Raw genomic sequence first — 288,358 nt, 5'->3', positions numbered from 1 at the left:
ACACAGATAAATTAGGAGATAGTCCTGGCACACAGGTCAGGCCCTTAGTACTTCAAGTAAACGAATCCCATTTCTGTCCTGCACGTATTGCAGAATTGCACTTTTTCTTTCTTTTTTGGCTTCTGATTTTTAAAAAAAAAAGTTAACAGGCTCCTTATCACCGAACCAGTCCAGATAATGCCTTGCCTGTAGCTTTGTCTCTTGTCTCATTCCATTTGTACCTAATGAGAAAGAGTCAAAGAGGAAAACCTACCTATATCTTACACCAATTTCTACTTTTATCTCTTCTTGCATGCCACCTTTCATCTTTGTATTTCCCAAGCACAAATTACAAATGTCCCACTAATTTTTCTCCAGTAAAACCACCTGAAGCAACTGAGCTACAAAGGCACTAGCTGCTCTATCCATTCTTTAAGGGACGCCTATTCCCAACTCTGAATGCATGTTTATATTTGTCTAATGCTTGTTCTTTCACTGTCATCATCTTTTTCAAGTCAATATGCATTAGACGTGGTCCCATAAGGAAATCTCATCATGTAACCCACTTCTTTACATACACAAAAGCTGGCAGAGAGGGAGGAGCATAGATTAGTGCTGTGCAATTGATCCCCGCTCTTAGACCCCATACACTCACTAATTCTGAGGGAGCTTGTATTTGTTTCTGAATTTTGTGCTGATGACCATGTCATCGTAATGAATGTTGTTCTTAATGCAGTGTAATTACTTACTTTGATTTTTGAATATTCTCCAATATATTTTTGTGACAGGCGGTAAGGAAATGTTCAGAAGGGAACTTTGAAATTCTTTGCGGAATGGTTTCCATTTCACAAAGAAACACTGAACACTACCCAAATTCTGCTAAACACAACGGTAGTGCAACTTGTTGAGGGCGTTGCAGGATACATCCCTCAATGGCTGGGAAAAGCTCTTTTAGAGAAGCTCATGATCTAATAAAGTTCTTATCATTGTTCACGAAGAGGGAAGGACTTGGCTAAAGTAACATCTAATTTACGCAAACACACCTTCTCACCCCACCATAGCTGGTGGTGTCTTTTTTTTTTTTTTTTGTGCTAAGAATGAGAACTGGCACTTTTCCCAGGAGGTGTGTCAGAGGTAAATGAACATGGCAGTGAAGTATCCTATTGTGTTGTAATAGTCTTGCTGGAGACCTGAAGGTGTGTCCCTGCCTTTATAAATACCACGCCGCTTTTACAACTAGCTCTGATTCTTTTGAAAGAGACGAGGTGCATCAGCAGTTGCCTTTGGGTGTCTCCAAGCCCTGTGCAAGGTACGTCTTTTAGTTGTCTTTCTTTTGCACTGCTCCACTTGCAACACAAGGTTACTGTCACATCATTATTCATTTTAGTGTTATTAGTTGCTGTACTTGCAACAGAACTGTAAATACTACATGATGTAGTCTAAAGAGGGTTTTATGGATTGAAAAATCTCTGTGTATAGTATAAGGCATGATGCAAATCAGGTAAGAACTATGCAAAAGCAGGACCCGCTCACATCTGCTGTTACCTGTGTATTCGAGAGCCTAAATTTATGTAAGTAAAGACATTTTCAGATAGCTGAATGTCGAAACAGATTCTTTATTAGCATGCCTACACATGAATTTCTGCTTTCTAATACGGAAACTTTGCTACAGAAACGGCTATGATGGAAACATCTGAAAAATACCTTTAGGGATTCAATCAACTAAATGCCGGATTTAAACCCTCTACTACTCTGATCCTGAAAGCTGCTTCATAAAGAGAAACACCTACAGAAATAAATGTGTTCTGTGCAGAAGCAGGGATCAGCTTGATAATAATTTGCTAACTAGCTACTTTCAAAACTGAAGTTGCATATTTTTCCCTTGAATCTGGTAGCTTTAGACATAGCCCAGTACACTGCAGGTGTCTTCAAAAGCAAAATGGTAGTTCTGTTTTTTAGCAGTCAAGGCAGCAAAGAACACATCAATATTTACTTTCTGGTGTGTGGAAAGACTACTTTCATTTTATTCAACAGAAAATGGAAATACTGGCATAACCAGTAAATTAAAACTATTTTCAGAATGCCTACGAAATAATTTTGCTCAACTTGAATCAAATGGTTTCTTCTCTGTCTGGCATACTTTTGAAGAATAGCCAGAGGCTGGAGTCACATTCTCTTATGTGCCATTTACAAAATGACCATGGGAACAACATCTGCTTTATATGTTATAACCTAAGATATCCATCTGAGGTTGACAAATCCCAGGTTCAAATTCCTTCTGTGACTGCAGAAGAGATCTTAGTTAAGGTGGCTCAGTCACTGGGCAGTAGCACATCCTGGGAGCTACTCTCTTCTGTTCCACATTGCATAGATAATTAAGTAATTGGATCCAAGGGACTTACTCCATAGCCATCTACAGTTCTCAAAGACAATATGTAATGGTTCTAGAGACCAGGTAGTATTCACACAAAGGACAGAGGATTTTGCCGGTAACATCTTTTAATAGGTATCAAAGAGCAGTGCAGTACTATGTCTGAAGTACTGCAACTGTCAAATGGAGCCTAGCATTAAGTGAAACTGGTTTTGTTTGTTTGTTTTGAAGGCAGATAATAAGCAAAACAGAGACCATGAGGATCAAAAGCTTTGGACTTCTTTGTGTGTTGATTCTGGTCTCCCAGCTGCTACTAGCCAACTGTGAAAGACAGAAGGAAAGAAAAAAGGGAAGACAAGGCATAGAAGATGGTGGAAAAAAACAAACTGGATCTAACCAAGAAAATGAAAAAGGGCGGAAGTCAAAAGGAGGAAAAGCATCTCCTAAAGGCAAGTTTAAAACCAAAGAAAATGCTGAGTGCACCTGGGCAGTGACCGACATGAATGCTGCTACGGTGCACGTAGGGTGCAAGATTGGTGACAGCGAGTTCTGGTGCGAATTCTCTGGAGACCCTTCCACCTGTCCACAGTATGCAGCAAACCAGAAATCCTACTGGAAACAAGTCTCCCGAGCCCTAAAGAAGCAGAAGCAGATCTGTCAAGACCCCAAAAGTGTGCTGAAATCTAAAGTATGTAGGAAAGGCCCACGAAGCGCTCATTTCAAGTTGACCCGCTCAAGCCTACTAACATCCGTAGGTCCTGCAAAAGGGAACGCAATTCATCATGCAAAAGAGGTTGTTCAGACTCCAGCAGACGCCTCTGTGACTGAAAAAAAGCTAGAACACGGTCCTCAAGACTGTGTTGAAGACATAGATTATATTGATCAGAAAAAGGTGGCTGAGGAATACTGTCCAGAGAGCTTGCTTTCTTTGTGCAACTTTTTTATCACAATGGTTCAAGACAAAAAATGCTGAGGAAGTGTTTCTAAAGCTTTGTATCATGAAAGTCCGATCTCATCTAAGCTACTGCAAACTATTTCAGATTTATTCTCCTGTTATATAGTGTATATAAGAAAAAAAGGAATATATTTTTCTGATTTTGTATATACACAACAGACTACACTTGACATAGTTGAAGATGTTATAAATTTTATTTGCATGTAGATTGCTACACAGGTGTTACCAATGGATGTTACATACTCTACGCAGAAGTATATAAGTAGCCTCCTTGCCCCTCTTTGAGCTGTGCTAGCCAAAGTGATGAATTCAGTGCCATGCACTTCTTGGTTGTGTTCAATACTTTTGATCTAAAAATTATTAAGAAAAATAAACTTCAAAATACACTCAAATTATTCTCTCTTTCTGTGTTTAACTAGATTTCTCCATAAGTGCTAAGCTTTTGTCAAAGTCTGATCTTTCACAGGATCTGGACAAAGTGTTGCTTATAAAGCAGTTTTAAAAATATTTCTGCAGCTTTGCAGACTTCAACTTTCTCAGTCAGTGCAAAAAACATTTTGATAGGGAACTAGATCATAATTAGTTTTTCATCATCATGATAATGAAGGGCAACAAGATTTTCAGATTTTTTCCATAGTTTTGCAAAACTTCAGCTTTTCAGGCTCATCAAAGGATGTCAGAAAGCTTTTCAAACTTCAATTCTCTCCTTTCTGCCATAGTATGAAGCACATTGTACTCATTTTCTGGCAGGTAATCAGAGATGCAGAGATAAAATTATGTATACAAGTTCGTACATAGGCCCAGGGCTGGACCCCGTACTCCAGCAGCTAAAGCACTTGTGCTCAACACTGCCTGTATGTTCTTTTGAAGTTCCATTTTCTGTTGTATTTATGTATGGACAAGACTAATAAATACTTTTCTATTCATTAAACTTCATCTGTATTTAAAAAAAAAAAAATAATCCAGACTACAGGAATAGAGATTTTAGAAAATGTAAAGCTAAATAATGACAACTGACCTTTGCTAATTATTGAAACTCCAGCTGGAAGAAATGTAATACACAAGTTACACTTTTCCAGTGGCTCTGGGCTTGGATGGATGGTCTTTTACCATAGTAGTCCACTTGGAGAAACTTGCATTTTCATGAAATACAATTTCCCTGAGCATTTCTAGCAAATTAATATTTCTGTTTTTTTGAGAAAATACAGCCTGTTCCCATCTGTAATTATCTCCTTGCTAGAATATTTGAGAGACTATTTTTAAGATTGGTAGTTATGAGGAACTCACCTCCTGCAGCTTCCTTCTCTTCATTCATTGTCACGTATACTTACTTTTTATTTAAATGAGCGTGTCTGGGGACGACATTTTAATGCTACTCGGTCTTATAGCTACAGCAATAAAGGCCCACTCTGTTATTTAATATCAGTTAGTGTTTTCTTTGCAATGAAGAATTAACTTAGCAAAAATACTTAAATTTAGATGGAAGTCCTCAATAAGAGAGGAAAGTGCTACTAAACACACAGCTTTTTTTGCTTGTTAGTAGGGGTTAAGCCTTCTTACACAGGGTTGAAATGATTTTGGCAGAGTTGGGAAGAAGACACAGCACCAGCTCAGGCATTAGCTGCAGTATTTTAAAGAGGACAGTACTCTTATTAGTACTTCACATGATATTAATTTACATTTTTTTGCTACTTATAATATTGCGATCTCTATTCGACTAGTATCTTGAATGTGGGATGCTGCTATTAGTCAGGCAAACTGTGTTTGAAAAGTGTTCAGCTGGATTTTACCAAGTCCCAATGGCAAAAAGGAAGCCAGTTCTTACTGCAGTTCCAGCCTCTGCACGCCCTGTGGAAACACTGGGTATTACTGGGCTGTGCAGGATGAATTCTGCTGGAATTTATAGTTTGAATTATAAAAATAAATTTTGCCCACAGCAAAGCAAAATTCCCTTTAAAAAGGGGCATCACTACGACCTCCTGTGGAGGCTGGAAGACACAGCCATTCTGGTGCCAAGCAGGGCGGGAAACCAGCTACCAGTTCCTTATTATTAAGGTAGATAGGTAAGTATTGAATGTGCAGGTGAGTTCCAGCTGCTAGACACTTTATGTGCTGGCCTACGCCACTTCCCATTAGGAGATCGCTGAGATAAGAAAGTCAAAAGATGCAGAGGAAGGATGAGGAGCGCAAGTTTGGCTCAAGCAATCATACACTGTAGAAATTATGAATGTCTGATCCGGTATACAGACACCCCTATAATAGTCCCAGATCACAAACCGAGCGCTGGGCAGGGCTGGCTGAAGAGGCTCAGTTGCTCCAGATGTTTGGGAACGCGTCCAGTCCTAACTACCCTTAGCTGCTGTTACCCCCACGGGCCCTGCGGTGAGCACTTTGGTGCCTGAAGCGCGATCCGCCCCGCGCCGAGTTGCCAGGAGGCACTGCTCGCTCCCTGTGGCGGCCGGCCAGCCAGGCACAGCGAGCCAGCGACGTGTCCCAGAGCAAATTCCAGCCTGGGATTCCAGAGCTGTGAGTTACGTCTCCGCGTGCGGGGCCGACAGCAACTGGACCCACGTTTTGGAGCTGCGTGTTCCTCTCCAGGGATGCATTAGAATTCTGCTGCCTCGTCTTCCTGTTTTCTTTCAGGACTGGCTTTTATCTTCATGCGTGGCTCTTTGCAGGAGGAAAACACGCTCGATGTCAACAGTTCCTGGGTGCATTTCACCTGTGATACATGCAGTTGCGCCAGGATCCTACGAGGACAGTGTGGAGCATCAGGAGAAAAAGGAGATCTCCGTCCAGCCTTTTTCCTGGGAAGGTGGGCTAATGTGAGAGTGCGGATCTCAAAACTGTCTCAACCAAAGGATGGGATTTTTAACTTCCACGAGTACGTAGTTTTGGCTGTTCTTCAGAAGGCCACGTTTCAGAATAGCAGGGTCTGAGGCAAATATATCTGGAGTTTAACTTCATGAACAGCGTTTTCCATAATTGCACAAACCCCAAGTCTATGGCTAAGCGCATCTACGTTCTCATTGCACTCACCAAGCCTTGTGTTTCAGTCCTACATCTACAAAGCAATCACTGGACAGCACTTACGTGAGAGTCGCTTTCTTCTGGGCATTTACAGAGCCAGTTAGGTCAGTATAACTTTAGCACTTCTGGAGTCAGGCTGGTCAGGATAAATAGAACATTTCCTGGCATTCTTCATCTTAAGATCTGCGTTCGTTGTGAAAAAGCTCACAGCTGAGCTCTGTTCTGTGCCTCTTTTACCCCGGTGCACCACTTGTCATTGTGTCAGAACTTCATGTTTGAATAACTTGGAATAATGGTGGTTGCTTTCCTAACGCCTTCTATAGCAGGGCAAGCAGGAACACACTGAAGGAAAACAAGGAATGGATTTAAACTAGGTCTGTGCAGCCCAGGTCCTCTGTCCTACCATACTGAAAACAAGGATCTCTGCTTTCTTAGCAGCAACCTGAGTTATGGAAAAAATCACCCCCATTTTACAACTGGGGAAATGAGGTGTAGGAAGACTGGATGACCTTGCAGTAATGGGGAGAAAAATCAGAGGTTTCAGAGTTCCGGTGGTCCCCTTCTCACTCTTCATGATTAGCTCATTCTGCGCAAGAACTACATGCATTTGTTCTTAAAAATATCCAGCTACTTCTAGGTATTTTTAAATCATTAGGAATATCTTTGGGGAAAAGTAGCTTACTTTCTAGGCAATATAGTTTGTTTCTCCAGACAGCCCTGGATATATTTACTTGAAAAGAAGGATAGGGCTTTTGAAGATAGGAAACTCGTTCTAGCTTCAGAAATAAAGAAGTTTCAGGGAGTTTCCCTGCTCTTGCAATATGGAATATTTATACCTTTGGTAACTGCTTCAGACTGTGGACGATCTATTTAGGTGGACCCAACCCCCACATACTCCCACAAATTCTCAAACTCTCATCGAATTTTGGAGAGCCCAAAAATGGATTTTTTAAAAAGGGGGAGAGAAAATTTGGAAGTCAAGAGTTTTTCCAAAGTTATCTCCTCATGCATGACAGTCTTATCTGGAAAATTTTAGATGTATCTTTGTATTCACTAGGAAATGGGGAGACATTGTTAATGTCCAGGAAATAGCTCTGCCAATGAAGTACTACTTAAGAAGCTGTAAAATTTCAGCTCCTTTAACTTTAAAGTGTTTATTCTTTTATTATTTTCTGTGGTGTATTTTCTACACACTTTCACACACAATTTCAGCTGAATGAGTTTCCGTTCCTTTTGCAACCTCCTTTATTCATTTACCATTTTGGCAACAGTACAGATTACATATCTAATCTCATATGTTGCATGACTACTTGTAGGAGAATGGAGTTGAGTGACTCAACCTTCCTGCTTCCAGGACTGCCCTGCCCTCCTCTTCCCCCGAGGGGGCCAATGAGTACCTACCGCCTGATATCACCTCACCTGAGTTTGACCAACCATAGTGGAGACTGAGTGTTCAGACAAGACACATTTTACACTGCCATGGCTCTATCCGTGTAGAGGTAGCTGAACTTAGATTACAAATTCCACTCCCTTTTCCACTTTTACCTTATTTTTTTCTGATGCTGCCCTGAGCAAGGCAGCTCAATACTTGTTGGTAGCTGCTGCACCTCACCCATGCCTTTGCCTGGTTTTCATTCCATTTCAATATATTAAATTGTTTGTTCCTCTAGGCTATTTCCAAGAGTGATGCCACACTGGGAATTGATCAAATGGAAAAATCCATCTTCAAGGATGGGAAATTCAGCAGGTTCCAGCCTGCAGAGGTTCCTTGCAATCTTGTCGCTAGCGTGGTGGTACCATCCCATCCCTGGCTGGGGTGTACACGGCTCCTGCCTGTTAGCACCATAAACGGTGTAACAAATCCTGCGGAGCTCATGACCACTGTAGGCATTCCTGTATTCTAACATCTTAGAGCTTCTTTCTGCTCCCTCCCTTGAAAGAGCAGGGGAACTCTGAGCCTTGGTTGCAGTCATCACCTCTCTTCAAAGAGCCAGAGAGGAGAAGGCAGAGTGCAGGAATGCTGGTAGGGTTAGAGTTATCAGACACTGAACACCTAGAGGTTTCACAAGGATATCCAGGTGCCTCGCTTGCTCCTTCCATTGCCAGTCCTTACAGTGAGACATTACAGGGTCACACATAAAGACAGGGGACTGGCCACGTCACAAAGCTTTTTACCTGTTTGTAAAGCTACTACTAGCCCAAAATGATGCATTGGGGCCCAGGTTATCTCTTTAATGGGGATTCACGTAAACATGCTCCTATCTATGCAAAATATGTCTTTTGTTCAGCTACTAGAACTTCTTCCAAAGTTGCTTATTGATCCCACTAGAAATAGCTGTTTTAAGACAAAGAAGTGATAATGCATAGGTGGAAGAACTGTGAGGACTTCCCATCAAGTTGGTGCAACCTGGCTGTCTCAGTCACTGATGATAGCAGGCCCTGCATAGAAATGGTAGACTTAATTAACCTGAAGCTCCCAGTGGCCCATAGAAGTCTCACACTGATTTCCAGGCAGCAGACAGACACATCAAAGGGACTTTGTCATATAATGAGCCTGCAACATGTTTAAAACTGTCTGCGAGCGTGCACATATAAGCACTCTGTGGTGCTTTGCTTATGCCAAGGAAGAGGAGAGTTGCTCCAGTCAGCCAGAAAATTTGATGTTCAGAAGAATCTTAAAATCCAGGAATTACAATATTATATGTAACAGGAACGTATTCTATACATCCATAATATGTGCCCTAATTATATGTAATGAGTGTGCTTAGATAATAGAATGTTATTTAAATAATATGAGTTACCTTTTCATCTGTTGCCTGAAAGTAATGTGGTTTCTAGAGTCACTGTAGAAGTGGTGTGATTCCCTGGAAAATCTTGGCCTGCTTTTGGGCTACTCCACAGCAGCTGAATCCCTGCAGATGTACGTGCCCCGGCAGCTCTGTTCCTACCCCTTGTTCCAAAGGGCTCTCCAAAGGATAGCTGCAGTTTTTCCCTGCAAGCTTCCAAGGAATTTTGTGTCTTGTCTCTTATGCCTGCAGGCATGAACGTTGTCTTTGCTCTATGTGTGTGGCAGCCTATAGTCCTCAGTGTCCCGCAGGGAGGACTCCAGTTAGGTGTTGATCTCAGAGACTCTGTGTTCCTCACTTATATGTGCAAATGACACAGAAGTGAGCTAAAGAGGTCAGTTAGTGGACAGAGGAAAGCTGGGACATTAGGGATGATGGCTTGTGTGTGATTTCAGATGAAATCTTGTCTCCGAGAAAATCCTCACACAAAGTATTAGCTGTATGTGCTGCTGCCGATGGGGTGTTTGGGTTAACAACACTCCACTTGGGCTAACGATCAGGTTGCTGGTTGTACGGGGTCCTTAGAGCTGCCATTGTTAAGAGCGAAGATGTTTGGTGATGATGTCCTGGCCAGTGTCAAGCTAGGTAATTAGACTCTGCCGCCCAAACTCTTCTCAGAATTTCAGTCAGATGCAGCTTTCTTCACCATCTTAAACTGCTTTGTGCTCTGACCGCTAACATTTTGGTGTGGCTGATCTTACTTAGGCAGGGGGCTGGGAAAATATTTACTGAAGTCCCCCCAGTCTGAAGGAGGACCAGTTGTTAAGGCAATTTCCAACTGTAATTTAGAGAGAAGGCAAAAGAAAAATTAAAAGCAAGGGTGTAAAAACAAAAGCAGGAAAACTGCTGTTTTCGGAGTGGCAGAGTTGATATTAACAATTGGGATCAAAGTCTTCGCATCCAGTGTTTTTATCTTGAATGTCCCTGTGCTTGGTGTTTCTTTTATACTACAGCATACAGAATCCTATGAAAATGTGAGTATCTTAGCCCTCCTAGTATGAGTAAGGCTTAAAAACATATACAAGTTCACATCAGCAGTTCAAAACCCAAATCCAAATACAAGGAGCCCCCTATTTATTACTCCCTTAAAAACTGCTTTCTAACCTAATCCTCATAAGAGTGACCCTTTGAGCCCTTCAAATCGGTAAAATGGAAGGAGAGGTTCCAGGCAATGAAATGGGAGCAGGATTAATAGAAATTACCTTTGTAAATTTGATTTGTTTTCTCAAACTAAAAGGAGAGAAAATGTACATGCAAAAGAAATGCTAAGAAATGCTAAGAAATGATCCCATGAGATTCTGTAGGTGTGACGCTTAGTGATGAATAAAAATATAATTCACAGAAAACAGGCTGGTATTTTATGTCTGCTTTGATTTCAATGTATTTTATTCAGAGTATAGGGGAAGCTCATAAAAATATATTAAAAAAGTTCCACCCCCATAATTATAAGGCTTTGAAGAATAGCATATGTTGCTACATTATGCAGGGGAAAAAAAAAAGTGGAAATACCTATATCAACATACAATCATTTAACTACCAAAAGTAATACCAAGAGCTGTCATGATATTAAAAAGATTTTTCAGAACATGAGTATATAGTTTTTCCTCAACCAGCTGGAGTATGTTTCCAAGCAAAGTTCCAGTGGAGTTTCCCTTCTCAAAAGCTGTCAATGCTTACCTGGATGCCACTGCTATCATATATAATGTTTCTTGCTTGACGTTTTGAGCCTATCCCTTATCTTCAGGTGGGTATTCAAGTACCAACTTGTTTTATAGCCCTTTGTGACAATGAAAGAACCAAAGAAGACGTACACAAACCAGGATCACTCCAGAAGCACATCACGCAAATTTATGTCTCCTTCCTCTCTAAGAAGAACAGATGAAGTATGAGTCAGGGGCATATGAAAAAAAAACAAAAAAACAAACCAACCCAAACCAGAATTGTATTAGAGCAGGTTTAGTGGGGCTTGGTGAGTCATTTCAAACTCCTGAACTGGCAAGTCCTTGTTGGCTTTTTGAGCCCTTCTCCTTAAAAACTGTAGGCATTTCTTTTTGTGTTTGTTTATTTTTTTCATACCTAGTAGTGCAGTACTGAGGTCAGCTGAATGCCTGAATTTAGGCTTTTATTAAGAGCTGATGAAACCAGATCATGTCTGCATGGTTCATCTGAATTTGCCCCATGCTTGGCTCTTGCCCTGTAGACAGTTCTGGCAAGAGTATAGCTAATATTTCTATCAGTATATTGGCTCCAGTCTTTGCAAGCGGGGCAAGATTTACTTAGAGGTGAAAGCTGACTCCCCTTCCTACAGAGCACCAGTCTTCATATCACCCTTCCCGTCTCTTGCCAAATGAACGTTGAATTTGGCTTCTCCTTTGCATTTGAAAACTTTGTATTTGTATTCCTTGAGAGGCCCTGTGTTTTCCTCCTGACATCTACCCATTTACACAAGAACGCTGTTTCAGGGACGTATGTCTAATACTAATGGAGCTCCTCTGGACTCATGTAAGTACTACTCAGAAGTAAATCTGGCTAATAGCCTATCACTAGGATTAATTTTATTCTTTGAAATAGCTACTGTAATTTACTATTGACCAGTAAGTCAGAGGTGGCCAAAGAATTAACTGCTTGCAAATAGAATTAATTGAACAACTGAAAACAGGAACAAAGGAGAAAGTAGCAAAGGCACAAACAATGTCTATCAACAGCTCTCTCTTTCCACACTCTTTTAGGCCATGTCTTTTAGGCTTCTTCGTGAATACAAGACACAAGTGCTGCATGAGTTCAGCAAATAGTCCAGTGACTATGACCCCACTGATACCTAGAGGGAAGGTATCTGACCTAAGGATATGAAAGTTCTTCAGTTTCCAAGAATATGCAGCTCAGGCCTCTTCATGGTGTCTGCCAGCGTATTGAGAAGTATTCCTACTAGGCAATACATCTTCTACTTTGGTAAGCAGTATCAAATGATGATCGGTTTTGAGCATACCTTTCTCTCTTATATTTGTCTTAAATATAAGGCCCCATAACATCAAGGCCCCAACCCTGGAGGTGCTCAAGGCCAGGCTGGATGGGGCTTTGAGCAACCTGGTCCAGTGGGAGGTGTCCCTGCCTATGGCAGGGGGGTTGGAACTCGATGATCTTCAAGGGCCCTTCCAACCTAAATCATTCTATGATTCTATGAAATACCTGGTTCGAGAGGATTGCTAGGCCATGCAGTACATAATATTGACTTCCTAATGTTGTCTTGTTAGATAGATAGCTGTGTGACACAAGGAGTTACTCTCAGCTCTTCATTCACACACCTTGTGGAGTCAGTTGAGAATAGTACTTGTATAGTCACTAGCGTTGTTCTGCTCAGATAAGTAGCACACTGTAACTTGTCCTGGCAATAAATGTGTCAGAAAACTTTAGAGAAAGGTAGAGCCTTGTCTTTATGAACTCAAATAGCAAGATGAGAGGAGAAAGAGAAAATGGGCATTGTTGCAGGAACAATAGAGACTTCTTTATTGTTCAAGTTTGAACAATGGGAACAGTTTGGGACCTTGCGGGGGCTAGGGGGGTGGGGAATGCAGACTCAATAAAACTGACCAATGTCCTCTTTTTTATATCTTCTGATTATGGAACTACAACTTTCTCAAAAGTTGAAAGCTCTTTGGGGTGTGGTATAAGCAATGGACGAGATCAAAGCCCTGCAAAGCAGATGAAGCCATCATGTACCTGTAAGTGCCCTTGGCAGTTCTAAAGATAATTGCCTTTCATGATTCCTGTACAGCTGGCATAGGTTCTGCTACATATCACAGGAAGATTTGCTTTCTTAGAACATGCTAAACAAAAACTACCCACATTCCATACATCTGCAGAATGCTAGCCAGGTGCTGTAATTAAATCATTTTTCTGCATCACTACCATTAGACAAAGTCAGCAGGAAGCAAAAGAAACAACAAAATACCAAAGACTTTTATTCGTTTGGAGAGAAATCCACCTCTATGCAGGGAAACAAGAAAAGGTGCAGCTGAATGAGTCCATCTTAAGACCCTTAGAATGAGCTACCTGATCTAGTTGAAGGTGCCCCTACTCATTGCAGGGGGGCTGGACTAGATGTTCTTTGGAGGTCCCTTCCAACCCAAATGCTGATTCTGTGATTATAAACCCTTTTGCTTTTTCCTTCTGCAGCTTTCTGTTCCGGAGGACGTTGAAAGGCTGGTCCGGGTAGTTTTCTTTAAGTTTGAAGTATTGAAATACTCACCACTGACACTAAGTCAGGTAGATGAGAACTCATCCTCTGTGCAGACATTAAAACTCATGATTAGCAAAATCCAGTAATCAACGTAGAAATTTATGTACTGAGGTATACAGGCAGAGAAAATAACAGGCTCCTCTGCTTCCTGCTGGCAGCCTTTGACTCTCACAAGTGCCACAGTTTAGGTGCATTTATGTGTGTCTGCAGGACTGCATGTACTTGAAGCTAGATTTGAGGGGAAAAAAAAATCACACATTTTAAAGATTTACAGTGTCACACATTTTGTCAAAATTATATGCCATAAGTCTTTTATATAGATATAGATTTTTTTTATGTAGATATAGATTTTTCTTGCTTTCACAGTTGCAGGGTTCAGAAGGTAGAATTTACATTTTTGGAGAACAGAGGGCAGAGCTGATTAATGAATGGTTACTTGCATATTACTGAGATTGCTTCTGTTTTACAAATAGGAGAATGGAGACAGAAGGCTGAAATAACTAAGACTGTATGTCAATGTACTGGTAGAATCTATAAGCTAAATCTGTTCCTCGTTCAAGCGCATTCAAGTTTCTGGACTTATATTAAGTATTAGTTTGGTTTCAGAATTTACTGATTGAGTGTTCATTTCTTTGGGTCACCACAGAATGGCACTTGGGAACACCATGACGCCAAGTGACCAGGAGCTAGCAATTTTACTGTAGCTTCTGATTAGTCTGTCTGAATGTAACAGTGCCCTCCTCGTAATTTCGTGATGACTTCCACCTGCACCTACTCTCTCCAAAAGCTCAAAATGTCAACGCTTGCATCGGCTTATCTGTTCCTTCAGAAACTGAAAATGTTTATGCGTGTGTATGGCTGAACATAAGGAATATGAACAATTGTGAAGCAGGAATCCAACCAGTTCCTAGATTCTGGAAGAACTGATATGTAATACAAAGCCAGTCTATAAACTTAATCCAACTCCGCTGTTAAGATATCAGTCTAGTGGACAATCTACTCTGTTCACTAAATGAACCGAATAGCTTTAATTAATAAGCAAAAGAAACCAACTTAAAATTCTAGGCATCTTAAAAACATTTTTATTAGATTGTATAACCAGACATGTGAACATAAATGTATGGAAAAAGGCAACTTAAAATTATCTGCTCACATAAACCATATACATTATGTAAAATAGTTGTGTGCCTAAAAAATCCAAGTGTATTCATTCGGGCCGGTATTGTGCCTGAGGCATCCAATTATCATGGAGTGTTATTCCCACTCTTGGGCTGGTTCCTCCTGCTTTTTGTTGATGATAGGAAGTTCTTAAGGGTGTCATTCATTTGTAACCCAGAGCTCACACTGGTCGTTGGTAGTGAGCAACTATCTCACCCAGTGGCTGCTATTATGTCACAATATCCTTCCTAATTTAAGTACAGAAAGAAACAGACCTCACTGTTTGTAGTAACGCTTGAAATGTTTGTTTTCTTCAGGCGTGTTCCTACTAGTTTAAATGTTCTCGTTACTGCAACCAACTATGATGAGTTACTGCTCGTCATAGTCACCTCAGATTTCATCTACCAATTGCAGGCCTGCAAGAGACTACAACATATCTGCTGTTTGTTAGAAACGTCTTTGACCCCAGACGATCTTATGGTCCTATTCGCTCTCATTCATTTGGGGTGGTAAGTGTTTCCAAATGCCTCTGGTTCTCAGAAATCAATCAATAGGGTCTAAAACTTGACCTCTGAACTCTGAATGTCATAAGAAAAGATACTTGCACGGAATCGGGGAGTCTTTGGATTTGATCCATCAGATGAGGTAGAGGTAGCTGAATTACGTTCTGATGGAGGATGTGTCGTGCTCTTTCCTTCTGTTGTGTGCCATTTCGTCATATGGTACTAAATCACCAAACAGCCATACTGCTGGTGCACAGGAAACAGCAAATAACGGGCACGATCTGAGCGGTGCATTGCAGTGCAGACCATTCAGGGGCCTCTGGGGCTCCAGACTGGAGATATAAAAGAACTCTCCTTTGAAAATCATTGTAGAAAAACAATTACCTGTGCTCCTCTTGTACCAAGTTGATTTATTGCACATTGGATATGCATCTGTCTGGCAACAAGCAGCACATATGAACAATGCTTTCTTTGCTCTTCCCAGAAACCAGCTTGCTTCAGAGATTTGAGGAGATCTCCCACTGAGATGCTAGGATGCAGTGAAGTCTGTCTGATGAAGGCACCGTTACTCGTGAGCTGCCAGGTAAGATTCACCTTGGAAAAGAGTTTGAAAAATATCCTTTTTCACCCACAAGGAAATTCACGCACCTCTTTTGTGGTCAGCATCTTCAAAGCAATGGATGCAGAAAATGTAACAAGCTGGCAATCCCGGCCACCATTGAGTGCAGATTTTTAAAAGGCACATGCAGTGACATTACTTTTCAGTACGATTCCAAAGTTTCCTGTCTTCTACATCCACGTTTAAATCACTCAAATCTGTATGTTGCACCAAAGAACTAAATGCCTTGGCCCCACTGTTGCTTTAGACTTCTAGACTACGCTGACAGCTGAGCAGGTCTGCAGTATCCATCCCGCCTTACAGACAAAACACCGTGTTCCAAGGAAGCTCCCATAGATGGAGGAGAGGCCCTTTATATGCCTTGTAGCTGAACTTTACTCGTGCTTGCCACTGTAGGGAAGACCTGAATTCAGGTTAAATGCTGTAGGAATGCCCCGCAGTTGTCACAAAAATGTATTTATAAAAAATTCAGCCTTTGCCCAAAATTTTGGAAAAAATCAGAGAGCGGTAATAATACAAAAATAAGATCACTTAATGGTACCTGCTTGCCAGACATTTTGTTTAATGGCCTTTCATAGGGAGAGGTGGATCAAATGTGCAATGAAATATTCAAACAGCCATGCTTAAGACCTCAGTTTAGCCAGAAGCCTACAATTATTCATTATTCATTCATTATATATCATCTGGTAATGAAGAAAGACAAATTGCCTCAGGATACGTGAGGGACATGTTTGAGTGCGTGTAACATACTAACCGAATCTTTGCAAGCGGTTGTACAGAGTACCCTGATAAGGAAAGCTGTTGGCATTTTGGATCAGCAGTGGCAACACCTGGGGCAGGAATAAGGTGGGAAATAACGAGCGGCAGCAACAGAGCAACAGTAATGGTCACGCTGAGCGGCGTTGCTGAAGGCATGGGTTTAACCCACCCACCAGCAGTCCTGCACAGTCGTTCTCAACCACAAGGGCTATATGATGATGGTGAATACCTTGTTTGGTAGTAACAGAGCAGAAACCTGTTACAATAAACACTGTGGAGTTCGGGGAAAAGAGAAATGTGTTGCAGCTTGATTTTCCTTTGGGGAAACAAACTAAAGGGCAATGTTCATGGCCTTGCCTGAACTTCATCTCTTTTTTCATCACGTTGTCCTGGATTTCTCTGAGGACTTCAGGCATTTACCTAGGACTCTGGACATCTAGTAGTTTAAACAGAGCCTCAGGAAAAGAGCACATGCATAGTATGTTAATAAATTCTGGACGTACTGATGTCATTTCACGTGCCGTCTGCAACCAGAGTCAAGTATGGTGGTTTCGTTAGAGGAAACCCAAAGAGCAGTGACAAACCTCCACCAGATTCAGGAATCTGTGACACCAATGTTAATCTTATCTGTGCTATTTGCAATTTAGACACGTACCTTTGATGTGTGCTATTGTCCAAGGTCCTATAGGTCACAGACTGAGTTTCTGTTATTCCTGTGCTATTTCCATAAAAGACTTACCCAAAACAAATAAAATAACCCCATGGCTTACAAGCAGCGTATTGTCCACAGAACCTGCTGATGTTGACCCTGTCTGCAGAAAATTAAAAAGTTCAATCTGAAGCTGACAGGTCAAAATCCGACATTACTCACCCTTTACTTGCTTAGTACTGGTGCCAGAAAATTGCGGGTAGTATTTGCCAAAAAAAAAGAGCCCTTACCTGAGGCTATCTTGTGAATTTTGTAGGCAGAAATATCCCAAGAAACTATGTTTTCTGTAAGGGAACAGCTTGTTCTGTTTCAGTTGGTAACAAGAGCTGCAGTTTTGTTGAGACCTGTGTTGAGATACTATATTCATGACAGGCAAAACTATAATTAGGATAATACAAGTTCTTTATATCTTGATTATGCACTTCTGTCTTCGTAATTAGTAATACATGCATATTACCAATACATCTGTAATATTTCATTCAAGGACTGAATTTGGATTTAAATTCCCTGCATCTGCCAGTGTGCTGAGCATCACGAAAATGTGAGTGTTTGGAGGGCATTGCTGGGTGCTAAATGGGAAAGCAGTCGGAGAAGCTGGCTCATCCCACTCCCTTCTGACTGCAGTTACGGCTGCAGCGTGCCCGGTCAAACCTTCCAGAGATTACACGCTTTTTTCCAAGCATTAACCTTTTCTAAGGCTTACAAATCCTTAGGGGTAACTGAAAATCCTGACAACTGCACCAGGAAGAAAAATTCACCACTACCAATGATACATCGTATTTCTTCACTCCTCCTCCAGCTTTTTATGGGAAACACTGGGTCTCTGGTGAGAGTTCTTATCCTGCCCTTGGGGGATGTTTTCCTGCAGTGATTCCTGTTTTCCCTTACTCAGGTCAAAGACGCTCAAAGGAATGGCTAACGTTCTCCTTCTCTGGGTAGTCTTCCACTGCCAGCACTGCTCTTCAAAATGGTGTCCATCCTGAATTCTGGCAGGCCGTGGACCGGGCTGCTGTAGCACAGTCACTACATCAAGGGTGCTGCTCCATCCACACGTGCGGGAGCTGGACTGTTTCCTGGACGGACTCAGAACTGGGGACAAAGCAGCACAAGAGGCTGGGTTCTGTCTCAGTAATGATTAACTGGAATACCCCTGCCAATACTAAGCACACTTTTAACTGAATCCAGGTAATAATAATGATGTTCTTATCTCTGACTAAGGGTGTTTTGCAACAGATTCTACCGTGGCTTTATTGACCAGCAGGTGCCTATCAACTCATGGGACAGCTCGGGCACTTTCTACTTTTGCTGCCATTAATATTTAGTACAACTCACACGCTGCTGAAAATCGTACTGGAGGAGATATATAAATAATTTCCTATCCATTTTTAATTTACTGCGTCAAGTTTTATCATGCCAAGAATTGGCCAAAGTAACCTTGCCTGAGCTAGTTGAATATAATGTCAATGAAGAGTGGCGATTTTAGAAATGCAGAATGGGGACTGTAAAATGCAGTAGGACTGTATAATTTTTGACATTGTAATTAAAAAGCAATTACTTTTGCACTGACGCAATTTGTCATGCTGTACATCCCCACATCAAAATCAGTCATCTTCCAATACATCATCTCTGTGCCACTCACTTTAAGGTAATGTTGTGAGACTGTGAACATGAGCAATCCATACCAAAAGGACACGGATTGTTAAGTGCTTTTGTTCCTCTTCTTTGAAATGTCAGTGATCACTTTTTGGCTTCAATGTTCAGTTATATCCCACAGCCCACGTGTTTGTGCCTTCCCTCTGGTTTACTTATGGGTGTCTCCATTTTCCTGGGGACTGAGTAGGAATCAGGCATAAACAGGAAAAATGATTGGAATGACGGTCAGGTGGAACGTGTGACACCTGAACAGGGTTGGGGCATTAAAGAGGACTATAGAGCATCAACAGCTCTACAGCTATGTTTCTTTGACTTTCTCTACTTCAATTTGGTATTTAGTTTAGGAAGGATCTCAGACATTGGTAAAGAGCTCTTTAACTTGGCAGGATTGTTGTTTTTCTCTTGGTAAATTGAGGTAGTGATATGTTGATGCTGGTGAGGGCTTTTTGGTTTTCTCAGGAAAGCCAGTAAGTAAAGCTTGGTACACATAATTTGTATTTGCAGGTGTATTGCTATGTAGAAATTCTTCTTCTCAAGAAGGCTGGAGTGACAAAATGTCTGGATTAGAAAAGAAAAATGAACTTGTTATAGTTCTGTTGAGATAGAATGTTTGGGCTAATAATTAAAGGGAGAGATTATTTTGTAATCAATTAACCACAGTGGAATGATAAGAAAGTATTGTGGTGTAAGTTTGAAAAAAATCTTGCCTACCATAACGTGTTAATTAATGCCATGATCTTATGTTATGAAAAAATAATATGTGAACTAGATTAAATGAAAGACATACTTGAAAAAGAGGTTCCCTGAAACTTTCCTGCAGCTGAGTATTTTGACCACAGTGTCCACCCACTTCTGCTTGTTAGAGTGACAGCTGAGTTGGTTTTCAGTAATAGAGAATCTGCCTCTCGACTTTGCTCCAACAAACCTGTAAGTAATTTCTGTAATCGTTTTACTATGACTTATCAGTGATAAACACAATAAAAGCAGGGATTGAATTTCAGTCCAGCTATGCCAATCTGATCAAACAGTCAACGTGCCACAGAGGATATAAGGTGTCTCTTTGCACTGCAAGAGTAATAAAAAATGGGTGAGGGCAAGGTAAAAAGTCAAAGATTCTAGCAAATGTATCATCCTGAGATGTTTACAAAGCTTGATCTCTTTAATTCACCAAAAAAAAAAAAAAAAAAAAAAAAAGAGAGCAAGAATTATCTGGATTAAGGATTCCTTTCTGGAGGAGAAGCTCCCCTTCCCCTCAAGGCAAAAGATCTTTAGCACAGTATACAAGAAGTAGTTGCTAGAACCTGAACATAGGCAAAGTATAAATTAGTTTCCAATAACGGTGCTGGCTAATTACTGGAACAACCTACCATGGGGGGCATGGATGCTTCACTGCCTCGTGTTACCAGAAAGCGTGAGGCTAGTGCCGCTCTGCCAAGGTTGCATTAGCCTAAAGCACAATTTGAGGACAGAGCAGCGGCACAATATAGGACAAAACTAAGAAGCTGCAGTATTCATAAGATCCGCTTAGACGCTATGATAACCCTCATAATCTTAAAATTTTAAAATATCAACTTATTGTTCCTCCCATTCAGGCAGGAAATCTCAAATCTGGAGATTAAATTGTTTGCCCAGTCTCTCAGAGCAAGTCCCTGGTAGTCCTAGAAATGGATCCCTATCTACATAGTGCATTCAACACTGCTACAGCTCAAAGAAAAAAGCAGCTGATTGATTAACGACAAAAGGATTCAAGCGTCCCAGGACTTGTTTAAACTTACCAAGCCATGTGTTATTCTTTTACTTCTTCACGTGAAGCAGCCCCACGTATCGCATATCGGAAGTGTCTGATATTACTCACGAAAGTTATGACCCTCTGATAACAAATTGTGTAAACTGTCGCTGTCTTCCTGCATCCTGTTTTTAGTAATATTTTTAGTATAAGGAATGAGCTATTATCCATATTACTATTTTGTTTGTTTCTGTAATTTATGTCTGTCTAGACCACTTTTTATTCTTTTCTTAATGTTTTCGTGCTGTAAACCAAACACGTAGTCACATACTGATGTTGAAAGTCCGGCTTCAGGGGAAGCACAGCTGGCTCCTTCTGGTCACCTAACATTCTGTGTAGCATATTATTGCACAAAAATATGGCTCTGCGTAGGGCCTCATCGTCAAGAAGTTTATTATCTATCCCAGTGCAACTCCAACTGACTGTTCAGTGAATTACACATCCCCTCAGGGTCTGACCCACAGAGAATGTAATTTTGGTCATGTTCTCACACAAGAGACCTTTTGCTCAAGCTCCTAAGGTTCAGACTTCAGCTGCGGAGGTCCCAGGTCTAATCGCAATGCAGTGCTATTGATTTGATTAGTATTCCAAGAAGAGCAGGAATGGAAAAAATTTTTTCCCTGGAGTTCGTCCCAGTCCTGTGCAAAGCATTATCGTAACTCTCCTGTATTGACCATTTCTGGATTTTCAATTTCAGTAAGAGAAAAAAAACCCAAACATTTAAGCTATCCTTTAAACTATTTAAGGTGTAAAGACAATTTATACCTGTTGCATTTTTACTCCATTAGGAAATAGTAAAGAAATTGCAAGCTTTTTGCCATTGTGGTATAAAGCAACTCTGGCTGTGCTTCTGTAACTAAATCAGCAAAAAAAATCTAAGTACGGCATGTGCACAAAAAAGAAAACCCTAAAGGAAGCGTACGTGGTTTCAGTCTTGAAAATGGAGGCAGCCAACAGAACACAACCTAGGAAATGGAAGCAGCAGATTAATAACAGCATTTTTTTTTTTTCTAGCACTCCACTCGGTTTTCTGACTGCATTTGGTATGCTTGAAAGACCACATTATCACACAGTCGGTTCCTGCAACTGTCAGCAGATTTTAGAAAATTTAGAAATTTTTTAGAAATGTGGCTCTACATCCTCAGAAAATGGATTGTGAAATTAGGGTTTTAAATATTTTGCAAAAACCTTTCATCTGCTTTATGTGAGAGGACGTTTAGGAGTCCTTTCCTGTTTAGGAATATTTCTCACAGGGAAACATTTTAGGTTTGGGATTAATTTTATGCAACTTTAGCCACCTGGAAGCTAATTTTATAAATTTGAGCTAATAATCTAGGCAGCTTTCATAGGCAGTGGAGAGAGGTAGTGGAGCGCGCACTATCCCTTCTGTCTTACCCCCCAGTGCAGAGTTGGGTACCTGCTCTCAGGAGGTGCCCGGTTTGTCCCTTTGACTATAGATAAAGCCTGCACAATCAATCAGGTGACTAACCTTAAATGGCACGAATCCTATCTAAAGTATTTAGTATGGATTTTAACCCTCTCCGCTCTGCTCTCCCTCAATGCACACCCGAATCCCAGCAGCGAAATGACTCAGGGTTAAGGCAGCTGTATTGCTGTGAAATGTGCTGGTGCGGAGCAGATATCGCTATATGTGCTTCTCGGGCTCTTCAGATTTGGGAAAGCAGTGCCACACGAGGAAGGAGGAACAGCGAGCAGGCAGCTGCCCTCTCCCACTGCAAAAAGTCGTGCCGGGAATAAACATACAGTTTGTAACAAAAAATTCCTGTTGATTCACATTTTTCCAGCTAGATATAAGCTTTTCTTCTTCTAAGCAGGGAAAAAAAAATTATTACCCCAAACCATTTGCCTGTCCTGGTTCATCAGGAGTTTTAGGAAACATTTGTGCTGGCAGAACAGAGGGCTGATGCTGCTGCAAGATAAAGGAGGGAACTGGAAAGGCTGCATGGGGACTGCTTAAGCCTGCACGGCTCTCTGTGGCTCAGTCAAACGCTGAATCCGGCCCTTCGGCTGTGGGGACAAGAAGACATACATCCTGTGGTCATAGGTATGATCCAACTACATAGCCACATCTGTTGTTGTATATCTTTTTCTTCCACTACTGCAGCTCCTCTTGTACTTTCTGTGGTTTGGCTTCTGTCATTCAGCCATACTATTTTTTTTTTAATCTTTTCACCAGCCCTCATGTTTTACGTGCAAAGAGTTTTCTTTAGATGACCCAGTGCTTTACCCCTTTCAAACTATTTGATAGGAAGGATCAGCCTCTTAGCACATTTAATTGTTACCTTGAGCCTGTAAATGATATTGTTATTAAGAAAGGATTCTGAGATGCAACCCGTTTGCAGGGCTTCCTACCTGAAGGCTTCCTGATCTTATTTTCCTACTCTTTCTATTGGGCTCCTTTATGTAAGACAATGCATGAGGGTCACTGTTTGGAGTATCAGGGAGTCTTCCCAGGTGCACGCATGAAGGGTAGCCCAAATCAAGCAAGGTGAAACTTCTGCCTCTGCCTGCTAGACCCTGCAGTGCTGCAGCTATGTCGAGTCCCATCCGAACCCCCTCCCCTGCTGCCAGTGTCCTGTGGGACCCCGATACACCGCACTGTATGCTGCCAATATACCTAAACAGAACTGAATGCCCCCCCCCCGCCCAAAGACTTTTGCTCATAGATCGTGTTACACACACTGCATTGAGAATTTTGGACTCCAAAAAAGCAGTGAAATAGCTTAAAAAACAAGCAATTAAAAAAAAAAAAAAAAAAAAAGATGCTGAGGGTCAGGTTTGTTGCCCTTCATGTGTTTAAACCTTTGTTTCCAGTTTTCAAATTTTTCTCTAGGCTCATAAGGCTTTTTATTTTAAACGAAGGCCTATAGTCAGTGTCATTAATTTCACCCACATCCCTACACGTGAGCAATGGAGAGGGCTAGTGGCTGCTGAAGGGTGGCTGCAGGGAGATTCAGGAGACCAGAGCACCCTAGGGGGGCAGCTACCTGGGGGCAGCCAGGAAGAAACAGGAGGTGTACGGACCTAAGTGGAATTCAGGCCATTTGTATACCGAGCCTCCTGACCCTAGGAGAGGCTGACATTCTTTAAATCAAACACTGTGATTCATGGTAAGCACACAAGGCCAAGCGATGGCTAGCAAGGAGAACGAATGTTTCTGTATTCCATTTGTTTCCTAATCTCAAAAATAAGTTTAATAATTGCAGGCTCTTGTCAGATCAAGTACATCAAAGGCTGGGGGAGGAGCAATACTGTGATAACAGGGTCATAGAAGTAGCTTTCCCAGCGCTGTGTGGTTCTGGGAGTGCATAATGTCGACATCACCTTATCACACCATAACGCAGATTCCTCTCGGGTTTCGGCGCAGTGCTCTTTGGCAGGGTTTGCCATGGGCCTGGGGCACACGCTGGCACATTTATCTTGAACAAGTTGTGGCAGAGGCTAGCTTCGTCAGATTGGAAGCGTATTTTCAAAACCCAACATATTTCAAACTATATAAGAAACATTTCTCCCGTGTAGTGGGGAAAACAAAAAAAAAACACACACAGGGTTGGTTTTTTTTTTTCCTTTTATTTAGTTTTCTGTGAATTTGGAGCTTTGTATTGATTTGGGAGTTTTTTGGTTTATAAATTATCAGCAGAGCAATAGGATTTGGAATTATACGTGTCTGGTAGGGCATGTCCGTATGGCATGTCAAATGTGTGATCATGGATAAGAAAAGTGCTTCTCCTCCCTTGTCGGGAATTAGCTCAGTCATGTTCTGCTATGTACGCGATCCGAGCAGCACACTCGAGTGTGTGTTAGTGGGCCAGATGTACATCTGCAGTGCATCTGTAATAATAAATAAAGTGGGCCAATGTTAATGCTCCCTCCTTAAGGGCCAGCAGCAGGACATAGTGGATGCCACTAAGCTCTGTGGAATTTGGGAGTGGTATTGGGAAAAGGGGCTGAGGCATATCCAGAGTGTGCGATAGCCACAGTACCTGCGCTGCCTCTTCTCCCTTTGCAACAAGTGCTAATGGGGGAAAATGCAAACGAGTATCCTGCGCCCTCCCTCCAGTACATCCACCTGCAAACCCCAAAAAATTTGCAGCCCCTCGTGGCAGCAGAATAACCAGTCAGAATGCAGCCAGGCAATGACGAGTTCAGTAATTTCCCTAATGTTAATTGTGTTTATTGCCAAGTTTCCCTGTAAAGGTGTGTCATTATTACACATCTTTAAAATAAAGCCTTTTTGCTGGGACAATGTTCATGCCAACCACCTGTATTACAAAGCTGTCTTTTACTCCAGCACAGTTACCTGTATTAAGTGCGCACCTCAGCTTTCAAGAACACAGGTTTGCTTCTTAACATTTTACTACTGATAAGAAGAGTTATCTTTCTTAACTAGCATGGCTGAGAACAACATACATATCTGCATATCTGTGTTCAAGATAAAGACAGGATGTTTCACTTCCAGCCACCTACAAAGACGATGACTTCTCTGTACAAGATAGAGAGCGAGGTAGGAAGAGTTCAGTCTGAGGAGCACAGGCGCTGTGACCTCTCTCGCCTTTCCTGGGTGGGTATACGTGGAGTTTTGTATGTTGAATGAATTCCCGAGTTATTTTTAGGAAGTGGCTTATTTTTGTGTTCAGTCTGAGGTTAAGTAGAATGTGAAACTGAATTAACAACGTTTGCCATCAGCAATTTTATTATAGATCTTGATTTTACAGTCAACGTTTTGTATTAAAAAAGAAGAGGTACAAAAGTGAGTATGAAGACAAATTCTTGACCTATAGTCAGAAAGAACCCATTTGAAAGTACTGGTATGTGTCAGCTTTGATGCATCTAAGTAGTTACATAAGAGAGTGCAAACAAAAATACATTTCACTTAATGTAAACATTATGGGTGAGGTCTTGGGCGTGCTCCAGCTATGCTCAGTGCAGGCCTGCGCATTACAGAGCAAGGGTCTTTCTAGAGATGCTCAAAACTACACCAGCGTGCGTAGTTCTGCAAGGATGCTTCACGCTCTGGGTAGTCACCCCTACAACATACAGCATTATAACCTTCTGCCTGTGGGACCGCGGAAACCCCGGCCTGCCTAATGAATTGGCAATTGCCGGTTACGCTGGCCCTGCAACACCTCGGCGTGTATCTGCAGCAAAACCCGCCCTGTCCTCTTACTGACAGTGGCCCTGCACGAAGGCACTGCAGCAGAGGCCACCAGCTGGCCTCACACCTTTACTTTGTTATAAACACTGCGCTTGAATACGCATATGAAGACCGGCAACATGGAAATGAAGGGAAATCAGTGAAACCTGCTGTTCCAATGGACTACGGCATGTCCGTGCTTGTGAATTATACACGGCAAGGCATCGCCTCTCACCTCAGAACTGGAGGTCAAGAGAGACTCCTTATTGTGGCAACCTTTTGATGTTTGTCTCTATTCCAGTAGATGGCCGAGCTGTGGCCTGAGAGACCTTTTATGTAAGTTGGAAGGCTTACGCTCACTGCTATATTAAGAATAAAATGTAATCTGAACTGCAGTGGTGTTTCCAGTAGGATTTTAATAGGGCTGTCTGAGTCAGTCTTGCAATTTTATCTCCCCAGCTACACACTTGACACATTCATACAGATGCTGGCAACGATCTGAGCGGTTTCTGGTCTTTTCTTGGCTCAGCTCAGCCATTTCCTCACCAGCCACTTACTGCGATGCCCATTAAAAGGTAAGACCCGCTCTGCCTCTTCCGTTGCTTGCTTTACCTGCTCAGAGGTGCCACAGTCCCTGGGAGAAACATGATTTGTACCACGTGCCACTGGGGAATGTTCCCCTCTGGGGGATGCTGCACTGGGATGCAAGGAGAGCGTAGCGTGCTCTGCTCATTTCCCATCCAGCCTTCCAGCGGGGAGGAAGCCGAGCGCTGATCCAGGCAAGTTCTGCCTCCGCTGGAAAGTCTCTTTCTTGTCTGTGCACGCCCAGGGAAACCCTGCTCTGACCCTCTGGACACCAGGGGAGCTGCACAGGAGGGAGCAAACCAGGGCAAAGCGTCTGCCCTTAACCACTGAACATGCCCTCAGCCCCTCTGAAATAGTACGTTTGAGTGTTCGTGTGTATACAGTACCCACACCTAAAACACCATCTCCCGCTCCTTGGCTGTTAGTATCACAGCAAGGGTTTCTGGTTATGGACTCTGTACACACCACACTACTATTTGCCACTCTAAGCTACGTAGCCGCATCTTTTCCAGCTTTACACACAAATAATGAAAGCCTTCAACAGTGCGGAGCATTCCCTTTCACGGAGTTGCCGTGGTGTTGGTGCAGAGCCTGCAGTCCGTGTGGTCGGGGTTATGCACACACTGGAGGAGCTGAACCGGCCTGTGATAAGACACAAAAGCAAACAAATATTTAGTAATCACTTTGTAAGTACGACAGAATAAAACTCCACAGTTGCTACTTGCAACGTGAAAGTCAAAGTGCGTGTTACACCTGTGCTTATCAAGTGGATGTCTTTTCTCGGGATAATTTTCTTTAGATCTTCCTGCAGAAAGATAACGTTGATGTTTATAGGGGTTAGGGACAAGAGCAAGTGAGTAAGAAATAAAGCAGGGTGTAAATTCACAGCACGTCAGCTACGCTGTCATAACAAAACTAATTATGAAAAAGAAGTAAGATCTCCTGCACTGACTACAGAGCTGCTGGCATGCTGGAGCTCACCATCCTGCTCACCCAGGGGTAACCCCTACTGCTCCAACGTAAAGCTGTTGCTAACAACGTCAGATATTACTAGATCTTTTGCTAGAAGCACATCCAGTGCATCATATTTTTTAGCTACTTCTGGAAGACACTACTGACACTGCCAAAAGCAAGAGAAAATGATCAGCATCAATTGCTACACGGCCTGAAAAGCCAGATGCTCAGCTGCTATGGACCCACTCGGTTCTGGCTGCAATGACTTCAGGGGAGTGACGCTAATTTATATGGTCTATCCTGCAGAGTTTTACTGCACATGTAAATTGCTTGTTTTACTATTGCTCTGCATATAAAATAGTAAAATTAATTGTCTGTGTTGCTCTACACAGTTGTTTATGTATGTGTTAGTTGAGCTCTGACAAAAAGCCCTACTCGTTATCTGTCTTAAGGAGCGAGTTGTGAGCCACAGCAATGAGCATGTCACCAGCCCTTCATGACGTGTACGAGGTTTCTCCTTGTGCTGAGCCATGAGGGGTCTAAGCTACTACGTACTTCCCCTTCCCCCAAGGCCCCTTAGCTTATTTCATCATAGGCTGAAATAGTCTCTACCTACTTACAGGTCCTGGCAGTATTGGTTAAAGGCTGCAGTTACCCAAAGAGAAAGCAAGTACACGAGCATCACCGTTTGGCAGATTTACGCACCACACCAGTGCTAATTTTTTCACAATGTGCAGAGCACCCATTAATCAGGTTTAACAATATCTAAACAGGAATATATTGCTCTGCCTTCAAGATTAAAATCCTCGCAACAGACAAGGTATTTGTCTCCTTTGCAAACCCACTTTTCCTAATTTAAAACTGAAGTCACAAACTCAGTAGTTTATAGAAATGTTTACTTTGGAAATGTTCTTCTTTCACTCTGAAAAGCTGTTCCTGACAGATAAGATATGAGGAATATTGAACCCTTGTTGCTTTTTTATGTCACTAAAGAACACTTTTGCTCCGTGTGAAGGTCTCTGAACCCATACGGAGGGACAAAAGGTCTCAGGCTTTTGTTATCTCCCCAGAAGGCAGATAGAGATTTCAGGCAAGTCAGAACTTGGGCTGTTCTGTTTCCCGGACTCTTGTTTTTATCTCCTGGCAATGGGGAATTATAGTAATTCATAATACTTATCATGTCTCATGCCTCACTCTCTGACAAAGCAGCTGGATGGAAAGTAAGCTCAAACTACAGTGAAGGAAGTAAGGACCATCCCTGACATACTGCGATATCTGCGTGCAGCAGGGAGGAGAGCCACCTATTGGCTGTGATCGTTGTAGGTAAAATCCCGGTCAGACGAAAATCTGAATTCCTCCTTCCCTGAAGGCAACTGAACATTTGCAACGGCGGTGACCTCCTGGAGCGCCAGGCAGAGAGCAAGCCCCAGATCCAGCCAACATGGGGTCTGCAGCGCAAGCGGAAGCCCCTGAGAAGCACACAGCCACTTCGAAGGGGTGTGATGGCAGTAAGAGGGGTGTTACGGTTTGAAGAAGCCACAACAATTTATTGTCGTTTAGACAATTATTCTCTCACCTGATGACCCCTCCCCACCTGGGAAGGGGAATCAGGAAAAACAAGGAAACCCAAGGGTTGAAATATAAACAGATTTAATAGAACAGTGCTAAATAACTAACCAATATTGATCCCGATATCAATATAAAACATACAAAGATTATACTCAGCCAATTCTATCAGTAGGAATCTGTGCACTCCCGGCAGTAGACAGCAAATGTCGGACACTGTGAGCTCTACGGCTTCAGGAGGAAGGGAAGGGCTCAGGGGTCCGGCACTGGGGCAAGGAGTTCTCAGGACGGCAGCCATCAAGGGAGAGAGAAACTCCTCAGCAAACTTTCTAATTTATATTGAATGTGACGTTCATGGTATGAGATAATCCTGTTGGCCAGGTTGGGTCAAGTGCCCAGGTCTCGCTCCTGGACACACTGAGACCTTGAAACCCACATACTGTAGCTGGTTATAAAGTAAATATTTTCACAAATTCAGACACTAGAGTCTTCTAAAAATGCAGTTTTCCCAAGCACTAGAAGAGACCTTACTGAAAAGTAAAATTACCGAGATTAATCCTGTGTTGCTCAAATCAGGACAAGAGGAGTCTACTCTAGTCTGCTGTAAACCAGAAAACCCATATTAAATCAAGAGGGAGATGCAATATTAGTTTTACGTTAGCAAATTGACACCAATAAGAACAAGTAGTTACCTGTAATTGTCTTCACAGATGATCTCAAAGTTTCTGTCTTCTAAGATGCTTTTTAACCTCTTTATGGAATGACCTGAGCAGGATTCACTGGAAAGAAAAGTCCTTCATTACTTGTGTTCCTTGTGTGTACAAGCAGCTCGGCTAAGTCCCACACTATGTCACTTTGCATTATTTTATATATATATATGTAAGATTCTTTAAAAGCTTGTTTGCGAATATGCTGTAAAGTCCATTGGCTTTGTGGAGTTTTGGCTACCATTGAGCTTTTGCTGGTAGAAATTATGTGCTGTTCGACTGTGTATCTTGCACAAGAACTTTGTGCAGGGAAGCATCTGTGGGAATTAACTCAGTTCCATTCACAGTTCAATGTGATCTGGAACTGCTTCAGAGCCTCTGGTGGCCTCCGTCCACAGGAGCAGGATATAAGGCTCATTCAAATCTGTGGAAGGACAAAACGATCAAGTCCTCTGTGTGATGAGAAAGGGCCAATCATGAAAACCAGCAGCTAAGTCCCAGGTAGGATATAAGATAGGAAGAAGCAGATGACAGAAAACACGGGAGGAAGCAGGACATGAACATCTCCTGTTCTGCTGCCACTCTGTTCTGACAAGGGGCTGTTTCAACTACTTTTCCATTGGTAGAAGCCCTAAGTTCTTTTCCATCCAGCTAATGGTTTCATGAAGCATGTAGCAATATGTCATATCTTTGAGATATTTATCTCTACGCTTAATTTGCTTGAAATAGCCCAAGGGGCCCCAAAGCTCTAGTGAGAGGATTGACAAATGTCAGAGACACAGACAGAGCCACTGCAAAAGAGTTGTTACCCCGGCATAAAAATCATCTTCTGGTTCAGAGCATGGGACACGCATCAGGGCAAACCCAGTTCCTAACATATGGCATTAGTGGAAAGCAGAGCCAGCTCTTCTTTGTTCACAAGTCTTACCAGATGTTATCAGTGATTCAACATGGGATACAAATCAGAAGACAAAAGGAATACATATTGGAGCTGCTCTTCCTCTTTCTCCTTGGAAGTAAGTAGAAAATAAAAAGGGAACTGCTGTGAACTTGGCAGAGGAGAAGGATGTGTCAGGAAGGCTGGCAGGGCACCGGGTTGTTGAAGCTGTTGAGGAGGAACAGGATGGCTTTTCTGATGTTGGGAAATCATGGCAGAAAGGATCAAGTGCCATTTTTGGGGGAACTACTGTACAGATTAGCCAATGTCCTTTTCTTCAGCCAGCCTCTAGCGGGCCACAAGAAAATGTCTGGCATGCTGACCACAGGGCAGAGGCATGCCTGTGAGCTGTGGTAGATGTCTCTTTGTGTGGCAGAGACACTTCTGGGTGTCAGGGCTAGGGGAGGCGTTGGAACACTGGAGCTGGCACTGCGTCAGACAGAGAGGCTCTCTGAGCAAGGGTCTCTGCCGGGTCCGCACTCGTTCCTCAGTTGCACTGCATCATCACGGTCTCCTTCCTGACCCAGAGCATCAACGCTGCTGCCTCTGGAGTGTGGCGTCCTTAGGAACAGGAGAAACCATGGCAATGCATTGTAACCACGTGAACCACAGAACCAGCTCTCTGCAAAGGAATCTGACCGGGACGAAAAAGGTCACTCAGAAAGGCCTATTATTCCTGTGGAAAAACGTATTTTCCAGCTCTTCACCCTTGCACACGTAGCCTGCTCTGTGACTGCAGTGCTGCCCCCATAATAAGGGCTTGTAGCGCTCAGTGGGGTTGGGAGGATTTAAAGGTCGTGGGACTTCTTGAAAGAAAGGAAAATGTCATTGTGTCTTAGCTATAACTGTTCAGCACTACCTATGAAAAATACCAAAGAAAACATCAGTAAAAATGTTATTCTTTCCAGTAAAGTAATCAGCGAGGAGAGTGAATGCAGAGCAGGTTTCGTGAGCAAGTTTAAGAGGGTGTCACTGTTAGACACTCACTCGTCAGAACTGAGCTGCGCCGTCCGCCTTCTACACACCACTCATCGTTTCGTACCCGCGTGACTTACCTTTGAGGTCCACCGATGTCATGCATAAGCCAAATGTGTACTGCAGAGACTCTATCTGGATTTAAGTTAAAGATCTCAATACTTCCAAAAATGCTGTAGGAAAGGGACACAATAAATCAAAACATTCTTATTTATCTAAGGAAGATGTACAGAGTATGTTCCCCGAATACTAGTGTTTATTAGTGTTGCTGTTATTCTCCGTGGAAGAAGAACGCTATCTTGCCAATGGATTTTCACAGACTATTTAATTGCCTTGTGGTAAAAGATTTTCTCCCCATTCTTACTTTACTTTCATAAGAACTTTCGAAACTGTCTGCTGACTGGAACAGGCTGAAGTTTTTCTGTATTTAGTGCCTTTTCTCCTGTTTGGTTTATTGGCTACTGGTTTGGTTTGGTGCAAGGGAAATGAACGTGGCTGTCCCCCCGACCAGCATATTTGTCACCTTTCAGTATTATTCAAAACTGCACTTCTAACCAGGTAACCCAAGGAAGCGCAGTCTGGAGGGGGGAAAATCCAGTCAGCTCTATGAGCAATCAGAAGTGTGTCATTCATGTATGGTGAATAAATAAACTGTAATAATAAAGTTACTTTGTGCAGTAAGAGCATACTGGATACCCCACCCACATACCCGCAGAAGTATTTCAACTGCAGTCACAGTACAGAAGGAGTTAAGTGATTCATCTCTTCAATAGCCAATGGTTTAGGCTTCTGTATGAGTTTACCAAAATCCATTCTGCACTGGGACTCACTGGCAAAGACGTGTTCACCAGCATTCAGGCCCCACAGAAACATGGGGGGTAGCGTGCTGAGTAAATACCTGCTGCTTCTGAAAGCTCCAGCTTCTACCGATCCATTGAGCATCACTTGAACCACACCACATGCTGCTTCTGCAAACTGAACAAAACACATGGGCATTATACTCTGACACTACATGCAGCGCCACGGCAGACTCAGAGCTAGTAGAAATTACTGTGACTTCTTTGACGTCGTCAGAACTAACTTACGTGAGTAGAGGATCTGGCCAGTATTTTAACAAAAGATGTCAGTGCAAAAAAAAAGCCTCTAAAGGCTACGGCAAAACTGTCACAAAGCTGCATTAGCCAGCTATAAATTGGCAATCTGAGGTTGCACGGGGTCGGTACAGCAACTTTGCTGTCACTGCTGTTTTCAGTTTTCACGGGGAGATGCAACTTTCCAGAGCTCCAGCTGTCTGATGGGGCTGTTCCCTCGCTCAGCAACTTGGAATGACCCTCAGACTGCTTTAACTCAGGTGGTAATGACGAGCCAGAACAGAGGTACCCAAAGTTTAAGGACGCGCAAACCATCGCGTATTTGTTACCTCGTGACTCACGGTCTGTGTTCTTTTGTGACTTGGGATTTTCCTCCTCAGTGGTTTTAGTAAAACTCATCACTGAGTTTTGTTTGATTTGATTTTTAAATTACTGGACCATGTAATCACTGCTCTTTTGTTCTTTAAAACGCATGTCCAAATATTTAAAGTCTACTAAGGTTATAACATAAAGTACCCACTCTAGTTACATAATCCATTGGTAAGACAAAGAATTTTTAGAAAAGCTTAACACAGGTGACTGTACTTATCAGATCTTCCAAGTCCTCTTACATCTAAAAAGTGGCTCAAACTCAGCTCTAGAGAGCTGTGAAGTTGCAGGACAGTTTCATTATGTGTAACTTTCTAGTGTAATAAGCATGAGTTTCAGTAGATCTTAAATTTATTTGGACTCGAAAGCCTGCAGCCGAGCAAACCTGTGGCGGTTTATCACTCCCAGTCTCTGGAACTGAGGTGATTAATAAAAACACCAAAACTGTTTTGAGCTTGGAAAACTTAGGTACACTAGTTTACCCACAAAACATTTTTTTTTTTTTTAATGATGAGTAGACTTTTTCTTATGTACATGAGAGCTGAAGCATACAGGAATGCTTCTCTTCCACCTGGGCAGTCATCTACTAATAGTTGTATCAAGGGTGAAGTCTTGAGAGACATGTAAAATTAAACCGACACAGGACAGCAGGGTTTTTTCTGGCAGTTTTTTTCTGTAAAGTGCTGATTCAAGAAAGCCAGGCTAACTGCTTAACTCGGACCAGCAGGGTCTCATTCATGGGATGGGAGCTGGCACGTGCGTATGGGTGGGTGCATGGTAGGAACCTTGCCAGACACCACTTCAGGGTTATGCCGGGAAGGTGCAAGGGGATTCTCAGCTGCTTAGAAAACTTCTGTGCCAATTCGGGCTCCGCTCTCAACATTAACATGCTAAAATGTATTTTATTTTAGCAATTTCAGTCCTGTGATTTAATTAAGGTGGTGATTATTATTACTGTAAACACCATTTGCAAAGTTCCAGCTGCCTGCCAAGTGTTGTTCTAGACACTGGCACGCAGTCCCTGTCCACAAATAAGAATGCCCAAACTACAGTGACATTAAATATCGTACAAATACAAATTTCCAAACCCACGATTTTTAGCACGTAAGGCTAAAGCTCGTGTGAACTTTTGCTATTCCATATTTTAAGTCCAATCTGCAAACTCACATTTTTGGCAGTGTCAGGAACTTAGTGCCTTTCAACATTCTCGGGTTCGGGGAGATTTATTCTAGATCTTACCATCTTGGATGCCATTTTCCAGAATACAGAGCTAGGGTTGCTCTCACACTCACTTCGTTTTGGGCAAGATTCATAGTTGATTCCTGAGAAGAAATACATTTATAGAAGAGCTAAGGTTAGAGTGAATATTGTTTCAGTGTTAATATGGCTTTGAGAGATAATGAATGATGGCAAAAAGATTTGCCCCCCTACCAAAGCAAGAAGGCTACGTGAGGAAAGGTCTCAAAGAGGAAAACCAATCCGCATGTGTTCAAAGGTCTTCCTGTTTGCTGACACACGTTTTAGGGAGGCAGCTGCAGGCCCTGTATGCAAATAATTCTCAGAAAACTGAGAAGGGAAAACATGAAGTCCTGGATGTGAGAAACAGGTTGGCTCTTGACAATGCTGTCCAATTGCATCAAAAAATTAAACTTTGCCCAACATTTTCGGTAATTCCAGCCCATTTTAGAGGTTGCTAGCTTTGAGCACCAACTCAGGAGTCCTGTGGGCATCAATAGCCCCAGGGTACTACATACTGCCCCTGCCACTTTGACTGGCCTATGGCCAGGACCTTCTTGAATGGCACTCTTATTTTGCAATTTGCCCCACAGAAGTCACAGGAAGGAACCAAGTCATCTTGATAAAGAGGGAGAGATATGACCATTACTCCAAGAAGCAATCTGTTGTTTTAATAGTAGCCAAAAAGTTGTGTTTTAGAAATTAATCTGAGAAATAAGTATTATTTCATTCTTCCATAACATGGGACAGAAATATGGTTAAGGTTTTAAACTAACTTAAAGAAAAGAATATGCGAAAAAGACTGTGTTTAGGTCTAGATATACAGGAGAAAAGAATAAACTGGAATTCCAGTGTTCTGCTTTGTTTTGCAAAAAATAGGACTTGTTACCTGGGGCAGAGGGGTCTCCACACCATGAAACCCTATCAGCCATATAACCCAACAAGGTGTCCTCCAAGGTAAGGAAATTTTGATTGGATTTTGTGTAACGATGAGCGAGGTCGTTTGTCTTGCTCCAAAACAGTGACTGTGAAATAAGGTACAATGACTAATAAGTGATACTTATACTAGAGCTGGTCAGGAAATTTTCCTGGAGAAAAGCAAAAATTTTTCATGATAATGGGGAGTTTTAATTGAATTCATTTTTTATTGAAATGCTGCCAGTTCACATCAGTGGGTCAGTTATTTCTGCAGCCTACACTCCCATTTCCAAAACCTTTTTGGGTGGTTATTATTTGCAGAAATTGATGTCTTCAGCCTGTACATCATTTTGAAAGAAAGGTTTTGACTAGTTCTCATAGGATATATACCTAATTTGTTGTGTGCTTTTGAACTGCCCATGTAAGAGCAGTTTTTTGGAAGCAGTGTCCCTCTAACAGCATGACAGCATGCTCCTTACAGAGAGCCGTATGCTCAGGGAACAGGGACATCTCCGTCGCTTCACCAGCACAACCCCAGTCCTGAGGTTTGAGGCAAACCTTACACAGGGACAGAGAACGACCAGGGTTACCGGGCTCCGAAGGTGATAACATTTTTGCAGTAAGCACAAGAGCAAAATATCATCCTCACTGACATACAGACACTGACAGTCATCACAGACAAGATCCATCACTCAGACATGTCGTCCCGCAACAATCCCCCTTACGCAGCCCACCACGCATTGTACCGTTACCTTGTTACAGGGTATAGGATGACTCGCTAACTCCATTAAAGGCTGATAATCTTCTGATGTAATATTACAGGGATTCTTGTAAATGAACGCATGTTTTAACGATTCCCATATTTTTAGGCAATCCTTATCACTGCCAAAAGATTAAGACATAGTTAATTAGTATGTATGAGCATTTATGACTGTGAATGGTTCTCCTTCTGTTATGCTCGACCACTACGGATCAGATTTTAAAAGGGTTCTGACTATGCTTAGGCATCAAAATACATTATCCATTGCAAAACGCAGAGTATCTTCAGCAAATTGAGTATAAACTGTGGAATGAACAGTTCTAAAACATCTCTCTCTCCCCCTCACATTTTAAAATACTGATAATTGCAATATCTGGATGCCCTCTATGTTTTTGTCCCTTAAAAAGAGCAGTGCTGATATCACATAACCAGAAGATCAAATTTCTTGCTTTCTTGATTTCAAACTTCTTGATTCATACCAAATCGTGAGAAGCAAATGTGGCAGAATATAGCTTCAACATTTTAAAAATATGGCTGAAGGATACTGCCACCTCAGGTACAGTGAGCCAAAAATTGCACATGTCTCTCCCTGCAGCGCATTCGACCCTACAGAAATAATATCTATAACTGTATCTAAAGCAAAAGCAGAGGTCTGGCAGTGCTGATACCTGATACTGCTTTCATTTATGGACTAATTTGCAGCTACTGAGTTTGCTGGAGCCACAGCTGATTTGCACACATATAACCGGGATCCAAATCAGGTGCTTGTTTTTTTCAGTCTCCTGATCCTCCACCGTGTTACAGGTTCGGGCCCTTTTGCTCTCACTGGTGTGAGTCAGAGGAATTCCGCTAAATTTACATGGGGGGAACTGCTTCATGCCACGACACAACCCTCTCACCTCAGTCTATGCTTGTTTCTTAAGATGCTGCTTTGTCAGCCTGGGAAATAAAGCACCTCTCCGCTGGCAGAAGCAGGGCTCTTTTCGTACTACCGAGAAGAAATCTCTCGCACGGTGCCGGCAAGCAATCGTGTCTCTCTGCTGGAGTAGCCCCACGCTTCCTGAAGCTGCAGCATATAATAAGGCTTGGGACGGCTCAGGACATTTGCTTTCTGGTACTTGAGGTAATGAATTAAAACTTTGCATTAAGGTAATTCGTAATTATTGTCTGTCTGCTACTTGTTTTCAAGGCTGCCACCCACGGGTGCACTTCCCTTCCTCTTCCCGCTCCCGTAGCGTGGAGCCCAGGTGGAAAGCCTGCCCCTCTCATTACAGCAGTGACAATAATTTTGCATCCTTCTCTTCCCTCTTTTTATGTCAATTTAAAACGCTGACTGCATTATCCTGCTGTCTGCATGTCTGAATGGAGCTATTCTGACTGTCTGACTCACCCACTCTTTCTTCACTGTTTGCAGTCATCTCCCAGTGTGTTCCCAGTAAAAGCCCTTTGAAGAACGGACTTTGTCTTGTGTGAAGAAACTAATGCCTCCAAATCACCATAAAAATAGCACCGATCAATTAGTATCATGACAGACACACAGCTGCAGGCTTTGTTACCAGTTGGTACATGTAGGATGTGGAACTTGATTAGTCTTAAAAATAGTTCCACAGGGATTAAGAAAAACGGTAGTAAATCAGCGAAGGTTTCCAAACATTTTCAAGTTAGTCTTCCCTACAGTTGTGCAATCTCATTCGTACTGCTGAACTTGATCAAGATTTCTACTGAGTGCCTATCTGAGCATCAGAGGGGCAAACTGGAACGCAGAGAGTTGGGCTGTTTGTATTACACGGGCCGCGTCTAAACTCCGGGGCCCGGAACTGCTTGTCAGCTCCTGGCCATTTCCTCGCTGTCTGGACACAGACTCTCTTCCTTCCCCTCCTAAGCCTTACAGAAAATAAACATCACCCAAAGAGAAGGTCAGACTCTTGTCTGTCAGTGTCCAGAAGAAAGCAAGGGCATCTGCCAGCACTATGTACCAGAGGGAATGCCTCTATCGGACACACCACAGGGGCTTGGGCCAGCATCACACGGCAAGATGTCCCTGGCCTTCCTTCCCATCTGCCTTTATTTATGTAGTAACAAAACTAACTTAGCATAATATATGACACTGGTTATCGGGAGGTCATACCCCCAAGGTGGTTAATACAGCAGGTTTCCACGCCCTGGCTTCCTCCAGTCCTCCTCTGTGAAGGGTCTATGGTGGGTAAGTCCTCATCTCTCCTTCTTGGGGCAGCCAAGTGCATTGCCCTGCAGAGCTCTATCTGAACGCAGACATCCCGCAGCCTGACCTTGCTGATTTAAAACTAGTGTGGGTATTGCCACTGTACAGTGCTGTCTGAATTGCAGACAGAGCCTGGGGGCGAGGGCAAGGCAGGTCAGCCTGGAGGGTCTCCAGCTGTATGGCCAAGCGGGGCAGCTCTGGCCACGTGCCGAATTTCATTTCTTACCACGCCAGGCTGTTACAGGGGCAGCCGAAGCTGTATTAGGGACCACACCTCCTGTTTATATGAACCAAATTTACCTCCAGGTAAGTAAAGACTAATAACAATGATGATTTTTTACTGGGCTATTGTCTTTTATCCAGAGGTCTAAATGCACCTTCAGTTAGAGTCACTGTAGAAATAAGAAGCCAAACTGCAGGTGCTCTAGGGAGCAGTCATTGCTTTGCTGTTGCACTGTCACGTCAGGGGGTATTTGCATCTCTTACTTAGCAGGATTTAACTTGGGTGTATTAAACTTTCTCCTGGAAGAGCTTGTCTCTGGCTGCAAACTGTGTAAGTAACCCACAGAGACCATCCTCCCAACTTTGGTACTTTATTTAGGGGATGGGAAGTTGTAAATACCTCTCCCTGTGACACAGGATTACAACACTGAATCATCCAAAAGAGAGGACTCCCACTCTGTAAGGGGCGACATTACAGAACAGGCAGCTGTCCCCTTTGCTTTGCACAGTAAATGGTATCATAAAAAGAATTTGTAGGGCTTGGCTGTAAGCACCGGTACATCTCAAAGACATTTATATGGCTTACAGTTTCTAATCTGTCAAATGATTTGTCCTCCTAGTAGGACTTTTTTTTTTTTTTTTTTTAAGCTACTCCTGAAATCTGTTATATATAATGGTGTTAACAGCCACAGGCGACAGCTGGTTACCTGGTCATTTATCCTTCCATATTGCAAAGTGTTTAAGCTTGCTCTCAGAAGACAAAATATTTTTCAAGGAATCATAAGAAAACCTCTTTTATTCCCAAAGCAGAGAGATCAGTGACAGACACAGTACAAAGCATTTCTGCTGCTGGACTCAAGTGACGGCCACGAGAAGCACGAAGCAACAACCATCCAAGTGATGCACCATCCTGCCGAGACCGCTTGCTGAGTCACGAATTCAAAGCATCAGCTTTCTGGAATTTCTAGACACCAAGCTCAGCACTTGATGATGTTCATGGATGTCAATTCTAGCTAAGAGAAGAGTCTTTATCCACAGCTCTGGCAGAGCTGAGCAGAACTATATGTTCCATGTAATAAAAGCTGTAGGGCTTAGCCTTCAAATGGGGGAAGCTCTTCTACAGCTGGAAATTAGCGTGGTTCTTTTAGTTGTACCACACAGAAGAATGATAAGGCACGAAGATGGGCTTTTATAGAAACTAGGCAATTTCAGCACTGTTTCAGAAATCACAATACAGATCTTTAATGTGAAAAAATATGTACAAAAGCTAACCAATATTTCATTTTGGCTATCCTTACCTATCAACATATATATTTTTACAACTGAATAAAAATAATTCATTGATTTGCCATTGGAAAGCTATTTGTCTGATATGAAACACAGGTGTTTGCCTCACAACTCAAAGAGAACTGTGATTTTAGTTGATATATGAAAAAATAAGCAGTGAGAAAACTTTAGGACCTGTTAATCCCGGCTCCAGGAAGCTATGCCCCACTTTGCAGCCTCACTGTTGAGGTAGACACTATCAATAAACTTTCATCTGTCCTTTTTTCCAGCAAAGCAAGAAAATATTTGTCTGGTGTGCAGCATTTAACTCAGCTGAAGCAATGGCAGAGACCTGCTGTAGCTCTGGGCCTCCCGAAAACAATATGAGAAGTTTGCTGGCACTTGGTATGTTAAAAATTCCAGCAAGAACAGTTTCAGGTTGAAACAAGCACATATGCCTTGCCAAAAAATGCCTGAGAAACAAACTGTCCTCTTAAGGCTGCTCCAAACTTCTCATTGGGAAGTCCTCAGTCACAGAATGGGCTCATTTTGTTTCCTTTGTTCGCTTACAGAAAGGAGGGTGAGAAAAAGATCCCTAGTCTACCAGTTAATTAAATTTATCTAATTCAGCTACAGAAGTCACAGAATCACAGAATGGTCGGGGTTGGAAGGGACCTTTGGAAGTCATCTAGTCCAACCCCCCTGCCAAAGCAGGTTCACCTAGAGCAGGTTGCACAGGATCGCATCCAGGAGGGTTTTGAATATCTCCAGAGAAGGAGACTCCACAGCCTCTCTGGGCAGCCTGTTGCAGTCCTCTGTCACCCTCAAAGTAAAGAAGCTTTTCCTTATGTTCAGACAGAATTCCCTGTGTTCTGGTTTGCGCCCATTGCCCCTTGTCCTGTCACTGGGCACCACTGAAAAGAGCCTGGCCCCATCCTCTTGACACCCACCCTTTAGATATTTATAAGCATTGATGAGATCCCCTCTCAGTCTTGTCTTTTCCAGGCTAAATGGACCCACGTCCCTCAGCCTTTCCTCATAAGAGAGTTGCTCCAGTCCCTTGATCATCTTTGTAGCCCTGGACACTCTTCAGTAGTCCCTTGTCTTCTTGAACAGGGGAGCCCAGAACTGGACACAGTACTGTGGCCTCTCCAGGGCAGAGTAAAGGGGGAGGATGACCTCCCTCCACCTGCTGGCCACACTCTTTGTAATGCACCCCAGGATACCATTGGCCTTCTTGGCCACAAGAGCACATTGCTCTCCTCTGGTTTTTGTTTGTATGTTTTGGGTTACGTATTAATTCAGCATCATATCTGCAAATATCATAACTTTATGCATAATGGATTTCTTCCTTTGAGGCTAACTTTGTTTATGCTGAAATATTTCAAGCCTTTTATTCTACTACAGAATCTGAAATATTTAATCCAAATTCAGTTACATGTAAAATAGATATACTCTATGTTTAATTTTTTCAAACCTTTTTTTTTTTTTTTATGAATAGAGTTTAGGAAATGCTGTTAAATATGAAAGAATAGGTAACTGAGTAGAAGGAACACTGTGAAACCTGCTGTAAAGACAGGAACTGAACCTGCCACCCCTTCTCAGAACTTGCCTTACGACCTTCTGGACATAGAGATTATATCCTGCATACAGTATAGCATTGAATAAGGGCTGGGATAAAAACAACCATTAAAACTACATTTCCTTATTAAATCTGAATGTTCTATACACTACAAAGCATATCCTGCATTTGTCCTTACAATTTGGTAAAGTTTCATTTGCCGATGAATTTGAGTATTTCTATCCATTTACCTTTTTTATGAATATCACATTAATCTATCAAACGGAAGCTGGGGCCAAGAATATTTCCATTAGCAGCTATCCTAGCAGCCAAACTTTAATGTGCATATTAGAAAAATGGACAGCTTCTGCATCATTATCTCTTGCATATCAGTACACTGGTCTGGCTAACCTTGAAAGAGTATCCTTTCACTTAAAGGAATGGGATGGCATTGAGCTACCTGGAAAATCACTACTAATACAGATATTTTTTTTCTTTACTTTATAATTTGTTTTTTCTTTAATTGTACATGATGGAGCAAATTCATCCCCAATTTAAACTGATTTAACTAGTATAATATCAAGGATAAGTTTCATCCCTGCTGATTTCAGTCACACCATGAACAATGTCTTGCTTTCAGTTCAGCACTGGACTGACGCTGGATGCTGAAAACATCTTAAGAAGGGCAACATTTCCTTGGGCTATATTGCCTCCAGTTTTTTACTCATAAATTTGAAAAAGGTGCTTCAAGTACAGCACCCATTTTAAATTTGCAAGCAAAAAGGATTTCCAGGCTTTGTTCTGGAGAACTCGGTCAACTCTGCCCATATTGTTCAAATCACTTTACCAGGCAGAGACACTTCCCTGCTGAGACATGGTCTCCCCTGCTGTCAGCTCTTCCAAGGTCCCGAGTTTTCTTTCTAAAACATGCAATGTCTTCAAGTCACCCGGAGCTTCTAATTGCGGCTCTGTGGTGGGGCCCTGAAGTTAGAGCTGGAAACAGTCCCCAGAGCCCCACTGACCTTTGCAGGGATCAAACCTCACCAGCAGTTGCAATTTGGATAAGAAAATCCTTCTCCTTTGCTACTACGGTTAGCCAAAACAGTAATGCAGGTATGCACCTATGCACTCAGAGCACTCTGGCTCTCTGAAAAGTCAGTGAGAAGTCTGTGGTTACAACAAAGCTCCTTAAAGGCATCAGACCAGTTCACACTCTGCAGAAGTCCAAGGCATCGCCTTCACCTGCAAAAGACCGGAGTCTCAGAAGGAGAACGCATCTAAATGGTGTAGCGATGGTTCTGCATCTAACAACCCCATCTTTGCCTGCGCGTCAGTTTATCTGCCACTTTTAGGTAAACTCTGATGGCTGTAAACAGCAGGGCAATTTATACATCCATATTCAATTTGTTTTTTCATGTGAGCTTAAAGCCATGCCTTTACGTTGTAAAAAAAAAAAATACGCAATGAACAATAACCTTCATGACTGTGCTGAGGGGAAGCCGCCTGCAACCCCAAATCTTTTTGCTACCTTTTCACCCTAAATATTTCTGGGTTTCCTTCTGCTGCCCCTTCCCTTCTTCCAGTCTCGCCGTGTCTCACTGCTGCTTTGGAGCAGCATTTTTGGAGCCGCTGCCAAGCCCAGCCCAGGCAGCTGTGGTTGGACTTGTCTGCAGCCAACATGAGCAGCGGGCTGGAGGAGAGGAACCCAAGGAGAACACTGCCATCAGGCGGGAGAAGGGACTTCTCAGGAGCAGCAGCTGAGGTCAACCCCAAAGGCATGCGGTTCTTCACCACGGGTGGTGGCCCGACGCATCTCCAGACCACTGAATCAGAAAATGGGTACGCGCAGCTTCATTCCTATTATTCCAGCACCTAAAATCACCCGTCAGGTATCTTTGTGCTAAAAATCAGACAAATGTGAATTAAGAGAGGTCAGCCAATATGCTGTCATTGCTGAGGATTTGAGGAGACTACTGTCCGCTGCTTTTAGCATTAGGATAATAGAGAGGGGAAAAATTACCAAGTGAAAGGATGAAGGAAAAAAATCATGGAAGAGCTGTCAATCTCAATGTCTTCAATGAGCACTAGCCTCTCACTGCCTACTTAGTTTAATTATTGCAAAGCGTTTGCCACTGTAATACTTATGCTAACTGACTTCTTTTCAATATGAGAATGACATACTTGATTTTTTTGGCAGCTTGATTTTGTAAGTATTGCTCTCTGTTAATTAAATAGTTCAGTAAAGCCAGTAAAGAAAGCACCGCAGGATCTGACAGGGAATAGAAACAGAGATCTCTGTCCCAGAGAAAGATGACTTCCAGAAAGGCTGCTCGTAGGCAGAGCAATTAAATTCCCCACGGCAGAGGTGAGGAGTCTGGAGGTCTGGAAAAAGAAGTACAAGGTGAGGTTTCCCCTGGGAGCAATTCAGGGCTGTGTATGTTCGTGTACGAGGAATGACCTGGAACAGATGACAGCTCCTTGTCACAGTGGTCCTTCACCTTTGGCAGGAATGAGAGGGTTGTAAGGGCAGCTGTACTTGTGGCTTTGGTTTATAGCTCCTGGAGCATTTTATGTGAGTTGTGAACCGGTGCTCCAGGAAAACACTAAGCCTTATCACCCTTCTGGGAAGGGCTGAGCCAAAAGGTGGCAGCTATAAACCAGTGAAGAGTTCATCTACATAAGCAGATCTTTTTTTGCTGGCTGGATTTCAGCTTTCCCGGGTGAAAAACAAGCTGCTTAAGCAGATGGTGTTTTCAGCGATGCTCTGTAAGTGGGACGCAGCCCCTAGCAGGGCAGCAGTCCCACCTGGACTGCGTTTTGACAGAGGGTCACAGTTGCTCTACAGTTTAGGCTTCAAAGTGAGAGCCATGTCTTCAACAGATATAGAGGGAACAAATTTAAGCTGGCATCTTACCCTTCGATTAGAAGGTGTATTTTTAGTATTGTTCTCTTTTTAATATTAAACTTGGAAAAACACTTCTAGAAGAATGATCTAAGTAAAAGTATGTTATTGCAGGGAAACACTCAACGGCTTAATGCAGCTGCAGGTATTTTTTTTTCCACAACATGAATTTGCAGCTCATTATAGAACTAAAACTGCTGGGATGTGGCATAAACGCAGCAAGTCAGGAGAAGTCCCTGCTTCAAGGGCAGCAGGCGTCAGCTGGACAAGGACAAGGGAACAAACCGGAGATATAGTGCGCCTGTGAGTGAGCTTCTTGCTAATACCTATCTTGGTGTCATCTCCTGGGAAGATAGACTGCATCTGTTTTTACCCTTGGACACTTGAGGGAGATTTTCATTAGACCCTAGAGGTAAAAATGATCTAATCCTCCTATCCCTATGGATAAGCAAAGTGGTATTTCCCCACGGTGCTCTGGGGTGTTAAACAGTTCTCGAGTTTCCACCACACCTTAGCAATGAGAGCTGAGCGACTCCATCAGTGAGCCACCTCTGAGCACGGTCCTTCTCCCTGGCATCCCTGCAGGTGATACACAAGAGCTGAAGCAGGAAGAGGTGGGAGGTACCAGGATTCTCCCTCTCAGCAACAACAAGCTCTTAGATTGGCTCATCCAGACATTTAATAATTTCAGTCCTAGGGTGGCACTATAATTTAGACAGCCATCAGCCATGGTTTTGTATAGCCAAATCCATAAAAATCAATAAACAAAGAGGAGGCAAAGAACAGGCAGCCAACCGACTGTGCGTGACTACATAGCTGCATAAAGTTGCAGCAGACAGCTAAGTTGAACAGTATTTCATCAACAAATACTTCTGATTAATGTGTAGAATACAGACAGAATGATATTCTCTCCTGTATCTGGGATTAAAACCAAAGGGGACGTTCACTGCAAGCAGATTTTAATATATGACGGTGGGGTAATTGTGATGCAGTATGCGTAGGCTAACCCAAATGTGAAAAAATATTTGAAATCCTACAGAATCTTGCAGTAAGAACCATTAAATATCTAACCACTGTTAAATAAATGTAAGAAGTTTGAGTATATGTAATAAGTTTGAGTATGTGAGAAATATAGTCATTTAATAACAATTTTTATCTGATTATAACTCAACACAGACAACAGACAGACAAGCTGACATACGGCTGCCAAAGCGAGAGACAAATTCAGATCCCAGCAGCATTTCTGTACCTCAGAAGTACATTGATGTTGGCCATGGAGAAAAGACAATGCATCTTTTGACATCCGCCCCTTAAATTTGCAGACACTCTCAGACTTTAGGTTGCTGTTGTCAGTGGAGTTAGAGCCTGGGAGGGTAATTTTCCTGCACAGAACTGAGTATGAGCTGTGCACAGAACTGCATGGCCTTTCACAGTCTGGCATTGATGTTTATACTCCAGAAAAGCAGAAATAAATATGTTGGCGATGAACTATCTCAAGAACAACTACATGATATCTACTCACTGCCACATGAACTTATCTCTTGCTAAAGAGAAAACGATTTCTTTCTAATGAACTGCCTCAAGAAAGAGATGACAATAAAACCCAAATGGAGCCCTATTTTATAGCCCAGAATAATTATGGAAACCTGCCTTAAACAGCACAAGGACTCATTTGAAGGACCACCTATAGAATCAGTAGCCCTGCCTCTACATCCTAAAGTGCTAATAAGTACCTATTTGTGCCTACTGAATGTTATATTCCAGTTCCTCATTAAAGCTCAATACCACATACTTCAGTGGAAATGTACCTCTGAGTAAGACTCAAACAATTGTTAAGGTTTATAACGATCATACCTTAGTTACCAAGAAATTACAAGAGCGGTCAAAGTCCCTCTCATACAAGTTAGGGAGAAACAATTGTAAAGGAAGATCTTGTCATAAATATTGAAGGATGGAAGAAATGAAAACCAGAACTATTCATGTTTCCTATAGCAAAGGCTAACACAGAAAAGGTATTAAAGTCAAAGCATTGGCACATGAAACAGGGAGGGAAAGACTAAGAGTGTACACTGACGTATGGCAACAAAAGTTCTGACTTGGGCATTTTAATAAGCAGTGTGTGCTTATTAAAATGCCCAAGTGATACAGTGCCCATCTTAATACCAACAAATATCAACAGATATCAACCCCATTGCCACTACAGATAAGCCAAAAAGTTTCTGCATCACTGCTTCTCCTAGTTACCCAATGGACTTCTTGCAAGTCTAAAAGCATTTTCTAACAAATAGAAGAATAGGAAGACACCTCTGGAGATCATCTAGTCCAGCCCCTGGCTCAGAGCAGGTTGCTCAGGGTCATGTCCAATTGGGTTTTGAATATCCCCAAGAATGGAGAGAACAGAACCTCTCTGGGCAACCTGTTCCACTCTTTGATCACCCTCACAGTAAAAAAAGGTGGGTTTTTCTTATGTTTAAATGGAATTTCCTGTATTTTAATCAGTGCCCATTGCCCCTTGTCCTGCAACTGGATACCACTGAGAAAAGCTCTTCTTTACTCCCCCAGTAAGGTATTTATACACACTGATAAGATCCCCCTGAGCCTTCTCTTCTCCAGGCTGGACAGTCTCAGCTCACTCAGCCTCTCCCTGTATGTCAGACACTTCAATCACCTTTGTGGCCCTTCACTAGATGTGCTCCAGGTATGTCCGTGACTCCCTTGTACTGGGGAGCCCAGAACTGGACCCAGCACAGCAGATCTGTATCCTCAGTGCTGAGTAGAGGGGAAGGATCACCTCCCTCCACCTGCTGCCAACACTCCTCCTTGTGCAGCCTAAGATACCATTGGCCTTTGCCACAAGGGCATGTTGGTGGCTCATGTTCAGTTTGTCCACCTGGTCCCCATGACTTTTTCCGCATAGTGCAAATAAAGCCATTTGTTTACTCTGAAACCACAAGAGATGGTGTAACAATTCCAAATTTTTTTAGAAAGTGTGTTTTTTTAAATAAAAAAGAAAAGCTAAGTCTTTTGCAATATGATATATATGAAATTGAGAAGCTTCAGAATTCTGCAGTGCACTCTAATAGGGATGGTAATACATTATGATTTGGTAGTAACACCGTACTCTTCAGAAGACTGATTCAGTAGAAGTTTCTCTTATGTAAGTCATTTTTTCCTCACAAAACCACAAACCTCAGATAAGTTTGAGTACAATGTCACGGTTATATAAAATATAGCTAAGTTTTTTGTGACACTGAATCAAATCATGGCTGTTGCTTAGTGCTATGCTTGATGCGAAAGTGTTAACAATCAGTGAACAAATACAAGGAAATTAAATTAAAAATGCCTAGCAAAGCACGAAGGCAAAATGCAAAAGTAAGCATACAACAACAAAGCCCAGATTTCTTTCTGGAAGAAATTATGCTGCATGTTCCATATGTTCTTTTTCACAAAACATGTCTCCATCTCCACAGGCTGCAAAGGAGTGGAAAGACAAAATGCATTCACGATCATGAAGTCAGGAGACAGAGCTCTCCTGAACACGCACCAACTTTTACCAAATTTAATGGAACTACAGACTGTTAAAATTTGTTATAACAGGAATTTGCCATTGACTATAGAAACAACATTAGTTGGTCCAGTTGTATTTAAGGGGGAAATCTATGTTGCATGTCCATTCAACACTGCATGAAAATTTATTGAAGGCCTACGCTTCCCAGCTCCATCACCGGGTTTTTGCGCTGCTTAGTCAGATCCGGTAAGATTGCTGGGCCTGGAGGGTCACATCCATTACTGAAGTGGCTCCCTGTCTGCGCCCTTGGTGCTCTCTCACTAGCAGAGGTTAGAGAAAAACTAAGTTGGCTGGACTTCAGCCATTTTTAAATAGTAGGTCCTTGAAAACTTGGCTTAGTTTGGGTGAATCGGAGACCGAGAAGTGACCACAGATCTGAGGGGGGGACAGTCGTTATCTAGGAATCAAAAATCTCTTGAGCTGCAAACGTAAGATGAGTTTATGTCAACTGAAAAAAAGGCATTGCTTGCGTTTTGGGAATCAGTAACTATGACCTTTTAGATAATGTGTCTTCTCCCTTCCTTCCCCAGGTCACAAAGTGCTGATGGTATCTGACCTCCGCCTGCCAATTCAAACATGGTGAAGAGGAAAACTAAACCAGTCAACTTCGTATCAACAAGTTTCATGCTACATCTGTTACTACCTGTTCTCCCTCAGCAGGCATCAAGGTGCAAAACCACCATAAACAACATCCTTCGAGCCATGGGCAAGTGATCGGGTCTCCACAGATGGCCTTCCTTCTCTGAAAGACCTGGCACGGACCTGGCCCTGGCCAAGCCTGGTGCTGCTGAGCCTGCAGCTCTGGGCACACCATCCCACTGCCCTCATCTGATCATACCAGGGATAATCTCTATAACTTTAAATTTGCAGTGCATGAGACCTGGAGTATGAGAATTGCGAGTGTTTTGGTAGCCACAAGAGGGAGTCCGTGTTATTGGGAAGGAGGAGATGAAGTAATTTGAGGTCAAACCCTTCCTTCAGACCAAACTGCCTTTGACCTTTATTCAGACAAAACTACAATACATACCAATGGCCGTGGTTGACGAGTACGGATTTTTTGCAAGACTAGTGAAAGCAGAACTTGCAGCTTTTGTCAATGTTGAAAAAAAAAAAAAAAAAAAGGCTATTGAGCTGTGACAAACTGTTGCTTTAGCTCTGTCTTCTGGCAGCAGCCAGTAGTTTCCAGGGAAGCCAAAATGAAAGACTACTCTTTAATGCATGCATCTAGGGATGTGTGCAGGGAACGAAACCCCTACAGCAGGCTGCTACACCATCCACGCTTTTTCCTAAAAATGGGGCTAATACTGAAAAAGGATTATTTGAAGCATTTGGTATTCCCGCTTGTTTTCCTCAACTTTGGCACGACGATAGCTCTGCGGAGGAAGACTGACTGGGGGGAACTGTATGTGTACAAATGATAAGAGTCACCCAGCCAGCAGCAGAAATAAAACCACAGATTGTATTGCACACAGGCAGTTAAACAGAATTATTACCAGCAGGTGCTGCATAGGGTACCTGAGAACTGTTCTTTGGCGAGCGAGTTCAATACGGCGCCTGAAATTTTGATGATGTTGGAGAATAAGCAAATCAACAGGATAAAATCCAATTGCACGAGGCGCTTACAAAACTCCACTGCAGACAGCAAAAGTCTCTCCAGTGGCCTGACTGGGCTTGGCTTTAGCCCACAGTTCATATTGGAAAAGACGAGAGCGTGACCGGAGTGTGCTGACCATGTAGGGTGTCCGGGGCTCCAGTAGGATGAGGGAGAGCGCAAAGAGGTATCCTCTAGGGTTAAAGCAGCCGTGACGGTGAAGGTGTACATTAGCACGTCTGTGGCCTTCTCACATGATTTATAGCACGCAGTTGCAAAAGCAGAGCTAAATGGGGGCTATAGACTTGTGGCCCCGCTTAAATCCATCTGTGATATCTAGAAACATTATAAAGTCCACTTTCATACGTCAACAATCCCCCTTTTTTCCAAAACCTGCCAGCCATTACGATTTGAAATATGGCACTCCAAAATGTAGTAAATAGTCACACTCACTAACTATTCCAGTGAATAGATTGCTATTTAAAAAAAAAAAAAAGAAATATTGTCAAAGACGGAACTTAGTGGCTCTGATATAAAAAAGTAAAAATCTGAGGAAACGTCCATGAGTTTACTAAAAGCAGAGCATTTTAAACAAATGAGCATGTTGGTCTAAGATTAAAAGGGCAAGAACAGACTATGGACAAATTTATGAGGAAGTGAGAAGATTTCTAACCAAGGCAGTGAGGATCTCATGGTGGGAGAATGAAAGTCCTAACTGAGTATAGGACTCCGCTTGCTCAGCTCATAAGCCCGCCCGAGTTTCTGCAGTTCCCTGTTCCTACTCCTTTTCTTTGACTGAGTGCACTTAAGATCTCATGCGACGCATGATCCAAGACCTACATTAATGATGAAAGAGCTCGGGATGAAAGGTACAGGGCTCTCTGATGTGTCCTAAAGGCACCCGCTTCATTATCAGAAAATGCCAGAGACAGAAGCAGTTGGTTACATGACAAACCGCACCGAGCTCAGCAGGATCAGAAACGAGGTACCTCGGGTTAGATCGCCAGAAAAGCACCTAGGTTTAATTCTCTGTTCAGGAACCTCCTGAACATTTCAGGTAAATGAGCATATTTTTCCTTTTTCAGTGTGCTCTGCCTTGGATAAATTTCACATTGTTTCTTGAATAAAATAAAACATAAAAGGGGCCTACTATACAGAAGTCATTTCATCTGAAAAGAAGTGAGCTGACAGCCATGAAGCTATTAAACATTGTTGGATTAAGACTAGCACAAAACGTTATGCCTTATAAAAAGAACCTTTTAGAAAACTTATGATCATGGGTTTGTGATTTTTTAAAAAGTGTCCTTGAAAGAACTGCTTAAAAATTATTCTCAGGTCAGATTCAGACTGTGTTGTGAATGAACACATATGTGAAACTGGCTGGACACCTATTCACACAAAAGTGGTTTTTACACCTTCAGCACCTCAATTTGAACAAAACAAGCATAAGTAATAAAGGCTATTAGGTTTCAAAATAATTTCAAATTTAAATAGTGAGCCTATACTTCATTAATAAATTAATGCCTGCTTTTAGAAACATGTACATGATTTTGCAAAAGCTTCAGGAGCTTTTACATTTTATTTGTAAGAGAATCCCCCTTCCCTTCACTAAACCCAGTTTGGTGTTTAATGTAAAGCGTGACCTTAAGTCTCTGCACACTCAGGCCGTGATTTTCCACGTGCCCATTTCCCTTCAAATGCTGCAAATCAGCTTTTTCACAGCACCAGACATCCGAGGCCGAGAGAAATCCAAATGCAAGCGAACTATGTGCAGCTTTGTTCTCATCAGCTCAATGGCATGAAAACAAGAGGTGGCAACTGTGTTTCTGAAGACAAAGACCAGGATGGTTCCATCACCTGGCCGAGGTGTGGGGCAGCCCCACTGCGCTCAGCCCAGGTGGGGGAAATATCTGCCAGAGGCTTACTGAGGACACAAAATCTGGTGGCTTGTGCCACAGAAGTGATGGATGGGTCCCTGCTGAGAGACCCTGGCTGCTGTCCTGAGGAGCTGGGTGTCCCCTGTACCCGCAGGGGGACCCAGGGCACTGCTTATATCGCACTGCTTATATTCCCTGTGGGGCCAGAGATCACAAAATCAGTTCTCAGCCCGAATATGTTATTGCAGACCTGGGCCCGGGAACTCCTCTTCTGCAGCAGCGGAGCAGTGGGCTGCTCGGGGTGTTGCTGCACTACCTGCTGCGATGGGCTGAGCAGGGACCACCACTGGGTGAAAGTTTTGCCTGGAACGGCCGAGCTGGCACTGCGAGCCATCTGCACCCCTCCCTGTAAGCTGTCTCTGCTCATCGCAAAGTCTTACCCACATGCTAAAAACATCTGGTTTGGATAGCCCCAAGGTATTTCTCAATGCTTTTCTAACATTTTTGTCCATCCAATAAATCTGTGCCAAACCTTAGCCTTTCCCTCCCTCCAGTGTAGTTTCGGTTACATGAATGCAATGTCACACGCTACAGGATTTTGGGCAGGTTAGCTTTACAGCAAATTGCTTCACCTCCACGTACTCAGACCTGTTAGTACCCAGCTCTTCTTTTAGCTGGCTTTAAGGAAGTTGCAAAATCCATTTACGATTATGTTTAGACCTAGGATTAGTACTACTTACACTGTCACTGCAGGTAGTTTCTTTAAAAAGCCACCACCGGGGCACTGACACTTGCTGTGTGAATTCGTGCATTTTGCTACGGAACAGGGGTCTTACTCTCCTGATATCTCTCTGCCACTGCAAAACTAGCGGACCCGGCCGGGTGGAGGTGAGAGGCAGCTCTCTTCTGTTCACTCGACACACCTGATGCACGACCGGGCACTTGACACACCTGATGCACGACCGGGCAGCGCTACTCACCCCAGCTCAGGGTACCGCGCCATGACGTAGCTGTAGCATCTTCCCAGGATGACTTCTTGCAGATTCTTAGTGGTCCCCCGGTCCTTCCACTTCATCATTCTGGGACTGACCTCCTGCTTCCCGTGAGTCAGGACAGAGGCTAGCACGACGGCGAGGACGAGGGCGGCCAACAGGACCACCATCCCCACCAGAAGGACGGTGCGCTGCCGCGTCCGGGGAGAGCCCTGCTGGAACGGCATCCTTGCGGGGACACGGTGAGGAGCAGCAGCAACTGCTCTCCCAGCGCGAAGGGGAAAATAAATAGCTTTCTAGAGTGTCACCGTGCGCCGCCACCACCACCCTCCTCCCCCCCCCCCGCCCGGGGCCGCCCCGGCGGGGAGCGCTCAGCTGCCGGCGGCGCCCGGAGGAGCGCGGGGGGACGGGGCGGCGAGGCCAGGGCAGCTTCCCACCGCCCCCGCCTTCCCAGCGGGCTCGGGCCAATCCAGTCGTTTTTAAAGTCAACCGATGGCTTTCCGGGGCTGGACGGGGGGAGATGAGATCCTCGGTGCTGGGTGACTGCTGCTTCGCCCGTCGCCATCACCTCCCCGAGTGAAACTTTGCGAAGTTCCCGGGGAAAACTCACGGTAGTAAATTTCAGGAAATTGCTCCTAAGACTCCCGAAGCTTTTGTTCAGATAAAGATCCCGTTGCTCCAGCTAATGCATGAGTAAAAGCTGAATTCAAATGACTCCCCGTCTGTTTTCTCTAAATTAATTTGGTTTTAAATGATGGGTGTTGAATCCGACTTCACCAAAGACAATTACGAACTTTGCAGTAGTTATCAAAATACAGTTCAAGTCATCAACACACAATGGGGTATTTTGTTTCTCTCCTTTGCAGATAGACTTGGATTAGTTGTCACACCAGTTTCTAAGACTAATGTGTAAATGGTGGGTGTCTGGGGCTGTGTGTAATCATCTAAGGAAGCATTAAGTGTTCTCTGCAAGAGGGAATTTCCTTATTGTCCTCTCTAAATAGGGCGATCCTTAGACAAAAGTCAACATAAAATAAGACTCAAATATCGAAATATAAACAAAAGAAGTTACGCAATGTCAGAATAATGTTATCTATAAATTATCTGTCTTCAACAGGTTGACTGCAAGAAAGGGCATTTGCAACACATCTCAGTTAAAACGATGCAGTTCTGAAAGACCTGAGAAAAATGGTGTGCTCTGACCAACCCCTTCACTGGTAAGCAGTGTGTTAAGCATATAATTTGAATTTTTCTGATCCTGTTTTCTGAGAAACGTTGCAAACTTTGGGAGGTTTTACTCGGAATTGAAACCTCAGTTTTGGTGTGGCATATCAGGCTGTCAGCCCTGAAGTGGTCAGGCAGTTGGACGAGATGATCGTTGTAGGTCCCTTCCAACTGAAATATTCTATTCTGTATCTCTTCCTAACGGTGTTATCTCTTCGTAGGAGAGATAACAGTGTTCTCTCTTCATGACACTGCTTGTGTGCCCTCAGTGGTCCCCATTGCAGGTTCTGCAAAAAGTGCAGGAAGCTCTGTAGAAGACAATTCAGTAAGAATTAGCTCAGAAAGGAAGTTTTCCCCCTGATCCTTTCAGTAACCGTGCCGGTTTCGCCTTGGCAGGCTCGGGTGATTGTTCTTTATTTGTTCCTTGTTTTCATGATCCTATAAATATGAATGCAAGGTATTCACAGCTGAACCTTGTGATCTTTTATTATACACAAGAGAGATTATTGAATTTGGTTTATTTTTCCCTTAATGTTTGTTTCCATGTTTTCTCAACTTGCTGCTCTTTAGTTTCATTAACTAAGCGAATACCATGTTGGAAAAAAACAACTAGTTATCTTAAGCATTTCATGCAGTAAAACTGCAATCTCTACTTGCTCTGGGTATTGAAGGTACATATTTTCAGTAAGTCTAAGAGTCACTTTTAGAGTGGAACAATGGAACAGTTAATTAAAAAGTTTAAAAGTTTTAAAAGCCACTATTTTTCAGTAACCTGATGAGTGAAAACTTTTTTCTTCTGTTCAGATATGACATTGATTCATCAAGAATAATTAAATAAGGTGAGTGCAGACCCAAGTGGCTTTGTAAGGTGTCCTCGCTGCTGGTTTTGTAACACCTCGAACTACGTAAGGAATATCAAAGACAAGTAAATGTCAAGCCTCCTTTCAGCAAGCCTTGGCAGCCTACTCAGGATGAATAAATAGGACAAACAGAGTAGAGGGAGCAGCAGAAAGGCCAGTAAAAGTGCATACCCCCAGTGGTTCAGAAGGTGATAGTTTCTTTCCCAGTATGAATGTGACCATGAACTCACTCCTTGCAAATGTTCTGGCCCAAGAGGATTTCCACGAGAGGTGTAAGAAAGATGATAACGGTGCCTTAGTGAAGAAGGGATGAAACAGTATTCCCTCATCAGGATGGTGGGAGGGGAGCACAGAAGAGAACGAGGAAGGACAAAGATAGGTGAAAAGCAGTGTGTTTTACAAGGGTCTTGCATCCCCTTAGGTCTGTGGAGTGAGCTGGATTTCACTTCTTTCCTAAGTGGTTTTCCCAAGCAGACAACCTTAAGCTGACCGACTGGATTCCACAGGAATTCAGTACCCACAACATGACCCTAAGGAAATGCAAATTTCGTATTTCCCCTGAGATTGCAGGGAAGCCTCATGGATCTTTGTCCTTGAACTGGCTTGCTGGTGGTTATTTTTCTTTATATAAGGAAAATTACAGTTTTTAAAAGCACCGTGTCTCATAAAACGATAGCCAACTTTTGGAGCCCCCTGAGCTACGTGAATTTCCAAGACAGCAAATCTAAACTAATCCTGGCCTTATCGAGGTGTGTCCACTCTTCTGCCAGCGTTCACACTAAATCTTTGGGTGGGGTGATTAGAAAGTGGGTGTGAAAGATCAGAAGATAGAGATACTTCAGGCACGAAATTGCCAGCTTTTGCTGTGATACCATGTGTTGCAGCAGGGGACTTCTATAAGAGTGGAACCTGTACTATGTGTAATTTATCAGGCTGCGTACGTACTGCTAGGAGTATGGTAAGACAAAAGCAGCTAGCTCCCACTGCTACCTGCAAGTTCTGCAAACGGTGTTTTTGAGGCAGCAAGGGATAACAAACCACCACTCAGCCATTCCCAAGGCCTGATCATTCAAAAGTTTCATTTATCCTTTTCTTTTTTACTGTCCGTCAAATGTAGATAGTTCTGGCACCCAAAACATGGCTGAGCGCACAAGGCATGCTTCATGGCAGAAATTGCTGGTAAAAGGTGGTGTGCAGCAGGTGGGACTGAACCTGTCTGTCCAAAACATCAGTGACCTGCAAACATGGGTAAGAAAATATGTCGTGCATCTTTTCAATGCTTCGAGGAAACTCTGGAAATCTTTCTTTTTTGCTAGAAATATTTTATGATTGTGTGGTTTGCCTGTGTTTTGGTCATGCCTCACCGGCCTCTATTTCTCGCCCAGGTGCGCTGTGTGGTCAGTGCTCCTGTAGAAATGGAAACGACATCTCTGCCTTTAATGGAAGTGAGCTCAGTTATCCTAGCAGTGAATTTGTCCATATGATAGAAAAAAAAAGGCTGCTTCAAATGCTACACAGACAGTTTAGGAGTCATGAAGACTCATTTTAACATAACGTAATGCACTGGATTACAATGATACCACAGTATTCACAATGCCGCTAATCACTCCCAGTCCTGCGGACACCTGTAATTACTGGCTGTCACTTCTCAGCAGAAATTATGAATGAGACAATTTGTACTGAAAAGAGCAGAAGCTGTTGTAATAATTAAAAAAATTGCGTCTTTTTCTGGCCTTTGTTGGAATAGCAATGACTCTCGTCTTCTCATTGCTTCCCAGTTTCACAGGGTAAATGCTGTCATAACATTTAGAGAAGGTTTGAGATGAACACTGAAAATGACATGATAAATGGGCCGGGATAAGGAAACCAGCTAGTACAAAGTGACAGCTGTGAAGAGCTGCATGCCATCCAACGGCACACACCAGCTACTGAAAATGATGCGCTTGTAACTCAGTGTCTGGGCATCCCATCCAGCTCTCCTTTCCGTCAGCTCCTCTGCCTGCAACAACATGAGCTTTCCTGGAGAGCTGTGCTCTGGGCCAAGTGCACGAGCGCTTGCAGGCTATGGGACAACCTGTAAGCCGCTCTGTTTGCCTGGTGGCAGCCCCCACTGCGCCTAATCCTAGAGCTGTAGGTGGGCAAAGAGACCGTCAGACTGACAACGGTGCCTTAACTCTGAGCCTGCACTGGTGGTCACGTAAAGGACATGAAAAACGTCCCATTGGTGTCTTCTGCAAGGCCATATCTGCTGCTGGGAACACGGACCGCGTTATGCTCCTGTTCACAAGGTGAGCTGCCTGGAGATGGTCTGAGCACCAGCATTCCCTTCCCGCCCCAAATCTTTTTTTCTCAGCTGGTTGCTGTTACCCTGTTGTCTTCTTCAGCATGGTGGTATCGTCTTGCTTGCTTTGTTGTTACTTAACACAAATTCCTACTCTGATTGCATTTTCTTCTCCTGTAAATTCTTTAAGATTACTTCTGATGACAAAACAACATTTCATTGTATGTTAAAGTCAGATATTAGGAAGGGTTAATCTCAGAACAGAACAGTGTGGCTTCCATTCACAGAGATAAAAAGAAAACATTGGTTTTGCAGCCCACTTCATTAGATTTTGATTGAAGCTGGCTAATTAATTCACAAGTTTTTGGGAGGGAAAAGGCTGAGAGATGGAGGAACGGACAAACAAACCAAGCAGTTGCATAGGCTTCCTTTCATTTGTAAACCAGCCTCAAGATAAATTATCTTCCCACTTATTAGGGTGCAAATGACTGTGCAACAGCAATGATGTAAAGTGCTGTGTTGTGGTGAATAACTGACATTGCTTACTGCAGGTGCAATATAAAATCCAGCCGATTAGGTAACTGGCTTTCGGACCTTTGTCAGCTAACCTGATATGGCAATGATGAATTTTTATTAACATCTTCAGCTTTTTCTCAGTTCTTTGAGAGACTGTCTCATGCTTTTCTCTCTCTGCCTCATTGCATACGGAAGCTGTCTGAAAGTTCCGAAGTCCATTTCTGCTTTTGCTGTGCAGTTTGCATACCGAGCGCAGGGCTCTGCTGACACACAGCAACAACGCTGCCCTGCGTCAAATCCTGTGGCAAGGGTAGAAATGGACTTGGCTTCCTCTGAGCAACTAAAGCTGAGGGTTTGGTGCGTTTGTCTTGTTGGAAAAACTGGTAATGTCTTAATTGCTGCTGCCTGCCTCTGAGTCACTAATGGACACTTCTGAACTTGTTAATACACCCATGTTTAAGCACCTGGGACTTTTCAGTCAGGTCTTAGGCATCCTTATATTTAAGAATTACAGGACAGAAAGTGGTGTGAAATTGCTTTCTCAAGCCCAGATTCCTATTTTCCTCATAAAAGTGATTGTGTGCGCTGCGGGTGTTCTTAATATGGCCACTTTAATCTTAATTTTGCTGTAAGTAAGGACATCATGATCAGTGTTACCCTCCCCTAGGAAGGAGGAGAGGTCTGCAGAGGGACCATTGCCATTACCTGCTGCTGTAGGTGCTACCACTTGGGTAGGAGACATACCATGTCCCACCACTGTTGTGGATGCATGCACATCCCTCCATGCTGACGGTGTGTTTTGGGGTTAATGCCCCCTTACAGCATGCAGGTTTGAAACTGCAAAGTCATCCGGACTGCTTCAAACACAGGGTCCTCCTCTGAGCGTCGCAGGCGAGAGCAGGCCCACCAGACCGCAGGGCAACAGGCTCGAGCTGCCGGACCCAGAATGCAGGAAATTATCCTCTAAAATGGCACCCGCCAGGCATGATTTGCAGTTTGCCCAGTGCAGGTTGCTGGGGCTTTCCATCTCTTTCATCTGCATCACTTGTAAGCAGCTTGTTTTTCCATGTGGAAGTTATTCCTTTTGTTTCACGCGCTGCTGAGGGGTTTAGGTGGGGAAACGAGAGTGCTAGATCAGCCCGTGCTGACAAGCGCGATGCCTGTCTCCTCTCAATAACGCATTCTGCTCTCTCGACCGGAATGTACTATTTTTTTCCTATGTGTTCTCACACAGGAGGAGAGTGTGGGAGGACCAAATGTCACCACTGTGCCTTGTAGTTTTGTCAGTGACCGTTTTATTACCCTACACGCGCTCCTGGCCTTATGTGTGGTGTGGCTGCTTCTTGTCTCAAGACTTGTGCGTGAAGTTCAGGGCATAAGGAAAGAAAATAAAAAAAATACAGACAAAATCTAACAGATAAGACAGTGTTTCGGCTTCCTGTGTGAATAATGTGAAGTGGCACGTGTGTGTGCAGCCCTCAATGCTGGGCTGCATCCTGAGGTCAATGCGCCGGTTTTGAACTGTGGAGCCAGAAAGAGCCAGCACAGCAGCACAGGACAAAGTGAGGTCTAAAATGAGAAGTCTCCCTGCAAGACAAAACTTTCCTGCACTTGCACAGGCTCATGCCAGGCGTTTCTCCCTGCCTCCCTCCACCTTTTTGCCTCCTGTTTCTCAAATGCAAGACTTGTGCACTGGTGAAGGGCGGGGTGGAGTATGTCTCAAGGCCACCAGCACAAAGCTATTTCATTCCTATGTGAGTCACTGGACGGTTTGGTCCATCTGTCTCTCACCTGTCAGATCTGCACCTGGGAATAAGCTTAGATGGGCATGGGACAGTGCCTGGTGGACATGCTTGGGTTGCTCGGAGAGATCTCCCCTCCACACCCCCCGCTGCTATTGCCATCCTCCACAGCTCTCTGCCTTAGCCCCACTTCCATGGTTTGTCTTTGTCCATGCAAAATCCACCTCCCAGGACAGATCAGTCCAGTGCTACGGTGCTGAGCATCAGCACTGACTGGGCTGTCTTTCAGTGACCTGGTGCAGTAGAGGAGTGGTGCTTTGCTGGGTTTTATTGGGGATGAATTGATCTAGTAGTAGATTTCTCAAAACCCGTGGAGTCAGTGACTCATTTCTAGATGTTATTCCTGCTGATGGGGAATTTTATGACCAGAACAGACGATTAGTCAGAAATTACTGCTTAGGAAATGTTGAAAAATGGCCTTATGAAGGAAAACAGATACAGAACTGTAGAGGCACTCAATTTGGTGTGACAGAAACATGTGACTGAATGACTTTTCCAGAAACCTGGTAGCTGTGACCCCAGGGGACGCTGAACCTCAAAGGAGTCCAAGAGAGCAAGTTGATTCAGGTACCATCTCCTCAAAGCACAAGAGTGGTCTATCCTGATGGGCAGAAAGTCAAAGCTGTGGCAGGAGGCCAGCTTGGCCAAATCAGGAATTCCTGATCCAGCTTAAATGTTGGAAGAAAGTGAAAGGAGAGTGGAAGCAAGGATGGATCTGAGAGGAAAGTAGAAGCATTGCCTAGACTGTTAGGTGATGTGATAAAACTAATCTGAACACCCACAAAGGAGCTCAGAGAGACAATAGCAGGAGGTGGACACCAGATAATACACTGCTTAGCTCCTCCCAGGCCAATCACTGGGGCCATCTACCCATCGAAAGCTCATCTGCACAAGGCCAGAGGAGCACAGGGCCACAAAGGCGGGCAAGGACCCAAATGAAGGGCTCCTGAGGAACATACACTCTGTCTAGGTTCCTCCAGGGCTGTCCCAGCAGAGCCTTAGCCCCAACACCCAGACATGACACCCATCACTGTGAGCATTCGACTGAAGAGCTTGCTGCCTAGGGGTGGGATGCAAGGGAAATGCAGTTCACGATCACACGGGACTTGTTATGGGATGTTTAGGGGGGAAGTAAAGGAAAGGCAAGGGAGGGATTTAGGTGATTTGGGAAGAACAAGAGTGGTAGAACAGAGGGGTACAGAAATAAAAAGGGCCAGTTGCATGTAAACAGTTGGTTGGCCATTCCTTGTGCCTGACCAGGGCAGTCTGTCTTGTCTTCAACTCCTTTCAAGCCCTTCCTTGGGTGATGGCTCTCTGTTCTCTGCGTGCATGGGTATGTACGTGGGTGTAAGTGCAGCAGTGGGTCAGACCATGGGTTGGAGGGCCTGTGTGGCTCTTGTGCCAGTGCCTGGAGTGAGTGTGGGTGGGGGAGTGAGTGTGCGAGCGCTAGAGGAGATCAAGTTGGATGAGCTGGTGAGCAGGGGACATGACTTGGGAGCCGGGGGTGAGTGGGTCTCTAAGGGCCAGCTCTGGCTGTGAGAGCACCTGGTTGTCTCTAAAGGCAAGAGCCTTTAGGTGGGAGTGAGCTATGGGACCAGGGGAGTCCTAGCTGGCTTTGTGTGTGTGACAGACATGCAGGGAAGCACTTACAAAAGCCAAACCTGAAACGCAGTTAAAACTGGTGAAGTGTGGAAGGGTGTCAAGAACAGCTTCCACAGGCACATCCACAGCAGGACAAACACCAAGGAAGCCATGGAGCAGCTGCTCAATGGGGTAGGAGACCTAGTCTCAAAGGACACTGAAAAAGCAGAGGTGACTCAAAGCTTTCTTTGACTTACCCTTCACTGGCAAGGTCTGTTCTCAGGCCTCCTAGGGTCTTTGTGCCTACAGTGCCCAGGTAGGAGTCTTGGGGAGAAAGTTACTACCCATAACAGAGAAAGACTGAGTTGTGGATCGCTTAAGCACACTGGTTGAATACAAGTCCCTGGGTCCAGATGAGATGCATCTGGGGGTAGTAAGGACAAGCTGACGTACATCACTGCATAGCTACTCTTGTCTTTGAGAGGTGCTTTCCAACATATATGATTTTGTAATTCTCTGAAGCTACAATCTTGTGATAATGATTTGACAAATGCTGACAGATCTCCATTTTTTGTAATGAACTAAAGAACTGTATCACACAGGTCTCCAAAGATATTGGGATTTAGGGTATTGAAGACAGATGGAAATCTAGCTAATCTTTCCTTGAAGACAATAGCTGAAATCAATTATGCATAAGAGCAAATCTCCAGGTAGCTGAAGGTTGACTGTGAATGCAATATGCTGTGGAATACTATTTGTGCTGCCTGAATTGGAATTTTAAATGCCCTTGACAAAACATCTTAGCCATCAGGTTCTAAAATAAATGCACCCAGTATGACTGGCTGCTAAAATTCTATGGACAGCTAAAGATGTTATAAAAATAAAGCCGTCTTTCCAGTTATGCATTAGCATTATGAAATTAAAAAGGGGACAGTACTATGTATGACAGGCTCTTCCAGAAAGAAAATATTTAGTAATTGCCATTTTTGGAAAACTCATTCAACAATGTAGGTTGGAAGGGACCTCTGCAGGTTACCTGGTCCCACCACTTGCTGAAATCATGGCTAACGTCAATGTTAGATTAAGTTGCTCAGGGCGTTCTCCAGTGCAGTTTTGAAAACCTTTACGGATGGAGAATCCAGAACCCCTCTGGGCAGCCACCCTCACAGTGATTTTTTTTTTTTAATGTTTAATTAGAATTTCACTTGCTGTATTTTTTGACCATTGCCCCATGTCTTTTCACTGAAAAAAATATGGCTCCATCTTCTCTACAATGTCCTCTAGATAGCAGAAGAAACTATCCTTTCTGAATAATTTTCTGGATCTTCTTTTGGAAGATTTGTTGCTATAGCATATAGAAGTGTCCCATGTAGAGTCTTGCTGTTCAGACTTTTCATAACAAGGTTTATGACACCCATCCCCCAGTCATTTCAAAAAGAATTTAAAAAAATTTTCCTCTTAGATGAATATTTTTGGAAGAAATAGATGAGATTAAGGGAAGCTGTGGAAAAGAGTTACAGCGTGGCTGTCAGGTTTGGTTCCTTCTTTTTTTTTTTTTTTTTTCCAAATTATTTCCATTAGGGATTTGGTAAAGCAGAAAGATTCTAGATTCTCCAGTTCCTTTGAGTTTTTGAGTCCTAGAACAAAATTGCTGTTTCACCCTATTTTGTCCTTCCAAATGTCCTTACTTTCAAATGGGTGATCACAACTGGAGAAATAAAGGAAGCCAAGTGTCTTGGCCTCTCAGCAAACATTGTGCTTGTATGGAGGACAAATCTTTTATCAGCAAGTGCTAAATTTTCCTGATCAGTAAATTAGCTTTCCAAACCTTTCTGATTGCCTGATTAGGTAAGGTTTGTTTGTCTTTGCATGCATAATTATTCCTGTTTGCCTATTTTCCTGTGAAGTTCATCAGGGATGTTCTGAAAGGGTTTTTTAGTCGTATATATGTTAATTTTTCTAAAAACCTTTCTGATCAGGAAGCTCCTATCAAACACCACATAGGAAACAAATTCCAATCTTTTACATGTTATTGTTCCACACCAGGCTACGGAGATAGCATAGGGGATGAGAGCTTTTCAGGGCCTGCAGCAGAGTGTAAGGTCCCTAAATTAGTGGCCTGCTTTTTCCATTAGCGTTGTGCTCTGCTGAAATGGCACTGGAACGACTAGATTTTAAGCTGCTTGTTTCTAGGACATGATTTATGGACAGTCAGATTACTTCAGTAGGATCAAGTATCCGGTGAGATACACTGACAAGAATATAGACGTACCCTGAACTTTCTCAGAAGTCATGACATCTGTCCTTCAGCTCAGATGTTTCAAACTGTACTGCAGTTTTGACTGCCTTACAAATTAGTAACATTGCGATGGGATGCGCATTTAAAGCTCACGTCCAGAGAAGGGGTGTTTGGGAACCTCACCTTCGTTATTTTCCACGTGCACAGCTTAGTTCCTTCCTAGAATCTATCTGATTAGCACTCGTTTCTCCATGTGCTGCTGTGGGAGCTCGCTCTTGGCCAGTTGGAGCCATGACAGCACTGACTGTGCTGTTCAGTGTCACACAGGGGAACAGACACTAATGACCGATTTTTTTCCTTGTTTACTGCAAACAAAGATCCCAAAGGGTCCAAAACATTCTCCTTCTTTGGACCAAGCTTCTTCCTCCCATTTCTGTGCTTGTTTTCCCTTGCAGGCTCTCTTGAGTGTCAGGCCATCTGCTCCTTCCCCTTCGCTTGGAGAGCCTGGTGCTTGTACACGTGCTTCCTAAGCTTTGCTGCTGCCTGAAGAATTTCCTGCTGTCACCAGTGCTGCTTTTTTTTCTTTGCATTTTGCAGTTCCCAATTTCTTTCTCAGCTAAAGAGGTGGGTTTGTAACAAAACAAAGACTTAGCCGGGGTTTGCGCATTGATTTGCTCAGGGAGCAAGGCAACGTGCCCAGAGATCCCCTACACGAAGGAGGTGGAGTGGGGACACAAGCTGTGGAGTAGCTCCAGAACAGTCTGAGGAAACAGGTTGCTTCATTCTTCTGTATCACCTTCGCCTTTTTTTAATATGCCTATTTAGACATGTCAGAAAATGATACCCTAGACAAATCTGAAAAAAAAAAACCCCAAACCAAACCCCACATTCAAGTGTATAGTGTTTAAAACACCGATCTGCAGCGCGGGGGAGCCACATTTAATGAATCATGCATTCAACATGAATCAGGCTATAAAGAAAATATTTTTTTACTCAAGTCATGTTTCATTTATACAAAATGGAACAGCTGCAATAGAAGAGTTTGCAAGAAAGTGAGAGCTATACCAAAGTTATTACCTAGCAGTGAGGGATCTTACTGGGATTTCCGGTGAGGTTGCTGTACTTTTTTGTGCACAACATTTTTTCAAGGTTTAGTTTTAGTGCAGAGGAAAAGCAAATGCAGTAGCCTCACCGACTTTCATGAAGTTGAGCGCTTGTTTTCTGGCCAGTACCAATTACGATGCTGCTCACACATTCTGAAGGGAAATACCCAGCAGGCTCCCATCCCACTGAGGCAGCCAAGGAAACAAAGTCGACACAGAAGTATGCTCTGCAAGCACAGGAGCGTGTAAATTGCAAAAATTCTCCTAAAAGAACTACAGGGAGTAGATCTGCAGCTTGGCAAGGATCCGTGTGATGGTTCAAAGGTCAAAAAACAAGAAACTCGAAAAACAAGATCTTTCCTGCTTGCCAGCTATGTAAAACATGCTTTTGTATACACACATATAAATATTTGTCCAGGATTTGATGCTGTGGCTTCCAAGTTTATTGGTTATTCTTACTGTCCTTAACTTCTTTTCGCATGATATATGACATGTACTTTGCTTGTCATCACTCTTTCTTTCATATTATTCCAGCAGCTCTTTTCCTATTTAACCCCATGCTAATGGGCAGTGGTGACAGAAAATCCAGCCCAGAACATTCATTCTGCGTTGTGGAAATACCAACGCTGGATTTTCTGGCATCTTTCATTAAAATGAAAGGAAAAGTAAGAATGAAGCATGACACAGGCCAGCATGTCCTACAGTTGGGATCTGAGAGCACAAGATTTTGATTGAATACTTATTTATGCCCATTTGCTTCCTCACTTGCTGCTCTTCAAAATCGTACAATGTGACGTAGGAGCTTTTCCACACCTTTACCCTGACTTAGCATATCCCATAGGATACCTGTCATTTACTTGAGTACCTCTCTTGACTTTACCTGTTTCAAATGTGAAAAAAGAGTCCTCCTGCAGTTTGGTGACCCAGTGTTTGTCAAATTCTTGACATATCATCCTAGTTTATGCCTGCAATACCTGACATTCCTTGTTAATTATTTATACAAGCACTCATATCAGATTGTATCAGGTGTAATGGCTAAAAGATGCCCAAGCAAATGCAGTGACTGGATTAAAAAAATACAATTTCTTTCTTAATTATTGTAACTAATGGTATAACCAGCGTTACTCCAAACACACAGTTCCGGAGCATACCCTCTGCCTGCACTTTGGGAACTTACCACACTTACTGCTAACATAGCGCAGAGGTATTCCTAGTCAAATGGTCACGAGTCAAGGACTAGTTACTTTCCTTCAGTGCCTATTACTTAAAGGCAACATGTATTATTAAATATAATTTCCTCCTTAATTTCCCTTCTATAAAACTTCCAACATCACAATTTTCCACTCACACACTCTGCTAAAAATACGAAGTAACTCATCTGCGCTGAGATCAGGTTCACCTTTGCTGCGAGCGGCAGGAAAGAGAGGAGAAGGTAGGCGAAGAGGGGCTGCCCAGGCAGGGTGGACATGCTGGCATGGTGTGAGGGTACGTATGTGCCACGCTCTCAGGCTCCAGTTTCCCCCTCTCCCTGCCAGCCTGCACTCGAACTGCGCTGCTGTAGTAAGAGAACGAGGGTCTCCTCTGAGTTTGCCTTTGTAATTCACAGGGCACTGTAGGAAATCAAATGCCTGCGGATTATAAATAAAATCTGGTAGATTATATTCTTCACCTCTTAAATAAAATGGCGAGTAAATTTAGACTGGGCAGAAGCTGGAACTAGGAAAAACCTGAAAATCAGAAAAACACTTCTGAAGAGGTTGAGCCACCCTAACATTTGCCTAAATTAAGATGCCGTGCCTCCCCATACCGAGCTATTTTAAACCACAATGTTTGGCTCTGCTAAAAGAACTTTACCCTCTCTATTGTTGAAGCAAAATACATCAGAATTATTTCTAAGTAATCCAATTGAAAGGAAAACTATCACGAAAGTTAGCTTTCTTTGAACAATAAGTATTACACAACTTCTTGAGGTTTCAGTTCAAGTTTCACTACATTTGAGATTGGAGATCAGAAACACAGTCGTGTCAGCTATATATCACATCAAGGCCAATATGACAAAAATAAACACCAGCAGTATAAAAAGGGCAGAGAGGTGAACAAATTGTCCTTGCTTTATTCTCATAACTTCTTCCTCCAGAGCACTCGAGAGTTTGCATTTAAAAGTAGACAGAGCAGGTATGAGCAGGTGCTTATGTGTGCATGCACGTACATGCTGAAAAAATGAATTATTATGAGAGTTTGGCTTTTGTCAGATACAATGACCGGAACACATGCAGCAGGAAAAAAAAAAAAAAAGTAGGTTAGCAAAGGGGGGGATTATATTTCTTTCTTTATAGGAATGAAGACCGTGACATAACTGAGTTCTTAAGTGTTCCACAAAACGGGCAAAGACAGGAAATACTACCTTAGTATCCGTGGCTTCCCCGGGTCTGTCTGCAGAAATGCAGAGCACCTTGTAATGCTCCTGTACACGACTCTTTCATTTGCCCTGAATGGTTGGATATTAACAGATCTACACAGGATTGTGGCATCCAACTGGATTCAAAATGAAGTGACATACATGATGTTTTCATATGCAAATGAATTCAGGTCTGGAGACAGCTGATTTTGCAGTGCTGCTAGTACAAGTATGAATGTATGAAACGTTCTGAATCCATATGTGAAGTGTCCTGCTGAACATTACCAGGCTTGCAGGAGTTTACGCAGAAGGGCAGATGCTCTTAAAAATAATGGTTTTTCCAAATTTGCTGCAGCTGTTACACAAATCATTGCTAATCAGAGAGCATTTACTGAGTGTTCAAGACAAGCACAGGCATACGTAGCTGACTCTCACCACGTAAGTGTAAAATATATGTTTAAATAGCAATATTCACACATTTTGTAAATGTAGAAATAAATAATAAAAGAGATATAAGGGATTCTCTTGCTCACAACTCTTTGTTCTTGTCCCTCCCTCCCTCCCTCCCTCCAGGAGTAACAAATAACCTTATTGTTTCTTGCTTTGCTGACACTTCTGCCTCTCTGCTTCTGAGATGCCAGTCACACTGTTCTTTCACACAGATTAAAACCATTATATTAAACTCAAAACAATCGATCCACATTCAGCTTGAAATTTGCTGCCTTTAAGATCTCAGGAAGCCTGTGTACCTAAAATTTTGCCGCCTTTTTTTCCCCCCCCCCCCCAGCTATATTAGTTGGTTAGCTAAAAATCTTTACAGATCTTCCCAAGCTTTTCCACCAAGTATGAGATGCTTTATTCAAAAGATAGGAAACAAAATTGCTGTCTTTGCTACCAAGTTGAAGTAATGGGAAAAGAGGCAAGAACGTTAAAAATATGAAAACACTGCAGGAGGTTTCTGAGCGTGTTGTTCTTGAAATAAGGTTATGCGTAAATAACCTCAAGTTATTTGAATCCTATCTATCCTGCCTTGTATTTTACTCTTCTTTCAAAACACAATTGTTTAGCACTTCTTTCAGTGTGTTTGGTATCATATGCAACAGCCAGCATTGACCACGCTGCTGGAGTGGATTGCATCCAGAGGCTGGAAAGTTTTTATAGGCTGGGAAGCAAAAGCTGGCCTGCTGGGATGCTTGGCTTGTGGATGGAAGTTGTCTAAGAGGCATGTGGCTTGTTAATGGTATTAAGCTATTCTCTGAATCCTGGACACACTATAATATACAAGTCAATGGGTGGGACAACACTAGACCAAACGATGGCTGGGACACCTATCTGTGAGCCTCATATGTGCTCTAAAGCCTGCGGTCCAAAATGTGTCATGATGTGATCAAACAGAAGACTGATCAAAATTGCTTGGGTTTAATTATCTGAGCTGTGTCTGTGTTACCAACAGATACCTCTCTTATTATGCTGGCAGCTGCTGTTAAGGACAGCATCAAACAAGCAATAAAAATGAGGAGGATGTTGAAGGAACTAATCAAAGGACCCGTGTTTCAGCATAGGTAAGGAACAGTTTTGAGGCATAACACAGCCCAGATTTTAAAAGGTCTGTAACTTCTGATTTCAGTACTTTTGCAAATGTCTGAAACAGACACGGAAATCCTTCAAGATGGAGCCTAAACCCAGATGCGACACAGGCAAACGCAACTATGTGTGTAATATAAAGGGATTTGCATTAAAACCAAATTAAAGATTATTACAGGAAAGGAAGCTAGAAAAATAAGCAACAAAAACATATTTTAGTTATTTTATCTTTTAGATATACAATACGATACAGTTGTACCAGGGACTGAAAGGACATAAATCTACTATGGAGTCCTAAATCAGATGCACTGAGATAACAGGAGCATCCTATTCCAGTTTCCTGACAACCAGCTAATACAAACACAAATAAATAATATAGAAGCTAACAGAGAATGTGCAAAAAAAATCTACTTAAAGTTATTTTCTAGAAGAACAACTATTTCTTCCAAAGATTTACGCGTCATCTTGGTAGCTGGATGTCTTGGTGGTTTAGAGGAGCATCTAGCTGGAACACTTAGATAATTCACAGAAGTAACACAAGAGACCTTCAAGATGGCATCTGCTCTCTCCTCAATATATTCTGAAGCATGCTAACTGAGTACATTGCAAGCAGGCAGATGTCTGACTTGGCAGGTTCTTGTCTGAATTTGATATAGCACAAATCACATCATGGTGGAAAACCCATGGAGCTTTCTAGACCTGGTATTCCTGACTATTGGCTATCCAGTGGCCAGCAAACCGCCAGCTGAGGAACAGCTGTGCGGATGATGAAGCAATCGATAGTATGTGGTAAAATACAGTATGCAAGCCAGAATCTCTCTGTATCATAGTTTCAGGTAAGTTTGGCCGAAGTACTGGACCCTTTATGAAAATGAGTTTAATTTTGCCATTGTCTCACCTGTTGCATCTTGTACCAAGTGAGCAATCTAAGCTCTCTCTCATCTGAATTCATATTTCCCTTCCAAAACACGATAATCAGGCACTTCGTCTCCAAGGCCAAATGCTAGGATTGTTTTTACGAATAAGTAAGCTGTGTGGGAGACGTATGACAGGAATAGTTTCACTTTTCTTTCTGAAATATGTGAACAGGAAGCATTACTCTCAGTTTAATTCTGGAGGATAAGAGGAATAGCAATGGATTTCTTCTATCCAAGAAAAGCAAATGAAGGGTGAGGCTTTCTTGAAACAGTAGAAGAATTTTTAATACCGAAAGTATTTGGTACCTAGATAGAAGTATGCAGCGTTTTAATATGCAGGTTTGCCAGTCCCAGAACTAGGGTGAAATTGCAGTTAGAAATTAGTTAAAGCCAAATTTATAGCCAGCTAAGGCAAACATTCAGTTTGATTTGATTCAGTTGATTAACTTAGTACATTAAAGCAAATCTGAACAAAAAGCCTACAAAAGAAACAAACATAAGCTTGTTCCAGCTGCCTCCTCTGTCTGAAGATATAGGTCCTCTTTGTGCTGCTGGTGCAGATCTAAAGAAAAGAAAACAAACAGGATGTTCACAGCACAGAGCTGAGTTAGGATTCTTTTAAATATCAGGGGTTTGTTGCCAAGGATGAAGTTTGCAGTCCAAGTGCTAAGCTAGAAGTTTCTTTATAAGAGGTCGCCACCAGATTCCCTTTGGTTGTCCTGATTTTATAAACAGGATATCTGTGTGCAAAACCCTGGGAAGACTCCTTTCTACCTTAACAGCTGAGCCTCCTTGTCTCTCCACATCCATTTATTGTCTCTAGCCTTATGCTTGAGGTTGTATAGAGCTCTTCTAGACAGCAGTGGTCCTAGAGATCTATATTTTTACAGCACTTCATAAAACAGTATCCAGATCCATTTCTAAGTCTCCCTGCCATTGCAATAATGCAAGTAATAAATACCACCACTAAAAGGTTGCATCTGGCTTCCTTTCGGGTTGTGTTTGTAAGCCATTTACGCCATCTAGTGACTATTCTTTTACTTACAAGTTTCCTTCCAACATCAGGGTGTCAACAAGCCAAAGTCTATAAATTTTGACTCAGCAGGAACATGGTTCAAGCCTGGAGAGGAGTTAAGGGGCACTACGACTACCCAGTAAGCGCTAAGCACATCACAGCGCCTTCCAGCCATCCCTCTGGTACCCTGACCCAGCCCTCTCCTTTGGTATGCTGACGTAGCAGGAGCTGTGGTGACAGCGTCACTTGCACAACTCCCATGTTTTGGGGCTCGGGACAGTTATTCTTTGGCGGCTGAGAAGCCAGCTATCAGTCTTGTAACAGCAAATAGGCATTGTGAAAGGGGATGCAACGCAGCCTGCGTGCCTAGTCTCGCTATTTATTACGGAAGCATGAAAATGTAATGTGTACACTGAGCACACACTATGCAAAGAAAGCCCTTTCTTAACAGATACACGCTTTTAATAGGAACAGTTTGGTCAGTAGTGGTATCACTGTGTCAGTTAATGGACCATCAGAGAGCAGGGATCCATCCACAGAGAAAACAGATCTAGAAGATAATCATCAAATAATTTATATACATCTGCTTAAGGCTCTTTCTGAAAGGGCAGCTAATTTCAGCTGAGGTGTTATTTACTGCAGAGAAGTAAGTGATTTGGGGAAGAGTGTAAGTATTCATTGGCTTGAAGTATTTTAGCTACTTAAAGTTCAGGGAGAGGCAATGATCGTTAGCATTCTGATTGAGAGTCTCTGTCTTGATTAGGGATAACATAGGAAGCAAATCAAGGCTATTACATTGCCATGCATACAGGAGGGAATAGAAGGCTCAGGAAGGAAAGACACAAGGAAACATTTCCTAAGGAGGATGATAACAGCTGAGTTGCCTAGTAGTTACCCCAGGGAAGTATGAGACTGGTGCTTAGAATACACTAGTGGTTATGTTAAATTAAGTACTGACGTGGATGGAAAGGAAGGGGTGGCTGCTCCCCTGCTTACATACTGCAAGAGCTATGTGGTAATACTGGGGAACTGGTATGCTCATCCCTTAGGTGAAAGAAAAAGACATTAGTGGTTTCCAAAACCCTTTTCATCCACATTTCCTCAGCTGAGGAATGTACCCACATCACAAAACTTTGAGGGAAATGGTTTAAAACCTGGGAGGAGAGAAAAATCTGTTAAGAGTTCACAATACTATATTTTTTTAAGTCCTGGAAAGTGCTTTTTCCTCCAGTTTGTTAATATTGTCACCACATTCACAGCTGCAATTTTGCATGGGACAACTGTATTTTGCTTTGACACATGAACAAAAGCCTTACCGTTCACTGGCAGAACAAGGAAACCCTATTTCAATCCACCATGCAAGTGGTATCTAGTAATAAACAAATGCCTTAACAGGCCTGGAAGCCGATTCTATGATCTACTACCTAGGAGGAGTCTGGAGATATCAGTAGTATCTAAAATGCCAGTTTTCATCACACACTTATAGGTTGGTGCTGGGATATAATTTGGATGTAAGAATAAATGTTGTCGCATCACAAGGTAAGTAAAAGCTTTCAGTGCCCAGCAGGAACAGAGAACACTCCCTTTCCCTGTCAGGGTGTATTAAAAACTGAACATATGCTACAGAAAGTGATATACACCTCCTTTTCTGTACTGCGTGAAGCATTACTGCCACACACCCAGAAGCAGGCAAGCAGGAGTCACACCTCTCTGCTGCCATTACCAGGGACGGCAAATCAGGTTTTTCAAAGCAGAAGTTATCATTGCAGTATTACAGAGGTATTAACATACAGAATATTTTCAGGTGCTTGAATTAGGGCAGAAAGGACAGTAGGAGATAGGATGTGGCCAAATGTACGGATTATGCATAAAAATACTACAATTAGAGAACAGCTTTTATGCATCTATGTATCCTACAACTTTCCAAACTGTGAGGAAGTTTTCACATTCAGATGTTCAAGTACCTTATGTGTACCTATACATGCAACAGCATATAGACTAAGCAACTTAGCCACAATTGAAAACAGTCATCTTTACTGTAAATTCACTGAAATACATCATACATTAATCTAACCGTCTTTATTATATAAAGAAAAATATGGATAAGAAAGGAAACTATTAAAAGCTAGTTTGGGAGTGATGCCTGCTAATGAAGAAAGTTGTATCTTGGATGTAATCTGCATTTTCTGCAGATAACCTACCGGCCCAAGGTAAATGCATTAAAACACAGAAATTGGGTTTGCACACAAAACGGAAGACTAAAAAGAAACTTCCTCAAAATTTGGACCCAAAATTTCCAGTAGCTGGAGAAATGTCTTTTAGATCTGTTGCCATTTGACCTACAATTTCATTATTCAAGGAAGAGTATTAATGAAAGCATTTTCAAATTTGTAATAGATTTTGCATCAGAACACTGGTATTTACAAACTTCATTCATACCATCAGTGACATACGGTGTGATTGTGTGATCAATGAGAACTGATTAACACCTAATTTTGAATAGTGGGTGCTCACAGACAATTGTGCACAAATTGTAGATGGAAACTGCTTACTCAATACACAGTAAGTAATAAGTTCAAGAATACTGTATATTGCGTATGGGTGATATATCATAGATGACAGAGGTGGAATCTGTTGACCTGTTGATTTCTGTGTTATTTCTTTGGTTGTAATGACACTGAGGATGGATTGAACTTGTTTTACTTACGATGAAAGAGTACACTTAGAATCATCAGGATAATCCAGGCAGAGTAAGAACATTACAGACCTGTGAAGATATACTTTTATTTAGCATCTTTCAGGCAGAAAACTGAGGAAAACAAATGAAAAACAAAAAAAAAATCCTCAAGAGTATTACCATGTCTAAAGCTTCCCTTCAATTATATTTTTCTTACAATCTACTGTGAATAACTAGAGCTGTGAATACTACTGTGAATAAATAGTAATTCTGCAGACATTCAATAGTGTTTTTAACTGTTGTTTCGATTTTCAATCCAAATAAAGATTTTACAGTGAAGTGGAATACACGAGGCCATCTTCTGTGTCTGACATTGGGTAAGTACAACGTTCCACTTAAGTATACAATACGGTGTTGTGTTTTGCTCAATTCATGGCCTAAAAATGCAAAGTCTGAAAAATGTGACATCACCCCTCTAACATACTAGTCTCCTACTGAAGACACAACATCACTGGCACTTAAGTATCAGAAGGTAAGAAATCATTTAAAATAGATGTGGTGCTTCTGCAAATACACCATATTAATGAAGGATTTTCACTTACTTGTAATTGTCAGTGCAGGTGACATCATAACCAAGGGTTTTCAGCCTGTTTTCTAGTATCTTTACAGTATGAGTTCCACAGGAATCTCTGTGAGAAAGGATTTTAATATTACTGCAAGTCTTTCATTATCTAATTTCCTTTCACTGAACTTGATGGAATTAGTAAAGTAAACCCCCATTACTCTGCCTCTTCTATATTCCTTAACACCTATGGAAAACGGGTGTACGTTGCTATTTATAATGCTTCATTTTCTTACAGTCGTTTAATATTTTATACTCAGTTTGCAGAGACTGGAGGATTGGCTTCAGTCAGTGTAGTATTTGCAGATTCTATTAACCGATATTCTCACCTTTAATATTTCACTAGACAAACACAAAAAGAGCTAAATAATTGTGTAAAAATAAGTAAGTGTTTAATTTGTATTATTCTTTGGTAGCTATTTAGGTGGTGCTAAAGTTGATGCTAGCCGTCTTCACAGAATAAGTTGGTTAAAATAAATTAGAATTATTCTTGTTGTTAGAAGCTTGTCCTCTCTCTTGAATACAGAACAGACGTAAAACACAAGGAGAGAGAAAAAAACAGAAACACTCCCAAATGAAGCTTCTGTGTCTAGCACTGATTTTTTAATTTGTGGTCCAATTAGTAAAAGAAAGTTTAACATAGTGCAGAACCTACTGAGACCTCTAAAACTTGCACCAATGGCAAGTATTAAGACCAGTTAAGACTTACCCATTGTCGGTAAATACAAAATCATATGTGGAAAAACAAAATCATTGTAACAAACGATTAATAAAAATACACAAATAGTCCCATGCATCCAGACAAGCACAAACTGACAGACAAATTAACATCCAGTGCTTTTCATAATTTGTCTTTGCAATAAGGGTGACCTTTGCAAAGGTGAGCTGTAAGGGTTTTTTTCCAAAAGGATATGATTCTTTGATTTAAAGAGAAAGGCTGAGAAACGCTAACCTGAACTATGCTTCATAAGACTTCACAGCACTATATGTGATCTGGGTTGGCCACGCCAAAATTGAATGAAAGAGAAGCAAAAGGTAATAGGAAAAAGAAGAGATGACATGTGAAAGGGAAATGATACAAAATAAATGGATGCAACTAAAAAGTGTCAAGTAGCAAGAACAGAAGCCTCATGCTCCTAAGAATGTAGATGACATCAGGGATTCAGTCACCAGTGGTGGATATAGTGACATCTGAGACCATTTCTCTGGCCCTCTTCAGCCAGGGCAGTTTTAAGACCTATGAAGCGCCACCATGTTATATTAAACTGGGGACCCTGCAGATGGTTGGGGTAAAACTGACTTCCTCTGCTCCTCTACACCCGATTCATCTATTTACATTTGCAGGGACCCCACAAAAGCTATAATGAACAGATGATTTAATTATTCCTTTAATCAATCCCAAGGCCTAATTTCTGGCCTAATGATTTCATTATTTTAAACTTCAGAGTTCATTTTCCATTATGTTTCTGTTGAAAATTAACACTTGGTTTTTGGCTATGTACCAACAGGCTATTCTGTTTGGACTAACCTGTTTTAGTTTGTTTGTTTCTTTGTTGAGTTTTTTTAAATTAAATTAACAGCAAATTTAGACCTTTTTAAAGCCTACTTTTTATTATTAGATTGATTTTAAGCATTGAGAGAAGATGAGCCCCCTGGTGGTATTTCTCTTCTACTAATTTTCAAACAGTTAGGATAGGTGAAAATGAAAAGAATGCATATGGCAAGGCGAAAGAAGTATTTCCTGTCAGCATTTAATCTAAAATTCAGATTGATGCTTTTCTCAGTAAAACTGCATGTGCTATTATCTTCACTCAAGATCTGAGATACAAACACACATTTCTCTAACTAAGAGTAGACTCCAGACCTAATATTAGAATTTATTTATATTTTGTCCAATACTGTTATGTCTGTACTCTTTGGGAAGGGTAGGGTGTGCCTTCTGTGTTAGTGAAAGCACCTAAAATATTTTTAGTTTAATTGCTATGCAAATATAATCAACCTGAAAGCTAAGGTGAAATTTTGAAGACGGGTCCAAAAAAGGGAAATTACATTTTTTGGAAGATGTAACTTACGTGTCTGGTCCTTCAATATCATCCACAACCCAGATGACAATTTGTGAGATTTTGTCTTTCTGGAGATTAGGTATTTCATAATCTGCAAAAAAACTGATTCAAGAAACAAATTTTTAGAACTATAAAGACCATGAAAAAGAAATAATCTTCTTCTCCTTTGTATTAACCAAGGCTCTGATCCTTCTGTAGGATATGGGGTTGCTCAATTTTACATTTCCATCTTCTGATTACAATCAGACTCAACACAGAGAAGAAAAAATCTGATTCACATTCTGAATGTCCTCAAAGGTCAAAGGCATTTAATCAGAAGGTTTTTTTTCATATTCTTCATCGTAGAGGAGCTCAGCTGCAAAAAAAGTTACAACTTAGAAGTGAACCAGAATGAAGTGAACTTTAAAAAATGCAAAACCAAACCAAAAAGCATTTGATACTTAGTAAAAACGAAAAAGGTCAGTCTTGTAGTTATTGCTTTTAGATACAATACAGTTTTGCTTTAAATAAAAAAATAACAACAGCCTCAAGACAAATATATTTTTAGGTACAAAATCACAGCAACAGTAACATGAAGTATTTGTCTAGGATACGTAAGACCATAAAGGGGAAACTTTTACATGTCTCCATCCCTCGCCTAGGGAATCTTCCAATTTATTGCTTTGTGTAAATTGACTTTGACAAGTATTTAAAAAACAATTAAAACAAAATAATAAAATGACAACTAAATCATAGAATCATAGAATGGTTTGGGTTGGAAGGGACCTTAAAGATCATCTAGTTCCAACCCCCCTGCCATGGGCAGGGACACCTCCCACTAGACCAGGTTGCTCAAAGCCCTGTCCCACTGGGCCTTGAACACCTCCAGGGATGGGGCATCCACAACTTCCCTGGGCAGCCTATGCCAGTGTCTCACCACCCTCAGAGTAAAGAAGTTCTTCCTAATATCTAATCTAAAGATGCCAATTCCAAAGGATTATTTTAGTGTCTGTAAACTGAATTTTTTGTGAGATGCAGGCATTTCAAAGCCACAGATTTCCAACCCTTCCAGCAAGATGTAATGATTTCCAATCTTTTAATTGCTCTTTTTTTTTTTCTCCCTCAGAAAGCTTGTAAGGGCTGCGTCTGCACTGAATGCTTGGTCCAAACTTGAGCCTAGGTGGGTGCTCTAATTTGCCTATCATGGGTGTTCTTAAATGTCTACATCTGGGCTGCAGAGTCTCTTAGCCACTTTAAATGGTCTGAGACCCCCCCAAAGTAGAAGGGACTGTTAGTTGTCACCTCCTGGATGAGACCAGTGGTGGCAATGTCACCACCGTGCTGTCCTCCTGATGCCTGGAGGCAAGCTACTGGTGCTCTGGCATGCAAGCTCTGTTGGCAGCCCGCTGAGACCTGTTCATGAGGTTAGCAAGTTAATTTAAACTTCTTCAGAAGTGGAACATGAGGAGGTGGATACCAACAGTTGCCCTCTCTGGTCGACTCTGATACAGTGGTGGTTAACCAGCGACCCGTAGCAGCAACAGAAGGTTTGTCTGTCTGTCCACGGTGTTCAAGCCTGTCTTAAACACATAGTGAAAATATAACCAAAAATAAAGATTCCAATTATTTTTAACTCATTTGACCCTTCATGAATATATTATTGCCAGCAAAAATGCAGCTTTCTTCAAAATATAAAAAAATCTTTAACTAGAGGAGTCAGAAACTGTGGAAGAACAATGTACAATTGGCTTCAGTAAACCAATTTTTGAAGTAACTAATATAATTAAAGAATTCTGCCAATTGCATTCATACTGTGTGGATGAGCAAAGTTTTTTTGCAGTGAAGTGATAAATAAACCTTAACTGACATGGTAACAAGTGACTTAATGATGATTTATGTGTACAAACTGTAACGCAGGATAAACTTTGGAAGTGGCTTTGAAATGACGGAAAACAGACCAGAGAGATGTTTAGGAAGACAGGTAGATCTTTCAGATTACCTTCTACTATTAATTATTCAACTCTAAGCTTCTTTCAAACAAGATCTTCAGTTATAAATGGGCCAGAAGATACACAGCAAAGAAAACAGATGGAGTAACTGGCTTAGGTTTTTTTCATGGCAAGCTGTGTTCCAGTGGTGGAGATTTCACTGGTTACGAAACCACCAGGAATGTAACCCAGGGAACTGGTGGGCAGAATTAATTAATGTGCCAGAGGTTTCTGAAATAAGGAATCTGTAGATTAACAGAAATAAGGAATCTGTTTCTGAAATAAGGACTCTATATGAGATTCTGGGCATTGACCTGCTGCCAGATGTTATCATCTGTAGAAGACTTCATCCCAGCTGACCACCTGACCAACCCAAGGGGACCATATAAGTCTTCCTGATTAGCTAAAAGCTGTGTACACAGATGGACCTTTTGGGGGACAGAGGTAAGTAGGTGTTTTAGAACAGATGGTTCTTGTTTCTCTCTTATCCAGAGAGAAAATTAACTTTGTCGATGATTATTTTTTGTCCTCGGTGAGCACACAGGAGTAGGATCTGTTCTATGTTTTTTTTAAAGATGGTTTCTTTGATCTGCCTTGGACAGGAGAGTTGCTGAGGTGAGGAAAGATGTATTTTTCATCAAAGGTAGGCAGTCACTACAGCCAGATATTCAGTAAAAGTTCTTAAGGGTGCATTTTTACAAGGAATTTTCATTGTCAGCCTAGATGAACTTCTGCATATTGGTACACCTATAAATCAGGGAAATACATCTGTCCTTAATATACAAGGGAAAAATGAGAAAAGAAAGCTAATCCTTGCTATTATCCTTTTCAATTATCTTTTTTGCTTTCTTAATCCACAATGAATCTCAAGCTATCTCCTGTCTTGGTCATGGAGAAATAGCAGGACCAAGCACTTTCACTATAGAACTTACCAAGTTTGCTCCTAGGCCTGACAGAGGCTATGTTCCCTGTAATGCTGTCCTCTCCTTGGAGATGTCCCTGCATAAAAATTCTGTAACACTTACCTTTTATAAGACATACACTTTTTGCCACAGTATGTATGCTGACTTGAAGGCTGCTTTCAAAGAGCATTTATCCTGCTTGCCCCAGCAGTTTGTAAAACGCAGGAGTCAAAAGGATTGTTTCCATCCATTTCATGTTAATTCCTACAGCTGGAGACAATTAACTCTGCCCACAACTGAGCAGACTTCCACACAACAGGCTTTCAGCTACACTTCCCATGCTTTGGGCAGCAGAAGACCCAAACAACCAGTTGACCCTTTTTTTGCAGGCATCAGACCTTGTACACACAAATAAGTCAGTTTTCTTACCCTGGGTCTGGATAAGCTCCTCCAACTGCAGAACCATTCAACAAGACATGTATCACCCCAGAACTGTGCTGCGCATACTGAAATACACAACGATTTTTTTTTTTTTTTTTCAGAATTCATCTTACAGTTTTGTCATACAACTCAGTATTGTTTCGCAAGCAATAATATCCAAGAACGAATTTTACCAAGAAGAATATCAGAATTCTGAAAATAATACCAAACTAGCACCCTAGCAGGTCACTGCAGTAGAGAGGACATAGAATATAAGTAGCCTAAATAGCCAATTCATTAATTCAATGCACCTTCTCAAACTATTTTCTCACACCTATAGTTTCTTAGCACAGGAAGAAAGCATTCTGGCACTCTGTATTGGGTTTGATCTGTGAATAAAGGGTTTCCACGCAAGGCTGTCAAATGTCGCTTAGGACCTGTATTCAGTAGACAACTGCTGTGCTTATTGCACTTAGTATATGCTTAATATATATTAACAAAGCTAACACAGAATTTTAACCCATTATCTAGCTAAGGTGAAAGTTAGGTTCCTTTTGCTAAAACATTGTACCCAGTGTAATACGGCAGAGTTACATACTTAAATCTATTTTGATCTGGCAATGTTTTCCTGAACCACCCAGGATACACTCACTAATGTACAAAGTCAGCGCTAATGCAGCATTTACAGTGATTGAGGCCATCCTCCAGAAAGATTCCACCGCGTTGTTTTCACATTCCGCCGTGGTAGGGCAGGATTCATAGTCCAGTCCTGTAGGAAGGCATGTGATTTGTGTTATTAGAGAGATGGTAATAGCCATAGAAAGTGACCTTAGAAAGCAATTAAATATATTTGCGCATTACTCACTGAACATACAAGATGTTCTGTCATAACACTGAAAGCTGAAAGTTGTGTTTTTTTCAGTAATTTTCCATACTTTGCGGTTTACACAAACAATGACCTTCTGTGGATTCAATAGTTTGGCTGAAACGGCTCTAACTCTATACCTAGGATGCAGAGAGCTCCACATTCAGAGGACTGAGGAGGAGGTTTATGTCCTGTGCAGCACTGTTTAGATTTCACTGTGTGCTCCCCTGACTGCAATGTTAAATATTCACACAAAACAGGAGAGAACGACACAGCGAAGCTATCCCTGATTTTTCATGGGGTAAGAGCAAAATTAGCTCCTCCAGAGCACAGCAGTCGGGCTCCATTATGGTTTTACAGACAGATGTTTAATATAGCACTCATCGTCTTACCAGCGCTGTTTGCCTGCCCACACCAGTTTAAAAAATCTGCAAAGAAGCCAAACAGAGTATCACCCAGAGACATGTAGCGACGGCCTCTGCCAGCAAAGGTATTGACTAGCAGCTGATTATTTTCCCAGAAGATAGACTATATAAAAAAAGGAAAAAAAAAACAACAGATAAATGAACCATCACTTGGGCATGCACACAATGAGATTATGGGGTGTCAAAACCAGTTTAAAACATGTTTTGGTATTTCTTTCAAAATAAAGCTAATAACCAGAAATGTTAGCTATCTCTTTAGAGGAATAAAGGTTTGTGTTTTTTTTTTTACAGTGGTGTAAATTCTGATCACTAGAGGCTTGAGAGGGATTCATACCGTGATGGGAATGGAGCTAGACCTATATTAAATATATTTAGGCCTAGCTTTGCCTTCCTCAGCAGACAGATATAGGAAAAGGGAGAAAAAAGGGAAGACAGATATTTATAAGCCAACTATGTTACCAGAATTCTCTCACACTGCCATGTTGGCTTATGGTGTGAAAAAATCATACACCTAGCTGTTATTTCTGTGTTTGCAAAACTCATTCATCAATTAACCCATGTTGACAGGAGTATTTATTGGTTTAGTTTGTATCATTTAGAGATAAGGAATAATTGTGCTAGAGGAAAAACTGCTTTAAAGCACAACCTTTTAGAGAAGGCCAAAGAACACATTCTGAAGGGATACAATGGCATTAAGACCTGTGGTGTTCTACACTTTCACAGTTGTCTCCAATTGCCAGTACATCAAACCCTTACTATTTTCTAGCATATAACAGCATCTTATCTCATTTCTGCTTATGCTTGTTTAACATGTCAATGTTTAACATGTCAATGTTTAACATGTCATTGCCCTGAGACTTGGCTGTGAGGAGTGGAAGCAAAAGATGACAGCAGGTACAGTCTTTGCAGGCAGAACACCTAACTTGAGGAAAAGTAAGCGCAGAAGTTCAGGGACTACGACAGAGTTCCCGGCACAGCAGGAAAAATGGGGGATCTTCGGTATGAAAACAGAGAAGTTGCCGAGAAGTTACTGCATAAAATAAATGCAGCCAAAGACATTGAAAAATGCCATCAAGCCTGAGCCTTGTTTGTAAACTACGGACAGGCCAAAAATAATGAATCATGAGTCAGCCACAGAATGAGTCTCGGTCAATTTTGAACTGTGTCATGGAAAATCTGCTGGATGTCACAGGACTGTTAACATAACTTTAACAATCATTACCTTGTTATGTGGAATTGTGTGCAATGACAGGTTGATGAATAACTCATAGTCCTTAGGTAGAATGCTGCAAGGATCCTTGTTAATAAATGCATTTTTAAATGCTTCCCATATCTCTGAACAATTCTTCTCACTGCAATAATTGAAACAAACAAATGGCAGAATTTTTTTTTTCAAAGCAGACCAAGAAAGTAATTTGAAGGCCAAGTGCAAGGTCCTACATCTGGGTCGGGACAATCCCAAGCACAAACACAGGCTTGGCGAGGAATGGCTGGAGAGCAGCCCTGAGGAGAAGGACCTGGGGGTGCTGATTGACGAGAAGCTCAACATGAGCCAGCAGTGTGCGATCGCAGCCCAGAAGGCCAACCGCATCCTGGGCTGCATCAGAAGAAGTGTGGCCAGCAGGTCAAAGGAGGGGATTCTGCCCCTCTACTCCACTCTCGTGAGACCCCACCTGGAGTACTGCATCCAGCTCTGGAGTCCCCAGCATAAGAAGGACATGGACCTGCTGGAGTGTGTCCAGAGGAGAGCCACAAAGATGATCCAAGGGCTGGAGCACCTCCCCTATGAGGACAGGCTGAGAGAGTTGGGGCTGTTGAGCCTAGAGAAGAGAAGGCTCCGGGGAGATCTTATTGCGGCCTTCCAGTACCTAAAGGGGGCCTACAGGAGAGCCGGGGAAGGACTTTTTACTAGGGCATGTAGTGATAGGACGAGGGGGAATGGCTTTAAACTGGAAGAGGGCAGGTTTAGATTAAATATTAGGATGAAGTTTTTCACTTTGAGGGTGGTAAGGCACTGGAACAGGTTGCCCAGAGAGGTTGTTGAGGCCCCATCCCTGGAGGTGTTCAAGGCCAGGCTGGACATGGCCTTGGGCAACCTGAGCTGGTGGGAGGTGTCCCTGCCTATGGCAGGGGGGTTGGAACTCAATGATCTTCAAGGTCCTTTCCAACATAAACCATCCTATGATTCAAATTCCCAAATTAAACCCCCCAAAAGTTTAAGATAGAAAACTGAAGTCAGAGTGGTAGAAAACTTGCAACCCGGGAAAAGCATAGAGATCTTGTCTTTTCCTGACACCTAACAGCAGCAGATTAGGAAGTAAAGCAAGGAAAATATTAGGATTTAGAGTGTGGAATTAGAAATACATAGTAATTCAACAAAAATCTTAGAGGGTACAGTATACACAGCAAGCTTGCTATTCAGCATTGTAGAAATACTAAAGAAAATGCTTTTCTTTGAAATCTTCCAGATTCAAGAAGCCATTTCAATTAAGGCATAGCTAAAAGTGCAAAGCTACTGAAATGTAAAATTACTCTTAAAATCTCAGATTCAAGTGCAGGAGGAGTTACTAAAAAGTTTCAATAGTAGAATAAAGGTTTTGACAAAGAGATGCCTTCTATAGGCTTTAGGATTACGCAGCTTTACCTTGCTGGAATGAGTACCGTGACCATGGGACACGTACTGTCACTGTGTAGCAGCTACAAGAATACTGTTAGGATTCAACATTTAAACTGCTTGTGAAGGGAGGCCTGAAATAGGATGCCAGGCTGTGCAATTCAATGGTTCCCTTCTGCCAGCTCTGCCTTGGGCACAATAATCTCTTGCGCAAGGACAGGACAGGCCATCTAGGGACGGAAGTGTATTATCTCTCTGGATTTGCAGGATCTCATCTGTCACAGCTCTGAGCCTACCTGGAGTAATTAAAAAGGGAATTGCTACTTTCACCGCTTTCCCGCAGTACGTTCCCCTTGTACGCTGTGACAATGTCTGTGCCGGGAACACTCTGCAGAACGCAATAATGTATTTTATGTGCATCCAGCATTCCTAACGCCAACAGCTGTAATTGCAAAGCTGTAGCTTGAACAACAGTAGTCCTGGGAAGTATACCATTACAGTGTTTTTCTCATTTAATGTCACCCATAGACAGAGAGGTTTCTGCTAGTGCTTCCTCCCGTGCAATTCTCTAAGGAGCTGCTTTGCGCTGCTGGATGTCGCAGACACTTTAAGGATAAAGGACCCCTTGTAATGAGCTATACAGCTCCCATGCAGGAAACAGACCACAACTTCTCTTACAGTTATCTCTGGTCATGCTTCCAGTAACTATATAAAAAACCTCAATATTTCGTAGGCAAATATGGGATCTTGATCTGAAAGTCTTCAGTAATGCAATATGACCCTTGATCGGCAGTTCCAATGTTTAAACAGCCTTACTTGATAAAAGGATTTGCACCCTATTTCTGATTTCGAGCTGTTAAACTTTAGCTTCTGACAACTGTATATACTTATCTCTCTGCTAAAGAGCTGTCTACTGTAAGTATTCACTTATTCATGCTAGTACTTGTAAATTATGATCAACTGAACTCTTAACATCCTTCTTGACAGTTGAATCCAGCAGTAATTTTCTGGTTAATTCACATATTGCATGTTTTTCCTTCATGTCTTCTCATCCAGGTTTGAACAGCTTTTAAATCAAAAGGATTATTCTGCTCTGTTACTCAAAATTTCTTAGCTGGCAAAAATACTTGTTGAAACTACAGGGTGGGGAAGGACTGTAGTTCAGGACAATTCCTTCCAATCTTAATAGATGCCAGTAAGTTGTATTAGATTTATCTCATACTAGTCAGTTAAAAAAAAGTTTTCAAAACTTCTATTATATACTACAAATAAAGAAACGTGGGAAATGTGCTACAGGAACATTTGTGTTATAAAGCATACTCCTATTAGAAAATTTCAAATATGATTTCCATCCAAATCTCTCGTTTCTACAAGACCATAACATCTTGTAAAATGCATCTTTTAACTGCCATTTTGCACGTTCTGTTTTAATGTAAGGGAAAGTTTTTCTTATGTTTCTAGAAACATCTTTATGTTTTAACTGTGTTGCAGTGTAAAGACATGCTTTGCTAGCTTCTTTTCTGTTAGCAAAGTATTTTAAAAAAATTATTCTATTTGCACATAAATTCAGAAACAAAACCTATCCAGGTGGCCATGTCTCTGTAAAAGCTAGCCTGGGGACAATTAAGAAACAGACAATGAACAGAAAGTGTTATAAATAATTAGAATATCTGTTTTGCACCTGTGCAATATGCAATTTCCATTTTGTTTAGATTACACTATTTGCTTATAGACCTAAGGGAAAGAGAAAAAAACACGATATGAAATTAATTGTGCAGCTCTTCTTTTTATAATGCCTTTTTGGGCCTTAATTCAGGAAAGCAGTCCTGATGTCCAACCTCGCTTCATGCTATTCTGAGCAAGAATACTTTGATGAGTTCTCAATTTTAAAATTATATTGTGTAAGTGTCACAGGAATTTACTAGACCACAAAACTGTCATAAACGTGAGACGTATAGAAATATTTTCAAGAGTACTGTATTTACAATTCTAAAAGCCCATATCAGTCAATGATAAAGTTAACATTTCCACAGTAACGACCCTTTATGTTGCTCATTTTAGTGCATTCTGCATTATTAGTCATGTCCTGCTTCAGATGTAAATGAAGGAACAGCTGTTAACTCCAACAGGAACTCTACCTATCTAGAGCCTACTGCAATATCAGATTTCATATACCTACACAACTGTTAACTGACTTAAGTTTTCATAGTTTATATTATATATTATATTGTAGGTGTGTAAAATTCTATAGTTAGAGTTTACTGGCACCTTCCACTGACAAGTTTATGAATTCGCCAAACTCGAATTTTTCAGCTGAACTTTTAGTAACGTGTTATGGGCATTAGGATGATTTTTTGTTTCATGATCCGAAATGCTTCTGACAAGTTAAGAAGGTTATTAGGAAGAAACATGTTTCGCCTTTGTTAAAAGCCACAAACCTGTTTTCAGTCCTGTATCTTCCTGTTTTGCAGCAGGAACTGAAACTGGGAGGTTGGGGGAAGGAGGTGGTATTTGCTGATATTATGCAACATAATCTAACCCTGTTTAAGACCACAATTCAACGCTGAGGAAACCCAGCCAGGCCCCCCTTGTAAATACCTCTTCAAACTATCTATCAAGACAAATTCTAGTGGCAGAATAAAGGACTGAACTCCAGGAGACTGTCCTTCTTAGTTTTTTTTTTTCCTTTTTACTAAAGCCCAACAGTGTAAGGACAACAAAAAAAAAGTGGTCATTTTAGCAAAGTACGTGACTTATCTCCAGTTCTGTGTCATTAACACAGACAATGAAAGCTCATGGGTAATGATACTTCAGCAGTTGATTACTACTTGATTTTTCAGGTGGATTAGCTAAACAGTCTCTTTCAGTACCACAAGACAGCTATAAAGTGTGGTGCTTTCCCTCTTACATGACCTGACATAGAAGGCACACAGAGTAAAGCTGGTCTTCCCGAGAGCACTGTAAGATTTAGTACTACAGAAATACTGTCTCCACTATTTCTGTGCGGTGTTCTCCTTACAGAACACTGTGGCGCTGGGGTGGGGTGGGGGGGAGAAATTTGAAATAAAAAGTTGAAGGATTAAAAGTCTTGCCTTAATTATACTACTTTTATTAACAAGACATCCGTCAAAGTTCATTTTTTGTTTCCAGACAGCTACAAGCACGTTGACTTCAATAGGATCACTACTTTCCTGGCTGGGAGCAAAACATCAAGCTTCTGATTAATAACCATTTTCTATAGAACATAAAAAACTAATCCATAAACAAGCGAAAACTTACCCAACAGCAGGATTCACAATTCTAATATAGTCATAGCATCTTCCAATAACAATACTTTCCAGGTTTTGCGTTGTACCTTCACCTTTCCATTTCCTTCCCTGCACTTCTGAGAAGCTGTTCATAAGCAGAACAGAGACAAGTAAGAGAGACAAAAAAAGGCTCTTCATCATGAATTCTTGACAACCCAAGTTCTTAAAAAAAAAAAAAAAAAAAAAGAGAGAGTTAAATGATACAATTTAAATGGAAGCCAGGAGGCTTAACGATTAATATTTGTAATACTGGCTATAGCTCTGTACACAAAAGACGAAGTTAGACGGAAATCTGAACCTTGCTGGGGACTTTAATCAAACCGTTTCCTGAACGGTTGCAGCACAGGGATACATCACTTCCTCATGCCTAACTGTTCCCCACTTCAGTAAAACGAGACTTTTAAGGTCATGATATTGCCACCTGGTGATAACGGAGAAGAATTACAATATATTTTAGCAAAGGGAGGGAAAAACCCTTACCACTTCAGTATTTACGATGCCTTAGGTTCGCTTAATGTTCGTTGCCATTCTACACCTTCCTAAAACATCACAAGTGCTTGCAAGCAGCATGTTTCAAATCAGTTTCTTTTAAAAGGGCTATACTTTTTGCACATACTTCTCTAATTGCTGAAAAAAATGCCAAGAACAAAAAAAATATGCAATGATCTCATAAATGCCCAAATTCTCAGGTGACCTTGTGTCACACATAGAAGTAACATTAGTCAGCTCTTTTTCTTCACCTCTGCTGGATATTGAGAGCGATGTTTTGGTGTGATGATAAGGTGTTTTAAAGTCTTCTTCATGAACAAAACCTCCTCACAGGCAGGAATCAATCATAATGAGAACCAAAAGGGTTGAGAAATACTTCCTGTGCACTGAAGAAGTCTCTTCAACTTCTTTTTACTCTTATTCCCCCTCCGGCTTTTTTTCCCTAAGTACTTTGTTAGATCATCAAGTGGCATCAATTAATCTAATCTTCAGTGTAAATATTCTGTGGTATACACTGCTGAACATACAGAGACACTACTTTTTTCCCTTTGAAAAAGAAGTTTTTTCAGCCTTAGAGTAATTTGTCTATGGACTTACACTTCTGAGGAACATGCTGGTTCTTTTTCTCTTGCTATTAAACAGTCTCCATGCCTCAGTGAATATATACATCTTTATTATTTATGTACTTATTTACATAGTGTCATGATTACATTGAAGCACTGGTACTCAGATGATCGATTTTCTTGAAGGCAAAACCTTGCTAATCATGAAGTAAATTGCTGCTGATGGATTTCTCCTGTAAATGTGATCTAGCAAGATAACCAGTTGGTTTGTTCCCTGCAGCAGAGTCTTCAGGAAAGCCAGGTTTACCCAGAAATGGATGTGCAATGTTGTGCTTGACATGGTACAGACACAGCAAATGCTATACTTCACTTCAGGTACTTCTCTGATGCTTTTTCTCCCTATTTCTATTCTCAACCTCTCTGAAACGCGGCCATGCTGTTAGGGCACCAGCATGTTAATCAAACGGTTTCAAGTCATTGCTTTGGGTTCAGGATTAGAGAGTGCAATAATCCACGGGAGTCAATCACGGATGCCTTCTATATAGAACAGGGCAGAAATTGTCACTGGCTTTTGCATCAAGACTAAAACTTCTGCTTAAAATATACAGTGTAAGTTAAAAAAACATAAAGATGGATACCGAGTTTTGGAACAGCTTTTGTCCAAGGACACCCCAGGTTAGGAGTTACCAACTTCGGGAAGATGTGGATGCTGCTCAGTGGTGTTCTTCAAAAAGAAACGACCTGTCATAACATCCCAGAGGGGATGGAAATGAGTCCAACATCTGCTGGGATCCCCATCTCATCACCTATCGAGCTCCCTCTCCTCATCGGCCACTTCTAGAAATATAACATCTGGCCAGAAAGGCCTCTGAGCTAACTCAACACAACCATTTTCAATTTATGTTCTTAGTTTTTATTTGAATACTTCATGTGATAGCTAAACTAACACACCTCTGTGGAAATTGTTCCAATGGTTTGATAGCCTTGAGATTCAAACCTTAGCTCTGGCCTGAACTTGTCTACCTTTAGCTTCCAGTCATTGGATCTCATGATGTCTTTTTCTGTTACATTAATGAAGAATCTACCCTCAGAAATCTTTTCTCCATGTAAATTCTTGTAGAAAATGACCAAGTCTCCTGTTAAACTTTGTCCATGAAAAAATCAGTACTTTAATCCCATTATCAGGCACTTTCTCTTGCAGTATTGTACTTCACCACCATGAACTGGCTGTCCATCTTGCCTCCCAAGCCCTAGCAATTCATGCTAGAGGCAGATCACTGCCCCTCGCTCTCTGCCCCGCTCTCCTAGAAGAGGTTATTGCCCATGAAGCAGAGTCAGCAAAATTGGCAGCATATCTGGTCTGGAGATACTGTAGTTCACAAACTGAGTATTAACTCAACCAACCACAAAATTCAGCATATGTTTATATTCTGAAGCCCTGTAAGATGAGGAATGGACATATTCTCTCTTGTTATTTCTACCAGATGGGAGTGGTAACTTCCAGCAGAAGGATGGTGTAACAGGTGAGAACATTACTTCCCTATTATTACTCAGGCATGAACTGCTGGCAGAATAACCCCAATTCTGTACGAATGCATGCTTCATTCCTGGAAATATGACCTTGGAACTGCTCATATTAACAAGCTCCTCAGCAAACAACAAACTTCACCAAATGTTGTTTCTTGAGGGTTTGTGTCTTTGGTGCATAATTCTACCTACAGGAGTAACCCAATGTCTCAGCTGCTCCCTCGTATGCTATGATATACTCTCCATACAAGAAATGAACAAGCCCAAAGCCAGAGCTGCGCTTGCTAGCCAAGCAGTAAAGGCATCCACATGCTGGCTGACCAGCTGCATAACACCTGTGCTTTGCCTTCCTTTTCTTTACTCATGTGTAACTGCTTTTTTTCCCCCCAAAGTTGCACAAATCTAACCTTCCAGATTCATACATATTTGCAAATATGATTAAGTAGGCCAGCATGTTCAAAAGTCCTTGGAGGTGGAAAGGATGAATGGAAAAGGAAACACCCAATACTGCAATTGCTTAATCCTCATTTCCTCAGATAAAGAGATAAAAAGATTATTGTGCACAGTGTGATCTAGATAACCCTTATCATGTGATCTCTCCTTCTCGACTCACTATCTACTACCAGCAATAATTTCGCAATTTATTCCCAAGCATTAGCACATTGAGGAACACCGGACTAAAAACATGTGTACCTTTACTCAAAATATTTCAACCTGTTTACAATTAATTGCTTACATCTATAAACTATCTAGCTTTTAATCTATTTAGTATCTGCAACGTAGATTTTGTACAGTAATAGTTTTCAGTCAGGAAGGTCTACTGCCTTTATTATATGTTTGAAAATGCATTTTTTTGGGACATTTACTACACACTGGCATGCTGGTGAACGGTTTTACTACACGTTGCCATGTTGGCTCACAGTTACACCTTTTGTCAAATTGATGTGCAATGTCAATTCCTTTAAGTGTTTCTGCTCTTTTTGAAATGTTGCATGGGCAGATGAGTATCAAAGGTTGGTGTTCCTGCTCCTTTTGTCTTGGATGTTAAACAAACACAGCATTTAACTCTGCTTATTTGGCACCAATTCTGAAAAATGTTGGGTGCAGATTCCCCGCTGCAGCCCCGTTTGGGACGCATCCCATGTCTTCACAAAATCATAGAATGGTTTAAGTTGGAAGGGACCTTAAAGATCATCCAGTTCCAGCCCCATCCTGCCTGACCTTCAACGCTTCAGGGATGGGGCATCAACAGCTTCTCTGGGCAGCCTGTTCAGTGCCTTACCACCCTCAGAGTGAAAAAGTTCTTCCTAATATCTAATCTACATCTCCCCTCTTCCAGTTTGAAGCCATTACCCCTCATCCTATCACTACATGCCCTTGTAAAAAGTCCCCCTCCAGCTTTCCTATAGGTCCTCTTTAGGTACTGGAAGGCCGCAATAAGATCTCCCCAGAGCCTTCTCTTCTCCAGGCTGAACAGCCCCATCTCTCTCAGCCTCTCATCATAGGAGAGGTGCTCCAGCCCTCGGATCATCTTGTGGCCTCCTCTGGACATGCTCCAACAGGTCCACAGCTCCCTCACGAACACCAGCTCACCTGCAGACACCCTCTCGATTCCTCAGAAGTTGTCATCTCGTCAGCTTATTCGGCTGAAGTGAGTTTTCTCTACTTCACATAAACGCACAATGCGACTTTTAACTCTTTCCGATTTTATTAAAGACAAAACCTGCTGAGCTCCCGGCGCGCCAGCCGACCTGGTGGGCAGGGAGACCCGCCACCACGGGGCAGCAGCCGTGCCCTGGTTGCAGCCCGGGAGCCCGCCTGCACCCGGAGCCCCTCCCGCAGCCTCCCCGCATTTTGCAGGCCTGGCCTCTGATCGCTCGGACCAGCCGAGCGCCAGCCAACCCCCCTCCGCCGCCGCCGCAACCGCCACCACCCGCCCCTCGGCCGCCCGCTCCCCGCGGCACAGCGCGGGGCAAACTGCGCATGCGTTGCAGTTGCGGCCCGGGCGGCGGCGCTCTCGGGGCGGCCGTTGGTCACGTGGCGCGGGGGCGCTCTCCGCGGCGCGGTGCGCCGCGCATGCGCGGGGCGGATGTTACCGCCGCCGTTAGCGCCGCCAGCGCTGGGGCTCTATGGGGAGAACATGGCTCCTTTTCCCGAGGAGGTGGACGTCTTCTCGGCTCCGCACTGGCGGATGAAGCAGCTCGTGGGGCTCTACTGCGACAAGGTAGCGGGTGGGGGCGGCCTCGGCCTCTCCTCCCCTGAGGCGGGAGGGAGGATTTCGGGAGTGCGCAGCTGTCAGCGCTCCGCCGCCCCGGCCCCGGCCCCACCGGCAACTTCTCCTCACAGGCTGCTGCGGGGTTCCCCGTCGCTCCGGCCCTTCCCGCCGCGAGTGGTGTCTACTTCCCCGCCGCGCCCCACGCCTAGCTCGGCCCCTTCAGGGCCGGGCCGGGTCTCCCCTCGCCTCCTGTGCCCTGGCGGCTCTGCCGGGATGCGGGCCGGCCCCCGGCGGGGTGTCCCGCTCTCTTCAGCCTGGAGGAGCGGCGCTTCCTGGTGGGGGCCGCGCCTTCCCGCCGCCTTCTCTCTCGCTGGGCCGTGGGGAAGGAGGGGCGTCGGCGCTCACCCCCCGGGCTTGCTGCCGCGGGGCTGGGGAGTGGGCGCCTTGGCCCGCCGCGGCGCGGGGCTGCGAGGGGGTGCCCCTGGGCCCCGGAGGGGTCGTAGGGCTGAGGGGGCGGTGAGGGGGGAGGCAGGGAGCGGGCCCCGTTGCCTTTTTGTTAATTAACCGGTGCCAGGCGAGACAGCAGTGCAGGGCGTAGCGCTTGCTAACAGTCTGCAAGCAGCTGTGTTTGCGTTTTTATGCACAGCGTTTAATGGGTGAGTAACTTAAAGATACCCCAGGTAGGGTTTTCTTAAATTTTAAATATATATAATTTTCCTCGTGGACAAAAGTAATTTTTATTCTTGCATCAGGGTAGTTAGTAATCAAGGCTGATGTGTCACCTGAAAGGCAAACTTTGCTGCAGCAGCTTAGAGTGCAATGGAAGGGTTTCGGGCAAATACTTCAAAGCCAGCACTGATACTGAAAGAAGTAGTACCTCCTATCTCTGGGTATAAATGGCTGTTTGGAGAACCAGATTGGCTAACAGACATTTAAAAGGAGAGTGAAGTTACATGAGAGACAGTATAATAGCTTACTGCTGCCAACAGGATGGGGGAGTTCTCGCTTCCTTCCCCAGTTTTTCACATGCCACCTTGTACTGCTCTGGGACTTAGACTGCTCAGACACCTTCATGTGAGCCTGTTCAATTTGCTAATCAGGTAAAGAAAATGTGAGTTGTTTTTTTGCAGGGTTAGCTAACTGAACTGGCTGAATAGGGGGTCTGGAGGGAGAAGGTGAGACCTTGTGTATTTTCACTTTGCCTTTTATCTTTGACCGTGTTTGCAGTTAACTTTATTTTTCATCTGTGGTGGCATGAAAACTTGTGATATTTAAACAGAGTGGATTTTACATGAAGGGAAACAAACACCTGGGACTCTTCTCCCCCAAGCCCTCAGCAGCAGTATTAGCATATTGTTGACAGCAGCTGAGCGGGTTTTCTTTGAACTTCCAGATATTGTAGTAATTTGGGTTTTATTCCTAGAGAGAAATTTCTGTCACTCTTATTGAGCCTCCCACAAAGTTTTGACCGAATTTAGCATGACTTGATAAAAGTAAAACTGCCTGGGCAGGAACGGTTGGTTTTCCTAAATATTGGCAAATGTGATTAAAATTACCCAGTTTTAACCCAGAACATAATCTCTCATTTTCTAAAAAGTTTTATACAGGAGTTTGCTTGCTTCCTTTTTTTTTTTTTTTTTTTTTTTTTTTTTGAATTGCAAGTATGAATGAATGGCACTTTTTTAAAGTATTCAATCTTCCATCCTTTAACCCTGTTTCAGAACTTGGAGACTGTGCCTGGCCTTTGACCTTTGTATTAGAGTAATGCTAGCTTTGCATCAGGAAAAACTCTCTGAACTGTTTGACTTTCCTTCTTGTGTGATTGAGATGCTGTAATTAGATAAGACTGTAGTTCCGCTTACACAGCAATTATAATCTGTAAAGCCATGCTCTTTATAAATTTAGTCTGTCCTTGAGGGGGTCTTTCATTTTGTGAATTACACATTACCTGCTGTTACTCATGTTCCCTACACATTGTAATATAGCCACTCTCTGATAGTGGCTGAATTTAGTAAATTCCACCAAATGTTAGTGAGGGTGAAATGGTTGCACCTGTGCTTTGCTTTTCAGGGGAACAACTGTAATGTTCCCTGGGATGGTGGGTAAAGTATGTAGGTACTTACTTTAAGGCAGAGATACACAGTTTATTTTGTTCTTCCAGGACTTGATGTGAGACAGAACAGTCAATCAGACATTTAAGATGTTTAGTGTGTTAGGAAAGTTATCCCAGTTCTTTTTTAACTGTTGCTAGCAGAGATCTCGTCACATGTTTGCTGCATTCTTAAATAGCATTTTTACGAGTGTTGCACACAGTGCCTTGGACTTGGATAATAAGAATAACTAAAATTGTGTTTTGTAAGGTAACCCACAAAGTTATCAAATCTATTGCCTGCTCTGATGATAAATAGATTCTTTAAGTCCTCAGAGGATGTGCCCCCCTGTAGGTAGAGGAGTGCTACAGCAGACAGTCTTTATAGTCAACATGCTTTTTGTAATGCATGACATCATCTTTGCTACAAATAGAGCAGATTCTGTTTTCCTATCTAGTGAACCATTCTTCATTTTCAGAAAGATCTGGTGCCCATTTGCAAATTGTAGCTCTGTCCTCCATCTTAGTTATCTGTTTTCTGCACTAAGAAAATTGGTTCCTTCTACTTCACCGTATGGGGCACGCTTTCTGTACCTTGGTGTACTTGTTGCTTTTGTCAGAACTAAGCTGCCCTTCTGTAACAGTTTAAGCTATCTGACTGCCACTGTTAGGACTGTGTGCCTTTCTTGCTCCCATCAGCACTTGAAGTGACTCACAAAGGCCCTAAGCTGGCAGAAAACATTTTTTTTTTCTGAAGCGGGGTGGTTTTTCTGCTGATGTAGTGCTGCCAGCAAGCACTGGTCAGATGAGTACTGAAGCCAATGCGAGGCAGAGGGTGGGACCGTGACAGCCAGCAACTAGATTGGCTTAAGCTACTGTGAAACCTCAGCCTAATTATGTCTATGTTTTCCTGAAATCTGTTGTGCAAAACAGGACACTGCTGGTGTTGAGTAGAGCAGATGTGTTATTCTGCAAGCTTTTTTTTTTTTTTTAACAGCAATGTACTTGCATTGTGCTTCTGTGTAATCCCGTGTTTCTCTGAGGAGTGATGCTCAAATTTCCTTTCATATTTGTTAGACTTCTATCCTATGTGCAGAATGATGCAGTTGTCCAAGTCAACATGTTGGTGTCCAGTAGAGTGTGTTTCTGTTGTCGAACTATGATCTTGCATTTCCTGCACTTGAGAATGTGCCACTCGTGTATTACCAACTTTCCTACTTTCCCAGCTGTGGCTGAAAGGATCATATCTGTCATGAGGCAGCACAGATTTCAACTGATCAGGTCTTGAAAATATCATTGTGGTTTGGCTAGAAACATAGGTAGCTATGGCTTGAGAGCATGATTTGCAAGTGTTGGAGCTACTCTGATTTCCTGTAGACTGTATTAGTTTGCTGTAGGGCAAAACAGTATCAAAAACCTTAGAGAAGTCATGATCTGTAATATGTATCATCTTCCTCTTAAGTAGTTTGGTTATTTTATCAAAAGGAAATCAGATTCTTTTTTCTAAACAAATCTGTGCTGGCCGGTTGTTACTTCATTAGCTTCAAGATCAGGGCTACTCAAGTAGCAGACTCTAATCTAGATACACATGGCAAATAAATTTTGGCTGGGCCTTCCCCAGGGATAAGACACCTGGTGTTGCCGTGTGGGCTTTCAGACTTCCTGCTGTCTTGTGGAGTTACTGCAGCTGAAGAGTATGTTTTTAAACCTTTGTATTGTAGAATTACCCAGAAAATTTAGTCTGCTTTAGGAAAAGGAATAGGAAAAATAGTCGTGCTCTAAAAGCTGTAATGAAGCTATCAGTGATTGATGAACTTGGTTCTCATGTCTTTCTGTCAGCCTCTCAAAACTAGCATGAGACATGGTGCTGTGACTGAGTGGACCTAACAACTAGCTGCTGCTGGAAGGATTAATTGTTGATGATATCCTCTGTGCTTGTCTGGCCCCTTGATGAGCAGCTAGTTCATCTAGTGCACTGAAGTGGAAGGTGATTCAGTAAAACTGGCTCACTAAGAGGTCAAACGAGCTCCCAGAACCAGGTTGACAGTATGGGAGGAGGGAACAAGACTAACCATTGCAGAAGTAAACAGCTGCTTTAATAGCTCAGCTTTATTGTGAAACCTTTGGGTGTGTGATCAAAAACATCTAAGATCGTTCTGTTTGTCTGACTTCAGTCTTCTGTGGTTGTACCTTTCTACAAAAATCTCTGCAGTTATCTCTCATGGTTCAGTAATTACTTTGGCTAGTTATTCCAGGAAATTCGGATCAATTTTGTCATGTTCTGCTGACTTGAATGCATTGAACTTGTATAAATATTTAACTACTATTTTTCTTTTCTAGCCTATACTTCTTACTCTTTGTTAAAAATTAATTGCCAGAAATATTTTTCCTAATTAACTTCCTTATGAAGACTTGAGTCAAGAAGACATTTAATTTTGCTCTTCTCATCTCTGCCTTTCCTGTTAAATAGTTGACTTAAAATACCACTTTTCTTCTTTTATCTAAGTATATGTAGACTTTTTTTTTTCTGTTTTTCTGTGTCCTCTGTGTTTGAAGTCTCAGTGCTGTTCTGTTCTGTTTTCTGCAGTGATAAGTTCTTGGTTATTTTTGTGGGATTCTTTTCAAAGCTTTCATATAGCTTAAAAATTACCTCTCTTTATTTCCTAATAATGGTTTCTTTTGATAACTTGCATTTCTCTAACCTTTGTGTATATGTCAATAGCCTTCTATTACACATTAGTTGTTTCTCTTCCTTGCAAGCTTTGGCCTCTGCTGAAGAGAATTAGTTTTCTCATATGTTAAATTTGTGATGTTCTTACAACAAGGATATTGCAGATGCACCATTTTAGGAGTGAAAAATACTCCTGAATTAAGATGAATTGACCTTGTAAAACATTGGGCATGGAATTCGGTGATCACGTTATGATTACACTTTTTGTGGTAGCAAGGGGGATTGAAATCTGAAAAGTTAGACAAATTATCAACATTCTGACTTTCTTTTTCAAAGTCAAGTATTTTTTGCTTGTTGTCCTTGAGAACCAAAAATGACTGATCCATGAAGATGTCTCTCTTTGTTTCTAATCAACAAATGTTGGTACAGCTTTCATTCTACTTTTGATATCCCTTTTCAGTATTTTGGTACGCCACCATTCATTTTCCACTGCCGCTTCAAATATGTGTGTGTTGATTTAGAAATTCACAGTATTTTGTTATTGCCACTTAACAATCTGTAGCGTTGAGCCTTTACCTGTGTTTAGAATGCATAAACAGCTATTTAGGATGCTTAGTGTTAGTAAGTCTGCAAATGATGGGCTACACTATGGCTACAGGCAGAAGGTAGAAGGAAATACCTTCTTTCTTAATGGTAGGAGATTAAACCTCCTCATTATCATCCAGAGATAGGCAAGCAATTTGCTTGTCCATACCTCTGACTGTTTCATCAGAGACTACACCAGGCGTCTTTCCATCTTAGCTTTTGGATGCTGAATAGTTCAGTAACTTCTTGCTATACCTATTGGGAAATAACAGCTTTGAATAAATTTTTTTTGTGTGGAAGACTATTTTGAAGATGAATCTGGATGTGACAATGTGTTTTAAATATCTATGTTTTAAAGCAAATGCATTTTAAGTAAAGTGCCAAAGAAGGCCTGAAATGGGGGACAACAGTGATAAAACGTGTTTGGAGTTTAAGTGAGGCTCTTCAGACCTGCATAGCAATTTTGCTCCTTTTTTCCAGGACACTTTAGCTCTTGTTGCCACCTCAAATCTTATCTCCATTTCTTAATTTTTTTGTCTAGCAAAGCACCTATTTTTTCTTACCAATCAGAAGCTTTGCTCTTCTGTTTCTTTTTTTGTCCTCATAAGAAAAAACTGAGGGTATTTTCTTATGCCAGGCACAGTAGCAGGATTTTTTTTCCAAGTAATTGCTTGGCACCTATTTTTGCCCTCAAAATTATAGGAACAAAGTTTTCTGTTCACCCTTCGCATGTTGCTCTGATCTTTTGTCCTCTCTTCCAGCCTGTTCTGGAGAGCAGTAATAACCCACCTTTGCCCTCTTCTGCTTTAAGCAACAACAATTTATTCTCTCCTACTCTGTGGCAAAAAAAAAAAAACCAAAACATGATGCCTTCTAAAAAGCTAGAGACTCTAATTAGTGTGCATCAGTGTTCATACAGGTTTAATGCAGCAATCTTAGGATATGCTTTAACTGATTAAATAGAGCACAAGTTGCAATTCTTGAGACACTTGGCTTTTTATTTGTTTTTGCAGTTAGTGCCCAAGATGGATTAAGCCAGAGTGGTGGATTATTCCAATGCCCACCTTTGTGTTAGGAAATTGCAGTGAGACTGGTGCAGGAGGGCAAAGACATTTTTGCTATGTTTGTAGTTGATGAGTTACTGCAATGGGAGAGTGGAGAGGAGCCTTGAGGCTGCTCTTATTTCACACTTGGGCCTTCAGATATCTCCTGACAGAAGGCCAAAAGGCCAGGTTTTAACAGGAACTGATCTGTGTGAGGATATAAGACAGGAAAGAGGTCTTCTATGACATATAGAGTGAATATGAGAAATGCTGTGACACAGATATACAGCATTATATATAACATATAACAGCATTATTGCAAGTGTTCATCATGCTTTCATTTGGGGCCCTTGTATTTCATACCCTTACTAGATTTTTCTTTAATGTTTTGTTGGGTTCATCTCTGCAGACCTGGTGACATCCTGTGTCCCTTCATCCCTGGTAGGCTTCTACTTGTAGAAGCCACATGGTGGAGGAGGCTCAGCTGATTTTACCAGTGCTTCCTGAGCTGTGCTTTCTGTTACAGTCCCCAAGGGGGTCTGACACTAGTAGCAACTGCATCACTGCAAATGTTGGTGCAGTCAGTCTTGGACTGTGATTTAGATCTTTTTGTGAAAAGCACTTTGTAATTCAAAAACTGATCTACAAGTGTTCATTTGAATACAATTGACACGTATGCAGTGCAGAGTGCTAGGAAAGACCACAATAAAAATGAAAATACAGCATTTTGTTTCCATCTTTCCATCTCCGTTGTGCTCTTATGCTTGGCATTTATCAGCTTGACCTTAGTCTTTAAAAATAGAGAGAGTACAGGATTTTACTTGCTCTGTTGGCTGTGCTCTTTTAAAAACAAAGTAATTTTGTCTGCCGTAATCTTTGAATTAATATAGTGTTTCTTGGTTTTGCGGGTTTTGTTTGTTTTGTTTTGGTTTTTTCTTTTTGAAAGGCTATTTCAAGATTTTAGTTAAGCTGCAAAACAACTGACAAGATTACATAGAGGGCAGGATTATATAGAGAAGATGACAGACGGGCATTCGAAAGTTTTGGATTTCTTGTTGAGTTCTGCCATATCCTGTCCAGCCTGCCTTCCTTACTCATTACTGTTATTTTGGGTTGACCCACAGCCAAGAAAAGCACCCAGGGTAGAAAACCTGTATTACTCCTCTGATTTAAGGCTTCGTGCATCTGAACAGCTGGAGTGTGAAGTAATTTAGCTGATTCTCTTACTGTTCACCTCATATACCTCTACGTAAGCTAAGCCAAGGAGCAGGTGACACTGAGAGGACAATCATCCTTTTTGCTAGGTTGTCTTGGAACTGTAGTTCTTCCTTGGGGACAATATAAACTGAGCTTCTTGTGGATTCCGAAGTAAGACATGGCATGTACCTAGGTGTCACTGCAGGCTGTCTGTCAGACTAGCGCGCTGACCAGGTGAAAAATGAACCCACTATAAAGGCAGGGATCGGTAGACCAAATGGGTTCATCTTGCAGCTGCATAATTGCTAGAGCATATTTCAGGGAATTGGTAGGAATGTACAGCTGGAAGCAGGGGCAGGGCTGCTGCTTCTGGGTGTTTCCTTCTCCATCCCCACCCCCTAATTTACAGCAGATTAAGTATAACATGAACCCGCATGCTCTTGGTATTGACATAGGGCACACCTTGTTGCGGTCTTTGTCCCTCCATTTTCTTGCTCATAAAATAGAGATAATATCTCTGCAGACTTCAAGTTTATATCCTTTGAATTTTAGTGCTATTGCATATGTGAAGTGATAATACCTAAAAAATATAAGAGTGAAAAGTTGTAGCTGACTAGTAATTCTATGCTGCTTTTTTTTTTATAACCTGGTGTTATTCTATTCTGTTCTAAAAATGTTAGTTAGCTCCATAATGAATATGTTTTACTGTTGTTAGTGGTTTTTTTTTTTTTTTGAGTTTTGAATCTCCTGAGTTAACTAGTAGCAGAAATCTAGTCTGCATTGATCATCAGAAATATGATATCTTTATTTCACCTCCAGTGGCAATCAGCTGCTTGTATAGGTCTTAATGAGCACAGTGGTTACTCCTGGAAAGCAGAATATAGAGGAATGACCTATAGAAAATGTTACTTGTGATGATATGTGAAAAGGAAGAAAAATTGCCTTCAATGTTTTTCAGGTTCCAGACTGAATTTTTAGGGTTAGTGGTTGTTCAGAAGTTACAAGTGGGAAGCGGGGAAACCCTTAATTTGAAATAAAGCAGTTTGTGAATTTGTAGCCACTTTTAACTTCTTTAGCCTTGAGTAATTGTTCCATTTTAAATTTGTGAAATCTTTGGGCAGAGTGTAAAACCAATTTTCACTTTCTTGTTCTCTTTCCTCGTGTTTTCGTTGTTTTCCAGCTTGTAGTTGGGAGTAAAGAGATACTTGTAACTGGGGAAGTTATAACGCAGCATAGACTTTGCTTACTGCTATGCTAGTCTGATAAGAGCAGCATACTTTTTTTTTCTGTATTCCTATTTGCTACTTTCTCCTTGCCAGTTAATAGTATGCTTGGATATTTTTAAGCAAAGCTTTTCCACTCATTAAATGTATTTTTGGCATATGTACTATGAAATAACTGTTTCAGTTTACTCACTGTAAACTAACATTTCTGGAAAATTAATTTTCTTTCTTCTTCTAGGAAGACACTGTTCCATATTGACACATATGTAAAACACTTTGAGAAACTAAGTAATACTGTGGTTTGTTCGGTGATTTAATTAAGTCTTGAGCTTTCTTATTTATTCACAACATTTTGGGTAGAAATACCTGTCTTCATCTGACAGAAAGTTTCAATTCTTTAATGAAAGCTTTAGAGCCACAAAGGAGATGTAAGAATTGAATGTAGAATTACCTTCAGTTGAGCTTCGTGAACATGAAGCACTGTATAAACAGCCACTACTGTTAATCTTGCTGGTATTGTCTCTTGAAGCACAAAAATGAAATAATAGTTTACAGTAAGGGTGTCTGCTACATCTCTGTACATTCATCTTGACCATGTTAACGGCTGTGTTGTAGTCTAATGGAGTTGGGCGCTCACCTAAAACTGGTGTGTGATTGTCTGAGCTACAAAGATTTTTTTCAAGTGTAGCTGTTCTTTAATAGTGTAATTCGAGGTTTAAAAAAAGGTGTCCAAGTGATTTCTTAATTCAGTGTTACTATGTTTTCCTGCAAAGGGAGGATGGAATTACCTTATCTTGAATCAATGGCAGAAAACTTCTAAGATCTACTTATTAATAATCCTAACACTAGTTTACACATTGCTTTCAACCCTGATGAAAAATCAGTATTTCTGATTTTTATTTCGGTCTTGACTTTTAGTATTGTGTACAGCAACCCCCCCAAATTGACCAGTTAAGTACGAAGAACTTCAGAGGAGAACAGCAGTCTTATGTTAGCATGACTATCCCCTTGTCATGCTGTTGTTTGGAATAATTTGGTACATTTTGTGACCTCATGCTTTACTTTGCTGTTGGCACCACAGGGGTCTCTGGATTATTGATGTGCCTGCCCCAGTTTACATGAAATACAGTTGATGTATGGATTGCTGTTTGTTTGGATACTTTTTAGGGGTTTAATAAATAAAGTTACTACTGGGTTTAACAAATCCTGACTATTTCTAGAGTATGCCTGCATGAGCTAAAGGTCTCTGAAGTGTTTCAGACAGAATTTGCAATGCAGTTGACTGTTGTTTGGCCTGTTACTCAGGCTGTTTGGATTATGTAGAATTCTTAAATTTTTTTGAGGCTTCAGGAGACAGCATGACTGTTCCTCTTTTGGTACCACTCCTCAATTCCAGTTTGCATACCAAATGCAGAACTGTTGTGCTGTAACTTACAATTGTTTAAATATAATGTCTTCAAAAGTCCAGAAAGCTCCCAGGTATCTCTCACACCTGTGGCTGTGATAATCGCTTTAGTGTGCTGTGTCTTAAGCCTGCTCAGGGATCACACAGGCACTGTACTTTATATTTTTGACCATTCAGCAAATACTGTTAATACAACCCGTTTCCTCCTCCTTGCGGTTCTCGTGGAATTCTCCATCTGAGTTTTGGGGGGTGGTGGTTTTTGTCTTGCACTACTAGACTCCTGCGCTAGTTTTCCTTGTGTAGAGCTGGTGAGAAGTGAACCTTGGAGTGTAGCAGCTGCTGTCTGTTAATAGTCTTAGTCCCCCATCATAAGACTTCATCAGTCCTGGTAATGAAATTAAAGATCTGACCAAGTGACGTTGTTGCTAGGCTACCTGTCCTCTGAAAAGCCAGTTTTCCTCAGCTTTGGTTGACCTTTTTAATGTACCAACCGAGTGCTGATTCAAGTACAGTCATTAAACTTCAATATCCTCTCCATAGTTCCTAATCTCTTGAATATCTGCTGGAAGCCTCAGTAGCAGAGGTGAATATGCAAGCATTTCATGTTACAGTGGCTTCTATAACAATACATTTATAACAGGAATTTTTAAATTGGATGCACAAAGGGATTCTTTATTTATTCCAGACTTGTGGATGATAATAGGTAGGTTCAATAGAAGTTTGAGTCCTGGAAAGATTTTTGGGTGAGGAGGATGAGAAGATGCTATTTTGTACCAGAACTAATTTTCTGATTTTTTTTTTTCAACCCAATAGCAAAATACAATAATTTTGTCTAGCCTTCCTGTTACACGCTTCAGCAGCCTTGTTTACATTTTTACATCAATCAAAATACCAAGTATTTGGAAGTAAATGGGTTTCTTGGGGAAGAGGGTCTTTGGGGACTGACTTCAGGTATTGTAGATCCTTATGGGTAGAATGAACAATTTTGAGATGATATCAAGAGAAATGCTACTTTAGAAACCAAATTTCACCATTCTTGAGGTCTGAATCGCAAGTGGCTGGAGGTGAGGCAGCTATTCTGAAGAGCTATTTCTGCACCCATCTCTTGTGCTTTTCAGCATGGAAAGTCTAGTTTGTAGTTTCATCTAGTGCCACTGCTCTGTATATTGCATTCTTGGAGCTTAGCATAGAGTAGAAATGGTCTTCAGAGCCAAGATCTTTTCCCATTTGTAATATGTATGTAACAATGCATGCCTCAAATCCTAACGCAGTGCATCAGAAATACATGACTTTTTTCTGACCTGTCAGTAATTGGTCTAAAAGATAAGGGTTTGTTCCCCCCCCCCAGTAACTTTGCCCTATTTTCTCTCTCTGCTGAGGCTGAGTAAATGTGGTTTTCTGTAATGACAGTCACTTTGTTCGTATGTACAGCATGTAATGTACAGTAGGCACAGCTGAGTTGGAGTTGCGTAAGTATTTGGCACGTGTCCAGCGTGTTTCGGTTGCATTGCTAGTGGTTGCCAGGAAGTGGCAATGCAATGTCAGGATGAATAAGTGCATTTGGGTTTTTTAAACGATAGAAGTTTTAGATATCTCAATTTATAGTTATTTTTGATGTAAGTATTTTATATGAACCTATAAGTCTCAGATTATTGTTTCTAGTAAAATCCTTAGATTTCAGAATCTTTGTGAACTAAACCACTTCTGAATAGTCCAGTCGCTTGCTTCCTGAATTAAATTAAAATATTTATATTTTTAAAATGCTTGCTCTTGTATTGTGCTATAGACTATGGTTCTTGAAGCTGCACTTGGAATAAAACAGAAGAATGGAAAAAATACCAGTTTTCTACATTCACCAAAGGAAAATGCAGTTTTAAAATGTATTGTTGCTAATGGTGACTGTACGTGTGTAAAAAATGGCACTACCATGTTATGTGGAATTTGTGCTTCCTTGATTTGTTTGGTTTTGGTCCATTGAAAATCTTTTCCAACAGCTAGTATAGTTCGTATTCACTTGGTAGGACTCAGCGGCCCTTGTGGATAATTCATCCCTATAGGTGGGCTCAGAGACATGTGACAATGGCTTATTAAGGACTAAAATGTAGATCTGGGAAAGTGGCTAAGCCTTTCAGTTATCTGCTGGGCGGAGGAGTTTGCATTGATTTCTACCAGGAAATCTTTCTACGTTTGTTTGTCTCAGGGTTTCACAAGATTGCTTTATGTTCCTTAAATACAACTTTGATTTTACTAGCTTCTTAAAGCTAATGCTCTAACTGCATAGTTCTCTCAAGGATGATCTTCCTTTAAAGAAGTTGTGATACTACTTTGCCGTTTTCTTAAGCTCTGTTCATTCATGTGGAATGAGACAGTTGCCTTCAGAATTTGTGTGATTAAATGTAATGTGCTTTTCTTTACAAGGTGCATTATTGCATATATCATGCTTTGTTAAACTACTGAGGTTATGTTATCATTAGTTCCTTGTAATATTTCTAAACTTTATAGCTTTGCTTTTTTTCTTCAGAGCCTGTGATGGGAAATGGAGTTACATAGCTGGCACCGGAAATCAGAGAACTGTGCAATTAAATCCCTTAGTTTACTTAAACCTCATTCACAAAGCACAACATTGCAAAATTGTTTTGTTAACTTATTTTGGGGAGTTAAACGGAATTTTAGTGTGAATATCTTACTATTTTAATGAACTCTAAGAGGAAACATACATAAAATCACCACACATAATGATGTTTTGACAGTTTTAAAACAACTTTAAGGGTTTTATATAGAATTTGTGTCAGATCCTGCTAACAAGTAAAAATCAAATGTCAAGTCAGTCATGAAGGTTAACGTAATTATGAATTCTGTGGAAAAATTTCAGTAGTCATATTAATGGGGATATTATTTAAATGTTTTTTAATCTGTAGCATTCATGTGTCAGTATTAATTCTGCCCACTTTTGGCAGAAGTTGCATTAATTTATATTTTAATGCACCAACTGGATACATTATGAGAAAGTCACTATTAAAATACACTAGTTTGTGTATTCCTATCTATGCACTTGAATTTCTGATTTTTATCTGTTGTGCTTGAAGATTGGAATTAAAAGCATTCCTCATTCCAATTTTTGATGTCTTTGAAGTTAGTTGCTTGAATTGCAAATTCAGTTTTTATTTTTGCCAGTTTTCAAAACTGAAGGTTTTCGGCTTTTATGTTATAAATAATGGCAGCAAAGAATAACAGGAGCCTAATACTTGTTCTAAGGATTTAACTTGACCTTGACGTGATTTTCATTGATTTTTTTATGAGCTTTTCTTTCTTCTAGCTTTCCAAGACTAACTTCTCCAACAACAATGACTTTCGGGCTCTTCTGCAATCTCTTTATGCCACATTCAAGGAATTTAAAATGCATGAGCAGATTGAAAATGAGTGTATCATTGGTTTACTTCAGCAACGTAGCCGCACAGTGTACAATGTGCACTCGGACAACAAACTCTCAGAGATGCTTAGTCTCTTTGAGAAAGGGTTAAAGAATGTAAAGGTAAGTAGACTATAAGAAGGACTTGTGTCTTATGGAAAACATGTTGGGATTACATATTAGTTTGCCTCAGCTTTTCTTAACACTCTCTACAAATCAACTAAGGGGGAAGAAGAAACACTCGTGGTTTCTTGATACAGTGGTGAAAGCTTTCCACTCCAAAACACAAGTTATTTTACTATTCATCACAGTTAATAAATTTCTAGTAAAACTTCTTTTCAGAGGTGTATTTTGTGACAGAAACCCATCACTGTGTAATTGGTGGTGTTTTGGAGAGACAACGTGGAAGTTTCAAATACAAAGACTGCTAATTGGTCCAAATGGTATCTGACTATAGAAATAGTATTTTTTTATTCATTTGTTAGGAAACCCTGAGTATCTTTTCTTGTGGCACATAGCATTATATTATTTTCACAAATGGAGATGATTGCTGGACTTTTTTTTTTTTTTTTTTAAAAAAAAAGCATTGTTTTAGTTTGTTAGTGAGCCATGTACTCCTTCCAGTAATCTGCTGCTCAATAATGCTGTTAATGTTCCAGTCCTCAAGAAACTGTAAATGTTATTTCTTCAGCTGGCTTTTTCATGACTTAAAGCTGTTGAATTTTTCTCCAGTAGAGTACTACTTGAATTCTGCTATGTCTTGCCTTTAGGGTACCCAACTCAACTCACCCTTTCTGCACTCTAAGAACAATAGTCGCCAGTAATAATTTTTCATACCGTATTACGTTTCTAGTACATGTGGTCTGTGTTTTCAGTAAGAACAATACTAAATACACAGCTGATTGATTCAATTTTACTATCTAAGGTTGTTTTTGACCTGGGAATCCTGCAAATAATTTTTTCCCCGTGCATATCAAACCTTAACCTTTGTCTTAAATTGTTTCCATTAATGCATTGGAAAATGAAGTGAAGCCAGTTTAACACTTGGCTTTGTGTTATGCCTTCTCTTCTAGGATGCTAGTGTTTTTCTGTTACTTGACTTCGTAAGTGTGGAAGATCTGATTTCTTTACCTTTCTTTAGATATGTTAACTGTTTAACTTTTTTGGAGGGTGTGGTTAGCTTAATTTAAAACTGATGGCTTAAGCTTTATTCTGTAATAGTCAGGTTTTCTTGATGTTGTAGAAGTTTGAAGACAAAACCCATGTTTACTGTAAGACTTATGAGGAACTTCAGTATGTTGCAATTACTGGGCAGACCAGAACTAAATTCTTATTACTGGCAGAGAGAACAACTTAAACCAGCCTCATCTATCAATTTGTTAACTTTAACATTTAAAAGTCAGTTACATCTTTATTTAAGAGTTCTTTCCATTTCCAAAGTAAATACCTATAGAGCATGTCTGACTAAATTCTGATTATAATTTGGAAGCTAGAATTGTAGAATAACTCATGTAAAATGTATGTGGTTAAAAGATGAAGTGGAACTGCTGTGTCCTAGAATAATTCTTATGCAAAACGTGCAAATACTTAGATTAGTCTGTTACTACTTTGAACTTTGGGTGAGAGTGTAGATTGTCAGACTTCAGTCTTTGCTCCTAAGTAAAAACGTGATTAGACAAGTTAATTCATATCTGATAACAAAATAAATTAGAATCGGGCAGGAAGAGAATACTTTGTTCTGCCTAGTACGAGGCCAATACAGACTGTCAGCTTGTCATGAAACTTTGTAAGTGAACACGTTTTTACCATGAAATGGAGCGGACATGCTGCATGCATGGGGAAGACATAATGGGCTTTACTTTGAAACACTGGTTTATTTAACAGTTCAACCTTTGGATGAATGGATAAGATTAGATAATAGTTAAATCTTCACTTTCTTCTCAGAATGAATATGAACAGCTAAACTATGCGAAACAGCTGAAGGAGAGATTGGAAGCCTTTACGAGGGATTTCCTTCCTCATATGAAAGAGGAAGAGGAGGTAGGTAAAACTCTTCCCCAAATATTAGGTGGTCTTCCCTGGGGTATGGAATAACTGAATACAAACAAAGGGCTTAGAGGTTTTTTTTTGTTGTTGTTTCAGAATTCTCTGTTTTTATTACTATGCCAATTTGCATTCAGGGCTGTGGTGTCATTGTTCTGTTCTCTGACTGCAGTTTGACACATTCTGAAACTGAATATGTTGAAAAGTTATGATGAAATTCCGGTCCGTTTAAAAAATTGATAACAAAAGTCCACTGGGGCTGAGATTTGTTTGCAGCAGGTAGTTATTTAAGGGGATATGTAGTAAAACTTACAGGAAAAAGAAGTTCTGTAAACCAGTACTTCGTGACTCAAACTGACACTCCCAAACAGCCTCTGACCTATATTTGAAACATAGACTAGTACTGCCAGTCTGAGGATTTATGGGTATCCAAAAACTGGGAAGCATCTTCTGGAGAGAGTAAATCTTCCGAAGTCTGTCCAAGAGAAATCTTTTCTCATGTTTTTCTTCCTTGCCACTTTGCCTTCCGTGTGAGTACCTTGATAAGTTATATAGCTTAAGCAACTTTAATCACTTCCCTTTTCTGTTGGGGAAGACAGTTAAACAGCTTACCTGAGACTGTGCAGTGATCCATTGGCAAGCAGAGGATTGGAACACAAAACTTCCATGGTCCTGTCCTTAGGTTCACTTAATGTATGACATGTTTTACTTGGAGAGAATTTGAAACAGGAAATTCTGTGTTGGTAGGTCTGTGTAGTGTTATCAACTATCTCTGTCAGCACCAGACTTTTTTCCTTTTTCCTTTGCTTTAGGTTTTTCAGCCAATGTTGATGGAATACTTTACGTATGAAGAATTGAAAGATATTAAGAAGAAAGTAATTGCACAGCACTGCTCACAAAAGGAGGCTGCAGAATTCAGAGGTCTTAGTAAGTGGAATCAAGCAGAAGAGCTTCAGAAGGTCTTTAAGTATTCTGTGGATGAGAAGGCAGATCAAGGTGAAGCATCTAATTAAAGTTAAAGTAATTTTCAAACTGCAATTTTTATCTAAAAAGCAACACCAGTGACATACCTAAAGTTACATACTGGCAGATAAAATAGTTTAAAAAAAATGGGAATTTTTTCAAACCAACTTGAAACTTCAGGAACTTTACTGTTTGATACAGGCTTCTTGGCAGGTTGTAATCTAGACAGTACTTCACTGTTTACCTGTTCTCAACCTTCTTCCTCTCCCTTCCCTCCCATGGTAATATTTGGTAAAATAAACAGGCAGAAATTATAATTAACTTCTAATTTCATACTTCCAATGAAATTATATTTTCTATTTGTAGACCTTGCACTGGTTTTCGGGACCACTTTTCTGTTGATGGTTTAATAACACAGAATAGTTAGGCAACTGACAGCATTTTGAATTAAAAGCAACTAGTATTTCGAATTAAAAGCAAGCTTCCCTGGCCTCTCAGGAATCAGAAAGGCAGAAACTGTGTGTGTGAAGTGATGCAAGGGAGTGAATCCATACAGCGTGTGAGTAGGTCAGATGAAAGGTGTGTTCTGACAGTGAATATTTAATTTGTGTGCATCTGTAAATACCTTTCCTGATGAAACTTAAAATAAATGGGTAACTATTAAAGTGTACTTCAGGCTTGTTTTGACTGTTGAAGTAGCCTAAGTTGTCCATGTTTGCAGTTTTCACTCTTAACTAACAAAGAAGAGTTGATGCCCCAAAGAAGGGGAATTAATGTTCCAGAAGTGTAATACTGGGGGGTGAGACTGGTAAGTAGAGCAAGCCCTCATGAACTAACTTCCTGGTGTTGATAAGATGTGGTGTTCTCATTAGAAAAACTTGAAAAAACTACTCTAATCAGATTTTTTTTGATGAAACTTGACTTGAACTGATCATTTTCTGCCTTCCAGGTGGAACCTTCAGGAAAGATCATGGTCCATTGTGTGAAATACTATTGAATCTGAACAGATGAATGTGACAGAAGTGGCTTTATGGCATTACTTGCTGTTAAGTCTAGCTTGAATAGCAGCTTTGGGACAGCAGTAATTCTGCAATGGTTGTGTTCTAGACTTTAGGGAGACAAAAGTACGTGTCCTGCATCCATTTGTTTAAAAAATGGAAGAAAATAACACAGCTTGCAGTCCTGTGCAGTTTTAACTGCATTTTAGTGTGAAATTCTCTGTAGTTTACCTGCAGTGACTTGGCAGTGACTTCACTTTATCAAGTGAAACTGTACTTAATTATATATTTTTGAAGTAGCAATAGATTATCACACGGTAAAGGTTTTATTATGCTCACTTTTGAAGGCTCTTTGCAAAAAGAAACCTGGTCCTTGTCTCACTGTGAAGTCTTACGTACTTTGTGTCTTAACTTTAAAAATAAATCCCTACTAATTAGTGAAACCTGGTATTTCTAAGAACTCCTGAAAACTGTTTTAGAAATACCTTTTTCTCAGGTAAATTGTCCTTAAACAAAGCATTAAAAATTACCTTAAAACAGCCAAAAAACCCACTAATCAAAGCACCGAATTTGTTATTTTGTATAGTTTTCAGCTGTCTTTGTACTATGGTGATAAGGGAGAACTATTGGAGTTGGTTCCTACTGCTGTCTATTGAAGTATTAATTACAGCGGTCAAATTTTAGACTCTAACGTAATATTTTGTATTACCTTCCATTCTGAATGGCTTGTCACCATTCAGAAGTTAAAATTAATTGTCTATGCTAGTAGTTAAAGCTAGAAATAAAATGAGACAGCTGCAAAGAGTTAAACATGGACTTCTTGCTGTGTCCCAGTCAAGAGATTGAGTGCTTTTGCTGAGAGTGGTCCTAGCTGTAGATTCTGAGTTCTAGTACTGTTTCCTGGGAATGTGGCAGAGCAGGTATATATATCATCTATGACATAAGGCATTTTTTTAAAGCGTTTTGTTTATAGCAGATACTGCTTTCATCTTGCTGTGGTTGAGCAGCAGTGGTTTACTTTTGTTTTTTTGGATCCTTTGGGGGTCAGGGTTGGAAAAAAACTAGCAAGTTGAGAAAATGGTGAACAGAAAAGCTGAGCTAATCTGGTTTTGTTTGTTTAAGGTGGTTTTATGGTGAAAGCTTTTTAAAGCCAAAGTGATACCTACTTTTTTTCAACTCTTTGGCCAAGCAATTGTTTAAATTTTTTTCAGACACTACTTTTTTTTTTTCATTGCACTAGACAAAATGTGAATTCCACTATTATTTGAAGTTGTGTTTCACTTAACACACATTTTCTGTATTTCAGAAACCGAAGTAACAGGACACACCACAAATATTACTAATCTTCCTCCTGAAGTAATGCTGACCATTTTCAGTTACCTTAACCCCCAAGAGTTATGTCAGTGTAGTCAAGTAAGCACTGAATGGTCACAGTTGGCTAAAACTGGATCTCTCTGGAAACATCTTTACCCTGTTCGCTGGGCTAGAGGTAAGTTAAATCTAATTCTTCATTTGAAAGCATGTCAATTACCAGAATTTCTGAGTTTATAGAAGAGGAATGTTTTAGTATAGGCTGTCATGTACAATGAAGCTGATAGCTGAGCATGCTTCTGGCAAGGATAGTGCCCTGAGACTTGGTTAAATATTAAAAATCTCCAAAAAGTATTTCTATCTTATAGAATTAAGAAACTAAAAGTTGTCTTGGTTGTAACTCATGAGTAGCTCTTGTATACAAACTGTTCATTAGTTTTACTGAGGTTGGTTTGATTGTGTGAATGCTAACAAGTATATTCACTAATACAACATCTTAATTATGATTTAAGAATCCAAGGGATTTTAATTATAAATGCTGCTGTTACAACTACATCAGCAATATTTTTATTTCATTAGGGTACTACGTAGAAAAAAAAAATCTATTTTTGTTAATTCCCGATTAGTATGTTCTCCTCTGAGAGGTCTGTCTTGTGATTCAGACATAACTGCAGAATGGTAGTTTAAAACAAATGGAGTTCTGTTACTTCCCACAATCTTTATATTCAAACTTCAAAGAAAAATGTATGAATGTTAGTTTTAGTATTGAGATTCTCTAGATACATTACTTCAATAACTTCTACTGCACTAAGGACCAAGCGTTTGGTTTTTTTTTTTTTATAAATTCTGTTTGTCAAACTCTGCTGTTAATTAAAATTTCCTATTGAAAAGTGTAACCTTTGCAAAAGTACCTGTTCAAATAGACAAAATAATCTATATTCCAATGAGGCCAGTTACAAGTCATCAGAGTATATTTGTAGCTTTAAATATTTCTATTTGTATTTGTCCATATTTATGTAAGTATTAATTACTGAACTATGGTATTGCAGGTTTTGCAATTGCTGCCATATCAGTGTAGCTGCGTAAGAAGGAAACTGTCTGTGCCTTTTAATAAGCTATATTTTATGTGCCTTTGTAAGATTTTGAGAGAAAGGTAACAATATCTAACTTAAATTTTGAGATACATAAAAGCTAGAAACTTCTTTCTGGCTTCTAAAATCTATACAAGGCAGAGATGAGTTAAATAATTCTTAGATCTGAATTACTCTTTTTGGTTGGATAAATCTTACTGAAAATAATAGATTAGTCCCTGAGCTGGAAAAGAGTGAGTGGAGAGGAGGGGTTGCAGAGTTTAAACTGTTAAATTTTTATTTTTGTCTAAAACCTAGTTGTCTTCATAATTCGGTGGTGCTATGCAAAAAAGATAATTGGCAAGTACTTAAAATTATTTATTCCTAAATCAGTTTTTGGCATGACAGGAAGCTAGTCTTATGATGTACCATCTATACTACTACAGTTATTTGTGCAGAAGTGCTCTAAACTGGGTGGAAGCTTCTCAAATAGGATTTACTGCCAAAAGGGGGAAAAAAAAAAAAATAAAACTACAAGCTTAGTTAAAAATTAACTTTTTTTTCCTGATACAGAGAAGGCTTCCGAGGCTTTTTATATATTATAAAGATGGTTTAAAGATGATGAGAAATGTTACCAAAACTTTTTGCTTCACAGTTGGTTGACGATCAACGAGGATTTCATTGTCACTGTGTTGCTCATATAAGAAACCTTGTTTCTTTAGATACCATGCAACAGGGGTTGCTCTTGCTTTGAGGTAGCAGGATACCCCACTAGCTGAGATATTAGGATAAGCTGTTTCTATTTTAAGCATGTCTATGCTGAGGGAGGCTGCAAACCTGCTTGTACTGAGCCCAACACTATAATGCACACAAACTAGAAGTAAATTATGCCTGTGCAGTAACCCTTGGGAAGAGGAGGTGCCCTACCAGCTAAAACAGTGGAGCTGTTGCTGATATTCACGTTCATCCAGATGTTCTAAAAAATGATTGTCTACTGATCTGAGTCATATGCGTACTGTAATTGAGTATTGGATAGCTGTTGTAAGTAGGCTACTTCTGGAAATTGGTCTTCTTGATCCTGGAGTTGTCATGTGCAATGACTAAAACCAGGCTAATAAAATACATTCTGGTTGACTGTATATTTGTGAGATTCCAGGGGAAAACAGAAATGTCTTAAACCAAGTGTTTATACTAAAAGTTAATGGTTAATATGTTTACCAGAAAACTTCAGCACCTACACAGTTCAAATATTCCATAATTGTTTCTGTAACCTTTGCAATCATATTGGTCACTACCAAGAAAATAAGGACAACAGGCACATCTTGGAATAGCATAATAGGCTGTGAGTTCTGTAATGGTACTGAAACCGTTCCAGGAATCTTTTGAAGCTTTAAAATATAGATCAAACAAGAATTACGTCAAGGTTTAGTCCAACCTTAGTTGAGATGAATGCAAAATTCATTTATATCTTTAGGTCAATTCACAGTATGCTGATAAGTTTATCATTGCTATTTTCTGCAGTGATGAGGTTTGGCTTAATGTCTCCTTTCGGGTTTTTTTCCTCCCTTCTTTTTTTGGGGAATGAGTAGGTGATTGGTATAGTGGTCCTGGAGCAGATCTTGAGATAGAACCTGATGAGGAATGGGTGAAAAATAGAAAAGATGAAAGTCGTGCTTTCCAGGAATGGGATGAAGATGCTGACATAGATGAATCTGGTAGGTAAATCTGATTTTGGTAATTTTATTTTTTCCTGAAGATGACATAGCTGTAAGAAATAAATGTATAAAATGGAGTCTTTTCTGTAAAATCAATTTAAAATACAGATTTTTTCATAGTTGATTCAAGTACTGTTGTATTTATTATCATTTTGATGTACTAATGTTCTGTCTAGATTAGATGCTTACCTAAGACAAGACTACCTTTTCTGTAGACTTACAGAGTAAAAAAGAACGTGGGAAGTTTTGCCTAGCAACAACTAAACGTTCTTTAAAGGGGTGCTCTTTTTTCTTATCTTCATCTCATCCTGACTCCCAGCTGCCTGGAAAAAAAAAAAAGGGCAATGAGGGGGTCGGGGTGGGGGGAGGTGGCGGGCAGTTGGTTTTAATGAGCTGAGTTAATTCATCTAGGAGAGAGCAAACATGAGCGCAGGTAAAGAGTTATGCAGATGTTTCTGGAGTTAGGAAGGAGCTAAAAGCTAGGCTTCATCTCTTCAGGAAGGATGGATGAATCCTCTTGGATCTTAATGCATTCTAGGCTTAATTTAACTTTTCTCTTAAGCTGTTATATCACAGGATATGAAATGCTCGATGAGAGTATTCCAAAGCATAAAGCAGGCTGGTGAAAACAGCTGCCCCAGGCAGCCCTGAGCAGTGCATAATCTGTATTAAAATTTCCTCCAAGTCCTTTAATGATAATTTTATGTTAAGACTCTTACTGTTTTTACTCGCCATTGGCGTTAAGCTCTTCAGGGCTGTTAAAGGCAAGTAAATAGTTTTTAAAGGTGAGACTTCAGTAGTATGTTGAGCTAGAGTTCAGCATAAGTTTGATGTGAGGTACTTTCTGAAACTTTCTGAAAGCTTGTTGAGCTTTCTTTAGTTTCTTGATAACTTGTTTGAAGTAAGATGGCAATGTGAATTCCAAATTACTCAAAGCATATTTTAAGTCTTTCTCTTTGGTTTTATTTTGCAGAAGAAGCAGCTGAAGATTCACTTGCCATTAATATAGCACAAATGGAAAAACGTTTACTTCATGGCTTAATTCATAATGTCCTCCCGCATGTAGGTTCCTCAGTCAAGACATTAGTATTGGCCTACAGTTCTGCAGTGTCTAGCAAAATGGTATGTAATTTGAAACTGCAGCCTCTAATTAGTAACTGATGTGCCTGAGTTTAAAACACTCAGGTAGTGAAAATAAGTTGCAATTCAAAAGAAAGTTAATTTATATGTTGTCTCTTGACACTGTTTGCAGCCTTATTGCCTTGTGTCTTGACTGATTATTTCCCTTTCCTTTACTTTTCCAGGTTAGACAGATCTTGGAGCTTTGCCCCAACTTGGAATATTTGGATCTCACTCAAACTGATATTTCAGATTCTGCATTTGAGAGGTTAGATAATTGTTGTTTCCTTTAAAAAAAAAAAATCCAGCTCTTTGAGGGGTAGAAACATTCAAACATGTCTTAGTCCATTGCCCATGGAGGGAGAAATAGAGAAATCGCATTCAGGACTCGCAGATAACTAAGAACTAAACCAGAGTAACAAATCAATGAAATAACAAATGAAGCATGTAACTTTGTAATGGCCATTTAAAATGGTCTGTCTTCACTATTGGATATGTATTACTCATCAGCGTGTAGCTATCCATAACAATAATTGTTTCATTCTCATATTAACAACTTGAAATTTTCGATAGGTTTTTGTGTAGTCAGTCAGTTATGGTAATTCTTAGTCTGATATAGCTGGGAGTGTTTGAATTGCTGCTATTTAAGACACTGATCAAATGGTGGGCAAAGCTCTAGGACTTAGGTGTAGTAACTGTGGATTTTTAAGTTTTACTGAAGCCTGCAGAAATTTCATTGATGTCAGTGGGATGGTGTGTGGATGCAGAGCCTGTACCAATGGGTCTTACTGTAATACTGAAACTCAGGGGCTATTTCGGTGTTCAACACTTTCATTATATAGTGCTCTCAAGTTTTAGATGTTAACACCACAGAAAATTGTACCAGCATGGATGCTAGTAACACTGCAGCTTGTGCAAGAAGTTTTACTTGAAACAAAAGCCTTACAGAATTTCTGTGGCTCAGAAATCAATCTTTGTGACCTTCTGTCAATCTCTAGTGAAGCGAAGCACTATTTGCTGCTCGTCATATATCTGTATTTCCAACACACCAGCTTGTCATTAACAAAATGAGTTTGGCTTGCTGTAAATATAAGTAATCACTTATGGAAAGTAAATGATAGTTAACATAAACTCTGGATAGGTAAAGGTAACTTAAATCAGCTATATACTTTTATAGCTAATTGTGTAACAATATTACTGTAGATCAACTTTCTATTTCATTTGAAAAAGATAAGGCTGAAGGGGTGAGGTCTTGTTAATATGAAAAAATCTGATTTCATTGCCATCTCTAATTCTTATCACTTTTGTGGAATAATTAATACTGTACACAGAATGTGTTTTGGGAATCCAGCTATTCTGTCTGAAAGAAATGGGAAATGACAGAAGGATGTATGATCTAAGTACGTTGATATTTCAATATGTATAAACAGCCAAGCTTGAGAAACTCAAATACTCGAAATTCCAACTATTAAAATACTTTGAGCTTAATATTATATATCAGAAGTATTTTTCTTTTTGATAGGGAGAAATTTGCTATTTCAGTAAGTTCACTTTTTTCAGCCTTCTGAGAAGTTAACTGTGGTGTGTAGTAACTTAGATGCCTCTTGGTAACTGTGTTATGCACAACAGAAGCTGCTTTTTGAAATTGTCACATGTATTTGGTGTTTGCAGTCTTCTATTTAAAAATTTGTTCAATGTATGGCAAATTTGGACTTCTTTTAAGTCTCAGTATATGGAAAAGTACAGATTGTTACTGATTCATGATTAATTTCATGTTTCTTTAGATATAATTTTTCTAGGCATATCCCAGACAGGTTAGATTTACTGTGTATATTTTCTTTAAATGTTCTGTGAATTAATATAAGTATCTTGCTTATGAAATGTTCTTATGTATATTTAGCCTTAACACCTGTTTCTGAACAAAAATTAAAAAACCAAAAAGGAAAAAACAAACCAACCACTTCTTTCCCTGATTTCAGTTGGTCTTCAGTTGGTTGTTGTCAAAATCTCCGCCACCTTGATCTGTCTGGATGTGAAAAAATCACAGATGTGGCTATAGAGAGAATTTCCAGAGCACTGGGTATCATATCAACTCACCATACCAGGGGTATCCTGAAAAGCTGCAGAAACAGGAATGCGAAGACTTTGTGGAAAAACAGAGAGATTACTCTGCAGTCCAACAAGAAGTATAATTGTTTGCATGAAATCAACAATGAAAACCTCATTGAGGGAGGAGATAGTGAGCAGCATTGGACTAAACCTGACGGCTCAGAAAACTTCAGTTCTGCTTATGTGTGGATGCTAGATGCAGATGACTTAGCTGACATTGAAGATGCTGCTGAGTGGAGACACAGAAACGTTGAAGGATTTTGTCTTATGGAACCAACATCCCATATAAATTGTTCTGCATCTTGCTACAGTAGAGACATTTATGGAATAAGGACTAGAGGGTGGCAGCAGCACTGTGCTTCTACTGACTTGATTTACTGCGGTCACTCATTTTGTTGTGCTGGGACAGCACTAAGAACTATTCGAGCACTTCCAGAGTCCTCTGCACTGTGTAAAAAACCAACAAGGACTAAGCAGTCAGAGAAAAAAGACTCAGCATACTCTGGGAGTGAAAAAACAGATGAAGAGACTGCACGAGTTCTTCAGTTTCTCAGTTTATCTGGGTGTTACCAGATCACAGACCGTGCTCTCAGGTGAGGAGACATTTTCGAGCTTTTTTACTGCAGTACGTTTTTTCTAATTTTATTTGTTGGGTCATTCTGGGGTGAATCTGCCTAGTTTCAGTAGAAACACTTTAATTTAAGAAACTCTGGTAAGTTTTAAGTGGTCTTTGCATCTTCAAATATGTATAGTACCAGACTTGAAGACTTTCTCCAGTTTTTCCTATGGGGATTTGAAAAAAATAAAATCATTTACATGTATTCTCTGAAATTGGATATTTTTGTGAATTTGTTGTTCTAGGCAGTATTAATGCTCTTAGATTTGATCTTTAGTAACTTCTTGTTAGGAAAGTGTGTTGATTCACTGATATTTTTTTTTATTATGCCTGTCAGTACGCTTGAAACTTTATGAAAGTGGAGTAACATCTCACTTAACCTGTCTGGATAATGACATAATTTATGGACAGGCTGTATCCATGGGACAAGGCCAAGTGCCGTGTCCTGCACTTGGGTCACAACAATGCTATGCATCACTACAGGCTTAGGGAAGAGTGGCTGGAAAGCTGCCTGGCAGAAAAGGACCTGGGGGTGTTGGTCAACAGCTGGCTGAATGGGAGCCAGTGGTGTGCCCAGGTGGCTAAGGTGGCCAACAGCATCTTGGCTTGTATCAGAAATAGTGTGGCCAGCAGGACTAGGCACCCTGTACTTGACACAGGTGAGGCCCCACCTCAAATATTGTGTTCAGTTTTGGGCCTCTCACCACAAGAAATGCATTGAGGTGCTGGAGCACATCCAAAGAACAAGTTGATGAAGGGTCTAGAGCGCAAGTCTTATGAGGAGAGGCTGAGGGAACTGGGGTTGTTTAGTCTGGAGAAAAGGATGCTGAGGGGAGACCTTGTCACTCTCTACAACCACCTGAAAGGAGGTTGTAGTAAAGTGAGGGTCCGTCTCTTTTCCCAAGTAACAAGTGATAGGTCGAGAGGAAACAGCCTCAAATTGCACCAGGAGAGGTTTAGATTGGATATTAGGAAAAATTTCTTCACTGAAAGGGTTGTCAAGCATTGGAACAAGCTGCCCAGGGAAGTGGTTGAGTCTTCAGGGATGGAGATATTTAAAAGACATGTAGATGTGGTATTAGGAACATGGTTTAGTGGTAGACTTGGCAGTGCTAGCTTAATGGTTGTACTTGATGATCTTAAGGGTCTTTTCAACCTAAGTGATTCTATGATAATTTTGTATGTGCAGAACATCATGTTAAATATGGCTTAATATAATCATTAAAGGAGGAGAAAAAATAGTTCACTTGAACATTAAGATGGCTTCAAGAGTTAAAAAAATTTCCTGTATGTGATATTTGCCATTGATATTTTGTATTGTGTCAGAAAAATGTAGTTATGAATGAACGAATGAAAATGGGATGAGGCTGAAGTACTTGCAGCCATCTGCTGAGGTGTGCTGTAGCCCTTAGGGCTACTTAAAGCCTCTTGGAGTGGGAAGACTTCATGCCTACCTGTACTGTATGCTGTAGTCAACTGTGAAATAGTGTGAGGTGCTGCTGGCATTGATTTGTCTCTCTGGAGATTTTATCCCCATTTGATGTTCAGAAGTGCCAGCTGTTCAAATGTCAGAAGAACCACTACAGAAGACACTCTTTCACCAGAGTAAGCTTCAGATAGCTGTGCTTTGTGTTTGAGCTTGTTGCTGTTTGAGTGGTGAAGTGGACTGGTACTGCTGAGTTTCATTTGGTGCTGATTAGGTCATGCTGTGTGTAGTTTGCATATTACTGGTCTGTTTTTTCTTGACTCGATAATCTAGGACCCAAAGGGAGATTTGGTCATTGAGTCATGGGAAGGGTTTAGTTGTGTTGGTTTCCCATTGGTGCTTTTTGGATAAAAGACAGTATTTAAGAGCTGAGAGTGTGCTGCAATGAGTGCTTCTTGAACTCACCAGAGTAGTTTTGAGTCGCTGAGGAAAGAGAATGAAACCTGGTAGTAGAAACACGTGCCAGTGCATTTCATAGAAAAGTTGTTAAATGATAGCTGGTTTTGTGGTCAACAGTTCTACTTCTGCCTGCTGACAGGAGAAAGTTGCTCTGAAGGCATTTTCAGTTTTACGTCCTGGCTTGAATCTGCAGCTTGGTGATTCAAACCCAGTGTTTTTTTCGGGGTGTGTGTGTGCTTGAACTTGGGCTGGCTGCCCTGTGAGCTTGCAGAGAAGCAAGCAGCCGAACACAGTGATTGCTCAGATGCAATACTTCCATGAGGTTGTTCCATCAGCAGCCAAGCTCTCTTGCGCTCAGAGGGAAAATAGAGAATTCCACTTGAATAATAAGGTGGTGTGTTCTCAGAGAGAGGCTCCACTGTCAGCCCTAGGAAAATACGAATTTGGATTCCAAAATAATTTTAACCAAAAAAAAAGACACTCAGACTTTCAAAGTGTAATGCACGAAACTTGTGTCATGTTTTCAGGGTGGGTTGAGGAATATACATCATCTTGGAAGAGTTTCCAAAATCAGTGCAGTTTGGAGAAGAATGTCTTGGTAGTTCTCGGAAATACTTGTTCATCTCTGGAGTCATTCATAAACAAAGTGATTTACCGTTTAATTCTGTCAGAAGGAATTGTTAGTTTCTCTAGAAATTGGTTCATTTTTCAGGTCTTCTATACAGCTTTGGGGGTGATCCCTTTACAGGGTATGAAACTGCCGGATTTAAAACTACATGGTTTATTAGAGGTGTGGGGTTTAGTTACAAAGCACAACTAAGTCTGTGACTTGGCAACATAGTGGAGTACTTGTCAGTCTAGCGCTGTGCAGATCCTTAACACCGCTCTTCTGTCTGTTAACAGGGCATTGACTCTGGGAGGAGGACTGCCGCATTTGGAACACCTTAACCTCTCGGGTTGTCTCACTGTAACTGGTGCAGGCCTGCAGGATTTAGTTTCTGCATGCCCTTCTCTAAACGATGAACACTTTTACTACTGTGACAACATTAACGGTAATGTCTTTTTATGAAGATGTGATGCTCTTCCAGGGTTGCGATGTTTGGTTTAAGGACACTTTTAAAACAAAACAAAAAGAATCACCAATACCCCACTTTTTTTTTTTTTCACTTTTTTTTCTTGTTTTGCAGATTAATTATGAAATGACAACTGTTAAGTAATTTTTTCCTCACGTGTACTTCTGGGTTTTTTTGCTTGACACTGCTGTATGCTTGACACTGTTCTATACTACCTAGGGAAGCATTTTAGTCCATGTATCTCATAATTTAGCATAAATAATAGGGGCTAGAAAGTATGTCTCAGTGAATACGTACATAGCTAATAAACACTTGCCCTCTTTGTATCTTCCCTGCAAACCATGTAGTTTTGTTTTCTTTATGGTCATAACCTTAGACAGAGGCTTAGATTGGTATCAAAGCAGTGGTTTGTTAGGAAAGGAATGGCGTGTGGTTTGCTTTGCAAACCTCCCATATTGCAGTAATTTGGTATAGGATAATTTTGATCCTACCATCATGTGTCCTTATGGAAAACATAATTTAGTTTTTCTGGTTTTGCTTGAGTCAGTAACTTAGGGATGGATCTAAGCTGGGGAAGGATCTGCATAACTGCATAAAATACATTCATGGTGCAAGTCTTCTCAGTGTTTATCACACTGGAATGCAGCCTGTTACATTAAGTCCAGTAAGCATTCATAGCATTAGAGGTGGGAACCATGGTGTGACTTGTATTCCATGTGTGAATTTAAAACAGGTAAGTGCAACAGAAAGGAAGAGAGGTTAATAACTGAGTTCACAGGATTATAAGAGCTAATTGTGTGTAAAATAAAATTATATTCCCTGGTAGTTCATGGTGTTCAGGTCTGTAATTTGCATCTATATTGAGATGCAGCCACAGGAGGGGTACAGGATGCCAGAGCTTTGGTACTGCAAGTAAATCTGTACTGATATTTGGGTATTCGATCCACTGAAACTGATAGGTGATGCACTTGGGTTGGATCCTAATATTAGAAGTGAAAGTATTAAATCATATTTTGCTTCCATAATTTTTGCGCTACTTTATACACTTTTTTGACACTGACTGCTGGTTTGTTTGTTTGTTTTTTTTTAATTTTGAGACACTTGCTTTTTGTTCCTTCCATTCCATCCAGACCACAGCTTCAAAAAATCTAGCCTTTCAGCCTGAAAATTTTAAGGTGCCTTTTAAATCCTTCTCTGGCTGTCCTTCTTGTGTTACTTTGAGTTTAAAGATGTCTTCAAAGACCAGTTAAAGCCTTTTTCCTTTTACAGCTGATTCCTTGTGATTTTTTTTCCTCTGTTTTCATTTCTGTCATCTGTTGATGTTCTGGTTTGCCTTCAGACATTTCTGTTTCTCTCCTTGTCCCTAAAATACACTGTTGTCTTAGTATTAGTTTACAAAGCCAGAATCTCATGTGTGAGTCCACCACTTTAAAGCTTGGCTATTCTGTAATATCCTTAAGAAATTTATATTTAAACAGAATACTTTTTGGCATTATTCTGTAAAGTTGTCCTGATCCTCTTCCTGTTTATTTCCTTCCTTTCACTGCCTGCTGGAAGCTGTGAGCCTATAAGCTCTGCTTGGCTCTGTAAAGCATCATGCATGCGGCTGGATGAACAGTTACTCCTGTAGAGAGAAATCAACAGGAGAGTGAGGCTGTAATTGTCTCACTTCTCACATCGGTTGAGAAATAGTAGCATCTCAGAAGTTTGTTGCTGTTTTCTTTACGAAGAAAGTCGATAAAAACTTACCGGGGTGTCCCAGCAAAATTCTGAAACAGGAAATAACCTTTTATAACTGCATCCCCTGCAGTTTTATCCGAGTACTGTTCTTTGTATTTTCATTCAAACTTGATTGTGATAGGACTATTCAGTCGGAACCTAATGCCTTATTCCATTCTCTGGGCAGCAGGATTTCTGTGACAGCTTGAACTATTTCTGTATCGTTTGGTATTTCTAAAGTAACTGTAGGGAAAACAATAGCTGTTTCGCTTAAGTGAATCCATATCTGAAGCTGTTTGTTTGTTTGCACGTATATAGATTGTATTATTAACTGCTGCACAAAGATTACTGCTCTGTAAGCATGTAGAGAATAATTCCATCATTTTCTTTGCCCACCAGCTTATCAGGGATTGTTTTCGGGGAAGGAGATATGTTCTGGGATCATGTTGGAAAACCCGTCAGTCTTGCAGAACAAAAATTGGAGCCAACAGCATGGAATTTATCCATCTTTGAATAATAAAGATACCACTTTGTCGTCTGTTGACATATAAGGGCTTTACTTTCACCTATAGCCTATTTGCAGATTTTTTTTTTTTTTCTATAAACACTGAGCCTAACAGAGGCCCTTACACACAGCTTCATTGGGTTGTCTTTGTTGGAGGGTTTGGTAGGCATGTTTGCAATTTTCAGATTTTCATTGCAAGTGCTGGTCTTGTAGTTTAGTCAAGTAGACTAAAACTAAGAAGGTAGAGCAACTATGGTTAGATAGACTCAGTTGTGCTGTTGCACAGCAGTAATATGATGCAGTTTTTATGGGCAGAGACCATGAATTTATGCACAGTTCCAAATTTATTTTGTTTGTTTACTGTTAGTATGACTTCAATTCTTGGTTTGCCTAGTACTGTTTAGGATCTCTACCTACGTTTTGCTCAACACTGGAGACCTGGAGTTAGATATAACCCTCAGCTGCAACTGAAAACAAATCTGTCAGTATACACCCCTTCTAATTGCTGATGTTGCTTAATGGCTAAACCACATTTGATTGTAAATCACACTGAACTCAGTAAGAATAGTTTAACGTTTGAGTTACTATTTGTGACTGAAAAGTTTGTATTTCCCCATAGGCTGTTTTGTCCAGCTCTGTTCGATCTCCTTACTGTGTTCTCAGTTTTAAAGCCTGGAGTGCTGTCAGCTTCAGGACTAGAAAAATGAGGCTCCCTAATTTCTGCAGCAGTAGCTCTTTGCAGCTTTTAGGAATGATACAGTTTCTAGAGTTTTTAAATGATGCAGTCCTCAGGTGCTGTAACTAAAGAAATAGGGCATTAATGAAATAAAGTTGTGGTGATTCTGATGATTCACTCTTTTCTTCTGGCATTTAGAAATTCATTGGTCATAGTTTGATCTGTCTTCCAGCATCGGATCCAAGACAATTTCTGTTAAGATTTATGGACTCCTGTGTGGAGATTTATATGGGAACGCATTGTTGTTAGACTTCAAGAGTTTGGTCTTTCTCTTAAAGTTCTACAGACAACCAAAGTGCTCCCATATAGGTCTGTAATTGTAACTTTTACTAAAGGCTGATAGACAGTAGCACTTTGCAAAATCAGATTTAAATTTAATATTGCCTTTATGTATTTTTTTTTTTTAAAGCTAATGCTTAATTTGATCACTCTTGGGGTAATTCCCCTGTAATGTATTGCTTTTGCTAAATTATCATCAAATATGCTGTGCAGTGTTATGTTGATGATGGAGCCTCTCACTCACTGCTCTGTTCCTCCTAGCCCCTTCTTACAGCCTTCCTGTGGCCAGCATTAGTCTTACTCAATATCAAGAACTGGGGTAGTTGAAAGCCTTTTTATTTACTTTTTTTTTCCCTCCCCTTCTTCCTAGATAGGTCAGGGATCCATCTTGCTGTAGACCACATGAATGTTTCTGCTGCCACAGGCAAGAGCTAGAACAACTGGGTGAAGGGACATGGTGGTGGCAGCCAGTTGTCTTGGCTGGAGTGGCTCTTTCATCATGGTCTGGGTTGTCACGTATTCTTGGTGAAATGCCTAACTTCTTTCCAGGAAATTTTTACTAATTTTGGTTTCACTAGTACAGGAAACAAAATGGAGTAATCAAATAGCTATGCTCCTTTCTTTGTAACGTGTGGTTATGTGTAGTTTATTTGAAAACAGTGAGAGCTGTTCATCATCAGTAAGCAGATCCCTATTCTGGGTCACCTGAAGCATGTGAGTAATCAGACATGCATGTAAAGAGCATGACAATAATCCAGTTTAGAGGTAACTCAGCCAGTAATGTAGACAGTGCCAGGTTAGATGAATCTGATTAACTTTGCTTTCCCAGGTGAACCAGCCCAAAACACATTTAATTTAGGCATTTCACTGCTAGCACTCATTAAGCTTTCACAGTCCGTAGAGAGGGACCCTTCTGAAAGTGATTCAGCTCCACCGTAAGATCTGAAATGACCATCTTGCTGGACATTATAAAAGGAACTGTATACATTTACCATATTGATTAAGCTGGTGCATCAGTGAGATGAATTGAAGTCATTGTATATAGAATCCAAAGAAAAGAGAGAGTGGTTTTTGACAAGATTAAAGAGGCCATTCAAACTTAAACAAAGGTAGGTTGAAAACAAAGTCCAGTCTAATGAGGCCAGTAGCAAAGAGTGGGGAAATCGGAGACTGGGAAGCCAAAGAGATGTAGCCAAAAGTCAGTTGTAGTAAATAAAGCTAGGGAAATAAAAACAGTCTCTGTGGCTACCAAAACCAAAGGCATTTCAATTTCACTATTTTCATCAAATGTGAAAAGAAGCTAAGGAGGGCTGGGGCATTTACAGAGGAGATAAATGACCTGTGATGGAGGAGATCAATTGCCATGTCCAAACATAAATTGAACAAGTCATAACCATATAGCCTTACTGTTAAAACTACCATTAATGACACTTACTATATTCTTGTAATAAGAGCATAAAATACCCTCCAAATTATGGGGATTGCCTGTATATGCTAAGAAATAATACAGAGTGGCAGATTTCGGGAGATGTGATTTGAACTCTGAATATTTCATTTCATCAGAGTTCTTTACCGGCAGCTATAAAGGATGTGATAAAGTTATTGATGGTATGGGGATTTGATGTGGGACAAGAAATGCAGAATAGGAGGAAGAAGGGCGAATTTTCACTGTGACATGGTTAATCATAGAATGGTTTAGACTGGAAGGGACCTTGAACATCATCAAGTTCAAACCCCCCTGCCATAGGCCTTTGTAATTAAGTGCCTAATAAATTAGGAAATTAACCTGTAAACTTTTCAGATGATGCCGCTTACTTAGAAGTTTCTAAATTTTTGAGATTTTAAGTTGCTCTAAGACTGGTTTAAATTTAAAAACTGAAAGCTAATTAAAGGATAGGAAGAAAGGGCAGGGCTTAATGGTCCCTGTTCAGGATGGATGGGAATCTGAGAGGTGACATCTCTCCCCCCGCTCCCACCACAAGAGTTCTGTGCTGTGATCAGTCTTATTCAGCACTTCTATTGCTCTTGTGGTGTAAGAAATGCAGACAGTAATTTCCAAGTTTTTGAGTGGTACTGAGCTGCCTCAAGTAACGATTCTGGTGCTGAAGATTTCCAGAAGGACTTCTTATAAACTTCCCATATAGCTGTACGTATGGTTATATGTCTGGGTGGTTGGGAATAATCAAACTGTGATTGCATGAAACTGAATTGAAGAGCTGGCAGTTGCAACGTGGAGACAATGATTTCAGAGAGCTGTTGGTTGGTGCTAATTCTGAGATCTTTCCTGTTTGCAGCAGCAGCCAAAAAAGCCACCAGTGTTATGCATCATCAGGGCGTTGAGAACAAGATAGTGTGCTGCATGGTCCTGGAAGCCTTGGGGCACTCACATTTGGAGTACTGCATGCGGTTTTGGTCTCCCCATCTTGAGGAGTGTATGTAATGGAGTTACGGAAGATACAGAAGAGGTCTGTTAAAAAGAGTTAGGGAACTGAGCAGCTGTCTTGCAAGGAGACACTCAAAAAGCTGGGATGTTTCAGCATGGGAATGAGAAGGCAGGAAGCCAGGATGACTTCCCAGAACTGGGAACGCAGTATTAGAGCTCGGCAACAGTAGATGAAGTGGGTAGGTGATTTAAAGCAGATGCATTATGTAGTGAACTTCTGGAACTGTGGGGAATTGTGGAAGCAGTTAGTATCAGCAGATTTAAGAAGTTAAAACAAATGCATGCACAACTGAGCCGTAAACAAATACTGAAGTGAATGGACTTTAATGCCCCTACTACAAGTCAGGGTTGCTGAGAGGAAATAAAAGACATACAGATAGGTTTATATCATCTCCCTAGATAACACTTGCTGTTGCCAGTGATGAAGGTAGGGTTAGATGGACCATCAGTCAGACCTAGAAGGCCAGTTTTTATGTTCCGATTATGAGCATGGGGAAGAACAATGAGCAAGAAAAGGATGGAAAACAGTATTAAAATATACTGAGTACTCCCTACCTTGGGATGTTGTGGTTCTGTAGGTTTTGTCAACAAGCATTTTACTGGAAATGTGAGAGTTGCTTCAAAATTACTGATGCACTGCTTAGCTGTGGCAGTGCTGAGGAAGGTAAGCTACGACTTGGAAAATGCTGCTGCACAGGACATGCTCTGCTAAACCAGCTATTCAGAAGCACCGAGTCTCCTTTTTAAAGGACTTGCGAAGAAGCTTTCAAACTCTAGCTTGTAAGTGACTTGGAGGATCAAAATTTAGTTCAGGTGAATAAAAAGGTTTGAAAAGGAAAAAGAGTTTATTGACAAATGGAAAACTTACTGTTTTGCATACTGTGCTTCATTATAGCTTCAGTTTGTTTTATTCAGTCTCATGCATGTTAACTTAATTACTTTGTAGAATATTGCTCATAGGTGAGTGGCGTGAAGCAGAAAGCTGATTTCCAGACACCGTGTTCTTGGAAATTAATTGAATTATGACTTTAAATTACTGTTCAAGGGGAGAAAACTAAGCCAGACAATGGCCTAGTTCATTATGTGATTTTGCTTTTTTTTTTTTTTCTAAGTGTATTAAAAACACCTTAAATATTATTTGATTTGTCTCAAATACAAAGGGGGGAAATCTGGGTTGTCCTGATTAGGTCTTACCAGCTTGTTTCAGTTAACTTAGCAACGCACTTCCAGTTTATGAATGTAGGTGTTTGTCTCTAAAGCAGGCATATAGTTGCAGCAAATCCGGTAGTAATAAATGTAATAGTTTCTTATCTCATGATCACTTTAACATTTCAAATTAAAGAGGTAACAGTAAGCGAAGGTAAGTGGAGGTGGGTAGAATTACAGTGTTGGTTTATACTGGTTGTGCTCGCAACTTTTTCTGTCTTTTGGAATGGTTAGTTTTTAGCCTTATGGCTTCTGATAACTGCAGGGATACTAAATGTGATTTTCCTTTTAGTTCTTGAATTTCCAGTTGGAGTATGTGAGTTCTAGCCAACCATGAAGTGTTCATGGAGAAAAAAACCTTCCAGACTAAAAACCTGTTTCCATTATTGTAGAAATAGTTTGGGAGATCGTGGTTTCTTTGGTAATGCCATGAAGTCATCGTCGGAATTTGCAAAATGGGAGTTAAATATGCACTGTGAAAACATACCTCAATTATGAAAGCTAGCTGTGATGGCTTGCTTAAACTGCATTAAGTATTGCTCATCATACATCTGTGTCACTTTGAATGTGTTATCTTCACAGGACTAAGCTATCTGAACAAAAATCTCTTAAACTGTTTCAGTCGAGGTTTTTACACTGGTAGTACTGGCAGTGTTTTAGGCTTCACAGTGCTGAATGAAGTTTACTGTATTTAAAAAAGAGACATATTCTGAATTACCAGGTTATGAGGATTTTGAATCAAAATAAATGGCCTTTTCTTCTTTTCACATTTGTTCTGTTTTTGTGCAGGTCCTCATGCTGAAACCGCCAGTGGATGCCAGAATTTGCAGTGTGGTTTTCGGGCCTGCTGCCGCTCTGGCGAATGACCGCTGACTTCTGATCTTTCAGTCTACTTCATTTAGCTGAGCAGGCTTCCTTTCATGCACTTTACTTACAGTTCGCATCTTGTGTTAACAATCCTTGGAGTGAGATTTGTTATACTAGCCTGACCCTGCCCACAACTTCAAAATCTTAATTATGAGTGTACTGTACAGTGTTGTAACAATCTCACAAAATCTCATTTGGTTTGAAGGGTGTTGGGTTTTGTCGTACTTAATTTGGGGAAGATGGGAAAACATTCAGATTGGGTTTTTTTTTTATGCCACTTTCTTCCAAGTTTGGCACTTAAATATACTTTACTGGATTTTTTTGTGTTAAGTGAATGGTTTTTTTATTTTGAATCCGTAAGTACAATATAAACCTCTGCAGAGAATTTGAAATGTATTGTTTGCATTTGGGTAACAATTATACATCTTTAGGAGCCTTGTTTCTCCCCCTTTCCTCTCATCCTGAAGTGGTTCTTTATATTGCAAAATTAGGGAAATTCCCACCTTCCTTTTGCATTTGGTTTTGTATTTGGGCTTGAAAGACATACTCGAATAAAACATTCCCACCAACAAAAAATTTGTAGCAGTTGAATATATATGCTTTTAAGGTGTAATATCCAGGTGTACCATACCAGTAGGCTGCAGAGGGTGGGTGGGTGTGGTGGTGGTTGCAAGACCTGTGAACCTTGAACCTTGGAGGGGGAGGGTTGGTTTGGTTTTGTTTCTTCTCATGACTGTTAAAATGCATTTTTTGAAACAACCTCAAGGGATGTCAGTTTTCATTCATATGAAATCTGGAAGACAATACATTTTCCCTGTTGCTTTGATTTTAAAAAGACCCCTCACTGAACAGTAGGAGATTAGCAGGGAGGAAGAGAATCTGTTGTTGGGCTGAGTGAAACCTGCGCTAGGAAAAGAGATGAGTAATGTAAGAGTCGTGTGGGAGGTGGTATGGGGAAGAGCCCACTGCAAGAGGGAGTGAGTATTGTAGCCCATGCTAAGTTGTAAACTTTAATGGCCACCTGCTTGTATGACTGGTGTAGCTGCAGCTTGGTTTTTTGCTTGGGCAGAGGAGGGGTAGGTGGCAGCCTTTGCAGAAGGCAGACAGTTTTTTTTTTTTTTCCCCCATCCTGCCTAATTTTGAAGACTGACAGTATGTCAAACTAGTAATTTTTACCTGTTTTACTAATCAGATACTTTTTTTTTTTTTTTTTAGTAGTTATTCAGGACAGCAATCATGGTGGCATACATAGCTTTCAAGATTCTTGGTGTCTGGGAAGTCAGCTTGCAGGCATAGCTGGAGATTACAATACACTGCAAGTTTTGGTACCATCTTGCTCCTGCTAATACTGAAGAGTAGTAAGGAAAGAAAAATACATGTGAATGTAGAGTCGGTGCAGAGTTGGCTGTTTGTGGTTAACAGCTGACCATGGGCTAGAGGCAGAATGTACAGTGCTTAGTTAGAAGCCTCCAGAAGAGGTATAAAACACCACCATTATTCCATCAGCTGTTGCTTCAAGTAAGTGGCATTAAATTTACTTTGGTGCCCAGAGGTTAGAGTACATACATGGCTGACTGAGGCAAGATGAGAGTAGTAAGGTATGTGGTGGGCTTTCTTGCATCTGTCCTTGTTCCAGAACTCTTTTGTTTCTGAGGCTGGGAAAGTGCAGCTTGAGGTCGTTCTCCTCTTTGCTGCTAGGCAATGTTTTCTGTGCAGATTGGTAGAGATACTGCTGAGGGCCAAATCAGATGCAGAAATTCTGTTCACTTACACATGCTGTGTTTCTTCTTCCCCGTCTCTGAAAGGGGAGTTGTACCAAACTTGGCGGATGTCATCAGTGTTGTTCAGCAAAGCACCACATGATGACAACACAACTACTCCCTTCTGCTGGAGGTTTATAGAGGGAACCTGTGGCAACCAGAGGCTCTAAACCAAAGATTTTGTCTAGTGTGTATTAGATGGACTGAGTCTAGTTTGGAATTAAGCTCAAGAACAATCTTAACTTTGATATGTTCTGAGGAACATCCTTCCTAAGCTCAACCCACCATCACTTTCCCTAGGAAGAGTTTCATTAGTAAGGTAACTGCAGGAAAAGGATATATGCTTATACCAGCATTAACAGTTAACACCACTACTTACATATGAATAAGCAAAATTGATTGTTAGTAAACTATTCAGAACTTTTACTAGTGTAACTTGCAGATAAGGACTTCATACTCCAAAGTAATTTAATCAAACTCTTGTATAAAATGAGTGAGCTTCCACTTAGGTTTTGGTATGAATATTTATTAACTCCTTTGTCTTTAACTTTTATGTTAAACATTAAGAAAATGTTGTTTTACACCTCTAAACGGTGCATAGAAGTATGGCCTTCACTGGTGGCTCTTTGGTGCATGACAATTTATTCATGGGCCTTCATTCAGTCCTGGTCTTCATTCAGGAACTCAGGTAATGGCAAACTGTAACTATTTGTATTGTAACTGAATGACAGTGTCTTTGAAGAGGAAGGAAGTCTGTAAATAAAATAAACTGACTAGCTAAAAACATAGTCTTCAAGGCATGATTCCAGGAACCAAGTTTCACCTGGAAATAAGGCGGCCAAGCTCTAACGTTTCACACTAATGTCACTTTATGTGGGTGTGTGTAATGCTTTAAGAGTGTGATGTCCCACCGGGAGCTATAAAACACTGTATAAAAATCACATATTAGTACTGGAATTTTAAGTGGTCAGTCTCTTCCTTAGCAGTAACAAGTAGTATCTTTGGTTGTAGGTTGAATAAAGCTCATGTGTTTGCAGCTACTAAAAATCAGATTCTTGCTCTATTTTTGAAATACTTGGGATAGCTCACACCAGCAGTGAGAAATCTGTTATATTTACCCCTACATAAGCAAATTTCTTGAGGTATTCCAAATGGTCTATACTACCTATTTCGAACAAGTGAAGCAACATAAATCCATACAGACAGAACATTTTGGGGATAAGCATGAATATAGACAGCTAGAGCAAATTCAACATTGGGAACATCAATGGTATGAACTCCTGTGCTGTGTACAGCTTCTATTAAAGGTCTGACTTCAGAAAATGGCATATGAATAGGAAATCCAGAGACCTGGGAGAAAGAAAGAGGAAAAGACATAAGGTAAGAAGAAAAGGTAAAAGCACCTGAATACATACATAGTTTTAAAAATCTGTTTTACTGTGCATGTAAACTTATCTTTTCTATTGCTGGCCTGAGGAGATGCAATAAAAAAGGCCATTTTGTATTTTAATACCACCTCCCTATTTCATGTACTGTGGCAAGCTTTGATATTTTTCCTCTTTATTTTCCTCTTTAATTTGGGTAAGTTCAAAGTGAAGATGTTTAGAAATTCCATAGAATAAAGTTATGCTGTATGTGTTCAATAATATATAACTTTGTGGCTTTTCTGCCTTTTAACTGTTTTTAATTCATTGTGTTCTCCTGTGTGCACTGGATGGGGACTTGAGGTGGCAAATGTCTCCTGCCCATAACAGATTTCAGGTCTACCAGGAACTGAAACCTCAACTCATTTTGAAAATTGCTAAAGTTGTGTATGGTATGGTTACCACGTGTGTTTTCCATGAAGAGCAGAAGGATGTAACCTTTAGAACAGCCTGGAGGAATAATGCGTGGGTACACCAGTGGCTGCAGTGAATTAATAAGTAAATTTTCTTCAGTTTTGTACTCTTTGCTCTACTCTAAAGACAAAACTAGCGCATGTTGTGTAGCACTACTCAGCACCAGTTCCAGGTTCTTTCTGACCAGACTAATGCACCAGTCAGCCCATAAGCATCCAGTGCTTGGAGACTGCACTTGTGTTTGTGTTGGAGGCAGTGACTGTTGTGGTACAGCAGTAATACAAGAACAGTGCAGCCAATTTGTCTTTACATTCTTATGTCAAACAAAGTTTTTATCGCCAACATCTACAAATGAAATAAAATAGATCATCACTCCTTCACTCTGTAAATATTACATTGGTTTAGCTTTGGTATGAAACCTCTTATGACTTTTGGTAGTAGAGGAAATAAATAGCGTAGGACACTCTTCTATACCACAGAGTGGCGATACTAAGTCCTAGGGATTTAGATTCCTACTTCTATGCACAAGCCATATATATATTCACAACTGTACCCTGTAATCTCCTAGCTGTTTTTGCAGCTCTGCCTGATGGTCATCTTCTACATCTTTGCCTTGGTTTTGTTCCAGCAGCGGTAGAAAGTTACGGAGGGTAGAGGTACAGTATCGGTTCCAACGAGTTAGATGCCTTGGTCTCCATTCCATAATCTTATCTTTTAATATTTTTTCAATCCTGCAATTAAATATACCTATTATTACAATTCTGGTATTTACCAGACACCTTTACTGATCTCCCTTGACACACTTAGTACAGGTTATGGGGAACACAAGTGACCTCAGTTAAATTTACCACTATGTAAAAGCACAGAAAAGCAACACCAACATAGCTGTATGGTGCCTGCATGTGTAGTAACAGAATGGGAAGGGCAGGGGCTTACAACACTTTTTAGTCTACAGCCTCTCTTCTCATCCCTCTACAGCATTTTGCTTATTGGGAAACTGTACAGCAATGCTTGATCATTAAAGAGAGAAAATTGTAAAGAGCCCTGTGACCACAGCTTCTGATTTCTTTTTTTTTCCTTTTTAGGCCATTCTCAATTCCTTGCATTCCAAGCAGGTTTTTAGGACCTAGGTATGAACATGCTTGAGGATTATAAGAAGATGCTCCACCCCTAGGGATCAGCACTGACAGCATTTGTTTTAGATGTAGAATTACCTGCCCTGTAGTTCCATGGCAGCAGCCTTGTCCGAATGCTGATAAACTAATTCTTCAGGCTAGCAGTAAATAAGAAGTTTAAGTATTAAAGTGCAGTCTCTCTAGCTATACAACAATGTAACTTCAGGAGTTACTGCCTTGATGGTACTTGCATGAGTTCACAATTATACCAAAACAATCTATTATTTAATAGAGACATAATAAAACCATTAACTAGATGCCTTTTTTAAGTAAAGATCAACTGCTTATACCCTTGAAAAACTGTATAGAAACTTCTGTTTGTTTAAAAGATGTGCGTACAGCTGGAAATCACGCCTTCCTAGCTGTTAGACAAAAGCTGGCATTTTCTTTATATCACCAAGCTACTTATTTTGATATGGTTGAGTTAAAGATTAGTCCCACTTACTTCACTGTTGCCCTGAGATCTTGCATAGATATTTAAAGGAAAACAGATGTGCATTCATTCTGAATAAAACCAAATACTTTGCAGTATTCCTGCTTTCTTTTTCTTTTTTTGAGTACCTGAGAAAATCTTTTGAAAACCCAATGCTATTACATAAATACACTTAAGCACAGAAGTCCAAAGAACTTAAGTCTCTGTGTCTGTAATCTTTCAACCCCTCAAATGAAGTTGGTAATAGATACATTAATACCTGAATGCTGCAGAGACCAGGGTATGGCAAGCTTCTTGAAAAGAAAGACTTCCAAAGTTTTGGTTTGCCGATATCAAAATTTATCCTTACTGGGGAATCATATTCTTGCATATTAAACCAAACCTACAAGAAAGCAAATTTGTTCTAACTTTCAGCATATAATCGCGTTCCACTTACATGGCAATAAAATACTATACAATCTTGACCTCCTATAGCAATTACCAGGATGAGTTCATACAAAACAAGGCAATCTTGCATAGTCACAGCTGATGTGCAACTTTTGCATTCTCACATCAGAAGGGGTGGTGCTGGCCTGTTGTGCCTTGTGCTTCCAAGTAGGGCTTGAGACCCGTGTATGAACAGAATTACAGCAGTTGGCAACTCTTCCTGCTAAAACTTTTTCTCCAGTATGTCCTTTCAACACCCCATCTACTGGGCACCATGGCAGTTTTTATGCTTTCAGAAACATTCTGCCTTTTATCATCACTTCAGCATCACGTGATGTTGGGTTACAGTATACTACAGAGTTTCTTCTGCTGTCTTGAGCTGCATTTCCACATTCTGATGAAATTCTTCCACTGGCCCAGCCCAGTGCAGCTGTGGCCATGATGCCTGGTATCCTGCTGCACCCCAGCACCATTGCTATTTCAAGCTTATGATGGAGAATCTCATTAGATATTGCACATACAGCTTCTATGTATATTTCCTCATCAAGGGGAACCCATCTTGCATTCCACTTCTTTATAGACAGTCAGTTTGGTCTGCGTTTGAGCCTAGTCTGAAGCACGCAAGCATCGTAGGCTTCTTTTTCAAAACAGCCTTTAAATAACTACTGCTAAGGCTTCAAGATGTACCAACAATTAATATGTAAGTATACTAATAAATATGTAACCTTTCATAACTGACAGTTCTGTGTACAGCCTGTGTGTCACAGCATAGCTGTTTTTTACCATGTTGGATATGAAGTGGCATTGCTCTGCTGACAGCGTACCTGCTCAGTCACATGTAGACTGAAAGATGTTGTTTGTCTCTGTAGTTCAAGGTTAGTTAATTAGGAGGTCAGTGCTGAAGTCCTTAGTTGCTTCTTCCAGCAATTAACAATTAAGTTACATTTTTCTTAACTGTAGGTTTAGTACTACTTCAAAAAAAACCACAAACCCAAGCCAACTCAATCACTCCCCATAACACTTTCAATGAAAGACAGAACTGACACTTTTAAAATATATATATGCTTTCAAATATTAAATTCTCATCTGGAGTCATGATTTGTGTTTAGAATAAAACCCGAGAAGATTGAAAAACAACCCCAAACTTACAATGCATGATATTTCACATGACTTATCCAGGTATGTTTTCAGTACAGAAAATAAAAGCAAATGTTTGGTGTATATATTTTGGTGCACAATGGAAGCCTGACTCACTGTTTCCTTATAGTGGTTCCAAAAAAAACCAAGGATCAAACTTTTAAACTCAACTTCCACTTTTCATTCAAATAAATCCCAGGGTTCTTTTTTTAAACTCGGCTTCTGTTTCCTTAGTTTCAGACTTTCACACCTCTCTCTACCCTGCTCTCCTGTCCCCGTTTCGGTCCCCAGAAGCTGTGCAGGTTCAGCTAAGCCAGGGAATGCTGCGTTGCCCCGGTTTTCTGTCCCTCCTGACACAGGCTCAGCTCTGCCCTTCTGTGGCCTGTGGTTTGCCTGCCTGAAGCTGTGCAGCTCTTAACGATATCTTCTCTCTCCTCTCCCCCACTGCTCTCTCTCTGAGGGTTTCCAGCCACACAATAAATAATGCATTGTGAACAGGTGTGAGTATTACTTGTATTTTATAGCAAATAAACAGGAGAGCTTGACACCAGACAGAAAATCAATGCAGTTTTTGTGCCTTATAGTGCAACTCAAGTGACTCCTTCCAATACGCTTTATTCTTCATTTTTCAGTTACATTTCACCTGCAAACTATTAGCTTTGCTGAATTACTACTCCTCAGCTAAGCAGTGGTAAACTCAGGCCCTCCAAGTTGGGAAACATCTAATTAAAACCAAGTAACAAAACCTATATGAATGGATGTCATGATCCACTTAAATGCCGATTAAAAAATCTTTCTTATTTCAAAATAAGATTGAATAAAATCACTAATAACATGACAGCATAAATATCTTTACACTGATGAACAAATGATGCATAAGGTCAAGAAAAATACCAAGTTATCTTAGCTCTTAGGTGTTTAGAAATGTGACAAGGCTGGGTACACTTACGTTATCACAGCTGATCAGACAGTACACATTTTGTAAGGGGCAAAAAGTATCATACTGCCCATAAAAGCATCCAGTACTGGGATTCCAAATTACATACTGACTTTGTTCCAAAGTTAATACATATGCAGTTGGTCCCTGAGAAGAAAAGAATAAGAGAAAGATGTTTTAAAACTGGCTATAAAGACAATATAGTTTGGATTGTTTGGAATATTACATTTTTACTATTGAGATAAATAGTATTTATTTTGTGCAAACTGGTGGGAAGAATTTACAGGTTTGTTACAATTCAACCAACTAACACTTAGATAGCAATAAGTGTTGTCTCTTTTAGGTGTCAGAGAAACATTAGACACGTGCAGCCTCAAGCCATTAAAATACAGATTCTGAAAATCATCTTAGTTCATCTGACAACTGATGTGAAATTCTATATACGGGAATGTTTAATGTATGCCACTTCCATATCGGCATGTCCTATTTGGCTACTGCCACAACTCTCACCCGCGGGCAATCTCTGAGTTGAAGGTCTGCCGCCTAGGCAGCACACTTTGTGTCTCATCCATCAGCCTTCCCTCATACATAAAGGAATTTCCCAGCTCTCTTTTTATATTCTCTATCAGGAATCCCTGAACTGCTCTTCTATTGTCTAATTACCTAATCTCCCAAACTTTCCAGGTACCTTGAAATACCTGAAATAATCCCCCTCCTTACAGCACGCATAAGCTGAATGCTTTATTAAGGACTACCATCTCCATCAGATTTAGAGTGGAAGGAGTGTACCTGAGTACTTGTTCCTACTGTGCAGTATCTGAGAATGTGCTAAAGAAACTAGTCATGATAGGGATTTTTTAACCAAAATTCTGTTTGGCAAAACTTTCACACGTGCTCGGTAATTTGAAAAACTATAATGCAAATTTCCACCATTAAACAGCCTTACCATTTCTTTGGAAAGAGCAGTACGGGTTACCTGGAAATCGGAGTGGCTCCCTGAGAACAAATGTATCTCCTAATGGGCAAAAGAATCTCAGTGTTTCAGTTCTTGCCCAGCCTGAGCCAGCCCGCTGCTGCAGTGGGCTCACAGCAATGACAGGGCACGCAGCAGCCCAGGGCAAAGCAGAGTGCCTAACCGGCTTGTATTGCAGATGGCAAATGCAGACAGACCCTTTGAGCCAGAACAGATCTATTATTACTCTCGCAGCTCTGCCATGAGCTGGAGAGAGAATCAAGAGATGGATACGTAACAGTAAGAATCCCCGGCAAGCCCCTAACCCTCTCCTGCCACCTCTCAACCTTTACCCAGTCCCACCCTAACTCTCACAAGCTGTGTATTCGTGACTCAAGACACTGTGAATGGACCATCTCCATTACCTTTGTCCTGGACACACCATTTATACAAGCTAACGGCCAATCAAAGGTTACAGATGCTTGGTATTGTACTACGAGGATGACAGCTACTACCAGATTAGGCATGGAAGCATTGGTCCAGGAAAAAAAAAAAAAAAAACAAAACAAACAAAAAAAAACCACCCCACAGACAACATTCATCCTAAGATATACTTTCAAGTTTGGGTTTTTTTTCCCCCCCCCCGCTCCTCTCTGGAAAGAATCAGTTCCAGCAGCAAGGTTTAGATAACTTCCTGGAGAAACATGGCAGCGAGAAACAATCCTATCCATTAGTGGGAATCAAAGACTTCAGAGAATACAAGTTAACATTCAGACCAAATGAAAAAATCCTCATACCTCAGGAATAGCATTTCCAATGATAAGCCAGGCTTTTTTCCCCATACCAAGAAAATAATTACACAAGAGCACGGCGTGTTCTTCCTCGTCTCCCGCCAGAAGATAAAGAAATTGCTAATTGAGATAAAAAAATAAGTCTTTGTATGCAGTTATCAACTGTGTTTGCAACTTACAACATTTAATAATATTTCTTAACACTTCTGAAGCAGAAGAGTCCTCTCAGATCTTTGCAACTGATCTTCATTGTTTATTGGGCACCGTTTCAACGTGCAGGATGAAGAGTGAATGCTGTGAAAATCCATGATGGAGATCTGAGCTTCTACCACAAGAACCAAGGTCTTTTGTCTTTTGAGTTATTCTGAATTTTGCAGAAAAGTTCTGAGATGGTAAAAACATCATCTATGATTAAATTAATGTCTGCTGTTATTCTATAGATGACAGGATTTATTTGCATGTGACAACACTAAATCTCCCATTATTGCTGACATTACACGCAATGTTTTTTCTGTAGTTCCTTGGAACTACAATGATAATTTTAAGTCTAGTTTTAGAGTCTCCATCAGTAAGCATTCTTTCACTTGTGCATGAGTAGCCATTTTGGATTATTTTGTAACAAAAAAAAAAAAACCCACAACCAAAAAACAGGAAAAGCTTTAAAGCCCTAAGCATTCTTAGGATCAATAAATTCCAACCTATCAAAGATAAAAATTGTGGCTCACATCAGGATGAGCAACTTTTCTCGAGCTTTGGTCCTCAGTCTTTGAAATAAAGAGCTTATAAAGAAAAATCATCCTCACAATAATAGAACCACAGAATAATTTAGGTCTGAAGGGACCCTAAGAGCTCAACTAGCACATTCTCTCTCCAAAAGCAGGGGCTGCTAGGATGTTACATCGCATTCGAGAGGATAAAGAACTTCTGTTTAATGCATTACTTACGTCTGATGTACTCCATAAATCACAAATTCCAGCAAATGACACACTATCTGGCAAAAAAGGAATCAAAGCAACGTATCGAGCCACCAATTCCTGCAAGAAAACAACATACAACAAGTCACCCCTTTAATTCACGACATGGATATATAACAATAGTATTATTATACCAGATGTGAAGCATAGTGCTGTTTCCACAGATATCAATGCCAAAACACTGACTAATAAACTCATTACAGTTGCAGCTAGCTCATTTTTGAACTTACATCAAAGACTGATACGATTTACTCCCATTAAGGTTTGGCATAATTCTGGGTCTTTTAAAGGACAATACTCATTAATATACCTATTTTTTTCCAAAGACGACAAATACCCTTTTCCAGCATCATTATGAATAGACTCAGTGTGTATCACACATAGTCGTTACTACTTTATTTTGTATCTCTAGTTTTTCCTTTACAAAAAGCGTAGCTATATATAAAAATGTTAAGTGCCCATGTGCACATGCAACCACACACATTCTGAAATCTATATCCCAGAAACTTCACTGTCTTTTCTAAGTACTTACTGCTGCTGTTTGAGAACTGTTTGGGACGGCATCAAGAAGCTCCTGTGGTGGATTCAGAGGTTTGATATATCTGGTAATAAAAACTGTTTTCCCATTGAGGTCAATTACAGTTGTCAGGCACTGGCGGCTTGGAAACTTTGATGTACATTCAGCTTCATACTTTTCTGCTGCCTGGAGCAATTTCTCATCTTCTTGGGTATCAAACTTCGAAAGAGAGTAGAATTTATACAAAAAATATTTTCTTTATAATTTGGGCTTAAGTCTTTACTATGTTTGGCCTTATTTCACCATTTACAGGAGCATAAAAGGAGTGTAAGAAACGTCAAAGAATGGAAAATCAGGCGATTTCCATTTACTTATGAATGCACGTAATGACCTGTACCTATAGCTGGCTTTAATAAAGCACTGAAAATGTAATGAAAGTTATGGCCAAGTAAAACTGCAGGGATGAATATGTAACACCACATATTAATTCAACGGCAAACAATTATGGTTAGCTACTAACCCTACACGCTATTCACATCACACTCCATTAAAAACACAATTGAGGTTATGCACAAAATCCCAGTAATTTTTCTATAAATAATACTGCAATAACTCTGCACAATGCCAAAATATTTGCAGAGAAGGTCCAAGTAATTTTTAGATAAATCCTTATAATTCAGACTTGCCTAAAATTTTAACGCTTTTAAATGAGATTTTCCAGAAGCAAATCTAGGATTCAAAAGCACATACTAATTATATAATAATGACATTTATTTGCTCATGTCACCTAAGATATCCTCTTTAAAGGTTTTAGGATCAGTCAAAATAGTTTTTTACATCGACTTAGAACCCCTTGTATATTTCTAGTGGTGTTGAGAATAAAAGCTCACTCTTCACAGCATTTTTGTTCAAAATAAAGCACTTTGTCCTTTGCTACCCTTCTTCTCAAACCAACCAGAGGTGGAACAGCTGGACAGGGCCCTGCAGCTAGACCTCCAAGTCAGCAGAGAAGGCATGCAGTGGTGATCCTTCTCAACCATAATTAACAGCAGAAATATACTGCTCCCAGCACTTTCTATATTTAAATGTCGAAATTCACTGCAAATATTACTGACAAATAAACAACTACTATACGTCAAACTACTGCAAAGTGCAAAAAGATTGCTGAATGGCACAAAACCAAGCTAAATTTTAAACAAGGAACTACGGGAATCTCTCAAGTGATGTAATTTATTACTATTGTACCTTCTTAAGCATTTCATTCATCTATATAGAGATTCAGGAAGGACAGCAAGAAAGAGAGGAAAAATAGGTAAAGAACCAAAAAAAAAAGGTATTGCAAAATTAAACTAAAATTAAGCTTAGCATCCTAAAACAGTACACAAGTATTTCAAATGACTTAACTACAGAAGGAATGACAAGGAATAAGGGCGAAGAACAGCAAAACCAGTTTGTTTTTGTCATTTTATGCCAAACACTTTCTATAATAATTATCTGGGGAGTTGCAGCACAGAATTATAACTTTTTCAGTCCTGGTTAGAATACATGCACATGTCACTTTAGTAGTGTTTTTATGTACAGATTTCAACAGATACATACCATGTAAAATACAACAGTCTCTTAATTAATTTGGTCCTGCTTTACTTAAGTTCCTCTAACATGAAATTATATCTTATTGTTTTATATTTATATGGCTTTGAAAAAATTGATTATTTGAAAGTCCTGTACAGTGTTTGCTAAAGAAATAATTTGGTTTGGCTTAGTATCCAGGGTAAACAAATAATCTGCTGCTAAGTAAAATTTGTATAAGATTTAGAGAAATCTCTAATGCAAAGAGTGAACAAAATCTGGCAAAACTCCTACTGATTTATTAATCACAACTGTTTTTTCCACTGTTCTTCAAATTTTAGAAAACACATCTTCTGTACCAATAGTTTTCTTACCTCAGCATGATTTTCTTTATTCCCCGTCTTACTTTCAATGTACTTCAGTGACAATGCGCTTTTGGGTACAGTTGATAGATTTGACAGAATCATGGAACAGCCCTGGTTGGAAGTGACCCTGAGAGGCCCTCTTGTCCAACCTTTCATGGGAAAGGGAGCCCAGATGAGATTATCTAGCACCCTGTCCAGTCTCATCTTGAAAACCTCCAGTGATGTGGACTCTACCATATCTCTGGAGAACTTGTTAATGTGGATGATTGTTCTCACTCTAAAAGATGTCTTTTTTGTATCGAGACAAAACCTCTCCCGGTGCAACTTGCGCCCATTGCCCCTTGTCTTCTCAGTGTGACTCCTCGTGAGGAGAAGCTTTGGCATGGAGTAGTTCTTGCTACTTAGAACAGGACTCATTTGCTGTGTTGTGATTTAGTGTGCTACGATTCTTTGCTGCATCTTCAGAATGGAAGGTACTTCAGTCTCCTTCCAGTTCTTTATGTCTGAGTTTTGGCAAGAGGCAGTTAGCCCCTACCATCGTATTTGAAATGAAAGAGAACGTACGTCAGAAAGATCTACGACTTGAATAAAATAACGCTGTTTTTTCCCCTCTGAAGTGTTCAAATAAATTCTGAATATATCTACCAAACCGCACCATTTTAGTAAGCATTAATACAATGCATAACCTTTTGGTAACTACACATCAAATTGCATCTATGCAATAAATTCTGAGCATTTGCTCATTATTTAAAGAGGTCAAGATTTGCAGCATGAAGTCGATAATATTTTACAATAACCTCACCCCTAATTTGAATTTCTATGATTTTTCTTTTAAAACAGTACTGGAGACAGGTCTTTCTGTAAACAGAGATCTGTTTCCTTACAAATTCAGTACGTCTTTTTCCCAGAAACTAATTACTGTATGTGAAGATTAAGACTGAAACTCTTGAATAAGGTCTCCTCTATTAAAGGTGCTTCAAGCCTAAGTTTATATTTATGGTTTTGAGTCCTAGTAATAATCTTATCATTCAAAGTAATTAAAAGGCATCCGTGAATGCCCTTTATTAATCTTCATTTTCAACAGTAGTAAATTTTAACAATCCCCACAGTATTTCACAAGAACAAGAAAACATAGGACTGGACAGTTTCCAAGACTATAATTTAACAGGAAAAAGGTTTTTTTGAATGAATCATACAATCTTATATTTATTCTGAAAAAGAAATTACACAGCGATAGACCTTTCTCTCCAGCTTCTCTCTGTCTCTAATAAATGACCAGTGTCGCACTGAATTGGAAAATAATGAACTGCTGCTTTTTGTGCATGAAAAACATACATCCTTGCTGAATGAATCTCAAAATCATTGCATAATGTTACTTAAAATAGCAAGAGGTGCGTGCATTTTAACTACATATTGTTGTTAATGTAAGGCGCTTCTGGTTTAGTAAAATAACAGCTGTTGTTGAGAAATAATTATCCTCAAGATCTGGGGGCATGCACGAAGCCATAAATAATAAATGCTGTATTTGAATAGTATAAACACAGAAGCAAGAAAATACTATGTCTGCACCTGACACCTCCTCTTCGTCCACTGTTCACAAATACTCACATGAATACTTTATTGTTTACAAAAGTAAATGGGAAAATTCTATGCTCATAGATAATGAATGCAAATTTGTTTTCTATTAACATTGGAACTAGATACCTGGTGAAAGTTATTTCTCATGGATTAAGCGTCCATCTAACTTACTGGTGCATCCAATTAAATTGAACTGAGCTAAAAAAGTTGAAGTAGAGCACTCAGAATTTGTATTAATGTCCTTCCGTACTTGTATTCATGTCCTTTGGTACACTAAGCATACCTATTTATGTACACCACAAGAACGGCACCACTGGAAACAAAAAGCAAGAATATGATGAATTACTGATTAGTTACCTTTTCTCTGACTGACTCTCCAGGAATGAGCTGTGGTTCAATGGTAATGAACAGTGTTATATATGATCCCTCACTCAGATTTCGCACAGAATCATAACCTCTCTCAATTCCCAGGTTCTTTTCTTTGCTGTAGCCAAGGAGGACTGGAGGAATATCCACCTTAAATGTACCTTCAATCTACAACACATACAGAGAAATACTTTTCATTAGACGCAAAAAGGCAAAACTTCTTTCTCAAATACATTTGCTACTTGTATTCAAATATTTTATTTCTTTGATTTATTACTCTGAATTACAAAACAACGAAATCAGAGCATACGACATATACACTGATTAACTGTGGGGAAAACACGAGCCATCTCATTGTTAAATGTATTCATTTCAACTAGATTTCAGCCTCTCATGCATATTATGGATACTAATATTTAATGTAATGAAAATTATACAGACTAGTTCTTAGAGAAACAGTGACAGCTTTTCACTGTTTTTATTTCAAACAGCAGTCTCCACATGGCACTATTTACCTGGGAAAAAGACAAAATGGCAAAATACAGGTTGCAGGACTACACTTCTGGAGGCAGCATCGCACCAACATTGCCTTTGATGTGGCAATGATGTTTCAGCATCTCACAGATGGACACCTTCCACACAGAAGCTGCTGATGCTTCTTGAGTACAACTGGAACTGGGCCCATTCAGGCAGCTTCCCCATGGAAGAGTGCTCTGACAGACTCACCAGCCCTTTGCACCTCCTCTGCCACCACAGACACAAGATAAGGCCTTTCTGAAAGGTCACGTCAGACAAGAGATGGAATGCCCCACACCTGCTCAGGGAAGCCTCAACAGTGGAAGTACATAGCTTTAAGAGAAAAGCAAGAAGATTAACCTCCTGATTTGGGCAGAATTCAAGTGGCTGCTATCAGGAAGGACATCTTCAGTGGATGTGGAAGATGAGCAGATGACTCACCAGGCTGGCCCAAACATTTAAGAACAAAATTAAGTTTTGATAAAGAGAAAACTCTAAATAAATCACTCGGAACTTCTGACGCAGTATAGTGGAACGAGATGAAGAAACGCTTAATTTGCTACTGAAATTTAATTGCTAGATGCACCTTGATATAACTGCTGGAAAGACCAGGCTTTTTCAAATTCAGTAAGAAATCTTGTACAAATGAAAAGAATCTCTAATGCTGGGAAGATCTATGCAGGCACTGACACTGTGCTTAGGGAATCACAAACAACAACACTTCCTCAAAGAGAGTCAGGAGTGCATCTGACAGGAATCCTGGAGCTACTCTGGTTGATGTCAGTATTAGTAATCCTCAAAGACAGACTATAGGCTGTGTCCTTCACTATGTATTGGTAAGCAGTCTGTTAAAATGTCTAAGTCTGCCTGCCCATTAAATCTCTCAGGACTGTGAGCAGACACATTTCTCAGGTGAATTTCATGCATTCGGTATGGAACATTTCCCCCAAAAGACTAAAGGATCTTCTTTCTTGTTTGTTCATCTATAACAATGGTGGTCACATTATGTCATGTTGTCTGCTCATGATGGCCAAAGACTCATGAAAAGAAGGCTAGATGTTCTTACTCCTTACATCTTCTCTGAAATCAGTGAAAGGTTCATTCTATAGGGCACCACAACCCTCAAACACCTAAATTCACCAATTAAACTCCCACATTGAAGATAGCAGATTATTAATGACCTAGCAGAAGCATGTGGACTAGCACTGGTTAGACATACACTGTCCAAAATTTCTCAGCAATGAAAAGAATCCCATGCTTTCTTGAATGCCATGACAATTATGTTCTGTTATGCCTTGTGAATGGAGAGCCTAAGAAAACCACTTTGAACTCCAAGCACTACACTTAAATTAAATGAGACCCCTACAGACTTATCCTCCACGCAAAGAATTCAAGAGGCTCACAGTATGTCTTAAAGCCCTTAAGGTTCTGAGAAGTGCCCCATATACCCAGAGAAGAGCAAATTAATGTGTTATTAGGTGATGACTGATGTCAGAATATTTGTGAAATAAGAACCTGAGACTTTTGTGATATGATGACTTGATCTACACCTGAAAGTAACTGCCTGCAGAAAAAGAGTCCTACATCAAGATTACAATATGATAGGACTACTGATGTGAAAAGTTATTTTCCTTAACCTAAGTCCAGGATGGGTGGCCAGACAAAAAAAAAAAAAGCCTTTTCCCTATGAAGAACTGCACGTTTTACTATTGTTCCTGTGACTAACCATTGATATCTCTTGAAGAAAGCTTCTCTTGAAAAGTTCTAAAAATGGAGGAAAGAAGGCATTGGGTGAGGCAAAGGTGAAAACTTGGTGATTCATGAAAAGTGTGAAAAAATAAGATTTAGGTCAAGTTTCCTATCACTTATCCAGGTGATATTCCTATTCCTAGATCATCTATCTAGGCTGGGCAACACCATCTCAAAAGCCACTGACAAAACCACCTAAAGAATTTGCACTTTTAATCTCATTACTGAAGGAAGCCAGGCTGAATTGTCAGTGTAGAAGTATGTTTGTCTGTCTCTTATCCCTTGAAAACATTGAACTTACTGACAAATATTCATCAAATTTGACAAAAAATAGTGGTTTCAAAGACATTTTCAAACAATTCCATAAAGATAAACTAACAGGTACAGAGAACATAATTAAATCTTACATTCCATTACCAGCCCCTTTTCATTCTCCAGTTTTGTATTTTAAGAGATTTACTCCAAGTTATTAACACTTACCCTCCCTTGAAAATATATCGTAGTAAATGGAATCTTAACACATCCCAGCCAGTGTCTCTCAACACGAGTGAGGATTCCACTTCCTTTTTCATGATCATCCTATTAAAAAGTTCCCCAACATAAAACTTCATAATACAGCTTCATTTCCTTTAATTTATTTAACAATTTAATCAAGGCATTAATAAAAAAAAAATCTGTATTTTTTTTAATAATTTAAATAGAGGTTCAGTTAGTAGTATAGCAATGATTATTCTGCATACTTTTCAAGCATGCCAGATGCTGAACAAATACAAGAATGTCATGGTCCATGATATGTTGTGCTTGCACTTCAGGGTTATGCTCCTGTATAATCTGTGATGGAGAACTCAAAAAATCTGACAAGGAGTCCACAAGAGTCTTCTCAGGCAAAGTAAATTAGACTATGGTCTTCTAATGAAATATTTCACTAGTATTTAAAAAAGCTTTTTGAAGGTAAAATTGCATGAAAATCTAACTAACCCCTGTGGAACGGATGCATTTTTTTTCATGTATATTGCCTATCAGGATTTCTAAATCTAATATGATTGGCCTACAAGTTATTTAAAAAAAAAAAAAAAAAAAAATTCTCAAAAGGCTAGAGTGACATTTGAGTTTCAAGACTGTATTTTTCCTCCTCCTGCTGCATTAAATTCCATTTCAGTTTTGAGGACAGAATTCTGTTCTCAGTGAAATGCGTGCATTATTTATTTTTGGGTTATGTTTTCAAGAATGTTGAGTGCTGCTATTTTTGTTCATGCTGAATTGACTGCAAAAGCTTTCACTGGTTTCAAGAGGGGAAGGAGTAATGCCAACACTGACAGCTTACAAAAATTTCTTGTTACTAGTACTCATTCAAAAAAAATAATATATACAACCAAAAGATGTTTTTTTTCACCAAACAGCTTGTAAAACAGGATGAGACAGAGCATAAAAAGACAGTTATTAAAAAATACAGGAACTGGGATCATCCATCTGGAATTTAGTAAAAATCCTTATTAGGTTTAAGAAGAATAGAATTCAGATTACAATTCATAAGTTGCCTCTCAATTTTAGTATCTCAAATTTCATTAAATATCAGTAAAATAGATTACATACACATGTTCAACTCTAGCAGCACATTATATAGTACAAGCTTAATTTGTACAGACAAAAGGTTAACACTGTAAAGACTGCTCCTGCTAACAATCTTGCAGTATTGACTAGATATAAAACCATAAGGAATGACAAAATAGAGAAAAAAGAGGCACAGGAGGGTGAAAGCTATCACACAGAAAAGTCTTATTCTGTCAGCTTCAAAAAGCTGATAATATTCTGTAACATACACTGTCCTTCAATTATGAACTCACCTCTATAGCATCATGAAGTACTTCATCAAAAACATTAATGAAAACCTCATCCTTCACTGACTGCAAACTGTGGGTGCTGTAGTCACCATTAGGAGCTCTGAAAAGGTTAAACAATCCAAAAAAGTGATTTGAAAGGAACAGGAAAATTTGAATAAATTTGCACGCTCAAATTAAATTATTGTTACTCGGAAATAATTTTATTTTCTTTTGCCGTACCTAAACGGAAGCTCAAGTTCCTCATTCCAGTTGGGGTTTGGACCCTCTGCTGTTGTTGTCCGGCAGACTGTTCGCTGAAAAGAAACTTCTACAAAAGGACGGACTAAAACCTATAAATAAGATCAAAACAAAGGAAACAGATCTCTCTAAAAATTAATCAGACCATACTAAATTACACATTTTCATGTATCTAGAAAAATAAATCTATACTTCGTGGAGATCAAACTGGTCCAGCCCAGATAAAACTTTAATACACCTTAAAATATTGCACTTGCCAGGCTTCTAAGCATTTATGAAGCTTTTAAAAATATTTTATATGTTAGCATTTCCAAAAGATTACATGTATTCAGAATACTCGATGTATTTGTATACACCAGCAAAACCACACCTGAGAGTGGGAAAGCTACTGGCTATCTAATCAAAGAAGGTAACTGAAACAGAACATGCGATCCAGGCACCAGTGGAAAAAAGTGCACCTGTATCCTCTTATCTGTAATCCAAGAAGCCTATTGCTACAATCCTGGATTGTCTCTGAAACTGGTCCCTATTACAGATAAGCGACAACACACACCTAGTTTGATTAAAAATGCCTTAATGGAGCATTTCATTAGCGTTCAAATGCATATGGCAGAACCTCTTCTACTTTCCAAGAAGCAATAATTCTGAAGGAAAATCATAGGAAAACCAGGAAAAAACACTGAAGGACATCCATCTTCATTCAGAAGGATGCTGAATTTAGTTCTCAATAGCAAGCACGTGTAGCTTCATTATCAGCCATAAGAACGGCCATGCTGGTTTAGACTAAGAATGCACTGGGCCCAAAATTTAGGCTGTGAAAATGGTCACCAGCAGACACATACAGAAGAGTAAGCATACAGGATATTTTGTCCTATTACTTTTCCAGGCTTCAACTGTTTTCCGATGGAAGGACTTTCCTAAGCCTGTAATGATTTTTCTGTTTAGTAACTCTCAATGGATCACTCTTCCAAATACTCGTCTAATACCCACTTCAATGCAAGCAAACCTCTTTATTCCACAATGCATGTAAGCAACTTTTCTGGGCACCTACTAACTGCTGCATGAAGAATCACAGCCTTCTGTTTGTTTTGAACCTAACTCCTCCCAGCTTGGTTTGACAATCCCTCACCCTTGTACTGAAAGAGCCAGTAGTCAGTCCCTATCCACAGTCTCTATATTACTCATAATTTGAGTCTCTCTACCATATTCCTCCTCCCCTATTCGCAGTTACTGCCGTTCTGGCTGAAAAGCCTGACCATTTTTCACTGTACGGTAGCCATTCTGTATTTCTGACATCCTTAACGCTCTTTTCTGAACATTTTGAAGCTTTACTATCTTTCTGGAGATCAAGGAGTGGGCAAGCCAACCTCACTAATAAGATATCTTTTTGATGGTAATACCGTCTGTGGAAAAGAGGAATGCACACAACTTCACGTAAGAAAATGCTTGTTTTGTAAGATACCTGGTTGAATGCCCAGTCTGGGCTATCAGCTGGGCTCTGAGCTGACGGAGAGGCTGCAAACATCTCATTAAAGGACCTTGAAGATTTGGATGGTTGTTGAAGTTTGCTATGAGAGGAAAACAACAAGACAAGACAGAGAACACAATATAAAATATTAATCCCTCACATTCTGTATTAACCATACAGAATTTTGGAAAGACTTCTGATATTTTTATGTTATGACTTTAACCTTGGAAAGATATTCATTTGATCAAATAACATGAAAAGAATGCCAGAAAGGGATAGCGAGTGTATAGCTCTTGTAAGCCTCATTGCAAAACAGTGCTTTGTGCCTGGAGGCTCTCTTTTCTCAAGAGCTTATCAACTCCAGACCTTTTTTTTTTTTGCCTCCCCTGTACAATCTCCTCGAGCTACAGGTTTTTCAGTTTAAGGAGATGAATCCCCACGGAATTCATAAACAGCGTAGACTTCATGGTATCCAGGCAAGGCCTCTACGACAAAATTAAACCAATATGAATATTACACAATCGGCAACCCATTACTGAAATAAAATAAATGTTAGTATGTTTATTTTTATAGTGTTTCCAAATAACTTTTTTTTTGTAATAACACCACAATAGAGATTAAAAAAGAATAACTATTCATGGAGAAAGCAGCTCAAAATATGGTATCATATAATGCAAAAAGACTACTATTGTTGTAATACTGATAATGAGTTGAAATTTTCATATTTTCCTTCCTGTCAATATGTTTCTAATATTAATTGCTTTTCTCAGTATGAACTTATTTACAGAAACCCAACAGAACCTTTATTATAGTAAAGCAATAAACCAGCACATGATGCTAAATTCTGTAGGCATGGTAATTGGTCAGCTTGAAAATACCTCCGAGTTAAATGCAAGGTGTATTTATTTTGGGAGACAGAGAGAACGCTGCACTAATACATTGCTTCTGCAACTGAACCAGACTGTTCAGAACTTCAGTATGTCTCCATGACACAGCTTTAAGGTGCTTGAAGGTAACAGTCACCTTTAAAATTAGTCAGAGCCAAATTAGGCTCAGTCCATTAACTTAAACAAACAGTTCATGAAAGAGAAGACCAACATGCTACACTCAGGAGGCAAATATCGTATCCCACAATGAAGAACTGGATTTTTAAAATACTTTTTTTTTGATATAATGAATTAAAATTGTCCTAACTAGCAGGCTTGCTTAAGGTATAATTCAACTGATATTACCAGGGTTATAATGTTGTCAAAGCTGTAAGTTATCTTCCAGACATTTTTTTTCCTCAAGCAGATTAATACAGTTTTTGGTAAAACATTTCTTGAATTTAGCAGTTACTGATAAATGGTCATATTATTCCACAAAATTGCAGGGGAGGTTGCTCATTGCAGGGGAGGTTGGACTAGATGACCTTTTAAGGTCCCTTCAAACCCAACTACTCTATGATTCTAAATCTACAAAACAGGAGATCTTTATCATTATTAATAAAAAGATAAATGTATACATGATTTTATCAGGAGGATCAAAACAACACATATGGCTGAATTTCAACACTAGTTGCTTCAGCTGTCCTCAAAACAGCAGAAAACAGAAAATGAATCTGTACTGGAAACAGGCAGTTCAACATACCTCATCACCGGTTTTCTCACTGGAATATCATAAGCCCTGATGATGTTCACCAGAAGTTTTATGTCTCCATCTGATAAATTCTGTGCTGTGACCTTCTTCCTTTCTTTTCTTCTTGGCTTTAACGGACGTTTTGGCTCTGCCAGTTTAAAGAGGCTGAGTCCCAAAATACTAATAATCATAAAACAAATATTTAGTCATTTTTGTATAGAATCCAGCATTCTAGCGTTTCCATGACACACATGCAAATTATGCACTAACAGAAAAAGGAAATATATACTCCCGTTACTGCCATACAAAACTCTATGAAATGTCAGTATGTTTTAATTGTTTCATACTACACAATCCAGTTCTGTCTTATATTTCAGAAATTATAACTTAAATGTGCAAACAAGTTTTTTTCCCAAAACTAGGTAAGATACAACTAAGACAATTACACAGCTTCAAGACAGATCTAAACTACAGTGCTATAAACAAGGAATCTAGCAGATGATATGGAGCAATGTATGGAATAGGCAAAAAATCTAATTACACAAATCTACAAATGTCTATTGTACTATGTACAACAAACAATAGGCTATAGAAAGGAAGCAGAATGAATATGCCACAACATACCCTGGACCCTCAGAACTTATAACCCAAGGCAAAGCAGAACCAAAGGAAAAAAAAAAAAAAAAACAAAACAGGAAAAGAATAAAAAGCAGATGTATGTTTTTTCACATCATTCATATTAACTGCAGACACTCCAAAACCTACTTGAGAAACTGACAGACAATGACGTAATAATAAAAAAAAAAATCACAGTAGTTACTGTTAAAATAACACAAAACTGTGAGTTACTGAAATATCTCACTAAGTAGATGCTTTAAACAAATCATGGTGTATTTTAAATTGACTAACCATATAAATTAGCAAATAGAATCCAATATGAATTAATATCCATGATAAGAAAATATCAATGAAGCATTTTATTTTAAACAACTCAAAAAGCTGATTATAGTCTCATTCAGATTTTTCCATTCTGTGATGTGCAAACATGAACTACAAACCAGGATGAACTCATTTGTAAGAGAGCAAGTCTCCATATCTCCAGCAGATGGAACTGTTTAGATTTATACTGCTGATTGAAAAAGCTTTGTCTGTACTTTAAGGGTGTCACATTTATAGTGAACACAATCAACTTCTACATAAAAGAAAATATAACTATCTTTCACAACCTGTTTACTTACACAGATTTTAAGTTAGCAACAGTAATTAAGAGTCACCTATGCTGTGATGACTGATAAATGTCAAAAATCAACAACTATGGGATCTGGAACAAAAATTCAAAGAAAGTGCTTAAGTAATAAAACAATTAATAATCTTAAAAGAAAAAAGAAATAATTTCCAAAGCCAGTAAAATTTCAGCATCTGACAACATCCAGCAACAGCAAACAGAATTACACGAGAAGTAAAAAAAAGAAAACAACTGTTGAAAATATCTATTGCACATTATTTGCAGGGCATATGCACTGACTCAAAGCGAGCATTGCCTATAGAACCAGCAGTAGTGTTACTACCTCTGATGCTTGTCTGAGATTTGGAAATCATTTAATCTGGCACCAGCCAGGGGTATGCTCAGCTCATCAGATCACAGCCTGATGCATTATATCCTGCTAAATTTTATTTACATGCTGTAAAATTACTTCTACCCAAACCAGACTTTTTTCTTAAAAAAGAATTTATGTACTTTGCGTATCAATACACTGTCTGTACTGGCAAAGGTGTACATAGTGATTGGAAGTTTATATGTTATACTAAACACAAAGTCACATTAGTTAGTCACATCAATACGCTTTGCAAGAAAAGATCAGAGACGGTTTTATACTAATTATTTTGATTTACAACAAATAAAGATAGCTTCCTTACCCCAAGCTGGGAATCTCCTCTTCATTGACAAGGTCAGAGAGAAGGAAATGGTGTTTTGCTATGAGAAAACGGTTTATCACTGATTCTCGAACCTGTGAATGGGGAGGGAAAAGACACAAAAGTATATTTATAATCCAAACTCACTGCAAATATTTGCGTTCTGTCTATTAAACACAAATAACATGTCCAAATATGCATTCTTTATTTTTTCCCCACTTTTAAAAGAGTCACGGTCCAAGGAAAATTTTCTTTCCACCAGACATTTCTTCAGAATATAATATAAGCTCATTTTGCAAATACAGCGATTCTCTAGAAACATACTGGCTAGCCAGATATAAGAACATTTGAAAGCATACAACTGGAGAAACGAAGTCTTATCTGCTTACAGCTCATCATCAGAAGCAATCACAACAATAAATGACACTAACAGACACCTGTTTTCCATGTCTATATGAAGTTGCAGAAAAAGCTGTGTAGTAACCTATACGGTATTAGTTATGGGGAATAAAAGCAACACTTTGTACTGCAGAACAATCGATGAAGCCTGAATTACAAATACTATGATTTTAAATATATGTTTAAAATCCGTAGTTCCTTTCATTTCTATGCTGAGGTCATAGACTGAAGGACAGAGATGAAAGCCTTCCCTCTTCTCCCAACAACTATGCAGAAGCAAACTGAGACTATTGCCTTTGCCCTTTTTTCCTACCACTAACACTAGTAATGCCTTTATATACTGTGCTGTTACAAGATCAGCTGCAGAACAGCAATAACAACCAATTTTCTGCAATACATCTCCACTGCTTATTTTAAAAAGTTTTTATTTAAGTTATTCTTATTATACCTTTCTGTTGAAGTGACAGGCATATAAAGATCACGTTTCAGAGTGAACTGAATTTCAGTTCTGATGTGAGCAGTCTAATTTTCAAGCACATCTGACAATTTACGGAAGTGTAAATTATCCAAATATTATTTTAAAAATGGCTATTTGTATTTAATCTAAAAGAGTGACAAATAAAGGTACCATTACGTATGTTACTCTGTACTACTACACTATTTTTCAGTGTGCTGCATAAACCATATGTTTGAGTACAAACTTAAATACCACGCAAAACATATGGGGCTGACACAGACATGACAGCTTTGTTGCAAATATATTTTTTTTTTCCTATTATCATACTGAATCTGGGCCTTGGCACTTGCCTGGAAGATCAAAACACTCTTCATTATCTACGATTCTTTTACAAAGCATTCTTTCTAACAGACAATTTGTTTCATCTTACGTCAAATCAACCTTATCATCATATTACACATTTTGCTGGCTGGCTACAATTTGTAACACTTTTCGATATTTCCAGTACTGGTGAGAAACTGGTAGCCATGTTTTGCACTTGCTATTTTGCCAAAATAGTCTGAAATTGCAAACTTCTCTTGGTTATATGGTCAATGTTTTCCTTTAATTTTTTTCCCTAAGGATTAAAGAGAATATCATCCTAACAGAATGCACAGACTAGAAAAATAAATTAAATCAAGATAAGGGAGAGAAGATGTGACTCTAATACCACAATGAAGGTAATGTGATGGAAGTATATGCTCTCTGCCTTAGGCTGCACGGCAAGACACTGTGTATTGTATTAAATGATTTTTAACAGCGGTTAGGGCCACTTTCATGGACATAATTAAGTAGTTAGCATCACGGCTTACAAAAAGGAAAATAGGGTGGAGAGGGAAATCATTGAATATCTGGGAAACAACAGTACAAACCTCTGGGACACTGGAGCAAAAAAGAATTTACAAAACTACTAGAAAAATCCAGAATGGCTGGCCATTTTGTATATTTCATCTTTTTCAATAAGATTAAATGAGTGAACCTCCAGTTGTTCAATTAGACCTGTTTCAGGCCTAACTTTAAATTTTAATGATGTTTGTAGGTCAGGTTTAGAGATGAATCAGTTTTTGGTATTCATGGAAATAAAGCATCCAAGTATAGAAACAACATACGGCCTAGAGAAATATGGTGGATCCGTATTTTTTGCTGCTTACCTTCTGTAGATAGTTGGCAACAACTGCTCTGTGTGCATCGAGGTAATTTTTGCTGTCAATCACATCCCTTTCTTGCAGTCTCTTCTCGTAGTCCTAAAGATATTTACTAGAGTTTGTGATTTAATATATATTCAGTGCTTTATTACATACAAGAAAAATGGTAAATATTTCATTAATATTAATGTATGGATCACAGTAAACCAAAACAGATGTCAGAGGTTTATAAACCTATTTTTAATGCTAACGTATACAGCAATAGCATTGCTAAACTTCCACAAATAGGGACAAGAATTCCATTAAGTTACAAGATTCATGTGGTTTAAATTACTATGAGTAACTTGAAGATTTCCCTCTCTTATTTTAAAGCTGAACTTTGACCTGCTGCTGTAAACTGAAATTCCATTTGAACTGGAAATGGCTTCTCTTACTGCAGCTGCAATAAACAGAAGTGATGCATCATTCACAGAAAATGACCTGAAATCTGAACTGTGTTTTAATACACGTAACTAGTTTTCATAGTGTCTAAACCTCGAAGAAACTCTACTTGTGGGAGAGCTTGTTGAGAAACAATTATTGAACTGACACTGAGCTTCCAAGCAAACGACATGAGTCTTCAAGTCCAGGGGTTCTCCCAGGATCTGCAGCTTAATGGCAGTCTGCAAATCACGTTGGTTTTAGAACCACAGCTCATTATCATGTAAAAGCTACCCAGTAAAATTAATCTTCAGGACATTTTGCTACTGTTGTCACTTAAAAGAACACAATTTTTTCCTGAGATAAAGGGTCCAGGAAGGGCATTCTGGAAACACAGTGCTTCCTCATTTCCACAATAAATCTTTATCTAACTTTTCCAGTGCATAATAATTATTGTTGAATGACTTCAGATTAGCAGCAAAACAAAACAAGAATAGCTCTTCTGAGCCAGAAAGAAGTCCAATATGGGAATTGAATGTCTAACTGGCACATGCATATATGCATTGCTCCCTTCAGAAGTCTTTTTACTGCAATGATTGACGTACCACAAATCATTAATTAGTAGTTGTTAACTCTTAGTAGACTATTGGCATTATATAAACTTTCAGAAGAAACAGGAAGAGATCATAAACTTCTGACAAAGCAAATACTCAGACACAGACTGACTGGCCCTGACTCTGGCGTTGAAGCCCAAATTGAAACTTTTCTCATCAGTGTGTCAAGATATTCTGCTTGCCCATGAGCATGGATTATCAAAATCCTACAGCCCATGCTGCTGGGTTCATTGGAAGAGATGATGGACCCAAATAAAGCAAAAGAAGATTTCATAGCAGTACTGCATATTAGCGTTGTACACTGTAAAAAGATTGGAGAGGAACAATACAACAGAATCACTCAGGGGAATGCCACAGTAGGGAAAAGATGATGATAATTTCATGGCCTAACTGTATTGGGTCTGGCTGTGATAGACCTAATTTTCTTCACAGTACCTGGTATGGTGCTGTGCTTTGAATCTGTGACTAAAATGGTGTTGATAACACACCAGTGTTTTAACTATTGTTGAGTGGTGCATGCACAGCGTGAACACCATCTCTTTTTCCAACTCCCCCCCAGCAAGTAGGTTGAGGGTGTGCGAGAAGTTGGGAGGGGACGCAACAAGAACAGCTAACTCAAAATGACCAAAGGAATATTCCGCGCCATATAATGTCCGTGACCAGCAGTAAAATGAAAAGGAAAGGGATTTGGGGGAAGGTAGCATTGCTGAGAGACTGGCTAGGGATCAGCCTACGTGTGGGAGGTAGCAAGTGCCTTTACATAATTTGTTTTTCGTTTGTCCATTTTTTCTTTCTTCTTCCTTCTTCCTCTTTCCTTCACTTATAAAACTATCTCATCTCATGTGTTTTCTTGCTTTTGCTCTACCTATTCTCTCCCCTGTCCAGGGTGGGAGGGAGAGGGGAAGTGAACAAGCATCTGTGTGGTGCTTAGCTGCCTACCATGGTTAACCAACAGCAGTAAACTTCCATTATCGGGTTTAGGTATGGCTACAAAACTTGTTATTTAGGAAGAGAGCTAGGATATAGATTGAAAATATCACCACTGTCAGCAAGTAGAAAGCAGATATTCCTGGTTGGGATAACCTGAGGAAGTAGGGGGTTGAAGGGACTGCTTGCTGGGTTGAAAACAGGATGGACAACAGAGCTCTAACAGTAAAGATCAACAGCTTAACATCCAGTTGGTGTCCTCTAACTAGCAAAATACTGCTGGGATTGATTATAGTGCCAATACTACTCAGTATCTTCACCAGTGACCAGGATGAGCAGGCACAATACACTGTCAGCAGTGTAGCCAAGGATACTTGATTAGGAAGAGTGATTAATACAATGAATGACTGAACCACAATTCAGAGGGCTCTTGATAACTGAAGACTGTGACAACTGAACTCTCAATGAAGAAAAGGCAAAATTCTGTATTGAGGGTGGAGTAACTCCATGTGCTGTCACAGACTGGAAAGCAACAGGTAGAATAACAGCCATATTGAAAAAAATCTGGGAGTTATGGTTTAATGACAACCAACAACGTGGTCTTTTGGCAAAAGGTAAACCACAAGCTACATTAGGAGCAGCACGGCCTACAGACAAAGGGAAGTTACTAGCCCTTCCAACCTGGCACTTGTGAGGGCATATCTGAAATACTGCATCCAGTTTGAGGCTGCCAGTTCAAGAAGCATGTGGAGAAACTGGATGTGGTCCACTAAAGGACTACTAAGACAGTCAGAGGCCTAGAGTACACGACCTACAAGAAAAGGTCAGAATCTTTGAATAATGTAGGTTAGAAGAGGTTTCTGGTGGTCATCTGATCAAAACCCTCAATCAAAGCAGGAACAACTCAAATCAATCAGGATGCTCAAGGCCTTTGCCAGTTGAGTTTTCAGTATCTCTAGAGATGGCAATTCTACAAACTTGCTGGACAATGTGTTCTAGAATTTGAATACTTTATTTGTGAAAAATGTTTTAATGATATCTAACTGGGATTTCTCTTGGAGTAACTAGTATATATCATCATCCTGACTCTAACACAAGTCTTGCTGTGTTTTCTCTGCACTGCCTCACTAGGTACCTGAAGGGAGCAATAAGATGCCCCCTTTAGCCTTGCCTGCTTAGGCCAAAACAAATTTAGTCCTTTCTGTCTCTCCTTGTACATCATGTGCTCCAGCCCTGTAGATATTCTGGTAGCTCTGTGCTGGACTTGCACCAATATTACAGTGTCTTTCTTGCACTGGACAAGGTTTTCAACTTAATTAGTCCGGCCAATATCTGCCCACAACTATTTGAGGGCCAGTTACAAAGAAGAGAGTGTTAAACTCATCTCTAGTTCCAGACACTATAACAAGGGAAAACAGCCATTAAATACAACTTGAAAGGCTCAGGTTGGACATTAATTTTTTCTTTTTTTTTTTAATAACCACTGGAAGGATAATGCAGCCCTGGAACAGGTTATCCAGAAAGAATCTCCCATTAAGAGGTTTTCAAGACTTGGCTAGACAACTTCACAGCTGACCTCATATAGCACTGGCAACAGTCTCACTACTTCAGTGAAAAGCAGGACTACACGACCTCCAGACAACATTTTCCAAACAATATTTCCACAATTCTATGAATTTTCGGACTTCTTTGCCAAATAGCTAGTAAACCAACTAGGAACAATACCACTTTAAACTTAGTTTTGAAGATCATGTCATATAAAATGAATTTGGAATGGGTGATGATGGGTTTATTCAATTTCCCTTTAATGAAAAAAAAAACAACAAACAAACAATTCTTAAACTATGGTTTTCAGTTTTGAATTATAAAACGAAATGAACAAAGTTAGTTCATAAAATCAACTGGACTAGAAATGTGTATCAAAGATGTGGCACGTCTTTAAATAAAAGATACAAAACTAATCTAAAATTTGAAATGGAAAAATATTTATTGTAAAGAGCCAGACATGACTGAATTAATAAATATCTTTAGAAAAAGATATAATCCAGAAGAAATGGAAGAAAGGAATTTTTCAAAGAAATTTATGTAAGAAGAAGTAGGGATAAAGCAGCACTTGCCAGAATCCGAGATGATTCTGATCCTGCTAAAGACTGAACATACTAAAATGCTCCTTCACCACACAAATTGCTAAAGAACAAAAGAATGCATGACTTAACACTAATATTGGAGTTGAGATTAAAAATAATTGAAGTATGACCCAAATAAAAAATGCACGCATTGCATTTCAGTAAGGTAATTAACAGACAGGCAAGGACAGAGTAAGCTAATCGGAACAATGCACTAAACCAGAAAAAATTGCAACATAGGCTGTAGTAAAACATAAGAAGGTTTTAATTCTTGTTAGAGTCATTGCTTCCAGCAGTCTCCACAGAAAGAGCTCAAAAGTTAATAAGCCTAAGCCTGAATTATCTTTGCATTGCCTTTCTATATTTGAAATCATCTTAAAAAAAAAAAAAAAGTCTCATGTTTAAAAAAAAAAAAGTATCTTAGAACATTTGTGTCTACAGCAGTTGCTGTGTTTTATTTTTCTCCTTCCAAACTCTAGCTGTGGAAATACTGCCTTGGAAGGAAGTTACCTTAATTAGATTAAAACAATACCAGAAAAATCTGAAGGAATAAAATTCTCATTTTTCACTCAGCAGCATCTTTACATTCTTTAAGGGACCGATTGACTTAATTGCAAGTCAAATATTATTAGCATTAAAATTAGAAAGAAGTATTTCAGATAACATTCTACCTGGAAGATTTTCTCACTGATTTCTCGTTCATGTAGAGGGACTTGCTTATAGTTTCGGAATTCTGCCACCTCCCCATTTCTGAGCTGCAACAGTCGGAATCTCTTTGATCTATTAAATTCCTCATCAGAAATAAAATTAAATTCTTGCTGCAACTGCTCCAGTCTGAAGAAATCGGGAACGTGTGCCTCTCCACTTGTGGCAACCTAAATTATTCACAAAAATTATTAACCTCTTCATACAAAGTGACAAAAGTCTATAAAATAACTTTTGTAAGTCTTACATATTGCAAAGATGTTCATTTTAAGCAAAAGTAATTGAGATGGCTCAAACTGAGACTGAAATAATAAGTGTTTTAAAGTAGGTTTTTGTTGAGTATATGAGATTATCCATTTAAGAAGGCAATAAAATTCTATTTCCTCGTAACATCAACAATGTTACAAAATGGGAAAACTATAACATAGCAGAGAAACCCAGGAAGCTGTACTGTAAAGACAATTCATTTACACAATTTCAGCTATGTAAACATCTCCATTTGATGTTTAGAAAAGTCCCAACTTCTAAAATACACTAGATCTCTGTGCAATTGTCACACTAATGACCAACTTCCTATTTAACATCACACAAGTACACTGGGAATATCCCTGCACTTTAAGGAAACAACAAACTCAAAATCTGTGGGGTTTTTTAATTTTTAGTTGGAAGACCAATCATCTACTTGGACTTGTGCAAAGTGTTTGACACTGTCCCACACGATATCCTGGTCTCTAAATTGAAGAGACATGGATTCGACAAATGGACCACTCGGTGGATAAAGAACTGGCTGGACGGTCACACTCAAAGAGTTGTGGCCAATGGCTCAATGTCCAAGTGGAGAGCAGTGACGAGTGGCGTTCCTCAGGGGTGGGTACTGGGACCTGTACTGTTCAACATTGTCAGTGACATGGACAGTGGGGTTGAGTGCACCCTCAGCAAGTTTGCCGATGATACCAAGCTGTTTGGCGAGGCAGACACGCTGGAGGGGAGGGATGCCATCCAGAGGGACCTGGACAGGCTGGAGAGGTGGGCCCAAGCCAACCTCATGCCCTTCAACAAGGCCAAGTGCAAGGTCCTACATCTGGGTCGGGACAATCCCAAGCACAAATACAGGCTCAGCGGGGAATGGCTGGAGAGCAGCCCTGAGGAGAAGGACCTGGGGGTGCTGATTGACGAGAAGCTCAACATGAGCCAGCAGTGTGCGATCGCAGCCCAGAAGGCCAACCATATCCTGGGCTGCATCAGAAGAAGTGTGGCCAGCAGGTCAAAGGAGGTGATTCTGCCCCTCTGCTCCACTCTTGTGAGACCCCACCTGGAGTACTGCATCCAGCTCTGGAGTCTCCAACATAAGAAGGACATGGACCTGCTGGAACATGTCCAGAGGAGAGCCACGAGGATGATCTGATGGCTGGAGCACCTCCTCTATGAGGAGAGGCTGAAGGAGTTGGGGTTGTTCAGCCTGGAGAAGAGAAGGCTCTGTGGAGATCTTCTTGCAGCCTTCCAGTACCTAAAGGGGGCCTACAGGAGAGCTGGGGAAGGACTTTTTACTAGGGCATGTAGCAGAACTGCTACCTTGGACTTTTGGAGGGCGGACTTTGTCAACCAGGCTCTTGAAAAGCCCAAAGTCCCCTAGGAGGCAGTCCTCCAGGGCAAAGGAGCCCAGGAAGCCTGGATGTTTTTCAAGAAGGAAGTCTTAAAGGCGCAGGAGCAGGATGTCCCCGTGTGCCGAAAGACAAGCTGTTGGGGAAAAAGACTGGCCTGGCTAAACAGGGAACTAGTGTTGCAACTTAGGGAAAAAAAAGAGAATTTATGGCCTCTGGAAGGAAGGGCAGGCCACTCAAGAGGACTACAAAGAGGTAGTAAAGCTATGTAGGGAAAAAATCAGGAGGGACAAAGCCCAGTTAGAACTAAACCTGGCTTCTGTTGTCAAGGTCAACAAAAAAAGTTTCTATAAATATAAAAAGAGGACTAAGGATAATCTCTGTCCTCTAGTAGATGGGGCCAGCAACACAGTGACCAAAGATGAGGAAAAGACTGAGGTACTTAATGCCACCTTTGCCCCAGTCTTCAGCAGTAGGATCAGTTGGTTCCCCGAGTACCCAGACCCCTGAGCTAGAAGACAAGGATGGGGAGCAGAATGAAGCCCCTGTAATCCAAAGGGAAATGGTGAGGGACCTGCTTCAGCACCTGGAGGTGCACAAATCTATGGGGCTGGATGGGATCCACCCAAGGGTACTGAAGGAGCTGGCGGAAGTGCTCACCAGGCCACTCTGCATCATTTATGAACAGTCCTGGATAACCGGGGAGGTCCCAGCTGACTGGAGGTTGGCAAATGTGACACCCATCCATAAGAAGGGCCGGAAGGAGGATCCAGGCCAGTCAGTCTGACCTCGGTACCTGGGAAGGTCATGGAACAGATCATCCTCAGTGCCATTACACGGCATATGCAGGAGAATAGGGTGATCAGGCCCAGTTTGCATGGGTTTGTGAAAGGCAGGTCATGCCTGACAAATCTGATCTCCTTCTATGATAAGGTGACTCGCTTAGTGGACGAGGGAAAAGCTGTGGATGTTATCTACCTGGATTTTTGCAAAGCTTTTGACACCATTTCCCACAGCATTCTCCTGGAGAAACTGGCTGCTCATGGCCTGGACAGGTGTCCTCTTTGCTGGGTAAAAAACTGGCTGGATGGCCGTGCCCAGAGAGTGGTGGTGATTGGAGTTAAATCCAGTTGGTGTCCAGTCACAAGTGGTGTCCCCCAGGGCTCAGTGCTGGGGCCCGTTCTCTTTAATATCTGTATTAATGATCTGGATGAGGGGAATGAATGCACCCTCAGTAAGTTCACAGATGACACTAAACTAGCCAGGCGTGTTGATCTGCTTGAGGGTAGGCTGGCTCTGCAGAGGGATCTGGACAGACTGGACCAATGGGCCGAGGCCAATGGTATGAGGTTCAACAAGGCCAAGTACTGGGTCCTGCACTTGGGTCACAACAACCCCATGCAGCACTACAGGACTGGGGTGGAGTGGCTTGAAAGCTGCCTGGCAGAAAAGGACCTGGGGGTGTTGGTGGACAGCCGGCTGAATATGAGCCGGCAGTGTGCCCAGGTGGCGAAGAAGGCCAATGGCATCCTGGCCTGTATGAGGAATACTGTGGTGAGCAGGACTAGGGAAGTAATCATCCCCCTGTACTCGGCACTGGTTGAGGCCCCACCTCAAGTACTGCATTCAGTTTTGGGCCCCTCACTACAAGAAGGACATTGAGGTGTTGGAGCGTGTCCAGAGATGGGCTACAAAGCTGGTGAGGGCTACAAAGGCTGTCTGGAGAACAAGTCTTATGAGGAACGACTGAGGGAACTGGGGTTGTTTAGCCTGGAGAAGAGGAGGCTGAGGGGAGACCTTATCACTCTCTACAACTACCTGAAAGGAGGTTGTAGAGAGGTGGGGGCTGACCTCTTCTCCCTGGTGACAAGTGATAGGATGAGAGGAAATGTTATGTCAGGGGAGGTTTAGATTGGATATTAGGAAAAAATTTTTCACTGAAAGGGTTATTAAACATTGGAATAGGCTGCCCAGGGAGGTGGTGTATTCACCATCCCTGGAGGTGTTTAAAAAAAGGGTAGATATGGTACTTAGGGACATGGTTTAGAAGTGGTTTTTGTCAGGGTAGGTTAATAGTTGGACTTGATGATCTTAAAGGTCCCTTCCAACCTCAGCAATTCTATGATTCTATGATAGGATGAGGGGGAATAGCTTTAAACTGGGAGAGGGCAGGTTCAGATTAAACTTTAGGAAGAAATTTTTCACTTTGAGGGTGGTAAGGCAGTGGAACAGGTTGCCCAGAGAGGTTGTTGAGGCCCCATCCCTGGAGGTGTTCAAGGCCAGGCTGGACGTGGCCTTGGGCAACCTGGTCTAGTGGGAGGTGTCCCTGCCTATGGCAGGGGGGTTGGAACTCAATGATCTTTAAGGTCCTTTCTGACCTAAACCATTCTACGATTCTGTGATTATAAATTAATCAGTTTATGTATTCCCTTAACCTGTTTTTCACCACTAGAATACTACTGAATGGATTAATGAATCATACTCAATAATAAATCATTAACCCACTACTAAATGGATTAATAGATCATATTTTTAGCAGACATTTTGCTTCCTGACACTCACACAAGCATGTCCATCACAAATTCAAATGCTACTACCTCCCTGGCATGCATGCAGATTGCCTGATAAGGTATTGGTGACTAGGTGTTTCACAGCTCCATCAGCCCAACAGCTCTGGAAAAGCCACTTACCACGATCAGTTGCATCAGAGCTGCATTGTTTGGGTCATTTGGATCAAGCTTTGCTTCCGCTGCCCACTTAGCTAGTTTCTTCATGTCAGTTAAGCCTGAAGTGCCAATGGATGCAATAGCATCGATATTTTTTAAAGCACTAAGAAGACAGAATTGACAAAACTTATACCTGAAACACATATGGTTTAGCAATATAAAAAAAAAAAGAACTTAATCTTAGAAAAAAACAAAAGCCTCCCCACAACCTGAACAGCAAATTCCATGACACAATTATTAGTTATGCAACTGAGGGAATGATGAATTGCAAAGGAAAGTAAGGGGGGAATAGGAAGAAACTGGTGGAAGGGAACCTTTATACAAGGTAGTGAGGTGCTTATTGACACATTTATGATACACCTACACTATTCCATCTTGCTGATTACTAGGAAGTAAGATGATAAATTGCCTCACAGCATGGAAGTTAGCATAAAAGTTTTGACAATCCGTACTGAAAAGAACTTCTCAGATATACAGTCCTTGCTTGTGCTACGTCTTAAGTTCTGTCTTTGACATGTCTCCTTGGGGGGCTCTCTCAGACCTGCAATGTAGCTTTGGTCTCTGCCCCCTTCCCGGCTGCTTCTGGATAGACCCTGGGGCCTGATTCATCCCCTCACCATGCCTGAACTGCTGCCAGCACCCTGCTCTGCCTGTCATGTTCACCTCCTGTAGGACTGCATGCTGGCTGGCGAGGGCACTGCCTGTGCTGGGACACCCTTGCAGCCTTCTCCCTGGTGCTGCAGCCCTGATTTTGGTCCTCCCAGACACTACGAGTTCCAGCTCCACTCCCTATCCTTTGGATGCTCCTGCTCACTGTCTTTCACTCACAGTAGGCAAGGAAGTACGGTGTGTAGTCTGGAGGCCACTCATACACTGACTTGCTGGTCAGGCTTCTGGCATCTTCTCACAAAGGCCACCCCTGAAGCCCCCCTGCTACCAAAACCTTGCAATGTAAATCCAATACACCAGGATGCGCATGTTATTGGCTAAATACCACAGAAGGTGGATGTTGCCCCTTCTCTTGCTAGGTGTGCTAATTTGAGTCTTTGTCCTCTAGTTATCTGAATATTTTCAAGAAAGCTTTAAGAACTTACAGATCTTTCTCATGCTTGATCAGAATCAGCCATATATCCAGCAGTAACTGGAGCCACAGACAGAGCGGTAACATCAAGGTTATATCTTTAGGCACCAGTCTTGAACAAATGCACACAATCACAGTTGTGCTGAAAAGCTAATGGGCAGCAAAAACTAACTTTAGGCATGAAAATCTTGTCTCTGACTTTCACAACAGACAATGGAAAGTCACAGAGGGCTGTTCATCTCCAGAGGGTGACTCAAGAAGAGTATTTTACAGCAAACTTCCTCCTGAAATTCCCCAGTTTTCCATTTACTACAGTGATTAGTTAAAGTTAGCCTTTGGGAATGCATCCTTACGTTTAATCTCATGCTATTCTAGTCTCATTGAAGTCAGCAGGTTACTCATGCGCTGATCAGCAAATTACTCTAACGGCTGGAGCTTGGGTCAAAAATAGTAACAGGGTGATCTGGATGTCAGTGTCTAGCCTCTAAATAAATAAAAATCTGACAGAATCTAATCAGCTGGGAGAGGTACTTGCTCAGTGTTATTAAGTATGAGAAAACTCTTAAGGCTTTACAGTGAAGTTACCCAAGGTCATTACCAAAGCAGACTTTACGTGTTATCTCCTCGACTTTAGCGGAATTATATAAAAGTAGCAAAATGTCCAACTTGCAGCCTCAGGGCAAATTAGATTTTTTTGAATGGAATAATATACTCATTTCTGCAGGCCAATAGGCTTCTGATGGAGAAAAATCAGGAAAGAGTATTATCTTGGAATGATCAGACAGATATGAAATTTTCACTGATTAATTCACTGACAGTGGCAAGCCCCCATACTAACTTCTACTGCTTTCATAGCAGAATTCTTATCATTAATTACAGGAAAGGAATTTAAAGCATGTATCTCAATAGCCTCCCCAAATGCACTTCAGATAAGAATGAGCTGGAGCTTCTGTTCTTAGGAAAATGATTACAGGAAAGTTCCTTGCCAATATATACATCTTCTATTAGAAAATCATAAAAGTGAATTAATCAGCTTGAGTTTAACTTTAATATTAGTCTATAAATAATGTACTAAAAGATAAAATTTCTAAATAAAATTTATTTACCAAAAATGCGTACCCCTAACATATCTGCAGGGGGTTACAGCGCAAAGTAAAATATCTAAACTTAAGGAAAAAAATTATGAAAATTCTTGATTATGAAAGTCTGCTTTTTTTAAATACTAGTATAATCAGTTTCCCATGAATCGCTGCAAATTCATATCATATTACCTTGGAATGCCTGCGTTTTGCTGAGATATTGGAGGAATTAAGGGGACTCCTTTTTCTCCAACTGCCCAGGAGACACTGTTGGATACTTTCCCAGAGGTCATTAAAGTCATTTTGTTGCTACCATCAGCTTCAAATGAAAAGGACACACCTATCAGGAGGGAAAAAAAACAAAGTTGTATATTTATTCATTCAAATACAATGTCTAAGCATCTTTAAAAATACTTCCTGAAAATAAGTAGTCAAATAACCTGTGTCTTTATATAAATGGGTAGTGTGAAACAACTTGATTCTGCTGCATGCTGTGGGGAAGAACTCTGCTCTACAAAAGGAGTGAAAGATTCCATGCCACCTACAGAAAGGCCTTCCATTTGGGTTGGAAGGAAAGGCTATATCTTCAAAGCTATGCCAAAGGCTTCCCCCCCCCCCCCCCCATTCACAGATGCACACTATTTAATATTTCTGGTAATTTTCAGATTCAGCCTACTGTTACTAATGAAAAAAAAATTCACAGTCAAAAGAATTATGCATGACTGAAAAGTCAGTCCTAAAGCTTTGAGATACACAATTGTATATGCAGACATCATGGTCAACAACATTTACACACATATTTGTTGTAATGATTTTTTACCATTTTATCTATTATTCTGCTCTAGTCTGATCTGTATTTCATATATGGCAAATTTATGCAAATCAGTGATTTCATAATCCTGTTCAAACTTCTTATATAAACTTGAAAGTTCCATATGCGACTGTGTATTTATTCTTGTTTCCCCTTTTCCTATCTCTCCCTTGTTTCATCTTTCTAAAGTCCCAGGGATAAAATGCGTTGCAGGATGTCATCAAAGCAAATAGGAAGACAAAAAATTAATCTGCACATACACTTACAAAGTCAATTCTTCAGTGGTTTAAAACATTAAAATTACTGGAGCTATAATGATTAATAGCACCTGTTTGCTCTGCAGTGTCAAAGGCCTGAGTTCTTAAATACTAAAAAGCCCCAAACACCACCTACAGGTAGTAGAGCTCCACTAATACTACCTGCCACACAATAAAAACACACATCGTAATGATATACAATTTAAAACGAGTAACAGACAAGAATTCCACAGCAAGCTTTAATAATAAGAATCATGACTATATTGTAAGATTCAGTTACAGAAGCTGTAAGTGTTCTTAACACAATTTACTCTGAAGCTTACGCCAGCCTGTTACTGCTACATGGTTTCAGCAAAATGAGAACCGAGGAAGACAGAGTCCCTACCACTCCCAACTCCTTCATGATCCAGCATCACACGCTGATTGCTGCTGAACTCTATTTCTTCCATAGGAGCACTGCCTGTTAGAATTGTGGTCTCAGGAACAGGTATGAACACTTCAGCCAACAACGTGGTACTGGTAATACCCATTGTTTCATATATCTCGAAAAAAAAAGCATGGTGACAGACATAGTAAAAAGTTTACATACGTAGTCATGAAAAGTTCAAAACATATTGTAGGGTAATTTGGACTAAAGCTTTTACTATGACTTAAGCATGAAGTAACTCATTTAAGGCAATTAATATTCATTTACTTTCTAAAATATCCAATTAGCAGACTACCAGCAGCTAACTTGGTCTGAACTATTCTTAAAAGTATATCCTCCTCACCCTTCTAATGCACCTGAGGACAGTATGACAAACCCTAGGCTTTAAAGAGCATGATTGTACAATATGCAACTGCTTGTGACAGTCACTGGCATCAGGTGAAGATGCCAGAGGGATTCTGCCTCTCTAATTCTCCCTCACCATGAAAGGCTGGGAAAGGCACGCAGTCCCCATTCTGTCAGTACTGCAGGCTGCTTCCCTCTTTCCTGGCCACTTGCAGGCTGAGTGATACGAGCGATTTCTCCATTCAGATGTTTTTAATCCAAGAAGATGTTATTCCTTTTACCTTTCAATTTCTGCATTACATAAATGGAGCAAGGAAGGGGTACGCACTCTCCCCAGAACTACCAGGGATAAGTTACCTAACAGGAAAAGTCATTTAACAGGAGAAGTAGGATCCTGACCATGTCTGTCCTAAGAATGTATTGTATTGGCTCTGAAAATTATTCATGTGACTCATTAAGTAACTCATACTTGGAATAGGGGTGGTGGTGGTTTCACTTAACTGCACTGCTGATCAAGTGCAGTTATGGACATTACTAGCAATGAATTTTTTTCTTATCCCCCTCCAGCCAACATTATGATGATTTTATTGTGCGGACAATAATATTTTAAGACGACCATTTTGGCAAGTTTATCTGCAACCTAAGTTAGTTTTTCTAAAATTAAGAGGCTTGTCCACTAACATATTTAATCATATGTCCCAATTATTTTTCTCCAGGCAGGCCGTAGTCATGTTACATATAACACACATACACATATATATAGAAAGCACAAGCATCAAAAACACAGCAGTAAAGTTAAACGTTTGTTACTGGAGAAGCAAGGAAAGGGTATAAGATTGATGATTTACAAAGGGTCTTTCATAGGTTTTTGAGTCCTTACAAAACTACCATAGAGCAAAATACAAGCACTGAAGGAGTAATTACACTTCATGTGTTTTTTTAAGAGTTACTATCATAAATCATTATCTACCTGTAGTTTCAAACTCTCTGGCCAATTGAATATTTGTAAGTTGAAAATCTGTCCAAAGTGAACTCTAAAATCTGAGCTTATTGGCCGGGTAACAGTCCTTGATACCTCTTTGGAGTTGAAAAGGACTTTTATAAATGCTGAGCGTTTCTTCACATCTTCTCGTCGCAAAACTTCTGCTCTGTAAATATGTCAAACAAGCTGTCATATCATTTTTATCAACATTTTTATTCTTTGGTTATTTTTAATGAGAATCTGATTCCTCAAGGGGAAACAGGAGTCACCTAACTAAAAATGGTATTCTTCTAAAAATGTCACTACACAGGAAAGTCTTTAACACTATTATTTAACAGTTGTTTTAACTTCTCACGAATATAAAATGATTTTAAAATTAACAGGTCACATTTTATATCCACTAAAGCCACCTCCACATAAAAGGAAGTATTTAGGGAAACAAAATTCCCTTCCACTCCCTTCCTCCAAAGCACAACCAATGATATCAAATTGAGTTAAGATTTTGAAGTTTTCAGTCACTGGGAGTAGAACAGCCAAGCAATATTCCTTGATGAGGCTATCTGCTAAGTTAGTATGAAACAAAGCAGTTTTTAAATGACTAAAATCTGCTAGATGCATGTTACATTGCATGTGTAAATGTGGAAAGTAAAACAAACAAGTACATTTATTTATTTTATCCACAGTGAAATCTCTGGTTTACTACATGATTTTTTAATTTTCCCTTTGTTGACTATGCACAGACTGGGTCTAAAGGACTAGCTAGTGAGAGTGGTACTGCCAGAAGTGACCTAGACTCTGCACTGAAAAAAACTTCTTTATATACACCACTATTCTATGCAGATGCTCAAGGAACATCAGAAGGTTCAAAGGGAATGTGCAGACATGCATTCTCCCAGCCCACCATATACAAGGTTACATGTGACTTGAAAATAAGTTAAGTTTTATCAGCTTCAGAAGCAGAAATTTTATCACTAGGCTAAACAGAATGGTGAGCACATGCTTCTGAAGTTGTACAAACAATCAATTAATAAATAACAGCAGAAAATCACAAACAGAGTAATTTGCACGTCAACATTCATCTTACCGAGGACACAGCTCTGTTGGAGTTATGCTTCCTGACAGGACCAGTTCAGGAATGAGAGCAGGCTCTCCAGGTTTCCTTCTGCAGTTGTCAGCTTTTTCTCTAACCTGCTGCTCTATTTCCAGGCTACTGGCCATTTTAGGTGGGATGGGTTTTACACGTTCCTCACCAAGATCACCATCTTCTACTGATTCTTCATCTTCATGAATGTCTTTCTTCTTCTTTTTCTTCCTGGACTTCTGCACATGAAAATAATAGTGTTCTTTCTGAAATTGTTCCCATCAGTAGAATTTTTTTCTCTTTTTTTCTTGATTCACCAGTGATAAAAATGTATGAGAAATGACTGTAAATTTTAAAATCACCACACATAAAAATAAGATTTCTCCTATTCTGTAGTACTACTTCAGATTCTGCATTCAGCAATACATTCCATTCATATGCTTCAAAAGCAAAATGGGCTTCAAATAAAACATTTATTTAAATTTCCCAACCAACTTACAAAGTAAACACATTTCTTGAACTTTCTGGCTGGCAGCTAATTTCTCATTTAACCTGAGTTACCATGTGCATTCTGTTAGGACTGAAGGAAGGTTACCCAACCAGTAGCCGCAGTTCTTCGAGATGTATTGTCTGCATACACATTGACAAAGTGAATGCACATGTGCCACAAACTTTGGAGCACAAGCTTTTTAGCTTAGCAGTATCTTTAGCACGTGCAGAATGATCCCCTCCCTTCCTCTATGCCAAACAGAATAAACAAACAGAACACCATATGCCTTTCAGCATCTCCTAAACTGCAGAACACCAGTGTTCATACGCATGTTCAGCTTTAAACAACTGCAAGCAAGTCCTTCCTTCCACAGACTTGCAGATTACTTGGAAGTACAGCTTGCTTGGAAGCACCAGCCACTTCATGATTTAAGACACCATAGGCAGAACAGGAGGACATGAGGAAAGCAAACAGTTTTTCCTCACTAACTGAAGTATTTAGCCAAACAACTTGTTCACATGTTTTTATTAACAAATATGCTTTCTCGGCTTAATTTTATGATACCCTTTCTGTTCTTGTATTTCCTTTTAAATTTATCTAGTCTCTTCTGCCTCAAGAATTTTCCTTAGATTCATGCGATCTGTGCTAGTAAGACACCAACAGCAGTGATTAACCAACAAAGTACTTTGAGTAAAACAATATAAAGTACATCTGGGAATGAAAGGAAGGTCTATGTACCACATTTAACTCTGAAAGGAAAGAACCACAATCATCTCAGTCAAGACAGTTTGTGACTAACAAAAAAATAAAAAGATGCTGAGAGCAGTTTTGGCTGGAACCATGGTATTTGTGAAAGCATAACTGGCTAGACGTAGATGAACAGTTCTCATGAAGATCAATGCTCAAGACTACCTGCCTTCATTTTAAGGTTTACATTTATTCATCTTATCCTATAAGTGAATTGACATGATACTAATGAATCATGGGACCACTTGTGGTCATCACAAGATGATCATCTTGTGGTGTATTGTCCTAGCTCCTGTACTTGTCAATATCCCCTTGAAGCACAACTGAGACCTTAACTACAGTACAAATTATTAGCAATAAAGCTTTTCAGAGGCAAAAGTCTAGATTACTGATTAAAATTTTCAGTTTTCGGACACTGCTGAACATTAATTTACATAAGATAACATCAACTGCTTCTTCATTAGAAACATCCCACAATTATTTTGCTTCACCACTCACACACACACACAAATTTCATCTGTGTTTTTTTCTGGGCAAGAAGGACATGAATTTAATGGGAGTGCTGCAAAACTATTAAAGAAAGAATTGTTGAAGGGCTGAAAATCAATAGTGGGAAGACAATGTTCCACAAAAACCTAACATTTTAATGTTTAAACTTTTAATTAACAATTCATTTACTAACAAATTCCAAGTAGACAGAATGTATCCAAATACATTTATGCTTAACTATCCTGAAATTTATTTTTTTATGTATTAGAAGGACAAATTTTGAACACGTAGAGTAATTTTATTTTTTGTGAAACTGAATGATTTAGACAAACCTGTGTCTTCTTCCAGGATTTCCACTCTTGTAGCTCAGTTTTATACTCCTCCATTTTCTTTTCATATTCTTCCATACATTCTTCTAGTAATTCATTTATCTCAGCCTGAATTTCTGCTTCATATGCTTTTTCATCTAATCTCTGATCAACCTCTTCCCTTCAAAACAAGTTATCAACATGTTGCATAAATCAACACGAGGGCTACAATTAAGTCTGTAAAATATAACATAATGTCTACTTTTCCATGAATTAATTTCATTCTATCAAAATTGTGTTCCATTTAAAAATACTAGCATAGATGGTCTAAGAGTTGACAGCAGATAGTTAGAATGAATATAATTACTTTTTCTTTACTCATTATCTTTTAGAAATTCCTTTCTGTTACAGTAATTACTTGTTATTTTAACATTTCTTCCTCCCCAAACTAAAAAAAAAATAGTGGGAGTCTCAACCAGTGCCAGACACTACTCAAATTCTTACTTGTGCACCCTTCATATCAGAATTCTAAGTTCTCAAGTTGACTAATCTTAATAAAACTCAACTGCAGGCAAATGAAGTACAAAAAGTGTTATCAAAACATACTTCCTCAAATAAAGTTTCATGGGTGTGTTAGTAAACTTCTGAAAGTCACGGAGGGATTTAATTTGTTTCCAAACTTTTATAATGGTCTTAAGCAACATTCTGTCTTTTTCTTGTTCAGCATCACGAAGTCTTCTGGTTTGCCTAGAAATATATATACATATGCACAAAATCAATCAGAATTGTATAACTCAGCAGAACATTAGAGTGAAAACTTGAGGTACCATAAGCCAAGCGATGCGGGTTTCAGTTTGATTGATGCCTGCAGTAGTTTAAATCCAAGGAGCATAAAACCCAGACTTAAATATGGCAGGCTTTGATTTCCTTCTGTATGCTAGTCTCTTGCATTTTGGACAATCTGACTTAAATTACAGTTCATTCTCTAGAGATCTCGAAGTTTTCTGAAATGCTTATTACAGCTGTACATCATTAAAAATATTTTAAAGTCAACTCATGTAAACAACAGTCCAGGAAACCTACACTGCTGCTATGAAGTAATGCTTATTACATATCATACATTACAAAACATGTCTTAAACTTAACATGCTTCTAGCTCCAGTAAAAAGGACTTGCAGAGATGAAGTAATGTAGTAACATATGAAGTAATGTAAGTCCTTTGACAGCCCTACAAGATTCTTAACACAAACAAAATTAACAAGGCTTTTTTTTGGTCTCAGAATTGGTATTTCACATTGCCACCCTCTAATCTGTTTGTAAAAGAGCTATTCATTACCACTTCTAATGATCAACACACACTTCCAATGCAAATGTCTATGCAGCACAAGCACAGACTCTTTCCAGTACTAACTTGGTAGCTAAACATGTCTAGTAAGAATATGACCTAAAAAAAAAAATAATAAAATAGATGTAAACTAACACATTACTGCTTGTAATAGCCAGAGAATATAGAAGACAGGGATGCTGAGTTAGAACCGATAGAAGAAATACACCATACGTTATTTAAAAGCATAAGGAAATTTAGTAAAAGCAATAAACAAAGACGAAATACAGACTTTCCAGAAAGCAATACGAGTAACTTCTCCACTTGATTAGCTAGCAGTTTGAATATTACTTATCCATGCAGCTGAACAACCGTTCCTTCTTTGTCTACCAGATGAAGCTAAAAGACGAAGCTTAAAGACATGAGGAACATATAGGCCAGTAATTACACTTATCTAACATATTCTATTTGGAAGCAGGACCTTTTTCAGTAGAGAATCACCTCTGCTAAAACAGATCATCCAGAAGAGCCTGAAACCTGCAAGCCGCAGCATATGTTGGCTTCCTCCTCAGGAAATGAGGACTGAAATTGCTAATTTGCAAAATTTTTCTGCATTCAGATAGCATTTCTTCCTTAAACCGATGGAAAACTACAGCTCTGATCTTCAGACAGCAAAGAGTACACACAAGTTATGTTATTGGAGGGTGGAGGAAACAATTAGATTATTTTCCATGACACACTGTCTTCACATCTGTAACTTCTCATGAGTGTACTACATTGACCACCAGGGAAATGCAATGTTAAAAGAGAGACAAGGCAGGTCAGATGTTTTTACCAACATATGGGGTCCAAGTTAGTATTGAACACCACGACCGTAAAAACTCCTGAGCCCATCTGAGCCTCATATGTGTAACAGCTTCCAACAACAGAGCTGTAGCCAAGAAAGAATTACAGATATGAAAAGCCCGAGAACAACTGCAGCCAAGCTCATCTCATGTTACTTATGCAACACTGATCTCACTGATTTCAGCTCAGTTTCTCCTGATTCATAATAGTGTGACACTAAACTAAAGCACTCAAGACCTAGAAAAACACTTAAGATATCCAGCAGGAATATTCTATCTGAGGTACCAAAATCCAAGAATCTCCTTCCCACAGTGAACTTTCTCATTACTATTCTCATGCTTTCCCTGGTGAGAGCTCCTGTCTCCAAGGTACTCCTTCTCCTAGTCCTCTAGCACACGTGTTAAGACAATACTAGTAAGAGCTACTCCTTTTTCAATAGAAGGAAGACTTTGTCCCTCAGTATAAAATAACACATTATGGACTTCTTTATGTTCTGCACAGATACAAACTTATTACAAGACAGTGTACTTGAAGGATGAAAATCTGAAGGACGAAAATCTGAAGAAGTATTCCCAAACTAAGAGTAGAGAGTGGATTTGTAAGTGTAAGCAGATGTAGATTAAGGCTGAAAGCAGGATTGTTATTAAATTTTTTTTTGAAATATCATGTGATCCACCACATCAGTCTAAACTTGTATTTATTTAAATTAATACATTATTGCCTACTTTCAGATTGTGAAAAACTTTCAGTTTTTTATTAAGTATCTCCTAGTTGAAAAGCTGTTCAGCATCAGTCTCCAAAACAACGTGATTTTTATTGTGTTGCTTATACTTACAGCTCACCACTGTCCATCTGCCAAAAGTAATATGAACTTTCACTACCAAGACAAAAATTGTAATATATTTTTACTACCCAGTTACTGTCCAAGAACAATAATTGTAATCTTGTAAAACAAAATTCTACCATTTTATGTATATTAACCCATTGGCAAAACCATGTCCAAAATACCTAAGAATGGGAAGTGAACCAAGAACACTTGTGCAATGAGGAAGATGATGGAAAAAAATAGAATTCGTGTGTGTTCAAAAAATTATGACTTACATTGTTGTGAGAGCTTCATGCATCCAGCTGACTGTCTATTGAAACCTTATTTTAATTACATTTTAATTGTGCAAAACAAACCAGTAAATACTTACTAAGTAATTAATAGAAGGTAATCAAATCAGACCACTTTTGAATCAAGATTTCTGCCTAAACTGTATTTTCTTCATAATTTCTTTTACTGAACTTATCATTGAGAACTCTCAAGCTCTCAAAATTCTCCTAGAGCTATTTACAGCAGAATTTAAAAGTTTTATGTGAATCATATTCTGTACCAGCACGGAAAGGAAAAAAGGAATACAGTTTTAAAAAGCAATGATTTAATGAATCCATACCTACCTGATCTCCATTTTGTATTCAGGTATGCTCTGTTGTGCCACAGGACTAGGAACACCGGCACCACCACCGTCTATACTACATTGCACAGCATTCCTCAAAGCATGCAGCTTAAACAAACAAACAATTAACAGATGGTTTGACAATTATGAGGCATACAGTGTAACACTCCTTGACATGAAAGGCCTAGCTCCTACACAAAAGAAAACGGAATTGTTTTGATTCAGTATTTACAGGGTTTTGCCATGCCTGTGAGGTGCTGATTCTTCAAGATGAAATTCTAATTAGGAACCCTGGACATACGAGGGACTACTTTGACTACTGTGACAGATCTAAACAAGGCGACAAGACTGTTCTAGGGATTATTCCAAAAGTTGAGCAATCAAAGGGGTAGAAAAAAAAGCAGCGAATCTGCCAAAAAAACCACCTTCTATAAAAGGGTATTTTTATGACTAGGGAAGGACACTAAAGGTAACCCTAAAACCCTAGAACCTAGGAAAATGAGTGGATTGTGGATTTGATGAGTATCTTACAGAAGCTGGGCACTTTGCAGCAAAGCATTTAGGCATGACATATTGCAAGTAACAACTGGAAGAAGAGAAGGTCTAAGGATGAGACAGAACTGGGAACAATGGTACAGTTCAAATGCACTTTTGAAGCAACACTGTTGAGACAAGAGGCCGCTCCTTCAACTAAGATTTGAAGACAGGCATCAAATGATTACATGGAAGATGGACACATAGTTGAGGAGAATGCAAAAATATACATGGCTGTGAAGACAAGAGAATGTAGAGGGCTGGCTAAAAGAAGAGAGAAAAATAAGGAACAGCAGTAGGATAGGAACTAAAATTTTAGTTATTATGTTTCTGTAGATCTCTTTAATGATAATACTGAATGTGAAACCAGAATGGCTGATGGCAATGCAGGAGACGAAAGCAACTACATGCAAAATAGAAGCAATGAAATCACAAATCAAGGAGCAAAGATTGTTCTAAACAAATCTATCAAATTGGAGAGACAATATAACTGAAAGGTGACATATTTTAAGATACAAAAAGCAAACATCAGAAGTGCCTAAGAAGTCCACTAGGACATGGCGGGGAGGGAGGGGGAAAGGGAGGAAGTGTTGTTTAGGTTTAAGAACAATTTGGCTGCAACAATATGGCCATTAAATAATGAATGTTGGAGGAAACAGGTTTTAAAACTGCCTGTCAGTAGCAAAATGGTGGCTAAAACAACTAATTGTTAAAATCAGTTTATGAAGAATATATTACACAGTTGCCTACAATACTGGCAAAGTATTGTGGAAACACTCAGGAAATCCCTTCCACACACAGGTTCCTGTAATGTAGGCATGGAGAACCCAAGTGTCCTATTTCACTGTTTCACAGAAGACTAAAGCAAATCCTTTAAAAGTAACGACAGACTAAAGTATACCGAAGAATTCTTTTGAGACACTGTATGAAACATTTGTCCAGCATTAGAACTGTAAGTTAATGCTTTATACCAAAATTCAGAAGTATCTGTACAGCACCTACTGACCTTCATTACAGTAATATAAAAATGACCTTGCATACTATGATTATTTTTCCCTTTAAGGGAAGAGAATCATCGTCTTTAAAGGTAATCATCACCCTTTAGGGTAGAGAATCATCATCATCTTTAATTTACAGAAACTGAATTTATATCCAAGTACTTACTAATCAATCTAATTTTTAACAGACAAGCCTGGCTACATAGAGCTACATCACATCACAATATTTACCTCACATTTCTAAAGAGTTGTTATCCTTTCAGATTTCAAAAGCAATTTAAAATGCTTTAAAAATATTCTTGTGCACCCTGATGATATTAGAATTGTACTAACAGTGCCTCACGTTCACATACAAATTTGCACCAGGGAAGACCACGACCATTACTTCCAATGTACAGATGGAGGAAGAGTAATGGTACATGGTGCGTAAGCAGCCCAGCCAAGGTCATCCAACACGTCAGCAACGGAGCCAGGAACAGAAGAGTCATTGTTTGGCCACAGGTTTTGCTACATTGCAAGAGTGATGCAGTACATGCGACAACAGTACGCATTTAAAACACAGCACCTGTCACAGATATATACCTGGAAATGGGTTGTCAATTTTTGTAGAATTCGGTGAAATTAAACTGCTTCCTTTTACTTTTAATTGACAACTGAAAGGAAACTTCACTAATTTTCCTCCATCTTCATCTGTCTGCCTGTCAGAGCTGCTGTACACAAGCCTGTAAAGTCTTATCTGTCATTCACTGCAAAACATTTTGGATACTCTAAGGAATACTATGTAAATGTTATTGTATTCTAACAATTATATTCCTTTTACCTCAGAACCTGCACAGAGTTCATTTTAAATAGAAGATCAAAGAAATCCATAATCTTAAAAACTCATTTCTGCACGGAACACCCAGCAATCTAAATGAAATACTTAGGTTTTTATCTTCTGGGCAACCTGGTCTACTGGGAGGTGTTCCTGACTATGGCAGGGGGGTTGGAACTCTATGGTCTTCAAGGTCCTTTCCAACCTAAACCATTTTGTGATTCTGACAAAATGCTTTCATTACATACAATTGGAATTTCACCCCCCTACTCTGAAGAAACAAATTCAGCTTTTGCCTTCAATTGTCACATTATCTCAATAAGCTACAATGATGCAATGGAAATACCTTGTCTGTGAGAAGTTTGGTAAGATTCTTCTGTTTTCTTGCTAAATACTGATCATATAACTGAGCCAATTTAGCTGCTAACACATGCTCACGGCTAAAACAGGGATGATGGGTGAATATCAGTCCAGAAATATCAATATCCAATTGAAATGGCCCCTGAAAATCTCCAGGTCCAACAAGATACTGATTGGCAGCTGTCATTTTTATCGCCTGAAAGAAAAAAAGAATAAAATGTATTTATAAGCCCCAACAAAACTATCTTGCAAAGAGACCCTATGACAGAAAATGACCCATTTAGCACTGCCTACATCTAACTATTGTGTATTAAGCTTTAAAGGCTTCTGTGGTAACCTCTTTGCCTTATTGACAAGTGGGTGGCATAAAACCACCATGGGTATTCTACACAAAAGAATGCTGATAACCCATATGAGACTGAAATAAGAAGTCATCTGCCTTAACTGAAGGTTTTGCTGAGCAATGAAGATAATGACACTGAATTGGAAAAAGAAAAACCTGCTAGTTCTCTTCTTACCGGTTTGTTTAGTATTGCTTTATTTCCTCTTGAACTGGGCTCTAAGATAAACACTCCAGCTCTCAGAAAGAAGTTTTCTTTGTAGACCATTTGGATTGTATAGAAGTGGAAATACATTCTTTGCTTCCCCATTCTAACACCAGGTAAATTCACACCAACAAAGCCCAATAAAAGCTTTCAGCAACACAGCTTAAGGAATCTGCTTCAACCCGCTGCAACTGAGAGGCAATTATGGCTTATATCATCAGGTTACTGAAACCAGAAGAGAATTAGCAGTGCTTCCTGCCTGACTACTGCTGCTCCTCTCTTCAGATTCTTCAGGAGAGATTCACCAAAGAAATTCTGGTACCATAAAAGATGAAGTTGTTAGTTATGGGGTGGGTGTTCACTGCAGCCCCTCCGTAAGAACTGGAAAAAGGGGGATTGAGAGGGGAATTCAGCTGCTGCATAGCAATTTTACAGGACTGGCACAAAACACACTTAAGTCCACCTGATCCTTCAACATTCAGTTTCTCATCAAAATGTTTAATATAACATAAACTGTCATAAAAAAATGACAGCTATGAATTCCTTATGCTTTAACTATTTTTCTACTCATAAAGGACCCCTAAGCTTAATGTCTTGCTTTCAACAGTGATTTGGGTATTTGCATGTCAGTATTCATGTGAACACGGTGTTCTTTAAACATAAGCTCTCTTGGCCTATCTTTACCAAGATCTAAGCAGCAACCTCTTTTCCTGTCCGCAGAAACACCCTGCACAATAGGTCTGTGGTACTCGATGCATCCTGAGAATTGTATATTTGTAACCAGCAACAATTCAAGGGCAACATTCAAATCTGTATCAACAGCAGCAGACAGAAACAGTTGTGTGTCCCAAAAGAGCAATCTACTTTAAAGTCTAAAAAGTCACAGTTTTTCCAAGGGGGTAATAGAGTGCTAACAAGCAGAATAATTAAAGCTTGCTTAAAGCTTGCTGAATGGTTTTAATTGAAACTTATTTTCATTTGTACTGACTGCACCCTGCAACTGCTGTTTGCCAGGGTAGGTATGCTGTGGTTGAGAGAAAAACAAAAAAAAAAACCAAAAAGTTCTGAACTGATGCAACATAACTCAGAGTTAGTTGCTTTCTACATGAGCAAACTGCATGTAAAGACTTATTTTGGAGGAGTTTCATCACTGTAAAATAACCATCAGGCACACGGCCTTTAATTATTTCCTTAAGCTGCAGAGAGCACCTCTGTCCTGATCACCGAGTCTGTCTACCAGCTTTTACCAGCAGGAGCTTTATAGATACACTAATATAGGAACTACCCTACTTTGGCACGAGAATATCCAAGGGTGCCTCACAGAGACCTTAGTGACTCACAGACCTGAAGCAGTTTCTCATGGACTGTCACTTTACTATTTAAACCAGTACTACTGGCTAAACTCTTCATCCATTTTTGTATGCATTATTTTTTACAGAAAAACACAGGTGAAATACACTTGAAAAAGTAGAGCACATTTAAAGACAAGTTGTGGAACCCCAAAAAGCAGTCAGTACTCATGGTTCTTAGCACAAAACCCTTCAGCTCACTGGGCTTTCTGGTGCAGAAGAACTGGGATATTGGGTCTCAGGAACCACATATACAAAATACGCCTACCTTTCTATATACTGTTTCAAGTTCTGGTGCAATGCCTTCTTCCAATGAGAATATTGGAGGCCTAGTAGAAGACTGTTTAATTGGATTAGACAATGCTAAGATTTTGCCATCGTCACCAAACCACTCTTTCCCCTACAAATAAAAACATAATTTTATATTGTTTCTTGCTTTATATAGAAATAACTTGCAAAATTATAATTCTTATGAAAGCTATCACAGAAGAAAAAGTGACTATGAATTGTGACTCAATTAATCAAAACTGTTTTAAGACACCAAAATGAAACCTTCAAATATACTATAGATAAGTTTTGAAATCAAAATCAAGTGCTTGCTCAAACTTGAAATACACTGATATTTTTTCCTTCAACATTTAGTGTTACAGATTCGAAAGAAAATAAAAAAAAAATCAACATTTACATCACAACAATTAAATGTTACGTTTTCTTAAATCTGTAAAGCTGAAAGAATTGCAATGTTTTACACCAGACTGCCACCTACATCTTCAAATTGGATTATAAAAATCATAAAGCAAAGAATTAAAAGAGCTAAATGGCAGGTCAGAGAGATCACTTATCAAAGGATCTCTCAACTCTTCTAGTCCACAACCTGAACTAATTAAACAGCATCTATGAAAGCAGGTGAGGTAAGCACCCTACACACCAATTGCAATCCACAGTTTTACATGTTAAATATTGTCCTAATTCATCCCTCTGCTCTCATGACCTGGATTCAAGAATATCTTAAACCTGTGCTGAAAGATGCTGGCCTGCCCCTTATTCCCACACCTGGTTTAAGTCGACTCTAGAACCAAACGCTGGTGTGGTAACACAGTGAAGCAAAATAGAAAACTAACTGGGTTGAGGCTGGCCAGTTAAAAATTTTAGATCCCACTATTCCCAATCTGATTCACAAAAGTACCTCTGCTAGCCCACGAAGAATTCACAATAAAATATAAAGCGCAACTGCTATACAGCAGCTTAAATGTATACTTAACTATACACACCTTAACATGTTTAGGATGATCATGTAGCAGGATAAAATATACCCAAGCCACCTTCACGAGTGTTTTCATAGGTCATTCTGAAAAATCTAGTATAATTCTAAAACCCCTCCAGATAATCTAGACCAATATTTAATTACCCTTACGGTCTAATTGGTAAATTTCTACAAGGCTATTACTTTGTATTATCTTCAGTGGACACAGAAAACAGCCATTCCATATTGCCTCCTTTTGTTATTATCTTCTAGTAAATAATAACAACAGCTCTTGCATAAGTCTTTATACAGCATTTTATAAAAAAATGTGTTGTAGTGGCAACTAAACTCTGGCACAGACAGGTGAAGTGATCTGTTCCCCAGCAGGCTACGAGCAGAGCCAGGAAAAGACATCAGTTTTCTAAGATCCAGCCTGGTGCTCTGATCATTGGGATACACTAAAACACACTCCTACAAGAATCCACATTTCCTGATGTCTGATACTGCTAAACAGTTTAAAGATAAAAGCCCCATATTACCATGACCATACACCTATTTAACTATAACAAAATAAAATACTGATAAATACAGAACTTTCAAAAGACAACTAAGAAGGTAGTGGTAACTTACTTGCTCCTGTCTGAGTATTCTGTTTTCTAATATATTTTGATTAGACTGTGATACAAAGGGCCTTTCTCCTGTGTAAAGGCCCTCATCCTCAAGGTACCTAGGCTGCATGTTTCCAGGCATCTTCTCGGAAGCAGGCACTAATGAGAAATTAAATAGAAAAGCATGTAAAATATCTAACAACTGTAGTTCTAGTTTATTGATTATCTAAAAACCTACACCATTCTTAAACTGGGACTGCATATTAACCATGCAGTCAGAAATATTTTCTTAACTAGGATAAAAAGAAAATAAATATATAACCAAAATTGGTTCCTTTTCTTAATCAGGACAGAGCCACAGTTTAAATCATAAAAGTGTCACAAGTCTTCAAAACAGATAACCTAGTGGAGTTTAGTTTTAACAGTTGCTTGCAAAACAGTGTAAAAACCCATTAGCAGCAACAACTGGCTAGACAAACACTTCTAAGCCTTTGCCATTTAAAGTGAAATTTTAACTGAGATTAATATAAACTACTATTACTAGTTTGCTTAAGCTACTCCTGTACAAAACACAACATGCATAAAAAGTCACGTTAGCCCCACAACAGTGGGTGGAATTCTTTAAAGCCGGCCTGCGGGGTTATCTCACTGGTGTGTATGAGCTCAGTATTTTTCAAGGACCAATCACAAAACAGGGGGAGATTATACTGATGGTTACAATAAAAGTTATCCCCTAAATCAGAACACAGTGGACCACGCTGGAAGCAGTCAGAACTAAGGTACAAGACACGAAAAAAACAGAGACACCCAACGTCAAATATTTTGACATCGCATTCCAAGCTGTGCTGATAACATTCTGGGTACAGACCACCAAGAGACTCATTTTCTGTTTCTTCCACTTCAAATATTAAATAGCAAGTGATATTATAAAGCTTTATTTTTTATTTTTTTTTCAGACTTTGCAGTTCTATGGGAATAAGCCAAAAAGGTCAGAGACGTGATCAGTGTTGACTAACTATTTCCAATTCACAAAATCGGATTTTGGGAAAAGGGTCCCTTGAATTACAAGCATTACTTACATGAGTCTTGACAAACTCCCCACATGGAAAAAAACGCAGACGTGGTCAAGTGAAGAAATAGTGTAAGTTATAATGTACGGTGCACGAGCCACTTTTAGTACCTAAATTTGTGTACCCAGTAACCTGTTGCAGATGTTAAGTAATGTAATAGCTAAACCCCAGTGAAAGAGGGGCCAGCCAGCTTGTGTTTACTATAGACAGCACTGAGGTAATTATGCCAGAGCAACTGACATGCCCCGAGTTCACTTGCTAGCATACCAGCTGGTGACCTGCTGAGGTGTGCATGTTCCTAGTTAATCCATTTTGTCAGACCTTTTCAGACTTGACTGGGTGATCAGTGTCAGAGAAATGCAGTTAAGTATCTCTCCACTGCCAGAGACAGTCTGATAGATTTTTTTCAGCAGATCAAAGGGTGCCATGCTATGCAAAATCCAGGAACAAAATAGATAAGCGCAATATTCATACCTGCTCGCATGCTGGGAATGAAGAGAAATTCTTTTTCCTTTTTCAGTTGCTCAGAGTAGATTTCACAATCAGCAGGTTTCACTACTAGAAAATCTTCAGTTGTCTGCCCTATAGTGAACAAATCATCATCTTTAACTAGGCGTACATCTTCATCCTACAGTTTAAGTGCAAACATCTCCGTTAGTTCATCTATTTCTTAAAATGAAGATCTTTAGAAAGTATACTCTCAGAATTTATAAGGAAACAAAAGTTGTCATTTTGTATTAGATGATTCAAATTAATTCAAGAAGTCTGAATAAAAATATTAACATTTATTCTATAGCTCACACCATTTCATCCTCCTCTTGTTCATCCTCATGGGTTTCTACACATTGTTCTTCTGCGTCCTCTTCTTCATTTAATTCATTCCTTTTCCTGGCTCCAGCCTTTACAGTCTCTGGTTCGGAATCAAAATTGAAGGTAAAGAAATTATATGCTTCTTCAGTGGAAGGAAAATCATTCTGGAACTAAGAAAAGAAGAAAAAGATACTTTAATATGACATTTATAAGAAATTTAGGGCAAATGAAGATATCTTTCCATTAATTACAGCAATAACAGCACGTATAAACACTTGATACAGGATAATAATTATTCTATCTCAGAGAATTCACCCAAATGCCGAAGCTGACTGAAATTTTTAAATGATACATGAAGCTTTCTCTATTGCTATACTATTACTTCATTAAATATTTCTTGCAATGTTTCACTAAAAAAGTTACCTCATTCAATTTCAACCAGCTTATTGTTTTAAATATAAACAATTTGTGAACGAGAAATGTCAAAGTAAATTCTGGCCATAATGCAGATACCCAGGTGAATCATATGAAGAGAAATTTCTAATGGCACTTTGCCTCTGAAGAAACAAGGCCCCTTTAGTGTCAGGATGAATCCTTTAATAAAAGAATTAATGGTAGCATTTTGTTGCTAATAAATATCAATATAGTAATCCGTAAATTGTTTTAACGGCCAATTGGTGGCATTCAATAGAAAGGATTTAAACAGAAGAAATATTTTTTCCTCAAAGCTCCAGTAATTGTGTCCAGATGGATTTACTTGATTAAAAAAAAAAAATAAATCAAATGACCCAAAGCCATTCTTCTATTTGATGAAGGCAGCCTTTCTATATTTCAATTGTTGGTATATATTGTTTATGAATTTTTACATAAAACCCTCTCCACTGCTTAAGACTGAATTCTCTCTGCTGCTTCAAACAGAATCATGAAGTCATATAAAGTTTAAATGAAACTAACATCAGTTATTGAAATGAAAGAATTGATACTTACTGTTGACTTCTGCTTAAGCTTTTTGACAGAATCACGAAACTTTATTTTTGATGTTAAGTGGGATTCATCCTCTTGCATCTCCCTAAATTTATCAGACTGCATAAAAATAGATACGTTATAACATACACTTACTGATCCATTAAAAAAGACAAATAGCTGAATACAGAAATTAGATATTGCATTTTCACAGCAAAAAAATAACAAAAAAGAAATAAAGTCACTGTGGTAACAATTATACTGATTTTGTATTTATCTTAGAAGGTTACACCTATTTATTACTTTATTCCTGTCTCCTTTGGGTCAATAAACAGACTGCAGAGTATCAAGAAATGATCCATTGCATAAATGTTAGTTTAGTTTCTTCACTGCTAATGAGATCATTGTTTCTGCACTCCTGAACACAAGCAACCACATGCTAATCTCCGCAAGGGGGAGAAATGGGGTAGCAATGCGAAATCTTCCCAGCACAAGTCGGGCAGCAGTGGAAAGGGTGCTGCTGACATACACTGCGGACCAGGGAAGGGAATCAAGGAGCTAAGGACAGCTTCTCTTATAGCCCCTGCTGCAATCAGGAAAACCCAGTTTGGTATCATTCAAAAAAGGTGGTGTCCATTGCTTGGGTGCTTAAATACAAACACCATGATTTGTTTTGTTCTCTCTCAAACAATTATTGCTAGCATACTCCAAAACTCCACATTTGATACTCCTCTACCTATAGAAGAAAGGAGGTAGCATGGTTATCCAGTTCCAGTTTTCTGAAGCCTTATCTGTCCCTACGCACAGATCACTGTAATCATCACTGGTTCTGAGGTTGCTTCAGCAAGTTCACTAAAGTGCTGCTAAGTGATTTTCATCAGGCACAGCCAACATAGCACATCCAACATGCAATCTGTTTTTCCTCCTTGCAGCCTGAATTCTTCAATTAAAGGAAGACATTTCTCAAGTTTACATCTATTCAACCGAAACTTCAAAATAATTATAGCAAAAAAAAAAATCTCAAACCCTGGCAATCTGATGGCCACTTGTTTAACAACAAAACAAGACTTCCTATGTGTGTAAATAAGTACAGGAAACAAAACCAACACATGGAAGGTTTCAGACATATTTTATATAAAATTAGTAAACAACTTTAATAAGGGTATCAATTCCACATTTTCCTAACACAAACTCATTAAAACAATACTACTTAACTGAAAATTATGACAATTACTTTTTATAAGAAAACACCGCCAAAAACCTTCCCCACAACCTACTTGGATGAGATAATTCTCCCCTAGACAAGCAATTTAGCCAGAGTAATTCATATTGTTTGGAATTCCAGATAAAAACATTACTGCTACATGCTGTTATTTCCTGGGCATACACATTCTTTGGAACACATTTTCTACAGGCAAGCAATCTCTTCCTGAATCCTGAAGAATATCTGGGTGCAAGTTCTGCACAGGCATAGCCTTTGTTACTTTTTTAATACGAAATTCATTTTTTAACAAAGAACATGCTTATACTAAAAAAACCCTGAACATAAAATAGTAACAAGGAAATACAATACAGTACGATGACATAAAGTTAATATCCAGCCTTTAGCAATTACACTGTGCAAATTGATATAAAGCTGTAATACAGTGGTCCTTTCTGTAACAGTAAGTTTTAAATACTTCAAGGCATCTTAAGCAACAGAAGTCACGAACCTGTAAATGACAGAAGTTTCACATAATGGCCACACCATAATGAAAGCAAATGATTACTGTTAAATAGTTACATTAAATGCAATAATCAGAAAGTTTCCTTCCTGGTTACTAATTCAAATAATAGTATAATTTTGATCCCATTAAAATAAATGAAATTGATCTTCAAGACTATGTATAGTCTTAGATTTATTTCATGCTGCACATTCACTTTCTCTTTATAAGAATAGCAAGACCCAATGCACCTTCTTACCACTTTATCCAGTCTGCCTCCCGCTTTCCTTTCTCTGACGCTTTTTAAACGCCTGGGTCGTGGACTGGAGTCTTCTTGCAATAAATTAATTTCTGCTTTTGACTAAGCAAATGAAAAAAAACCTGCTTAGCTATAAGAGAAATACAATAAGACCAAAGCTACAATAATTCCCAGGAACTCAACAACGTATGCATGTTTGTGTTGGGGACAGAATTTTTCAACTATATAATCAGCTTAAATGATTTTACAGACCTAGGTGTTAATACCCCTTATTAAACTGCGCAGTAAACTTACAAGAAAATCCATTGATTTCAAAATAGTATAAGAATTTTTTTGACAAAAGCACAGGAGGATTTTGTAATGATTGTATCATTTGAATTATAAAACAATGACAACTTTTATATTATTGCACAGATTAAATATAAACTTTAGAAAAAATACAGCAATAGAAATGCACTGGAATAACTGTACTGATGAACTGAGTATTATTTTGGCGTTAGAAATAAAAAAGCAGATATCTCAATTCATATTCACATAGCAGTAAGCAAGCAAAATGAAGTGGATAGTACTTATAAGACTAAAGTTAACCAAACAGGACTTCTGAAGGATTCTCACCCTTGCTGCTTTTAGCTTCTCTCTCATTCGTTCCCTAACAGAAACTTCTGCAAGGGTCGTCCTTGATGTAGAAGGAACAGGTGGCAAGTCTGAAACAGAGAAAACAGGGTAACATGTTTAAATTAAGTATTCCCTGAAAGAAACCAAAAATGATGCAAAATAAAACTATATATGCCATACAGAGTCCCGTATTCCAACGGAAAGAACTCGTGTGAGAGAACGTGAAGGAATGAAGCATTTATTTGGAATTCAGACCTTACAGATTATCATTTAAATGCATTTAACTGCGATGGGTCTACCTTTCATTATACATTATGAACCACCTTAAGTAAAGCATATACACACTTTTTTTTTTTTCTATTAAAATACATAAAGAATTACCTGGCATTTAATAAGCTGTTAGTCAGATGTAGTGACAAAAATATCAATTTCTGCAGTGGTGTTTTTGTGCTATAGCTCTAGTACAGTCAAGAGAGTAAGGTGCATTTTATCTTGTCCTGTGTATGACTGACAGCATTATCAAGTAACTTCCCCTTTCACATACAAACCCCTAGCAGCTCTACTTTTGCCACCCCTCCGGAATCAACAGATCACCTTCTGCAAGCTCAAGAGCAGTGTGTCCCCATACTCAGGAAGTCAATCAAGACCCACAGGTGGCTACATGGGTGAATTAACTGAAGTCACACATCAAATGAAAATTTACAAGAGATGTAAACAGGGACAGGTGATTTGGGAGGAATCCTATGACACTGTCTGACCACACAGGGATGGGCTTAGGAAAGCCAGAGCCCACCTGGACTTGAATCTGGCAACAGATACAATAACCAACAAGATGGGACATTACAGGTGTATTGGCAGCAAAAGAAAGACTAGGGAAAATGGTTAGCTGCTGCTGAACGGGGCAGGGGACCTGGTGACAGAAAAGACCCAAGTAATCAGTACTCTCTTCATCTCAGTTTTTACTGCCATCAGGAACACCAGGCCCCAGAGACTAGCGGAAAAGCCTGGGGCAGCAAAAACTTACCCTTAGTAGATGAAGATTAAGTAAGGCCACATTTAAACAAACCAGGCACATGCAAATCCATGGGTCCTAATGGGATGCTCCCATGAGTGCTGAGGGAGACAGTCAATGTCACCTTAAGGCCACTCTCATCTATCTTTGAAAGACCGTGGTGATGATCAAAGGAGGTTCCTGGAGACTGGAAGTGAGCAAACATCACTCCTGTTTTCAAGGAGGAGAATCTGGAGAACTACAGACTGGCCAGCATCATCTTGATGCCCAAGAAGGTGATAGAGCAAATAATCCCGAAAACCATCGCCAAATATCTTAAGTACAAGACAAAAACCGGGAGTCAACAGCATGGATTTATCAAGGGGAAAACCTTTTACCTGACCAATAAGACAACTTCCTATGATGAGATAATTGGGTTAGTGGATGAAGCGAAAGCAGTGGATGTTGTTTATCACTGTTTCCTGTAACACTCTTATAGAGAAACTGATGAAATATGGACTTCATAAGTAGGTGGACTGATAATTGGCTGAACTATTGGGCTCAAAGGGTTGTGATCAGTAGTGCTAAGTCCAGCTGGAGGTCATCACCACAGCTGTACCCCTGGGGTTGACTTCAAACAAACCAAAAAAATTCTACAACCCACCCTCCAACCCCAAGAACTCATCAAAACTCTACATCCTTTAGGATCAAGTATTCTCTGTTGATCCTGTGAAACACACAAATCTGAGTTTTAAATCAGTGGCATATATTTAGACTTTTTGATAGATAGTAAATACCAGGTTTGGATACTGACTTGGGTAAACATGTAATTGCAGAAAAGGGAAATTACTGTTTGTTGCAGCCTTTGAATTGCTTCTCATCAAAAGCCCAGGCTTTTCTTCTGTAATTAAAACTGAATGAGAATGCATCTTTGATAACCAAACTTATCAAGGCCTCCTTTTCCTTTGAAGGACCAATGGCATTCCTCCCCCTTATCTTCCGCATATCAGATCCTCTTAGATTATGATTTCTTCAGGTAGATTGAGTAAATATTAGTAGGGTGACCCTGTATCCTACTGCATTTCTTGATATCTAAATAAAAAGAATTAATAATTATCCAGACGTTTACAGAGAAGCTACACTCCGGGGGTCAGAAATACAAAGCAGTGGATACCTACAATACATCCTCTCATAAAACACAAATGAAAAACATTTTAAATGTACAATATAAATGAGATGGTGTGTGTAAGCAAATGGCAACACTTTCAGCAGCTTTATGTATTAAACGCTTATGGTTGTCTTCTGCACATTATTTTGAGAAGGCACCCATTGCCCTCCCACGGATTGCACTACCACTGTAAAAGAGTCAAGGTTATCCTCTTTATAAAAGTATCTAGAATACTTCTAGCTCAAAACATAGTTTTATATACCTAATAGCTTAGGAAGTCATCAGATAAGTGTTTTTCTTTTTGAAAGACCTAACTCATTTCTTCATTAACAAAACTGATTCTAGCTACGTAATTGTCTCCCCATCTGCACAGACCTCTTCAGACTCACTGGAGCCCTGGAGTTCACCTGGAAATTCTCAGAAGCTTATCGAAACTTGAACTTTCACGGATGTATGCAATATTACCCTTTTAAAAAGAAATGCTTTACATCCTTCTTATACATAGAATCCTCAGATCTTATTTTCTTCTCCTGAACTTTTATAACTAGTATGTCTTTCCAGAAGGAGCTCCATTGTTCCACACAGAACACACTGTCCCTTTTAATGGAACAACTGTAAAATGATTAGCAGGAGAAAACCTGTAGCTCTTTTCGCACATGTGCTTTGTGGTGCATGGCTTTTCTTTTTCTTTAATTTTTAATCTGTGTACACATGACATTCTAAGTAAATAAGTTTTTCTAGTTATCTCCACCTATAGAATTATATTACTCGTCAGTTTTTTGAGCCAAACACCGGTTTGTTCTTTGCCCTTACGGAAGAACACTGTTTGCCAAGGTCTAAGTAAAGGGTGATTTCAGGTTTATATAAGGCATTAAATTCATGAAAAGGAGATAAAACAGCAAAGGGTAAGGGCTTACGAGTGGTAAGGTCACACAACATATATCATATTATGGCTGATTCAATATTATTTCAAAAGCTTTACTGTATGTTGAATATAAAGTAAACTTTAAATGTTTAAGTTGTAAGTTACTAAAGTTACTACCATACCAAAGTCAAAGGGCAATCTAATTTCTAGGATGACCTTAGTCCACTGTTTGTCATTTAGAAAAGAAAAATACATTAAGATAAACCCCACTAATACTGATTCTACTTAAAAACATCAGAAGATGTGGGAGAATCATAATATTTTCAAATTACACAATTTACTGCCTGTATTTATACAAAGAAACACTCATTGCATTCGGAAACTTCCAAAAGAAAAAACCAAGTCACAAAATGAACATCACTAGCATGAGACACGTAAGAGAAAAGCAAGCATCCCATAACCACTTCCTCACCAAGAGGAATACTAGAAACAGAAATAAGCAAGTACTCAGAGACACTAAGAGGTGACACACAGAAAAGCCTATTTGCATTTTATCTTTTCTAACAAGGAACGCAATACGAGTAAGAACAGGGTGAGAATTAATGACAAAACAGAGAACAAGATCTAGATAAATATTCATCAGACTGAGCTAATTAAAAACCATCATTGCAGAGTATCCAATAATTAACTGGCTGCAACAACATCAGAACCCTCAGTGATTCTGAGAAGTGATGGAGAATAGCCAAGTTCCAAAATCCTGGGCAAGTGCCTTTTTTCAGAAATGGGAAAGAGCGAGCTGCAGAAGCATACAGAAGTCAGTCTAACTTCAACTCTACAATAAACAGTCAGCCTATTTGCAAACATTTAAAAGACAGTAAAATAATAAGCAACAGAAGGCCTAGATTAAACAAGATCAAGACCTATCAAGCCAATTTAATGTTCTTCAACATATACTCTACCCGTTCTTGTGAATAATGGAAAAAGCATACATCTCAGCTTTTGAGCTTGCCTTACAGAAAGTGTCTCTCAGTAGGAAGTATTTTGATGAAATGACAGGGGGTGGGGGAAGGGGGCACATGCAAGTCACTGGAAAACCACATTTAAAAAGATAGGCAACTAATGGTTACTAAATTCAAACCCCATACTAAGTAGATATTTTCAGGGTCTGCCCCAATCTAACGCCTTTAAAACAAGTATTAATGGCTTGAATGATGGAATTATGTCTATCTGTCTATAAAACATGCAGGCAAGAACTGTCAGAAGTCACATTTGCTCAAAGGCTAACTTTGAAGAGTCTTTGGAATGGAGAATAAACTTCACCATCTTTTACAGCTTCAAACCCACAAAAGGTTGTTGCACACTGAAAGGCTCTCTGTGTCTGCTGGAGATGGAAATGATGGACTTTAATTGCAATAAGGAAGGTGATTACACACTGGAAAAGCTTTTTAACTGTTGGGTTATTCTAGCATTGGAATTGAGTCCCTTAAGTATTTACAGAATCTTCACTGGTGCAAGCTTTAAAGTCAAAAAAAAAAAAAAAAAACCAACAAAAAAACAATCAATGAAAAAAACCACCAAACAACCCAACCAACAAAAAAAGAAAACAAACACCAAAACCAGGTCTCAAGACTTTAATAGTGTTGAAATTACTTAAGGGGAGAAGCTGGTCTAAGTTACCTTTTGATTCCCCTTCTGTGACTTTTTTTTACCATTGTATTCTGTTCAATTAGCATGTAAAAACATATTCTATTTCATTGGACAAAATGTTTTATTTAAATTCCAGTCTCATAAATGAAAACTAGAAAGCAACAGATTAGAATCTGCTTTTGATCTTCTGAAATACTTGACAGTTTCTTGTAAACATTTCCAGACAAGCCAGGTTAAAGTGAACAGCGTAAACAGGCAAAATTAGTGCAGAAACAGTCTGCCACTATTTTAAACACTTCTTAAAGCATCAGAACTGATATTCTGCACGCAGAATTATAAGTGTTCCTTGCAACAACAGGGGAATTACCCTTTCTATACAAAATGAAAAACATTTTAAGGCTTTAATAGCTGCAGTAAAATTAATTCAATGCATTGATTATTATGGGATCCTGTGGTTCTTTGAGAAAAGGACCACATAAAAAATATTTTTGTTGCTTTATTTTTCTGTACATATACTTTTGTTCTGCTTATATGAACGAGCTCTGCAGCCAACTAACTTGTGCATAACTTCAAAATATATTTTTTAAGTGAAAGAATAATACTGATATCCAGGAGAGCATTACTTTGCAGGATCAACATTACAGTCCTGCATCAAAAAATTTCACACCACGTTTTACATTGGAAGTGTCATTATCCTACAATGGCTCCATATTTTACTTCTGGCAGATCTAATAAGCTTGCTGGATAGTCAAACTGAAATTAAGCCAAACTGAGAACCTGAAAATATCATCTAATACCTTTCTCCCTTGATTCCACCCGCCCAAACCCACTAGGTCTCTGCGTGACTTCAACGCTGTCTACGCTGACAGAGACCCAGAACGGCTACAAGAATCTTGACACCAGTTCTGTACCTGAATGGGGTGCAGAAACCAGGCACAAGGGAAAGCAGACAGACAGATATTTATGCTGTGACCAAGCATCAGGTACATGAAAGAAAATAGGGAATTTCCATTGTAGGTCCTAGAAACACTTTTGTATCTTTCTCAGTACAATCACTGCATAAGTACATAGTAAGACACTCCAGAAACTGCAACCAAGTAACTATACAAATCAAAAAAAAAACCAACAATGAAAGAAAAGATTTTGTAACACTGCAGTTGTCCTGGCTTCATAAAGGAGTAACTATCAGACATGTGCTTTTTATTTAAAGTAATTCTTCTTTTGCAACTCTTATTTATTAGTCTGACTAGTGGACCAACTTATAGCCAAGTCTTTCCATTTAAGAAAGGTATATAGGCATCTAAGTATGTACCTAATTAGATCATAGTAAAACAACAAATTTCTGCAAACAGACTGCATTAAAAAATAGTTGAGACTGACAGAACACCTGAAAGACTAATAGGGACAAACAGAGACTATCATGAATATTAAGTGAAGAAACAGTTGATGAGTATGTTTCAAGCTAAGTTTGCCATAGTGGGATCAGAATGAGAAAATAATCATAGCATGCTAGCATAAAATAAACCAAGTATTTGAGGGACAACACAAATTGATAATTCCACAAACCCTACCTGCTTCCCACTTGTGTTAAAATACAGTTCTCTTTTCATAAAAAGGCCTAGGGGGTGTGTGTGTGTGTATACCTTTAACACTAGAAGTTTAACATAAACAATGAACAAATATGGTAACAATCACAACAAATTAAAAAGGCCTAGTAATAGAGACAATGTATTATTACAAGCACTAAAACAAAATCAAAACAAGACAGTAGAGAAAACAGACTATGTAGAATTTTCCAATGGCACCTGGAAAATGGGAAGGGGGTGTTAGATTTTATTACTTTTTTTAAATGGTTAGTTATAACTTGGCAAGACAATGATAAGCAGAAATTCATACACAGACCATCAGCCTAGTAAAGGCAGTGAGGAAATGAAAAGAAATCAACTTTTACCTTATGACTGGGCAACACAATAGGAGATGTCAGTGTCAGCACATTCAAAAGCTTAATATAGAGAATATGGAAATTTAAATTAATTGGAAATTAACTGTCAGACTGAATTCCAGGGAAAACAAAAATGAAATAAGTTTTGGATAAGTGCATGAAGACTTTAGCTCAAGGTGCAGTCTTTCTCAAAATTTAAGATGTAATTAAAAAAAACACAAACACATGGATAAATTATACTGCAGTTAGGTAAACCAATGACAGTCTATTCAGAATACCACATGTGGTACTTTTCACTCAATCATACAAAATCAGCAGCGTTACAGGGATTTCAGAAGCAACAAGAAGAACAAGCAACAGAGCAAAATACTTCAGAAAACAAAACATTTATCACATAAGGGAACTAATGTCTAGTTTTCTTCTCAGACTACTGCTGTGCTGTTCTGTTTGTTCTTGGAAAATGAGCTTCTGCAAAACAAAACAAGCATCACCAGAGGGTGTCTCTTGATTTCCCCATGCAATCATTTCTGAAAACTGGACTCCCATCTGTCAATAGCGTATCACTTCCTAGCACAAGTTGGCACAGTGAGACTCAAAATCCATTCAAAAGATAAGCATACAGACCTTGAAAGAGCTGGAAACATCCCTAAATTGTAGATATCTGTAATAAATACCATATTTTGCTAAAATGAGTTTAAGGACAGTACATACATTTTATTTTGATAAACCTTGATATTGATGAAAAACTAAGCATGTTTATACTTCACTGGATTTTCATTTTATTGATTTTTAATCCTCTGTTCTAAATTAGCTCTTTTATGCATCCTATTTAGGTAAACCCATGAAACCATGCAGTAAGATTCACAACATTAATGTTGTCCAAAGTATTTATAAGGAATATTGCAGACATTCTGCTGAAGAATCCGAAGATTAGTTTTCGAGAACCAACAACTTCCATTCAGTGGCAAGACAAGAAAAAATGGCCTCAAGTTGCACCAGGGGAGGTTTAGACTGGTATCAGGAAAAATTTCTTCACAGAAAGGGTTGTCAAGCACTGGAACAGGCTGCCCAGGGAAGTGGTGGAATCACCATCCCTGGAAGGATTTAAAAGATGGGCAGACGTGGTGCTTAGGGACATGGTTTAGTGGTGGACTTGGCAGTGTTGGATTGACGGTTCAACTCGATGATCTTAAACCTTCCAACCTAGACAATTCCATGATTCTTTCTAAGGCTCTGATTAGACATTCACTTCTAACAGCTTCCCAATGCATCGCTCTCTTGCCCGCTCCTACTCTGTGAGGATTTCACACACGGCAGTTAAAATAGCCCACCATATAGCCCACCAATCCATACGCCACCATAAGGATAAGTAACACTTCAAGCACAAAACATGAGCTTCACAAATATGTACACACTGCAGGTCTACGCTAACACCTTTGGAAAATGTTGTGTATTTTACGTGAGAACATTTCATAACTGACTCGCACTTAATACCAGAGCAGCGTGTCTTTACAGTGCAGTGCTCTGACTGCACATGGAAGGCTCAGAGGTGACTTGGAACACGACACGACACGACACGACACGACACGACACGACACGACACGACACGACACGACACGACACGACACGACACGACACGACACGACACGACACGACACGACACGACACGACACGACACGACACGACACCCCCACCCCTCCGTCCCTCCCTGCTCTAACACCGCCAATGAAACCCCAACTTAAGAAAGCTCTTCAAGAGGAAGAGTCATTAGCGCGCCCGCCGCCCGCCTCGGGGCCACGTGGAGCAACACGGCCGCGCGGCCCGGCCCGCCCCGGCCCCGGCCCCGGCCCCGCCCCGCCGCGGCCGTTGGGGAGTCACTCACCGCGCGGTTGCTGAGGCGCAGCGCCGGACGGGGCTGCCGCCATGCTGGCGCGTCTCCTTTCCTCCGCCCGCGGCTCGGGGGGGCCGACAGACTCCGGCAGCTGCAGCGGGGCAGAAAGGGAGAGGAACGGCGTATGAGTGATGGCAGCCGAGCCGGGACGGGACAAGAAACGGGCCCGGCGCCTATCGCTGCCTGTGGGAACCTCAGCCTTGGTGGGGGGGGAAGAGCGAGAGCGCATGCGCATGCGCGCTGACGGCGGCATATGCGCATGCGCGGCAGCAGGCGGTGGCAGAGTGGCCGCTGCCGAGCCTGGGCCCGCGGTGGGGAAAGCGGATGAGTAGGTGAGGGCGCTCACCGTTTTTTTTCTCCTGTGCCTGCGAGTGGTCGAGGTCCTCCTCAGCCTTTCCACCTGGGCAGGGTCCTCATCTGGGTACTCCGCCTTTCACAGAGGGAGAGAGGGAGCTGCACTGTGGGTAGAGGCTGGCCTTGTCCCTAGACCCACGGGCTAATGTTTGGTCTGTCAAAACACCCGATTTAAGCGATTTTCCCTATATATATGCTCCACTGATGCCATTGGCAGGCTAGAGTTGTGACACTGACTGAAGTTAGCACACAAGGCTATTTGTTAGCAAGATTAAAGCTTATTGACAAACTATAAAGCATCGTGCCTTAGCAGCACAGTTTATTTCCTCATACCACAAGGATTTTCTGGGTTTTTGCTTTTTTTTCCTCTTTCTGACACTACATTGACATAGCAGCAGGCACAATTCAAACATGATCACTTCAAAAGCATTTCTACGGATGACAACAGGGTAACTTTCCGGTTTTGCAACCTACTCAAGACTAACTTGAAGATGAAGTGTTGGATCAATATGAAACAATAAAAATTACACATTAAAATGCCTATTTCACAGCATATGGTATCTATGGTTGTATTTGCACAGAAATGAATAATGATGCAAACTTGCATTAATTAGAATGGTACTGACTGATCTAGGGTTAACAAGAGCTTGCAGGATACTGTTGACTTACTATTTCACTTTGCTCAGTTACATATAAAAGTTTCCTATTACTCTCAGTGAAAAATCGTACGCCATATTTGTCTCAACTAACTGGACACGAACCTCCATGATTATCATCTGAGACTCTTCACTGCAGCTCATCTGGTCGGTGGCTCACACCTGGCTGTCACAAGCAACACAGGAATTACTTATGAGAGATATGCTTTAATATGTGCATAATGATCATGAGATACAGTCCCTATAACCTTTGCACCCCAAACATTAAAAGTCTCTGTATTTGATTACAAGCATTTAGGGATTTTTAAAATTTGTATCTGTACAGCTCAACTCATTGCTGCTATTACTGCAGGTTCTCGTCCTTCTTTAGCTTTAATCAACAGGAAAGCGACCTCAGCTGTACTCGTTCCCTGCACAAAGCGTGCCCCAGCATAGCTGCACCAGTGCAAAACCCACATGCTGGTGTACTGGCCTAACAGGTGAAGTAACTCGCAACAGCATAGTTTTTTCTGGATTTCAAAATTCCCATGAAAGAACTCACAGGAGTAAAACGTGGGGCTTTTTTCCCGTATTTGGCTAAATCTCCTCTAGCAAGAGGACTAACTGAGGCCTACACAGGTCATCCGTTGTTTCCCCATGGCTTCTTTGTATGGGGTATGTACAGGCTTGTGCATACTCACCTCAAAAAATGCTTCCAGCCCAGGCTAGAATATGAAGAGTTGTCTTCATATTCTTCTTTATCTCTTAGGAGATGCCTAATAAAAAAGCAGAAGCAGAGGAGGAGCAACATGGTTATCTCCTGCCAGAGTCTTAGCCCTTACCAGCTGCTAGCCCCAAGGCTTTTCAGGTTTCTAAATAAGTCTCAGCTGGCACAGGGAGCTGAACTTGCCCAAAACAAGTGGTTTTCTTAGACAAATGTGAGTGTCTGCCAAACCACCTGCGCATTTGCCTCAGCACCAATTCCCTCAGTAAATATCTCACACCAAGGCTGAGGGTGAGGTACCCCAAAATGGCAAGATTTCCTTGCTGCAGACAACGTTCATCCAATACCCTCTTCATGGCATAAAAAGTACAGCACTGCCAGAAGCAGCAGCATTTTTATTGTTTGGCACATAAACCTTTTTTTTTCATATCAAGCTTTGCTTATCAAATTTAAACAGTCTTTCCTAAAGGCACATGTAAACGGAGAGCGCTGGCAGCATAGCAGAAGGGCCTTGTGGTCACTTCCTTTAACAATTTTCTAGCATTTCTTGAAGTTATATACTATAGCAGGCACTTTAAAATGTAATAACTGGATGCAAAAACTAGAAAGCTCCCCTTTAGCTCAGAGACTGTTTCCACAGCACTTAAAGCTGACAACAGAAACACAGTGAAGTTTCTCTCACTCCTCTTTAAAAAAAAATTACATCAAAAGTACCTAGAAAATAATTTTGAGAATTTTGGATTCTTAAATCTGTCTCATTCATGAAAACATGCAGAATGCAGAGATACTGAAACAGATCTAAAGGAAAATGTTTGTTTCCTACCTGAGTTGTCGTATGCTGTGCTTTCCCAGCACGGAAAGAGCCAAGCACAAAGCTGCTCCTAGCAACAAAACCTCAGCTTTGCTTTTTAAAGAGAGAGAGTCAGATTCTCCTCCTTAAGCCATTAAAACAGTTCCAGAAGACTTCTTTTTTGTAAACAATTTCTTTTACAGTAAACAGGAAAGTCATGAATAAAGTATGGGGAAGATGAAGTGATTGCAGCTCCTGCAGACAGCGATGTGTTTTGGTTACTGCAGTGACTTAAAAAAATCATACTACATTTTTGCAGGATCAAGGATGGTTATTTCAGACTGAAATACAGTGAAGTTAGTCACTCCTCCCAACTTTAAGTACCTAACTTTGCTAAATTATCTGAGTTAGTTTATTTGTACTTCTTTCGTAACTAGAGGAGACGCACAGACTCTTCTTGGGATGTGTATGTTTGAGAGCAGTGATTTGTGAATGTCAATCATTTGCAGAAGAGCCTGTCTAACTGTTGAATACAGGGAGATATTAAACTTCTAATTCAGACTGTATGCCAACATTCCAGCAACTAAATTTTTTTTAAGATTAGTTTCACTCTGAAAAAAATCTCTGGCATCAGTCATGTAGGCTAAATCCTTGAAGTGGACGGTTAGCGGCCAGTTATTTTCCAAGTGCTGTCTCTGTTTTCCAGTGCATTAAAGTACTGGGAGTATTAACCAAAGCTGTATCGAGGGGACAATAATGCATTATTCTTTACAGATGACTTTTACAAAGCAGCATAAGCATCAGCAAACTTCTTAGCATGTCATTTTGGGGAAAAATAAATGGAAACATAGCAAAGTTAGAAAAGGTATAGTCTCTCACCAGCTGTAATTTGCAAACTGAGGCTTTTTGCCACACCAGGATTAAAAAATGTGTCAGTAAATGTTCTGAGTCTGGGGAAGACGAATCCTGAAACCGAAGTAAGAAGTTAAGACAAATCATAACTTTTTATAAAGTTATCAATATACTTTAATACTTCTATAGGAGAAAAAAGAAGGGCACGAAGGCTTCATTAGGCTTTTTCTAGACCCTGCTTAAAGGGAAGTACAATCCTTAAGCCCTGGTTAGAGACACAGTGGAGGGATGGCTTATCTGCTTGTTAAATGTTCACAGCCAGCTCATGTAGATACTAGGAATGGCAGAAATGTCAGCACTATCAGATAGTTTGTAGAAATGCAGATTGTCTTATATACAATTCCTAATTTTTATAGGTACAAAGCAATTTATGGTTTTCCTATCAAATCTGCAGAGGGATCTTTTCTTCTGCACTGAATTGTTAACAAAGTCATTTCTTATGTTAACATGTGTATTAATATCTTTAGTATGACCAGAATAAACAATATTGCTGATACTAAATGCAGTTGTTGTTAGACCTATTTATAATTGTCTTCGTATAAACAGTCCCTATAACATCTGAAGGTCTGTTACTGCAAAGTTTTAGTAGCTGGAATCACATGAAAAGAGATGGCTAAATTGTTTCCCATTTCTGAATACTGTTGTAAGAAGGAGACCATGGGAAGAAGTAAACAGTCATAGTAGATGACTGTTTGGGAGTATGCATTTTTAATTGCTAAAAGGGAGACTGTCTCAGCTAGAAGACACCTGACATGACAAAGGCTTTCAAGAGTAGGAAAGAAGTGACAGAAGACAGGTTTCTTAGGGTAACATACAGTACGCAGTCTCTGTTATCTGCTAAGTCTCACCGTATGTGGGACTGTGGAAATGATCCAGTGGGTGAACCTTCATCCAAAGTTTTGGCAAGGACTCAGGTTCAACATCTTGTTTTGCTAATAAGTCCATGTCCCAACAATTTATTCCAGTCTCAGAAACAGTTGTACAAACAGTTTAAATGATGGACAAATATGAACGGCATTATGTAAGGACCATTACTATAATACCCTAAAGGAGCAGTGGGGGACCTTTGCTTAACAGGATGGAAAGCTGCTTAAAAACACATGTCAGTACAATGACTCTACTCACAGGAGACATCCAGAATTCAAACCACATATGTTTCCTGGGGTGGAGAACAACTCATTTATCTCAGTCAGCATTATAAAAACAAAGGCAAGCCCACTGTCATTTAGTGCTCCAAATAAGATGATGTGAGCAGCTCTACTTTGTTAGATGTGACACTGTCACACTTAAACAGTTATTTTGTCAGCAATGGTCAAGGATGACTTTTGGCACGGGCAGTGTAGATGGCAGCTTGTGGTGCTGTCCCAGGAGCAGGCAGGTGAAGAGATCACAGACCTCAAGTTCAGCAGTAAGACAGTTTAAAATGAATAATATAAGGTTTGGGTTTCCACATACACCTCTTTTTACCTGCTGTGCCTTTTTACAAGCCAAAACTTGTAAAACCAAATGAAAACAGAAGTGAAACTCTGACTCTTAAAAGCTATGTACAGCATTTACAGAATAAGGGTATGTGTTGCTGTGTTCTTAGAATAAGAATATCAAATATGGTGTGCAACTCTACTCTTGGTTTCATGGAGGTTACCAACAAGGGAGAGCAAACTCTGCTTATCATGACGATTTTACTCCAGCATGACAGAAATCTCAAATAAAAGTTCCTGAAATTTCTCACAGGTGGAGAAGGAATCCGGGTTCATTTTCGAGAATATCTGACAGAGTGTGGGTGAACGCAGCTGGTATGTGGCAGAGACATCAGCGTCAGTGGTAGGCAAGTTTTCAGATGATTAAAGAGATTGTTCTTCAGCTCAAAAATTTTAAATCCTTTCCACTGTCTTTTGAGCCTACGGACAAAACTTTGTTAACAGTAGGGAAAGAAAAGGGACTGCTGGTACATTTCCTTCATACAATTCACTCATTTCTAGAAATCCCATCTGCTTCTTGCTAAAAGTTCACTTTAGAGCCTGCTGAGAATCATAGTTCATTTATGTTGTTCCAGAATTCAGTATTTTTGTCCCTTTGTTAACTTGACATAAACAAGGCTATTCTTCCATAGAGATGATTTTATAAATATTGCATTATGTTTTGTATTGTATTTAGGATTTTGACAGGTGCTTTAAAGTTGAAAAGAAACAAATTTATAATTTTTTTTGGTGTAAACAGAAATACATTTAGGTTTTCTACACCTAAAATTAAGTATCCTTAAAAGCCTCAATATTTTATATATACTTAAGTGTGTTGAATTTGGAGGCATGAAAGGATTAGCTAGCCCACCTTAATATACTGTAGAATTTTCTGGAGGACAGCCAAGTTCCTGCAGTTGAAGTTGTCCTGGGAGGAACTTGAGCAATACATTACAAAGGGGCTGACAAGAGGTCCCTTTCATCATTAGAAGGGTAATTCTATGTTCTCATCAATCCACATCTCTCTAATTTTGAGGCATATAAATTGCCGTATTAAATTACGCCAATTTTTCCACTTAGCAGATTGTTCTCTAAGAGCAGACATCTTATTTAACTTTTGCCATCTCAAAGTTAAAGGCTAACCTAAGTTAGTCACATAGATACAGGTAATGTGAAGAGACAGGTATCTCCAGATTCTTCCTTTCTTAAGGTAGGCATCTAATACAGTGTCATCCAAACAGAGATGTAGCTCACCTATTTCTTTGCACTGATGACAGGAGAGCTAACAACTGATTTAGCCTAGGCAATGACCTTTCAACTTTTAGAGTCTTAAAAGTCAGGTAAGATAAATTTTACCCTAATAATTGCTTCTGCAGGAACAATCTGCATAAAGGAAAAAATCTTCTTACACCTCATCCAGCAGGTTGCTGCTGGATCATACCAAAATAATTATACTCTGAATTGAGGGATATAAGCCAAATGCCAAATAATCCAAGACATGGTTTCCTTTGTAGGTATTTACTATTACAATATAAATGTTTAATACGTGCAATTAATTTTTCTTTCGCTTTAGGTGGTAACTTCCATTATTTGATCTGATGAATGCACCTAGGACAAAACCACATGTCAGAGACTGAGAATTTTGTCAGAATTCTTGGAACTTTCTTCATGCCAGCGCGAGTAAGAATCATGCCTCTGAAATTCAGAAATACTGATATAACCTCAGTTTGGAGTGTTGACTTAAGGAGTTACACGGAAATGAGTATAACCTCTAAATGCTCTGTGAGCTGAAGTTTAAATGGTTTATACTGAAAGGAATAAATTGCTCTTGAAAACAATGTATTACTCATTGGGAAAGATTGTGCTATATTGCTTTCTCAGCTCTATTTTTTCTCCTATTCAGTCTCATGTATTATTTCTTGGATGGGATTCATCACCTACTGAAATACATATATAAAGTAAGCCACACCTCCACATAAAAATAAAGTTCCCACTTCAGCATAGTTATCCAGAGTATGAATTGACTGCAAATGGATCAATTAAACCTATTAGTTAAAAAGGAATTAATCAGTAAATGTCTTAGTGAATAAATATGAACTGAATCTAGTGGGTGACCTGTAGAAGATAAATAAAAATAAAGTAGTATATAAACTGCACCAACTAATGAAACATGCTTGGTAGGGAACAAAATAAGCTGCTTGTCAGATTTCTATATTTTTGCCTATCACAAAAGCACATAAGTGGTGTCAGGAGATTTAAAAAGATTTGAAGAATGTAGATAATGTTGTCAGTACTGATACCCAGTTGTAACTTTTTCCTCTGTATTGTCTGAGCTTTGTAAAAAAATCTTTAGGACCTATTGCTCCTGAAAAAATTCTATAGCGGCGTAAACCGTATGGATATGAATACCAGTAGCAAAGAAAGCGAAGGTATTTATTCAAAATAACATAGTTATATCAATTTGAAGATGGAGCTTAATATTTATTTAGTTATCTAGGTTAAAAATTTTCAGGAATGGAACGTGTGACTGACGACTTCTTTGATGTCACTCTGCCAGATATAAAGAAAATCTGAAAGAGTAAAAGATTGTGGGGGCTATTTTTTTCAAGTAACTTTATTTTTACTTACATATATTTACATATATATATACCAAGTAAATATATCCTTTGTTTTTTGTTTTTTGGTTTGTTTGTTGTTTTTTTTTTTTTACTTATTAATCTCAGGAACACTAATTTTCTTAATATAGTTTGAAGGTTTCCTGGTGGTCTCAGGTTTGTATGAGTTCTTCCAGCCTCAGTCAGAAAGCCCAAGAGTTGGTGCTGCAGCAAAGGCATGCTTTCTCCTAGAAGTTTCTTCTAGTGATACTAATTTCTCTCTGCTGACTATAGACAAAGTCTAGATGAATACCTTGATCTGGATGCCTAATTTTATATGGCACTATGGCATGTGTGCAGTGACATATATATTGTGTAAAAATCTTTGATTGATTTTGCTCTTTGTTACCCTGCAACATCTTGAAAGCAAACCAGACCTCGCCACCTACTGGTGTAAATAGTGGGAAGACTTCAGCCCAAGGTATTTTCCATATAAATTTAAATTTCGACAGAGGAATACCCCTAATGAAATATCATGTCATCAAAGTTGATCTATTTTCAAGTAAAATAATAGTAGCAACAATGGATTACTTTAGAAGAATGTCTTGAGATCCTGACTGAAGGTAGGAACACATGCTACTTGTATAAATATGTTGTCCATACATGTAGTAAAATAATTCTTCTTGCCAAAACCTATAGAAATAATTCAACAGAATTACTTGTTTTTACCAGTTCGTGCCAAAATACTAAATTGTTCAAATAACTACAGAATCGAATTGGCAAAACTTAGGGAAGCTAAAATGACTTTTCTATGATTGTACAAACATAAATCTAAAATTATTAAATAAAGGAAGCAATAACTCTTGGTTTACATATTCCCATGATGTAATTTTCAACATAGGTGTGGTTAAAATATGTCTTTTCTATTTCATTCATTTTTACAAGATTATTACATGGAAGCAGTTTGCTTTTAGTTAGGCTAGCAACCAGGAACATTTCACTATAAAGCCCTATTTTTTCTCTATTCAGTGGTGAAAAATTAGTTTTGTCTGAAAATTTCCAGATTTATTGTAACAACCAAATATGTTTCTGTAGAGTCTGAAGAACATCGGTCCTACTCTTTTCTTAAGTTTGGCTTTATAGGAGATTTTCTAATTTGAAGGTCTGAGCTATTTCTAATACAAACTGACTTTTTGCTGCTAACATAAACTTTCTATTGATTGAAATGTCATAAACCTATTTTCATATTTATTTAAAAAATAAACATGTAATTAAGTGCTTCCATTAGTTGCTTTTGTTGCATAATACATATTACAGGTCCAATCCTGCCTCTATTAAATTATGCTTTCTGGAAGTCATGTGCCTGATACGATTGTCTGTCCTGTCCTGTGGAATTTCATTGCAGGCAGCACAGAGCGGTGCCCATAGTCTTTTGTGCCTTGTACAGGCACTGATGGCTGTGAAGTATGGGCCACCAATCATTGTCATAAATGATGACTGGGCTGCGTTTTGCACTCCTCTTGTGCTTAATTTGCAGATGTATAAATGATTGTACAGCACAGTGATAAACGGAATCTGTAAGTGTTCTCTTCCATATTTCTCACAGGAAGCAGCCCTTGAATAACACCAATAAATTAGATGTCTAGTTAGAAAAATAATCCACTTTTGTCTTCTACCACACATCTCTCTCTGTCAAATAAAATAAGGGCTGCGCCGGCATTGCCAGGTTGATTTGTGGACAGGACTTTGCAGTTGTTCACTGCATACAGCAGCAATCACGCACTCATACACGCACGTTAACGCACGGGGAAATGAGGGCACGGGTACGGGTGCATAGATTAATGTTCCATGCATAACTGTAGTGCTCATTTTGCAATCTTAGTGGTATTTTTATGTCATTTTATTTGGCTGTTATTTTCTTAATTAAGTAAAGTTCACAGAAAAAATCCAGGAATTTCCCTCCGCCTTGGTCATAAAAAAGTGGGATGAGGAGTTGTGCAACAAAGACCACTAGCATTTGAAACTGAATAACTGACAAAAACAGCAGGTTTCTGTAAATCTGGGATGGATAAAATAAGGTTGTAAATTCTTGGAAAGTAAGAACACCCAATTAAAGATTACCAGTCTTGATTTAAAGGTGTTGAATGCTGGAGGGCTCATGATGTTCCTAAGTATTTTTCAATGACTGCTTGCCGCCACTGGTAAACCAGGTTCCTCATTTCCAGTGGGAATTGATATAGTTCCTCAGCGGTGGATCTTGCTGTGCTCCTGTCTGCTAGAAAGAAGTGGCAGCAACTACCAGAAATTTTATCTCCAGACGAGTACCTGCAGACTGGGATCAAATCTCCTCTTAACCTCATTGACAAGAGAAATAAATTGATTACATCTCTTGTGTAATCCACATGGGTAGAATTACAACCAAGGTTTTTTTTCTTTTTTTTTGAGTAAGTTTTTTAAACACTGACAGAAGTAGCAACTTACCCCTTAGTCCTACTTGTAATTCCATTTATCGTACATCCAAAGGGCTGTAGTGACAGCCTGCTTTGATGGCTCATATTTAGCTGATTATCCATGATGTCCCATGTACTTTTTCCAAGTTCACTGATTTCCTGAATGCAGTTTTTCATCTTGTGTGTGACCTACATTTATTTTATTACATTTGGCCGTATTGGAATACAAGTAGGTCTGCTTTAATGATGTGACTCAGTTTGTTCCATATAATTTATTCTCATTACTGGTTACTGTTCTGTCAGGCTTTTGGCATCCATAGTTTTCTTCAGCTAAAAGTTTATATTTTCTTCCACGTTTCTCATAAAGATACTGAATAGCATTGAAAGAATAGCAAACCTACTTGGAATTATACTGAAAATACCAACGTTGAATACTGATTGCCTATCTCCAAGTTTCCAGATCTCCCAGTTTTTAATTATTTTATATGTTTAATACCTTTGTTCTGTTCTTTTATGACTGTCATTAGGCAGTCCTAGGCTAGTACAAATGTTATGTATTTATTAGGAGGTTAGTTAATTATGAATATCATTTGTTGGTGTAAATATCAGATGGGACTGTCCTTGTGACCTGTTCAGCTGCAGCCTGAAGCAGATGTTCCTACTTTATTCCTCTCCTTCTAAAAAATCAATGTTTTCTCTGTTTTTAATGTATTTCCTGTCTTAAAATGACCAAAGATGATTATGCAGTCAGTTGTTCAATTTTACTTTAATGTCATATACAAAATATCCATTCTACATCGCAACTTAATATATTTTATATAAAATCCAATGTACAGTATCTTAATTTTGTTTAAATAGTATTATAAACATAACTTTCAGGAGGAGTGAGTCCTGGAGTGATGCAGTCTTTTGTTAATTACAGTTCCTTTTGATATCCCTGCTGTTAGGTAAAAAATCCAGCTTAGATTCTAGGAAGATCCTTATGAGCTCTGACTTGGTTCCTATCAAAGCAAAAATAAACTCCCAGCTTATTTTCTTTTTCAACTTTGTGCCCCCTCCCCCCCTGTCTAGATAAAATCCTTTGCTGAGGTGTCCAGTTTGGATGTCATTTGACATCATCTGCTTCAGAGCTCATCTTCATCCGATAAAGCATCAAGGTAGTCTGTATCAACGTATAAGAGAAATCCAGAAAACAAACTGTCTGCCCATGTTGGATCGGAGAAGAGACCGTTTTGGTCAGTGTAGAAGATCTCAAGCCATACTTCATCTTCTGGCTGAAGGTAGATCACTGTGGATCCAGAAGCTACATCGTGGTTGCCCGTGTTCGCATCGAATGTCTTTATCCGGTACTTCCCGTTGTGAACCAGCCCAATGGCAAGATGCTTGTTTGCTAAGGTGATATCATAAGAAAAATAATAAATCCCTGGGATGGCACAAATAAACTTCCCTGTGGAAGGGTTGTAATGCTCCCCCTCATTGAAGAGGACTTTATTGAATACAATCGGTAATCTTTCCTCTGGGTAGCTGGTGGTGATGCCAACAGAAAAGGCAGATTTCAGCACTATCTTTCCACACTTACAGACCCCCGGTGCACCTGGCTCTCCTCGGTCTCCTTTATCTCCCTTAGGTCCAGGTGGTCCAGCCGGACCTACTTCACCTTTGGCACCAGTCAATCCTCCAGGTCCTTTTTTACCAGACTGACCTTGGTCTCCTTTCTCTCCAGCTGGTCCTGATGGCCCAGTCTTTCCTCTTAAACCTTCAAAAACATTTTAAGTTAGTTAATTGTTGCACATATAATCTCAGTAAATGATTGTGTGGGCTGCTGTGTGTGCCCAAACAAACAAGAAAAACACAGTCAGAATTTCAAAATACTCCGAAAATACTTTCAAAATCTTCTAGTAAGTTTGTGAAAGAAATGGCTGGTTGGAACAGAGGACCGGAGTCCACAGCCCGGGTGTCCTTTGTTTCCATAGTCCTACTTTTCTTCATATGTCTTGATTACACATTGAAGAATTTTATACAACATAATCAGTCCATTGCTGACTGAACTGATGGGAAGGACAGTGTTATATAATGATATTTGTGCACTAAATATCTCCTACTATTTGAGCATTTTTAGTGTGTACCTGAATACCTGCTAGTCTTTTGTTCTTGGCCAATGGCGCAAATGAGACTATTTATTTGACATCACACATGCTTCATTTTTCCCAATCTTTTTCTTAGCATCTGCGCGGAGGAAGGCTATGCATTTACATTTATGTACACAAATTTCAGCGCGTGCATATTAGACATATCTAAAATATATCTGCGCATTTTCTTTTACTTTTTTTTTACTTTCTTTTTATACACCCATCACACTTAAACCCACACAGGCACATACATACATTTATCTCATATATATATATGTGTAACAGTGACGATGAAAGGTCTTACGTTGTTGTACTACTGTGTTAGGTTACACAAATATTCAATACCTGGGCTCCCTTTTTCACCTTTTTCTCCCTTCCTGCCATCTCTACCATCTCTTCCTGGAAGACCGATGCGTCCGTGTGGCCCCGGGGATCCGCCGGCTCCGGGAGGACCCGCAGGGCCTGGCAAACCAGGGATGCTACAGATGTATCTGGTGTAGTAATTTTCTCCTTTGAACTGGCTTTGAAGAGGTTGTTCGCTCGTGTAGATGGCAAAACTTGTAATGTAAAGCAACACAAACATCCTTGGATCTGGAAAAAATACATACAAATAAGACTATTTATGCATATTATGGCACGCTAGTCACATGCAGATGGCTCTGAATATGCTAATAAGTGTGACAGCGCAGTGCATTATGCACAGGTACACGCGTAGAGAACAACCTGGGATTTCTGCATTACCAGAATCCATGTAGGAGGCAAGGAGGAAAGCCTGTCAGGTTGGACCTTTTTCTGGTCACCATATATCACAAAATCACAGAATGGTAGTGGTTGGAAGGGACCTTTGGAGGTCATCTTGTCCAACCCACCTGCCAGAGCAGGGTCACCTACAGCAGGCTGCACAGGACGGCATCCAGGTGGGTTTTGAGTGTCTCCAGAGGGGGAGACTCCACAACCTCTCTGGGCAGCCTGTGCCAGTGCTCTGCCACCCTCAAGTAAAGAAGTTCCTCCTCATGTTTAGATGGAACTTCCTACATTCAAGTTTGTGCCCATTACCTCTTGTCCTATCACTGGGCACCACTGAAAAAAGACTGGTCCTATCCTCCTGGCACCCTCCCTTTAGTATTTGTAAGCATTGATAAGATCTCCCTTCAGTCTTCTCCAGACTAAAAAGACCCAAGTCCCTCAGCCTTTCCTCATAAGAACGATGTTCCAGTCCCCTAATCAGTCCCCTGTGCTACTATATGTCATTCAGGTAGCCTGTAGACTGACATAACTGGCAAATACTAGCTTTTTCTGGAGCAAATTTTGGCACGTTAAAAAAAGAATCTGGATTCTCCAATGCAAAGTCCTTTGCTTGCATAGTTTATTTTGGCTTTGGGACCTTATATCTGTGCTAGGAGGATGTGCCCATAGGAGCAGTCTCTTCTAGCGAAGACAAAGCTTACACCTTCATTTCATTTTGAAATTTGCCCTTATGGTTGCAAATGAATCTCCAGCCTGAATAACCGCAGCGGAAACTTGCTGAGCCTGCAGAAGAGGTACCAGTAAGAGAGCTACAGCTTCAGTGCCTGGTTGGAAACCCTGATGACCACAGCACAAATAACCACATCACTCTAATTCGGTCAGGTCAAATCTGGCAGCTGCCCTGTGGGGGATGGATGGAGTGTGAATGGGCTGCTAACAGGTTGGGTTTTTAAAGCCTGCCTTGGACTGTCATATGAAATGAACCATGTTGCAATATCTTGCAAGAAAATTGTTTAAAGCTTTATATTTAGCATTTGGGTGCTTTCATAAACAATTGAATGTAAATTGGATTTCTCTGTTCCACTGTATACTGGGAGACTGAAGAAAAGCTGTTGCACAAACAGTAACATGCTGAGGAGTTGCAGCACCTGATGTACAAAGGTGTCTTAAATTAGTGTTGCATTAGCAGAGAGCCAGTCATGGGTCAGGTGAAATTTTGCAAGTCAAGCTGTTTTCTCTAGTTCCCTTGCTGGCTTCTCAGAAGACTTGTGTGGGTTTTTTTGTTGGAGTTGTCCATTCCTTCAGGCCGATTTACAGCTTTCAAGGAAATCAGAGTCCAGTGGTTTCTGTGGGGAGAAAAAGAAGAAACAGAGTGGGGGATTCAGAAGAATATCTGTGTGAAATACCATCTACCTTTTTTTTACAGTGAAACTCAGATTCATTCTCAAACTCAGACTTAAAGAAGTTGCAGAGTTAATTAATCTAGAAATCGTTGTTCCCGTTCCCTTCTCTGTGATACTGATTGGCATTGGCTGATTGATTTAAAACCCCAAACCATTACACTTATTTACAGTTCATGATATTTCAACTGGTATATGGCATGGTGAAATCTATTCAGCAGGGAAAAACACCAGCATGTACACATACACATACGCAGTCTTTATGAAGAATCTTTTCTGTTTTACAGAATGGAGAATTAGAAACTGTCTTGGTATCAATGGCAATGCAGAAAAAACCATGAAAATATTGTAGTTGGAGAGAAATAAGCAATGCTCCAAAATTGTCTTCAGTGAGGTATATTCTACTTTTCATATTAAGCATCTAGTATCAAATTGGCAGAAACCAAACTATTAATTTTGCTGTCATTTGATAAAGCCTTACAGGCAGGCAGGCACAACAGCCTCCAAGAGTGGATTAACATATGAATGCTTAACGTTACAGCAGAGCAGCAAATGATAACTCCAAGGCAGTAGTTAGCTACACGCACAACAAACTTCACAGCAGCATTTGCTCTGATGTACTACTGGGTGTACCCGAATAAAGCTTGTGGATTTTCAAAGGGCTTAAATCAGGGACAACAAAGCTCTCGGCAGAGAAGAACAACGTGAAGCACTTAGCCAGGAGGGAGCAGCTTGGGAGGGAGCTCATGCCGAAGAATGCATATGCATTTTACACAAAGCTGATGGATAAGAAGCAGACATGACCCAGGGATCAAGGACTGGAACAAAAACTGCCCTTTGCCAGATGAAAGTCTGAATCAGTAGGCTAGATGTTCCCACACTGTGCTGCACATAAGCCAAGCTAAAACAACCTCAACAACTGCTGGTTTTGCCTATGTCCAGGATCTCTTACAAATCAGAGGAAGAGCCTTCACACAGCTGCTCCTGTCACCGGCTGGCCAGTGACTTATTGATGTGTGAAGCTGTCTCCAGCTCCCAGACCTCCCCTGCTGTTCTTCTCATGTGCCTACAGGAAATTAATTAGTCTGGGACATGCGTTTCTGCTAAGGCCATGGGAAAAAAGTCATTTGGGGAAGGAGAGGGGAATGGGGTTGTTGTGATAGGGATGTGCCTTAGGTGGCTGGGGCACTGCGACTGGAGAACCAATTTGGGAAGGAGAAGGCATAGAGGGAAGTATGTAAAGCTTTCAGCTATGGAGATTTCAGTTCACCCAGGCTTATGAAGTTAGAGGATGGAACAGACACCACTTTCTCAGGAGTCACCTCTGTTACAATGAACTACTTGATCACAGAGAGTTAACTGGTAGGCAGAAAGTGAGTCATAAATTACACTTTGGTCCTGGCTTCTGGTTGTCTTTTTCAAGGATACAAACTTTTGTCTATTAACTTGGGTAGGAAACAATGTTATTTATATATGCCAAATAATTTTTCTTCAGGGAAAAACAACATTTGAGGAGTTCATTCTTTTTTTCCAAATACTGAAAGCCAGAAAAAGCACATGGTATTCTTGTTCACAACAATAACAATCATCTTCATTAAACCATCACCAAAGATAATAATGAGAATGATATGAACACAGGATTAGAGTAATATTATTACAGGTTTAGAAAATGGTGTTTCAGTAGGTTCCAAATCCACTAGGTAGAGCAAGAGTGCCCACCAAAGCATTCACTGGAAGATGATGGACAATGGACATGCTGATCTGTTATAGGGTGCAGTGATTTCTGGAACAGCTTTTCTAAGCGAGGGTGACAGATTCATTTGTTCTGTCACCGTTCAAGTTGATCATCTGATTCATTAGATTCATTTGATATTGGAAAAATATTAAAAAAGCTATTCTGGGCCTAATACCATGTTTCAGCCTTTAAGATGACAGATCTGAAGAATCAAAAGAAGCATGGCCAGCAGGTCGAGGGAGGTGATTCTCCTCCTCTGCTCTGCTCTGGTGAGACTCCACCTGGAGTACTGTGTCTGGCTCTGGAGCCCTCAGCACAGGAAGGAGATGGTCCTGTTGGAGTGGGTCCAGAGGAGGGGCACAAAGATGATCAGAGGTGGAACACTTCTCCTCTGAGGACAGGCTGAGAGAATTGGGGCCATTCAACCTGGAGAAGAGAAGGCTCTGGGGAGGCCTTATTGCAGCCTTTCAGTACTTAAAGGGGCCCTACAGGAAAGATGGGGACAAACTTTAGTAGGGCCTCTTGCGATAGGACAAGGGTTTATGGCTTTAAACTAAAAGAGGGAAGATTTAGACTAGATATAAGGAAGACATTTTTAACAGTGGGGGTGATGAAACACTTGAACAGATTGCCCAGAGAGATGGCAGATGCCCTGTGCCTGGAAACATCCAAGGTCAGGTTGGACGGGGCTCTGAGCAACCTGATCTAGTGGAAGATGTCCCTGTTTTTTGCAGGGGGTTTGGACCAGATGACCTTTAAAGGTCCTTTCCAACTCAAACTATTCTATGATTCTATGATCTACCTTGAGAATATACTCTGTACATTACATTCCTATCGAAACTAGGTGCTGGGCAGAGAATCTTTATCACCAAGCCTTTAGGAAATCTCACTTCATTACTAATATACTCAAACTATGTCACTAACTTTTTTAAGCTTAGGAATTAAGGGATTGTGGCAAATTCCCAGTTTTGAGACTTCCTGGTATATGATCTCATCTTCTTCCCTTGTCCAGCTATGCGCGTCCTAATTCTAAAATTTAATAATTGGCATTGTTTTAAAACAATCCTAGAAGATTTCCCATTAATCTGTTATAAATAAAAGCTGGGTCAAAAGCCAGTAAGTTTTAGTCACAAGTTATCCTGGCTGTGTTCCTACTTTTGTCTTTCCTTGCTAGCTTTGAATTCACTTCCAATACATATGCACAACTATCTGAGGAGGAGAAGGAGATATGTTTTAACTTCCTTGTGCAAAAAGATGTAGCTGAGAAGTAACGATGCTCTTGGGCCTTTCCTGTCTGTGCAACACTGGCAATGGCTTTAGTGGTGCAGAACCAGATCGTCTATACATGCTCTGGCTCTCCAATAGCAAAGGCCTGTACTGCCTCACGTTGTCACCTTGCTTCACCACTGGGGACTGGACAGACCTTCCCCGGTTCTCCCATCGTGGAGAGCTGTAGTAGTAGAAACAAGGTAGAGAAGGAGGTAACAAGTCAATATGAGAAGCAGAGAGAGAGACACCCTCAACAATTAGCTTGAAATCTCACTGGCTATGCCTGTCTCTTCCTTCTCAAAACATGGTCCACAAAAATCAGTTGTGCCCACGTGCCTGAAGGGTCCAAACCTGCCATTCAGTTTGCCACCACCACTGACCTTTCTACAAAGCCTCAGAAACAGTGGTTTGCCATTTAGCATGCCACAGCCTGCAGTTTCTTTGCGCAGTATGATTTTTGTGCTTTTTAAAATACAAGTCTTATTATGGATTTTTTCCCAAGTATTTTACATTGATCACCTTCAGCTGGGCACAGTTTTATGCATCTCCCAGCTTGTTTTGTGTTATGGGGGCTATGCTGGACTTCCAGAGCTCCATCTGTAAGACCACGCCTTGCTCTTAAGGAATCAAGACCACAGCTGGCCACCACCACATTCTTTGGGTTAGCTACCCATCCAGCAATCTCCACATGGCTTTACATTGTCTTTACTTCCCTTGTGTGAGAAGGGGAGAGTGACCTGATGCTTTTTAAGCAGTCTGAACTTTTGATTCCCGGTCCCAGAATGGCTGATGGTGCCCAAAGGGATCAATCAGCCAGTGGGAAGGAACATTAACTAAATATTTCTGAGAAAACAATCCTTAAAGGCCTTATTAGTAATGTTGACTTTTAACGATCTCACTGGCTTAAGTTTGTACTCGGTCATGTTTGAACAGTGTCCTTCATAACTATATTGAATGCAGTCAGATTCTTCAACCATGTCTCAGGCCTTCATGAAAAATACAGCACTTATAATCAAGACCAGAAGTTCGATGTGTTTGATTTTCAAAATATCAAAGGAGTGGGAGTCATTTTATTTCTTAGTGTCTGACTTGAAACATAGTCTCTCTGATTCCAGCCATTCCCAGTATTTGGAAGGTTGTTTTTACTAAAAATGCCCTAGAAGCTGGTCAAGGCATGTATCAGTGAGATAATCTGGCTCAGCTGGGGGGAGTTTTAACATGAGGGCTGGCAGGCGAAGCAGTTTCAGTGCCAGCTGTACCAGAACACACAAATAAATGAACCCGGACAGATTTGTCTTGACAGAGAGCCCAGGAGCTAGGCCAGTTGCTTACAGTTGGCAATTAACATGGAGACAATAATATGTTTGCTTGCAATGTAGTGAAAAATGGCCAGGATTTAACACTGGAAGACTCAGGGTACAAGTGTCCCTGCACCTCGGATACAGGCTTCTTTAAAAGGTTTCTTCTGTTTTCTTAAAATAATTTAAATAAAACCTAACCAGACTGGAACCATAAGTCACAAGCTGTCTTCAGGGATGACCTGCAATTTGCAGGGTTAGTTATGAATCTGAACTGGAGTTGAGCATGTGGAAGTATGTAGGCGTCTGAAGGTGTGGATAGATGCCTAGAGCCGTGTGCCCATCTCCCATGGAGAGCCTTTCAGTTCAGGCAGGCTTCCTCTTGGTTCCTCCCCAGCCCTTGCCAGGGGACTTTCCACCTCCTGCCTGAGATCATTCTGCTTTACCAACCTTGCGGTGGTATAAGAGAAGTGGAGAACAGACTGGGAAAACCGTTTTGGATGGCATGGAAAGAGGAAAAACGGGGGGTGCAAAAAGAAAATGTCAGACTGCAAGGCACATGAGGACAACCAAGAACAGAAGTCATAGATTATTGCCACAGGTCATAGGGGACAGACTTCTACCGCCTTGTGCTCACTTGTGCTCACACCTGGGCTTTGTGAATGAAAGTCCATTAACTATTACTGGGAGGCTACAATATGTTGATAATCAGCCTTAATTGACATTCCCTTAAATTTAAGGGAATCATGAGAGCAGTCACTGCACAGGGGTGAATGAGGGACCAACCTTTAAAGTGAGCTCAGGACACACAGGTCAAGAACAACTTTGGGAACTTTGCTGGATTTCTGAGTGAATATGTTCTAGTCCCTGGGCATGGCTTAATTCTCACCCCCTATAGGTAAATGTCATTTATTAGGTCATGGACATGTCTGCAGATGGATTCTCATTCACGCAGTTGCTCTCTTGGTGACAGCGTATTGTACCAAAGAACAGTGTTTGCTATTTAAAAAGACAATCATGCAGAGAAGAAGCCTTCTGGACCCTGAAAGGGACACTTCTCCCCCAGCACATAATTTTCTTCTGGAAGATCATCAGGTGATATCACCCCTGCTCTGTGCCTTTCTTGGAAACCTGCAGAAGAGTAGGCAGCTAGCCAGGGACTACGTCTCTACATCAAACTAGGCAAAGACCAAAGAAGTGATTTAAATGCTTGAGCAGGACTAAGCCAGTTGATTTCGCCTGAAGCAAGTTGGGAAAGGGTCCCATAAACTCCTCTGCCGGAGGAGCAGTGGCGGCTGTGGCCTGGGGCAGGGAGCAGCCGTGTTCAGCTGAGTAGCAAACTCTTATCCCTGTTCTGCTGTACATGGAAGAGGACATCTGTCCAGGGCTTGACATGAGTGATTTTTTTTCACACTGCAAATAGTCTTAGTTTTGGTAGCAATATTTTTAAGTGTACGAAGGGTCTCTCTGCGCTGCTGTTGCAACACAGCAAGCCATTAACTTGTCCAAGAGGGGAACTGGAAATTTTGCCTGGATGGTCAAATCCCCAGCTAGAAACGGCTTGCTAAACACTGTGGTCCCTTAAATCCAGATGACACCGAATTATGCTGTGGTCCCTTCAATCCAGGTGATATTGTCAACAGTCCTTAACATACTGAGGAGTGCAAAGGTAGTATAAAGTGTAAATTTTTTAACTTCAAAATTTGGATAAGTATGTGTGCCTGACGAGACTGTGGAGGACTAATTAGTTGTTATTTATATGACACTTAGAAGATGGAAGGAATTGTAAAAGCCCTATAGTATGAATTTAATTATCTTAAACCACTCTGAATTTTATTACTGAAAGTATATATGTTGCAACATAAAAGCAGAAATTTCTGAAGTGCTCCATGCTACCCAAGCCGTGCTCCCAGGAGCGGCAGAACTGCACAACAGAGCTCAGATAATACCAGTCCTGAAAAAACTCACCACAGCTCCCAGGTTCCTGCTTGAGAACCTTCAAAAGATAACTGCACAACTGTGCATTTGAAAACAGACATAGAAAATCAGCATTCTGGTATCAAATATTCCTGGGTAATTCCTTTGTGGTGCTAAGACCTTTGGGCTGAATTTACATTACGTCGGCTGTGACGTACCGAGTGGAGCATGAGAGGCTGCCTTAGCCTTGAGTTTCTGAAGAGGATCTCTTCAGGCACACCTGCAGGAGCAGTGCTGTGCAGCACGGATACTCAGGACAGGAACGCGAGACCCAGGCTGCACGCACCTGACATGGCTCCATGCCCAAGCAACCTGTGGCCAGGCAAATGCTACTTGCTTTCCCGGAGGACTACATCCACAGGCAGTGCACTATCCACTGCCCAGGGTTCGCTGCAAGGTCTCCATCTTCTGACCCTTGGTGTGCTGTTGGCGTGTTCAGGACCACCTGAACACCTGAGAGAACCTCAACATGAAACTGCCACCCACATTACCGTATGTCCCCAGCCTCTGGGACTGCCAGGCTCTCATGTCAACCCCGGTGGTCTCCTCAGTGCTGGTGCTCTAACTTGTCAGTACAGGAGATAAAAATCTGGCCTCAAAATCAGCATACTTCCTGACTTTGGCTGTTCTGAGAAAAATCCTGTTCTCGTGGAGTGAGTCTACCTCAAAGCTATTACTTCAACAGTATTACTTCTATATTTATACTGGAATAGAAAAACGAGAATTTGGCCTGGTTTAGTCACATGTGTGATCGTTATGGTTAATGTCAGATTCAGGAGATTGGAGCCAGGAAGATATAAAAATAGAACGAAATTTATGTAATGTCTGCTTTTGGGTAATAGCACGTTTTTAAAGTATGCTTCTTCCTGATTGAATCAAACATTTAAATAACAGCTTGATTTTCAGTGAGGTTGACCTCTTTGTGAGACTGAAGGACTTGTACATTAGAAAGACAGCTCCGCACAGTTTGGAGGTGTGAAATGAAATTCCACTTAAATTCTGTATGGTATGGTATTATCCTATTCAAACAAAGACTTGCGTTTCTATAGAAGAGCAGAAGGGACAAGGCATCCTGCCTCTCAACAGTCTTCACAGGAACACCAGCTCCACCCAAGCCCACCCTCTGGCAACCCGGTTGGTACCCAGCAAGCGCTCACACAGGACCTGCGTTTCTAGTTGATGGGCATGATGTTCTACAACTTCACATCTTGTCAAGGTGTTTGTGTTGGGCAGGGGCTGCTCTCTGGGGCTGGGAGTGGTGAGGTTCCCCATGGGGTGGCAGGGCAGGGTCTTGCTAGCCAGAGCCCATTCTATCACCCCAGCAGGGACCAGGGCAGCCTGGAGGGAGCCCGGGGCACCCCCAGCGTCTGAGGCCAGACCGGGACGTCAGCCTGTGGGTGGGGGTCAGCTGAGCTGAAATGGGATCCTGGCAGAGTGGTAGGACACCCCAGGAGAAGCTGGCAGGGACAGTCAGGGGTGTCAGTGCCCTCATGGCTCTGAAAGTTTATACTTATTCAAAGAGGAAAAAAGCATCTTAGTCTGGCAGCATGAGTCCACCCTACACATATAGAAATAACAATATCTGCAGCACAAGGCATTCAAAGGTCTGTTTAATTCTGTATGGATCCTTACCCCTCTCCCCACTGCAGTGTCTGCTGAGCCACAACTTATGACCTTCAGGATTTGCTCTTGCTTTCATCAGTGTCCTGATGAGAACCATTTCTGTGGTGACTGCTTGGATTTACAGGGTCTCAGTCTGAGTTGTTTGGGTTATTTTTTTAATACATAAACTGCTATGTGTTGTGAAGATGTAAGTGTCAGGCTTGCTCATTTGAAGAAATGTTTGGAATGTTCTTACAACTCAATGAAAAATCTTACACTTACAACACTGACACTAATCTTTTTTCCTCTGTTTTTCTGACTTGGACATTTCAGGCAGGCAGCTTTAAATCTCCAAGAAAAAAGTTTTTAAAAACAGTATTATCTCATTTATTTGTTTTCTAATTTGTACAAACCTTGAAAGTGAAAAACTCATGCTGTTGTAAAGAGCTCTGGTGAGTCTATCAATCTGTTTTGCTAACTACTGTAGCCTACTATGTATACTAGTTGCAATATATCCTAACGAGTCTTTAAAGAGAGTTTAACAAGCATCACATATTAAGAAGAGAAGCAAAGAGGATAGAAGACTTTGTCTTCTTTTGTTTGACACAAATTTGCCTGACACAAATTCACTTCGAAGAATGACAGTTTTTCCTGTGATATGATAACTTCAAATTGATACATGTCATCATTTGTCAGCCTGATTCTGTACATACTGAAATCAAATGCAAATCTCTCTCTTATTAGTGGTGTTTGATCAGGTTCACAGAGAGGAAGAAAGAAAACAGAGCACAGAATTTTCTTTCAGGAGATCTGATTTCAGTTCCTCAATCAGAAATGTCTATTTCATGGCCATTAGTTAATCTTACGTGCTTCTGTTTCTTCATCAGTAAAACAACAATGTCAATAATATCGGGAAAATATTGCTCTGCTGATGTAAAAGCAGGCTATTTCAAAAGCACTTTTCAGATTCTGGTTTTCTTAAGTAATTGTGAACTGCTGTTTCATATTTCAAATCCATTCTCTCATGGGAGATGAAAATGGATGAAGTCAGCGTAATTTCTGCAGTTTTTTAGTGCGGTGCAGATGAGGTCTAGTGTCTGATAACTGCCATTTCTGACTTTGTAACAAAGAGTCAACCATACTCCTGCTTATCATTAAGAACAAAATTTGGGCCTCATGTAGTTGGGCAGAGGTCTATTGAAACCGTGTGCTCTGTGTTTATATTTGGCCTTGAAGGTGTTTTCTCACTTAAGTTCTTGCAACAGTAATTTGAATGGTTTTTGAAATCCGTCCTATCTGGGAAGTGTTCTTTTCCTTGGGTTCCTCCAGGGGATAGCACAAAGTAGCTGCAGCTATCGGTCAAGTTGCCACTCTTCAGTAGGAAGGTCTGACCTTAGGCCGGTAAGGAGTGGGCTTTTCCTTGACTTTGTTCTGCATGTGCGTATGCTTCAGGGTGATCTCAGCGGGTCTCCATGAGACATAAGTGGGCATTCCTGGATGGTCTGAAGGTCACAGAATGTTTAGCACTCAGTTTAATTTCATTTTCTCTTGAATTTGCCCTGATCTCAGCCTGCCAACAGGTCCCACCTAACCTTGAATCATGGGATGTTAGAGTCACCATAGGAGGTCCCCAGTCCAGCTGGTCTTCCCCACATTGATTAAGGTGGCACCATGTAGCAAATAGCATAGCTGGAGACATCTTACCCAAATGCAGCATGCTGAGGTTAGTCCACATAGGCAGTAAATGTACATTTGGGTGGACCCTAAGCTGTGTGGTGCACTGTGCCACAGGGGTACCAGTTGGATTGCCCATACACAGCACCAGAGGAGTTCCCTTGGGGAAGGAGTAACCAGGACACGTAGGTAGCACAGAGTCATATGCATAGAGGACAGAGTCTTGGGGTGCACCTGCAGTGCAAACACAGCCCGAGGTAGTGGTATGTGGTAGGTTATGCCCAAGCATGCATATTTCTTAAAAAGAAAAGGGATAATCACTGAATGTGACTTTACCTTACTGTACTATCTAGAGTTTTGCTCAGGCTTCTAATTCGAGTATCTACTGATATAATTTACAATGATGACAATAAACTCAGTGTTACTTTACAGTTGCAACTTCATGATAGCTGTCTGCCGTGAGCCTTTTTGCATTTTAAACAATAACCTTGATTTAAATGTATTTCATAAATTCTGGCTAGTCTAAGACAAACAGTATGCCAGAATCACTTCTATGCTCTGTTCCGCAGAAATTTCCTTACATAATTGTTAATACAAATAAAATATATTAAAAAAGAGGAGTCATGCAAGGCTTAGAGCATATTAACTTCAAGTTTCTATCAGGGTAAAGGGTTTAGCAATTTCCACTTTAATGGAAACCTGTGGAGATTCAGAATGTATTGACTTGCAAATAACATTGAAAATACATAAAACATGCAGAAGCTTTCTCTTGCCTTGGTGAAAATGACCTTTCCTTTCAGTGATAAAACTATTTAGGTTTTATGGCATGGAATCAAGATATAAAACTGAAAAAAATCCCTATAATTTAAAGTCTCTCAGATCACTTCAGGCAGTTGCTTTTCCCTCAGCCGGGGCATAATTTTATCGCAGACGAGTGTGTGTATATGTGCACGTGTGTGCGCATACACATATACATCTGTACCTTTACCAGCCAAAGGGGCCCTGTTCTCACTTAGCTTTGTTTTCAAGACCCTGGAGCGTGGTGGATGCATTTTATGTCAAAGATATTATAGAGTTTTTTTTCTATTTGACTTTGACCGATGGAGTTAATTTTCTTTAATACAGATCTATTCTCTGATGGCCTGAATAAAAGATGTACTTAGATTTGTTTCTAGCTGATAAACAGTAAGCTGGCATGTAATAAGCTGTTTTGTTGTTTTTATCTTTGTGATAGGTATCTTCATTGGGCACTGCAGAAAGTTCTATTTTGAAATTTGTGATTTTGTTTATTGCTTAAAATACACATTATGTCTTGAACAGGATAATTGCAATCGAAAACTCTCATGTTCTCAAACGTCATGTCTTTCCTGCTTAGAATTCTCCTTTTCTTTCTGCGAGATACTGTGATTTCTTCTGAGGCTTCTGTTTTTCCTTTGTCTTTGGGAAAGTTAAAGTGTATGTATGTGCATATATATATGCACACAAACTGCAAAGTTAAAAAAATAAGTTTTATAAGTTTATTGATTCATGGGAAAGAATATCAAAACACTTCATCTGGAGACAATTTTATTGGCACAGCTTCTCTCTTTTTTCTATTCTGCTTATTTTGTTAATGCGTGAAACAGTCTCTGCAGAAGTTCATAAGCCGCTGCTGCCCCTTCTCCATGAAATTAATTGATGTCCCAGTTTGTTCTCTTGGGGCAATTATGAAGTCATCCATAACAACCATTTCATTATGTCTCTGTTTTGGGATTAACCTTACATATGAGTGACTCTGGTAAATATGATCAAAAAGCCCTTCCAGCCCTGAACCCTTGCTCTCTAGCAGTGTCCTCTAGCAGGCCCTTTGCTCTTCCGGAGGATGAGGGAAGTACGCGGCGGTGCTCGCCGGGAGTCTATTTTCCTGCTACCAGTGCTCTGCAGCTGAGGTCTTCTGAACTGGAGATATTTTCTGAGTCTTTGCTTTCTGCCAGCCTTGCTGGACTCCTTATCCATGAAGTCGGAAAGAGTTTAAACTCTGTCTTTCCACAACATTCCTCATAGGTAAATTTGTTGGATTAATTATGCACGGAACACATCTGTGTCCCTTAAACCTTTTTGTCCCCCTTAAATCTTTTCAGCTGATGATTTCATTTGATTCCTTCTATTTCTTGCATTGTAAGAGACAGTGATTAATCTGCTCCTTTGTATGTTATCTTTCTCAGAAAAGCAGTAAGTTTGAACTCCTTATGATTGTCACAAATATTCCCATGTTGAACATTCTTAATTTAAAATTGTAAATGCTAGTGGTTACAGGGTCCACTAAGTTGTAAGAGCCATCTGCTTTTTTCCTTTAGTGTATTAACATTAATAAGCAGGATTCTGAAAGACATACGAGATCAGCAGGTCTACCAGCTTCACTGCTTTCTTGTTATGTCCTCAGATCAGCGTGAATCCATCGTGTCTAACAAAAATGCAGAAGTACAGCTGCAAAAATGCAGCTGCTGAGGTTGTGTTATCTGGTCTCTGCCAAAGATGTACAACATGGGACAGAATCTCCCCACTGCAGCGATCGTCATTCTGCTAGACTTAAAAGCCAAGAAAAGTAGTAAAAATTAAATATAATGTTTTCCAGGCGATGTCGGTGGCTCTTATAGAAAGAAAAAAACCCTCTAAATTCATCAAAGCTGTATAAACTCTCATGTGTTTGCTACAGACAGCTTCAGGTCAGTCTTCCAGATAGTCTATAAAATACTGCTTTCATTGGCACACTTTTAACAAAACAATCATGGTTTCTTAATACAGATATGTCTCATTATTATTCAAAATCAAGTTTGTTTATTTATCTGTGTCAACCACAGAATGTCAGATTATACAGACTCTTGCTTTGCTCTCCATGAGTAGCCAGCTGAACGCAGCCACGTGTCCTCACAGCCACAACACGGGCTAAATTACAGGGTGATGACATTTGTTATTCCCTGTCGGGGTGGCTTTTCTCCTCCTCCTCTTCTTCCTCCTTCTCCTTCTCCTTCTCCTCCTCTTCCTCCATCTGTGCCTGCCAGCACAGAGCTCCCCTCTCCTTGCTGGGCTCCTAACACTGCTGAGCTCTCCTCTCAGCATCAGGAGCCCAAAGGTCAAAATCTGTCCCGCTTCCAACAGCCATATGGGGCTGTTGTTTTGCCCTTTGTTCCCTGTCTATTGGGATGCAAATTGCTCTGGGTTTTCTCTTTAATTGTCAGACACTGAGGCTGGAGGTGAGGGGGAACAAGAGATGCGGCAGCATGCGAAGTCCAGGGACTGCCAGGGCCATCCTGATGCGCCTCTGTATGTCTGTCCAGATTGCCATCATGTCCACATGGGACAGAGAGAAAGGGCTGCCTGTCTGGAGAGCGGCGTGGTGGCAGGGAAGTGGCAGTGCAAAGGCGTTGTCTCCTGCATGATGCTACAGCTGGCTGAGTCGAAAGATGGCTGGGAAAAGTCCTTAAATGGAAATCTCAGATGTAGAACTTGTTTTTCCTGCCAGAAGTCTGGCTGAAGCGGACTCTTTGCTGTAGTGAATGTTCAAGCTGTGGTGAGCCCAGATATCATTGTCCCTTCTCCCTGTTTGAGGTCTATCTTCAAACCACGACAGGGATGTAGTGTGGCAGCAGTTACAGAAGAGGGACCTATTGGAAGGTCACAGGGTGTATGGTATAGCCCCGAGCCCTCAGGCACTGCTGCTGCTCTCCCCTCGTTTGCAGAGTACTGAAGACTATTCCTCTCTTTCAGACCCTGGAAACAGAGATGCTGTGCAGGTGGTACCACTTGTGCAGCAGTAATCAAAGCCAAAAGAGCCTCTTCCCCCGAGGCCCTCGACTGTGGAGAAAGGGCAATAATGACTCACCGCCTATTAGCAAACGTCGTGGGTTTGGCAAAAACAAGGATCCCATTAAGCGAAGAGGTTGTTCTGTTTTGGAGTTTCATCTGTAAGCTGTGAGGTTGCTTTTTTCTGTAATTTTTTTAAACCTTTTCTGTTTCTGCCCTGTTGGTGAGTGCCGCAGCGAGTCCGTCTGCAACTCTTTCTGTGCCCAAAATCACTAAGACCTGGAGGTGGACGGGCAGCTGAGACCTGCTGCCTGTAGCGAGTGCATGGAGATGATGCTGCTGCCGTTTCCAAATGACAAATGGTTGGTAGCTCCTGTGTTTTGTACGGCTTCATTTTGATATCTCTGAGGGAAAAAAGAATGTAGCCAGAGAATAAAGCAAGAGGTAGCGCAAGTCTCTCTGCAATAAGCAAAAGGGGAGTTTGTGCTCTCGCCTGGAGGAACATCTGCCTTCCAAGAGCAGGCAGGGGACAGGCTCGGCCGAGGAGCAGCAGGACGTGGCTGAGGCTCCTCAGCCTTCTCACCTGCAACAGCAGCAAAGACCCACTGTGGGGAAAGGCCAGACAGAGGCTTTGCTCAGCGTCCCTCTCACCCATGAACTTTTACTGCTTCCCAGAAACAGCTGACAGCTCAGGAACCCCAAGATCTCCCTGTCTATGTATATCCCTATTTATTTAATCCTGGTCTAGTCTGAGTACCAGGAAAAGGCCAGGGGAATATGAAGTCCAATCTGACCATTTGATGAGTTACCAATACTATCTCCTCCATAAAGACAACAAAAATTGTGTGAAGAGCATCTGTTCTCCTCATTGCTTGCCCCTTGCTGTGGCTCATCTGTGTTGGATAAAGCAGCTCCGGAGTGTCAGGGGTTTTTAACACTCATAGTCTTCCCTCATTCTTCTGATTTACTTTTACTGGAGGCTAAAGCTTGTAAACCTTTGACTCCTGTTTACAAATAGGCAGCCTGGATAACATTAGCAAACATAAACATTACTCTCCCTGAGAATCCTATTTTAAGCACAGATTTGTAAAGACCAATTTTATCTCCACCATCTGTAACTCGTTAAAATTCCAATTGTTTTTCTTAAAAGGCATTTTAACAGTGGATAGTAAGCATGAGGTAGATTAAAAGTAATTTGAATTGTAGGTTTTTATTAAGAGTTTAGAAAAAAATCTATTAGAGACCTGGGTTATCTGCAGCCTCCAAATGGTGCTGAAGAAATCATGGTGCTCGCAGTTGTCATAGATGTTTTTTTCCTTTTAATTTGTATAATATGTTTTCCTGACATCTATGCACAAACTTGCATTGGTTTATGTTCAAATAATTTAGTTAAATAAATGCCAGATCCTCAGCGGATGCCTTAATTGATCTAGAATCAGCCCATTTATTTTAATTTGGCCTAAGCTGGAATAAGGAGCCGTATAAACCGAGGACATAGTTAGACTCTTGCTGCAGGAATGCGTGTACCAATTTAAAAAATAACTATCCCTCTGCAGTTGGTTACTGCTGTTCTGCTGGGGCTCACTTTCTTTGTAGATCAGCCACTTCCACAGGCTGTTTAACCCATCTGACACTGCATTAAATCACGTGGGGAGCATTTGCATGTTTGGCTATCCAGTACTGTTGTGTACAGCAATATCGGAGCCGGGTGGGTAAGAGAGGGAAAGGTCCTCAGGTAGTAAATGTCTGACCAGGGCATAGTGCAGTGTAAACCATTCCTACACTCGTTGGACCCACTGAAATGGGCTGTTTCAGCTGAGACACTGGGTTTTGCATGGCCACAGGCACACGTTCCTCCCGCTGCCCTTTCTGCAGCTGTGGCCACCTTGGGCAGGAGATCTTGGCAGGCGGCAACTTCGTAAAAAAACCCCATCAGGGTTCGCCAGACTTATTTGTCAAAAGTTTAAGACGCTAGCGTGGCTGAGACAGCCTCCTTTCCTTCTGGCCACTTTGCAATTGGGGCAGGTGAAAACAATTTTGTCCAGCACCGTTGTTTGCTAGGTGAATGGGAGCCAAAGCCCTAAAAGCGTCCAGATGGGTGCTTGCGCTGGTCTAATTAAATCAGTTTTGAAACATATCTTCAGGCTGTGGACAGATGTTCATTTTGTAGCGAGCTGTGCCAGATGAAGATTACAAGCCACACCGCTGGAGGTTATTGCCCTCGCAGCTCTGCTGGCACAGCCGTCCCAGATCCTCCTCAGCTTAAACGTGGTGCAGACATGCATCTCAGGTGGTGACGGCTGGAGAGGTCACTGCCTGCCTGTCCATGCTGGCTTCCCTGGCACAACACCAGGGCTTGGCTGGGCGCTCCAGAGTGTGTCCTCTGGCCTACTGCGGTCAAAATGAACCAGGTTGGCCTGTACAGTGGGAATAAGAGAACTCCTGTTTGCTGTGGTTCGTTGTGTCTGACAAGGCGTGGGGAGCCCTACCAGGCCAGGGGACAGTGGGAGCACAGGGAACAAGCTGGGGTTGGCACAGCTGGATCTGGAGGAGGCCACCTGCCTGAAGCCCTCCTGTGCTGAGGTGGGAGCAGAAATGTGTCCTGCTGCCGAAGCTGTGAGGTGAGTAGTGTGGGTGCGGAATTTTGGAGAGTGGCAGGGAACTCAACCGCTTTGGGCTGCTTGCTTCCCAAGGGCTTGGCCTGGGCTTGAGCTCGGGCCGTGGGGGTTGACCAAGGACCAGTTCAATCCAAACAAGGAAGCTTTTCTCGTCAAGCTGTTATATTTTTACCAAATGTGTTAATGTGTGTACAGACAAAGCATGACACAATGTTGACCCAGTCTGGTGAGCTGCTAGCTTCACTTGGCCAAAACTATCTTAGCAGACGGTATTTAGCTTTCTATGTAATACTAAGGTCAACTGTTTATCCTTTAACATGCTTTTCATGTCTTAAACCCTACCTGCATTAGGAACTATATAATATTCATTCTCATGATAATTTTTAGTTAAAATATATTAGCTTAAAAGCACCTTAAATGCCTTACAAAAACACCTATGTGGCCATGACCTTAGCTGTTGGGCTCACCTATTTTCAAAGACGCTAAATTTATGATTTCTTCCCATTGTTCAACAGTTCTTTATTATTAAAGAAGTCAGGTAATGCTGTTTCCACTGAAAAGTATTGCTACTGCTGATGGCACTGTCTGGCTTTCATGAACTCTCCATGCCAATTTTTAATTAACCATACTTAATGCAGTCTTTCCTTACTGCCCTTGCTAGGGGAGTATTTCTTTTGCTTGCACTTTTAAAGATCATGCTTACATGCAGAAATCAGTCCCTATCTGTGTTTTTCGAGAACTGAGTCAAAAAGGTGGCTGAACGTAACCCCAGGTCTAAGGGCCATCCCCGAGGTCCTGCCTGTTCACTGGTTGTCCTCCCTGCAAGGACCTGGTGGTCAGCCCTGCAGAGCAGCCAGCTCCGTTCTCCAGTGCACCCGGTTGTGTCCATCTCCTCAGGAAACAAATGACTAATCTTCTGTGTATATAAGCTACTATTATTTATCGGTTGTTTCATCAGTCCCCACAGTTTCCTTCACATTCTCCAAGCAATGAAGAAACCGTGTTCCCTATTCCATGGAAACGCAGCACTCATGTAAGCTGAGAGTGCTCCTGAGAATATCCGTTTACTTAACTCTGTTTTCAGGCCGCTTCTTACTGCAGCTTTGCAGAGTTTTAGCAGCACAGCTCGCAGCCATCCAAGCGAAAGACCAGTGACAGGAGCGGCGAAAGACCAGTGACAGGAGCAGCGAAAGAAAGGGAGGCACAAGCAGCCCTAGTCGGGGCAGGGATCACCAGAGCAGAACCTAGAGTAGCTGTGGCACCTTTGCTGGGTGGCACACTGGGTTTGAGTTTGGCATTTGATTTTCTATGACCACTAGATGGCATAAAAAATGCTCTTGTAGGCATCAGCTTGTTCCTGAAAAATTACCAAGTGTTGGGGTCACGCTGCAGTTAAAGGGAATTCTTACATTGTTTTTAATCAAAGGCATATATTAATATTTATCTTAGATGCAGAAGTGTGTCGGTAGGAGTCATCCTATTGAGTGGAAATCAACCTTAGCAGCAAAATTCAGCTTCAAATAGCAAGGACTGCTGAAGTCGGTGCCATTCCCAGGTGGAGGATAACATAGCAGATGAGGGTTTCTCTGCTAATTGCATTACAGGACCAGGCACTAAAAAAATCGCCAGTTCTCCTCTTGGTCTTGATAATGTAGTTTCGGGCAAATCACGTAACTCACTTCATTTCTCTGTTTTGTATGTAGGGCAATGATTTCCTGTCTTGCAGTGGTGCCGGAGGAGTTAATTAACAGTCACAAAGCACAAATGGAGAGAAGAAAAACACTAATGACTCCCGAAAACTACCTGTAAGGAAGGGCTTTCCTGGTCTGTCCGTCCTGCATCATCCAGCTATTGCTGTGCCACTGTCACGGTTATAATAAGACGATGGAGTATGGATAGTTTTAAAAAATACTGAAAGAAATGTTGCTGAACGCTGCTGAAAGAAAGGAAAACCACTGAAAGAAATGGACTAAGATATTTTCGGTTCTGTTTGCAGTATAATTCGTTATGGAAATTTCACGACAAGTGAAAACAACCTGCCTGCTGCTCTCCAAAACCCCTCTGAGTTGAAAGGACAGCCTGGTGGATGGTGACTTGCGTGTCCTGACCCTCACCTGTGGTCCAGCTTCCCTCCAGCTGAGGGCAACTTTCAGTTGAAATCTGAAGCTTTGGTGCAGTCTCTGGTTTGGTTGCTTATTCGTAATTAAAACTGCCAGTTACTGGGAGGGCTTTGCAGCTGCTGTGAAAGGTATTATCTCTTGCACATCCTCAGGATCAAGATCTTTGGTGATTTTACCACTTAAATACACTATCTGATTATAATGGCTCCTGATACTGCCAGACCATAAGGAAAGACATTTATGAACACTGTTAGGAATGAAGTGAAAAGAATAGGGAATCCATTGTAAATTAATAGCGAGTGGGAAAATCTCGCCACAGCAATTGGTATGACTGCTGTGGTTACGAGATGACGTATTTCTTTTTACTCTTATCTTTATTGAGTGTAGTGGATATAAATACCCTAAGGAGAGCCAGAGGATTTTACAGGGTATACCGGGAACTACTTTTCATCATTTAGAAAGAAAGGCCTTAAAGGTTCGGATAAGGACAGTACTGAAAAAAGAGAATTTGGCATGATGTCCCTGAGAAAATAATATTGCAACAATGAACAATGATATTCAAGCATGCTTTATACGCTGTTTTCATTGCCAATGAAAAGAGACTGACTGTATGTCTTCCCATAATCACAGAGGGTATTTATGGTGTAGACGTAATTTTTGGTTTATCTGAAACCAAGTTTTATCAGCTGTCCTCTAGCAAACTGAGGAATCAGACTGTGAATGAGAGAGACATGAAAACTGTCAGACCAAAACACACCCAACAAAACAAATGATTACTGATTGGCCCTGAAGAAAACTGAGAAAAACAAAAATCTGACACTGAAGTGCTGTAACTGCAGTGCCAAACTGATTTCCAACCACTCACAAGAGTATCGGCTTTATTTTTCCAGCGATAAATTTAGGTTTTCCGCTTGTCCCCACGGCACATTTTAGTGATGATGTTGGAGACTTTTCAATTTCCATTTAAGATTTCAAACAGCAAATAAAGTTATCTTGGCAGCCTGTGGGAGAGCTAATGCGGTAGATAGAAGATGTGTAGCAAACGGTTTATACAAGTGTTGAGTTCAGGTTCAACACCGAGCCCCCGCTGCTCTCTCCGGAGCAGTGCCACAGCCAGGTGACAGCCAGCACTGGGCAGCCTCGGGACCAGCCAGCGGTCCTCCACATAGACCAGAAATTCGATGGGGTATTTTATCAGCTTGTCTCCTTGTTCTGCCACGGCTGTGGTGCCCCAGTGCCTGGGCCTCACCGGCCACCGTGCATTACCCTGGGTGGAGGAGAGGCCACATGGCAGTGCCTGTCCCTTACGGTGACATGCCTGCTGGGGATGTGCAGGGTGAGCAGACCCAGCACGTGATGTAAAACCTGCAAACCCAAGCAAGGCCAGCCTTGCTGCCTTTGTACATCAGGTGGATGGCAAGAAGGCCCTCAGGTTGTCTGCAGGACCCTGATGTGATAGAGGAGGTGGGCTGTGAGGGAGACAAGAAGCAAGATCAAGCTGGTGCTGCCCTGAGGGCTATTGCCCAGTCCCTCCAGGAGAAGGCTGTGAGCCAGGCTGACGCGGGTGTGCTGCCATGTAGTTATCCCTACTACTGAATATGCTGCTATGGGAAAAAAAGTCTCGGGTTCCAGCTTTGGATCCTAACATCACAATCCTTTGGGACCCATGACTTGTCCTCCCTCGTAGCCAGGGCTTGCCCAAATTCACTAAGCAAGTACAGCGCTCCCTTCCTGGCCAGAGACTGTGTGAGGGAGTTACCTATGATGGCAACCTGCAGAAAGTGTTTCATAATCCTAAAACCAAGCCCTTTATATAGGAAATATAATAACATGCCCAGCAACAGTACTAAATTTTAGCCCTTAGCATCATTTTGTTCCAAATAATTAGTCTTCTGATACAGTTTTTTTTCTAGATACTGGAATTTTGCTATGTTGTTACTCTAAATAGATCAACATGAATCTCAAATTAAGACCATAATAAAACAATAACAAATTAGAGATGATTTTAGTTTCCAAAAAAAAAAAAAAAAATCAAGCTGAGATTTGAAGTTGGAGAATTAAATGAAAGGGAGGAAAAACACCATAAAGAAGTACAAGCATTTGACAAATAGCTAATAGACTTAAGAGATTCCCTTATTCTTACTGCTCAGGGAATTTACTTATTTTCCCCATGTAGAACATGCACAATACCTTATTTAGTAATATTTCAAGAAGCTTTTTTAGCATCTGGCATTGAATGTAATTGTTGTAATGCTCTGGCAGCGTGCTGCACTGTACAGCTAACACATTAACGTGCCACAGAGATGAAAATAAATGGAGAAGGCTGAAGAAATTTTCGGTGCAAGGTGCAGCTCCTGTTGCCTCCAGCGCCATGGAGGATTCCTGCTCTGATGTCATTCTCTTGCTTTCTATTCCTCTGACTGAAAGTTCAGGCATTTTTTCCCTCCTTCTTGGTTTTTTTTTTCGTCAAAGGGTTGTCAAATTCAGGTACGTTGCGCGTGTTGCTGCACATCAATACGTGGAAGTAGTGATGTGAGTCAAGTCAGGCACATGCACCGGGTGTATGGGATTATGCGAGCTATAAGCAGAGAAGATGACCTGGATCAGGCGTGCAGTATTTTCTGAAGCATTTTTAGTGACATGAGTAGAATTGGACAGAGCCTAATAATAGACCTGGAACATTTTTCTATTTGAGTTTGCTACAAAGGTTGCTATGCAACTGATCTTTAAATAAAACAGTTTTCATTAACAGTTGTTAAATGCCACCCTGAATGGTATTAACAAAGTCAATACAGAGATCAGATAATTATTATCAACATTTCTTATAGCAGGCTAAGATTTTGCTGATATCTTTTTCATAAAGGAGATACAAAAGAAATTTCAGTTCATGACATAATTGCTGAATGTTATGGATTCTTCTTCTTTCCAAACTCTACGGGAAATATTTCTAAGCATAGTAGTGTGTTCTGGGGTTAAAAGACAAGAGTAAGAAAATCTAAGATGACAACAAAATACTGTGACAAGTAAAATGAGAAATATCAAATACTTCACAAAATTCACTAAAGACTGTGTAATCGCTGTTCATTTTCATGGCCGAGGTGCTCAGCAACTATGGCAACAACAGCAAAAGACCTAAAGGGGTAGGGTAAAACCAGCGAAGGAAGAAAATGCATTTTTAAATAATCCTCAATAGATAACGTTATTATTGGACTCTTAATAAGCATTCAGGTTTTAACATACTGCCTGTATTGTCCATTTCCACTGGGATGTGATGTAAGATCAGTGGGCTAAATTATGTTCTGATTGGCACTGGTGTAAATCCAGGGTAAGTCGTTGGACTACATCACGGTTATTTCCAGTTTTCCAATGAGCAACCAAAGAGAAATTGGTCCAATGTTCCTCAACTCTCTCTTCTACTCCCTTGTACAGGAACTGCTCATAAATAAATCAATGAGAATATCCTGCTGACTACGTGTTCTCCACTTGTTAATAGGAGGAAAAATAACACCGCAATGTGTTTCCCAAGTGCTGCCTTAGTAGACGATCTCTCAGGATGAAAATTGGAAAGTACTGCCAGCCTCGAGGATTTTGCATTCTAAAAAAATCAAGCTGGTGGGTCTGGGGAGCAGAGGAAGCATAACTGTGACATTGGGAGCTGCCTGCCACCCAAAGGAACACCTGGGGGCAAGGGAAGTGACACGAGAGTGTCTGATCATGGTCAGCCGGAAAGTTAGGAGGGTGATAGGGAAAGATGTGAAATGAGCGGAAACTCCCACCGGAGGCCTCTGAGTGTAAACAAAGATTTCGGTGGCAGAAGCAGAAACTATCAGTGTTCAAAAATACAAAGGCCAAGTCCTATCCTAGCCAATAGAGGAGAAAAACCCCGGGGCGGCTGCCTGCCTGGGGGTGCTGTTGTCCAGCTCACACCTTGCTTGGGCTTAGTGTGACACCGCATGCAGAGCGAACTGGCTGGGGACGATAAATCTCTCCTTCCACCCCGCCAATGAAACAAGCAGGAATTTGATGTGCAGGCTGTTCTTTTGTCTTATTTCCCAGCAAACCCTCAGCCTCCGTGGGACATACTCACCGTTGCCCTGCCATGTAAGTGGACACGCAGTGGTGCCTAGGAAGAGCGTGGTGGGTACAACACACAGGACTGAAAGCATTTTGTCCTCAGTCTTTAAAAAATGGTGCTGCAGCACAGTCCAGAGATTAATCAGGCTCTACAGAAACAGCATGACAGAGTGGCTGCAGGCAGACATGGACCTTTGTAACTTCATTACCACATATCTGCTCCACCTTCAGCAACAGTCCGGCGGTGGCAAAGCGAAGGCGCTGTTGAAGCCCAGACCTGGTAGAAGGGCTTTGCATTCCTAAATGATTGAATCAAAAAGCAGAGCATAAACCCCATAGGCAACACGCCTTGCACGAGGTTTATTTTTACTGTGTGAATTCAAGCGCTGGAATGTCCTGTACCGATTCCAGAAGGGTTAACGCTTTCATGCCCCGCAGCGGGGCCGGGCGGGACACCCACTGCCGCGGGTACGGGCTGTATCCTCATTTTTCTTATACCTCAGTGAGCGAAACAGCCGTGCCCTCCCTGCCTTTCTCAGCTCACCATTTCTTTGGGGGCTTCTGGAATTATTGCTCCCACATACCTTACTGCTCCTTCTCCTTCCTTGTCCACTCCTGTTCCAAGAGACTTTCACAAATGCCAGCCAACAGAAGTGTTTAGTCTCATTTCTCCAGCTGCAGCTTAGCTGGCATATCTCTGGAAGGGGCACCTAAGAGGTGCATGGTATATTTGGTAATATATGGAATGGTTGCTAACTCCAGCTGTTGTGCCGTCTTTTTGAGCCCAGCTTCCCAGTTTAAAAGTAACGCCAGGCTGAAGAGGGAGATCCTTCACTACCAGTTCCAGGACGTGGCTGGAAACAACACACAGAGGAAGATGCTCTGCCATTTCATAAGGGGAGTTGCTGTTCCCTTCTCCCCTCCAAACTGGTGACAGCACTGCGACAGGCGAGGGCAGGAGGGGATCGCAGCCAGGCTGGCAGAGGGCAAGGTGCTTGCATCCAGCACGGCCGAGACCCGCGTCCGCCCAGCTCGCAGCACCGACTGGGCTCCCCAGCCTGCTCCTAGTAGGCCTGTGTGAGCTAAGATGGGCAATTTCTTCTTCCTTACCTTGGCGAATCAACACTCTTGTGTTCGCAGTTTGGTTCTATACTTGGGGAAGCATTGCCTTGCATTACCTTAATGAGGCAGAGACACGGTTTTAGTTGCTCAGAGCAGGGCTAAGCAGTTAACAGCCATGCGAGAAGTCACTCATACTGACGAAAGGCAGCACTGCAGGCAGCTGCCTGCTTATGCGCTTCCTGGAAGAATTCAGAGAAAGAGGGAAACGTTAGTAGAAACAAAATTTGTTTGCTTCAGTCTGCTTTTGGCTGATCTTCTGAAAAATATACTCTTTAACCAGAGCTCTAAGGTCCTACTACTGAGCAACCACCATCACCTCTTCTAATGCAACTTTTAAAGCTTTTGAAAGATGGTAGGACAGACCATGTTGTGTTTCATCCTGGGCTTTCTTATGATCCTTTCTGGTGGAAAAACTAAGAGGCCGGTACTGGAAAACTCCTTAAGCAGTGTGACTTTTCCAAGGTCTGCTGTCATGTCATTTAGTTGGCTTTCAGTTTTCTCCAGTCAACACCACTTTGGCAAATGAGCAGATTCCGACAGTCCTGGTGCAGTGTGGAATTCCACATTGCATCTCCATCCCGTATAGGGTTCTTTTCTCTGAAATGTTCCAGTTCTCTTTCTAAAATAATTTTTGTATTGCCAGCCTAGGCAGGGACTTTGAACAACTTCTATCTGAAGAGACAAGACAGTTAAAATACAGGAAAAAAGAGGCATTTTTTTCAGGAACCAAGGCACAGACTAAAAGTTTGCTCAAGGCCACAGAGGAACTTTCCAGCCATGAAAGGCTTGAACACAGGTACCCACTCTGTAGCTTTACTGGAGAACCCTTCCCTTGTCCAGAGAAACAATAAAGTGCAACTGTCAACTCATAACTTCAGTTTAATTTTTAAGTGGATGTGTTTTAAAGGGAAAAAAACCCACATAAGTATCATCTTCAAGCCTTCACTATTCATCATCTCCATTTCCCTCTCACATATGAGTGAGAATTAATATTTCTGTAATTTTAATGAGACCCCATTACTCAGTGGCATAAGCCCATCTCAGCCACCACCACAGATCTATACTAAGCACAGCAGATTTATTCATTAGATTTATCCTATGTTTATTAACAGCCCAGCTCAGAAAAAGAGTCAGTGACAAAAACCATCTGGAATAAACATAATGGAAAACAAACAATGTAATATATTCCATCACTCTAGCCTAATTACACTGTTTGGTGCAAATACTATCAATCCAAGTGACAATTTACAAGCCGAACTCTTATTAAAGGGAAAAATAAGCTGTGTGGGGGAGCACAAATCAAAGTGACTAATCAACACAGACAACACATTCAGGGATTTAAGAGCCAAGGTACAGTAGTCTTTTATTCCTCCTTGTTTTCAATTTGGGAGACCTGCTGTGAAGCTGCAGTACATTATACGTTAAGTCTACTTATGCAACACTGGGGAGAAGCATGTCTCTGGCTGTTGTCTTATTTTTCATCAGCTACAGCCTGTAACTTTCAGGTTTAAACAAGGTACGCTGTCCCAGGCACCAGTTTTCTTTTAATGTAACTCTCCTATTTTAGCATATAGCAAAAGCTTGGAATTAAGGAGGAAGTCAGAAGAGGTTGGAGTTAGCTAAAAGCAATGCAAATTTGATCTAAATCAAGTTCTTAGTAAGTGAATTGGTTCTGCAAGAGAAAAAGGAAAGAGATGCCTCCCTCCCATGCAAGCATCTGAACAACACGTGGCGGCTGTCCATGATCTGCTTCAGCTTGGAAGCTGGAACTGGACTCATTGGATGCATCTGGTGTCCCCAGGGAAGCGAGAGAAAACACTGGCAGCAGTGAAGAAAAGATGGTAGAAGCCGTCTGAAGCAGAAATTAGCTAACCATCCTGTCTGCATTAGAGCATGAACTTCAAGAACAGCATTAGGCACCTGCATGAAAGCTGAGCCCTCAAAGACATAGCAAAGGGATACAGTGCTACAATGTGTAACACACTGTCACTTTAGGGAAAATACACCCGTAATCTGGAAAATACCACCTCAGGCCAACTGGGAAAACTTAAGACCTTATTACAACAAGAGGCAACAAGCTAGCGTTAGAGTGAACAATATACACACAACCCTGACCACAGAAATGTGGTCATAACTTCCATAAATATTAGCAAAATACGATTTATATACTCCTACACTGAAAAATTCCCTGACAGCGAGGAAACGCTGGAGGAATTTTTTTAACTCTTTCTGTGGGAAAAAGACAGAGTGAGAAAGAGCTACACCGAGGGGGACAAAGATGTCAAAAGACCCACATGTCACTTTATCTGCCATAAGGAGGGAAATCACAAGTCATCACCAGCCCATGTGCAGAAGCGCCTCTCTGGACCTTTACGTTCCTTCCTTGCCTGCAAGATAAAATGGAGTCAGGGTCCTTTCACACTTTAGAAACGGCCATGTAGCTCAAAGACCTTCTATCATGGGGTTGTCTTGGAAATAGCATTAATCTCATGAACAGGCATTTCATATTTCTCCTTGAACTGTTTTTTTCTGGAACAGCGTCCAGTGCTCTGTTTCAGGGTCCAGTAGGCCCTGAAACATAGCTTGTTCTCAACCATAACATAGGCTTATTCTCAACCAGAAGGCTGATAATGAGAAAGCTTTTGTCATAGCTCATGTGTATGAAAAATGTCCAAAACACTATTTCTGCACCTGCTGTTTTCAGAAAGAAACAAGGGTGACATTCTTTTCTCCTTGAAGAGGTGATGTCATAGATGTGGCCACAATGGGATGTTTCTTCATTTAAGAGGCAAGGTGCAAAGTTAGAGAAATACACCCCTGAGACTTTTCACATTTCAGTGATTCATACAAGCCAAAAATTTATTGCCAGCTAACTGTGGATCTATCTCTCCAGAGCCTTATTGCATCATCTGCATTAGCATGCAAATCAAGATGACATAGCTGTTGCTGACTAATTTGAAGTGTGATATTCACGGCATAGATGCACTATTGGGATGGTCTTTGGCAACACCTTTGTCCAAACATCTCTGCATGCTGTCTGCCTGAAACTATTATTCTCTTCAACCAGGAAGAGGAACATAAGGATGGCTCTTTCCCTCACGTGCTGAGTTCATGCCTGTTCTTAAAAAACAGTGTATTTAAGTCAGCTATCAAAATCCACAGGTATTGCGTTCATTTATGTCTCTCTTCTTGGCCTTAACTACTTCACTTCAAGCAGGAACCTCCAAAAGTTGGGTTTTTTTTCTATAATTCTCACCTGGGCTATAGAAATTTAAAAGCAGTTATAGATAAAAGAAGGGTGACTCCCCGTTTGTAGATTACAAAAATCGAGCAATACGTGGTGTCTGTTGATAATGATAATGATAAAATACCTTTATTTTCAGTTTATATGGATTCTTATCTTCTTGTTCTATGACCATTGGTACTCAACCTGACTAGCAAATCTGAATATTTTCCTTCCTGAGCAAGGAATGGCCACAAATACGGAGTATTTTCTTTAAGGAGAAGAACATAGCAGCCATGATATGCTCAACCCAACATGGTCGCATAGTGTCTAAATCTTCAGCTTTGTAACTGGGAATTATTCTGCCCATTTGGGATGCTCAGACAGTTGTATTGGTGCTTCCTTGAACCCCGAAGACTTTTTCTAATCCTCCAAGATTCTCTAGTCTGGAATTTTTCCTCTGAGGCAGGAGATTCAGGGGAATGCTAATGACACTGTGCAGGTAGGTGGGAGGTTGTTCATGCACTGAGGCAGTGATCAGGGTGTGCTGGCTGTCCCCTTGCTGTTGCAACCACATGATGCTGAATCTGGTTCCCCATTGCCACAGAACCCCTGAAAGAGTCCCAGTGCTTTCTTCTAACTCCATGCACTGTCACCTTTTCCCACGTGCTCCACCAAAGGCTTTCTGTGCAGTCAAGAGTCTGAACTGCTGACAACTGCCAAAGTCAGTTTGTGGTGACCACTGAATTTTTTCTCAGTGTTATCAAGGACCTTGAAGGAACAAGTTAGCTGAGATACTGAGCTATCTCGGTGAACTATCTATCAACAACCCCTCAAGGCAGAAAGTACTTGCTAGAGCATCAGCTGATAAACCAAAAGGGAGATAAAGTTCAGAGAAAAAATTGTTTTAATTACCACATAGTCTGTTTCACCATTATTTTAGAAAAAGCTGGACGCAGATGTTACATGAATGTAATTGCGGATTTCAGGAAACATCTTGAAAGCCACAGAGGAAACCTTAAAAATCCAACAGAAATAATTCCCTCTGGAATATGAACACAAGCAGATTTCCCCCCTGCCCCTAGCTATATTTAAGATATTAAAGTATGTTAGTTACTTCACTGAACTTCAGAAATGGGCAGTCTCTCAAAGATAGGCTGCACTAACTAACAGCTATTGATAACTGAGGATGACAGTACCTGTTCCAGAAAGTTGATTTTCCTACAAGCAAAAAGGCCGTGTTCCCACTGGAACTTTCCATTGCAGTGGCTAGTTTAGAGCAGCTTCCAGACTAGATTCCGTCTGCAAACTGGGATGCCACTGCACTGCTTCCTGGCCTGCCAAGAGCTTTTCCATTACTGGAACCGCAGTAATGGTAATTGGTCTGGGCTCTCCATACTGGTCACCTCTGGATGTTTTGCTACTTATGGCGCTTCGCTGTCGGTTTTGCTGATTGTCTTATACAACATTTAGGTTGGGAGCTTTCTGGCAGGCTTGTTTGTTTCTGGGTTTGTTTCTGCTTCTAACCCTATGGGAAGTCTATAGGCACATAGCAGCACGGCAAGGATTAGAAGCTGGTTTATTTCCCTTTCTACAAAGAACCTGTTTATGGATGACCATGAATGGACACATATTTCCAGAATTCAGGAAAACTACCTGCAGTTTTCTATATCTTCACAGACTTCTAGTATGATCTCAATTCAACAGTCTTGCCTCAGTCCTCACGTCTGTAAGCCCAAGAGGTGGTGTTCAGAGAAACAAATACATATGTGCTGAAGTGTTGCACCAGACCAGTAATGAATAGTAGGGCCCCACAGAGTGAAATCTTGAGACAGATACAAGAGAAGTCTGGCACGTATCAGAATGTAATATCTTCATGTCATTGCAAGGATTTATTTAGGAGAACCTCTCTCTGAGTTACGTTGCTGTCAGGTAGCAGAGTACCGCCTGCAGTTTTTGAAGTATTTGAACATTTGCAGCCTTTAAACAATTAGAATTGTCAGAAAGAAACACAGCCCATCAATCAGAAGTTTTCACAACTCCTTCTCATTTGTATGTAGATTTCTAAAGCTCATATTGTCAAATAATAAACTATAAAATAGAGCCCTTGAACAATTTCATTTTTTTTTTCTTTTTTTTTTTTTTCTTTTAAACTGTACAGCATTGGATACAGAAGAAATCTTAAAACTTTCAGAGTGGAACTGAAGGAACTGATCTCTTCAGTCGAACTAATGGTTGTGTTAGTCCACTCTTGTCTTGGGTAATGCCCAGTCCCAGAAGACATCTGGGTGAGGCAACCACTAGGAAATGCACAGCTAGTCAAAGCAGTAATTAAAGAAGCCGTTAGCCTTGGGCAACAGCCTACAAGGGTCAGCAGCCTGTGTGCCTTGCTTACACGAGGGCTACTTTGCCCGTACCTGCAAAGATGAGGATTAGCCACTGAAATCCATGCAGGGGGCTTCAGGCCCTTTCTCCATCCCAAGCCTTCTCTTCTCCAGCAAGGCTTAACACCAGCCCTGGTATTGTGGAGTAAAGACAGGCTGATTTGAGGTGCAAAAAGAGGAAAACCTGTATTCTGGGACAGCCTGGCATTAGGGGTTCGTGTATCCTGGAGAAGTGAGAAAGGAAAAGGTTCCCAGAGGGGATGGAGAAAGAGAAAAAAGGGAGGGAAAGAGCAAATCCTGCATCACCACCGAGGCCTTCTAGCACCCTTCCAGCACCACAAACCCTTCAACAGTCCTGTCCCTTCTCAAAGGTGGCAGAAAAAACTCCAAAGCTTGATTGAAATGAGGCATTTCTCTTCTTTTGAGTCAGGCTGGTGCCTTGTGTAAGCACTGAGTCCGCGCAATAACATATGTTATGTCATTATAATTAACAAAGCCTTTGACAATCTGTGCAATAATCCATTCTTAAGATCAAATAATTCAAGTTTAAACAGTTCTCACATGTCACAGGCTGTCTGAAGATATTTCTTTAAAAAACAAACTCTTCAAGTCTGAAAGTCAAGTGGAGAGGGAGAAAAGGGCTAAAATTTTTAGAGCAGTAAATGAATATCCAATAGCAAAACATTTGGATCGAATCTGTTTATCTGTTTTCTTTTGCTGGAAAGAAAATGAGACTTATCTTCTTATTTGTGATTTATTCTTTCCATTTGTGTTCCCAAATTTATTCCTGGTCTAAGATCTTATGTTCTTAGATGCCCTGCTCATGGAATTTAATAGCTGTACCTCCTGAAAAATGAAATTTTAGAATAAGAAAGATCAAAAGGACTTTTTTCTCAGTTATTTCTGTAGGCACTGCATTATTTCCTCTGAGAAATTTTTCAAGGGGAAGATTTCAGGCTGCTCGCAGTATACATTAGAGTGAGAGTGAAATTCACAACCAGAGCAGCTCCTTTGACTCTTTTTGTTGCTTGTTTGCTTTGACTGAGCTCAGACTAGCACATTTCGCAGTTGGTTTGCAACTTGAAAACACAAGTTGAGTAATGGGGTGAAAATATCTCACAACAAATAATCCTGAAAAACATGTGGTTTATTGGTTTGCAAGCTAGGAAGTGACATCAAACATCCAGACATGGATACTTTTCATTTAATGCATCAGTTCTGCATACTAAGACAGGGTACATTCCTCCCCATAAAATATACACAACAAAGTATTTAAAGATGTTCAAATTCAAAGCCATAACCATCTGCTTATCACAGACATCTGTTGCTTCAAAGCAAAGGACTATATGAAAGGTTCAGAAAGCTTTAGAGCTCAAAAGATGCATTTGCCAAGAGACTAATGGAACACATGAATATACATAAATTCCAAAAATATAACAAACTGCTGTTTTCTCCCTGGAGTGCAGTTACACCAGGTAGGTATGTGAGAGCTGAGTTGCAAAGCAAAAAAAAAAAAAAAAAGTTACCTCAGCTCTTATCCGTCTCCGTACTGAAAATTAAACTTTTTGTCGTTCTCCAAACACTCTTGAAGAGCAACATAAACTTCTTCCATCAGCAGAGGAGTCTGACTTTCACACTGCCCCCCCTACATCGCTGCAGCCTACATCCCCTACATCCCCTGCAACCTTCTTTCTACAGAGCCTTTCCCCGTTATCGCTCGGGGAGGTGAGACCCCAGCTTCACCTGGAACAATGTGCTGCAGCTCCACAGCCCCGCGTGTCTATTGATTTCCTTGCTATTTTGGCACCCAGATCTGACTGCCTGGCTGAAGTTAAGCAGAGCCTTCCCATTGAAGTCAAGGAGAACCTTCCCACTGAAGTCAAGGAGAGCTTTCCCAATGACTTCAATGAACCATGGGCATCTCCCTTAATGGACAGTGCCCCTTTCCCCATGTGGCTCTTGCATTGTCAAGGAATTGAGGGTCAACAGCAGGGCTGAGAGTGAGAACAAGCTCATTGGGGCAGCATCTGTGTTCCTCTGGGCACTTGATGGAAGAGGTGATCGTGGTGGCGTATCTGCAATAAATAAAGTTGGTACTGTCCTGTGGATATGTGCCACATTTCCCTATGAGAGTTGGAAGGCAGAGTTTGCACCTTGCAGACCTGTGGGTCTGGATGGAAGGACCTGCTAAAAGTCATTGGGAGCTGGGAAAAAGCATGAGCCCAATAGAAGGTGCAAAGTCAGAGGGATTAAGTACTTTTGGAAAGGCTGCAAGGAATGCAGGGGGATTAGAGGCATTCTGAACAGGAAGATGCTGAGAACCCTGAGTGCATTAAATTTCTGGGTTAGGTTAATACCGCCTGTACCTGGTCAGTGGAGCTAATCAAGCTTCCTGGCACAACAGCCAGTTTCTATTCATTTATCACCCTGTCTGCATATGGGCAGCCTTCAAAAGGGCAGGGAGGACCTCACAGACAAGAAGAGAAATTTGGGATTTCAATGCCTGTCTGCCAGGCCTGTTGGTGCCAATGTGTACATGAACTGCCCAGAGAACAAGGAAATATTTCATAACCTTAAATTGCGGCACGAAGCTCGGAGAAAGTTGATCCATCCCTGCAATAAACTCCAAATAGCCATACAGAAAGCGATTAATTTAAATAAAAGCATGAACAGCAAGATACATTTTCATAAAGCAATCAAAATATTTCTTCTGTCATTTCATGTTCCTCTCAGTCACGTAATCTGTGACATCTCAAACCCCACTATAAAGCACATAAAATCCCACAAGACCGCAAGTTCAATGTGGGGGTTACACACCACTTTGGGGTTCACTGACGCCGCTTTATAAACTACCCTCCTGCTCTGTGTTTTCTTTTGCACAGATTTTGTGTTTTGCTGCCAGCTTCCCCTTGTCCTTGAAATCAGAGTAACAAGAAATTGACGAAAACAGGCAGTTCTCCCTGCTGATCACAAACAGAGCATGGAAGTTGTCAGTGACTGGAAAAGCAAGCGGAGCCTGCCCGAGCCGCGTACAGATTCTGCGCCTTATGCTACTCACAACCAAAACACTTCGAGAAAGGTAAGTTATTTATTAATTGTGCTGATATACGTGCATTATTCAAAGTGACAGCAAGATAACAGCATTACTAGCGTTAGGAAATTCGTCTCGAGTTTGGATTATCTCAGCGTTTTTGTGAGGCAAGAGAATATACAAAGTTTGCTTCGATGAAACGAAGCCCTTTACTTACATGGCTTGCAAGAGCTCCCAGCAGCTGGAGTCTCTGAATTGCAGTCCGTGCTGATATTGTGCTTTGCTGAAAGCCCCCTAACTTTGGCACTGGAGACGGCACACAACTCACCGGTGCTTCAGATTGATAAATAATTTCCTTTAAAAATACGCTCACGTGTTTTTTTTATCAGTGGTGCACACTGACAGTAGACTGCAAAGCAGAAAGCCTGTCTGGTGTTATGAGGGAAGAGTTCCCTCTCAGCTGAATCAAAAAAAAAAAAGAAGTCCTTGACCTCGACAACTAGAATAAATCTACTATATCTGCTGGCTCTTTTCTGAATGCATACTTGAGCAGTAACATAAGAGGGAGCGATCGGAGCGCATAAACTGTGGCATGTCATGCTGTGTACCGGTAGGGTATGTAAGCAATGCTTCTAGCAGCGGCACAGCAAAATGAAAACGCAGTGCGTGTTTTCAGCTTTTATTTTGTTCACATATTTTAAAGATAAAACAAGGATGACAGGCTTCTCGATTTCGGCTGACGACTCCCAAGTGGCAGCGCGCTCAGCTCTGTCCCCTCTGCTGAGGTTCCTTGTATTCCAGATGAGGTTACTGCTGACTTTCTATTTCAAATCTCGATTTCTGAGAATCTCTGTATCTCAGCCAGGAAATGTAACCCAGGCTGAAGTTTAGCATTTTGGACATCGTAATTGCAATGAATTGCCTGCAAGCAAAACGAGCGCTTTTCAGATATTTTTTTTTCTCCTTCAAAATATCTGTTTACTTCTTTTTTCTCTCTCTCTCTCTTTCCTTTGGTCTGCTTAAACTTATTAAGCTTCATAAAAGCAAACGTAGCTTTTGGAACAAATCCTCAATAGCACAAATAGTGAGACGAATATGAAAAGCAAGACAATGAGGTAGCTTAAAATAGGTAAATGTAAGGTTTCAGCAAAAAAGAAGCTCCCTGCTCCATTGTAAAATTATATTTACAAGAATAAAGACATTATTTTAAACATAGCATTCAATTCCCAGACAATGAGGACAGAGGTTTTATGGAGAGGATAAAAAAATTACCATATTTTAGGCATAATGAAAGGAGTAGGAAAGAGATAAGAAAGGAAGAAAAATCAAAGTCGTCATTCATTCCATTGTATTCGGTTGCAAAAGGGGGAAAAAGGGAAACAAACTTACAGTTTACAATCAAACTTTAAAATATTGTAAATGCAATATTCCTAGCTCTATGAAACATAAAGATAGAAGAAAAAGTCCTCAAAACTTTTGATAAGCATTTCTAGCTTGAGGAAATAATAGTTTTTAATGAAGAATGATCAAATGATCTCTTTTGTCTAGTGTGCTATGCCCCTCGTGTGACAACGGACTTGAAAAATCCATGAAACGAACTTGAAAAATACAAGTTTTATAGGTGTGTTTTCAAGGTTTTTCTTGAACCTCGGACTTGGCTTCAGCTTTTGTTGTTGCTTCTTTTTTTTTTCAACTTTATTAAGACACTATAACACTAAGACACTAAAACAACTTCAAAGTTGTTTATTGGTAATTAAATTGTCTCTCCCAGTTGTAGCTGACTAGTAGTGATAAATTGTCTTGAATGAGAAGTCTCAATTTCAATTTAGTTTCCATTCATACCCACTTCCTTTGTCAAATACAGAAACTATAAGTCCACAATAAATTAATTTTCACTCTTTTCAGCTCTTGCTGCTGTTTTCCCCTTCCCTTTCTCCACTAACATTTTCAAAATATGAGGCACTATCAAACTATATATGCATATGTTGAATTTCGAAGTATTGGCATTGATTTTTTTTCTTTTTTAAATTAAAATTCGTGTTTTAAAGTTGTTGCTTTAAAACCGGTGTGGGTGCAAGTATCGTTCTTCAGACAGCAAAACACCTTTTCTCCGCAGTGGGCTCAAGTCTCATAGCGAGGGCTTATTTCTGTAGGTTGGTGCTGAAGTCCCCTGTGATGGTGCCTGCTCAGCCACCAACCATCACCTGCTGTGATAGACCTCCTCCCTCTCCGCTAAGCTATCAGCAAGCACATGTTTTCTCCCTCTCTCCCAGTTCAACTTTTCTATTTTTAGAAAATAGCTGAGATTTTTTTTTTTTTTTTTACTTTTAGTCTTGTGTTATGATGTGGAGGCCTTGTGACCTGGTCTGTAGCAACAAGGCTTGGCACAAAGGACTACTCGCGCACGCCCGGGTTTGAGACGGCAACCCCATGAGTGGGGCATATCAGGGTCCCATCCGGCTTTCTGGCTGTAACTCCAAGAGGCTAAACTTGGGAGTTTACCTGCTTGGGAGCCATTACCTGCTTCTTTGCGAATTCTTTTGCAACAAGCAGAATGTATACCTCACTTCTGAGAATCAAATCTTCTTGTTTTCAGTACGGATATCTGAAACACACCACTAATTTGAGCGCCAGCTAATTAACCTTAGGCGTGACTCAGTTTCTGTCCCAGGGATCTGGCTTTCCCCGGAGGAAGTAAGAAGCCATGGGGCAATGAGTGCACTTGCAGCCCCCCCCCTGCATGGACGGTGCCGTTTCAGCCCCACCACAGCTGTGTAAGCCCTGCACGCCTCGGGGCACTGCGTTTTACTGTGGCCATGGGCAATCCCGCCTTACAACTAGAGGCAGCGTAGCCACTGAAACTATCGTCTGCTTTACTGAGTATTGTATATGAATTCACAGATTTTATTTAGGAGTAAAGAAAACAGTTCCCAAACTGAGGGTCACAGTTACAATTGCCGTTGTGAACGCGAACGTGGAAGCTTGACCAGGACCCCAGAAGCTGTAACACAAACAGAAATGTATGAGACTTGTCAAGTGAAGTCTATGTCATGATCTACCACATCCAAAACTTTTAAAAATTTGTCTTTTTTTTTTTTTTTTTTTTCCCCTGGTAGAAGTGTAGACCCTTATATGTAAATGAAAGTCTCGTGTTTCTCATTTATCTTCCAAATCCCCCCCCCCCCCCCCCGAAGACTGGTTGGGCTGTGCTGCCTGTTGCCCGGGAGCACTGCTTTGCTGTCACAACGCTGTCCTGTTACCTCTGGGACCCTGAGAAAGTAGGTCCTGTGTCTGATGTGACACAGTCCATTAATCTACCTTGATCAGACTTTGTTTTGAAATCGCCTGATATTACGCACAGCTTTAAAAAAATTGGCCATCACAGGGATATAAGTCCCAGTAGCTGTTATTTCCAGTGTCGGCTCACAAGGCTTTTGCACAGCCCCCACTTAGTTAATTTGTGAGAGATGCAACGTATACGGAGTCCATAGGAACCACAAGGCTCAGTTTCGCTATTGCATGTAAAGGCTGGGCCAGAAGGAGGGAAACACTGAGTCAGTGGCAACGTAAGATGACATGGCAGGTAAATGTGAACTAGAGAGCATGTTTCCCAATGTGGTAAACTTTCATTTCCTTTAGGTGGTCATCTGGAGATAAACCATGCCTTTGACTGACTCTGTGGAAGTAGGGTGCTACCTAAAGGCACTTACACTCTTTCTAGGATCAGGGGCTCACAAGTACTTTTTGTGGAGCTGCCCTGAATCAGTTCGGTCCATCGTGACTTAGTTGGTCTGTCCCTGATGGAGGCAGGCTGTCTCCTGCAGTGCAACCTCAGGGGTGTGCACCATGGTCTCCAGTGCTCCAAGAGGACGTATTTGTAGACATGCAGTGTTAGAACAGAATCACAAGAGTAATTTGGGTTGGAAGGGACCTTTGGAGTTCATTTCATCCAACATCTGCTCAAAGCAGGTCTAATCAGCCGGCAGCTGTCTCTGCAGTGTGTACCATGATGGCTTAATTATTCAGGGGTTTCCACTCCATGCAACACACCTGACCTCCATTACCCGCAAGAGCAAGGAGCTGGCTCAATGAGTGTGATCCAGAGGGATTTTGCATACCTTAACCCAGGTAATTACAAACTCTTGGTTATTGCAGTATCTGATCACCCAATCATTTGATTATACTTATCAGGCATGGGAGCCAAAAAATAATATCTCATTTTACAGCTGTGGACCTAAGGCACAAGGATGACATCATTTGCCAGAGATGGCATAGTCTGTGCAGAGTAAGAAATTAAGTGGTCAGCTCAGGGCTGGCGTCCTACCTGCTGTCACCTCTCTGTGCGTTCCTGCTATTAGTTAGCTATTAGTTATTAATAGCCACCCTGCTATTACAGATCGTTTTTTGAGGCAAGGGGCAAAGTAACACAGCCCTTGTGAGACGCCAGCTCTGTAATGGGTTCCAGTGCTGAAGCTGAAAGTGGGGGAAAATTAAAAACTGCTAACGTTGCTGCTGTACATGTGGTGGGCAGCTGTACTAAGGATCATCAAATGAATGATTCTCCTTAAAACACAGCCCTTCTGACAATCTGGAATGGGATCCAAATTAGTAAAAGCTGGTTTTGGAAGGCAGGAAAGGTCCCCGTGATCTCCACTGCTGTCAGTGAGAATTCATATTATAATGATCAAAAACTATGTGAAGGTGTGTATTGCTGTAACTTGTTTAAATTGCAGGCCTGGAAAAATACACTTAAGACATCTGGAATCAATTTTTGTTTTGAAATTCAGTTCATACATAAGGAGGGCTTGGGAAGAATTGAAAGACAAGATAGTCCTGTCTTGAAAGGCAAAAACGAGAATGAAAATGTTTAAACAAGTGGCTCATATGCATGGCCCTCACACTTCGATCTCACATTAAGCTTTTGGTGAATAACATTGTTTTATGCATGGTCCCACCACTATATGTATAAATGGCAGGTAGCTAGGTAACAATATATTACTTCCGGGAAAAAAGAATATAGCACAGGTCTCAAATCTGTGCTAGACTTGTTCTGCTTCCTGGAGCAATCCCGTTAAGCTTCTTTGACACCCGTATGTGGATGCCCCATCCTGCCAACCCCTGTCTTGGAATCCGTGCTGCGTACCTGGTCAGACTTGCCAAGCCAGCCAAACCAGAACTGCAGCAATACCTCACTGAAGGAGAGATGCTAACGGCACTTGTTCACATGGACTCAGCTGTGTGAATGATGGGCAAGAACTCAGGAGCTGCAAATTCCTGTTGATGCTTCAAATTGCACGTTAAAAATGAAGAACTCTGACATTTTAATGTGTAATTTATTTTAGTTTTAATGCGTCATTAATGTATAAAAAGCAAATCTCCTTTTTAAACCTGTAGTGTGCAATATCTTGCCCGTGTTCTTGAAATCTGAATGGCCAGATCTTGAGCTGACATAAATTGGTAGAGCTGCATGGATTGCAAAGGCAGCATAATTAATTTACATCAGCTGAAGGTCTGGCTCAAAAATGTGCAGAAGCATATATATTCCCTCTCTGGCCATGTGGGTGCTACTGGAAGATGGCTCAGGACCTGACAGCTACCATGACTTTATATCCACATCAAAGCTTATCCTTAGGCCTTTTACTTATCCTTTTAGCCCCATGGGGGCTGAGCATTTGTTTTTGAATGCTTCGCTGAGCTATATAATTTAGGAACATCAACAACAAGTACCATTAAAACCCATCAAAAGCAAATCTTAAGCTCAAATACAAATGTCCTGAGTCTGCACTCGAGGAGCTGTGTGATCTTCCCTTTGAGGGTCAGAAAGCATTTTTTAATAAACTGTCTTGCCTCTTAGAGGTCAGACACCATGGATGAAGCCTGGAGATGCTTCGAGGCAAGGACATTCTCTTTTTTTTCCATTGTGGGGTGTATCTTCAGCCCAAAGCAAAACTTATTTCAACTACTGCTACTTCATCAGAGGTAGGAAGGCAAAATAAACTCCCTGGGAATTAGAAAGCGTGCTTTCTATCGGTAGTTTGTGTCGCTTACCATTCAAAAATCTGTTGTTCATGTACCTTCAACATGATGGTAAAACATTATGTTTAACCTTTTGATGGTTTAAGAAAACGGTCCTTTTTGCAACAGATCATATCCCCCGTAAGTTAAACCTGTAGCCCTTTCTTGTCTACAACCTTGGAAAAACCTGTCTGAAACAGAAATCAGCACCCCAAATTATCACGTTCAAGATATATCTGGAAATTTGAGACAGCTTTCCTCCTTCAAATTCTTCAGTCTTTTCATCAGGTCTGGAGTGAGGTTGAGGCTATTTCGGACCAAGCTACTGAAAACATCAAAGAAAAATGTTCTTTTCTTGCAATGAGCTGTAACCAGTCTCCTTCCTGCAAGTCTGAAGCTTTCTGACACAAGGGTATCCCTGACCATCTCTCACGGGTACAGCATGAGGGAAGGCACCTCTTTAACTAGGCAGACAAGAAGCCACTTGCAGTGTATATCACCATTTGAAGTGCAGCTCAATTTGCAAGAAGTAAAGGGCTACATCACTGGTACAAACTAATTTAACGGCATATGGTTTCTTCATTTGGAAAAAGGCTTCAAAACCGAAAAGCAGATTGCAGCTTTGCAGAATAAACTGGTGCTGGTGCTCTCATTGCATGTAGCTTAAAACTGCTTAAGCAATACAAGCTTGTCTGGATTGAGTTAAAAATTGTGGGGTTTTTTGTTTAGTCCAAAAATAGAATTGCTTCGGCTCTGTTCAAGCTCCGTTTTGTTCCAGTTGTCTTCAGTTTTCTTCTCAAGCCCACTGTTTTCCCAGATCACTTTATGGATATCGGCTCTGGGAGGGACGGGAGTGTAGAAGCCGGAGCAGAGCACCGAGGGCTCTGATTCCTGCCCTTAGCACTGCTGTTCGCTCTAATGCTGCTTTCCTTCTGTTTTTCTTCTGTTCTTCTTTTCCCCTTCTCAGTCTTTCCTTTAACCTAGCTGACATTTTGGCTTGATGAGAAGTCCTTTGCAAGCCCAGCACATCGCCTAATTCTATCATTTAATAGAAACAGTGAAGGAGACGGGTTTCTTGACTGCTCCAGCCCTGGGAGATGCTGCTCACAGCAGAATAGACTGCTGAGGGGAGGAGCGCTGCTCATCCCAACAACACCCCACAGCCTTATCACCATTCCAGCGTAAGGTTTGATTTCCCGTGTCCCCCGAAGAAAGCTGCACACAAGGCTATTTCGCGTTTTCTTACTACCCGCTCAGCTGCTGCAATCAAACCTGCAAACCCAGACTTCCAAAAGCAGCGTGCTATGCGATGGCCGCAGTACGTGCACCCACACCCCCCTGGGGTTGCAGGGGATGATTCCTGTGTGTGAGAGCCCTGCGGGGCGCAGCCTGTGTCCTCGGGTCCCTCTCTGCAGCAGGGGCACCGACATATGAGGAATGAAGAGCACTGCAGGGCCTACCAGGAGAGGACACCTAACTGAACCCCATTTTAAAGGCGTGGTTGAAGAAATCAGTACAGCCATCCGTTTCCTATGTAATAGGGCTGGGTGTAACACAGCGATTGGCAGATTGAGCTCAGTATTCTTCCTGTTTTACCTTTTAGGTAATAAACTGGTAAAGCCCTGGGGTTCAGGCAACACCATGCTAACGAGCTCTGCCTCTCATTCCCTGTCTCCCTGAGCACCCTGTTCCTGGCTGCACAGTGCCCTGCAGCAGCAGGACCAGCCCCGCTGAGCCCCGGCATCCACAGCCCACCACCCCAGGGCAGGGGTCTGCAGGCTGCCGAGGTCCCGCACGAGGTCCCCCTCCCATTCCTACACCCATACGCTCTGTTTTGTGGATGCCCAGGCATTTCAACCGTCCTACTGCCTGTACAACTTGCCTTTTCCCATCACCTTTCACAGACGCCCAAGGCACAGAGACCTCTGGCTGCAGCCCCAAATTCTGCCCTTCTGCAGAACTGGGTGGGCATTGCTGCTGTGTCTCCAGCTACTAAGATCTTTTCAAGGCTACTGCATTGCTGTTATTTCGGTGCTGCCTGTGCATGGCAGACGTGCTGTGGCCAGGTGCTGAGCTGTCTGGAGAAGGGCCTTTTTTAATGAACATCAAGAGGATGGGGCCAGACTCTTTTCAGCGGTGCCCAGCAACAGGACAAGGGGCAACGGGCACAAACTGGAACACAGGAAATTCCCTCTGAACATAAGGAAAAACTTCTTTACTTTGAGGGTGGCAGAGCACTGGAACAGGCTGCCCAGAGAGGTTGTGGAGTCTCCTCCTCTGGACATATTCAAAACTCGCCTGGATGTGTTCCTGTCCAACCTGCTTGAGGTGAACCTGCTTTGGCAGGGGGGTTGGACCAGATGATCTCCTAAGGTGCCTTCCAGCCCCGACCATTCTGTGATTCTGTGTGAATAATAATACAGGCTGTAAGAAGTGGGAACTGGTGGTTCTGAAGAAGGTGTCAGCAGAAGTAGGGTACGTATATTTGTCGGCTGGACGGCTCAACGTGTGCACACATGCTGAAATACAGATGCTCCGAGGTTAGCTGTGACCTCTGGCACTGCCATAACATAGGTAAAACCAATAATTTTCCAAGTTTTATCTGTAATGGGCTTGGGCTTGGGCTCTTTCCCATCAGTGCCTTCCACCATTTCTTTGGGCGAAGACGGTGCTGTTTTGGTGACGGCTCTCGGCGCAGCCTCCTCTGGGCACCTGCAGCGCTCCAGCCTTCCCTCTCGGGCACCCGGTCCGAAATAACCTCTTCGACCGTGAGAAGGGGTGCGATGGCGCTGGCTGGTGTGATGGTGCTGCCGCCGAGGCCTGCCGTTGGCACCTGTGCGTTGGAGGGCTGCAAAGTCCATTGCATGTAAATGATGTTCTGAAGGCCCAAATAGATAAATATTAGAGTTGTTGATGAAAGGAAGCAGCGCCAGCTGCCTTTGGCCAGCAGAACAGGAACGTGTCCCATTGCCTCAGGTTGAAAAGGCTTTGGATGCTCAGGGCTTGCAAAAATAAGAGGGAGAAAGTGCTGCTAAAGGTATCTGACACATATTTGCTTCATTCATGGAAAAATTAACCTTAATTATCCAATTTATAAATCAGCTTTAAGTGGAAGGGCCCCTCCTCACCCCCCACTGCTGCATATTTGGGGGATTAAGTTGTTTGTTTTTAGTGATAAATTAGAAACATCTGCTTCCGCTGACATGCTGGAAAGGAGGCACGTACAGCAAAGGGGCCGGCCGGGCTGCTCCGACGCTGGGGGGAAATCGGTACCAGGGCAGGGTCCTGCCAACCTCTGCCATGGGGCCCATAAGGATCAGGCCCTCTCTCCTCTGCGTGGGGACTCAATGGGGCAGAGGAGGTGCATGGCTGTGGCTGGGCTTGCTCGGGATGGTTTCTGGGGAGGTGGGAGCAGCAGTGGGTGTCTCCAGCAGCGTTCATTCGTCAGAGCCTGCCTTTTAAGGGTGTCTTGGCAGTTATTCCATGCAAGCGAAACTGTGTCTGCTATGGGATCATCAAGTCTTACTGTCAAGGAATCCAAGCCTCGTGCCAGAGTCACTGCAGAGGTTGTTCAAGCGTGAGCAATGATGGCAGTAAGCAGTCTGGACACCCCGTCTGATGAAGAAAATGGTGCTAATTGAGGGAACGGAGATGTTTTACAACCCTGCTGTATCTCCACGGAGGTGATACAACTTCCCAATTGCCAAGACAGGTTGGGAAGAGCTGAGACACACCACGTCAAAGCATTTCACATGGGCTTTTGCCTCATGCAGGAGGTATGAAAACAACCCTCCTGCCCACAAGCTGGTATTTGCAGGAGTGGAAAGCTGGGGTTAAACCCTGCCAGATACTGAAAACCAAGTATAGCCTGGGCATCCATGGAGCTGCACCTACGATGCACCCAGTCTGTGTATTCCCTTACACCACCCTGCCGAAGGGAACCATGAGACTTGCTTTGACTTCAGTGTGGCCTGGATCCCACTTGCAGGGTTTTAATACCCTGCCCTATTGAGCTGCAGAAGCAGATATTTTACAGATACACCCCCCCCCCCCCCCCCCTCCCCAGTCAGATATGTTTTGTAGCCTTTGGCAATCAAAATTCTCAGATGGCAGTGCTGGTCTGCAAGGACAGAGCATGCCTGCAGAAAGGGAGAATCTGAGATGCTGGGAGGCTTCTGGCAGCTCCTGTTCCCAAGATGCCCTCTTTTCCTCACTGGATATTTTCTCCAGGTAAGTTTGAGAGTTGTATGCATTTAACCAAGATTTTTGGATAATCTGTGAGAGCAAGAAACCCCAGGCAGGTTCAGTGCACTGTCTCAGACCGGCTGTACAGTACAGGTCCTACGAGTTGGTCACCTCCTGGCAGCGCAGGAGGCACCATTCTGGTGCGACGCAGTGCAATGTATGTGTTTTTCTGTCTGAAAAATTCCACACACAGAAATTTTGAATCGCAGTTCTGCCCAAAGCAGGCTACAACATCAGGACTGAGAACCGTAGCCTGTCAGCATGCAGCGAGCCATCCTAGGCAGTCCTGCACAGGAAAGTCTCAATTCTCCTTAAAAAGCTGAAGGCAACCTCCAATGCCGCCTCCAAAACCCCATTCTGATGTAAAGCAGCATAATGCAACTGTAAAGCATAAAATATGGTGGAATGCAGCCGGTCCCCCTTCCTCTAGAGAAACTAAAAAATATCTGCTGCACACCCACAGACCTGGGTGTGCAGCAGATCCCCCCCGAGACCTGAGGGACCAGCCCTGGGCAGAGAGGACCTGCTCTCTCTGGGGGTGCAGGAGGGAGGGGAGATGTAGCAGGACAACCTGTTTCACAGCTAGCCAGGAGCACTGACCGTGCTCATTCTGCCAAACCTCTTTTCTTCTGCCTTACTGCCCATGTTACTTGATCTTTGCATTCCTGTGGGGGGCACTTAGATACATGATGACGTTGATGATGATGAAGTTGAATCAGGAAAGGAAACTTTTTTTTTTCTTTTCCCTTTACCCAGGCTGGGGAGAGAAGTGAAAATTTCCTTCTTCCGGGAGAGGGAGCTGTGACCTGGACTCCAGGCCTTTATGGGAGCTGCTTTGCTGGAGTGTAGGCCATCCTGTTCCCACCCCCAAAATCACTACCTCTCCCTGGAATGATTTGTTGCAGCCCCACTTACTCGCCAGTAATCAGAGGTCATCTGCGGATGTGTATCACCACTTTCTAGCAGGAATGTCTGCGCAGAATAACAGAAACAGGAACTCAAGAGAGGCCAAAGCAGCCTTCATTGGGAAATCAGCTGCTGAGGGTACTGCTGCCTTCCCACACCATTTAAGCAGGAGTTACAGAACAGCACATCAACCACTGTAGCTTCAGGGAGGAAAGGCTGCCATCAGGGCCTCCCCAAAAGCCCCCAGTGAGGAGGTGTTAAAGAGGGAGCCTCTGGGTAAACAAACAGATGCACCAGGAAAATGGAAGAGAGAATGTGAGAAGGAAGGTAACAGATTGGTAATTTACAGGAGGAAAAGGGTAGAGGAACTGAAGAGAAGCTGGAGACAAGTAAAGATGTGTGGGACTGGGAGAGCTGCTAAAGCAGGGCTGTGATCAAAGACCGTTCTCGAGGTTTAGGACCAAAAGAGGAGAGGCTCTGGAAGGTAACCTTCAGAGCACATCCGTGCAGAGCTGGAGCTCATAAAGACTCAAAGGAGCCAATTGCTCTGTTGAAAAAAAAAAACAAATGACATGCTGGCTGGAAGAAGCAATGGATGTAAAAAAGTAACCTAGGTCTTTCACTGTTAAGTCCCAAAGAAGCCACTTCCACTGTTTAGTAATGGTGCAAAAGGACTCGAAACAGCAGTCTGGGATGTGTCGGGAAGGGTGGGATCAATCCCCAGGTGTTTTGAAGCACAGCAGGCCGGCGCTGTGCAGGAACATCAATGCGGGGCTAGCAAGGCTGGCGTAACATCAAGTTTTTATAGACTGCTGAAAAGGGAAAAGACTTTTGGTCCTGAGTCGTAACTGCTAGCGAGAATAGCAAACACGTGTTCCAGCACAGGGAACGTCTCCCTCCAAGAAAAGGGAGAGTTTTCCTGGACAAATCCAGTAAAAGTTCAGACTTCTTTTTTTCCAAAGGGTGAAAAAAAAAAGGAAGCCACTCTCTCAGCAGCTCACAGATCAGGTGTCCCTGTGCTGAGGTGATGGGATGCCCACGCTGGCCTGGACCCAGCCACGAGGCCCATCGGACCAACAGAAAGAGGTGGGGCGAGCAGGCTGGGCACACACCTCTTTAGCCCTTTGAGCCCTCCTTGTTTTTATAGCATTGTCACTCCCTGTTTTTATTGCACATTTTTTAAACTACATTTCAGGTCCCGCCTACGTTATTAATACTCTCTCCACTCTCTTTTTTTTTTCCTGAAAGAAAAATATCTTTATTGAAAGAATGTAGCAAAAACTGAGAGAAATAAAACAGAGAGCGTGAATTACAATACATCCGAAAAATCCATCCCCTTAATGAACAGTTCCCTTCCTTCCTCAGGCTCTTGCCAGATGTTCCTATTTGTTGCAGGGTGTCTGATTTTGGGTTTGGGGTCTCTCCAAAGGGGGAGGGGAGAGCATAAGCTGAAGATACGATGGGTGGCCTGATGGCGTCCAAACACAGTCAACTATCTCTGTTAAATCTTGTTCGAGATTTGGCTTCCACTTCTGTAGGCTGCACCCCATTCGGGTCTGAGAGACGCGATACTCACACAGATGAGGAAGACAAATCCAGTAGATAGACTGAAGACGAGCCAATATGTTTAAGCCAGCACAACATATGGACTCTCACATCTCTCAGCCTAGGAACGATTGCTCCCCACAGATTTCTTCTAGGTTTGCCCAGACTAAGTGAAACATCCCAGCCAGTGAGACTTTTCCCCTCTTTACTTCTGGATTATTTTATACATCTCACTGCCAGGGTCTTTTTCCCATTATACACAGCCTATTCTTCCCCTTTAAAAGTGGTCCCCTTTATCCTCTGTGATAAGACTTGGTTTTATACTAAACAGTTCTGCCCTTCCCAATGCATACACCTCACAGAAATGTGTAGACTGTTTGATCATATGGTCCTATTTCCCCCCTCCCCCCAACGGTTTAGTGAGACCATAAAGTATCTTTGAAGAGTTTAGTCAGGTTCTCTGCAGTTCTGCCTTCACTGCTTTGAGTTTTCCCATCTGCATCCAACATCAGGTGAGGCTTGAGGCTGGATGCCCCGGAACAGATTCACACTGCTTTTCCAAAATGAAAACTGAATCCTCATCTATGAAGAACCCAAACAATTTACTTCAGCATTGTGAAATCAGAGTAATCTGGATTTCTTCTTCAATCCAACAGAGAAACAGCCCTACTGATCTGCACCTCTTACTTTAGAGAGACTGTAAGCAGAAGTGAATACCTTTTCCTGATAGTTGCAGACCAACGCCTATAAGTAAAATGGAAATCTGCCCAGTAATTATCTCACTTGCAGCCTTTATTTTCCAGGTACGATCACGAAGATGAGCCTGCAAAGCCTCTAGGTTTCTCTGCCAAGGCTATCACATAACTGCTTTGCTTGTCCTTTTGACTAATGAAGAATCCACTTCAGCAGATAACGTGGAGTTTGACAATTTTGCATCTGTGACAAGCAACCTCTAGGAATCAGAAATACTATATTTTTTTACTGCCTCTTATTTGTATAAAAGGTTGCAGGCTTAAGATTTTCACTTCCCTGTAAGATTAAGGTTTTCTGTCCAATCTAAATTGTAATTTTATTATCTGCAGTGTGTCTCTCTGGGACCACGGTTGTTATTTGATCATGCAATGACAGTATGCGTAATGTTGCCGTAGCATCTGTTTAAGGACCCTGGAAATTAGGTTTACCAGCGCATGGGACAGACCTGTGAATGGTCGTGTCACAGAGAATTAAGGATATGTCAGCTCTCTCACAGTGAATGGGACAGAGGACCTTCTCCTGCAGGCCCTCAAACCCAGTCTTCAGGACACTGCCTATATGTGGATTTCCACCTACCTTCTCACCTTGCCACTGTGGCTGAACCATAAATAAGTGCATCAGTGAAGTGTGGAGGTGATGGAGGAGATGAAATAATATGAACACCGTGTTCCTTGGTTGCATTATTGCCTGGTTTTGCTGCTGAGCCAGAAGCAGTCCCTGTGGCTGAGATACCCAATTTCAGAAACCATCCTGTCTCCTGAGTCACTAAGCAGTATGGAGCAGGACCAGCCACCAACTTCACTCTCACATACCCATCAGATCAGTGGGATATTGTGGAAGAAGGACAAGGAATAGGCAACTAAGTGAGGGGAATGCGCTTCCCAGTCTCTACACCACATAGTTCTCACCCAGGTGGCAGCTGATGGAGATTCTCCTGGCCCTGCCTTTGCACAGCTCAGCGAGGATGGTGGTGGTGAGCTTTTGTGCCACTCAGCACAAAATTTAACCCAGGGGCAGCTTCATAAGGAACCAGGCTTTCAGGATTTCCCCCATGCCAGTGGGACAGGCATATCAGCTCTTCCACTTCCAATTTTTGCTTTTCCCCACTCTTTCTCCTGCCTTCTCTGCTCCATGTTTCTCTACTCTTAAATGCAGTTTTTTAGGCGGAGTGTGGCCCACGGGGCCACAGCACCAGGAGGACCTACAACCCTGCATTCCCACCAGGGAAAATCTGCTCCCGTAGCGCAGCTGAAATTGTCCCAGGCCAGGTAAAACGGGGAGCAGGCACTACAGGAAGATGAGATTTTCTGCCTCTTTAATGCACCACGCTATGTAATGCTGTAATTGTGTGATTTCTGAAGCAGGTTGCTGTTTCTCCAGCTGTCAGCGTTAGCAAATTTCCATAGCTTGCACAGCTCCAAGGGCTGTGGGTAATGCTGCGCTCACACCCATATTTTCCTAAAACTTCAGCCTGAAAAGCTTCATCATTTCCTTGAAAGTGAGTGGGCTAGAGAAATTCGCCACCATTGTGAGTATCGGGTTTTGGGCAGCTGGCACGCGGGCAAGCCTTGCCTCAGCCTCGCCTCAATAATGGCAACCAGAGACCCAGGGGAAAAAAAGGGAGCAAGAAACTGCCAATCCATTTACACTCTCACCTACCCAGACCAAGGTTGTGTTTAATCACTTGCGTTCAGCATTTCATTTCTATTTAGCAGCACACATTCTCTCCCAGTCTGCACATAGGCACAAAGCACGCTGCTGGTAGCAGTGGAAGCACAAGGAGTTGAATGACCTTGAAAAAAACCAACCAAACAGAAGAAACACCCCAGCAAAATAAATGGATATATTTGTGAGAGTTTAATAAGTTAAATGCAGGAGCTTAACTTTGCAAGAGCACAATCCTGAAGCAAAATGATTTATTTGGTATTTACAGATTTTTTTTTTTTTTTTTTTTTTTCAAAACAAGTTTCTATGAAACCATAGCAACAAAGGTTAAAGTGAAGAATTGGAACAATGTTGGAGTCATTCACAAGGGAAAAAAACAATAATCTCTGTTTTGGGTTGATGGAATGTAAGATTAAAGCTAAATAGACAGAAATATTTCAAAAGATTTTAGGCAATTAAATCACCCTAAATCCTTTTAAATTTAAAAAAAATTTTTTTTGCCAGTAAATTGTGTTCTTGATTTTTAAAAAAAATCTGTCTGGTAACGTTCTGATAGTACTGTTATGTGCGTAAACGCCTAAGTTTATTACTCTTCTCTTACAAGACAAGATACATAAACAGATTTCACTATTACACTATTCACTATTCACTATTCCAGTCCATTTCTAATGGGATCGTATGTATTCCAGCAAAAATCTGCATTTTTCTGAAAGGTCTTTCTATTGTCTTCCCTTCTTCAAATGCATTTCAGAGAAGTCAGAATAGGAAAGTAGAATCAGTTACAACTTACCTTTATGCTCAAGAGGATGACATGGGATTTTTTCAGGGAAAGCAGTGCACTTCTTTTGGGTAGCGTTGTAAGAGTTGTAAATTCAAGCCAAAAGGTAATTGTGGTGATTCAAAATCCTTTAAAACAAATTTAAGTGCTGCAATGACAAGCAATGTACTTTGCGAAAACTTGCTCGATGCTCTCGTATTGAGTTTTGTAACTGTCTGTCTCAGCTAAATAAGCTCCCACTCCTTTCCTCGGACACGTGCCAGCTTTTCTAATTTAAAGCAACTGTGAGCTTGCTGTAAAACTCCTGCTGGAAGGAGCTCAATGTATACCACGGAGCAAGGAGCAAGCGTGTGCTCCAGACTGAAGCGGTATGACAGAGTCCCAACAGGACCTGGGGCATAGCCTCCCCGAGGTAACCTTATATCATCTTTGGAAAGCATGATAGACTAACTTGTCTCCTTCTCAGTAAAGACACAAAGAGGAAAAAATCATGCTCTTTCTGTCATGTAGTCCCCTCAGCGTGGGATTTGGGAGGAGCAGCATCTGCCTCAAAGTGGAGGAAGAAGCAACAGCCTCAAATACACAAAGTGCTCGGAGCTCACAAAGGAGCCTCGGCCCTGAATTGGCCAAAAGACTCCCAGTGTTTTTAGAGGCGCTGGTCCTTGGTCTGAGGCTTTGGGGACAGGTCCAAGAGCTTTCTCCTGGGCTTCCTCTGCTAACGCAATGTGGGGTGTCCCTCTCACAGGGGGTGGGACACCCAAGCTGAGCTTTGTGGCTGAGCGCAACCCCAAACTGCTCCCTCATCTGGTTTTGAAAAGTTTCAAAAGAAACTCATGGCAACGGCCCTATCTTGTGAGACACTGTCAAGCTTTAAATAACAGAGGTTTGATTTTCAAATGCATCCGCTTACTGGGGGTGGCTCTGTTCTGCTTTGCTCAAATTAAGATAGTGGAGCATGTGAAATTGTTGTTCGTGCAGGAGAGTTGCTGGTGCCTGTGTCGAATTCCTCCTTTTTGCAAGGAATTTATTTCAAACGCTTATGGTGTGCATTTATCAATTGACAGAAAAGATCCCCCTTTGCAAATATGTGTGATCTGCAGAGTAGCTAAAAGCAAGCAAACAAAAAAGCCAAATTATAAAACATAATTGTGATTTGGGAAATTTCAGTCCCTGGGCTTCTCTGAAGCTTCTCTGAAAATGAGAGTCCTGAAAAACCTATCTTAGGCTGTGCCCCAAATCACTGAATGCTTTTGGAAATGCATCCAACCGACCTGCTGATGCAAAGGTGACATAAGGCTTGTTGTAGTTGTTATTAAGTGACTTTGGCTTTACTGGCCTTATTTTCTTGCAAAACTAATGTAAGTGAAGATGGAATCATTAGACTGAAATTTTCAAAGGTGTTTGGTGCTCCTGAAAGAGGAAATTAATCTTCTGCAACAAAACAAGCCAATGGCAAAATGCCACCTTTGAAGTGGCTATAAAAGATCTTGTTAATTTGAATGTTCTAATTTACATGACAATAAGATATTAAGTATTTCATATTTTGAATTTAGCAATAAAAAACAGTCCTGTGCATTCAATCAATATCGATAAAATACCACTACCAATGATGGGAGAAAGGGTTTAAGGAAAACCAATTTTTTTTTTTTTCTAGTGGAGTTTCATTCCAGTGCTAAATGATAATAACCAGGACATAGAATTGAATATTCTGTTACATAGAATACTCTGTCACGAAGTCCTACAGTAATGTGAAAACTTCAGTATATGATATGACAAGTCTTCATTTTTCCCCAAAGTATAGCTATCAGACTATTTTTATTTTGTTCTGTGGATCTGCTGGTGGACTTGGATGCAGGTAGGCAACAGTGAAAGTACAAATACCATCCTATCGTGTCACTCAAATGTACTGTAGAAACAACCTGAAATGATTTCTCTATTTTAATTTTCATTTTGTGATCAGGCATTAGACATATCCTTTTAGGTACTGGCACCTCTGGGAACTTGTATTTGCATTCTTGTGGGAATTACCTAGAACTTTTAAAGATCATCCAGAGAGCATTGCCTGCCGTTGTCCTCTTTCTGCTCCTGTTTAGGGAAGCGTGAGAGGCAGCTTTCTCTTCCTGACGAGTTTTTCTTAGGGAAGCAGGGCATGTTTCCCCTGTCTCACAGGAAAAAAGCATGTTTTCTAGGAGTCTGTGGAGAAGGCTGGTAGACCTGGGCTCTGGCATTCATCCATACCTACCTCTGGACTGAGTCTTCCTCAGTAACCTGCCTCATAGGAATATGACTAAGGACTAAGTACCCATTAGTGAAGTAGCAAATAATATTTAACCCAGTAATTTTATAGCAGCAATAATAAAAATCAAATGTTTCTTCTGAGCTGTGAATGGTTTATGCCCTCCGAGACTACCTGGACAGTTTTCTGTGGCCCACGACAGTTAAAGAACCAGCTGGCAGTTCATCTCTTATTTTATAGAGAAGGAGGCTCAAGGAGGAATACGCAGTTAAAACTTTATCAGAGGGAAAAGGGACATGAGCTCCAACATAACAAGAATCTTAAAAAGAAGGAGTTGAACTCCTTTCTTTTGCTTACCAGGCTTTCTAGATTGGAGGCGGGAGGCAAGAGTAAAAGTGGAGGAGAAACTGCAAAGCACTCTGCAAGGTTTAAATGTTCAACAGAAAACACAGGTTGAATTTTTTGGAAGAAAGATTTTATTTTTATAGGGTTCCTCACTGGTGCCTGTGATAGGCTCATTTCTAATCCCTCTAAAGTGACAATTCTAGGCAAGTGTTTCATATTTCAGCACTTCACCAGAACATTGATTTTCTTGCTTTTGGCTTTGTCTAGACGCAGCTGTGTTAGGATGGAGCTGCTCGCTGCGGCAGCCGAACTGGGAACTGCTATTTGGCATTCATGTCCTCACAGGTACAACACAGCAACTAACAGAGAAGTTAGGAAAAAAGGAATCATTCATCTCGGAAAAATTTCAAAGGGGAGGAAAATGCCTCTTGCCCCACCTATGAGTGCAATTCTTCATATGGTCCCGTATGTGTGGACATTTGTTGCTTAATGGATTGTTGCATCTTGAGACAAAAAATGTGAATCCACGTATTAGATGCATGAGTCAATGTGCTCTAAGGAATACAGCTGTCACACCCTTGACAAATTTTCATCTTTAATCCTCTCATGTGGCAAGCAGCTGGGACTTTTTCCTGGTGACATCTTTAAGTCCTTTCTCTGACCAAAGTGTTTTAAGATTCAGCAGGTTCTAATAAGTATCAAGGAAGTTTCCAGCAGAAGTATCTGAACCAGGAATCAAACACAATCTTCATCTGCAGTGAACCACTAAGAAGTTGATTTGCTGGCAGGAAGGAATTACGACTCTGTGGCATGAAAAAGAGAAGTATCCTTTGATGCTGGAATTTGGCATTTTCCTGTGTTATGGCTGAATGCATTTACATCCAGATAATAGTCAGTTCAATTGCCAATGAATGTAACTGCTCAGGATTCATCTTGCTTCAATACTGAGAGAATGAGCAGGTTTATATGGCACAGTGCACTCTAGGAGGTCACAAAGCTGCTGAAAGCCAGAAGCCTAATTCTCCCTTCGTACACAGTGGTGTGAACGAAGACCAGCTTCAGCTAGATAAACAGAAATATGTCATTGTCCAGTGGCCCTAAAAGAGAAGAAAAATCAGTTATTACATGGAAATGTAATGTCAAAACGCATAGAAGTTTTTGCTTAGTTTGGTTGTTTGGGCGGGGGTTTTGTGGGCTGTTTTGTTGGGTTTTTTGTTGTTGTTGTTGTTGTTTTTTTTTAATAGCTAGCCCTTGGCATTTACATCTTGGTCAGTAGAAGAGTTAATAAGGTATTCTCAGGATGATAACACAGAAATAGCGAAGAAAGAGATCAGTGTGAAAACTTCAGTAAATTCAGGTATCAGTATTAAGGAAACAAAAGAGGGAGGGATGGGTGGTCTGCTTTTAAGGGGTCCTGCTTTCATGACTCCCAGTTGGTGCAACTATCTGGAGATGCCCAACAAGTGAATGGCTGCAGGATGGGGGACACGTCGATGATGAACAGCTCACATCTAGATGACTGGGCAGCTGCTGGGGCTGCACACCTCAGAGGGGCACCTGGGTACCAATGGATTAACATCACATGCATTTTTTATCCATATAAGAACAAAGTGCTGTTCTAACAGGGCCTGTGACCTTTCAAATGAGTATAATTTATTCTAAGCCTAAATTTGCTAGAAAACACTGTCAAAATTTCATTTACCCAATGAGATTACCTAACTAAAGACGCCTCTGCTCTGCACCTCCATTCAATCATTAGTCACCAAGGTAAAACTAACATGTAGGGTTTAAATCTTATCTGCTTGGAACAGCTTGGAACAACTCTGCTCCACTAACTGTTTTGAAATTGAATGTTATTTGTTGCAAGCAGCACAGCACATTACACTTCTCACCCTTCAGTGAGTCCGATCACCCCAGTGTTAAGGGCTTGGAGTCTTAATGGGGCAGAGCATTGCAGCCCCATTGCCTCCACTACACATCGGCAATTGAAATTTTAGTTGGAGTTTTACTTCACCTGCCTACGCCTCCACATGATGATGGAGGCGTTTTTCCTGCTGTTTTTTTCCCCTGCCTTTTCCTTCCGCAGCGCACTTTCCCTGCAGGAGTCTCAAACATCAGAGCCCAGACTTGCAAAGATGTTTTGATGCCTCAGGCCATCACTGGGAACCTCGTGAGATTTGCAGGGCTCCTGAAATGAGTGGTGGGCATCGTAAACTGACAACATCTGCAAAAAGCAACGCCGTGTCTCAATCTTTTATCTTATTTTTTCTTGGTTAGTCTTTTTTCTCAAAGCACGGAGAGAGTGACCATTGTGCCAAACACAGACCAAAGTATCTGTTCTCCAAACACTGGACTTTTGTGTTACTCGAAAAGTTAATATCACTGGGCACAGGTCCTTCCTCAAAGTTAACAAAACAAGGTCTACCTTCACATTACCTTGAGTGGGAGTTAGGACCTCACATTGACTGAGGTGAAGCCCCTTCACAGGTTATAGAGATGTTTCACTAAATGCCCAGCTTTTTATTTCTTCCAAATCCACACAGTCTGTGACAGAAATAGAAATAAAGTCCACATCTGTCATTTCATGCCCCTTTCAAAGCATGATTTTTGTCTGTGTGTCATGGGTGGCTGTACAGATGTACCCTCCAGAGGCACCACAGCTTCCTCTTAATGAGGTCTCAGCTTATTGCTCTCCTTTATTTTGGAAGAGGTAATAAGCCACCATTTTATCTTCTACTCATATTCACTAGATGGAATGAAAACATGCTTGGTATTCAAGATAGTGTAATAAGAACGGCTTATATTTATTTCTCTTTTGCCAAATGCAGTCAAGCAGCAATTAAAGATAAGGCTGAAAGTAACGGAGGCCCATTTAAAATTAGCACAGATACTGATTTGGAAGGATTGGGAAATCAAATACTTCCTTTATTATTAACATTATTAACAGTTTCCCCTTCCCAGGTGCATTGAGTTTTTACATGCCAGAAAGCAAGCTCTGCTGGCCCCTCGTCAGTGCTTTGCTGACACGGATGAAGTTCCCACAGCCCGGCTGCTACTACCACGTCATGGGCAGGAATTCCCCAGCACTACCCGCCAAAACATTAAATCCTAAGAGTCCACGTAGTTGTTACAATGAAGACCTGTTGGCATTGGAGACCACGGCAGCAGCAGTAGACAAGCACTCCTGCCCTCCTGCATGCATTGCCCAGGACTAAAGGTCATGTTTCTACAAGCCCCTCATTCAAAACTCTTATGAAGAAGAATGCTATAGCTGTTCACAAAGGTTAACAACATTTCGTTGCTTGCACACATCAATCTTAATTTACTTTAGATGTTGACACAAATCTATTTCGCATCACAGATGCAAGCTACTTATTTTTGTTCTCTTCTCTTTCAACGGGATAGTGCAGGAAAGAACTTTTATCCTGTTTCATATTCCACAGGGCTATGCGTGTAACACTTCAACTCATAAAGAAATCATTATCAGCTTGAACTACTTTCTAGTTTCCTTATTTTGTTTGTTCGAAGAGGAAGTTATCCAATTTATTATGCTTGGTTTATCTGGAAGCAGTCTGCAATGTGCTAGCTGAGTGCTTTGACCTTTTGCATATTCTGTAATTGATTGGTTTGGCCATCCATCTTCTCTACTTGTTGAAACCCTCACTTAGCAAAGAAAGGCCAACAGCCAAGCCTGCGTGAAAAATGTGACGCAAAAGGAATCAATTAAGAACACGGTATATTTCATTGTATTTCCCATAGACATTGAAGATTATGCAGAATTTGAAGAGTTGCCTGAGGTGCCTGGACTTCACAACTGCTGACAAATTATGACTACATTACAATATTTTGATAAATCTTTTTGGGAAAAATAATAATCTTATGTGATCCCATCACCCTGGTACAAAGCAGTTAATATCCCTATTTCTCACAGTGATCTAACGTCTACAGTTGGTCTGTCCAGTTTCTTTCTGACTATCTTGCCAACTCCTTTAATTTAACATAACTAAAACCAAATTCCATATTTCCCTTGTCTAATTCCCTGCAACCTATTACTTTTGCTCTTCCATCCTCACTGTTGCCCAGGAATGTGAAGAGGGGAAAAAAAAGATAGACATGAACAAGCAGATACCGAGTTAGGAGTTTAATCACAACTTTCAGGCAAGTTTCTCCAGAGTATGCCCACTCTGCTGTGCCCACGCACATGTCCAGATTTGCCTTCCTACTAGTTGTGTCAAACAACCGCCTGTCTGCCTGCCTCTCATGAAAGGTTCATCCCCATGAGTGTTCAGGGTATGCAGCATTCCCGGCCCCAAACTCCTGAAAAATACAGGGGTGACTGCTATGTTCATTTTAACACTAGAATTGCTACTGCCAGGAATGGGTACCCAAAGCGGCCCTAGAAGGACAAGTGGGAAAGAAGATCCACCATCTCCAGATGAGGGCCCTAGTCACAGGGCTAAACAGCAAATGAGGCTCCTGTTTGCTCAGTGACCCTTGGATTGGCAACTTCTCCTCTGCAGAGTGGCACAGCTTCAGCAGAGGGGTAGAGGGTGTCCTCTGGGTAGAGGAGCCCATAGCCTCGTGGTCAGGGCACCCTCCTGAGCAGCAAGAGGTCTAGACTTGAACTCCCTCAGGCCCAGGGTAGCTCTCAACCTGCATATAAAACTCCCCTGGATAAATGCTATTTATACTATCAAGCCCTTGGATGTGGAGGGCTGCATCTATTCTAATCGTGTTTTACAATGAGTAAGTTCTTCAAAATAAAGGAGGTGTGGAGAACATCACAAACATCTCAAAGTGGGATTTATGAAAGTGTTTTGAGCTCTGTCGGCCCTGAGCATAGGTGAGAAAACTTGTTGAGAAAGAAATTCAAACACTGAAAAAGTGAATTTTTATGTGTACATGCGTGACAATTTGTGCTGAAATGTTGGCAGTCCTGTCCAGACAGAAATACAGCATTTGGATGAGTCTCAGCCCAATTACCCAGTCTCAAAACTCATGATTAAGTTCTAACAGTTAGCCACTATAGTAAAAGAGGATTGACTAAGAAAAGGATGTATACCTCAAATAGGGATAGGAATTATACTGAGTTCATGCAACGCATAACCAGGAAGACAAAAGCATTTAAAATATACATATTTGCTTTATCTGATGAGAGTGGTTTGTATGAATGGAGAAACTGAAAAAGTTCCTTCCCTGAAGAGGGGTAGTTTTTCTACACAATTCAGAAAATGACCTGCCTTCCAACCGACCCAGTGTGGCCCGTGATCCGTGCATCTCTCGGGCAGAAAGGGCAGCTGCCGAGTGCCGCTCGGTGTTCACACCACGAGCCGTTCAGCCAGCCGGCCCATAGAGCTATCGTCATAACCCAGCAAATATCAGCCTCGCGCACGAGGCACCATATGGCTCTCCCCGACTGCACATACAGCTGGCTTGGGTTTGAAGACAGCATTATCTGACACCCTCCTGCAAATGATTTGAGGGTTACTCCAGGATAAAATGGCAATTGCACAAGAAAACCAAACACTACATATGGATATGCATGTATACTCATTTCTGCTGTTCCTTCTCTGGCTGGCTGATAGTCTGTCCTTCCGGCTGCTAAACTGCTATCAGAGGGTGGCATTTCTTTTGTGAAATGCTCTTTAATTTAATGGAAATAGGATTCTTTTAATTGTTAATTGAGACCATCCCCCAAAGCTAAGACAAAACAAGAGCAAGGAGGCTGAACCTCAATTGATTACAGATGGCATCGTGGCACAGTGGTGGAGCAGGATGCAGCCTGCATTACCAGCAGATACCTAAGTAGAAGGATTCGGCATCAAAAACAATCACTTAAGCTGAGACTCTTCGGAAAGACTGGAAAGATCCATGCCATTAAATTTCTGTTCATAAAACTTTACTGTCTATGGATGCCTTTCCAAGTGAGTAGGCTGTTGGCTATACGCATTTCCTGACCTACTCAAGTTCTCTGACACTAATGGCAACAAAATATAGTTGGTAACTTTCTGAAATGAAATGTCTGATTCAGAACAAATCACTTCTGTCACAATTAGCTTTGACCACTTAAACCTGCTGAGGTAGCGTAACAGCACTGACCAGATGAGTGATTTATCTTAAAAAGCTGGAGCATTTATTTTAATTAGCAGAAAAACCTTTCTTTCATGCAGAGATGTGTCAGAAAGCCCAGAAGTTTAAGTTAGGGACTTCAGCAGGCACAGCTGAAGGTTTTAACGTTCATCCTAAACCACCAAGGTGTGCTGCCACGGTGGAGACCTACTGCTACCTTTGTGCAACTGAGTATTGTTACTAACAGAAGACCGGGACGCAGGTCATTGGGGCTCACGTATATCTGGTTTTCAAATACATGGGTGTTGGGGAACCAGCTATCGCAGGGCGCAATCCAAAAGACAGGCTGAGCTTATCTAGGAGCACCCTGCTGCAAAAATGGGGGGGTTTGCCCCCCAGCACCCTGCCCTGCTAAGCTGTGTGTTCCTGCTGCTGGTCCTCCCACTGACTGGACACCTCCGTGCGCAGATTCAACTCATTAAGCTGGCATAAACTCACCCAGAAAGAACTTGCACCTTTCTTCTGCCAAGTGAACAAGATGAAAGAGTCGCTGGAGGCCTCAGGATGCATTAAAGGCAATGCAAATGAGGGATGTGGCATGCGTGGGGCTGTGGCCACCAGCCCCGGAGGTGCCTACCCACGCCAGGCTGCAGGTCAGACCCGGGTGGCTGAATGTGTTTCCACCCACTGGTGTCACCACCCTCTTCTCTGCAGGCTGCCAAGCAAGTGACAGTGACATATGCTGGGCTGTACAAGACGCTGCAGTTCATGGCACGGTCCAGGTTTCAAGAACATGGCAGGAGGCAGAGATATTGCAATCACTTGCTGAGACAGGGAGCGCACAAGCTTGCCTGGATAGAGGGATTTGTTTTAGCTTTGCGGGGCATTTTTCATTGAATTAAAGAAACAGAGACCAGAGTCCATGAGTCGTTCTAGGGTTTTATTGGAGTGCCTCAAGCAGAAGATGCTACAACCTTACAGTCTCTTCCCATGGTGCCGTGGCTTTCAGCATCCCTCTCTGTGGGAGGGATGGAGGCTGCCCAGCCTGGCTGCTGGGTTGTCGCACCAGGAGGAAGGACTTGGAAACGCTGCTCCTTCCGACCCTACTGCCACCATCGCAAAGCTCGGTGCTGGGGTGAAGGTGCGGTATTGATGGAGAGAAGGTGCCGAAGTGGCAGTGGGGAGCAGCCCAGAACTGGCTGGTGGGATGGTGTGGTTTCAGCCAGCCCACGAGGACAACAGCTCGCGTGCTGGGCCAGATGGCGTTAGTAGAAAAAGGAGAGGGAAGGGGAGGAGAGGAGCACTAACGCTTTCCTTCCCGCTGCCGGGAACACACGGCTCTGCAGCTCCGCTGCCCAGAGATGGGAGACAGCCCCCTGCCAGAGGCTGGGTCCCCCCTCTCCATCCTCACCCAGCCCTCCGGCTCAGCCTGCACCTCTTGGAAATGAAGATACAAATGTAATAGGAAGAACAGCAAGGAATTTGGAAAATCCTGTGACACGGCAGAAGTTGGAGTGGTAACAAGTCCAGAAAGCTGCAAAGACCATCACCACCATGCTCTGTTCCCAGCGAAGGCAGGGGGCTGTTTAAGTAGCTCACCCCAGCAAAGAAGAGAGCATGCATTCTTAAATGAAAAGAACTGTGTATTTGGATATGGAATTCTAAAAAAAAATAAATAATACCGTCATCTATAACCTTATTTTTTTATCCTTTTGTGTGTGTTTTTCCTAACCACTTGCTAGTTCAGTCCATCTATAGTGAATAAACAGACCAGTATTTTGGAATCTGTTTTTAATTACAGTGTTGTTTCTTTTTAATGATGAAAAATGAGGATATCCTTTCTCGGTCCCATGTGACCTGTTTTCTATAGGGTTTCTATTTTAAAAATGTCCAAATATCTTTCTTTTCTGGTTCCAAAATGTCACTGTTCTCCACCCGTTATATTTCCTGGACAGCATTTTAACTCCACAGTAACTAATTGCGCTGTGAATGTATTTATCCTCTCAGATACAAGAGAGACCTCTAATTTCCATAGTGCTGTTTTCCAAAATTTCTTGAAGCTTCCCAAGTGACTCCAGCCAAACAACCCAGGAGTAATAGTGCCGCAAGGCAAAAGAATCGCATCATTAGGAATTACCAAGAAATCATGGACTCAATCTCTTTTTGCACTAATGTCTCTTTGTGCCTCTTTGCAGCATTTTCGAGGGCTGATTAAGGGTTCCTCTGCCAAGGCAGAAGTACCTGAGTGGACTCACACATATGAGGCTCATCTTTGAGAGACGGAATTACTTTGGTTCCCAAATGACCTTGAATGCTGAAAGCACGGCCACAGCTTTAATTATCATTCTTTGATACCCTCTCTGCTGCTAAAAGCCTGTCCTTAGTGCGAGGATGGAGCATCTGCAAACTGGAACCATTTTTATAGGCTATTTTTGCTATTTTCAAGCAGGTATGTGTCTCCACTTTCTAAATTTCTTTTAAAGAACCTTCAGAATCACTTGTCCCAAGCAGTGAGGGTAAAATGTTTTTCTCTCCCAGAACCCACAGGTTTAACCTCTGAAGATGTGAAACTCCGAGGTGCCCTTTGGGATTTTAGGGAAACCCCCTTCCTGGCCAACAAAAACTACCCCTGCAGAGGCCCTCGGATGCTGTAAAGGATACCCGTTTGAGGACACATGGTATCACACAACTCACAGAACTGTAGAAAGAGAGGCAGCCAAAACAGCTGAGGGAGGCGGGGAGGGACCCACGTGCGTCGGAGCCGCTTTTGTGCTGCAGGAACCCGAGAAGGAGCAGAAGCAGCAAACCCTGCCTGGGTGGGATGCTTCCCTGGCCATGTCCAACCGCCGGTGAAGCCAGCAGGGACACTCCCACCAGCACCGGGGAATATGAACTGAGGGAGAAGGGCATCGCACGGGCGCAGGCGTGCGCTCCCTTCTGGTGTTGCACACTCGCCCAGAGCTGGCACCGCAGCAGCAGGCGGTACCTGGTGCCGCTTTCCCAAAGCCAAAAGCCGCCACGCTGAGGGACAGGCTATCCTCCACCCCAGGTCCCCTCCTGATGGCAGTGCTGAGTGCAAGGAGAAACAGCAAATTTCAGAGGGGATGAGGTATCAAAGGGGTTTGAGCATAACCTGCTAAGAAAGAAGTAATTTTTTTCTCATAACTTCTTGGTTAAAATTAGTATTTTTTCCCCTCCAACATGCCACAAGGCCATGATGACAGCTAGTACATTTTGCTAGTCATGCCAAGAAAGGGAGCACGGCTTGACCTGTCCCCTTGCATACCAGCGTATACACAAGGAGATAACTGTCTACCTGACCACTTCCCTCTATTTTCCACATGAGCTAAAATACTCTTTCCCTCTCTACGTTAAAATTTGTGTGTGTGTGTGTGGTTGCTACCCACAAACAAGGAATCTGTTGTTTTCAAACATCCCCATTTGACACCTTTCAATACTGTGTTAAAAAGTCTAGATAATTGTTTTGCAGCTCATGGATTTTTTTGGTTCAGCTGCCAATAGGGAGAAGTATTGGGCTATGTTGCTTTGAAATACTTAATGTTGCTTTTCTCTTTTTTTTTTTTTTTTTTCAAGCAGAAACAAAAGGACGAATGGAGAAGGAGGGAAGACCTGATTTGAGTTAGAAAAAACATTTAATTTTTTGAAAACTGATATTAAAAGATGACAAAGGAAATAAATTGACTGTCATGAAGTGTAGGAGACCAATTCTTTCCTCTGCTTCAAGAGATCTGAATCCATTTTCCCTCCAGGAAAATATCCTGATATCCAGCCACGAGGATATTCTTGGGTGGATCCTCTGAGTCTCTCTGACGTAAGTTCAGCTTTACACAGGCTAGGTAAATGTTTTCTGCACTGGAGAGAAGATTATTTTATCATTGAGAGGGTGAAGGCACACCCCAGTGATGGGGGAGGCTCCAGTTCCCAGTCACTCCTCCCGAGATTCAAAGAAAAATCTCAGCATGAGTTCACAAATTCTCATCTGCTGCTTCAAAATGATTTTATTTCAAGATATGTGATTTGTTCCCCTGCTCCTTCCACAAAGAAAAGGGAAAGGAAACAGGATACTCCGCTTAGCTGTATTCCAGACAATCTGTCTGTTAGCTTAGTGGCTAATTTAAATCCTTTAGAAAAAAATAAAAGTGACATAAAAGCAACATTTTCTATTGTCACAGTTGAATTCTATGTGCAGAAATGATTGAATCAGTGCTCCTAAACCACTCACGGAGGGGAGTGTCTGCTGCTGAGCAATTAAGGAAAGTCCTCCCTTGCACAGATGTGTTGGGTCAGAGAGGGAGATCTGCCATGCTCAGGGCAGAGGGGCTGTGGAGATACAGGGACGTGGGGATGTTGGGATATGGGGAAGAAAGGATGCAGGGATGTGAGAAGGTGAGAGCCTCCTTCCCAACATGGAAAATCCTCACAGCTCCACCGACACCTCTGCACTGTGCCCGAGAATGAGTCCAGTTACCTCTGCAGCATCAGTCTCTGTAACAGCCATCCAACCAATTTTCCATGACATTAATTAAAGCCAACACCGTTAGAAGAAACAAAACAAAACAAAACAAAAAACAAATCCAAAAAAAACAAACAGCAGAAAACTGGCTGTGCTTGCAGCAGCTTCTTTGCTGCCCCAGATGAGAAGGGATTAGGAATATGGCTGGGCTCCATCCTAAAGGAAAGTGGCAAAGAGTTGCCCGAGGCAATCCGCGGGCACAGCCCTGGCTGCCCAGCCCCTGCCCACCCCAGGGACTGCAGCCCCCCTGCCTGCCCTGGCCACGCTCGGCCAGGGGGCTAGAGGAGACTCTGGACTCCTTTTGCTGCCCAGATGCAAAGAAGTCTTTACAAAGGCTCGAAATGTAAAGTCCTCTCGCGTTCCCATGCAGGGTGAGCAAGGCAAATCAAAAGAATATTTTTTTTCCCTAAGACAAATCAAAGTCCTTTCCGTCACCTGGAGGTGAGATGCAAGAAGCATCCAGTCCCAGAAAGCCCAAGGTTAGTTCGTTCTCTGACTGTTATTGCCCTCTGGTGGCACTTTTGAAAATACCAGCATGATTTTATTTGTGACTGGGGCTGCCATTTAGTCCCCCATTGCTTTTATTCTCTATACTCTTCTTTTACAGTTTGCCTCTAATGTGTTTGACTGCATCGCCAGATTAAGTAACCTCAGACTGGAGATGCAAAACCATAATTGTGTGGGTCGCCAAGCTCCTCTAAAAGCTCCTCCTTCATCGGCAGGGATTGTGGTACTGATGTTTCCCCCACCTGACTCACTCAGGGTGGAAACTCCTGCCACTACACCAAATTGTACCAGCTCAGGGGATGCTCTTGGTGCATCTTTTAGTGCACTCTTTGAGCAGCGTATCCCAGTGGACAGGCTTCAATGTCCCCCTCGCCCTGTGTACAAGCTAAGAGCATCGGTTGTTTTCTATTCCAAAGACAAGTTTTTGTCCAAGAAAAGGTTTTTTTTTCTGAAGCCAGGATAATAATGAACTGGTTGCACCAGCGTATCCTTGAAAATGTGTGGAGCTGATCTGCCCTACAACAAGCTTAGCATTATGGTTTCTTGGCATAACTGTTGTGCTTTTGAAAGGACCAAAACTAGGAGTCAGCTCCACCAAAAAAAGGCGCAAGTGCCTTTTTTTAGGGGTTTAACTTAAAGCTTAGAGATATTTCATATAAGAAAAAAATGAATGAACTCCCCTTCACATACACATCATCTGAATTTGGAAAACAGTCACATTTTTCAGCCAACTTGACTAAACTTGGGAAATATTCCCCCAAAGACCAGACTGCCCACAGCTTTTGCTGGTGTGAGGGTTTGCTGTAGAAAAGCTGGATGCAGGGTGTCAAGGTGAGGCTGCAGATCCACCACGTGGGATGGTGCTGTGTGGCTGCAAAGGAGGAGAGCTGCAGCCTCCCAGTCTCATAGCCCACCTCCATGTCATGCAGCGCGTGAGCTCTTTTGCATCCTGTAAAAAAAGGTCTCTTGGCTGTCAAATATTCATCTCCCCAGTGGCTTGGCCAGCTGAAATCTGAGGATGGTGTTGCCTTTGCCCCCTCTGCACATAAAGCTGTTCCTGCTGGAGAAGATGCAAAGCCTCCAGCAAGTCATTTTGTTGAGACCCTTGGCTCTACAGCCTCAGAAACCGTGGTGTTAACTGCACAAAAGGTTCTGAAAAGCAGTAACCCAAGTAAACCATCTGGCATGGGATCCTCTCTTCCTGCACCCAGACAGCAGCTAGCAGCCAGGCTACTGCGACGCACCAACGTATCCTCTGCTTTCACGGCTGCGTAGCAGATCTGCTCTGTAAATAACACAAGATGAAGAACATAAAAAGGTTCCAGTCTGAACCGTTCAACCCAGCTATTCCTAAACTCAGTGAAGGTCTATCATAGAGGTTTAAAAAGAATTGTTGCATTCCCTGTATGAGGGTTCAGATCTAAGAAAAAAAAAAAAATAAAAAATCCCCCAAACAAAACCCAAAAAACCTAAAACAACAGAAAAGCAAAGCTCAGATCCGAGCTCTGCTTTATGCCAGCCCAGAGGTAAGACAGGAGCAAAGCCAACCTGGCATTTCAGAGTCTCCTGCTGTTGGTGATATCTTGTACACTGACAGGCCTTTGGGACTCCCTCAGGTCAGAGTGAGAAAAGGCCATTACTGTGCCTTTCTCCCGGGAAGCCTTCAAGCCCTGGGGCTGTGCAGAGGAGAGGGAAAGGACCAGGGAGCTTACACACACCTGCAAGGATCAAGAGGCATCTGCTGGGCTGGGGGAAGGAAGCAAAGTTGCAGAGGAAAGAAAAGAGAGACCTTAAAAGGGATTTAATGTGCAGGGAAAGCAGCAGAGCTGAACCCAGGTGCCGAATCCTCTGCTGCAGTAAGAAAACAGAAAGTACATCTATCCACAGTCCTTAACATTACAAACTGGTCTGGGAAATTAATTCCTCATTATGGGGATGAATATGCCAACAGAATGAACTTCAACTATTAAGGAGAAAGAATTGGTCTTAGAGAAAATGCCTCATGGAGGGATGGTGCTGAGCATGCCCCGGGATGCTCAGGCACCGGCTGCCAACGTCGTGGCTCCTCGCCTGTGGGTGAAAGGATGAGGTCTTTATCTTTTGGGCTTCCGCCAGGGGTTTGATGGCACTTTTATCTGAGGAACCACAGGGCTGGGTTCAAATTTTGGAACTGGGAAATCTTATACAGTGTCATCTAGAAGATGCCTTTTTTTTAGAAAAACAAGGTAGGAAGAAAGCCAGGGTCTTCCGTCTCTTTCCAAAGCCCTCGCGCTCAAAGGAGTACATTCTTCTCTCATTTTTTTACCATCTCCTATGTAGTTTTTGGAGATCTGAGATGTTAATCCCCCCCTGGTATTTTCAATAGCAGCTGTGTGGCACACCTCCTTCCTGCTGATGAAGGCTAAAATGTAATTTGGCTTGTCATTTCACTCCAAGAATGGTCTTAGTGTATCACAGAGTGGGTATACGGTTATGTGAATTCAGTACCTGTTCAAGGTCCCTGCCAGCACCTGCAAGTCTCCTGAGAGGGATCAAATACACATTTGGCTTCAGCAATATCAAGCTCCCAGCACGCTGTTAGAGTTTCTTCTTACAAAAATTTGAATTAGTAACATAATACAGAAAATTCAATAATAAACTTATTTGTGGAATTGCAGGTTGCTATTATAGCTAATCACTGAAAAAAAAAAACCACCAACAATTTGACATCAAGATACATAATAAAAAAAGATCTCTCTCAGTGCAGAACAAGAATGTTATCTGCTTTTTGGGATGAAAGCAGTAAGATGGAAGAAGCAACATGGGTATCTGTTTACTGCCCATTTGCAATAACCGAAAAGCCATTTTTAGGCTACAAAATGCCACTGCTTGTGAAGCTGGGTAGTGCTTTCCTTGCACCATAAGTGGGGTGAATTACGAGCTGGTGAGGTTATTTCCACGCAGAAATAGCTCATAGGCAGGTGTGGGGAAAGGGGACACGAAGTTTCCTGTAATTTCCTGTTAATTTCAGTAGTTAGAAGAGGCCCAGCTAAGAAGCAAAGTTACTGAACAAAATTGGTCCTGTGTTACCTCAAGCCAGGACAGGAGGGAAGCCAGGGTCAGGCTCCAGAGGAAGAGGACGGACAGTAGATGCAGAGGAGACTCACTTTTACTGGTGTGCAGGACTAAAGCAGTCATGTGCAGGCTGGGGAATAACTGGGTGCTGACGTGCCCATCACAGCACCCCAACACTTAATGGCCTTTCATTTGTTTTTCCTCGGGACATCTCCCGTGGGAGCGCGATGCTGTTATCCTTATTTTAAGAATGAGCAGTGGAGGAGAGAGGTTTTGCCTGCGTGGTTGGGCTGCTCCCCATCCCTTCCTCCATGCCACTTCGGTGCAGGTCTGCTGTGGGATGGCTGGTGTGGTGTCCTACCACTGCCAGAAAGAGGCCGAGGAGATGAGGAGGAGGACTGAGAACATGACCTGATGGACATGGCAGCCCTCAAAGGTCCTGGCGCATACAGCCAACATTTAGGGATTTAGTAGGACTGCAGTTCTTCTTAGGTGTTGAGCCACCCTGTGCTGCTGGGACATCTCTAGGACCATCAAGTGGGCTAGTGAGTCTTGTAGTGCTTGGCCCAAGCTGTGATTATGTCCAAATTTACACCAGTTTCTTCCTTTTTTTACTTTGGTCTTGTTTTCTGAAACATTCCTTGTTGACCGAGCTCCCTTGTTCGTTTGAGTCTCAGTTGTGGCTCATCGCTTGCGAGCCAGCTGAGGAGCTGGAGGTCACACAAATCCTTGACGGTGCACTGGAGAAAGCAGTGGAGATGATAGTTTTCTGGTGGATTTGGTAGGTTCGTGCTAACACAATGGGTGAAAAGAACAATAGTTGTGGAACTATTGTATGCTCTTTATCTGAGACAATGGTGAAAAATGTAGAATTTGCAAAAATACAGCTATTTTAGCATTTAACTTAAAATAGTGGTGGAATTAATGAGCACATGTAAAGGTATAAAAAATACAGCCCAAACACATCTACTATACCTCCCTGAAGGATTTTTTAATTATAGTGAAAGCGGTGTTCCAATACCTTTAATTTCTGCAGCTAACAGGCTATTTTATGTTCCGAATAAATAAATCAAAACTGGAACAGCGTTGCGCAGAGGCGAGAGCTCAGATTTTACAGCAGCAGCCCGAGCTGAGAGGCATGATTGCAGATACCCTGCATCTGCAGAGCTAAACACAGCTCAGAGCCTCAGAAAATTTAAGGATGTTGTTTTTATTGTGAATCATTCTGTTGTTTAGCCTTTGAAGTGAACATTACTCCAGCAAAAAAGCAGGCATTTGTCAAAAGAGGTGTCTGATTTTCAGCAGTAGCTGTGCAGTCCTGTGCTGTGCGTTTCATTTTTGTATCGAGGGTTTATAGTAACTGCTTTGGTCGGACATGCCTGGAATATATGATCAAACTGTTTGCAGTCCCATTTTAGATGTATTTTGTGTCATTCTTTTGTCTCTCTCACTCATCTGGTCATTTGGAAAGCTTTCATTTGCACATTTACAAGTAATTTAAGTTTTTTTTCCTTGTCCATGAGCTCCCGAAAACAGATTTGATTATTGCTGCTTGCATTTGATTTAGGCTATGATTATAACAAGAGCACTTCCAAACATTCAAAATTCATGAATTCAGCTATTCCCAACCCCAAATGATAAAATGTTAAATACAATAAATGTGGGAGTCTTCATTTTCCTTCTGGCTTTTGAATCTTACGGATGAAATCAGCCCGTATTTTCAACCTTTTCTCTATAGCCAGGAGAGTTAATGGCTTTCTATCCCCCAGCCCAATTTTTCCTCAGTTTTTCAAGCACAAATGCACATGGTAAAGAACAGGCCAGTCAAAAAGTTGCTAAAAAGCTTTGTGAATCATCTGCAATCTCCAAGTACTGCAGGAAAATAACCCTGTAAAAACTGTTACTAAATAACAGCAGATTAGAGGCTGTGTAAAAATATTCACGTCCCAAAGCCAAACACACTAAACTCACTGTTTGGGCACAGAAATTTTTGGCATCTTTACTGAAAAGCAGCTTTGCTACACCAAAAAAAGAAAGAGAAAAAAAGGAAACTCGTTTTCCTATTGGATTCTTTCCTGCCTGGTGGAAAATTATATGAGGATGTGCCTTGCAGGTGTTACAGCTACAGCTTCAGTAAATTAAACAAACTATCGGGTTAAAGCAAATTCATTCTGCAAAAACAGGAACTGCGGTGGTTTCTGGTTTTGTCTCACAAACCCAAAATGGGAACACAAAAAATATTGTCTCAGAAATCCGAAATGGGAGCACAACATGAAAGCTTGGAAATGCTGCATCCCACTGAAAGGTGCGAGCGTGGTGTCGGGCTGGAGGATGATACGAGGATGGGCGGTGGGGATGGGACACAAAATACCCCAATTTATTCTTGCTGCTCCAAGCTGACTTTTAATATGAACATAATTTACGGGGACTAAAGATGAGCTTTAAAACAGACAGGCTGTTGAATCCTGAGACATTTCCACCCACTCTGTTTTCACTGCATAAATCAAAGCCTGCCTTTGTTCGGCAGCGGTATTGTAGCAACGTCTAGGAGTTCAGAGCAGTGATTGAGATGTCTTTGAGCTAGCCGCCCTGCAAAACATAAAGAGTAAAATCCTCCAGAGTGGAAAGTTCATGTGCCGTGCGCCTGGTTTGATGGGCACCATCCAGAGCTACAGGCATGGCTGGAGCCCCTGTTATACCAAAATAAAAGCGGTCCATCTGCAGCTCGAGCAAGGGAGGGATCAGGCAAAACCCGACATGTTTATCAGCAAGTTGGAGTGGCTATACATAATCTGTAGATAAAAAAATCTATGGGAAAAAGTGTGTGTCTGTGTACAGCACAGAATAACGCTAAAATGAGGGCTCTTTGCAAAATATGAAGCAAGACTGTTGGCTTGCAACTGGCCGGTTGGACAGCCGGCACTTCTCAGGGAGCATTGCAGCAGCGTCAAGTTTTTGTGGAGGAGGCGAAGTGTCAGCCATGCAGTTACAATGAGGGACTGTTGCTCCCTTCCTTCTCGAAGAGAAGAAGCTGCCCGGGGAAAAGGTGAAGGTGTTTGAGAGAGAAAAGTGAACAAACAGTAAGGGAGGTCAGCATCGCTGCAGGACCAACGGCCAGGCTCAGCGCTGCGGGGAAGGCATTGCAGAGAGAACATCTGAGACTGTCTGCACTGCAAGAGGTGCGGTGGCTCTTTGGGGCTCCTCCTGCCACTCTGGAGGGGCAGGTTTATCTGGTCTATCTCTGAGGGAAGGACCTAGGCTGGCCTGCAAAGCTGCATGGAGGCAGCATGTCCTGGCTGTGCACTTGAGCACTTGGGTGATGGACAATCACAGAATCACAGAATCACAGAATTATCAGAGTTGGAAGGGACCTCTAGAGATCATCTAGTCCAACTCTCCTGCTAAAGCAGGATTGCCTAGAGCACATTTCTCAGGACTGCATCCAGGCGGGTCTTGAAAATCTCCAGGGAAGGGGACTCCACAACCTCCCTGGGCAGCCTGTTCCAGTGCTCTGTCACCCGAACCGTAAAGAACTGTTTCCGTGTATTTGAACGGAACTTCCTGTGTTCTAACTTGTGCCCATTGCCCCTCGTCCTGTCACTTGGAACCAATGAAAAGAGCCTGGCTCCATCCTTCTTCAACCCACCCTTTAGATACTTGTATGCCATAATCAGGTCTCCCCTCAGCCTTCTCTTCTCCAGGCTAAAGAGTCCCAGCTCTCTCAGCCTTTCCTCATAAGGGAGGTGCTCCAAGCCCTTAATCATCTTAGTTGCCCTTCGCTGGACTCGCTCCAGCAGTTCCCTGTCCCTCTTGAACTGGGGAGCCCAAAACTGGACACAGTATTCCAGTTGTGGCCTCACCAGTGCCGAGTAGAGGGGGAGAATGACCTCCCTCGACCTACTGGCCACACTCTTCCTTATGCAGCCCAGGATTCCATTGGCCTTTTTGGCGACAAGGGCACATTGCTGGGCCATGGATAATTTACTGTCTACCACAACCCCCAGATCCTTCTCCTCCAAGCTATCTCCCAGCAGGTAAGCCCCTAACCTGTACTGGTGCCTAGCATTCTTCCTCCCCAGGTGCAGGACCTTGCACTTGGTTTTGTTGAACCTCATTAGGTTCTTCTCTGCCCAGCTCTCCAGCCTGTCCAGGTCACGCTGGATGGCAGCACAGCCCTCTGGGGTGTCAGCCACCCCACCCAGTTTGGTATCATCAGCAAACTTGCTGAGGATACACTCTGTCCCCTCATCCAGGTCATTAATGAATATATTAAACAAAATAGGACCGAGTATTGACCCCTGGGGGACACCACTGGTTACAGGCCTCCAACTAGACTCTGTGCCGCTGATCACAACCCTCTGAGTTCTGTCCCGCAGCCAACTCTCAATCCACCTCACTGTCACCTCATCTAGCCCATACTTCCTCAGCTTCCTAATAAGGATGTCATGGGAGACAGTGTCAAAAGCCTTGCTAAAGTCAAGGTAGATGACATCCACGACTTTCCCCTCATCCAGCCAACCAGTTATAACATCATAGAAAGCTATCAGATTGGTCAAGCACGATTTACCCTTGGTAAATCCATGTTGACCACTTCCAATAACTTCCTGTTCCTCAACGTGATTGGAGATGACATCCAGAATGAGTCGCTCCAATACCTTCCCAGGGACAGAGGTGAGACTAACCGGTCTGTAGTTCCCTGGGTCCTCCTTCTTGCCTTTTTTGAAGATTGGAGTGATGTCGGCCTTCCTCCAGTCCTCAGGCACCTCTCCTGTTCTCCATGACCGTTCAAAGACGATGGAGAGTGGTCTAGCAATAACATCCGCCAGCTCTCTCAGCACTCGCGGATGCATGCCATCAGGGCCCATGGACTTATGAATGTCCAGCTTGGCCAAGTGGTCTCTGACCCGGTCCTCCTCAACTGAGGGAAAATCTTCCACTCTCCAGACCTCCCCTTTTGCCTTCAGAGGGTGGGATTCATGGGGGACAGCTTTAGCAGTGAAGACCGAAGAAAAGAAGGCATTCAGTAACTCTGCCTTCTCTGCGTCCTCCACCACTAGGGCACCTGTCTCGTTCACCAGCGGGCCTACATTTTCCCTAGTCTTCCTTTTTCTATTGATATATTCAAAGAACCTTTTCTTATTGTCTTTGACTGCAGTGGCCAAGCTGAGTTCTGATTGAGCTTTGGCCCTTCTCATTTTCCCCCTACATAGCTTTGTTATATCTTGATAATCCTCATAAGTTGCCAACCCCCTTTTCCAGAGAATGTAAACTTTTCTTTTTTTCCTGAGGTCCAGCCAAAGTTCTCTATTTAGCCAGGCTGGTCGTCTTCCCCGTCTGCTCGTTTTTCGAGACAAGGGGATGGCCTTCTCCTGAGCTTTTAAGAGCACCTGCTTGAAGTATGCCCAGCCTTCCTGGGCACCTTTGCTCTTCAAAACTGCCTCCCAAGGGACACTCTCGACCATGCTCCTAAACAGGCTAAAGTCTGCCCTTCGGAAATCCAAGGTGGCAGTTCTGCTGGCTCCCCGCCTTACGTGATCAAGAATTGAAAATTCTATCATTTCGTGATCACTGTGCCCAAGGCGACCTCCAACCTTTACATCCTCCACAAGACCTTCTCTGTTAACAAACAGTAGGTCCAGTAGGGCACTTCCCCTAGTTGGTTCCTTCACCAGCTGTGTTAGGAAGTTGTCTTCCACACACTCCAGGAACCTCCATGACTGTTCCCTCTCTGCTGCATTGTATTTCCAGCAGACGTCTGGGAAGTTGAAGTCCCCCACAAGAACAAGGGCAGATGATTGTGAGACCTCTGCCAGCTGCTTGTAGAATACTTCATCGGCTTCTACATCCTGATTAGGAGGTCTATAACAAACTCCCATCACGATGTCTGCCTTATTAGCCTTCCCATTAATTTTTATCCATACACACTCAGTGTTGTCATCCACACTGTTAAGTTCCTGGCATTCAAAACTGCCCCTAACATAGAGGGCCACCCCACCACCTCTTCTTCCTTGCCTATCCTTTTTGAAGAGTTGGTAGCCATCCATTACAGCACTCCACTTGTGTGTGTCCTCCCACCACGTTTCTGTGATGGCGACTATATCATAGTTTCCTTGCTGTACAATGGCCTCCAGCTCCTCCTGTTTATTTCCCATGCTGCGTGCATTAGTATAGATGCACATTAGTATAGATGCACGACAAGGCAGTGTCGTGCTCGGTCGTGCCCCAACAATGCGCTCTGCAGGTCTGTGGGCTGGTATGGACCCTCCACCTTCATCCAAAGGCCTCACAGCAGAGATGCCTCCTCTGTAGCTGCTGGGACAGGGCCTCCCCGTCCCCACCTCCCCTTTGTACCCGCTCTCCTCCCACCCTTCCAGGCCTTTTCTCACTGTTTTTCATACATCTGCAATCCCACCTTTTCCTCCTGTCTTCTCCTAACTCTCCATTCCCCTGGGCTTATTGAGCATCTCTTGAAGTGTAAACCAAGGAGTTGTCTTTGCTGCCCAGGTTGACAGCCTCGTTTCTACCCCTCTTGAAAACCATGAAACAGCAGCGACCGAGGAGAAACTGGCAAAGAACGAACATAAGGATGGTATACAAAATAACGACCCATATAAAGTAGCTGTTTGGTTTTACTCAGTCATCACAACAAGAGAAGGGGAGCTCTAATAACACTTTCCTACAGAGTTTGTGACCACAAGATATCACCGAGGACAAAAGCTTGGGAGATCAGAGTTTACTGATCCCATAGCAACATAGGCAGAAACGATATGCGCAGTTACACCCCTATAGGAATAAGGATTGAGACTACTGACTTTCTTAGCTGAGCATGTACATCCAGTGAGCTGACAGGAGAGGAAAAGTATTCTCTCTGTATGCAACAAATACCATTCTTCCCACTATGAAATAGCCAGTATTGTCTTCTGGAACACCTCATCTTTGTTGATCATCTAAGCAAGATGCCCGAGAACCCCTTATGCTGCACTGGCACGATACCTTCTTGTTCTGACCCATCTCGGTCTTCAGAGGAAAACTTTGTCGACAAGTCCGTGTTTCTTCAAACAGATTAATTACTTTGGCATATCTGTAACATAACTCGGAGACATCTTTCTCTCAATAGCCTACAAGATGTGTATCTCTGGCTGAACCCAAGATGAAAGCCTTCTGGAAAACAGAACGAGCAACAAACCATAGCACAGCCAACAGAAATGAGCTTAGGCTTCTGACATATTTATGAATAGCTAAACAAATGAGTGCAAGAAAGTATTTTCTTTGCAAGTGCAAGTAACCCAGGAACTGTAAGATGAATTACATGATGAACTATGACAGTTAGTATATTTGTAGTATCCATTCTTGTGTTGTAGCTAAATTAATTGAGGTAGCTGTATGGTATTAACCTAATCGTTCAGATGTGACCTCTCTCTCTAATGCTCAGAAATTAGCAATATATCATTTGTTCTTTTAAGATCTGTGGTATCTTCATCTCTGCCCAGGGCTTACAAAAGCAATTGTAATTGTGCGAAATAAGCAAAAGGGATGGAAAACACTAACCAGATCAGAACTGAGGTGGCATCACTTGACTCTAAGGAGACTTTGGTATAGCTGAAGAGCTGAAAGTCTTTTCTCTTCTCCTTTTCTTTCCTTCTTCCTAAAATTCGTCAGCTTCTCAGACCTGCCAGCACAACTGCATGTACTAGCTAGCTCTCAAAATGACACGCACCAGAAAAGCTGTAGTGCTAAAAGTCACCCACCCAGATCCTCTTGGTGGGAGCAGATCAACGTGCTGGAAGATCTGAGGATGAACAGCCACCCCGCAGCCAGCCTCAGCTCCAGCCTGGGTACCGTGCCTCGGCTTTTGGAGGCACAGATGCTCCTCTGTGGCTCTGTGTGGTGCAGGGTCCGGTGCAGCGTCCGGCACAGGGTCCAACCCGTGTCTCTGGGGGTGCATACGCCCCATGCAGGCACAGCCACAGCACTGGGGGGAGGTGGCTGGATGCGGTTAGGTAGCAAACCCACACTGGTCTGGGAACATGAGCCGGTGACAGCCAGGAGGGAGGACAGGAAATATCAGGTGTTTTGGTGCCGTGACGACACACCAAATTGCATTTCCTCTCTAGGGAAGCCGATGCAGTCGAAAAAAGAGGTTTCCCCAAAGGCGTGCTCATTAGCAGGGCTCCTGGAGCAAAGCTCTGAGAAACTCAGACTGACGCAGGAGATGTGTTCACCTGTCTCAAGACAGTGTGTGGAGGGAAGAGTTGCTAGATGGTGAGCATCAGGCATAAGGTGAGTGTGAGTGTGTGTGGGTGTGCGCGCGCGTGGCTGGAGGTGGGCATCGCTCGCGCTCCCCTGGTACCACATGCCCAAGCCCAGCTGCGTGCGAGGGCTCGCTGAGGGACGCCGAGGGACCCCACCAGCCCCTGCCTGAACAATCCTCTTCATGGTGGTGTTGGGCTGACACTGCCCCAGCGCTGGGGCAGGCTTTCCTGCTGCAAAAAGGAGAGGCTGAAATACTGGGGCTCCTGACGAACGATACTGTCCCGTCCGGGTATGGAGATGCAACCCAACCTGTGGCAGCAAACCAAAGGAAATCTACTTTTCTCTGCACTGGAATTTTCCTGAGCTGGAGATCTCCATTCGGTTTTATAACCAGACAGATATCAGTAACCTACATCTCACTAAAGAAGGGATTTATCTTCTCTTTTAAAAGGTTCTCTATATTTTTATCCAGGGGCTAAAGTAGGCAGAAGGGAAACATTGAACACAGCAAAAGAGAAAAGGCAATTCTGGAAAAGTGCTACAAGAGCTTTCCCTCAGCTCAAATCCACTTTCCCCCCCCCCCCCGCTCTTTTGCTTCTGCACCCCGTTGCCTGACTCCGTCTCTCTTTGGTGTATTTCACCAGAAATAAAAGCTGTCACAACATTTCCTCTCCAAGTGCCACTGAGCATTAGGTTTCAGCTCCTGACAGATGTATGAAGTACCAGCTCCATCAGATGCACACAAACGTGGAAGCTTTAAAATGGCTCCGTGTGCCACGGGCCCGCTTTGCCATGCTGTGTCACTAAAGAGGTGTCTTTTCAAAGGTTCATTTTTAAAAGCAGAGACTGATCCTGGTGGTGACATACTTAAAACTGCTGAGTGATGTTTTCAGGAGCCAGGCAGGGAACGCTGCCTGCAACCTGCCTCTGCAGGGCAGGGGAAGGGGCCGAAGCTCCTCCTTCAAAAACCGTGTCAAATCACCAGTATCTTGGCTGAACGCTATTTTCATAATACTTTTCCTTTACTTCCTTTAATCCCTTTCTTGGGGACGAAGTCAAATCTTCCCTCCCCGGCTTTGATCTCAGCTCCTGAGGCTGTGTTTCCGGAACATTAGCTGGGACACAGGAGCAAAGGCAGGGGGAGATGCTGATCCCACGGTGGGGAGCTGGGGCAACCTGGGTTTTCTCCTGGGCTCGTGCCCTGCAGCCCTGCACTGCTTTCCTGCGCACGTTGCTTTCTGCATCTATAAAATCTTTTTACTCTTGCATGAAACGTAGCGTGAAAAAAAAGAGTAATTCATTTGGATTAGCATGGACCCACAGAACCGGCTGTTTTGCTGGGAATGGTGGTGTGTCGATCTGCAGGTACCTCAATTTAGCCATCTTGGCCCATTTCATTTTCTGTTTTAACATTTCCTTGGGCTTTGCTTGCATTTGAAGATTTTCCTAAGCAACAAATTATATGTAAAGGCTGAAAAACTTACTGACGGGTCTGTAATTCAGGGTGATAATTCAGGGTGATACATCATTCCTGCCACAGAGGAACTGTGGCAGAGGTGTCATAAATGTTGATGGCCAACACCGGGATGGACCGTACTCCCACCACAGGATGGTGGATTTTGTCCTTGGTTGCAGCAAAGCCCAGCTGGCCTGATGCTCTTGTGCTCTTAGCGTGCAGCACACTTCCAAAATACATATAGTGCCTTTTCCTAACATTGCCATTTGAGTCTGTGGTTCTACAGTGACTGAAGAAATAAAAATGCTCTAACATAGGGGCAGCCGGCGGGGCAGGGTGGGACAAGGCTATTTCTCTGTCCACCAGGAGATGGCAGTGAATATGCTGAGTATGGAGGTTGTTTTTTTTTCCCCCTTTATTTCACTTGTACATACTCCCTGAAAGATAACGGGTCCTTTGAGGACAACTGAGCTGTAACTCTTTCAGTTCTGTTTAATTTTCGTTTTCCGTTGCTTGTATTCACATCCTTCCCGCCCCTCCTTCTTCCGCACAATGCCCCCTGCACCCCACATCTACTACTTACCTTTTCAACGCCAGTGGCTCAGATAGGTGTGAGGCAGCATCACAGACGGGATGAAAAAGAAGAGGGGGTGACCGGTTCCGGAGCCGGCAGGCAGCGTGCGAGCAGGATGCTGCTCCGCGCTGGGTGCACAGCCCTGATGTGGGTGGTTTTCTGCCCGTGCTTGCTTCAAAGAAAAATACGCCCTTGTGGCAAAATTGAATTGACATTTAGCTTCCAGATTTCATCCCTGACGTTCTCAGCTGGCCAGAGGATGGCAGGAGACACGTCTCTGTGCCCATATCAAGCTCGTGTGCCTTTGGGCCATATAACTCATAGCTCTGCGAGTCTCCTGCTAAGGACCCTGACATTTTCTGCCACAAAGTCTTCCATCAGAGGGCTTCCCAAAAGGGTACATTAACATATGAAGTCCTGTAGATTTTGGGAGGACGGAAGGAGACAATAGCTCAGAAAGAGACAGTTTTCCCACCCTGCCCCACCGGCAATGTTCGTGGAGAAGACTCCTCGTGTTCTCCCTCCCCTCACCATTTTGGAGTGGACCCTCAGGAGTTTTGTGCCTTCTGCACTTGGACATGACAGGCGAACGGGGCTGTTCAATGAACTGCAAATAGATTCAAATGTCACAGCTGAAAAGGTGGACTTTTTTTTTTGGGGGGGGGGGGGAGGGAAAGGGAGTGTCATAAAAAAAGAGACTCTATGTTCCCGTTTCGTATAGTGCTCTGAGAACTTTCTCAGGGACACCTGAAATGCCCCAGTTTTTCATTGCTCCTATCAAAACATTTTTCTAAATAATTACAGAGCGTTAAAAATGGATTGCTGTACCCAGGGGAATTTGCTCTTTGTTTGCCAGGAACAAATAGGCCAAGAGAGTGAGTGCTCAGCATCACGAGTGGTGTTTGAAGGAAAGAGCAAAGTCAAAAGCCTGTAGACATTACCGGAGATGCTCTTTTTTCCAAAGTGAATTTTTATTGCACAGTGTCAGGGTTGCAGGAGAAACTCCCGCACGTTGTGCTCGTGGGGGCTGGGGGATAAGGAGGAATCTCATCTGAGAGTAAGGCGCGTGCTGCTGTTGACCCTGAGGAATTTTTATTATTCTTTTTGGAAGTGACCTCTCCAAAACTATTCCTTTGCTTCTTAAGATGTTGCTTCCAAACAAGCGCTGGGTTTTGATTACAACAGTCACCTTCATAGCGGTTTGCACTTCAATGGCGTTACTGTGCCTCCTCTGAGAATCCCAAAGCCCTGAGCAAACACAAAACTGGAAATGTTCAAAGCATCCTGCTGCCATCGGTACCTCTGCAAATTGTTTTTCACTTTTAGAGTATCCTTCTTGAGTTACATATGCCTGAGCAACCTGTTTCCTGCTGTAACTGTGATGCCAGGTGGCAGGAAGAAGAGAGATGGGCTCAGTACACCTAGTTTCCTTTAGGAAAAGGGAAAAACTGGCCTAAAACCAGCCCCCACCCATGCCCCTTTACACCCCCAGGAGAGGTCCAGGACGGGCTGATTCCCCTGTGGGTTTGCCAGGCTGAACCTCCTCACCCACACGCGTGGGGAAGGTTTGCTGGAGCTGGGAACTGGTTGGGGGCTCTACGAGAAATAAGACAATGCGGTAGTTGTTCAGCAAGACTTAAAAGAAACAGTAAATTTTTAAACAATATACAAACAAACAGATCCCTTTGGGGTGTACTTTGCTGTCATCCCGTTTGCTTCCTGGCTCGATTGCAGTCATTCCCCAGGCGGCAAAAAGCACATGGCTGCGAGATCACCCCCTCACGCTTTGTTCCTGCTGGAAGTCCGTATATCTCCTTAATGGTTTCCCTCTCCTTCCAAGGGCACTCCTCACCAGGCCCTGTTGAGGAGGGTTTGCCGAGGGCCTGAGGACGCCCTGTGTGGCTGGCAGGATGATGCACATCCCTCTCGGTGGTATCGCAGTCAGCTCTGTGCTCGACTTTCGTGTGCTGCTCACCTGAAGCCCCCATCAAGGCCATTTTGCAGAGTCCTCTTATTTCTCCTGCTCCCCAGACCAAGGCCATGAGGTCAAACGTATATACTATGTATACTGAGAAACAAAAGATTTTTCAATCAGGTATGTGACTTGGTAAAAGAACTGCCTACAGACCCCAAAGCTGCTCACGGCATGAAAAAACCCTGAGTCAAACCCATCCGTGTACGCTGCTTCCTCAGCAGAGAGCAAGGAATCTCTCCCACCCTCCCGCTCTCCGCCCCATGCGTGCATTTCTTCTATCAATTATTTCTGGATATCTTATATTCAGGATAAGGGGCTTCTGAAATCTCTGTGCACACATTAATCTGTATGTAGTATGTATGTGTACACATACAGGGACTCCAGGGACAAGTGCTTTCCACCATTTCCATCAACCCTCTGCCTTCTAGTCTCTCTGGTTGTTTGTTACTTCCACTTGCTGTGCCTTGTCTTAAATTAAACCGTAAGCCCATCCTCGCAGGAGATGTCTTTTATTGTGGGTTGTTGGGAGGGGTTTTGCAGGGAAACTGGAGCAGCAGATAGAGCTCTCCAGGCACTACTGAAATAATAATGAAGTAGTTTCACCAAGGTGGGAGCGGAGAGCGTTGTCGGCTGGGTCTGAATTCTGCCTGTCCCTGAAAATTGCTTAGGTAATAAGATAGCTGCTTTAAAATTGCTGGGGGTATCCCACAGGATTCTGCTTTGACTCTGATTTCCATTTGCAGCACATGTTCTGCCATTTGGCCAGCACCATCCACCCGTGTGAGCTAATTTAAGGTTGCTAAACAGATGACACAGAACATACATCTTTTATATTTGATCTTTGCACTGGTGAGTTATCTGACTGATGGTTAATCTCAACTTGTAATAGGATTTGCCGACACTCCTCCAAGACTGAGATACTGGTCTTCTATAAAACGGCAGCTCGGGGGGAAGCGTGCCCAGGGGAAGGGTGGGAGAGTTAATTCATATTTTTTTTGAATTCTTATTTTCGTAGACTGGATCCAGTGCTGTGTGCCTCCACGGGGAACAGCGGGGTCACCAACCCGAGGAGCTCGGCTGTCGGAGGCGATGGCAGCTGCTGGCTCCGTGGTCATCCCTGCATGCCAGCGGGGTGAGGAGCTGGCTGCCCGCAGCCTGTGCGGGGCCAGTGGGGCTCAGCACCCGGCTGGGTTGGTGGGTGCTTCGCACCCATCCTGAGCACGGGGCTGAGCTCCGTGGCTGGTCAGCCCCGTGCTTGACTTTCTGCCTTCATTTGTACACATCAGATTGTTGACTTGGAGACTGTGTCTAGTTTGGTTGGGGTTTTTTTTTGAGCGTTCATCAAGGACAGTGCTCAGAAAGCCAACTATTGGGTATTGCCGATGTTTTGCCCTCAGGGCAAGCCCCTGATTTCAAAACTGATGTGCCTGCTCCATGTCCTGGTCTGATGGCTGTTGGTCTGCCGGCCATCCTGCTTCATATTTTTTTGCTGAGTCCCCTTGTACCAGCTTGGCCTCTCTCAGGAGTACAGCAGCAGCAGCCCAGGGACCACGCACTGTGAGGAGCACACTCAGAGCATCCCACCTTTACCTGCCCTAGGGTGGGAAAAAGGTGTCTGCTGCCCCCCCCCGCCCCGAGGAAAATAAGGCAGCACAGCTTGGTCCTGGCAGAGCAGGCAGAGGAGGGAGCTGACAAGCACTGGGTGCACCCCTTGAGCTCTTCCCAGCACACCCAGGGGGAGAGAAGGGCACTACAAAACCAGGGAGCCCATAAAAAATGCTTCTGATCATATGACAATTCGTATTGACACTTTAAGTGCTATGGTCACATAACGCTCGACCCACATTTGCAAGCGAAGGACTACAAAAAGAAGCCATGAACCCTGATGTGCCCATTAAAAATCTCACTTGTGGGCAAAACCTTCTCCTCACCCTGCAACACCAGCAAATAAGGGGAGCAAAGCTCACAGGCGGCACTGGAGAGTGCCCTGGAACAATGCTGTGCTTTCTAGTTGGTGTGGGTTTGAGGTAGGTGTTAATTGCACAGTTTAGAAGGTTTGCCCAAATTTTTTAACAGCGTAATACCATGCCAGCATGGAATTTGAGATTTGTCGGTCTTTTCTTGTGCAGGTCAGCGAGTAACTTCTGGTGTGTTAGACAAGAGCCAGACAGTGCCAGTAACAGGGCAGTGAGGTCTGTGTCCCATCCCACCTCTCCTGAAGTGCTCCCTGCTTTGGTCAAAGGGTGGTTGGGCTGAGGTCCCAACTCATTGTCGTGGCAGTTCCCCAGAGCTGGATGGCTGTTGTACATTAACTAACCTGTACTATGGAAGAAAGGTCACGTATGCAACCTGGAGAAAGAAAAAAAAAAAAACAACACACCAAAAAACCCACTGACTCATCTGTGCTACATGTTTCAGACCTGAACTAACCCAGTTTTCCATGGAATTGTGTTCCTGCACCGGGCAGGGTCACCCCACGGGGTAAAATGTTGGTACGAAGGATGCCGTTGTGGTACACGTGGGAGATTTATTAGCGAGATCCACGTTACAAGGCCTGGACCGGCCATCATCTGATCCTTTGTGAATACACTGTCAAAGCAGTTGATCTCAAATTTAGCACTGTGCCGTTTGGGTTTGCTTTGGTGTAGCATGACATTCAGGATTCCTTTACAGGCAACTGTGCAGAGCAGGGAAATCTACGTGAAATGCTTCCTACTGGAGTCACCATCTGGCCAATATTCATCTTGTTTAGTGAAATACCGAGATATCCATAGAACGCAGGTGTTAATGCAGATCATAAGGCACAAGTGACCGCAGTAATAAACCAACATGCAATGAAATGTAATTAACGCACCTGGTGCTTGGGTTTGAAAAGAATTTCAGTGCTTTTTTATTTTCCCTGCACACTGATGTGCATTTTAATAGTTGGAACTTCAATCATCACTTCCCAACCAACCCTTTAATCGTATTAATTCCCTTAAAAAGCGAACTATAGTGTTTGCTAGTAAATAGTATTTCATAATTTAAGCAGGAGGGAAGGGGAAGTGGAAGCACACATGAAACTATATGCTGCTTAGTAACATTTTTGTGGCATGAAAAAGACTATTGTCCTCTTTCTGTCGGTCTGGTTCGGCTGCTGGCAAAGGTTTGTTTTCAGTCGTGTAATCCTTGTTGATACGTTCCAAGTGCTTTTGAACCAGCTGGAACAAGTGAAGAGGTCCCAGGCAAGAAAATAAATGATTAAGCTTTCTATCACTGGATTTCACAGCTTGTTTTTCATCTCACCTCTGACCTGCATCAGTAACGAATGCATTTTTGTAAGGTTAATACCCCCCAGGACGACATTTGTTCCAAGCAGACCAAAAAAACCAACCCAACACGGGAAATGTAGATTTTGTGTGTGTGTGTTTGTGGGTTCCAGAAAATCACATT

General features: G+C 41.3%; 6 protein-coding genes across 6 annotated transcripts; 2 read left to right on the top strand and 4 right to left on the bottom strand.

The window, feature by feature from the left end:
* Positions 1-2,568: 2,568 nt before the first annotated feature.
* On the top strand, positions 2,569-3,323 carry FGFBP1 (fibroblast growth factor binding protein 1; the record flags this gene model as incomplete). The annotated part of the gene is made up of 1 exon (XM_082482200.1): positions 2,569-3,323. The coding sequence occupies exon 1, from the start codon at positions 2,607-2,609 to the stop codon at positions 3,321-3,323; it is 717 nt and encodes a 238-aa protein (XP_082338326.1). The 5' UTR covers positions 2,569-2,606.
* Positions 3,324-25,306: 21,983 nt separating this feature from the next.
* Positions 25,307-52,285, bottom strand: LOC309671012 (ADP-ribosyl cyclase/cyclic ADP-ribose hydrolase 1-like; the record flags this gene model as incomplete). The annotated part of the gene is made up of 8 exons (XM_082482174.1): positions 25,307-26,987; positions 29,558-29,644; positions 31,565-31,657; positions 32,383-32,459; positions 34,184-34,266; positions 35,070-35,205; positions 35,851-35,980; positions 52,047-52,285. 8 exons carry the CDS (start codon positions 52,283-52,285, stop codon positions 26,906-26,908), a joined length of 927 nt encoding a protein of 308 aa, XP_082338300.1. The 3' UTR covers positions 25,307-26,905.
* A 15,544-nt stretch (positions 52,286-67,829) lies between these two features.
* Positions 67,830-85,582, bottom strand: BST1 (bone marrow stromal cell antigen 1; the record flags this gene model as incomplete). Its single annotated transcript, XM_082482931.1, has 9 exons — positions 67,830-69,125; positions 72,286-72,345; positions 72,858-72,944; positions 74,950-75,042; positions 78,239-78,315; positions 78,916-78,998; positions 79,487-79,622; positions 80,742-80,871; positions 85,413-85,582. The coding sequence occupies 9 exons, from the start codon at positions 85,580-85,582 to the stop codon at positions 69,011-69,013; spliced, it is 951 nt and encodes a 316-aa protein (XP_082339057.1). The 3' UTR covers positions 67,830-69,010.
* A 4,527-nt stretch (positions 85,583-90,109) lies between these two features.
* On the top strand, positions 90,110-127,095 carry FBXL5 (F-box and leucine rich repeat protein 5; the record flags this gene model as incomplete). The annotated part of the gene is made up of 11 exons (XM_082482640.1): positions 90,110-90,244; positions 103,765-103,980; positions 105,802-105,897; positions 106,713-106,896; positions 109,168-109,350; positions 111,832-111,957; positions 112,931-113,079; positions 113,262-113,344; positions 115,056-115,778; positions 118,590-118,738; positions 126,437-127,095. 11 exons carry the CDS (start codon positions 90,110-90,112, stop codon positions 126,511-126,513), a joined length of 2,121 nt encoding a protein of 706 aa, XP_082338766.1. The 3' UTR covers positions 126,514-127,095.
* Positions 127,096-128,797: 1,702 nt separating this feature from the next.
* CC2D2A (coiled-coil and C2 domain containing 2A) lies at positions 128,798-194,167 on the bottom strand (the record flags this gene model as incomplete). The annotated part of the gene is made up of 34 exons (XM_082483093.1): positions 128,798-129,624; positions 130,666-130,843; positions 131,327-131,385; positions 131,980-132,102; positions 134,233-134,367; positions 135,970-136,083; positions 136,908-136,997; positions 137,470-137,673; positions 141,324-141,500; positions 144,078-144,176; positions 145,442-145,538; positions 145,658-145,767; positions 147,138-147,243; positions 148,773-148,940; positions 150,678-150,769; positions 152,721-152,813; positions 157,473-157,676; positions 161,798-161,936; positions 164,186-164,333; positions 165,447-165,603; positions 166,804-166,981; positions 167,900-168,135; positions 169,955-170,111; positions 170,537-170,677; positions 173,541-173,647; positions 176,232-176,441; positions 178,408-178,539; positions 180,013-180,149; positions 181,535-181,688; positions 181,864-182,040; positions 182,858-182,953; positions 184,796-184,897; positions 185,411-185,499; positions 193,906-194,167. 34 exons carry the CDS (start codon positions 194,165-194,167, stop codon positions 129,436-129,438), a joined length of 4,860 nt encoding a protein of 1,619 aa, XP_082339219.1. The 3' UTR covers positions 128,798-129,435.
* Positions 194,168-204,588: 10,421 nt separating this feature from the next.
* On the bottom strand, positions 204,589-240,316 carry C1QTNF7 (C1q and TNF related 7). The gene is made up of 4 exons (XM_082482917.1): positions 240,234-240,316; positions 207,855-208,052; positions 206,305-206,550; positions 204,589-205,586 (listed from the first exon to the last, which is right to left on the bottom strand). The coding sequence occupies exons 3-4, from the start codon at positions 206,540-206,542 to the stop codon at positions 204,955-204,957; spliced, it is 870 nt and encodes a 289-aa protein (XP_082339043.1). The 5' UTR covers positions 206,543-206,550; positions 207,855-208,052; positions 240,234-240,316; the 3' UTR covers positions 204,589-204,954.
* Positions 240,317-288,358: the final 48,042 nt, after the last annotated feature.

The sequence above is a fragment of the Vanellus vanellus genome, assembly GCF_965231255.1.
Source record: "Vanellus vanellus genome assembly, chromosome: 4".
NCBI lineage: Eukaryota > Metazoa > Chordata > Aves > Charadriiformes > Charadriidae > Vanellus > Vanellus vanellus.
Note: the sequence above shows the minus strand (reverse complement) of the source record. Positions and strands in the feature narration are given on the sequence as shown.

Coding starts and splice junctions, on each gene's coding strand:
- C1QTNF7 (XM_082482917.1), bottom strand. CDS start 206,542: ATGTTTGTGTTGCTTTACATTACAAGTTTTGCCATCTACACGAGCGAA. Junction 205,587..206,304: donor AGGTGAAAAAGGGAGCCCAG/GTATTGAATATT, acceptor ATGTTTTTGAAG/GTTTAAGAGGAAAGACTGGG.